Source organism: Notechis scutatus, chromosome Z (genome assembly GCF_049901735.1).
Source record: "Notechis scutatus isolate UNSWTSFEM ecotype Mainland chromosome Z, rNotScu1.2, whole genome shotgun sequence".
Classification (NCBI taxonomy): Eukaryota; Metazoa; Chordata; class Lepidosauria; order Squamata; family Elapidae; genus Notechis; species Notechis scutatus.
Genome location: NC_142025.1, coordinates 41,408,738 through 41,662,607, shown reverse-complemented (window position 1 = coordinate 41,662,607; position 253,870 = coordinate 41,408,738). Strand labels below are relative to the sequence as shown.

Genomic DNA, 253,870 nt, shown 5'->3' with positions numbered 1-253,870 from the left:
TTCTTTGAATCCAAAGCACAACCTTGATAATTATTCTTGCAGCTCTGCAAAAATACATTCACATTTACATTTGTATAAACTAGTGATTTATTATTATGTGCCATTAGGTCTGTATTTGCTCTTAGTGACCACAGAAGTAGGCCTTCTGTAGGATCACCTATCCTTAGTCTGGAAAACTCAGGTTTTCCTATAGTGCACCAGGTACTGCCATAATTAAACCCGTGAAACTTGCTGCTACTTGTTTTCTTCTGTTTCCTTCCATCTTTCCTGGCATTATAGACTTCTTAAGAATCTTTGTATAATCTATCTGAAATAGGATGATTTGATGATTTTGTATTATCCTTTTGTTTTCTTTGCTATCCATGGTATCTCACAACTTTGAATACCAAAATTCAATATCAACAAGACTATTTCTTTAAAGTCCAATTTTTCCTTCTATAAAATGGTACAAGGAGAACAAGTACCTACCCAGTTCTGATCTTTATAGATGTTGGGTTTTCATACTTGTGTAAAAGACTGACAAAAATTCAGTGGTGACCTTTCCCCACTTTTGAAGTTACAGTTCCCAAAACCACCTGCTTTTTCTATTCCCTCCGTGAATGGGCCCTTGGTCCAAATCCTGAACCACAGTTTTATATGAGTTGCCAATACTATTCATATTTTAGTGATTTTATCATTATGTGAGCTGCATGCAAATATTTTGCTGATTGACTTCATGTAAGCTGTAATATGGTTTGGTTTAATATAGTTTTTGGTGTGAGCCAGCCATTGTGGCTTGTAAACTGCACTGTATGTTATGGTTTAGCAGACCTTCTTGTCATGTGGTATGTGAATTGTATGTATGAGTGGAATATATGTAAGTGGAATATGCAAAGAATGTGACAAAATGGGTAAGAATGGCAGAAAGAATTTCCCCAACTCTATGTTAAAATACTGTACAGTACTCATCTTTCTTGATGCCAATAATCAAATGAAATAAATAAATTGAATTAAACAACACTTGGAGGTATTGTACTCATCATCATAGCACAATCATAGAATAGCTATATCAAAAATTAAAACAAAAAATAATTTGAGATCAGATATATAAAAGCTGAGTGCTGCTCAGTGGTGATTTTTAATTGCATAAAATTGGAATGTTTTTTCTGTGATATGAAATATTTTTAATATTAATGCACATAAGAACTGAAGTGATAATATTGAGGTCAGCCAAAAACATTTTTTCAGAAAAGCCATGGGACCAAACAATGCAACATCTAAATTCAGTTAATTCAGAATTGAAAATAAAACTGGTGCAAATTTACTTTTAAGAGTTCAATACAATGGAAAATACAATGTTTTTGAATTATCAGAATCGGTATTTCACCTTTTCTCACAGAAGGCATTAATAGCAGCCTTCAAATATTTTAATTTTAATTTGGGACTTTCTTCAGCTAAAACTTTGGTCTGTAGCTGAGATACACTCTGTCCCCTACTCCAAGTCCCTCCATCAGTCAGCTAATTCTTTTAACTTAATACTATTTTTTCTTCTCTTCTAAATGCAGTCATGGATTGTGAGAAAGAAACACGTGTGCTCATTCTGACTCCTTTTCAATGGATTCAAAATAGAAGCAAAAGACCAACTTTAAATAAGTGCCTTCTTTAATCAAATGTCCTGTGTGCCAAAATAGAAAGACTGAAGAGCTTGTTTTCATGGAAATGTTCAAGAAATGATTTTGGAAACAATGTAGGCAGAGTGATGAGATTATTAATGAGTTAGTTGCCCACAGCTGGGTCTGAAAAACAGACTCATTTTCCATTTAAAAATGACTTTTCCCCCCAATATGCTTGTCTAAGAAGGCTTGTTTTGGAAGAAATCAAATTTTCGTTTTGTAGATTTTTCATTTATTTCTATGATGTTCTCCCTGACTTGGATCAATGCAGCAATTGTACACGGAGGTGGGGGGGAGGGAGAGAGACATATATACATACATATATACACATACTGTAACACATATATACACATACACGCACATATGTATATACACACATATAATTTATATAATACTCCTGTTGATCAAAAGTGCCTGACCACTCAACCCAATGCATCAGAACTCAACCTTAAAAAGAATAACACTAGTATATATCAAGAACATCCAGCAGCCCTAGAAGAAAAAAATAGGTGTCATCTACAATATAATGACTGCAGCAGCACTACATAGGACAAACAGGCAGAAGACTGGCAGAACACTTCCATGAATACCAACTAACAGTCAGAAGACATGATGAAGACACTTTAATTTTACAATGTATGATTCAACCATAGTTTCAATTGGGAAACTCTGACCATCGTAGACCAAGACAAGTCCAAAAGTACTAGGGAATTTCTAGAAGTTTGGCAAAAAGCTTCTAGAAACTCTGACAAATTAGCCATCAACAAATAAATAGACCTTATTTATACACTATACAAAAGAGACAGTCAACAAGCCTCCTGCCCAGAAAAGGGAACAAAAAGACCAAATCAGCAATTAGCATCCAGATGAGCACAGATTAACTCCAAGATTGAGATCAGACCAACTATCAAGTAAACAATGTCTCAATCCAGGAACTTTCGAACGACCCAACAATAAACAGCCCAAACACAGAACCTCTATGACCACTCTCACCAAAACTGACAGGGCAAGCCACTAAGATAAAAACAGAGCATTCCTTACTAGCATTGACTTTGTTACCTAGATTGGGTAATGAAAACAGCCAGGCTCAGAGAGTACTAAGGAACCCCCATATCAGCTCTGCTTGCCTATCTACCTAGTGATATTTGTTTTATCTTTTATTTTATTAATTTATTTTATTGCCTTGGTTTTTAAAACTCAGCTGATAATGCTCCCCCCCAAAAAGCAAATTACAACTATAGAGACAATAAGGGAAGAATTGAATTACAGTGAGCTACTGGCAATTTCTTAACACCAGTTTCTATGCTGAGGTGTAAAATATGTTTTCTTTCTTGGACCATAGGATTTTGACACAGGATACTCCAACATTTTTGTATGTGTGTGTGTTGAGTGTTGACAGCCAAACTCCTACTATGGACTTCTTTTTTGTTTCAGGCCATACACCCTATTTCTCCTTGGTAACAGCTAGGCTAATGGACTCTTATTATTTCTCTCTCTCCCTGGAAATTATGCCAGTGCTCCTTTAGAATTGGCCAAGAACTGTGCTGAATCAATGAGGCAGCTGGCACCCTCCCCAGAGACTGAATGTTTTACCTTTTTGATTCATGCAGTCTTTGCTAGCTAAGATCCATGATGCCATGAGTGATTTCTCTTTGAGGCAGGTGAGAACAAAGGAGCTTTGTAAACCCAATTCAATAGAAGCTGGAGACATGGCGCTCTATTGATTACAAAAACACAACCACAGTCCAGAAGCATTTTCTCTGTAATTGATTTCTTTGTGAGGTACGGCTGAGAACCCTAACAAAACATTCCATACCTATATTGTCCTACACATATCAATAAGTAGGTGGGATTTCAGCAATAGCATTTTAATGAAAGGAAGTGTCAAACTTTTCTCTGAACAAAATTTGCTCACTGCAGATTATGTATGTTGGAAATGATAGAGTTATATTGACTTTTTTTTCTCATTCTTCCTTCAACTTGTAAGTCACTTTGTATCCATAAATAGATAATAAAGCTTAATTAAATGCAACTAAATAAACCCACAAATTCAGTATGTAATAGTGAAAGTATCAAGAATAACAAATGTTAACAGATGAGGAGGGGAAAAAACAGCTCCAAGGCATAATTGTTCAGTTACATGTGAATATTAGTACACTGAACTTACCAAGTTGAGAAGCCTGACAGAATACAAAATCCTTTGCCTACTGCTGAAAAATGATCTTAAATTCTATAGAGGTAGTCTTGCTAAATTGTTACAGCAAACAAACAATACTCTGAATTGTACCTATTAAATGTATTGTGACAGATGCATGAAGTGCTCCTCACAGTAGAAATAACACACAGCACACAGAGAGTTGTCAGGTCTCTACCCAAATCAAATCCAATACTGTTCATAGTGACAGATTGCAGAAAACAACTATAACAGTCTGCTATAGCAAAACAAACTAACAAACACATGAAATATGTCATTATGAAGAGCTTTGGGTTTAACTGCATGATGTAGAAATCCATCAAGGTCAAGATTCAACAGGCAACTTCCATGGCAATACAACTAGGTGTCATTTCCCCTTATTTTCTCTTTTTATTACTTGGTACAATGAGTCTTAGGATCCAAATCACTACCATTTATTGTATTTAAAAAACCTATAAAAATGACATGGGATATCTCAATTATTTACAAGACCATTTCAATTAATGTTTGATTGGTGAGTCATCACATACTAATTTATCTGATCTTTTTTTTAACCACGTTGGAATCTGGGCACATAGTAAAACAGTTATCACATTTGTTGAACATTGCAAAAATTATTGATAGTCTCAGGGCAGTGGAACAAGGCAAAGTCCCATTGACTTCATTGAAAAAAAAATAGTAACTTTAACAAGATAAAAATGTAACTAATATTGAATGATTCAATGAGTTTAGCATGTGTATGAGTGTATGTGTATGTACATGTATTTATATCATCTGTATCACAGTGTGAAATAGTTTCCCCACTTAATGGGGAACAGGCAGAAAGACCAAATTTCAAAGTAACATAATTGGTCAAAAGTATCTGCCCATACGGGGCACTGTTTCCCTTAACCACCCAAAACTATTAGTTGAGCTACTTTTCCTTAAAGTCTTGAAAGCAAGTATCTTTGGTTCTCAAGATAATGTAGAAGCTAAAGAGAAATTGGAATAACCATTGTGGAATTGGTTGTGGCTGTAGTGGGAGATGTCTGTGAAGCAATCAGTTAATTTCAGGGACTTTTAATATACTCTTATCTTAGATTCAAACTTTTAGCAACCTTTCAGGACTTTGATTATATTTGGAATTATAAGAATATATTGTAGGTAATAGCCATTATGGAGGGCCTGCCTGTTCACAAATAACTGAAACCACACCTGAAGAGTTACAAACAATATCTTCACCACCAGGCAATGATCTGACCCCCCGAATTAGTAAAAACAAAATACAAATTTTGAAAGATAAAAGAAAGTAAAGTAAAGAAACAAAATAAGTAAGTTGCGGAAAATCCGAAGAAAAAATTAGGAAAGAGAAAGAAACAAAAAAGTTAAAAAGAAGTACAAATACAAGTGCATTTTATTTTACTGTCTTTCTCTAATGTTACAGTATAATTTCCGTCTTTCAATAGTCTTCCCTTTCTAATCACAAGCGTAAGGGATGGCAAGAGGATATATGGAGCCATGGTGGCACAGAATGCAGTGTTGCAGACTAAGTCTGCCCAGTGCCAAGGTTTGATCCTACTGGCTCCAGGTTGATTCATCCTTCTATCCTTCCCAGTTGGTAAAATGCGGGCCCAGATTTTGGGAGGCAATATGCTCACTCTGTGAACCACGTACAGCAGGGGTGTCAAACTCGATTTCATTGAAGGCTGCATCAGTGTTACGTTTGGCCTCAGGTGGCTGTGGTGGCTGTGGCCAGGGTGGCCATGGTCAGCTCAGTCACTCATGTTGGGGGCACCTGGGCCCCATTTTTGGCTCTGATGGCATCCTGCAGATCTGTTTTTGCTGGCAGAGGACTGCAGGAGGCCGTTGCGGCCGAAAACAGATTCTGGGAGGGCCACACGCGGCCTTCCTGAGCTCCATTTTTGCTGGAAGAGGCACCATAGGCCGGTCCTTCACTGTTTCCAGGGTGGCTCTGTGAGTCATATCTAAATATCCCATGGGTCAGATCCAGCCCCAGTTTGACACCCTGACTAGAAAGTGCCATAAAAGCACTTTCCTGACTAGAAAGTGCCATAAAAGCACATAAAAGTGGTCTATAGATCTAAGTGCTATTGCTACTGCTATATAATTGGTATATAACAACTATATACTCACCAAGCACTGGGCCACAATCTTTGCCATTCTTATTTTCTAAGATGGTTTATATTGGTTTCAAAGAGCTTCTTCTTGAAGTACAGATATTAGCTGTGCCCAGGAAAACCTTTGCACTACTGACTATTGTGATACATTTCATACGAGGCTATGTGTTATTGAAGATGACCTGGAAGCATTAATTAATCTAGAATATGGTGACATAAGCAGTAATGATATGTTTCTATAACACTCCTACTTTGTGAACTGCACTGGTTGCCATTTAAAATTGCTAAAAACTTTGGATGACCTTGCTTATGCTTATTCTAGCAACCCAAAACTGGAAGGATAGTATCACCCCAACCTCACTATCACTTTCAACCTCACTACCTTTTTATGCAAAACACTGTGTTGCCTCATAAGAGTTAGGCATAGGCTGTTTTGTCTCTAATTATTTTTCTTTAATTTATTGTGGTGATATATTAAATGCTGAATTTCAAGACAGATATCATTAGCAGTGAGGATCAAATGCAACTCTTAATACTATTACTTCATACTTGGATACAGACCAGTTAAGCCAAATTGTATTAAAATGTTAAGAATGCTTCTCATGAATTAGAAAATAGAGTTACTTTGCATATTGCAAAACCTACCTGATAATGAAAGATCCAGCAAAAAGGGCAGCATAGGCCAATTACCTACTTACCAGAGGTGGTATTCAGCAGATTCTGACCAGTTCTGGAGAACCAGTAGTGGAAATTTTGAACAGTTCGGAGAACCAGTAAATACCTCCATCTATTTGCTGCTTCCCAACTCCCAGCTGATCGGCTAGGTCTTCTCTTGTTGCCCTGCATAGGAGAACGGAGCTGGAAAGCAGGTTAGTGGGGTGAGGAGGTAATGGGATTTTGCAGTAACATTCCCCTGGAGTGGGGAGGGAATGGAGATTTTACAGTATCCTTTCCCTGCCATGCCACCACACCACACCCACCGCACTATGCCCACCAAGCCATGCCAAGTAGTAAAAATTTTTGAATCCCACCACTGCTACTTACCAATAGTTTTCAGATTGATAATGATACATCTGTTAAAATACTGAAGTTTGCAGATGATACAACAGTGATTGGTCTCATTCGAGACAACGATGAATCTGCATACAGACAGGAGTTGTACAACTTGCCTCGTAGTGCAACTGGAACAATCTGGAACTGAACACACTCAAAACCGTAGAAATGATGGTAGACTTTAGGAGAAACCCTCCCATACAACTACCTCTTACAATACTAGACAACACAGTATCAACAGTAGAGACCTTCAAATTTCTAGGTTCTATCATATCACAAGATCTAAAATGGACACTTAACATCAAAAACACTTAACATCATCAAAAAAGCACAACAAAGAATGTTCTTTCTGTGCCAACTCAGAAAGCTCAAACTGCCCAAGGAGTTGCTGATACAGTTCTACAGAGGAATTATTGAATCTGTCATCTGCTCCTCTATAACTGTCTGGTTTGGTTCTGCAACCCAACAAGAAAGACACAGACTTCAGAGATAATTAGGACTGTAGAAAAAACAACCTGCCTTCCATTGAGGACCTGCATGAATCAAAAAGAGGGCTGTGAAATATTTACAGACTCCTCACATCCTGGACGTAAACTGTTTCAACTCCTACCCTCAAAAAGATGCTATATAGAGCACTACACACCAGAACAACTAGATACAAGAACATTTTTTCCCAAACGCTATCACTCTGTTAAACAAATAATTCCGTCAACACTGTCCAACTATTTACTAAGTCTGAATTACTATTACTATTAATCCTCCTATACTTCCTTTCATCCATCTCCTCCCACTAATGACTGTATGACTGTAGTCTTGTTGCTTGTATCCTAACGATTTTGACTGTTTCCTAATATAATTTAATTGCTTATTGTACCGTATGATTATTATTAAGTGTTGTGCCTTATGATTCTTGACGAATGTTTCTTTTCTTTTAGGTACACTGAAAGCAGAGGTGGTATTCAGCAGGTTCTGACCAGTTTTGGAGAACCAGTAGCGGAAATTTTGAGTAGTTCGGAGAACCAGTAAATACCACCTCTGACTGGCCCCGCCTCCATCTATTCTTTGCCTCCCAAGTCCCAGCTGATTGGCTGGGGCTTCTTTTGTTGCCCTGCACAGGAGGACGATGCTGGAAAGCAGGTTAGTGGGTGGGGAGGGAATCGGATTTTGCAGTAATCTTCCCCCAGGAGTGGAGAGGGAATGGGGATTTTGCAGTATCCTTCCCCTGTCATGCCCACCAAGCCATGCCCACAGAACTGGTAGTAAAATAATTTGAATCCCACCACTGACTGAGAGCATATGCACCAAGACAAATTCCTTGTGTGTTCAGTCACACTTGGCCAATAAAGAATTCTATTCTACTCTATTCTATAGCTGGTGTATAAGCTGATGCAGTCCAAAAGTAAAAGATGAAATGATTTTGGAAAGCTGTAAGAGAAGGAAGACTGTCTTGAGTATAGCTTGGAGTGATTATAAGAAACCATTTGACTCTCTGCCACATGACTAGATAATCAATTGCCTAGAAATAACAGGAGTCAGTAGAAACATTAGAACCTTTGCACAAAGATTAATAGCACAAAGGAAGGCCCAGTTGCTGGTCAAAGGTTGTAGACTGGGAGGTTAATATCAAGAGAAAATTCTTTCTAGACTTACTATCATCACTATTGTTTGCCAATGCACCAATTTCTCTGTCAACAGTATTGAATAAGTCAGTCCATGGTATCAAACATCAAAATCATCTGCCAGGCTATTCCACCTCCATTATATTATCTGAGGCTATATGGAAAAGCATAATCTGAAATAGAATTATTGCTGAACATCATTTGTATATGCAGCCAAAATTGTTGAGTTTGGGCTGGACAAATGTGCCATCCTCACTATCAACAGGAAAAAATAATGAAAATAAAAGAATCATGGTGTCTTATAGAAATTACATCAAGTATCTGAATGAAGACAATCATTACAAATATCTGAGGAACCTTCAATATGATAACATAATGCAAATCAAAGTAAATTAGTAGTGAGAGTAAAATAGATCCTAAAGTCCAAATTCAGTGAAGGAAGTACCATCAAGGAGATTAACACTTGGGCAATTGTAGTCATTAGATATACAGTTGGAATAATGGTCTGGACTCAAGCAGAATGAAAACCCTGGATAGGAAGACCAGAAAAATAATGACAATGAATTATGCCCTTCATCCATGCAGCGATGTTGGCAGATGTTACTTACCAAAGAGCATAGGTTGGCATAGAATGTTGCAAGTATATCACACAGTTGAAAAAAAGACATTGGAAGACAGTGAAGATGATGCAGTGAAGCTATTTGAAAGGTTTACTGAATATTAGACAGACCAAAGTGGCCTACAAGAAAGACCAAATGAAGAATAAAAAAGTATATAAGAAGGAATAGCAGAGCCTGGGGGTGGAATCAAAAGAGGAATCAGCTTAGATTCTCTATGTTGCCACAAGCAGACTAAGTCTAATCCCTCTTGAATTCCATTAACTCTAACTGAACAACAAAATAGTTTATTTATTAGACTAGATTCCTATGCATACATGAACAATAAATCAGTTTAAGTGGAGCTTTACATGTGGCCCCATCATTCATGCATGACAAAAATAGATGTACAAGGCAAAGTATTACATGGCATGGCAAACACACACACACACACACAGGTATAGGGGATAACAAAATCTGGCAAAATCTGGCAAAGGCTAATAGCAGAAAAGTTGAAGAAAGAGATAGAGGGGCTAATTCTGGTTGCACAAGACTAAGCCTTAAAAACAAGTGCATGCAAAGCCAGAACTGAGAAGATAACAACAGAAAGCAAATACCATTTCTGCACAGAAACTGAAGAAATGGTAAACTATCTGGCTAGCTGCTGCAGGAAGATTGTACTACAAGCAATGGTAGCAGCAAGGGTGCACTGAAATATCTGCAAAAAGTGCCATTTGCCTGGAAATACAAATTGGTGAAATGACAAAATAGACAAAATAATATAAAATGAAGAAATTAAAGTGCCTTTGGACTTTTGAATTCAAATAGAGAAGTGTCTGCCACATAACACTCCAGGCTTAACAATTGTCAAAAAAAGACAGAATAATGGATGTGGCAGTACCGGGAGACAGCAGAATAGAAGAGAAAGAACAGGATAAAATCACAAATGGAAGTAAATAGAAGTAAAAATGATTCTATAATTCTGTGTGTGTCTATGGAGATTCTCCATCATTGTCTCAAAGGTGCTTTTCCAAAAGACAGCTAGAAAATGTTTTGCTTTTCGTCCAAGAGAACTGAAGAAGCTTCTTGAGAAGCGAGAAGAAGCAAAATATTGTCAAAGAAAAAACAAAGGAAGTCCTGTTGCTTTTTGGAAAAGTGTCTTGGGGAACTACATCTAACACTATCAAGCATTTGGATCTCAGCTCCTAGGGAAGGAATCGATAGGTAGAGAAAAATGCCTAATCCAGTCTAAACATTTGTCTTATTATGTGACCAACCATAATAATAATACAAGTTCTGAAAGTAAATGTGATGATCTGGGCATGGAACAAAGGCAACTCAGCCAAATAATAAGTAGAGGTCCCTTTATTAGCTCCAACTTTGCCTCCAATGTCCCGGTTACCTTCTGATCTGGAAAAGAACTCTCCCAGGAACCCGCAACTGCCATTGGCTGCAGATATTCCAATCCAAAATAGTGTAAACAGAAAACTTTAAACTATAAATCCAACAAAGCAAGATAAGGTAATAAATCCGGCAGGGCAAGATAAGGAGTTCCAGAAGTGAAGTAATATGGCAGTAAATCCAACCAGTTGGGAGGATGCCAGGAACTAAGATAACAGCAGCCAATGTTAGATAAACTCAATGTTTGTTCCCAACAAACGCCCCTCCCAACTGGTTCTCCTTTAAACTCCCTTCCCGGGTGTACCTTGTGAAGGGAATCGGGGCCCTTTCCTCCCTCATAAGCCATGCAACCCATGTTGTTCTCTGTTCTTCCCTGCATGCCCTAGGATGAAGAGGGGATAGGTCCCTTGGTCTTCTTCTGAACCCCCTCTCCCTTGTTCTACCTCTTCCCTGCTCTGCTGAGCCTGACTTGCCCTCCCCTAGTGTCCTCCATAGCCAATGGAGCCTCTCTCCCGCTCCCTGATGGCTGTTCATCTTCCTCCTCAGATTCAGACTCTGGAGGCATGACAGTACACAATGTTTCTTTGAACACCTATGCCTGAAGTTGAAGTTGATTGAGATCCATGACAATTTACTTGATAACAATTGCATTTGTGCTTAAAGTGTCATAAGATTCTTTGGTGGCATGGTATCATGGCGACAAATGAACATGGTGATTTTTTTTTGTATACTAATAAAATACACATTTTAATTTAAAAGTCATTCTGGACTTAGCAAAATTTTATTATAAAATTTCACGATTGATGTCTGCTACAGAATTTCAATGAAGATTATTTCTAATTTCCTTTGAATTTCCTTTGAATAATAATGATGGAAGCAGATGTTACTCATAGATTGGCAATATATATGTTTTTTGAATTCCTTTTTACCCAATTTGCCTAGAACAATATTGGCAACCGATATTTATTTGTGTTCTGCGCTCCAATCAGGAGCAAGAAGCAATATAATGTCTTGTCAACACAGAATTCACAAAACTCCCAGTAATAATGTTTTCATACAGTTAAAGTGTGAATATTGGAATATAACTCAAGGGCATACAAAAATAAATTCTTCTATTCATCTTACCAAAATTTTCTAGATTCACAATTCTCCAGGATACCCACTATATACTGTGAGGGCCAAGGGGGCATGTTTTTCCTCTTTGTCCTATCAACAATCACTGCCCTTAAAAGGAAGTCATCTGTAGTGCTCATTGCCATATTTTATATGGGCTAAAGATTCACTACCCCTCAGAATATATATTTTGTCTTTGAAATTTCAAATATATATACTTCTACATGTTTGAAGGGTCTAGCACAGGGGTGTCAAACTTGCGGCCTGCGGGCCGGATGTGTCATGCGCTAGTCACCCCCATTTCCAGTTTAGTGAAGGGGAAAAAAGTTGCAATACGTCATGTGATAACATTCATTTAACCATGATTAAGTGCATTATAAGAACACAGCTGTGGAGATTATAAGGAAAGAATGTTGATCAGGATATTTTCTTTCAATATACTAGACTTGGCAGAGTAAGAGAAAGGTAAGGCAAACAATCCTAAATGAATGATAGTAACAATTCTTCTCAGACATATCATGTGGAAGTTTTTACATACGTGAAATCTGTCCTTATTACGTTTGACTAAAAAGAGAAGGCTTGATGAAAACAAAGAATAAATAATTACTATCTTCTAGTTATGTCTGGCTTGTTATGAAAAGAAGCCTGAATAAGTGCTTAAATAAGTGCTTTTTAAAATCCCTTTACCTTTGCTTTATAGATGGGGATGTATATCATCACCTTCCGTTTGAGCCTAACATCTTTTAAGCTCTCCTTCCCTCCCTCCCTCTCCCTCCACCCCTCCTGTCTTTTGTAGTTAGGGAGAAGATCCATGCAGTGCAGAGATGAGGTGTAACAGAACAATTACTCACTGCTATTGAATAGAGAAGTGAGCTACAATCATAGACCAAAGTCAATTTGTCAGGGTAGCCATTATCCTGAAAGTGACAGACAGGGTGTTTCTTCTTAGGATGCTGAAGTTTGATATTTTGGTGTACTGTGTAATTTTCTTGTGCTGGAGTTTCATGCTGAGGTTCCAGCAAATTTACCTTTGACTCATGTAATCCTTTAATATGCATTTAGGGAAGGGCTTTTAACATATAAAGGTACTAAATTCAAGGGATAAAAACACGGCTGGTGCCTTTCCATGCAACAGAAGTGAAGTTGAAACAACCCCTCTATCCTGCTGATCATTAGCCAGCACTCACAATCTGTATTTTAAGGATTACTTTATCCAAACTGTTCCTTAAATTATGTACTTGATGATGACCTTTCTTGTAAAATGGATAACATGTAGGTTGTTGTTGACCATAACTATTAGTTTATATCACATTTTGGTTATACATGTTGTGCACCAGATGTAATCCATTTTTAAAAAAATGCTGCAGATTACAGAATTATTAACTAGTCATAGCACTGATTAAGCTTGCTTTTTGCAAACAAACTGTGGTGGGATTCAATTTTTTTTACTACAGGTTCTGTGGCCGTGGCTTGGTGGCCGTGGCAGGGGAAGGATACTGTAAAAGCTCCAGTCAGAAGTGGTATTTGCCTGTTCTCTGAACTACTCAAAATTTCCACTACCGGTTTTCCAGAACTGGTCAGAACCTGCTGAATACCATCTTTGCAAACAAATATTAGTGATATAGCAATGGTGCTCCATTTTCTTGCCAATAGGCAATATTGAGAGACCAATTTGGATGCATGCATATTTTTTAATATTAGAAAGGAGGCGCACAGTCCTGTATCAGTATCTTCTATTTATCTCATAGTGCTGCTCAGTTGAATTGAGCTTCATTCATTTTTCTTAGTTTTTCAGCATACATGAACCAAGATACATTAGGCATTTCTTCAATGCTTTCAATTCTAGGATCCTTTACTGCAGGGATGACCACTTCATGCCTCAGATGCAACTTTCTTATTTTGGTGGGGAGTATGATAGGGAAGGGATAGTTTGCACTATCCAAACTATCCCACCCCTACCATACTCCCCACCAGATACATGTAGTCTTTCACTTATGATTGCAGTTGGAACCAGAAATCTGGTTGTAAGTCATTATAGTCATCAGTTGATGCTCCCACATGAATGGAAACGATTTTATAATCTTTTTTGTGGTGGTCGCTAAATGGATGCATTATGTTAACCAATTCACTTGGATTGATTAAACGGGACAACAATGTCAGAATCTGGCAAAAAAAAATTGCCACAAATTACAATCATGTGACCATGAACCAATGTGACTATTTATAAAACAGTGAGTGTTTGCAAAGGGCCTGACGTGTGGTCATGTTACCATAGGGGAAGGCATAATTACAGTATTTATGACAGATAAGACTGTTTTAGAAGTCATAACAATCAACTCCATTGCTTTCATCAGTGTGAACAGTTGTTAAGTAACTGAACATAAGTTGGGGACCACTTGTAGCATCAGGAAATTCAGGTGAAAATAGCAGTGTTCAGTAAGATGCATTCTTACCTTGTTTGTGTATAATTAACACCTGAATGCTCTCAATATAATTCTCACACCCATACACTAAACTAATGTAGAAAGTTAGCACTCATTCCTAGAAGAATGAAATATTTTGAGAAATATTAAAAAGGCAGAATATTATATTTCTCTGAATGAGAAATGGAGAAACGTGTTTTTTAGATGGAGAAAGCACCCCCACCTTTCTTAATAGCCTTCAGTAGATGTGAGCACTTAAGAGATAAAGAGTTTATTGAAAGAAGTCATGTATCTAGGTAGCTCCATTCATAGGCAAAGCAAATACTACAGGCAGAAATCCATTCAAGACAGGATATTTTGAAATTGCCTGCAGCAAGGTCTACATAAATATAGGATTAGCCATCAGCCACAATAGGAATTGTCCAACGCCCCTTTCACTGCATCACCCTCAGAAACTTCAACCAAACTTAGCTCAGACAACACCTACGATTTGTACTTTGCCTATAGAGCCAGCTACGACCCCTATATAACTCCTACATGGCCACATGGGAGTCTGACAACAACCAATAGAATACATGTTGTTGAACAGGAAGTTCAAATGCAAAGAGAGAGTATTAAAAAACTCCACTCTAAACTCCATGTTGTCAGCTGCCGAGAACCCATGTGGACATGGCTTCTGGGCAGCTTCATCGTTAAACCATCTTTCCAATCAGCCTCCATAGTTCCAGTGTCTTTCTCTCGGCTTGGAAGTGAACTAGATGGATATTTCTTCCCACACTACCATTTGTTACATCCATACACCCCTCTCTCTGTCTCTTTCTTTCTCTCCCTCCCCACCTCTCCGTCTCTGTCTCTCTGTCTGTCTCTGTCTCTCTCACACACACACGCATCCATGGCCCTTATAATTTTTTCTTTTCTTACTCCTTGCTTTTATTTCTTAAAATAGTTACTGCTATGAAGCTAGAAAAAGAAAAGCAAAAATATTACAGAATTCATCCCACTTTTATATAAAGTATAGCACTACTATTAAAAAAACCTCAGTTTTTCAATTGTGTGTTTAACAAAACCAATTTACCATCTAAAAATGAACATGTTTTCTGAATCCAGGATTCTATATCTGGCATTGCAGTTTTTTTTCTAGCCGCTTGTATCTTCTTCACCATGTTCCAAGCCTGATACATCCAAAATTCATGAATCAATGAATTCCAAATGTTTTAATAGATAATTTAACATCAGCCACATTTTAAAAATGTAAGTTAATTTTCTTTTGTTATAACCTAATATCATTGATTTTTAAGCTATGATATCCCAACTTTTAATTTTAATAATGCTATTTGTTGTACTCCCTCTAAAAGCACTTTTGGTTTGATGCCTTGCATTTCTTCCATAGTTATTTGGCCCTCTTTTAACATTTCCTGAATGCAAAATGCATAAGAAAGATAATATTTTTAACTCGGTCAACAAACTTTCAACATGACAAGAAAGAAATGAGAAATATGCAAATAATGCTTCTTCTATGTGCAGGTCATTAACGTATATGGAATCTTATTCTGGCAGTGGGCCACAAAGACAGCTGGCTTAGAAAGCGTTGGCCAAGTGATCTAATACACAACTCTCCAATAAAGTTTCCTTTCCTTGTCCACCTGCATTTGTTCCTAAGGCATCTGTGTCATTCTATGTAAAGTTAAGTCTGGCCTTGCAACTATGGTGATACAATATAGCAGAACAACCTAGCTTTGACAGGTTACTTTAAGCTACCTATAACTAAACAAAGGGCCAAATTGAGGACATGGTGCCTTTCAGTGGTCAATGTAGCTTGTAAATCAAGAGAGAAAGAAAGAGGGAGGGAGGAGAAAGTGAATGGGATATGGAGGGAGGATGGGAGAAAGAGAAAGAGAGGGAAAGAGAGAAAAAGAGAGAAGGAAGAGACAAGAAAAAAAAAGAAAGAGAAAAGGGAAAGAAAAAGAGAGAGAGAAAGGAAGAAAAAGGATAGACAAAGAAAGAGGCGGGGATGGAAGGAAGGGACAGAAAGAAAGAGGAAGAAAGAAAGAAAGAAAGAAATGGAGGAAGGAGAAAGTGAATGAGATATCTAGTCCAACCACCTGCTCCAGCAGGGTTAGAAGGGAACATGTGTGTGTGCGCGCGCGTGCGTGCGTGCGTGCATGGCTGTCAAAACTCCAAAAACAGGTCAAGTAGATATGGGGAGGTCAGTCATAAATTAGAACACTTACTAAGCAATCGGCCATTAAGCGAGGACCACTTATATTTGGTTTGCCAGTAACATGGCCATCTGGCCATGCCCACCCAATCACATGACCACCAAACCACACCCATCTGATCATGTGACCACCAAGCTATGCCCAGCCAGCAAGCCATGTCCAGCCAATCATGTGACCACCAAGCTACACCCACAAATTAGGCCACGCCCACATAACCAATTAAGAAATTTGAATCCCACCCCTGGGTGGGAGGCACTGAGGATGAGTTTGTAGCACCAAGGGGTGGTGGACTGAAAAAGTTTGGGAACCACTTCTAAATAATGTCTACAGAGAGATCCCAGATAAGTACACTGAAGTTCCAGAGAAGAGGCAAATGATCCTACCAGTGAAGAAGCAAACTTCCCACAAGCTCCTCACTCCTAAACATGAAGCTTTGCAATTGTTTTGGATAAAACTTTGTGGAATCAAGAAGGAAAAAGAAAAAGGGAAGGGAAGGAAAGGAAAGGAAAGGGAAAGAAAGGAGACATTCTTCATCAGTGGTGATGCTGGGATTCATAGTTCATTTTAAACTGACTTTATTTATGAAGGATACTTTCTCTTAATTCACACCATGAATGTGGTGACTTTCCTTTCATGTTTCATGCAGGGAAAGTGGATTTGAAGATGAAAATCCTTGTTAAAACTTCACTGCTTTGTATCCTTCTTCCAGTCTCCCCCTACAGTAGAACTGCTCCTCCATACATTGCATTAGCAATTTCCTGCTTCACTGCTTCCCCACTATAAAACAAGCTTGAAGATTTAGCGATCTCACTCAGCAGAGCTGTGCAACAGCACTTCCATTTTTCTTTGACAAAAATTGGCATCTCTCTTCCCTTACAAATGCCTCAGCTCCTGTCAATCAGACTTCAGATGCATCAAGCTCATGGAACAGCAAGGAAAAGGGAAAAAGTACAGTGTCAGCCATTTTTTGCTACAGCACTCCAGCTTTTTTATTTCCACCCTATCTCTCTCACACCATGGATTCATTCTGCAGCATGATTCTAATTGCCTGAGCACCTGCACTATGAAAAGAGATATATTTTCAGTTCCAGTGAACTATATATAACAAGCACACAAATATCATCTTAGCGCATTAGTTTGGAAACACAATTTTGAGCCTTCATATTGAGACTTGTCCTCTACATGTTGAAGTTTTTGCCTTGTGTTTGCAAAAGATTAGAGCAAGAGATAGACTGAACTTCAAACATTTACCATGTGGGACAAAGTTTGCTTTAGATTTCATGAACCTGGTTTCACTAGTAACCTTAGGTTTGTCAAAGTCTAAAAGCAGGTGCTTTAAAGGCTACTCCAGCACAGTAGGTATTTCCAGGTAATTTCCAAAATGTTCTGAAATGGTATGACACACTGGCTCTATCTCTTCAACCTGCTTTACCTGGGGTAAGAGAAAATATAACTGATCAGAATCATTAAGGAGCAACTTGTACAAGAGATTACATGATTGAAAGATAGAAAAAGGTGAGAAGGAAATTCAGAACAATATCCCCTTGATTTTAACATAGATCAGACAGAAATAAACTTAGACAACTTTCAAAACTACAATAATTAAGCATCATACTTTAATCTCTGTGGTTTCTGTTTTTTGGCCTGGTCAACTTCAAAGTCACTAATCCCTCTACCAATCTAGCTAAAGCTCTGTCATCTTTTGGCATGTACAATCTAAGAGGCTGGAAAGTCACCCATTTTGAAATTATCAGAGCTTTGCCTATTTCACTAGAATGTTATAGAAACACAGAACTGTAGAGTTAGAATAGACTACAAGGATGATCTGGTCCAACACTTTACAATGTGCAGAAAAACTAATTAGCCTCTTCATGAGAAGTGGCTATCCAACTTCTTAATATCCTCCAGAGATGTAGAATTCATAACCTCCATAAGTAGACCATTCCACTCTTCTAAGGTTTTTACAATCAGGAAGTTTCACCTTGGATTTAAACAAAATCTAGGTAGTTACAGCTTGTACTCATTATTTCTGGTCTTAGTCCATTTACATACCTGAACACCGTTATCATGCCTCCTCTCAGTCTTTTTTAAAAATCACTAGTTTTTTAAATTCAATATTTGGTATATTTTTGTGCCATCAGACCTTGATTTGAATTTTCCAATAGAGGCTCATTTTTCAATGAGTCTCTCCATCCTTTTCTTTTTGAAAACTAGATATGAGCCTGAAGAGGCTCAGGTGTCTCCACCATACAGGTGACCAGGAACTTGTCTAATCCTATGTGTCACTGAGTTTGTTGAGGGAAAATTTAATCTCCTGGTCCAGTGGCAGAGGTGGTATTCAGCAGGTTCTGACAGTCCTGGAGAACCAGGAGTGGAAATTTTGAGTAGTTCAGAGAACCAGCAAATAACATCTCTGAGCCACACTAAGCCACACCCACAGAACCGGTAGTAAAAATATTTGAATCCCACCACTACTCAGTGGGTTCTTTTTTTGGAATACTCAGAATATGCAAACGCTCATTGACCCAGGTAAACATGTTTTGAAAACAGGTAATGAATCATGTGTAGTTTCATATTTGTAGGATTGTCATTTCACAATTTCAGCACAAAATTCCATGTAACAGTGCAAATTCTATCAAGATTACTTAATTTTAAAGCTTCACTTTCTGCATTGTACAGATGCCCAAGTGTTCTCTGATGCCAAAAGGCATAGCAAACAGTTCTAAAACTGCATTATAATGAGTGAAAACATTGTTCAACTAGCCTAATCTTTCTGTTCTGGCTGGCAGCATCTGTCCCAGAATCACAGGGATAAATCCTTCCCATTATCAGAAGACTGATCAGGAGTTGAAACATGGGATTTAAAGCAAGCACTTTGCTTCTTGAGCTCTAGAATCATCCCTGAGTTAAGCCAATAAATTCCAGCCCAATGTCAAGCAACCATGATGTTATTCAAGTAGGCCACATGGATGTAAACAGAAGGGCCACCAGCTTCTTACCTCCTTTTGTCTAGTAACCTGCTCCTTGGAATGTTCTTATTTCTAGCTATCTGTAGTAAAAAAATTTGATTCCGTGCAAAGTTCTCCAGAAAGATATGGAAAAATCTGTCCTAAACATTGCCTGCAAGCAATCAATGTTGATCCTATTGGGTGAATTGGAACAATAACCTGACCTACTGGAGGAATTTCTTGTATTCAACAGCATGAAACTTGAAAAATTATGGTATACTGAGACAGTGCTTATTTACTACTCTAGTCAGCCAATATAGACAGTCCTCGACTTATAATGATTCTTTTAGCAACCATTCAAAGTTATAATGGCATTATAAAATATTACTTAGAACTGGTCCTCACGCCACCATTAGAGCATTTCCTACAGTCACATGTTTGAAATTTAGGAGCTTGACAACTCAAATGTATTTACAATGGTTGCAACATCTTGGGGTCATCTACCCACCTTTCCAGGCGATTTCTAACAAAATCAATGAGGCAAGCTGGGTTTGCTTAACAACTGCATGATTCACTTCAAACAGCAGTGATTTGCTTAACAACCATGGCAAAAAAGAGCAAAAGTTAGACATGACTCACTTAACTAATTGCCCAGCTTAGCAATCGCAATTTTGGTCCTAATTGTCTATGAAGATTCTCAATCATCAAGATTATGGTTGTCCCAAAGGTGCTTTTCCAAAAGCCTACTGGATTTTCTTTCTTTCTTTCTTTCTTTCTTTCTTTCTTTCTTTCTTTCTTTCTTTCTTTCTTTCTTCCTTCCTTCCTTCCTTCCTTCCTTCCTTCCTTCCTTCCTTCCTTCCTTCCTTCCTTCCTTCCTTCCTTCCTTCCTTCCTTCCTTTCTTTCTTTCTTTCTTTCTTTCTTTCTTTCTTTCTTTCTTTCTTTCTTTCCTCTTTTGGATGAGAAGCCAAACACTTTCAAAGGAAAGAAAAAACAAGAAAATCCAGTTGCCTTTTGGAAAAGCACTTTTGGGATCTCTCTTCAATACTTCTCTCTCTGACCGTTTTAGTCAACAAAACAGAACATTTAGTTCTTTGTAAGCTGTTCTGGAGAATTTTTCCTGCTCTTTCATCTTTTCCCAAAGATATTCTAAGCTAGAGGGTGCCTGCAAGCAGTCGATGTTTTCCTTCTGTAGCTCTCAAAGACCATTTTGACTGGTCAGATAAAAGTAATCATACAAGTCAGTACATCAATAACAGAAAATATCTTGGTTTTTTTCCCTTTTAGGTAAGGCTACAACACTATGAACCTAACAGTAAATAGAATAGAAATAATTATACCTGAACTGATTGAAGTTGCCCTGTCTGTATTCTATCCAGGGATGCATTCTGCAATATTACAGATTGACACAAGATGGAGATAGAGGATTTATAATAGCATTTTGCAATTACCACAGCTTTGTAAATCACATCTTTGTCAAAGTCAAAATAGAAAAGGGCTTTTACATTAAATGAGGCAATCCATGCAAATTGGTCATTTCTCAGATGCAGTTCCACTGTCTCAAATTCTTCTTAATGTGCTGTCAAGAGCGAGCGAGACAGAAATGGACTAATGTGCAGTACAGAATTATTCCATGCAAAAGAGCAACTAAAAATTACATTCTTTAAGCAGTTGTAATATCAGATTGGCAGCTGTCTCCCTTATTTACTATGATCTCTTCTCAGAACTCAGAAACAGTGTAGTTGCTTGGGAGTTAGGTTTGTATGTGAGGAAAGCAGGTGTAAAAGGTCCCTGCAGTTTTGGAACAAGGCATTAATTTAAGGGAGCAGACAAGAATGTATGCATGTGTATCAATTATATAATGGCAGACATAAGTGGGCAACTAAATCTCTGACTCATTTTATAGATATGCAATGTAATGCACATTAAAAAGCGATGGGATTTTAATTTCCCAGCTGCACCTGCTCTTTGATACCTTTGGCCCCCTCTGGCTTACACATTGTATAAAATCTTGATGTACTTTTCTTGTTTATGGCTTCAAGTAACATATAAACCCTGTGCAATGAAAAGATGTAACCAAGTCAGTCAGGGCTTATTCAACAAACCATGGTTAGAAATATGTGGTTTGGTATAATATATGATCCTGTTCAATCTTTCACGCCAGAGCTATCTCACATATACATTATAAAACTAAAACAATCTCTCCTTTAAAGATGTATGAGATGGCAAATAATTGTAATGCAATCAGGTTGCTGGCACAAAAAGAGCATGGTCAGAGAATCTCTGCAGTTTGCAGAAATAGAAATTATTGTGCCTCAATAAAAACTGACAAAGGGAAGCTTCCATGCCTTATATCCATCATATTTAGCTTTCTGAGAAGCTAAAGGGGAGCAGTAATGCCTGGTTTGAGTTTGTTATCTTGCAGAAACCTAAATAAGGAGCTGAATCTTGCTCTGTTCTTACTTGACGCTAAGTAGATGTCAGCAAAATATTTGTTTTATTCCTGCACTAAAAATGACAATTTACATTAAAATATGTAGTAAAATTGCTTTAATATGTAGCATTGTTTTAAAAGGTGATTCCCCATAGTGTGAAAATATGAGTAATCCTTGTTTAATGACTGCCTCATTCAGTGACTGCAGTTATGAAAAAGAATTTTATAAATTTACAACAAATCTCCACAGTTATGAGCTGTGAAGCAGAACGAAAGAAAGAAAGAAAGAAAGAGAGAGAGAGAGAGAGAAAGAACCTGAAGTAAGATTATAAGTACGACTAGGTTTCACTTAATGATTAAGTTGCCAGGCTCCCTCCCTCCCTTTCTCTCTTTTTTCCCCATTTCACTAAGTGACTCTGAATGACAATTTTTTTTAAAAATAAAACAATTACAAACAATACAAAAATTAAGGTACATAGGAGCTGAAAATAAATCATACAATACATCATAACCCCTAAGGGCATTACTAATAGCACAATGGCAAGTGACCCTGTACTTCTAACATGCTAATTTAATCAAGAAACAGATCTCTGCATATTTTGAACACAAAATATCCTCACCAAGGATAGATCACCAGTATTTTCCTCAGATCACCAGTATTTTCTCTTTCTGTTTATATAGGAGTGCTAAAGTTAGGCAACGAACTAACAACAATACCAAATTCATATGAACTATTGACTCATGCAAAGAACCGGAGGTGCTTCATGAAGAAGAGCAGAAGAGGGGGAAATATTCTCATTCTAGGCACAAAATTGACTCAAATTATCTTGTTTTGGACACATGGTGTCTGGAAAAGTTTCTAGTGCTGGGTAAGTTGGAAGGAAAGAGAAGAGAAGACAACCAGCAGCAAGGAGATGAACTCTTGGAAGCCTTGACAAACCAGATTAGGGACAGATCATTATGGAGAAAAATCAATGTGGTTCCTAAGAGTCGACATAACTTGATGGCACATAATTAATCAGGCTCCCTAACTCTGGCAGAAAGTATATATTTTCCCTTCTCTCTCCAAGATAACAAGTCAGGAGCCATCTTCAAATGAGAAAATATTCCATAATGGCAGTCAGAGAAAGTCCTACTCCCTTGAACTTTATTCCCTTAATTTCACATAATGGAGCAGAGTCAAAAGCAGGCATAATTTATAGGATGGGCAGATTCTGATTAGTAAAAAATAATTTCACATTTATCTAGGATCTGAACCTTAAATTGGTTCATAGATAATACTTTTAATAATATTTGGGCCTGTGCAGATCTCACAATATAACTGCTATTCCACTAAAATTAAACTTGGCCCATCACCAATTAGGCATCTGCATTTGGGTCAGTTGTATTTTTAAAGATCATGTCAAAGATAGCCTCATGTTGAGCAAATTCTGATAAATCAACTTTGAGTCTATGCCATTGAAGCTGACTCTCCAAATCATTCCATTCCCAAAAGAGATACGTACATCTAAACTGGGCAAAGTTTTCCTGACCACTGAACATCAGCTGCAGGAGTTTTGACGGTTAAAAGAACTCCAATGCCATGTACCTCTCCTTTCAAAGGACTTCACTGGGAGCTACAAGCAGAATTTAACTGGTTATAATGTTTTCTGGAAAACCAGTTACTCTTCCTCATTGGAATTTAATTTGGGCCCAATTCTCTCCATGAAATTCCTCATAGCTTTGACTCATAAGGAAGGATCTTCACAGCCTTTTCTGTACAAGAAAAGGTGGGAAAATAGAGTTGGGATCTATGAAACTCAGAATGGACAGAGTGCTTTCTCTCAACATCCTTTCACATATAATCTATATCTATTAGTGCATTCCTCCCCCCAAGTCTGAAACCTGAGGATAAAGAATCTAGATGATTTGCTTCCCTAAGATCAGGGGTGAGATTCTACTGGTTCGGACCAGTTCTATAAAACTGGTTGTTATGATTCTGCACAGTTCAGAGAACCGGCAAATTGTGCCCCCGGCTGGCCCAGCCCCTTTCCGCCAGCTCCTTCCCTCCCAGTCAGTCCTTATCACGCATGCGCAACATCATGTGCATGCCCGACATTGCTGACTGTGTTCTCCCCCACCCAGTCACTCCTTAAGGTATTTATTCCTCCCTGATGATCAGCTGTTCCAATGATCAGCTGTGCCGGGATCCCCCTCGCTGTCTTACTGCTTCACCCAGGAGGCTTCCCTGAGGCCCAGAAGGCCTCCCAAAAGGGGGGGCTGCAAAAAAAGCCATGCCTACCCAATCACATGGCCACGCCCACCTAGCCACGCCCACCTAGCCAGGCCTACCTAGCCAGGCCTACCTAACCACGCCCACAAAACCGGTTGTTAAAAAAATTGAATCCCACCCCTGCCTAAGATCCTCTGTAACTAATTTCTATACCTTCTCAACAACCATTCCCCAAAAGTAAATATTGGACACTGGACAAATGTCTGTACTACTGGATTAATGGGTGGCTTTCTTAAGAGGGGATGCATTACTTCTCCTTCAAGCCAGAGTCAATCCTCTTTTCAAAGAAATCATCTTTGAGCTCAATTGTCTATTCTGTTCTGGCCAGCTCAAATGCATGCTTGCAAAATATGCCACAGGTATTATCAATCAAAACAGACCTGGAAGAAACCTTGGAGGTCTTCTAGTCCAATCCCCTGCTCATGCAGGAAACACTACACCATTTCAGAAAAGTGGCTGTCCAATCTCTTCTAAATTATATTTCTAACTTATATTTAAAACAGCCTTACTAATCTAGTGGCCTCAAGCTGTATTGGTCCTTTCCAAGTAGGAATGCTTGGAATTGCTAATCAAGTATATTTGGAAGGCATCTAACTAGGGGAATCTGATTTACAGCTTGCTATGGAAATGGCTGCATGAATCATCCCACCAGGAACAGAACCAGCGGACAGATGTCCAACATTCTTCTTGATTCATATTCAAAGTGAGTAGTAGAATACTCCTTCTTACGATGAATAGGCCAGACATTTTGAGTTCTGTTTTACTGGAGTAGGCCTTTTTCTTTCTATTGTTTGCAATGGAAAGCACTAGTATGCTAACCCTAACAATGCTGAGGCATGCAGAAGGAACTTGGAGTGTTTGAATCAGATCAATCAGATTCAATCTGAGAATGCTTAAGTTTAATCTGCCAGCAAAACATTGATTGGACTCTAGTGAAGAGTAAGCCCACAGCAGGCCTTATCCTCTGTTAGTGGAATACCATGTACTATGCACATTACAGTAATTTAGTAGGTTTCAGGCAACAATAAGATGATGCGGTAAGACTTTTTCCTCAACATTCTCATGTAAAATGCACCTTAACACGTCAGTCCCATAGGCATTTCAATGTCACGTTACTTAAAATTTCAGTGATTAATCAATTGTTTACCTTAATTTAAAATTTTTCACAATTGGACAGGGTAATTCAATGCAAGAATCCAAATTCAATATGTATTCACTGGTATTACTAATACCACTGCAAGAGATACTGAGATATATTGAGATTATTATTTTCTATTATTTGGGAAGCTTGCAGCTATGAGGAACATTAAAATTCCACTTCCTTTCCAATAATATCACATTACTGCCTTTTATACAGTTTGTGATCAGGTACAAGATATGTTCCATATATAATATTACAAATATGTTATCTTTTATCTTGTTTGTATGCATCTGTTTCTATTCTATTATTTTCAACCCACTTTTATATTCTAATCAAATAATATTGTAATTTTTGTTTTTTTTCAAACTAGGCAATATCATCGAGTTTTGCATCATCTTTATTTAATAAACATACTCTTCACCAAACCAGTTAATGAGTATAGGATCCAGAACTGAGCCATAATATCTCCTCCACTTTGAGGGAGAACTATATATGAGCATTGTCTGAGTGCAGTTTTCAAGTTGGTTCTGGAATCAATTTTTAGACATGTCCTCCAATTTGTATTTAATCAATCTACTAATCTGAAAGCCATTGAGGATATTGTCACACGTTTGCTGAAATGAAGATATATTATGTCCACAACATGACAACAATCTGTAAAGAAATGAAATAAGATTATATGGACTTCTAAGATTATATGCCAACTTCTAATGTCTACCACATTATTCTCAAGGTGCTTGTAGATCAATCATTTTATAAAGAAAACTTTACAGGTATCCGTGTCAGACTGATTAGTATCTAATCTCCCTTTCCCTTTTTGATAACATTTGCCCTTCTGTGATCAACTGGGATCCCTTCACTAGGATAGGGGTTTACTAGAACATCTGCAAATACTTCACTATTCTAGGATGCAATTTATTTGAACATGTAAGTATGATTCAGGGTCTGGATCTGGAAGTATCATTCAAAGTCAATGGATATTCCCTGACTATAGTAATACCAACTGTGAATCCATCTTTAACCACATCTTAAATATTACCTGATAAAATGCACATCCTTCCCCCCAATATGATCATGCAACTAAAAGATTTGCAGAGGAGGAAGTTCAGGTTGGCTTTCACTCCTGGCAGCTACATGGAATTTTCTAGGCAATTGGGACTCATCAAGGCATGAAAGATGAGATGGCTTAGGAAATTTTGAAATCACCAGATAGAAAATTTCTTAATAAGTAATTTTGGGATAGAGGGAAGAGGAGGAAATGTGGAGCTATTGCCTCCAGTACCATAATATATTGTCTAATTGCAGTAGAAATTAAGCATCTAAAGTGCTAATATTAAACTCTCTATCCCTAATGTTTCCCATTTGAGGAAAAGTGGAAGGTTATCTTTCCTCCTATAAATGCTTGAATTATATGCTGCAGTAGCTCTGCTGTTTTATATTTTATGTTTATGATTATGATCATTAATACTGTATGCTAATGTTGAGCCTTGAGCCAGTTGGATGAGAAAATAATGCTGTCATGACATCTTATTTCTCTGTTATAGGTAAATGTATCCTTGGAGTCTTTTTCCTTTGGATTGCTTCAAGTTTGTATAGATATTTCTGCTATGCCTGTTAAGTATCCCCCTTGCAAGATATGACTGGAGGCCTAGGTGAATAGAAGAGTGCTGTAAAGGAGACTATGGATCATAGGCCTCTTGTACCTGCAGGCTCATTTTCTTCATGGAAAAGTGCAAGATCCTTTCTATGTGAAGGGGTTGTGGAGAGTCTCAGAGGCACTAGGTAAGTCAAATATTTGCCAAACAAAGGCCCTTCACAAATCTCTTAGTACTGAGAGTTATTCCTACACTTCCTCTTGATTTTCCATCGTTTTGTTTCTAGTTTCTCCACTCTGTCTGCTATATAAAAAGAAGTTCTACAACTGCTGTTTCACAGACACAGACTTCTTTGGGAGAGAAATACAAGAAAACAAGACAAAAGAACAGCAATGTGCCAAGAGCAGGGGTGTCTCTCCCCCCCCCCTTTGCTAAACTGGGGGTGGGCATGGCCAGCACATGACACATCAGGTCCACGGGCCGGGAGTTGATAGCCCTGGCCAAGAGTATTTGATACCTGGAGTAAATCAGGGGTTGAGCAGCAGCCACAAGATCTGTACCGGCCCAGCCACACTATTTGCCAACCTGTCCTGCTCATCTCTATCATTTTGCCTCAGTAATAACCACAGGTAGCTGATTGGTGCTCTACATCTGCTGCTGATCCTCTGGATAGCCTACTAGGATAATATACCACCTTGTTGCCTATACCTATTCCTCCCCCCACAACCTTGCCTTCATTACAGCAGTGGAAAAGAATTGGATTAAGCATGAGCAATTTCATTGAGAACATCAGGATTCAGGTTGCAAATTCTTTTGCAGTTGAACTTATAAAGGAAGGCTATACACTTGTTACAACTCCAGACCAATGTTCCTGGGTCAGTGGAATTGAATATCAAAGGCTTTAAGTAAGGTTCCTGGTCTTTCTGGTGACTCAAAACCCAACGGAAGGTTCGGGGGCCGATTAAGATTCCCCAGTCTGCTATGCCAGTGATCATTGTTTGTGTCCAGCAGAAGAGTTTCTGGAATGTAACAATCAAAGTCCTTCCCAATGCACATATACAGTTTTCAATAAAATCTCAATTGACTCAATTTTGCCTTGCAAACCTGCTCATTATCCAACTTTTCCTTTTTTTAAAAAAATAAATTTTATTAAGTTTTCAAATTTTAAAAAACATAAAATAAAACTTTATACATTGTTATCAACATCAAGACATCTTTTGTATCTCCTTACATTTTTCAGTATATGCATTACTTATTCCTTTACCATTACATCTTACTCTTGCTATAAATCAATATCTTGTATCCTTACACATAAATCTTCTCCATGGTATATTTACATATTTACATATTCCCTCATTCTTTTCCTAATTGCCATTTTATTTTATTTTTATTTCTAAACCACTCATACCAGGCATACCAGGCCCTATAGTAAATTGAATCTTCTCTGTCTTTTATTTTCATTGTTAGCCTGTCCATCTCTATACAATCTATTATCTTTTTTTATAACCATGCCTTCTGGTGGAATTCCTTTTTCTTTCCAGAGTTGTGCATACAAAATCCTTGCAGCTGTTAATATGAGTAACATGATATATCTATCTGTTTTATTGCATTTTTGTGTTGTTATACCTAATAAAAAAGTTTTGGAATTAAATTCAGTTTTCTGATTCATGATTTCTTCTAGCCATTGTCAAATTGTATTCCAATATTTTTTCACCTCCTGGCATGTCCACCAGGTATGGAAATAAGTGCCTTTTTCTTTTCCACATTTCCAACAGTTTGGGTCTGAGTTAAACATTTTTGTCAGTTTAGCGGGAGGAAAGTGCCATCTGTAGAACATTTTATATTGATTTTCCCTGTATGCTGTAGATGTAATTAATTTGTAATTTAATCCCCACATTCTTTCCCAATTTTCCAGGTCTATATTATGGCCAACGTTTTTTGCCCATACCACCATCATCTCTTTGACCACCTCCTCTTCCATTTTAAAATCTAGTAGAAAATTATATATTCTTGCGATCATTTTCTTTTCCATTTCTTGTAGAATTTTATCTAATTGATGCTTTTCCATGCAGAAACCAAATCGTTCTTTTTGTATCTTGCCTGAATTTGCATGTATGGCCACCAATCTATCTTTATATTTTGTTGCTGTAATTCTTGTCTCATTTTTAATCTTCCTTGTGTGTCTAATAAGTCTTTATAAGTCCTCTTTTGTCTCAGATCCATTGCGTTTGGGTAGATTTGTGCTTCCATAGTTGACAACCAGTTCAGTATTTTAGTATAATGGTTCTTTTTAATCTTGTTCCATGTCCAAATTAATGAATCTCTAATCATTTGTCTCTGAAAATATGCATGCTGTTTACATTTCCCATCCCATAGAAAGCTATGCCACCGTCTCTGCAAGTCGTGACCCTCTATTAACAATACTCTTCTATTTTGCAGGTTGATCCAATCTTTAATCCATATCATAGCTGCAGCTATGGATTAACCATGAGCAATTTCATTGAGAACATCCATGGACATTAGAAAACCCAGTGCTATAAGCAAGGGCTTATTCAGTATGATAAGCAGCATGGTGGCTCACATGGTTGGGATGCTGGATTGACAACCAGCAAGCCTGCTTTTGAGACTCTCATCCTTTGCGCCAGCTCCTTCCAGGGACCTGAATGGAGCCCACAATTGAGCATCCCTGCCTGGGCAATGATGATATCACCGGTTATTCTTTTCAACTTGGAAGTGCTTTGGTGCTTCTGACACAAGTGCAATGTGATCCTGAACAGTCCATGGACCTCTGGCCTCAAGGCTATGATAGGCTTTTAAAACTTGAGCATGGCTCCTAGAAAACTCTGGCTGTTCGTAATTTTAATGATTGAACGAAGAAAATATGTGACTGGAGAGTATTCATATTAATTATGATTTTAATTAATATTGATGAAAGCACATTTGCTTAGTTTTAATTCTGTTATTATGCAGAATATAGCTCCACAACGAAGAAAAAGGTATGCATTCTAATCCATTGCTAAAACCAGCAAATTGCCATTTTCTACCAAAAAGTATTTGGCATATACAGTATATAATTAACATCATACCCACTTGAATAAAAACAGAAATACAGAATATATTTTATAGTTTTCCTATATGAATTTTTCTTGGTTGCTATAGCAGTTTTTTTTAAGGCCCATTATATGCAATATGCAGAGGTAAACCTGGGTTTTATGTTGAATGTTTGCACAGTAGGGAACTGTGGCCAAATCACAGCTCCTTGACAAATGGACCTGTAGGATATTCATTTGTCACATTCACTTTTCACCCTTTTAGCTATGCAGCTAAACTGTGTCAGCTATTAGGCAGCTTTAAGGCATTCTTGCATGTTCTCAGCTGTGCCCCAGGATTCAGGTTGCAAATTCTTTTGCAGTTGAACTTATAAAGGAAGACTTGTTACAACTCCAGACCAATGTTCCTGGGTCAGTGGAATTGAATATCAAAGGCTTTAAGTAAGGATCCTGGTCTTTCTGGTGACTCAAAACCCAACGGAAGGTTGGGGGGCGGATTAAGATTCCCCGGTCTGCTATGCCAGTGATCATTGTTTGTGTGCAGCAGAAGAGTTTCTGGAATGTAACAATCAATGTCCTTCTCAATGCACATATACAGTTTCCAATAAAATCTCATCTTTTGACTCAGTTTTGCCTTGGAAACCTGCTCATTATCCAACTTTTCCATGCTATTGGTCACAGTTCACATGCTTCTGAAATAACTGAAGATACCTTGTGGTCACATATTCAAAATGATTTTGGGGTGAAATATTTGAATTTCTTCTCCTTACCTACAACAGCCCTGATAGGTAGACATATCTGTGCTGTCCCAGCCAGTCTATGGGAATTGGATAGTTACTTAGAAATTATGAGCTGTCCCCTTAAGGGAAGGCATCATGGTAAATGTAGTTAAAGGTATCCTGGGAAATATAGTCCAGGTTACGTGGCCACATCTGTTATCCCACTTGGTCACTAATTTGACCCTTGAGAGGTTGGGGGAGTTTTCCTCACTTTTGCCTGAACTCTCTAACTCATGGCAGCTTCTTTCTATCGCTAAGAGATGGGTTAGGAGATAACCATCTTTTACTACAAGGCAGATATACAAAGGATTGATCATTAAAGAAGAACTTCGTCACAAACGTGTTATGAGGATACCTGATGAACTAATAAATGTACTTTGTTATGGACGTCTTGTTGAGTTATCTATCTGCATCTGTACAGCTTCAAATCCACCTCTGTGCAGAAGGCAGAAAAATCTTACTAGTTGATTATTCTGCACTTCCTCTTATAGTTTAGTGAATTACAAAGGTCTTTACCGGAATCACTTTTGAATGTTACATCATTGGAGACTTTAAAAAAAAATGCTTCAGCACCTTTTACCTCAGCAATTGATCCTGCATACCTCTATCAAGATCATCTTCCTTATTTCCATAGCATCAGATTCAGTATTTATTTATTAATTTGATTGTATTTATTTATTAATTTGACTGTTTATTAATTTGATACTGATTTTTTGTTTTATATGTCTGTTTCTCCTGTCCTTTAGATTGCCCAAACATCATAATTTAGGATTTTGTGCAATATCAAATTATAGTTATCTCTAGAGGATCCAGACTTGGTGAATATTTTTAAGTTTGATGTGGATTCTGTTTTTTCCCCTCTGTGTCTTTTGTTAAAAAATGAGAAAGGGCCTCTATAGCATAGTACTCCTCTTAGATAAAATGGGACAACTTGCCACACCCAACTTGTTGCAACCAATTTGCCAATGCCAACTTGTCATGTGGCAGTTCGTGGTAGGACAATTCAACAAATACAAGTACAAAAGTTAAATTAATCAGTTAATTTTAATGAAATTGTGGGCCATAATAATAAAATGATGTCAATACAGAAAAGCAGGAGTTATAATAATTTTGATGAAAACATGGTCGTCAATAATAAAAGTAACAGTGAAGCGATTAATACAGTGTTGAATTGTTCCATGGCTAATTGTCCTAAGGTAAGTTGTCTGGGGAAGTTGGATGAGGGCAACTTGGCCATGGCAAGTTGTCCTAGACCTGTTCTCAGAGGTATAGATATACTTACATGAGGTTTCTACCTGAACCGTGGTGGCACAGTGATTAGAATGCAGAATGCAACTCCTGCTTACTGCCAGGAGTTCAATTCTGACTGGCTCAAGGTTGACTCAGCCTTCTGACGTCAATAAAACGAGGACCCAGATTGTTGGGGGCAATATGATGACTCTGTAAACGGCTTAGAGAGGGCTGTAAAGCACTGTGGGGTGGTATATACATCTGAGTGCTATTGCTACCAGACAGGTTGAATTTCCGGAAACATCCTATTTTATTTGGATAGAAAAGTCCCATTCCCAAGACTGAAAGATTTTTCCCTTCAGTCCAGATTTAGGAAAAATTAAAAAGGTGTTAGGAATTTTCCTGGCCAAAACTCAGAAATATAGAGCTAAGCAAACCTTGTGCCAATCCTGCAAAAAATGGCTAGATGTGCAACTGTACAGTCTCACACATCATGAGATTTTAAAAGAACAATCTCCTTATTAAGCTAATAAAATCAATTTTCTTAAAAACAAGAAAAGTTAAAAAGAACCAAACAACAGAACAAATCATCTAAGCTAAACTAGATAGTTTCTTTTCTTTTTTTTTAATAAATAAATTTTATTAAATTTACAATTAAAAACATATCGACAATACATACACAAAAGGGAAAAAAACACAAACAAAAAACACTCGGTCTTACGAACCGGAAAGAGAAGAGAAGAAGAGATATAAAAGAAAGAAAGAAACAAAGAAAGAGAAAGAAAAAAAAAAGAAAAGGATACATTTAAAAACAGACAATATCCTTTTTGACAATCTGCAAGATCCAATTCTCCTACCTTAATTTGAGTACACACATCTTATCGATATCTATGCTTAAATTACCCATTGTCCATTAAGCAGTTTATTTCTGGACTAACCAGTTATACCAAGAGTTCCAATTATCATAAAATGTTGAAGGCTCTTTGTTTTTCAGTGCTATAGTTAATTTATCCATTTCTGCACAATCACATATTTTCTGGATGACCATTTGTTCTGTAGGTGTATAGGGTGATTTCCAACACTGGGCGAACGCTAATCTGGCCTCAGTTAGGATATGAATTGTTACATATTTCATCTTTTTGGGTAAATGTTTATCGGAGATCCCTAGTAGGAAGAACTCTGGTTTGTATTCGATGTGTTCTTTGGTTATCTCCTCCAACCATTTTCTGATTTTTTGCCAATATTTCTGGGTTTTTTTACAAGACCACCACCTTCTGTGCTTTTACATTTCCAGCATTTTGGACTCGTGTTTGGGTTCATTTTCGCCAACCTCTAAGGGGGAAAGTGCCATCTATAAAACATTTTATATGTATTTTCTTTATATGCTGCCGATTTTGTAATCTTAATATTTCTGTTCCAAATCTTTTCCCATTCTGATAATGTAATACTTCTTCCGACATTCCTGCTCCAGGCTATCATGTTCCCTTTGACTATCTCTTGTTCTAATTCTACTTCCAGTAAGTATTTATAGAATTTGGATATGTTCTTTTTGTTTGATCCTAGTAAAATTTTATCTAAATACTGCAGTTTGTTATAAATTCCAAAGTCTTTTATATCTTGTTTGTATCTGCTATGGATTTGTATATATAACCACTGATCAATTTTAAATCCCTGTTCCTGTAATTCTTGTCGAGTTTTTAATTTTCCTTGCGGATCTAATAAATCTTTATATTTAATCATTTTTGTTATGTCCAAATTATTGGGGTGTACCATTGCCTCCATTGTTGATAGCCAGATCGGAATTTTTAGATAGTGTTTTTTGCATATTTTTTTCCAATTAATTAATAATGAGTCCCTAATGAGGTGTCTATGAAAGTAAGACTGCTTAGGTTTCCCAACTTCCCATAAGAAGGCATGCCACCCTCTCTGGAGGTCATGCCCTTCTAATGCTAAAATTCTTTTATTAAGTAAGTTCACCCAGTCTTTTAACCATAATAGGATAGCTGTCGAATAATATAATTCCCAATTTGGAAGAGCTAGACCCCCTCTACTTTTCGCATCTTGTAAGGCCTTTACATTGATCCTGGGTTTTTTCCCCTGCCAAATAAATTTAAGTGTAATCTTATTTAATTCTTCAAAAAAAAATTTTGGCAACTTAATTGGAATTGTCTGAAATAAATAAAGAAATTTTGGTAATATGTTCATTTTAATCAAGGCAATCCTGCCCAATAAGGAAAGCTGCAGCTTATTCCAGGATTCTAAATCTTTCTTTGTTTGTTGAAGTAGTTTATCATAATTGTTCTCTTTGAGTGATTTACCTTGGGTTGTTAACCATGTTCCTAGATATTTGACCCTTTTTGTTACCTGTATCCCCATCATTACTTCTAATTCTTCCTTCTGGTTTTCTGTTAAGTTTTTGGTCATTAATTTCATCTTTTTTCTATTAATTTTTAATCCTGCCACTGCGCCAAATCGTTCTAATTCTTTTATTAGATTATATCCTTTTTCCATGGGTTCCTCCAAAAAGAAAACCATATCGTCAGCAAACGCTTGTAGTTTATATTCTTCTGATTTGACCCTCACTCCTCTGATTTCAGAATTTTGTCTAACCCGTGTTAAGAGTGTTTCTAGGGCAAAAATGAAAAGAGGTGAGAGAGGGCAGCCCTGTCTGACACCTTTTTCTATATTTATTGGACCTGTTTGTTCGCCATTGATTAGTATATTAGCCTGTTGTGTATTGTAAATTGTTGTTATAATGTTTTCAAATTTGGTGCCAAGACTCATATTGTAAATTTTTTGAATTAAAAAGTGCCAATTTAAGTTGTCAAATGCTTTCTCAGCATCTAAAAACATGAGTGCGGATTGTTTCTCCGGGTGGGCTTCATAATATTCTAGGACATCGATAACGGTTCTTAAATTGTTCTTTATTTGTCGGGACGGAAGAAATCCATTTTGATCTTCGTGGATATGTGGATTTAAAGCTTGTTTTACTCTATTAGCTATGATAGAAGTAAACAATTTATAATCGGCATTTAAAAGTGAAATCGGTCTATAGTTGTTGATGTATCTATGATCTGCATCCTCCTTCGGGATTAGCGAAATCAGCGCCCCCCTCCACGAGTCCGGCATCTTGGCTGCCAGAAGTACCTCATTAAACACTTCCAGCATCAGTGGTCCTACTAGTTCCATTATTGCTTTATATAGTTCTGCCGGAATCCCATCTGGTCCTGGAGATTTGTTATTACTTTGATTCTCCATTGCTGACTTCAATTCAGACCATGTAATATCTTTATTCAATAATTCTATCCATTCCTCTCCAATTACCTTGTCATTCGTCTCCTCTAAATAAGTTCTTATTTTATCTTCATTAACTTCCTCCTTTTTATATAATCTTTGAAAATAGTTATAAATGATATCTTTTTTCTTCTCTATCTCATGTTGTAAGACGTCTTTCTCATCCATTAGTTGGTGTATCAATCTCTTTTCTTTCACTTTCTTAAGTTTATGGGATAACCATCTTCCTGGTTTATTTGCATGCTCAAAATAATTTTGTTTGGACCTTTTCAAGTTAGTTTCTATTTTATCTTGTTCAAGTAAGTTCAATTTATGTTTAATTGTTATTAACTGATTTTGTGTTCTCTGGTTTTTAGGGGATTTTTGTAGTTGTATTTCTAATTCTTTAATTTGTTGTTGGAATTTATTTTGTTGGGCATGTATTCTTTTATTTCTCATGGCATTATAAGAGATTGTTGTTCCTCTTATAATTGCCTTCATTGTATCCCAAATATTTTGTTTTGTGGTTGCTTCATTATTATTTTCTTTTAGAAAATAATTTAATTCCTCTTTCAGCTTATTAATGTACTCTTCTTCGTTTATTAACTGCGTATTTAGTGTCCATCTTTTTGTTTTTCTCCTATCTCTCCAAATTAATTGTATTGGGTTGTGGTTGGCCCATTCATTTGGTAGGATTTTAATTTCTTTTATTTCATTGGCCAATTCCCCATCCATCCAGGCCATATCTATTCTGGTCCAGATTTTGTGTGGATTTGAATAATATGTGAACTGTTTCTCTTCTGGGTTTAGTTTTCTCCATAAGTCTATTAAGTTTAATTCTTTCATCATGTCCTTACAGGGCATAGAAAATTCTCTTCTCCCTTTCTTGTTCTTATTCACATTACTATGGTCTTTTTGATGATCAGCAATGGAGTTGAAGTCACCTATCATGCAAATATTCCTTTTTTCGAAACCTATTATTTTCTGATGAAGATCTTTAAAAAATTTCCCTTGTTCTTCATTTGGTAGCGTAGATTGCTACCAATAAAAATGTAATATGATTAATCCAAATTTGTATAACCAGAGTTCTTCCTTCCGGATCCGACCAGATTAGTTCTGCTTTTACATCATCTTTCACAAATATTGCAATTCCTTTCTTTTTATGTGTATCTGCTGGTGCTGTAAAGAGTTTTCCAAGTTTCGAGCAAATTAAATATCTTTCATCCTTTTTCCTAATGTGTGTTTCTTGTAGGCATATTATGTCGGTGTTTTGTCTAATTAATTTAGTTAATATCTTTTTCCTTTTAGATGTTGAATTTAAACCATTTATATTAATGGAGAGGAGTTTCTTTCCTATCTCCATTTATCTAGGTCTGTTTAGTTTTTTGTCTAGTGATAATTCGGTTTTCTTCTTGCTGTTGTTGTGAGATTGGTTCTTCTCTCCCTGGTTGTGATTTATCGTTCCCTAAATTTTGAGGAAGTCCTTCTTTTTGGTTTCTATGGCGATTACGATCATCCTGTGGTTTCCTTTTAGTTTCCCCCTTGGTGTATTGGTCATCTGTGCCTATTAGCTGATCATGAAAGTCTTGGGCCTGTTCTATAGAGTCTATTTTGATTTTTCTCTCTTTCCGGCTTCCGGTGGCAGGACAGGGACATGCAGAGGTGGAGAAGACTGCTGCAGTTTTCGGTTACCTTCTCTAGCGTCTGGAGCGATCCCCAGGGGATACACGAGCCCCGGAGAGGTTCGTGTCAGCATAGGAGAATCTTGAGTTATAGGGTGGGGGTAGGCAACCCTCTGGTAACGAAGAGAAGAGCTCCTGAGCCCAGCGCGGAAGAGCTAGCTGCCAGTTTATGGCGGCTCCAAAGTCCGGTCTGCCACTGAGGTGACTAAGCAAGATAGTGACAGCCTGCAAGATCGGAGCAGTAAAAGGTGTTGAAAGATCATAATACAATATTGAAGATTGAAGAATGACAGTGGTGTGAGAGATTTCTCTTCCTGGTTGTGAGCAGCACTTTGTGGAAGCAGGAGAGAAAAGCAGCCAGAAAAGCAGCTTGAAAGCGAAAGTGTGACAATTGCGAGCAGAAAGGCGTGATCATTAGAGCAAAAGTGTGGATTACAGTTTTTGAAAGGGAAACCCCTGGGGAGAGAGGAAGAACACCGGAAACCAGGAAACTGGAGACTTGAATTTGTGAGTGATTTGGTATTTGGGACTAACTTTTTGACAATATTTGAGAAGAAGGAGGTGACAAGAGGAGGAAGAACTGTGGCACTGAAAGTGACTTATTAACTCTCTGAGAGCTCAATAGGATTATTGGATTTATTTAATACTGTTGGGAAGACAGATTGTTAAGCGATCAAGAAGAGATGACTATTGGATTTTGGAGGGAATAATAAGTGAAGGAGATTTGTACATTGAACTCAAAACCGAGAAAGGGAAAGAAGGAAAAGGAGGAAGGAGGAAGAGACCAACGGAAGGCTGGGAAGGATTGACTCCTTATTGTGATTAGTCAGCACATTATACCACTCGCTCCCTGGAGTGCTGGGAAGAAACTCAAAACTTAAACCTTTAGCTTGAAGATTGACTATAAAGTTTATTTATTTTTTTTCCTTATCATATTCCTTTATTTGTTGGAATTTCTATTTGGTAATACTTTAATATTACTATTTGGGCACTATTTTTACAATTTGAACCTCTAGCCCCTTGCTTATTGACTTCCTGAAATTAAGGTAAACTTTTCTCTCTTCTCTTTCCCCATTTTTTCAGCCCTTCTCCTTCCTATCTTAACCCCTTAAAAAGTCTGATAAATTTACCTACTCAAAGGAAAAAAAAAAGGTATATTGTCCTTATAGATTTCAGTGACAATTGATTTGATTGTCTTAAATAGTAACAACAAAGAGTGAAAAATAGTGTTGATTTAGATTACTTAGAATGCTTAAGATTAATTCTTAAAGTAGTAATTGGGTTGGATTTGATGTATTATTGGTGATTAATATTGATATTCAGTATATAAATTAATTATAAAGATTATTATTAGATACTATTAGATAACCTTTTATAATATAGGTGTACAGACTGCCTATCTATATATTTGATTGAAGTATTAGAATAGAAATTTTATTTTAGGAGTTAAACACTGAATGGTGATCTGGGACAATATATCCAATATAGTGCAACAGCAAAAACAAATATTAAGAGAGATGACCTCCACGACAACTATGGCTTTGAAATCGGGAAGGAAGACCACCCCGGCCCTAACGACTACTTTAACTTCTGCTTCACCAACAATCCAAAAAACCATTGAAGAATCTCTAATAGGGGAAAAACAGTCTAATGTCTCTAACGTTAATATACAAGCTACCCCACTATCCTTGCAAGAAGCAATGTCTAAGATGCAAGAAATAATGATTAAGAATCATAACGAAACCAGAGCAGACATTAGCAAATTAAAAGATGAGATGGGAAAGCTTAAAGTGGAAATGAAAGCAGATTTACTTAAGGTGGAGAATAAGATAGGGTCCTTGCAACAGGCTATGGAGAAAAACGAAGTTAAGATAAGAGAAATAGAGAGTAGGACAGAACGGATGGAGACAAATTTTGAAAGGATAGAGGAGGAATTTAGAAATGTAACTAGAGAAACCAAAGACTCCCTGGTCCACCTCGAAATGGATAAAGCAGCGGCATATTTAAGGTTTCAAAATGTGGCAGAAGCAAAAAATGAAGAACTAGAACAATTAATGGCAGAACTACTGGCTGAATGGTTAGGGGAAAAAAAAGACGATCTAATCAAAGAATTTGACGAGGTGTATAGGGTCAGCACAAGTTATGCTAGACACCATAACTGCCCGAGAGAAATTCATATTCGTTTCACAAGGAGGTGTGTGAGAGACCTAATTCTTAAAATGTCCAGAGAAGAAACAATAACATATAGAGGTAAAGAGATTACGATCCTAAAACAAATCCCAAGGAAAGTGAGGGTCATAAGACAGGATTATAAATTTCTGGCCAATTATTTAAATAAAAAAGAAATTCCTTTTAAATGGCTAATCCCGGAAGGGATGTTAATAACTTGGAAAGAGATAAACTAGATAGTTTCAAATTCACTTCAGAGACTCCAATTGGAGATGGATCATGTAAATCTCTTGCATTGACATATAGGGAAGGCTACCATCACCATTCTTTTCTGAGAATAACTTTCTTTTCTTCTTTTTAGAAACTAGAAGAAAAGTGAAAGCCAGCCTCTTTGGAAAGGCAGCCTATTGCTGTGATCAGGCAAGCAAGATGCACCATCTATGATGATGTTACCAGCAAATGAGAAATAATGAGAGATAGTGAGATTAAAGTGGCTAAATTTTTCTTCCTAATAATCCTTGGTGGAATTATAGAGGCACACTCTGATTTCCCAATTTTACTATTGTATAATTTGGATTACATGGAAGGGATTTTTAGGAAAATCAAATGTGAATTGTACTTATTCATAACACATAGAATAATAGAGTTTGAAAGGACCTCAGAGTTCTTCTAGTCCAACCCCGCCCCCGCTTGAGCAAAGGAATTCAGATTGATTGATACTACTCTCTATTTAAAAAAAGTACTTATTGTTTTACAGCAGTGATGTGAAACTTATCACCTGCATGCCGCACTGGCCACGCCTACCCGTTTAGTGAAGGGGAGAAAAAGTCATGATACATCACGTGACAACCACATGACAATGCGAGTTTGATACCCCTGTTTTACTGGGTGACTTGAAAATGCATTACAAGATAAGTTACAATTCTGCATGTGGAGGTTTCTCTAATATATAGATGTCAGTAACTATGACCTACTATAATGAATTGCATTACTGCTACAGAAGTAGTTGGAGATTTTCCAAATGTCTGAACTGTATGGTAACCCCAGCCTGAAATGCAAGGCCAAATTCTGCTAAGAACTTTGAGCTCTTATGTCTAACATGAATTTTGGCATGCTTCATGTTTCAGGCTGGGGTTACTATACTAGCCCTGTCTCAATTCTGGTAAAAAGAAAATTTCATCAGTTGAATTGTGCCAATGATACAATAGGTTAATTAAAAATAGGGGAGACTTTCTATGAAAAAAAAAGTGAGCTGGCAATCAGGGATAGAGATAGCTTCTATCCAACATTCAAGAATGTAACTGGGCTATGGATCAAGATGCAAGAACTATTATTATAATTTTTTATTATCAATGTTTATGTCTTCAGCCATGCTGCCTTTGGGAAACTGTCAGTTAATAATCCCTAGGGTGACCAACATAAAGAATCCCTTTAATTGGATTTTAATGAAAAAATTCACTTTAGTCACACAGCAATTTCTGAAATCTAATTATCTCTTTAGCAGAACCACCCAATTCATTGCTTTTCTCAGCAAATTGTTTCCATGCTCACCACAGGTCTTTTCTTGTAACTTTGCTGTAAGGTATTTTCATGTACAAGTATGTATGAGTAATTAAAACAATGCTATTCCTTAGAGTACTGTTATAGAAGATTTATCCTATCTGATGAAGTGAATATATGACAGGCAAAATTCTAAACATGTATGTATTTTATAAAAATATTCCAGTTAAAAAAAACAAGCGATAGATTTTTGTGGAGTGGTGAATGAAAAACCACAATAACCATTTTTGTTCATTTTTTTCAAGGTAGCCCCCCCTCTGTATATACAGTATATTACACACACGTATATAACTTATACATATGTGTAAGTTTCTGTCTGTCTGTGTGTGTATAAAACAACTTTGTAAACCTTTCCATTGCTTTTAACAATCTTAATCTTTAATCCCTTCAAATAATGTCTTAAAACTTGATTTCTTTTTTTTTTCTGTTCCTTTTCATCAAATCTTTCCAAATTTTAAATGGTCTCCGTTGTAAATCCAATATAATAAAATTACCCAAATTCCTCTTCTGGTTATTTTTTGTATGTTGCTTTTAATTATGAAAACATTGGCTGGTTTCATTTGTTTATCCAGTTTTTCATCTTTTTTCAGATGATTCTTATAACCTGTCATTTTTAAAATCCACATTCAGATCTACTTCATTCTATTTGGTAGAATTCCATGACATCATTTATACTAATAAGTCAAATGGATTTTCTCCTTTAATTATATTCTTACTTCTTTTAGCTCCTTCTAGTGTCCGACTTTCAAAATTCCATCTTACCATATATATGTATGGTGTATGTTTAGATTAGTCATAGCTTTGGTTTGGTAAACAAGCCATAATATCAGAGTTACAAATAATGGTAGGTCGTTCTCTGGATAACCAAGGTCCACAATGGTTAGGGCAATTGTTGAAAAGTGGGTTGAACTATGTCACATATTTAAATTAAAATGTCACATTTTCTTATTTAAATTTTAGCTGTCACAAGTAGATTTTAGAGATTATTCTAAATTTCCACCTGATTCTCTCTTAAAAAAAAAAAAGAAATGGCACAGTTTTTCAGGGAATATATAGTTACCCTTGAGTGTAGGATTGTTCATCTTGCCATAAATCAATATATGACAAATTGTAAAATAATAGTACACAAATAGTGTAAACCACAGAAGTAAAGGTAACACATAGCATTAAATTAACCCATTAAATTATGCTTAAGACAATGTGCGAACCCAGCAAAATGTGCTTAATCTTAATAATGATCTATTTAATGTATTGGGACTTCAAATCCCGAGCATCTCGTGATCTAGTGAGAAGAAAGGTGCAGGAATGTATAGATAACAAGCTACTGATTTATTTTAGTTTTCATTTGTCTGTTTCTTTCTCTGCTCTTTATTTTTGAGAATGCTAATCTCAGTCACCTCTTCTACCTTTCTTTCTGGGTTTGTGTATGTGGTGTGTACACACAAAGAGATAATGTTTTTACTCTCCTCCTGATAGGATGTAGTTAGCTAGGTGAATGCATTTCCTGTAAATAAATCACCTGTTTCTTGTAATTATAAAGCCTGCTTCACTAATCATTGCTGAGGTAGAATTCTCATTCTTAGTAATGCCCACCTGCATACATAGAATGCTTCAACAACCAACATAAACAACCCATATTTATACTAGCTTATTTTAGCTAGGATGAGGGGTATCCATAACAAGCCATGATGATATAAAAATGACAATAACTTGTATAAAATGATTTATTACAAGTGCACAAATCGTGTCTCTCATATGGTGACTGTTTGCTTTTCTTCCCCTCTTCCTGATGGCCATGCTTAACTCTGATCACAGCTCAGGATTCAGATGATGTGTTGAGGAGGAAACAGAAACTGAGGTAAAATGTCCTAGTCTCCTCTTTGTGACTAATTCAGTAGATAAGAGACAGAAGAACATTCAGGAGTTTCATGGTTGGGGGAACAAACTTATGATGACAAATCACATCCAACTATGTTGACAGTTTAGATTGGCTTCCCCGAGAACAGATTCAAAATTATGCTGCTTGAAATCTGATCATTTATTCTTTTGGGATGAAAACTCCAACACAGTGCAAGAAAAATAATAAGAGAATTAGAAGAAAGGGATTTTTGTCAGCTTCACTTTAACACTGCAAAATTTGAATTGAACATTTCCTACAGATCACTTTTGACTCAACCAGAATAAGTCATCTTGTTCACTCTGAAACACTGAAGACGGTGTCTTTCCCCCCCTCATCTTCTTCAATTTACCCATTTCACTAATAAAGACCAGTCTTCATTCAGTGGACATCAACCGAACTCCATTCCTTCCTCCCAAATTAAAAAATTATTCTGTCCCCACCATTTTTTTTTGCCAGCCATTCCTCCTCCAAAGGCTGAAGGAGCCTGCTGTGGAAGATCTACCAAAATATCACAGAGATAATGAGACTTTTCTGCTTGGGGATTCTAGTGTATCACATGCCGGATCATCATTTACCCTGAAAGAAAAGCTGACTCTGTTTAACTTCAACAAGAGGTGAAGGAGCTTTGATTGGTAGAAGTAGCAAGTTAAAAAAATACAGTTGTGTTATGTTCTATTTATTTATTTATTTATTTATTGAAGTGCTTGATTTTAACAGGAAAAATGAACAAGTTACTTCTGTGACATGTTTCCATGTTCATTTGTTAGAAGAATGAGAAAGTGGAGAAAACTGTAAGAAAACAAGCAAAGAAATATACATCTGAGCCATAGCTCCTGAATCGGGTTTGTAAAACCATAGGGACTAGCAGCTAAAGACTAGGTCCCATTAATCCCTTTGTTTTGCTGACTGCTTGAGGCAGCAGAAATGACAGTTCAGTCCCAGACAACCTTCAGCAACTGGCAGAGCTCCTGGGTAGATTGAAAATTTTACAAGTCTGCATTAAGTCAAGATACTTGGGTCTTTTTATCTACTAATAGTTTTAGGCTGTTATGCCAAAGCAATTTATCTTCCTTTGTTTAGTTCTGGCACTCATTTGCCTTTGGCATTACTAGATTATTTCTCTCTTGACCTTTGCATCATCCTAGAGTCACTATACCTTCTGGCATTCTTCGCTTTTTGGATGATCAGGTGGACCTTTTAAATCCACTTCCTAATAGCCAGGGAGACAAACAAAATTCTGAAAGCTGGAACAGAAACCACAGAAGATGGAAAGAACAACCTCTGGCATGAAGTTGCACTGATGAGAAAGTCACAAGAGCAGTTTATGATGATACATTGGATCACTGTTGCTGCCATTGTCATTTAACTTAATGAAGCGAAATCAACACAAAGTTACAATTCCAAACATACTCAGTAGGAAGTAAGATACATTGAACTCAGTTGGATTTCCTTCTCAATAAACATGGTGGAATGGTGCTGCCAGCCATAGTCCTTCACTTAATTGAGTTGTGGATCAGACTGCCTGTTGTTACAAAATAAAAGAGCATTTTCTAGCCCTTCTTGGGTGGTAAATGTACATTGCATAGATTAATGAAAAAGCAAGAGGACACTATTTGCACAATTATCTTCCTTATAAATTACAAATCCAAATACGTCCATGTCTAAATGTGCAGATTTCTCACTGAACGATATTCATCTGCCTTAATAGGATGCCTGTCAAATGCATTGGACTACCAATCTCCTCATCCACAAATGCAGTGATGGATTGTGTATTGAAAGAATGGTTGATTGTTGATTATGAGTAGGACCCATTACAAGCAGATAGTCCCAATTTGATTCCTAGATTTTTTTTTTAGAACTACAAGACTTCCCCTTAATGCTGTTGAGAGCTACTGCTGGTTAATGCAGGTAAAATTAGGCTTGATGAAAGAATAACCTCACAGGACTGAGGCTATTTGCCAAGATTAGACATTCATCCTTCTCACTCTCCTTCCTTTACCTAAGGCTTCCAATACATGAACATATTCCTGTAGCTTTTTTTCCATATTCAGATTTCAATAATGGAAGCATTTTCAAAATTATTACCTTATCTATGCATCTACATCTAAGAGATGTTAACAAAGATGGGCAATGAGTTAAGATACCCAGCCCTATATTTGTGGACTCTGGAGAATAATTTTTCTGTCAAGTTTCTATGGTCAATTTGATGAGAAGATATTTGTATTTTGATATTTGCATGAACGAATATTGAAAACTCTACATATATAACACACATATATACATGCTATATACATACATATACCCACCCACCCACCCAATTTAATTTTGTTGTATGAGGTGCAATGGCAATAATATATATATATATATATATATATATATATATATATATATATATATATATATATATGTATATGTATATGTATATGTATATGTATATGTATATGTATATGTATATGTATATGTATATGTATATGTATATGTATATGTATATGTATATGTATATGTATATGTATATGTATATGTATATATGTATATATGTATATATGTATATATGTATATATGTATATATATATGTGGATCTTTGGTTATTCGGGTTCTCTCCCGCGTAAGATTCAAAGTATCTAGGCACGTTTGGCGAGGTCCCACTCGCCATCTTCAGGCTGGTGCTTTCGGCTTAGTGCCAGCCGAAAGCACCAGCCTGAAGATGGCGAGTGGGACCTCGCCAAACGTTGCCTAGATACTGAATCTTACGCGGAGAGAACCCAATAACCAAAGATCCACATACAAATACCGCGAGAACCTCAGAAAACAAGTATATATATATGTATATATATATGTATATATATATGTATATATATATGTATATATATGTATATACACACACACACACACACACACACACACACACACACACACACACACACACATATATATATATATATATATATATATATATATATATATATATATATATATATATATATATATATATATATGGTATTCAGCTTTGTTCAGGTATTTTCATACATTATCATACATGTAAGTACCCGCGAAAATTTATATATACACACACACACACACACATATATATATACATATACATACATATACACTACACGCATACATATACACACACGTGTATGTATATATATCGCTGTCCATTTTGAATACATAGCAGAAAGAGGAGAGTTCACAAGGTTGATACTATATGGAACAAAACTGTGATCAAATTTAAATGGTCTGCTTCTGATACCATGAAGCCTCCTCCCAGAAGGTAATAAGGAAAACAGATCATGATGTGTAGTATCCCAGATAATACTGTGGACCCTACTCAAGCATCGCTTATATGGCATGCCCTAGATAGAAGGAAGTGAAGTATCAACAATATTTTCTGTCATCCTTACCACCCTTGGCACCAACATTCTGTCTGAAGCAGTAATGCTTCCAAATCAGACAGTAATACCATATGATGGGTTACTCTTGATCATCCATCTATAGAAAGTGGTAAGGACAAGGGAAGAACGATGTACTTTTCTCAAGTAGAATGCAGAAAATGCAGGTGCTGCTGTCCCCACTTCACCAGCCTCTCACTGTTGAGCAAACAAGCTAGCCTACTTGTTAGCTGCACACCCAGAAACTTGATGCTGCTAACCACTTCCACAGGTGGATCATTAACACGTAGAGGTGTATGGCTGTGCCTGCTTTTTCTGAAAGTGGCAATGATCTCTTTAGTTTTCCTACATTTAAGATGAGGCTGTTCTTACTATACATTTCTTCAAGCCCTAGATTACTCAGAACCAGATCTTAACATTTTGTAACTTGGAATAGAAAGAGCAAATAATTTCCCTCTATCCAGGATGAGATCCATAGTACCTAAGGCTGACCAAGTTTTGGCTCATGAGACAGAAAATCCCACAAGAATCTTTTCCCTTCCTGTCAGTAAAAATATGGTACTAATTAAAAATAAATGAAAATTTGCTGCCCTTTGATGACATTCTAATTCAGCTGTCTGAGAAGATTGCTTCATGTTGCCTAATAACAGGATTGGCTAAAAAAATTCACTTCTTCATACAATTCATAGTAATGAAAAAGTTGATTGCTGCTTCCGAAGCCCATTAACATCTAGAATTAAGGTTCATGTTGGTCAGACTTCACATCTGAAAGATTAAAGTAGATTTATTCATTTCATAAATAAAGGCATCATAAATATGTGTACATGCATATGTCCCTTTTACCTGTAATGTCCATTAACATTTTTTGGAGGGTTAAGAATAAAGCAATTCAAAATATTTTTACTTTACTTTACTTTACTTTACTTTACTTTACTTTAACTTTATTGTCATTGCACCACATACAACAAAATCAAACACCATCTTCAGTGCACATCATGACCATGAAAATAAACACAAACACACATCTTTCACCCTCCACACATTGAACCAAAAACCCCCGACACCACCAACACTGTACTATACAGCAGAATTCAAAAGAGCTTCTGCCCTGAGATAGAAGCTGTTTTTCAGCCAATTTGTCCTTGTTTTTATTATTCTGTACCATCTGCCAGATGGCAATAGTTCAGAAAAAGGGTTCCCAGGATGAGATGGATCTTTGAGAATGTTTTGAGCTTTCTTAAGGCAGTGGGAGCTATAAAACTCTTCCAAAGAGGGGAGAGGGCAACCAATGATCTTCTGGGCAATGACATTAACCCTCTGAAGTGCTTTCCTATCTGCCACTCTGCAATTGGCAAACCATACAGAGGTGCAGTAAGTTAAAATGCTCTCTATGGTGCAGTGGTAGAAGGTCACCAGCAGTTTTTCATTCAGTTGTTGTTTTCTTTTAAAAGATGTATTGCAATAAATGGAAGTGGGTGGGAAGAATTGTTAAATTATCACAAATTCATCCTAATAGTTTGGAAATACTTTGCGATTGCCTGCTTACTAAGGCTGAAAAAGAGTGACTGGCCAAGCCCATCCAGCTGAGTTTGTACGTAAAGCAAGGCTAGAATGTATAGTCTCCTGCTTTCTAATCCAATGTGTTAACCCATGGGTATCAAACTCGTGACCTCATGTTGCTGTCATGTGATGTATCACAATGGTTTTTCCCTTTGCAAGCTGTGGTGGGTATGGCCTGCTCGTGATGCATCTGACTCGTGGGCAGCCAGTTTGATATCCCTGTCTTAACCACTGCACCAAACTGCCTCTAAAACTGAAATAGACATTGGTGAAAGTTCAGAAAGCAATTTAATTTAATCTACTAAGACAATCTGTGCATGATACCCCTTTACAAGTGCACCATAATGTAGTTTTCAATCCTTTAAAAAAGTGGGTCCACATTTCCATTTGATGACATTACCTTGACCAATTATGCAACAATATCAACACAATCTTAGCCAGTCACAGAAAACTAATCAGGTCAAAACTGGTTGCTAACTAGATAGGAAACTATCAGGAAATCACAGGGCTGAACGTTATGCTACCCTTCCCTCCCCCCCCAAAATCAAACAGTAAAAAACAACAATGACAGATCATTTCTGTATTGTTACTAAGAAAATTACATGGCTGATTCCATGAAGTTATTAGAATGGAATTTGAGTTGAAAGAGGTTTTTCTGTAAAATCTGTCCATCCACTTCCCTTTTCATTGTTCAATTTTTGGTTGTTTAGAGGAGTATCTGGGTCAAAAAAAAGTCAAGATGGTAACTACAATTGCAAAAATAAAACCCCACTCTTTTTTAACAGGCAGGGGGTCCCCTTGTTTCCTGATGAGGACATCCCTGACTAGTCATATTTTGGCAGAAGAAGAGGAAGGAGCTTCTAAGAATGATAGCTCTTACCAGAGGTGGTATTCAGCAGGTTCTGACCAGTTCTGGAGAACCAGTAGCAGAAATTTTGAGTAGTTCAGAGAACTGGCAAATATCACCTCTGACTGGAGATTTTACAGTATCCTTCCCCTGCCACGCCCACCAAGTCATGCCCACAGAACCGATAGTAAAAAAAACCTGAATCCCATCACTGGCTCTTACAGTAATTAAAAACAGTTGATTTAAACTCCCTCCCTCACAAACATGGGAACAGAAAAAAATCCTAGAACTTGGAGTCACAGCTACCCTTGGCCCTCTGTCACATGTTGATTATAGCCAGTACTTATAAGAGACTGCTCATATCTAACACAGAACACTATCAGGGGTCTTCAAACTTGACAGATTTAAGACTTGTGGACTTCAACTCCCAGAATTCCTCCTCCAGTCATGTTAGCTCAGGAATTTTGGGAGTTGAAGTTCACAAGTCTTAAACTTGCCAAGTTTGAAGACCCTTGGTTTAAATCAATGTAGTTTAAGATGTATGAACTACAACTCTCAGAATACATTAGCCAGCCAAGCTGGCTGGGGAATTCTGGGAATTGAAATTCACATATCTTCAAGTTGCTAAGTTTGGGAAACACTGGTTTAGATTGTAATATAGGAAAGCATCACTATAATGGAAAAAAAGCAGTTTGGCTTACTCGTGCTTGTTTCATTAAAATCCATTTCTTCAATAACATAAAACAGCTTTTGTTTTACTTCTTTCTCAAGATAATCTCTCCCCACCCCAGGACAGAAAAGAAAAGTTAGTCTAGATTTTTCACACAACTTTAGCTTCCCAGCTGCTTCATTGTTTCTGTTTCCCTAGAAGCCAATGGAGCAAAACTGATTTAAATCTGGTCTGTAGTTCTGAATTATATAGCTCATCTCACCTCCCCCTCTTGTTGAGCTCACTTCAGAGACTAATTTAAGTCAGAATGCCTGGAATGATATGGATACACTTCAACAACAAGTCCCATTGAAACAAGTAGAGCTTACTTTCAATCAAATATTCCCGCTTGTTTGCCAGTTCCAAAGATAAAAACACTGCAAAAGACATCCCATGAACTGCTTATATTTGTTGGAGTTGCATCAGCCATGCAAATTATGGGTGAATAACTTATTTATTTTGTTGAGAAATAGACACTCCATCAATAAGTAGATGGATCCAGAACAAAAGCTGAAGTTCATTTTATTAAAATTATGAAAGTATCTAATTTAACTGAATACTTTTCCATCAAATTAATTTAAGCATTTTGCCTTTCCTTAAACAATTCCCCTAATTGTTCAATAATACTTAAAATTTGGTAAATACTTCAATTTCTCATTCCTTGTCTTAGTAAATGTGTGCAAGTAAATGGAAGGAAATAATCAAACTGCAGGTAAAACAGTGGTTCCATCTTTGCTGGATGAGTTTGGACCACGGTTATTCTTGTGAAGATAAAATGAGAGGACATTTCCCTTTGTTCTGATACAAAAGATAGGGTAGATATGTGTTGTGTCCGTCGCAAGGAAGGAGACTCGGAGCCAGTGACTTTAGTTCAGCTCATTTATTGATTCCTGAGATCGGCTTGGGTCCGAAAGAAAAGCGGCTGCTTTTATTCTTTGGCCGCCGCGGCCGCGGCCAATGGCACCACTTTGAATCTCCCGCGATTAGTTTCCACCAATCGCAGGAGATTCGCGGCGGGCCAATCAGTGCGGCTCGCTTGACCAATCAGCTCGCCGTGCGTCTTGGCCAATCACTGCGCGGTTCTACAAGAATGGTAATGACCGTACAGAACACCCTCCCCTCTTGGTAGGGTCCTACGTAACGTAGTCCCGTAAGTAGGCGGGGCTACGTACTTGTCTACTTGACCTGCGCAGGTTAGTTGTGCTTGGGTCCCGGCCGGTTCGGTCGGGTTCTGTGTTGCTCTCTGCCCTGTTGATGGAACCGTCTGGAAGGCTGAGCCGGGCCTTTCGTCGCAGCTCCCTCCCGGTCTACCCGGTCTGGTTGAGCTGCAGTTTCCGCTCCCGCCTGGTCTTTCCAGGCTGGTTGAGCTGGCCTGGCTGCTTCTCCCTGGTGAGGTGTCGAGCTGGCTGCTTGCCGGTGAGTATTCCTGGTTTCTTTCTCGTGGGGTTTGGTCCTTGGGGCCTTCCCTCCCCTCTTGGTTTGTGTTGGGGGGTTCCCTTCTGTGTTTGCTTCTGTTTGCGTGTCGGTTGTGTTTCCCGTGGCTGTTCTTGACCTTAATTGGTCGATGTGTCGTTTCCATGCTCGTCCGTCGGTTGTCTGTAAGCGGTACGAGCGTGGACCTGTCACTGGGTTATGGTTGCTGGTACCCAGAGTGGGTCTCCGGTGAGGTTTTTCGCGTATACTGCGTCGCCTGTTTTAAATATTCGGTCTTTGCTTGAGGAGTTTGGGGGTTTTTCTGGGTTGTATGTGGGGTGCAGTCTGTCGAGTGGGGACCTTAATTTTCTCCCCATCAGTAGTTCTGCTGGGCTTTTATTGGTTGTTGTATTCAGGGTTATGTGTTGTATGAAAAGCATTTTGTTTATTTTCTCTTGGATTTCCCCGTTTTCTATCTTTTGGATAGTTTTTTTTGTAAATTGAACCATCCGTTCCGCCCTCCCATTCGCCGCCGGATGTGCCGGCGCTGTCAACGCGTGTCGTATCCCCCGCTCAGCTAGGAATTTTTCGAATTCCAGCGAGGTAAATTGGGGCCCGTTGTTGGATACGATGACGTCTGGGAGGCCGTGGGTTGCGAATAGTTTGCTGTGTTCCTTGGTGACGGCCTCCATGGTGGTAGTTCTCATGTTGCTTACCTCCAACCAGTTGGAGTAAGCGTCTACCATGATGAGGAAAGTGTGGCCTTTTGTGGGCCCAGCAAAATCTATGTGAATCCTGGACCATGGTCCCCTAGGGTTTCCCATTCCAGGATTGGGGCGGCAGGAGGGCTGGGCCTGGTTTCCTGGCATCTGTTGCATGCTGCCACCCAGGCCTCGATTCGTTTGTCCATTCCTGGCCACCAGGTGAAACTTCTGGCCAAGGCCTTTGTCCTAACGATGCCTGGGTGCCCCTCATGCAACAATTCCAATACCTTTCCCTGTAATTTTTCCAGAATAACAACCCGGTCCCCACAAAGTAAACAACCTTTTTGTAATGACAGTTCTGTTTGCCGGTTCCGGAATGTCCTGAAGGTTTCGTCGTCGTCCTTTTCGGGCCACCCCTTCTCTACCCAATGTAATACCCGCGCCAGACGTTTGTCTTTATTAGTTTCACGGGCAATGTCTGACGCGTTATGGTAGATCGGGCAGAGTCTCTATGCTAAGGGTGGCCGTCGTGGGTGCTGGGTCGGTGTCCAAGTCCGGTAGCGGCGTGCGGCTCAGGGCGTCTGCGTGGGTGATTGTCTTACCGGGTCGGTGTGTGAGCCGGTAGCTGTAGGCGGCAAGGAATTCAGACCACCTTGTCATTCTTGGGGATAGGATGTTTGGGGTGGCCCTGTTCCCTGCCAGGATTCCCAGCAGCGGCTTGTGGTCGGTGACGATGGTGAAGGTCCGGCCGTAGATGTACTCGTGGAACCTTTTGACGGAGGCAGTGATAGCCAGGGCCTCTTTGTCCAGCTGACTGTAGTTTCTTTCCGGTTTGGTGAGGGTCCTTGAGAAGAAGGCGATAGGTGCTTCTTTTCCGTTGGGGAGAGTGTGGCTGAGGACGGCGCCAACGCCAAAGGGTGATGCGTCGCATGTGACAGCTAGCGATAGGGTCTCGTTGTATTGGATGAGGACGGCATCCGAGGTGAGCAGGTCCTTGGTTTTGTTGAAGGCGGCTTCCTCGCATTTTCCCCAAGTCCACAGGGCCGCCTTGTCCAGGAGCCTATGCAGAGGCTCCGCCGCGGTCGCCTTCTGGGGCAGGAAAACATTGTAAAAATTAAGCAGTCCTAGAAATGCCTGTAGTTCCGTTTTATTCTTCGGCCTGGGGGCTTCCTTGATTGCTCTGATTTTTTTCTCGGTTGGGTGAATTCCATGCCGATCTAAAAGGTACCCCAGGAACTCGACCCTCTCGGTGTGTAATTGGCATTTTTCTTTTTTAATCTTCAGCCCCGCATTTTTGAATTTTGTTAGGACCTCCCTCAGGCGACCCTCCAGTTCTTTTTGGTTGGCTGCCGACACCAGTACGTCGTCAAAGTAGGGTACCACCCCCTTGATTCCTTGCAGGAGTCTCTCCATGAGGCTCTGGAATATTCCTGGGGCCACGCTGACTCCAAACTGGAGTCTCTTACAGCGGAAAGCCCCCCGGTGGGTTACTATGGTTTACGCCTCGGCGGTTTCTGCGTCGACCGGCAGCTGCTGATAGGCTTGCACCAGGTCGAGCTTCACAAAGACCTTGCCTCCCCCAAGTGAGTGTAGGAGGTGTTGCACTACTGGGATGGGGTAAGCGCTCTGTTGCAATGCGCAATTGAGGGTGGCCTTATAGTCCCCACAGATTCTCACCGACCCATCGGGCTTGACTGGGGTGACTATGGGGTCTCCCATCGGGCTTGACTGGGGTGACTATGGGGGTCTCCCATCGGGCATGGTCGATTGGCTCGAGGACCCCTTGTCTGATGAGCTTGTCTATTTGCTCATCGATTTTTGGCTGGAGTGCGAATGGTACCCGCCGTGGTTTCAGGCGTATTGGGGGAATGCTGGGGTCTAGGCTGAATGAAATAGGGGGCCCTCAGTACTTGCCTAGGGTGCCGTTGAACACTTCCTGGAAGTCCCTTGCGAGTTGGTCCTCCCAGTCGGCCTCCCCGATGTGGTCGATGCCCATTACTCGATTCCGAGCGGCGCGAACCACTGCAGTCCCAAAAGGCTGGGGCGGTCTCGGTCCACGATCATCAGGGGAAGCCTTGCTGTGCACCCTTTGAAAGTTACCTCGAACTGGCCTGTTCCGACTACCGGTATGCGATTCCCCTGGTAGTCCTTGAGGATTAGGCTCTGGGTTTCCAGTCCTCTCCTGTGGATTGTGGGCACCAGGCGCTTGATTTCCCGCCATGCAACCATGGAGAGGTAGGACCCGGAGTCCACCTCCATCTTGCATGGCTCGCCTCGATGCCCACTTCCACATATACTTTCCGGGCGTCTGCGCTGGATGAGTGGCCGATGACGACCGTCTGGTGGGTTTCCTCTCTCCGCCGGTTCCCGCCATCTCGTCGGCCCCGTTCGTCTCGGCTCCATCGGTTTTCGGCTTGGCGGTCTCTGGGCCTGGGGGGGGCGCTGTCTCGTCTCCGGTCGCTGCCGTCTCGCCGCTGGGGGCTGTAGTTCTTCTTGAGTCAGCAGACTCGGGCGATGTGGCCTCTTTTATCGCCAGTGCCGGCATATTGCATCGAAAAATCGGCACTCCGATCGAGGGTGGTCGCCTCCACACCTGGCGCACGGTTGCCCCGACTTACGACTCTGTCGATCGCGCCGGTCTCGATCTGCCTGGAGCCGATGCACGTCCTCTTCCTCGTCCGTGGTGTCAGAGGTGGAGTCGAGGTCGCCATGGTGTGTGGTGGTCTCTCGGTGGCTTGCTTCGGAGCGTGTCTCGGTTGCCTTGCCTGCCTCGGTGGTCGCGTTGCGGTCCCCGGCATCGGGCCTCCGCATTCGAGCCGCCGATTTCCGGGTCGCCTCGGCTGCGGTGGCGTCTGCAAGGACGTCGGCGAGGGCGATGTCGCCTTTTACCATCAGCCGGCTCTGGAGGACTGGATCTCTGAGCCCCAGGACGACGCGGTCTCGGAGTGCCTCGTCCATATCCATAAACCCACACATGCCCCGAGATTTCGCAGGTCAGCCACAAAGTCGCCGATGCTCTCGCCTGCTCGCTGGTCTCGCCGATAGAAGTCGTGCCGCCTGATGAGGGTGGGCACGTCGGGGGCATAGTGGTTTCGGAGCAACGGCTCGAGATCGGCCCAGTCCATCGTTTTTATGTCCTCGGGTTTCGCGAGGGCTTTTGCCATCTTAAACACTGCGGGCAGCCGCGGCCAATGGCACCACTTTGAATCTCCCGCGATTAGTTTCCACCAATCGCGGGAGATTCGCGGCGGGCCAATCAGTGCGGCTCGCTCGACCAATCAGCTCGCCGTGCGTCTTGGCCAATCACTGCGCGGTTCTACAAGAATGGTAATGACCGTACAGAACAATATGTAATTATCATTATAATCAGATTTAGAGTGATGGACCCAGTTTGGTGTAGTGGTTAAAGGCACCAGGCTAGAATCAGAAAATTTGTGAGTTCTAGTCAGCTGGTACAAAACCAGCTGGGTTACCTTAGACTACTTATTTTCTCTTAGTTTTTGGAAGAAGGCAAGTCACTTCTGACAACTTTGCCAAAAACAAACAAACAAACAAATCCTGCAGGAACATATCCAGTTGCCAGAATTCACCTTTGATTTGGAGGTGCTATCTATTTACCATATAAGAGAAAGAGGCCAAGGTTTAAAGCATTTATCAGAATAGTATATATGTACGACTTCCACAATTTCTCTAGTTTTACACAGGGGATATGTGTGGGGTTCCCGCACAGTTACATTAACCACCAGGAGGCAGCATGTCACTGGTTTCATGTTATTAGGAATCGTCAGGAAGTCCTTGACTTACAACCAGAATTGGGACTGAAATTTCTGTTGCTTAGCAATGTGGTCATAACCTACAACTGCATAGCTTAGTCCCTGCAGTTCTGGTCATTAGGTGAGGCAACTTCCTTCTGGCTTCCCACAACCAAAGTTGCGGGGGTGATTGCTGGTGGTGGGGTGGTGGAGGTAGTGAGTGTATGTGAGAGAGGTGCAGAGATGGTATTCAGCAGGTTCTGACCAGTTCTGGAGAACTGGTAGCGGAAATTTTGAATAGTTCAGAGAACTGGCAAATACCACCTCTGACTGGAGATTTTACAGTATCTTTCCCTTGCCAAGCCCACCAAGCCACGCCCACAGAACCGGTAGTAAAAAGAAATTGAATCCCACCACTGGAGAAGTGCCATGTGAGTTGGGAAGAATATGCAAGAATGATAGCAAAGTGACTTTCTGTGGAAGCCAGCAGAGAAGATTGTAAGTTCTGCTCATGTGATCATGGGTGCTTTGCAATTGGTCATAAGTCTGAATGGGTTGCCAAACATTACTTTGTAATCATGTGGCTGCAGGATGCTAGCACAGCCAGAATTGTGAGGACCAGCAGTCTTAACTACCATTCATTCAATGCCATCATAATTTGGAACAATCACTGATCGAATGGTTGTAGTTTGGTACAGTACTATCTGTTTTCAGATTTTATTCTATGGTCTTTAAAGCCTTTGCCAGAAACGGACACTCAATAGGGGTGCAGGAAGGAATGTAGGGACAATATCAGAAAGGTCAGCTATGAAACTGGAAGGTATATTTTTCAGGTTCAATATCACAGCTGGATCACATTCCTGATTGTAGATTCAGGTGGATTCAAATGACTGTATGTAGGCAAGGTGATAGCTTTAAATACAAGCAATACGGCTTTATAAGCTGAGAGTGTGAAAATAGAAGCTTCTTCTATTTTTATGTTTAATCACCCATAATACAATAAGTTGCAGCAGATAGCAGTACCTTGCCAATTTTGCTGTTCTTGAAATAACTAAAACATGGGGGATCTAGTATTTGAATGGATGCCATCAGGAACTCCCCAAGTTTTAGGTTAGGCAGGGAAGTCAAAAATACATTCCAGAAGAAGGTACTGGCAAAGTTTTTATATGGTTGCCAAGATAGCCCCATAAGCTTTATAATCAACAGTAATAAGCTCAAATGGAATATTTCTCCTTTTAATGTACTATAATGGAATCATCAGTTCCTAGTTTCTAGAATGATGGGTAGGTGAAGCAAAGAAGAGTAAGCAGAAGGTTGTTAACACATTTTTCTCAAGTGATGCTCCATTTAAAGACATGCCTCTCTTAGATGGGAATCTGAACAAAACTGTGCTAAGTGGGTTGGTTGTAGGTTTAGGCTGGGGGTGTCAAACTGGATTTCTTTGAGGGCTGGATCAGCATTGTAGTTCTCCTCTGTAGGCCAGACCAGTGGGGGGAGACGGGACAGACACCTTCTGCAGCATCTTGCCAGCGCGGGGCGGGGAATAGTGTATGGTTTGCCAATTGCACAGTGGCAGATAGGACAGCACTCCAGAGGTTTAACGCCATTGCCCAGAAGATCATTGGTTGCCCTCTCCCCTCTTTGGAAGAGCTCCTGCTCCTTAAGAAAGTTCAAAACATTCTCAAAGATCCATCTCATCCTGGGAACCCCCCCCCTTTTTTTTTAACTATTACCATCTGGCAGCCGGTACAGAATAATAAAAATGACAAATAGGCTGAAAAACAGCTTCTATCCCAGGGCAGTAACTATACTGAATTCTATTGCATACTGCAATATTAATGCAATATCAGGGTTTCAATTCAATTGTATAGAATGGGAAGGATGTGTGTTTGTGTTTTTATAGTCATAATGTATACTGAAGATGGCATTTAATTTCATTCTACATGGTGCAATGACAATAAACTACACTAAACTAAAATGCGAGGCCCCTCCCACTCCATGTTTTTGGTCTGGATGGCCTCCTACGCTACCCTGCTGGCCAAAACGGGGCACAGGGCCCCCGCTTGAGGCCCCTGGTGCTCTGTTTTCAACCTAGACAGCCTCCTGCAGCACCCTGCTGACCAAAATGGGATATGGGGCCTTCAAACACCCCTCATGCCCCGTTTTGGCTGGCAAAGTGCTGCAGGAGGTCATCAGGGCCAAAAATGGGGCATGGGGGGGACGCTGTATGAGGCCCCGCATGCCCTGTTTTGGCTGCTAGAGGCACTGCAGGCCAGTCCTTTGCTATTTCTAGGCTGGCCCCACAGGCCAGATTTAAGCACCCCACGGCTTTATGCAGGCCATGGGCCTTGAGTTTGACACCCTGGGTTTGGGTTATCTTTTAGATCAAAGGCACTTGGAGATGGGAAGAAACCTCATGGTAATCATACAGGTAGTTCTCAACCTATGACCATAATGGAGCCTGCCCGTTACAGCCATAAGGCATGATGGTTGTAAAGCAGATCTTCCATATGACTGATCTTTTATGATCTTTTTCATGGTGGTTGTTTAAGTGAACATTACAGCCATTGATCAGTATGACTGGTTTTGCCAAAACCCAGAAGTAAACGTCAGTTTTCAGCAAAACATCATAAAATGCAGTCATATAATCATGGGACACTGCAGCCATAAATATGGGCCTGTTTCTGAGTATCCAAAATGCATTCATTTGAAATATACAGCCCTCAGTTTGGTCCAAGGAAAGCAGTAACCTGCTTTGCTTCAACCAAATGTCAAGAAAGATTCCTCTAATTTAAGGGCAACAGGGAAGCTCTGTTTCTTATGCTAGCGGTCTGTTTTTATTTGTTGATTAATTACTGAAAATGAAAAACCCTTGCTGATTTATTGTAAATCACCCAGAGAGCCATCAGTAGATCCACATATAAATTCTGTCAGATTCCTCATTGGTGACTGCTATGATACTGCTTTGCTTTTTTTTTTTTTTTTTTTTGGTGGTTAAAAAAAAGTGTTAAGCTAGTACAGCTTTATGATTTGCTTTCATTTTTGAGTGGCACCTTTGTTAAAGAAACCAAGGATAATTTATGCTTAGGAATGACAAACTAGGACATTTATTTATAATATGAAAGGAGCAAGGCTAGGCTCTAGAATTCCAGAATCCTTTTTAATTTTAGTATAATTTTATGGAGGCTTGGATTCTTTTGCAGAAATATACCCCAAGCTTAAAGAAATGTTTGCTGTGGTTCCATCACATCCAGACTCCAATGCAGTTTATCTAAAGGTATTTAATCACCAATCAGCTTTTTATTGCAATGTTCTAAAGTGAAGCTTCTGAGTTGAAACAGTATTTTAGAGATTAGTATCAAAATGTCAGACAGCAATATTAATCATCCAGATGTGTTCCAAGAGAGCAGGTATTTGGCAGGACAAATGAAATCCTTTTCTTTTCTGCTAGACTAGGGCATTCATAGGGCGACGGTCTCTCTCTCTCTCTTTCCCGTTTCCTCCTTTGGAAGACGATAAATCACAGGCTTTGTCAGCAAGTCATGAGAGGGGCTGCTGTTTGTTAGAATCTGTCCAGCCAAATATCAGAATTGCATGGATTGGAAGTTAGAGTTCCAGGGATTTTTTAAATAGAAATAATAATAATAATAATAATAATAATAATAATAATAATAATAATAATAATAATAATAATAATAATAATAATAAAAATCACAAAGAGCTCCATTTCTTTACCTCTTCCATATTCTCAAACAGTTTGCCATGAAATCACAGAACCAAAAACAGGAGCGAAAAGGGGAAAAAAAAGAGGAAAATGTGAGTGGTTCAGTTTGGAACATTTTGTACAATTGTACATCCTAGCACAAGAAGTTGGCAATCTTTTTTTTTTAGGCCTGTGCAGATATTATCCCCAAGTCACTGCCATGATGAGTGACCTGTGCAGTCACAAATACTGCTTACCTTCTAGCTGAATTTTTCCTTGTTATAATCCCCACTTCCTTTTTTTCCAAGAAGCTGGCATATGTCCAAAACAGTCACTAGACTGGGACTACACATATCTTCCATTTTCCAAGAATGCCTGTGGAACCTGAAGGTTATGCTTGCATCTTCACTCCTCCATGCACTGATGATGTTATTGAACTAGATAATAAAACATGATCAAGAAGAAAAGCAAGCTCAGAGAACACCAAGAACCCAGTAAGAAAATATTTTGAACAGGTAAGTGGGGTGATGAACTGACATCTTGGTTTCTATGAGAGCCACAGAGACAAAAATGATCAAGCCTAAAGGGAAAAACACCTCTCAAGTGATCTAGAGTACTTGAGAATGATCTCAACTTTGGGAGCATTTACTTTGTTTTCAACTGAGACACCCCAGGATTTAAACTAGGGTGTCTTTGTTTGCTGGATCTCTGGATGTGCTGTATCTTTGTTATTCTGAGACACCCGTAATGTACAAAGTGCACAACTTATCGTGACCAATCTATCTGTGAATTGATGTTGATGAACACAAATTCATGTCTTCATCACTTGCAAATTCACTTCTTCATCTCTAGCAAATGCACTCTAAATTAGGATTGCTTTTGAAACACTAGAAAACAGAGTTCTGATAGCTGAAATAAAAGCTGTCTGAAAACACTCTAAAAATTAGGTAACTTACAAGCTTGGTGTAGTAGCCTTCTTTCATTATAGCATCTGCAAGATGTGTTTGGTATTATTAGCTCCTCAGTTAATGTTCTATATGCAGTCCATTATAGCACATTTGCATTGCAAAATCTGCCCAGAAATAAACAGAAATAAACTTGAATTCAATAGTATGTAATTCTAGGTAAGTCTCTATAGGGTTGCAATCTAAATCTTTTTTTTTTTTTTGCTAAACCAGGAGAGCAAAAAGAAAAATTATCCTTTCAGAATGGATCTGTGAAATTCTTAGTTAAGATTACTTACAATAGATGTCCCAAGTCTCCTCTCCCTTATTTTTACTTTCTGTTAATTAATCTTAGATCCTGAAATTCCCTGTTCATGATCTCACAATTTTCAATCTGGCACACAATAGGATACCAAAAGTGTGTGTGTATCTACAGTTGGGCTATATAAATCAATACTGGGAATTATGGTAAACTGGTGTTGGGGGGCAGCTGACACATTAAACAACTTTTTTTGTACTGACAGATGGAGAACGGGAGGTATGCATGCTAAGGGCCCAGCAGAGGGTGGGTTGATCTTGAATGCATTGTGTAACGCCTATGTTCCAAGTCTCAAACGAGGCAGCCCAAGCCAATGATTCCGAAGTAACTATTCCGAAGTTATTGTTCCAATGGGAGTGAGGGAGCCTCAGCTACCGGTATCGACCTCCAGTTTCAACCCGCCCCGGAAAAGGGCGGGTTTTGCATCTGAGGTGGCTCTCGCCATGCCACGCCGCCCAACTTTTCTTATCTCGGGTACCAGACTTCGCGGCTCATTGCTCTAGCCTTCTCCTAGCCCCCTGCAGTCAACTCCAGGGAAGCATCGGAAGACTTGAAGCTTCCTTTTCCAAATGCTTTATTGTTTGTTCGGGAGCCAAGGGCGACATCATTATTGATATTCATGGGATATTAATTGCTACTGAGAAAGAAGAAGGAGTCAGAAAGCAGCAAGGCAAGCGGGGCGGGGCGAGAGAGTGAGAGAGAGAGAACGAAACGAAGCGAAGCCAATCTTTCTTCGGTCTCTCGGCGCAAAGGGCACGCCCCGTGGTTCACGGTGAGGAGACCACCGTGAACGCGGGCGGCTGAATAAGCCTGAGAAAGAGCAGAAGGGAGTCCCCTGGCGGCAGGGCACTGCACTGCAGAGCGCCTCGGGAGGACTCTGATTCGCCGCCAGTTTCAGGCTATAGAGGCTGGGGTGCAGCTTAAAGTCTCACAGCTTTCTTTCCCTCTTCCTCTTTCCAGCTGAAATGATTCGGACAGCGCTCTGGGGCTCTACCACCCAGACGCTTGTATTGCATCGCTTGGCTTCCCCTCCCCTTCCTCCTTCCACTTCTCCTCCCCCTTTCTTCCCTTTCTCTGCCTTCCCCCTAAAGAGATGATCAGCCAAGGTCTTTGCAGATAGATTTTATCGAAACTTAAAGAGCAGCCATCGCCGGGCAGTTGCTGGCCAATAAGTCATTTTTAATAGAGACAAATCACTCGGAACGCCCAGGAGGCAATAGCGGTGGCTACTGCTGGTGCCGTTGGCTGCTGCAAAAAGACGCGGGCGGTCCGGACAGCCTCAGGTCTCTTTCCTCTTGCAAGTTTCCTGCCATCGTGACATTCCTGGGCGCTTCCCTTACGATACCGGCGGCACCTGTTTCCACGGGACCTCTGTCCATATCATGGAGCAACCACGCCGAGGGGACCCTGTCCGAGCACCCAAGCCCGCGTAGCTGGCTTTTGATTGCTGTGCTGATTTCTTTTCCTATGGACTATTGCCAGAGATCGACACCTGCTTTCGGACCCCACAAGCAGTAGGTGGACGCTTTCCTTTTCCCCACGAGCTTTTTTTTTTGGGGGGGAGAGGGGCGACTTGAACAGCGGGAGATTTGGCGATCAGCAATGAGGCAAAGAGGGTCAGGAGAGCCAGAGACAGAAGAGCGGCTTCGAAGCGCCGAAAAAGGGTTGGATGGGGGTGGGGAGTGGGGTGGGAGGTGGAGGATCTGTGTGAGAAAGCGAGGTGTGTGCGCGCGCGCACGAGGTTCTTTGGGCGCCTCTCGGGTTCAAGACACTGTCTCGAAACCTTTGCCTGGAACTTGAGCTTGGTCTCGGCCATGATCCGGGAGCCCAGGTTAATCGACTGGCTCCCCTCAGCCTCCCCCGTCGCTCTCCTGATCCTTCTCCTCCCCCACTTTCCGCTCCCCCCTGCCCGACCGCGTAGCTTTACTCCTGCCCTACGTGAAGAGTCGGGGTGGCGGCGAAAGATCTGGTGGATGCCATCTCTTCCCACCCTCCTAGACAGCTGTAGCGCTGGACATTGGAAAAACACACACACCCCAGCTCTTATTAAGCCTTTCGCTCTGGAGTCAGCCCGCAACGAGTTAATTTGGCCCAAGGAAAGCTCTTCTCCCGGCGCTCTTGCCAAATGGACTAATTCTCTTTGAGGCATCCCCTTCTTCCCCCTCGCCGGCTGCGTGTCCCTTCCCCTTCCCAGCTAACCTTGTCTCGTGGTCATGGAGTTTATCCTTTCATTTTTGCCTAGGCTGAAGCGAGCTGTCCTGGCTCTTTAAAGTAGATGCCGGGTGGATCTATGGTTCTGGCGAAACAGAGAGGGAGCCCGAGCAGCGCGAAGGAAGTTTGAGCCGCGAGGATGCAGCCCACATATTGGTACGCAGTGCTTCTGCTGCAACCTGTGCTGTACTTGGTAAGTTCCTGCGCCTCTCTGTCGTCCCTCTCTCTGCTCCTCTCCCAGCCGGGGTTGCCGGCGGGATATCAGCAGAGAAGGCCTCGATCCTTGGGGACAAGTCCTATACTCCAGACAAGCTTCTTGCATCTCCGAGTGCCTCCATCAATCACGGACGTGCGCTGTGGCAGAGAGGAGAGTTCGGCTCCAGCAACTTCAAAGGTCTAAGCTTCAGGTTGAAGAGGGGGACGTCGCTCTTGGGGAGTTTTCACTTGGACCTGGAGTGGGGAGGGTCACACAACGGATGCCGGGCATGGGATGTTGCAATCTTATTGACCAGGGCTTGATTTTGTGTGGGAGATTCAGAGTGTGTGATGGTAGGAATCCTGCGCAGCGATTCTTGGAAGGATTTTGCTAGTTAGCGGTAGTGTTTCGGACTCGTGTTCTGTAAAACTTTTTCCTCCTCACGTTCTTTTAGTTGAACATTGAACATTCTATTTACACTTAAGGGGGCCAAAATTACAGGGCGCTTAGGAAACACGCGGGGTTGAGTTCCAAGGCCATTCTGATGAGTCCGCTGTCACCCTCATTCTCCGACCCCTCCCTCCGGCGCACAGTCCGAAACTCTCTTCCCGATCCGGTGCCTTCCTAATGACCTTCCATCTCTCTCAAACAATTGGCCACCCGCCTCATTAGTTGGGAATGGTGGGAGCAGTCGGCTTCCTGTCCAAGCTGGGATTGATGGGAGTTGTTGTCGTTTGATAATTCTAGGCGGGCGCGTTGAGAATTGGAACCCAATACACGTACTAGGAGCTAGGAATAGGAAACTAATATTTGGCAGAATGCTTCTCGGTGTGATTATTGGAAGTCAGCTTCTTTGTCTCCATGCCTCACACTTCGGGGTTTAGAATGGTCCTCCGGCCCGAGGAAAAAAGTCTCCGTTGTTACTCCGAAAAGTCCTTCCAGTCGTTTTCCATTAGCGGGAATCTTGGGCGTGGGAAAATAAAGTCCTGTTAATTATCCTTCCCCCGCCCACCACAGAATAAATTCTACCCATATGAACCATTCTGCTGTGAGTCCACCGAGCACCCTCCCTTAGCCTACTCTTAAAGTGGAATAACTCCCGTTTAAGATTACCGGGTCATAGAGGTTTGCAGCTTCTTTTCGCGCGGAATCCATTTCTCTGCACGGATCGAACGATCTGCATCCCCAGAGCCCGCTATTCGGGTTTTTTCGGACGCCACCGGTTTACAGATCGGATAAACGACAGTACGGCAGGATTAGGGTGGAGAGGAAGAAAACAGAGAACAAGAGCTGAAAAGGCTTGGGTGTAATTTCAACCCAACAAGCAGAAACCTAATGAGCTTCTTTAGGGTCTTCCGCGGTAAGCCTTTCTTCGGAAGCTTTTTCTCCCCGATGCCTGTAATTGCAAGCTGTAGGCACTTGAGGGCGCTGTGCCCCAATTTCAACCTCGCTCGGGACATCTCGGGGTAAACAGGTGAACAAGGGGGCAACCCCTCCCGTTGGAAATTATCGCTCTTGGATGCTATCCACCTGCTCGTGTAACCTTCGCTCCCTCTCCCTCCCAAAGGAGGATCGTGTGCCAGTTTAGAAGTTTTTTTAAAATATATTGGAAGGCGTTTTGTCTTTTAATAAAAGACCAACATGCGTGCATTCTGACTTTCCCTTCTCTGTGCGGTGGACAGATGTGGATCTAAAAGGAATGTGAGAACTGGCTGGGGATTGGGCACTCCTCCAAGATTCTCAAAGTGGCAAGACTCACACAAGTGACATCACATAAGGGCAATGACTCTGCAAAGCTTAGTTGCACCTGAAAGGGTCATTTACCCTTTGCAATTTAAAAAATTGGCTGGGTGGAAGGGGAGATTTTGTAGCGCCATCCCTATTCTTTTTGATTGTTGTAAACGGTGTTAAGAAAACTACCGAACACGTAACCAGGGTCGAGATTCTTAAACTGCGTGATTTCCCCCCTTTTTCGCCCGTCATGCTGTTTGCTAGAACTTAAAATAAGCCCTTATTTTAAATGTGCGGCACGCTGGAAGCAAGCGTGTCAGTTTTAATTGTAAACTGGGAGCATTTGAAATGCATTCCGTACGCAAATTATACTGATTCAATTACTATTTAGTTACCAATTTCATTACCTGAGTGCCTTCACTTCCTCCCCCCACCCACCCAAGTGGGGGAAACGGGAGAGGAAGGGGAAAAAAGAGAATTTCATGAAAACAGTGCAAGATTTAGCTGAATTTGAAAATAAACCAACGCTTCAGCCTTTTCTCGACTTGGCCCAGACTTTCTCCTCAGCCCAACTTTATGGTTCATATCCAAGTCGCCCGCTCTTCTAATCATGCTCGACTTCCTGGCTGAGTTTCCCGGGGCCTTTCTGCAATCAGGTCGGGTGACAGCACTGAGCTTTTCAAGCCTTAATTAAACTTGACTAAAGCATTTAATGTGGTGGCGCGAATTAGTAAGGGGTAATGTTTTGTTGCCTGCCGCCTCTTCCTCCATGGAGGCCGAATAGTACAGAATGAGCCGGAGCGAAGCAATGTGGAGGGTTGGAGAAAAATAAAATCCGCTTTCATTCTGAGTTCCGCCGGCAGTGAAAAAATCGATCGAGATGTATAAAAAGCTCGGCCGGACCAGACTCTGTCTTTTCTCAGTCTGTCGGGCTCCGTTTTTGACACATCCGATCTCCGGCCGCGGCTGTCCGAAAAGGTGAGAGGCTATATATCCACCCAACCAATATAACCTTAGGTTCAAGCCAAGTGAGTTGCTGGCTAAAGTTACTGCGCCTCCCAAGGCTGTTAGGACAAGCGGGTGCTTTTCTGGCCAAGCTCCGGATTAAAGTCGGGAACGGCTTCCGGGTGTCTGTGGCTCTGGAAGGAATTTGGGGGCATCACCTTAACAAGCTTTCCCTCAGCTCCCCTCTCCCTTTGGCTTAGTCCTCGGGGAATCTCAGCGTTGGCTTCTTCCGGGTGATCTCCTGAGACCTCAGAATCCCTCCTTTCTTTACACCGGGGAGCGATACGATAGAAGAATCCCTGGATGGTGCAGAGTAGCCATTTCAACAGGAAGCTTTCGTTAAAACAAGAACCATCTTCCTTTGGCGGGCGAATCGCCACCCATATTTAAAATGTGCCCAATGAATAATAGATAATTCCCCAGGCTCACTGTGGGTGAGCCGATGCATACGGTTACCTTTAACGCTTCCTCTGTGTGTATGTATGTGTGTGTGTGGTGGTGGGGTTAGACACGAACTATTAGTGGAGTTGGAATCATTCCTAACTTGAATCTGATATTACTTCTGGAACGTTTCCAACAGGCTTCCAAGTATGAAGATTACATTTGTGGGTTATATATGACATTGGAACAAACACATACAGGACACTGTGAAATAAGACAAATATTCTGATAGGCAAATAATTTAATATATAAAAGCATACTTTTATAGGCAAGTGTACAGTACAAACAGGAATTATTTCTTCTCCATTTACACACTAAAGGCAAGAATAGTTATGTAAATATGTCCACACACATATTAATTCATTAAACGTGTTAATGTGTCTCTGTGTACCTTTATTAGACAATCAAAAAGCTCCCCACCCACATATAAATTATTTAAAACTTTGTAAGAAAAGTTTTTTTGGGGGGTGTACCTGGTATGCATGGCAACCAGATAGAATCCACCACAACACTTGAACGAGGCTCATTGTCTCAGAGAAGAATCTCGTTGATTTCAATAGGATTCATTGCGTTCAAACCCAGACCGAAGGAGACAGGGAAGAGGCCAGACAGAACTGCAAATTGTAACTTGCAAACCAGCCTCTCCCCTCCGACCTTGATTTAAAGTTTTTTGTTTCTTCCTGAAGTCGTGGGGTTCCTTCCATTTCAGCGGTGATCGCAGTCAAAATCTCCATTGCGCAGATTACGCCGCTACGGGGAGGCGGCAACCTCCGGCCTTGCTAGAGATGCCTGGCGTCCCAAGGCAGCCTCAAGTCGCCTAGCTTTTCCCTAACTGGCGCCTGCCATATGGGTGAGACTTCATCTCCCATCACTCAGGCGGGACGGTAATGGGAAATTGCCATCCAAACAGGCAAGAGGGCGCCAGGTTGGAAAAGCCTGGTGGTCTATCAGCAAGGCCGCGTCGAAATATTTTCCTGCCAGTTGTGGCGGCTAATATTCTCTTGAAAACATTGAAGCCACCGACTCGTGGAGGAATAGGTTGATAGATTTGTTTCGACCCATGTCCTGCTTAATAGTGTGAAACACCGAATCAAGTATTTTATTCTGATGATGAGACTTGTCCTTTGCCTTCCAAGATTTATTTTAGGCACCTTTTCCTACATTTTCTGAACTCTAGATTGGAAATAAATGACTCCTTAGCAATACACGGAGTTGGTGTGGTGTTAAGTAATAGCATTGTCTCCACTCCCTCGCGCAATGTTCTGGGCTAAATTACTTCGCAGCTTAGCGGTGAAGCAGACTTGTTTGCCCTTTAAATCCTAAAACTTTCGCCCCGTACCCTGATTGATTGGGCAGTACAGCAGCTAGCTTTGCCGTCGATAAGGGGACTAACATTTGGAGATTAAGGCTTACTTGGCAGCCAACTTCATGGTTTTCAGTAGAATATGTGTAAAGGCGTTGAAGACAGAAGGTGTAATGTTAGAACAGCTAGCAATACTTTTGGCCTCTTTGCTTCCTACGACGACTTCGGTGCCAGCCACTCGACCTCATGAAGCTGGTGACTAGTAATTATGACATTGTTTTATTTTATTTATTTTTGTAAATATCGGAGTTGCCACCAGGAGCCGACCAAAAACCGTGTTTGAAACCCAATACTTTCCCCGAAAAAGCTTAGCTGGGTTAGGCAAGTGGTATATACTTTATTTCAAGGGTATATAGCATTCTCTCTATAGGGTAGAGGGTATATACTTTTTACTTGAAATAATGCCGTGAAAGTGTTCCATTGACGCTGGTCGAAAATCCCAACAGCTTTTGCTGTGTTTGCTATAAAAAAGAAAGGCCTCTATATTAAGCTGCCCCGATTCTGATTTCCACCCTGGTATTTATCATGCCTTTTTAGCTTCATCCAGGCAATGCAGTTCTTTCAAGTTAAGGATCCCGCAGCATGACTCGGATAACGGCTCAACTGATATATCTCGAGGCCAATTACCTAAGGGAGGGGGCGTGACCACACCTTCCTATCTGCCCTTCTCAAATCGCACCGCCCAAGAGATCACCTGATTGCATCCTCTGAGAGGGTCGGCGGTTTTTTTCGAGACCTCTCCCCACTCCGCATACCTCGACGGCTGTCCACACTGGCGATTTCTAGCACCTTCCCGAAGCATAGAGTAATATATCGCTAATGCGGATAGGTGAGGACAATCGCTGGCGTGGATAGCCGGCTAATGTAACCAAAGAAGGCTGGTAGGGCTTGGATGTCATTGCTCCTAGACGGGTGCCTATGCTTAAGCAAGGGTGAACTGTAGGGTAAAAGGCTTGGCCGAAGGCTTCAGCTTCCTTTTGGGAGATTTTGTGTGTAAGTGTGTGTGTGTGGGGGAGAGAATAGCTTGCTTTTTTTTTTTTTTTTTTGGTGACACGGCTGCAGATTCTGGAGCAGCTTATATATTTTTTAGTCAACCCCCCTCTTCCATGAATTCAACGTCACTCTTTTCTTCTTCTCAGAATTAAAGGGCAGAATTAGAACCCCTCACACACACACACACACACCCGCCCTAAGTCAGCTAAGCATTTTCCGCAGGCTGCAGGGAAATTATTACCAACTGGGCCCTATTGTCCTCCATTAACGATTCCTCCCAAGGCTTTTTCAAAGATTGTGTGAGAGTGGGTGGGTGGGTAGTGAGAGTGCTGAAAGCACTTGGCTATTATTTAACTGCCTTTCTCCCCTCCCTGTCCCCCTTTCTTTGAAGCGATTTGCTGTACTTTTGTAGATATCCAGAGAAAGGGCACAACAGCCACAATTGATTTTGTTTGTTTGTTTGTTTGTAAGGATAAATAAACAAAGGGAACCCAGTTGAAATTTTCTGCCTGTAGAGAAATGGTTGCCCATAATAAGGCTGCGTAGGATTTGAAGGGAGTTGCGACAAGCGACCTATGAAATAAAAGTGTCTACTGCTAGCTGTGTTCTGGGTGGAAGTATGGGGTACGGCCACACGCATCCACACACATAATTATTTCTAAGAAAGCAATTATTAAGAGGAAAACGGCATGCCTTACAGAATACTCTTTGCGCTTCTATGCAGTCCGTTTCGTGCAGGCTCCGGGTGAACTCAATAATCATGCTTTTTATCCCAAATAACACATGTACATTTATCGCTGGCACTGAAGACACAACCGTGCATTAAAGAGCATCGCTCGCTCCCTTGGTGGGTCCAGTCTGCTGACTTTCCATTGCTTTTATTCTCCTAATCCCAAAGACTTTACCCTGGGATCAACACCCCCACCCCTTTGAATCCAGTGCGGCTTCCTTTCGAGAAGTTGAATAAGATGACCCGGTTAGCCTAGCCCGATCTTCCGGTTCAGTTCATTAGCGCCCAGTTTGTGAGCTCGCTAATGCCGTTTTGTAGCGTTCAGGGACTCAACTGGGATACCAACGCGTGTCAGCAACTTTCCTCTGCTGCAGTTCTGCAAGCACTGTGGAGTTCAAAGAACTGCACTGATCCCATCCAGGACCCAGAGAGTTCAAGGTAACGTTCTTCCTAAGGGAAAGCTCCCGCAAGGACAGAAACCAAACTTCGATCTATACTAAAACACAACTATTTTTAGTTTTAAAAACACACACCGTTTTCAGTTTAAAAAAACCCCCCACTTTTAAAATGAGGCGGGGCTTGTTTTTGCTCCCTCTCTTTCTCTTTAATGTGGGGGTGGGGGGGTGGGGACTCAGATGACTACAAAGGCATTTAAGTGAAAAGCGAGTGGGCATTTCCCCCCCTTGCTGCGTTTAGCTTGCTAATTGAACTCCCGCTTCCTTCGGCCTCAATAGCATGTTTTAAATGTTGGAGTCGCGGGTGAGGGGTGTATGTGTGTGTGGTTCTCCATTTACACAGAGGAAATATTCCTATCTGGCGATTCTGACAAATATTGTTGATTATCTTCATATTATACTAATGTTATTAACGTAAAATCGCCACTAGAGCAGCGATTGGGGGGCGGGCGGGGGGGGGGAAAGCAGGTTATTCTTTCTTCCCCTTAGCTCCCTTGTTAGGAAGCGCCCGTTTCTCAAGGGAATCCACGTCTCGACTCCCCGGAATCGGTGTTCCTGCCTTCCTCCCTGTGTTGTGAGTGGGGCGAATGGCGCCCCACAGTGATTTCCCTTCCAGTTTAACTCACCCCGGGTTCGCCTAACTTAGCATTTAAAGCACCCCCTCGGGTGCTTGGTAAATAGGAGCTTTTAGCTATATTTTATGCTATGGGCTGACAACTTGACGACTCTGCTTGACGGATTTCTACTTCTCTCCCTCCTTCCAGTCTTCTTCACCCCCCACCCCTTTCCCCCCCTAAATCTTGGCAAGCACTTTATCAAAGATAAAAAGGTTCTGCCGTGAGGATGTCACTCAATTTATGGTGAAAGTCGAATGAGTTACTTTTAATGAAAGTGCATTCACGACGAATATTGCCAGCCATTTCCTGCACAGGCTCCATCGGATGGAAGGAAAGGAGGGCATGGCAGTTTTTCTCCCCTGAAAAATACCAACCCCTCCAAGCTCATTTATCTCCGAAGCCGACCCCGACCTTTCCGAAAATTGTTGACGGGACTGTAGAGCAGGTCGGCGCAGAGGGATGCCTTATTGCAGGCCGAGTAGCGTGGCAAGAAGTAGCGGTTTCTGCCGGAGGTGCAGCCAAGGCTAAACTAAAATGATGTATGACTGAGTGAACCCAGTCAACAGTGTCCCACATAACTATGTTAATAAGCAAACCGTGGCTTGGTATAATCTGTAATCAGTGCCTCTGCCTTTTTATGGCCTAATCTTGCTTTTCCACCTCAGGTGCCATTGCAACTCCTTTATGATCACTAATGATAGCAGGACTCCAAAATCTAGGGAAGTGAGAGAGACACTCACATCAGAACACAGGTGTTTCCAGATATATAGTTATGCTGGCCTCCAAGTTCAGCAAAGTTTAGAAGGGGCTGATGTACGGAACAGCTGATCTTTACCTGCCCACAGAAAAAGTGAGAGAGACAGAGAGAAAGATAAAGAGAGACAAAGAAACACAGAGATACCCTTTCTCTCAGGCCAATCTTGTATGTATGTATGTATGAATGTATGCATACATGTATGTGTATAAGGTATGTTATAGAGAACAACTATCGTTCTCTATCACACACCTTCTTTCATGTTTCTGGATTGTACCCATAGCATAAATCTATTTAGGATGAAGATGATCTCTGAAAGTTTGTCAATTTCTCTGGGGCCCATAATGTTCTTTTCTTACTATAAGTCTTTATGTTTGTTTTAACTTCTTTGAATAATGAATTAATTAAAATATAGTCCAAAGCACACTTCTCCAACAAGGAATCCTCCAAGAATTAGCTGCTAGATTCATGAGATTTGTAATCCAACTCTTCAAATTAGGATATTTAGTAGAAAGTGGTGCCTATTGGGTGAACTAAGTGACTTTAATGCAAGCATGTTTAAGGTCACAGACTCTAATGACATGAAAACTTCAGTTTCAGATAAAAGCAGCCAGAATTGCTGTTGGAACTTTTCCTAAAATTTATGAAACTTGTTTGCCAACAAACTGGATCACTTTAATGGTTTTATAGTTGGTCATAGGGGATTAATGTGTCTAGATGAAAAAGGATCTTATTTGATATTAAATACCACCCAATACCACACTAGTGCAGATCATAGAACCCAGTGATATGATCCAATGCCATATCTTATTTATCATTCTGTATAAATTTTAATAAATTCATAGAAAGTGTCTGAGTAGCACAATCATAACAGAATTTATCTGGTATCAAATGAATGAAAAGAAAGAGAAAAACAGATTTAGATTTAGATGAGTTAATGTCTGATATCTCAAAGCAAATCTCATTGCATACATTAATTGAAGCTGTAAACAAATATTCACTACACACTCCCCCCCCTTTTAGTGCAAACCTTAGTAGAGAATGATACAGTGCTCTTTTTCTGTTCAATTTTATTTTTATTTGATTTTTTTTAAAAAATCCCACCTTTATTACTTTATAAGTAAACTCAAGGCAATAAATACATAATACTCCTTCCATTTTCTTCACAAAACAAATTTATGACATAGTTGGGCTAAAATTGGCTCAAAGTCCAGCACCTTTCATGCCTAAAATGGGATTGGAATTCACAGCCTCCTGGTTTCTAGGCCAGCATCTTAACTACCACACAAAACTGATTGTTTTCTCTTGCTTCTACTTTTCTAATTGTTTCAAAATTTTCTGTGAGACAAGCATTCTTTTTGCCTCCAAAGTGATCCTAATCAGACTTTTGGCTGGATATACTGACGATTGCTAGCAGCCAAGATTGCCTTCTTCCTGCAGTTTCTGTCTCCCCAAAAGGGTTGGTAAATCCATTATCTATTTAAAAGCAGTAAAAATAAGTAAAGTACAAACCAACTGGCCTCTGGTTAACCACGAGGTGGAGTTCAGAATATGAAGGAAACTACAGATGTTGTCTAGGATGGATTCTGGCAGTCAATGAATTATACTTACACAGAATAGCACATGGTTTACTCTTTTTGTAAGGATATAATCTGCTTTTTGGTAGGTTTTCTTTGAGCTTCTCTGCTTGTACCTAACATAATTGGAAATGGGACAAGCCTTTATTTCTTTTTAAAATTTATTATTTATTCATTTGTTCCGTGCTTGTAGGTACTGCTTGAACTACATTAGTTTTTTGCAGGTATTCCTTGACCTACAATAGTTTGATTAGTGACCATTCAAAGTTATGACAGCACCAAAAAAGTGACTTATGACTTTTTCACAGTTACGATCATTGCAGCATCTCCATAGTCACATGATCAAAATTCAGACGCGCAGCAACTGACTCATATTTATGACAGTTGTAGTGTTCTGTGATCACGTGATCACTTTTTGCGACCTTCTGACAAGTAAAGTCCATGGGGAAGCCACATTCACTTAACAACCATGTTACTAACTTAACAACTGAAATGATTCACTTAACAACCATGCAAGAAAAGTCATAAAATGGGACAAAAGTCACTTAGCAACTGTCTTGCTTAGCAACAGAACTTTTGGGCAGAAAGTTAAGGACTATCTGTGATTTCTCATAAAGTTAACACAAGACATAAAAAGAGGGTGACATAATCTGATTTTTTAAAACCCCAAAGCCTAAAATGGAGCTTGGAGTTCAGGATGAATAGTTCTGCTCCCTTTCCAGTGGATTCTAATTTTAAAGATCACCAAATAACTTTCTGCAGCCTTCAGATTCATCTATCTATAAACTTTTAGATTTCTAGTTAGTGTCATGCTTGGAGTTAATGTAATATCTATCTCCATTTATTATATATTTATATAATTATTTGATTATATCCTGCCTTTATTATTTGAGTAGTGCATATAACTAATACTCCTTCCTCCTATTTTTTTTAACAACAACCCTGTGAGGTTGAGTTGTGAGAGAATGCCTGGACTAGTTACCCAACTGGATTTCCTGCCTAAGATAGGATTGGAACTCATGACCTCCCAGTTTATTGTATGAATTCAAATATAGGCTTATCTTCAATAATATATCTTGGGAAGACTTTTCAATAAAACATTGAAGGTATTCTACTCACACTGTGAACTTTTATATACACACCCTTGTTTTGTTGTGTTGCCCTATAGAGTAAATGTCTCAACCAGAATGTCCATCTTTTATGGGTAGACTGGGTGAACATGAAAAGGTATTTAGTTTACCTGGCATCACTTCAAATGTATATTAAATATCTAATTTACTGATATATAAACTTTCATGTTATTCAATTCCAAGGCTTTGTCCTGTCTTATATGTACTTAGAATTTTAGGAGAAATTAATAAGTCTTAAGATAAAACATGCATGCCTTCATGCATGTTAATTACCGACTCTATTTCAGAGGCCATCTCTTTTCATCTGTGCCTCTGTCTAGCTAACCAGGAATATTTTATTAGTTCTCAATCAGAATATTTTATCAATATTTTGTTCTCCTTTCCAAGGGTAAGAAGGTGAGAGAGAGAGAGAGAGAGAGAGAGAGAGAGAGAGAGAGAGAGAGAGAGAGAGAGAGAGAGAGAGAGAGAGAGAACGAGAACCTTCTTATTCTTGGAAAAGGAGGAAAAACCTCTATCTTATATCCCTGGCTTTTGTGGTTTTAGGGTTGTTCTAATGAATTTTTTCTTTTCCATGCTTCTCTAAATATAGAATCTAAAGTAGGTTTTTTAATGCAACCTGTTCCTAACTTGCTTTCTATCATCCCAATCTTATTGCACCTTATTTGCTTTTCAAAGGAACTGAGTAAGAATGCCTATTGAGTGGTTATTTCAGTACCATGGACAACTACCATGATACTAGTTTTCTTCTGTGAGATTCTGATACAATAGGAGAAACTTCCCTCTTCTAAACATGGATAGAGTTTTAAGTGTTATATTCTCAAAAGATCACAAACACGTTGCATTCAATGTCTCTACCTGTAGTAGTGGTACTTTCTGATTCTAGTTCCTTGTACAAAAACATTCTAGTGCCTTGTACAAAAGGATAGTAGAAAGGCAGTGCTCTAGAATGCAATCTTTTTCTTTGGAAACAAAGACAACAAATAATTAAGAATGATGTCTCATTAACCATTGGTGGGGATTTTACATGAAACAACTGGAATAAAATGTCTCTTTGAGGAACATTTCTTTCAGGCTTCTTCCCTCTCCTTCACCATACTTACGTTTTAACAGAAATAGGCTCCTTTAGAATTTGTTTTTAAGACACTAGACAAGAGATACAGAAATAATCAAGGCAAAGCCTTTTAAAAAACAGCTTCCATCAAACTTTCCAATGTAAGCACCTTCATTTTCTAGGAACTCACCCTCTTCTCCCCCAAAAGAAAAGAATTGCTGAAATTAAAAATACCAGCCAGAATTCACTTATTTCCCCCTTCTTTACCTGACTAACATTCAACATGAATAAATGAGAAATTGAATTGATATTGGATGAAGTTCCATTAAACATGGAAGGAAAGGCTTTGGGGATACATAATTTTTAGAGTCTTCCCTTGAGTGGATTAAAACAAACAAACAAACAAACAACAAAATTGTAATAGTTTGTAAAGATTTACTTGGAAGATTATTGACAATGAAATAGCTGTGGAAGATTGAAGGCAGAGAACATCTAATGACCTTCACCAAAACATAATTAGTGAGGGAGTTTTCTATTGAGCTTCTCACTAAATCAGCAACTAATAATTAATTAATTAACCTTGGCCTTTACAAAAATAATGGCAACAAATCTTATTTGACTCAAAGCCAAATCTCAGGAATTATGCCACAAGAAAGCTGTTATAATCGACAAGCCATTGTGATGGAAATCAACACATTTAAGACGAGTGTTTGCCCAATTAAGCTAAACATAAATGACTGTTTATGAGTTGGGTTGGGGAGTGGGATGACATTCCAACCAGCATATTTCCTTGCTAAGTAAAACATAATTATTGACTTTGCCTCTCAATCACATAAATCCTCACTTAATATTGACAGAGCCATTCCCTAAGGGCTTTGCCCATCAAGAAGTGGTTGTCAATAAAATACAAAAAAGTTTAAAGGGGTTGCGTAGCTGGAAGAATGATAGGGCCCGTGCAATAAAGGATGCAGATGGAAAGACTGTTTTAAATCAGACTTATTCAAACTCCAATGAAGAATATGTATGGGGATTGCAGGCAGCAAAGAATAGAAGCTAAACTCTTTAGAGATTGTGAAATAAAGCTACTTGGGTAATAAAAAGAAAGTCAAGACTTATTTTAGCTATCCATCCTGTGCTATCTGTGAAATGGATAGAAGAGTCGCCTGAACAGAAGAGATGTCTGTGGTGCAGTTCAGTGCCTAGAAATTTAACAAACATTTTGAAAACCAAAATACTTATCTATTTTTGTTTTACATTTTCCACAAGAAACTGAAAGTGGCCTATATCCTTGCAACAACCCTTATATAATCTAGGATATGATTTGTTCAAGGACACCCAGTGAATCCTAGCAACTCCCAAGTACATGGTTATATTTTGTTAAGCTCATCTTTTACCAGCTCATCTGGTGATAAATCTTGTGTAATATTTTAGATACACTGTATAATCATTTTCTGATGTTCCCAATTATTCATTTTCATACAGAATTAACCTACTGGCTCTGTGAACCAAGATGAAGACAGGATTTGACTCTGAGTTTCTGTATTCCAGCACTTTATTCTAAATTTCTCCAATCTTGCATTTGTTCCTCATCATTTTCCAAACAACATGCCATTCATGCTGAAGTGGTATGTGGTGTAACCCAATAAATTTGGAAGCACCAGTTTGGAGAAGGTTGTTCTGCTTGACTTATTTTTCTTTTTTCTTTATTATTACCTTTATATTTTGCCTTCTCCCCAGAAGTCTGTTTTATTTTATCTTTCTTTATCTTTATTTTATCAATAATAACTTTGTGGTTAGACTGAAAGATAATTATTGGCCTCATCTGTTTTCATGGTTGAGGAAACAAAACTGAACCTGTGTCTTCATCAAGCTGCTCTTCAAACTTAATTCCACAAGTGATGATAACTTTTACAATAGAAGTGAGGCATTCTAAATATTGCCCAGCTATGAGTCCTAACAACCTGAAACAGTTGGGATAAATGTGAAGAATGCTCATTGGTAATCCAGCAGATCGGAAAGTCTATATGTTCTTCATACCTTCTTTATATGATTCCTATTTTTTGTTTTGTTTGGGGTAATCCATCCCCACTGTTTTGGCTTTTATCCACGTGGAACTTTGTATTGCTTTCTATGGTATCTTGTGCTGGCAGGTTCCTTTTCACATGTAGATTGTATTCTGTAGATTCATTCAGCAGGTCTTTCAGCCTGCTCAGCCACTCCAGGTCCAGCTAGTTCCCCATTATACTCCTTATTAGTAGCAACAGCAGTAACAGTGAAGAACACATCAGTTGTTTTAAATCCACCACCTTAGCTGGCAAATAGTCTTTTTTAAAGACTGAATTAGAGGAAAAGATGACTGAAGAAGAAAATTGTTGGTATTTTGTCTCTTCTTTTTTTTGATGAAAGCCATTCTAATGCTTATACTTTTGCATTATTTTGAGTGGTGTTTTCTAAAGATCTCACATGAGGAGAGGGAGTATCTTGGATTTTGGGAACTTTTAGCAGCACATCCATTGCAGAAAAGGACACTCAGGTTACACTGTCAATCACTGATTTCTGCAGGACAGTGAAAATTGTGCAGAGGATCAGTAGCTAAGATATAATCTGAAAGGAAGACTTGTTTGGGGAAAAAACCCCTTCGCAGCTCCATGGTAAGAGAAAATCTTTAGTTATTGAATTAGTTTGCAGTAGTAAAGTGAAACAATTACAGGGTTTTTCAGGATTTAGTTTTGACAGTGTGATAAGTCTTTTGTCCTACTTATGAAGTAATTGCTTTATGGGTTTGATTTGATGCTTTGGGTCATTTTGTATTGATTTGATATTTCTTGTTATATTGATATTTCATGTAAAGACTTTTGAATATTTATTTAAAAGATAGTGTCAAAGCAATAGCTTTGAAAGGAATGGAAGCCTCCCTCTGAGGAAAATTGTAGACCTTTTCTCTACATTTTTTCAACATAGACAAAAGAAGAGGAAAAAAATAATCCTCATACTTTTTTACATGTGCTGTTGTGAAGGGGAACATGGCACCATTGTATGAAGAAGAAAATTGTATACATGTGGATGATGACAGCTGCAGTATAGATGCAAAATTTATTCACTGAACCTAAATAACTTACTCTTTGCTAAGCTAGTTCCTTACAGATATTGTATGTTGGAAGTGGAGTTCCCAGAATTCCTAGCCAATATGGCCAAGGATTATAGCAGATTTAGTAACCATATCCAGAGTTGTGGGGAAATGAATATGTTGTTTAGTTCATATTATTGTCTTAGAAAATCATGTTAGTATCTTTTCCCAGCTGCTGTGGGACCTACTGGAATGGCAAGACTTACACAGATTTTTCTTTATCCTCTGCAGTACTGCTCTCCAAAGCTTGTTGCTTTGTTATGATTTGTTGCCTGAGTAATTGTTTCTTGTTTTGTTTTCTACATTTTATTCAGTTGTGTTAATAGCCAAATTACTCAATATTTATTGAGATTTTATAATTTGTCTATTGGAATGATATGAGATATAGAAAGAAGAGATGTTTTATTGAAATATTAGAGAAAGTGATGTTATTGTTTGCACTTATCTGATGGGAGAGAGAAGTAATTTCTTTATACATCTTTTTTCTTTTCTCTGCACTTTTAGTTTTTTATATTATTAGTCTGCATGCTTTCTATCTTTGTATTTGTAAACTTTAATTCAAATTATTATAAGAAATTATGGGCCATATATTTTGCTTACTGCAAAATAGAACCAAAAGAATATTAACTGAAATTGGACTTTTCAATGACACCATGCTGATGTTTAGTAGGCACAGTGGATTCAGGTTTGTGTCTAGATCTAATGAACAGTGCTGGGAAATCCATAAAGATATAAACTCTTTGGGATTAATATGCTAAACAAACACCTTTCTCAGTATATGCTTACTGAGTTTTATGATTTGCTTTCAAAGATTCTGCTTTGTGTGCTTCTGCCAACTGAAGTGAGCCAAGTGTGGTTATTAAGTATTCTTGATAATGGCACCTGAGTTTTATTAGAATATTCCCTGGAGAAGTTCACCTGATGTCTTCTTGTGCTTTATGCATTTGATAAAGATAGTTATTTTCCCATACTTTTTATATAATACTTGTGCTCCCACTATATTAAAATAATGATTTTTAATTTAATTCTTCTTGTACCTTTTTTAGTAAGTTATATTTTTATGCTTACATTTTTATTGTTTGTTGCCTGAGTAATAGTTGCTTGCTTTGTTTTTGCATTTTATTGATTTGCCTTAATTTCTAAACTGCCCACATATTTATTGATGGGCAATCAATAGCAAGTCATGTCATTTGGGGAAACAAAAGATTGGATTAGATGAACTCTTGGCCTAATCTAGGAGCACACTTTTGATAATCTTCTGCTAAATCTAATTATTCAAGTAAACAGAAAGATGTTGGGGAAATAGACAAGCATTAGGAACATGGTATTGCTCCAAAGGCAGTTCAAAGTAAAGCTGCTTCTGCAATTGACTGGTGGCAAATTTGTCAATGTTTATGGTGGTGCTCCAATTGCTTTGGGATTGTACACAAGGCATCTATTACTATTGGTACTACCCTTGCTTGCCTTTGCCATAATCATTCTATTTCTATTTGTAGGTCTTTGTATTTTGTTACCTTCTTCAATTTTTTCTCTTCTATTCTGCTGTCTCAGGGCACTTCCAGATGCACTATCCAGACTTTTTTGTCTTTCTTATCGACAACTGTTTAGTGTGGGTATTATGTTTGGCAGGTCCTGTCTGTCTGAATTCTAAAGTCCCAGAATACTAAAGTCCCATGTTTTTTTTGCAAAGTCAGTATATTAAAGTCTAATAAATTCAAAATGTCCATGTATCTAGGTAGCTCTTTGGGTATTGGTCCAAGGGTTCCTATTACCGTACTATTGGTTCAACCATTGGTTTCTTCCCCCATAGTTGCGCAATTTCAATTTGCAAATCATGATATTTTGTCATTTTTTTCTAGCAGTTTCTCTTCAATTCATGCATCACCTGATGTTGCAATATCAATGAATCAGGCTTTTTCTTTCTTTTCCACAATAGTGATGTCAGATGCGTTGTGGGCCAGATGTCTGTTTGGATCCAAAAATTCCACAGGATCTTGACTTGCTCATTTTCAAGAACTTAGTTTAGTGTTCTGGCAAAGCTTCCAATTTATAATTTCAGCAACTTGATCATGACGTTGTAGATAATCAGTTTGTGAAATTTTGCTGTAGCCATTGATAAGGTAATCCACTGTTTCATCTTCTTGTTGCATAAATGACATTTACTGTTGCTGACATGTTGAATTCTTGCTTTCATAGAATTGGTCCTTTGGATTTTCTAGGGTGAACAATGGATTTTTAAGAGCTATACAGATATTACTTGCAGTAATTAATATCTATAAAGAAGATTCATGTTTTAGTAATTGAGTACTAAATTTAATAAAAGGTCTCAATTTAAAATTTTTATTAATTGGATGAATAATATTGATTTATCTATTTTTCCTCTTGCTTTAATCTGTAGCTGTGTCGTACTCTTTCAATATGTACTTATTTAGTAAATATGATATCCAACCAACAAACTGATGAAATCCATTTGAATGGATTCCTGTTTTAAGTTCTATCAATTCAGTTCTGGAAATGATGTGCACTGAACATTCATGTTGTCATGTGTGTGACAATGATGTATTTATTAAATTTTATCCTGTTTACAATACTGAGAGGTTTCCTGCAGTACATACAATATTTATATCTCAATGGAGAAAAGACAGAAAACATTTCTTCCGCCATATAAATTATAATCCTATGAAATATGTGTGTGTGTGTGTGTGTGTGTATGTGTGTGTGTATTCATTCTTTTTAAAAATTCTAGTAATATAATCTCATAAAATCAGCTGCAAATCAGTGTTTTTTGCATCCCATTAACAACTACCAGAAAGAAGAGTGGGAGTTCATTTACTGGTCTGTTAATACCTCAATTTTCCTCCACTCCTGCATTGAAAGGATCTGTCTGTAGAGGTCAGCATTCTCTATACATGTGGGCTTCTTCCATATCATGGAAGCTACAATATTTAGCATTCTGTTCTCCATGTTTACTGACCCATTCAGGTGGCAACATAATGAGTAGTTGAGAGGGAAGCACCACAACATCAAGATATGTAGGCACAGGGTTGTAAAATGGGTGGAATTTAGTACTGTGTTGAAATTAAATTTTTTGAGAAGTTGTTTTCTGCTATAATAGAAACATCTGTTTTTCTACTTTGTTTTTAAGTGCTGGAGAATTTCTTTGCAATTTCTATTATAATTGTTTCTGAACTTTGTTTTGGAGATGGTGAGAAGTACTGTTTTCTGCTGCACTTTTTTCCCGACTGCCCACCCAAATTTGAGAAAACTCCGGGGAAATATGTTTCTTCATATTGTTTTCTTTTGAACTGTCAAGACCAGAAATATAATTGTACAGTGAACAACTCCACCATTTTATAGATAAATAAGTGCAAATGGATTTCCCCTACAAGAATTCTTTAAACAATAATATTTATTAATCTTCAAGATTAACATTTTAAAATACAATTCTCTTTGAAAAGATTAAATGAAAATATTTAGGAAAAATGTAGGAGAATTTTTAAATATAGTACGGAAAATATAAATTATTTTCTTTTAGCATCTGATTTTAGTCAAATTCATTTTAGATACAGAACAACACTTTAATGAATGTTTACCTGTGGTTTTAACTATTAAGTTGGATTACTTTTATTTGATAGAAACTTGTGAGTTTTTTAGTGTTTATCGTGTTTCCCCAAAAATATGACATACATTGAAAGTAAGTCCTAGCTTGATTTTTACATGTGCACCCAATAAGCCCTACCCCCCCAATAAGCTCAACCCACTTCAGGGTGCACAGGTTAAAATTAAGCTAGGATGGGGATGTGGGGGGTGGAGCTGCCAGTTTTTCAACCTCTCGCTCCTTTGGTCCCCCAATAGCAGCTACTTACCTGCCAGTGGAAACGGGATGGGATCGGAAGGGAGAAAAGGAAGATTTCCAATGCTCAATGGGGAGGCTGGCAAGAAGTCCTAAATTGCTCCTTCATCCACCATTGTGGAAGAATTGTTTTGCCTTTGATTATTTATTGTTTTTTGTTTAGGTAAAAAATTATATCTGAAATGATGACCTAGGGGGGCATGGGTAGTCTAGGATTAATATAAATGATGTGGAACTACATAAATACTAATGTAGATAAAGGCAGTCTAAAATGGTATATTCACAAGAACAACAATATTAAAAAGTGTTACTGAATCTTGTCCAGTGCCCCTCTAGACCAACATTCAGCATCACATCAAGGTCAGCCATGAGCTTTCAAGTAGCTAGGAAAATGGGTAAAAGGAGCGGCTCTCTTCTATGGTTTCTCCCTAGTTAAAAATATGTTGCCTATGATTTAGGAAGTAGCCTGAATTCATTAAGATACCAACCATTTAAGGCATATAAATTTATGCCATTAAAGAAATAGATTCAATTCTGGTTTTAGCTTCCAAGATTGCTATTAGCAAGCATAAGAAGTCTAACATACATCTTCCATGGATCAGAAAGGGAAATTGTTTTGGTTTTGAAAAGACCTTTGAAAAATCCTACAATGAACAATAATTTATTCCAATCTGGCTGCAAGTTATTAACTATATTACTAATACATTAGCTTTGTCTTTACAACTGTAATTTTTAGTTAAAAATAATGATCTTGGATGTTTAATAATATTTCTCCTTAAGGGATTCATCTTTTTTTCATTTCGTATGCATTTACACTTATACATACACACATTATTTTTTAATTCTTTTCCTTTTATTTTTTTTCTCCTTGAATCATTGTTCTTTCTACTCTATTTTTTAAATCTTGGTTTGGGGGTTTGGTTTTCTTTCTTTCAGATATAATTAAAACAAACAATTAGATATAGCAACTGAGAATTTGATTCTCTATCAATAAAATAGGAAAAAATATAAAATATTGATGGTCCTCACTAAAGGTGGTAACAAATTTGAAGTGGTAGATCAGAATGGTATCTTGAAATTATAGAAGGTGATTTATTATTATTTTTACTGGCATTGGCCATATATTGCATATATCTTTCTTGGTGGAATGCAGGAAATATTACACTGGCTTCTAAGGTGTCTTCAGATTAGAGATCCAGCTAGCATAGGCTGATGTAAGCATGTCTGGAATAAAATTAAGCATTTGTAGTGGTTGTGGCATATTGTTAGCAGGAATATTGAATGTGACAAATAATGAATATGTTGATAACTAAGAGCATTATGACTTGCAATGTAAGAAGGATGAATGGAAGGAAGATGCATTGATTTATCATATTATTTACTCACAGATTTCTAAATGCTTCACTCCAAAAGATTCTAATGAATGAAATGAAATGAACGAAAATTAAATATGATGTATTCCTATGAAACTAAGAGAAAGGAGAAGGATATAGTAGAACTGTACGAAGGTTGCCTGACTTTTGTAGAGTAGAATTTCTGCATATGAGTAGGAAAGTAATGTATAGAGTTAATTATGAATGAAAAGTCTGAAATATATGTTGGAAAGAATAAATTGGTGTTATTTATGTTTTTTGTATGCATGAAAGAGGAATTCATATACTGTATACATCAAAAGTGATAATAGCAATAGCAATAGCAGAGTGCTTTACAGCCGTCTCTAAGTGGTTGACAGAGTCAGCATATTGAGCCCAACAATCTGGGTCCTCATTTTACCAAACTTGGAAGGATAGAAAGCTGAGTCAACCTTGAGCTGATCAGGATTAAACTCTTGGCAGTAGGCAAGAGTTCTAACCACTGCGCTGTCATGGTACATGGAATGATGGAATACGTGCATAATATAATGGGAGTACCAGAAGAGTTTATGCCTTGTTCCAAATGGATGTGATGTAAGAGAAAACATTCTGCTAGGTGACATGAATGAATGCATAAGAATGTACAAAAAAGTTTTTGGGCTATTTGATGATCTAAGAATGAATGAGAAGGGTGATTATTTGGTGAGTATCTTTTAAGAAAAAGGTTTATGTGTTTTGAATATGTAGTTTAATCATAGATCTATTCATATGTACAGAGAAAATAATGAATATAAATTTAAAAGCATGATTTGATTGTTTTTAATGAATTGCTGAAAGAGTATGTCAAGGATACAAGGACAATGACAGATTCTAAATGTGGGACAAATTGTTTTTGACCGTGTGAAAAAGTGGTCAAAAGTAAGCAAAAATGCAAAAAACAAAGAAATAAGAGCAACTGCAGTAAAAGAAAAGTATAAGTCCCGTGTGGAAAAAAAAAAGCTCAATAAAATGAACAGAAAGTGGATATAAGTAAAAAGATTATCAAGACTGCTTGGCAAAGAGAAAAAAGAATTGAATTTCAGAGTGCTACAGAAGTATGGAATTCTGAAAAAAAATGCTTGATGAGATAATGATTTGAAAGATGCTGCGAATGAGAAAAAATGCATTTCAGTGCAATTAAAAATAGATAAACATTTATGAAAAACAAAAAGATTAACTGATTTGACACCAAAGTAACAGAATTTAAGAAATAATATTGTAGACAAATCGTATAGGAAATACAAGAGCCAGATTGGTACTAGTTGAGGCACAGTCTAGAAACTGAGAGACTATGAATTCTAGTCATACTTTGATCAGAAAACCAGCTAGATGGTTTTGGGCCAGTTACTGTTTCTTAGCTCTAGAAAAAAGACAATGGCAAATAACTTCTGAAAATCTTGGCAAGGAAACTGGCAGGGACTTGTCAATGTAATTGCCAGGATTTCCAGTAGAAACACCCAAACCCATATACCTACAGACAGACATACTCAAGACTAAACCCCACCCCACCCACATAGATAGATAGATGATGGATGGATGGAGGGATGGAGAAGGGGGGGGGGGAGAGAGACGAATTAGAATATGCTGAAGAGTAGAATTGTAATACTTTAAATGTTACAGTCATTTAGAAAAAGTTCTTTTCTTCAAGAAAAGATAAGTGAAAAGGAACTAATAAATGCTGCAAGAATGTTGAAAAATAGTAAGGCTGCAGGAATAGATAGCATTGTCCTCAGAAATATTGAAATGTGGGTGTCGTTTCTTTACAAAGTGGCTCTAGCAGCATCTGAGGTAGATGTCTGGAAGAATACAATTGTTGTTCTTCTATACTTGTATAATTTGTAAAGTGTTTTTCAGAAGAAATCAGGCAGACTTCTGATAAAAAGGTTACAAGAAGGGAAAAGAAGCAAAATATGGAAAGTGCAGTAGTCAGCTTTTTGCTTGGACTGTTGGTATGAAGCTCAGTTCAGCAGTCCCTGAAAATGACTGTGATTGTGATAATCTGTTTTACCTGAAGTGTCCAAAAGGAGTTTCCAATCAGCAATAAATGTAGTTGTTGTCTTTTATATAAATGATGATCATCAACTTTTGGTGACCACCCTTTTGCTTATGACTTGTAGAGATACTAAAAAAACATTATAGGATAGGTCATCAGAGACTCTTGTAAACTATTAGTCCTGGTCAATATTTAATATCTTCAATGTAAGAGACTGTCTGCAAAACTAGAGTGGGACAATAACAGTGCTGTAAGTGATACTCTTATGACATCTCATGGACATTTGGCTGACTGCAACATGGAAGGGCTATATTTTGCAAAAGATGTTTTATGCCTTAAAATTATGCATTATCATAATTATTTTTTTTGAGATGTCTAGTAATTCCGGTAACTAGAAGAGGCTTCTGAGCTTGCACAATTTATGCACAGAAGCTTCTTCTATTGCTGCTCGTTGTGATGTTCAGAGCCATGTGTAGCAAATGTTGTTTCACTTTTAGAAGCTGAGGTATGTATTGGATAGTAAAGCAATGGATATACAGTACATGTTTTACATGTAAAGAGCTTCTAAGATGAATTACCACATTTTAAGCTTGGTTGGAATTTTTATCAGCAAAATTTCTTAGGTGAAGCTTGTTACAATATACACATGAGCTGTTTCTGATAGTTCATTGCTCAAATGAAAAGTCTTTGAGAATAGATACAATTTGAAACCAGCTAAAGTCCTAAATAGGATCACTACATACCTACATGGAACTATGTTTTGGGAACCTCTCCCTCAAGTTGACTAAATGGGGAAAGTTGCCTGAGTATATAATTTGGGCTTCCTTGCTCATTAATTAGAATATTCTAAGATTAAAACCTCAGTAGAAGCAGTTGATAATTTGTATGAATAAACTCATTCTGATGATCATTTAACAATCAGTTAAAATGTGTAATATGTTTCTATTTGTTATAGTTCCAATTAGTGCCAATAACAATTGTAAGAAAAAAATCCATTGTATAAACAAAAGGACATTACCCTTTTAACATGCCACTATTAGCAGAAAGACCCTGACACCCAGTTTATCTTGCTTACAAGACAGTTCTTTATAGAAGTGAAACTCTAGGTTGCATTGTATCACAATAACATATGATTTTGATTCTAGAGGCTTGTCAGAATCTGAGTGATGAATTTACAGATTTATTTATAAATGCCAAAAATGTTTTGTTTCTATTTTCTGTGTTGACTTTAAAAGAGTGATTTGTAAACTTAATTACTTTGCATATTACATAATTTATTAGAATGTAATCTAGCAAAGTGCACTATGTAGTTTCATAATGGTTTGAGAATAATAATGGCTTGAGAAACATTCAGTTATTTGTTTATGGCATCTTTGCTCAAAGACCCCCAAAGTAAGATATGAATGCTCAGTAATAAGTATATATTCTATATGTTCATATTTATAATCTATTTTAAAACATATGACATACAAAGAAAAAAGGATGGAGGCAGGGGAGGGCAAGGAAAGCATTAGTTTTTAATATTGTATATTATATCACAATTATATTACTTTATATCATTGTGCATGTGTTGGACAAAGATATGCAGTATTCACAAAATAATTTCTTGGGTGAAAAGTCTGAGAGTTTTGACCACGTCATATCTTAAAATACCAAGAGGGAAAACTATGTGTAGGCAATAACTGATTGGGTTTAAAATAGCTTCTTATGTCTTCTAGTATTGAGCTTAGTTGGCCATGATAATCACATAAAGTAAGGTCAACCAAGACAGGAATAATTATTATGCTATGTGTCCTGCAGAGTAGGTTCAAGAGCCTCTGAGTGAATCTGCTTCAGTTTGGGCGAACCGGTAGTAAAGAAGAGTTACTGGTTCAGCTGAACTGGTATTTCTTTCTTTCTTTCCTCCCAATGATCAGCTGTTCGAATGATCAGCTGTGCCGGGATCCCTCTCGCTGTCTTACTGCTTCGCCCAGGAGGCTTCCCTGAGGCCCAGGAGGCAAAAAGGAGTGCGCGGGAGGTGGTGATGCCGAATGCCCCCTGCACTCTGTTTTTTTTTGCCTCCTGGGCCTCAGGAAAGCTTCCTGTGAGTAAAAACAGCCTCCCAGGTGGCTTCCCTGAGGCCCAGGAGGCAAAAAAAAAAAAAAAAAAGGAGCGTGTGTGTGTGTGTGTGTGGAATTGCTGCAAAAAAAGAAAGCCATGTCCACCCAGTTATATGACCATACCCACCTAGCCATGCTCACAGAACCGGCAGTAAAAATATTTGCATCCCACCCCTGGTTAGAATGTTAAAATTAGTCTAGGAGACCTTGAGTTGAATTCCAGCCCTGGGGACAAAACTCAGCTGGTGACTGAGGCAACCATTTTATTCTGTCCATTCTAATCTAGGGCATAAGGTTACTGTAGAAATAAAAAGAGATCACCATATTGGACTCCATGAAGAAGATAAAAATCTATTCACCACGAGACTAAATGAACTAAAATGTTACATATATAATACATAGTACTCTGATAAAAGTTATCTAAGAATAATAAATATACAAAGTTCTAGAGCCCCTAAAGACTTGGTTTTCTGCAAAGCTTTGGGCTAGGGTGTGGAACCTCTTATTATGTATACTGTATGAGATGTTTATTGTTGGCTGGATTTGCTATTTTGTTTACTGTTATGTGCTTTGTTTTTTGATTGTATATTTGTTTGGTTTTTTTCATGCAATGAGCCACCCAGAGATAGATAGGAATAAGGCAGTGCCTAAACTGAATAAAGCAAGCAAGTAGCTGTCTAATTATTCCTTAATAACAAGCTTTTCTGAATGATTCTTTATCGATATAAATCATGTTGCATTTGCTTATTTGGCTTTCCTTAGTTTTCTCTGCTGGTGTTCATATGCAAAAAGTTCAAGGGATGAGACTGATATGATCTATGCAAATGTTGTTATGCAACATTTGTGGATGGGGGCTGAGGCACCAGAGAATGCACCAGAGAATGCAAACATTAAATTGATGCCCACATGTGACATAATCACAGCTACCATCATGACTTTTTTGTATCCTGCTCAAATTTATCTGTTTCTGGAAACACTGGATCTATAGAGGTTTTACAAACCACCAAAGTTTTACAAATTACCAAAATTTATTGTAACATAATGGAGGAGATTAATTGCATAAATTTGCTTCACAATAAAATATTACAGTCTTCAATAAATTCTTATTCAAAATCTGTCATCAGAATTTAAGTAGCACAGTGGCCTTTTTCAACTTTAAGCTCTCTAGTTGATTTGACTCTAATTCCAATTACTGTTAGCCATATTAGATGGGCCAATGAGAATTTTATTGTTGAAAGTTGGGTAGCATATATACATCTAATAGATTGTTATTAATAATTTTAGTCAGAAATATCTGGAGGAACTTATATGGGGAAGGATAGACCAGCAGCAGATTACAGAACAAGAGAAGAATAATTTTATGTCTTACTGCAGGGTGGTAGTGGAATATCTACAGATCTTTACTAGTGTTTAGTACTGCACCAGAAACCCAGCCAGGATAATCAATGATGATAAATGAATGGGAGTTAAAGTTGGCAAGATCTTGAAGGTCAAAAGTTCATAGGGCATAAGGACATAAGAGAATTCTTCATCTGGAGAGTGAAAGGAGATCATTTGCATGAATGCTAAACTGAAGGAATCAGAGGATACAAATGATTCTGCTTCACTTCACTTTTGTAGAGCATACGACCTTTAAAAAACCTTGCTATGCTTAGAGAAAAATGTGGGGTGTTAGAAACAATAAGTATTCTTTTCAGAGGCAGTATAATTTCTCACCTTTATGTGGATGTAAAAACGTAAATACAATTGCTGGAGGTAAATGAAATATTTGAAGGTCACACTAGTATCCTCCATAAAGAGATCCAGATATACCATTTGATTCATCAGTGCCTGAACAGACAATAAGGCAGTCTATTGCTCTCTAGTAATCTTTTTCTAAGCACTTTATGGCCAATATTTATGTCCCTAGTTTCTAGTTTGGGAAATAAGAAATCTGAAATAAACCTTTAAGAATTTCCTTGTAGGTATATTTATATCCTGACTTACCAGCATATCAAGCAATGAACTTTATAAAATGCCAAGCCTTCCTGGAGTACATTTTCTTAGTTGCAAAATGGCAGTACAGAATATTTGTAGAGATAGGAAGAACAGCTTTTGAAAGCTCTGGAGCAATCTTTGCTAGACTTTAAAAGAAAGAAAATCTTTTAGCATCCTTATTCATTATTTCCTCTTCCACCATCACCACAGCAAAATAGACCCTTTCCTTTTGCTATCATTTTTTACTACCAAACAAAAGCAGATAAATTTCCACAGGAAACATTTTGCATTTATCTTAATTCCTAAGCAAACGCTTTCAGTATAGTTTGGATTCACAATTTATAAAACATGTATGTTGAATTTTAAGGAAAACCAGGTAGATCCATGATTTCATGTATCACTTGAGGTCTCATGATTCTCCAGGAATGATTAAACCTGCACTCTGCTCATGTCTTCCCCTTATGTGGACACTAAATAGATTAATCAATTCTTTAGACCTCAAATTCATGTCCTCTGGAGATACTTGACCACACCAACATCCTGAATTAGCACATAATCTATTTGAGCTGAGAGTGGTAGGCAGTGGTGGGATTCAATCGGTGTAACAACTGGTTCAGTGAGTGCGTACTTTGTATGTGCGCAGCATTTGAAAACCGCCTATTTTCAGCTCTAATACTTAACTTCTACTGCAGCCCTGGTGAGTAAAACAGCTGAGGCGCAGCAATCCGCTGTGCTGCATGAACCAGCTGAGCTGCCAAACACGGAAGTAAAGGACAGAGTAAAGTGGGCTGGATGGGTGGGGCCAAATGAACACCAGAACTACCAGTTTACCCAAACTGGGCTGAACCGGTAGAATTCCACCCCGGTGGTAGGACATGTCATCAAATACATCCTGAACTGTCCAGAAAGTCTCTACAAGTTGAGTTTGACTCTCACTTTTTGAAATTCAAACAAACAAATTGGAAACAATTTTTCCTTAAACACAATAACAGGGCTTTCCAGTTCCATTAACAAGATAAAATAATAAACATACACAATTTTATCTTCATTAGCAGTTAAGGTATAACATTTTTTTGCTCTGTTAATAGCATTTCCCTCATCATTCCCCCACCCCCTGCAGATTAGTTGTTCTAGAGCAAAAAGGATAATCTTTTTATGATTAAGGACACATTTAAGAACCTATTTGATTGGTGAGGGACCATGGTACATACGGTGCTGATGCAACATGAATGGGACTAGAATTATTTGGATTTGTTTTCTTGGTCTTTAAGACAGAATATATTCATTTTAATATTTTATTTTATTTTCAATTTTATGGCCACTTTAATCTATTGACTCTCAGCAATGTACAGCTCTCTAAAACTTTAATTTGGATTAAAACAGAATAATTTTTAATGCAAAACCATCTGTTATAAATAACTGTATAAAACTGTGAATCAATATTCAGTGTAATAAACATATATCAATTCAATAGTCAATGATGTAAAATCTAAGTCTTTTTGTATTGGCTTAATTGGTTTGGAATCCAGAAAATCAGTAAGAATAGGAAAATTTTAACTTTGGGATAGAAGATCAATTTATTACAGTAATAAATTGGAAAAATAAAGTTGAGATCAATAAATATGCAGTTAATATAGAACAGAAATGTATTTGTACTTTATTAGCCTATGCTATAAAAAACAAAACATCAAAATCCAAACCTTTTAATATCTTGTATGCACATAGCAATTGTGGATCAGATTGTGTTCTGTATGTATATCTCACCATCTTCTAAAGCTTTCTTAGTCATTCAATGTTGAATCTAATGCTTCAGAAGTTCAGAGCTAAGATGCATATGGTGTATTTAAGAACCACATCATTTGAATTGAAGGCCCAATATCATCTAATGGAAGCAAGTAGGAGGTTGTCATAGAAAAATGTTGTGCTTTTGCTTTAAAAACAGAAGTGTAGTATGATTGATTAAGTCTACAAGTGGAGAGACCTAGATTCAAATCTACTCATCCATGGAAACTTATTGGGTGACCAGCCTTTCTTTCAGAATTGCTTTTGTAGGTTAAACTGTAGAGAGAGATCAACATGTAACTTGTATACAGTTCCTGGAGGAAAGGCAAGACATCAATGAATAAATGAATCAATCAATCAAATGAGTAATCAACTAACTGATATTGCTCTTTTATATAATAAAACGTGTCTATGCTTTTGCCGGATATGTCCATGTAATAATGAGGTTTACCTTGATCCTAACCTGACATTTGATTATATACAATTGAATATATCGAATCCGGTACAATCCAAACACTGTAAGCTGCACTGATTTTAGTCTTTTATTAAATAAATACAAAATAAAAGCACTTAACTTTTGCTCACTCATACTTAATTGAGAATACTTAATAAACATATAGTAGTAAAAGTTTTAAAGATATGGGTAGAAGCTGACTGGTGGTTTGTGCTGTCGTGAAATTGTATACAACAGAGATATATGTTCTAGTTTAAACAATGTTTGCTTATATGCTATTTTGTTGGTATGAAGTAATTCCTTTTTCATCATGCATACAGTTATTGGATCTGGCTTGCAGATAACTGGACGACCAAAAGATTATGAAAAAGTGTTTGCTGTCATCTAATCCTTCTCTAGATTTTGCAGCCCAGATCTGATAGCCCTAAATTGCATCTCCTCTTGTGTGAGGTTATTTGAAGCAGACTTAGGTTTAAAATATCATTTTGATAAACAGAAAAACTTTATATCATGATGAAGAATGCAGATTTGAAATTTATGTCATAATGACTGTAGAAAGAATGCTGTCAAGGCTCCGACTAGCTGCATTCATATATAGGCAGAAATTTCTCACCCACTGAGAACAATTAACAGAAGGATACATTGAAAATGGAATCTTTACACTGAAGCTGGAAGGGTCTTTCAGGTTCTTGAACAGCATGGGGGTAGAAATCGTATGAAAAAGGTCATTGATTTTGTGCTAATGATTTTTTGAAATATGGATTTTATTATCTTCACTTTATTTCATTTCACATTTAAATTCTATTATATGATTTTGCAACCAACTCCTCCAGAATTAAGCAGTTTAGAACAGATAATGTTTTCATTCAGGGAAAACAGGTTAGCGTGAAAAGGAGCAAGCATACAGTGCAATAAGAAAAAGAAAAATATTACTAGGTTAGAGCTATCCATATTGATCTTTGCATTTTGATGATGGCCTGTCTGATTTCTTTAAGCCTAAATCAGTCACTACCTTGACTATGCTTTATTTCATCTAGTTTAAGTAGCTGGCTCAGAAATGGTTTTGGGAATCTTTAGCCTTGACTCAACCCCCTTTTGACTCTCCTTACAGTTCAGATACTGAAACAGCAATTAAGAACATCCCTTTGTGCTGACACAAAGAAATGCAGTCTGCAATTGACTGGTGGCAAATTTGTCAATGTTTATGGTGGTGCTCCAATTGCTTTGGGATTGTACACAAGGCACCTATTGCTATTGGTACTACCCTTGCTTGCCTTTGCCATAATCATTCTATTTCTATTTGTAGGTCTTTGTATTTTGTTACCTTCTTCAATTTGTTCTCTTCTCTTCTGCTGTCTCAGGGCACTTCCAGATCCACTATCCAGACTTTTTTGTCTTTCTTATCGACAACTATTTAGTGTGGGTATTATGTTTGGCAGGTCCTGTCTGTCTGAATTCTAAAGTCCCAGAATACTAAAGTCCCATGGTTTTTTTGCAAAGTCAGTATATTAAAGTCTAATAAATTCAAAATTTCCATGTATCTAGGTAGCTCTTTGGGTATTGGTCCAAGGGTTCCTATTACCGTACTATTGGTTCAACCATTGGTTTCTTCCCCCATAGTTGCGCAATTTCAATTTGCAAATCATGATATTTTGTCATTTTTTTCTAGCAGTTTCTCTTCAATTCATGCATCACCTGATGTTGCAATATCAATGAATCAGGCTTTTTTTTTCTTTTCCACAATAGTGATGTCAGATGCGTTGTGGGCCAGATGTCTGTTTGGATCCAAAAATTCCACAGGATCTTGACTTGCTCATTTTCAAGAACTTAGTTTAGTGTTCTGGCAAAGCTTCCAATTTATAATTTCAGCAACTTGATCATGACGTTGTAGATAATCAGTTTGTGAAATTTTGCTGTAGCCATTGATAAGGTAATCCACTGCTTCATCTTCTTGTTGCATAAATGACATTTACTGTTACTGACATGTTGAATTCTTGCTTTCATAGAATTGGTCCTTTGGATTTTCTAGGGTGAACAATGGATTTTTAAGAGCTATACAGATATTACTTGCAGTAATTAATATCTATAAAGAAGATTCATGTTTTAGTAATTGAGTACTAAATTTAATAAAAGGTCTCAATTTAAAATTTTTATTAATTGGATGAATAATATTGATTTATCTATTTTTCCTCTTGCTTTAATCTGTAGCTGTGTCGTACTCTTTCAATATGTGCTTATTTAGTAAATATGATATCCAACCAACAAACTGATGAAATCCATTTGAATGGATTCCTGTTTTAAGTTCTATCAATTCAGTTCTGGAAATGATGTGCACTGAACATTCATGTTGTCATGTGTGTGACAATGATGTATTTATTAAATTTTATCCTGTTTACAATACTGAGAGGTTTCCTGCAGTACATACAATATTTATATCTCAATGGAGAAAAGACAGAAAACATTTCTTCCGCCATATAAATTATAATCCTATGAAATATGTGTGTGTGTGTGTGTGTGTGTATGTGTGTATTCATTCTTTTTAAAAATTCTAGTAATATAATCTCATAAAATCAGCTGCAAATCAGTGTTTTTTTTGCATCCCATTAACAACTACCAGAAAGAAGAGTGGGAGTTCATTTACTGGTCTGTTAATACCTCAATTTTCCTCCACTCCTGCATTGAAAGGATCTGTCTGTAGAGGTCAGCATTCTCTATACATGTGGGCTTCTTCCATATCATGGAAGCTACAATATTTAGCATTCTGTTCTCCATGTTTACTGACCCATTCAGGTGGCAACATAATGAGTAGTTGAGAGGGAAGCACCACAACATCAAGATATGTAGGCACGGGGTTGTAAAATGGGTGGAATTTAGCACTGTGTTGAAATTAAATTTTTTGAGAAGTTGTTTTCTGCTATAATAGAAACATCTGTTTTTCTACTTTGTTTTTAAGTGCTGGAGAATTTCTTTGCAATTTCTATTATAATTGTTTCTGAACTTTGTTTTGGAGATGGTGAGAAGTACTGTTTTCTGCTGCATTTTTTTCCCGACTGCCCACCCAAATTTGAGAAAACTCCGGGGAAATATGTTTCTTCATATTGTTTTCTCTTGAACTGTCAAGACCAGAAATATAATTATACAGTGAACAACTCCACCATTTTATAGATAAATAAGTGCAAATGGATTTCCCCTACAAGAATTCTTTAAACAATAATATTTATTAATCTTCAAGATTAACATTTTAAAATACAATTCTCTTTGAAAAGATTAAATGAAAATATTTAGAAAAAATGTAGGAGAATTTTTAAATATAGTACGGAAAATATAAATTATTTTCTTTTAGCATCTGATTTTAGTCAAATTCATTTTAGATACAGAACAACACTTTAATGAATGTTTACCTGTGGTTTTAACTATTAAGTTGGATTACTTTTATTTGATAGAAACTTGTGAGTTTTTTAGTGTTTATCGTGTTTCCCCAAAAATATGACATACATTGAAAGTAAGTCCTAGCTTGATTTTTACATGTGCACCCAATAAGCCCTACCCCCCCCCCCCCCAATAAGCCATGATTAATACTCAATCCACTTCAGGGTGCACAGGTTAAAATTAAGCTAGGATGGGGATGTGGGGGGTGGAGCTGCCAGTTTTTCAACCTCTCGCTCCTTTGGTCACCCAATAGCAGCTACTTACCTGCCAGTGGAAACGGGATGGGATGGGAAGGGAGAAAAGGAAGATTTCCAATGCTCAATGGGGAGGCTGGCAAGAAGTCCTAAATTGCTCCTTCATCCACCATTGTGGAAGAATTGTTTTGCCTTTGATTATTTATTGTTTTTTGTTTAGGTAAAAAATTATATCTGAAATGATGACCTAGAGGGGGATGGGTAGTCTAGGATTAATATAAATGATGTGGAACTACATAAATACTAATGTAGATAAAGGCAGTCTAAAATGGTATATTCACAAGAACAACAATATTAAAAAGTGTTACTGAATCTTGTCCAGTGCCCCTCTAGACCAACATTCAGCATCACATCAAGGTCAGCCATGAGCTTTCAAGTAGCTAGGAAAATGGGTAAAAGGAGACGGCTCTCTTCTATGGTTTCTCCCTAGTTAAAAATATGTTGCCTATGATTTAGGAAGTAGCCTGAATTCATTAAGATACCAACCATTTAAGGCATATAAATTTATGCCATTAAAGAAATAGATTCAATTCTGGTTTTAGCTTCCAAGATTGCTATTAGCAAGCATAAGAAGTCTAACATACATCTTCCATGGATCAGAAAGGGAAACTGTTTTGTTTTGAAAAGACCTTTGAAAAATCCTACAATGAACAATAATTTATTCCAATCTGGCTGCAAGTTATTAACCATATTACTAATACATTAGCTTTGTCTTTACAACTGTAATTTTTAGTTAAAAATAATGATCTTGGATGTTTAATAATATTTCTCCTTAAGGGATTCATCTTTTTTTCATTTCGTATGCATTTACACTTATACACATTATTTTTTAATTCTTTTCCTTTTATTTTTTTCTCCTTGAATCATTGTTCTTTCTACTCTATTTTTTAAATCTTGGTTTGGGGGTTTGGTTTTCTTTCTTTCAGATATAATTAAAACAAACAATTAGATATAGCAACTGAGAATTTGATTCTCTATCAATAAAATAGGAAAAAATATAAAATATTGATGGTCCTCACTAAAGGTGGTAACAAATTTGAAGTGGTAGATCAGAATGGTATCTTGAAATTATAGAAGGTGATTTTTTTTTTAACTGGCATTGGCCATATATTGCGTATATCTTTCTTGGTGGAATGCAAGAAATATTACACTGGCTTCTAAGGTGTCTTCAGATTAGAGATCCAGCTAGCATAGGCTGATGTAAGCATGTCTGGAATAAAAGTAAGCATTTGTAGTGGTTGTGGCATATTGTTAGCAGGAATATTGAATGTGACAAATAATGAATATGTTGATAACTAAGAGCATTATGACTTGCAATGTAAGAAGGATGAATGGAAGGAAGATGCATTGATTTATCATATTATTTATTTACAAATTTCTAAATGCTTCACTCCAAAAGATTCTAATGAATGAAATGAAATGAAAGAAAATTAAATACGATGTATTCCTATGAAACTAAGAGAAAGGAGAAGGATATAGTAGAACTGTACGAAGGTTGCCTGACTTTTGTAGAGTAGAATTTCTGCATATGAGTAGGAAAGTAATGTATAGAGTTAATTATGAATGAAAAGTCTGAAATATATGTTGGAAAGAATAAATTGGTGTTATTTATGTTTTTTGTATGCATGAAAGAGGAATTCATATACTGTATACATCAAAAGTGATAATAGCAATAGCAATAGCAGAGTGCTTTACAGCCGTCTCTAAGTGGTTGACAGAGTCAGCATATTGAGCCCAACAATCTGGGTCCTCATTTTACCAAACTTGGAAGGATAGAAAGCTGAGTCAACCTTGAGCTGATCAGGATTAAACTCTTGGCAGTAGGCAAGAGTTCTAACCACTGCGCTGTCATGGTACATGGAATGATGGAATACGTGCATAATATAATGGGAGTACCAGAAGAGTTTATGCCTTGTTCCAAATGGATGTGATGTAAGAGAAAACATTCTGCTAGGTGACATGAATGAATAAGAATGTGCAAAAAAGTTTTTGGGCTGTTTGATGAATGAGAAATGCAGTTTGGGAGTTTAGTCTTAATTAATGAACATTGCAAAGGGGTCAGACCTCCCCACCATTCCTATTCAGCAAGGTATTAACTATAAGCCAATGAAGCAAATAAAAAAAGAACCCCCCCAAAAAATCTCCAGAAAATATGCCCCTTGTTTGCATACATATCTTCCGTGTTCAAGTAGCAACATATAGTAGTGGGAGGTCTTACTTGGGAGGCACATGAATCTTTTTCCTTTTTTCCCTAAGCCTCTGTTCTTCATTTAAGAGAGTTGATTTTCTGTAATATTATCATTTTTTGTGTTTTTAATACATTGTATTTATTCCTACCCTTCTTCTGAAAAGTTTAGGTGCAGCATTAATAGCATGTTTGCAGTGGTGTACAAATAGAAGAAGGGTGGTTAGTTTATTTTGTAAGCACAGGGTTAGTTTATTTTGTAAGCACAGAAACCCCTCATCTTTAACAAACTCAAGTTCATGGCAGGAAAAGAATGGCAAGATGATTTTCCTTCTCTTTCTCCCACAAGTAGTCTATCCCAGCAGGTAGACCAGACCAGGAAAACTCAAAGTGTTTTTATTGAGATGGGATATAATAATAGAAACTGGCAAGTCTGCTGATGTGATCCCTTATACTTATACTTCAATGAAATAGGTAGGCATCTCCTTCAGCGGCTTCCAAATATTATCTCATAGTTCTGGACTTTTAAAAATATGCTACAGCCAATTTTTTTCTAGGCATACCTGCTTATCTCCATCAAGGTAATCTTCCTTACTGTATATAACTTGTCTGCTCACTGTCCAAATGGACTATCATTTTGTTGCTATTGATCATTCTTGTCAATGCTCTCGGCTTTCAACATTGTCAGCACTCCCTACTGAAACCTTCTTGGCACTTTCCAAAAGTTTTTTCAGCAAGCATATATTTTTGGATATTTTAATTTTTAGGGTTTAATTTGAACATTTTATAATCTGTTGCTTTAAGAGGACTTGTCAGGAGATCATGATACTCAAAAGTGTAAAACAATAATGCTGTAAATATTTTTTCAGTCTAAATACAAAACTATCATACACATCACACTAAAGTAATTATGGTTGCTTAATTATGGTTTGCTGAATGAATCCTGCGTTCAAATAACATATTAACACAACCTATGCTGTAGAGATCACAATGGCTGAATTAATATAATATACCAAGTCAAAACCAAATGAATCAAATCAAGAGTTAGTATAATATATGAATTGAAGTCTATGACTGACTTCATAAATCACACAAAACTAAGCAAATAATTTATGATAGTTTTCTTCTGTAATGCTGTAGCATGTTGCTATGCAAGTTTACAAATTTACCCCCAGATCCAGATTAAAGCAATGTTTGAGGTACAGTAGAGTAATGAGTTAATTATGGTTATAATAGTATAATTAGATATATAATACAGAATATAGTAATCAGATATTATTCCAAGCTTTAGTCTGTTAATTTTGATATGCTAGTTTTATGGTGGCTCCCATAGTGTCCCATAGTTCGCTGTGTTGAAAAGTCTTTCATAATCAGCATGATTCATGGAATGATGTGATATATAGACCAACATTTTGAGAAACAGGCTGCTTGAGAAAAATTGTGCTAAAAAGATTGATTCTGACTATACATCCTCATTTAATAATTATGGGACAGAATGGACTTTCAGGACAAATCTTCCTGTTGTTAATTTTACAAATGCTTTCAAATAAATGGAATAGTAAAGCAATTCCATTAAAAAAAATCCAAGTCAGGAACTTTGAGGTGGAAATTGAAGGATATTTATCAGTGAATCTCCCCACTTCCCCTTTGAAAGCACATATTCTGTAGCAGAGCTACCGAAGGAATGACAAAATTAACTTGCTCAAGGGAATGGTATATCTGATAACCAGGCACCCTGTTAAAGCAAAGAGATGTATTTCTTTTCTTTAATGCCAGACTTGTAACTATATTAAAAATCTGTCTGGCAAAAAGGAAGGGATGTTGCAATACCTATAGAAAGTAACAGTTGTTATTAGCACCTATACAATCTGTCAATCTGAAATCCAAAGGTCTTTACAGGTAAGCCTCAATTAACAACCAATGTTTATTGACTATTCAAAGTAACAATAGATTTTTAAAAAGCTATTGTGATGCATTCTTAAAGTTACGACTGCACCCCATCACAGTCATGTGTTCACAGTTCAGGTGCTTGACACCTGACTCGCATTTACACTCAGTTGCAATGTTTTCTGGCCACATGACCCTGTTTTGTAATGTTTGCTTTTTGGTAGAAAACATCATAGAATGTCCATTGGATATGCTGGTTTTGCTTAACGACCATGTGGTTTGCTTACAGACCATGTGATTCATTTAATGACCATGGTGATTCAATTTCCAAGCATTGTAAAAATGGTTATGAAATCACATCCAGTCAAGTGAAGTCTTGGTTTATGACTACAATGACTTACGACTGAAATTCCAGCAGGACAACTTGCACATTTAAAAAACTGGCAGAGAAAAGATTTGGTTTTGTATTCCAAGAGCAAGATGCAGAAAACATTGGAATCTTCTCCTTTTCCAGTATCCAAGAATTGTTTAGTTTATAGGTTCCATATTGGCTGAAATAATGGGACCAGTAGTTTCATGCTTATGACCATTTCCCTTGCTATAAGAAATAGAAATAGACAAATTGAATACCTTGAGAAACACAAAAAAGGTAAAGTTCACATGATACACTTTTCTAGGAGTACCAACTCTGTGCTACACATATTTGAAACACCACCAGGTGACAGGAAGGTGAGTTTCATAGAAGAAACTCTTTTGATACCCTCTACTAATTGCCCAGTCATGAGGCTCCTGCTCCTGATTAACATGATTAAATTAGCTGTAGTTTAATGTAGTTGATTATCTCAGGTGGTGTGATACACTGAAGAATAAACTAGTCATATAGACTCAGACCTAGCAATTAAACATGTTTTATTTGCTTTCAATTCAACAAGTCATGCAGATTTAACCAATACATTTACTTACGCTATAACAAAGGGCCTTATCTAAAAGTCTTTTCCTTTTAATGTGTCATTAACCATTTCAAACTATGAAGAACATAATTTTTTATTTAGTATGGGGAAAAATAATTTTAATGTGATTTAAGTCTTCAAATATGTGTCTGACATACAGTTGCAACATGCCTGAAGAACAGTCATTCAATTTTATTATTTTTGACAACAGACCATTTGCTACAGATTGAATAATTTTAATATTTATTGCTACAAAAAGTACTGAACAGAAACTTACGGTAAATTAAAAATTGCTCTTAACTTCAAAAGTACTGTGGTCAATTACTTGGTCTTTTCAAAATGCAATAACCTGTGTGGATACTGCATTAAATATGAAAGTAAATTAGTCTTTACATTTTATGTGGATGCTTTTAAAATCTAAATATTAGATACTGTATATACTCGAGTATAAGCCTAGTTTTTCAGCCCATTTTTGTGCTGAAAAATCCCCTCGGCTTATACTCGAGTCAGATTCCCCTCTGAAAAAAAAATGGTGTGGAGTCGCGGCCTCCGGCGGCAGCGACTCCAACAGCCAGCCGGGAAGGGAAAGGCAAAAAGCGCTTTGCCTTTCCCTTCCCGAGGCGGCGGGACTGGGGCCGCGCGGCGGTAGTGACTCCTGACTCAGGGGGCCTCCGAGGGAGGGGAAGAGAGTGACTCCTGCTTCCCGCTGTCATCATCATCTTCTTCTTTTGGGTTAGTGAATCAATTAAACCTTTCATGATAGTGAGATCGTTTCCCAAATTAATTATTTTTATTTTTGAAATTTACCAGTAGCTGATGCATTTCCCACCCTCGGCTTATACTCGAGTCAATAAGTTTTCCCAGTTTTTTGTGTAAAATTAGGTGCCTCGGCTTATATTCGGGTCGACTTATACTCGAGTATATACGGTAGATCCAAACGAGTTCAGGACCTCAGCAGATATGAAAAGGCATTAAATATTTCTAGTCCTGCCTCAATTTGAAAATAGCTTCTGTGTAAGTTATCGAAGTGGAGAAAATCTTACATCGAAAAGCACTGTTGAATCATGACAAACAAAGAGTGAGTTGGGAAACCTCCCTTTCATAAAAGGCTGTAAAAGGGCTTCTTTGGGCACCACTGTTGGAATGTTCCTTTTGTTCTAAATAAGAATGTTAAAAAGAAAGTAATTTCCTAAAGATTGTGATAGGCAGAAAATAACTTACACTTCCCACCCTTGATTTTGCTTGATCCTGGATTTCGTTAATAAGTATTTGCTTTTTAAAATTAGTGCATGTTAGTTAATTTCTTCTTTGATGACACTCTGGCATTGAAACTTACCTATGGTTAAATCAGGGGTGTCCAACCTTGGCAACTTTAAGACTTGTGGACTTCAACTCCCAGAATTCCTCAGCCAGCTTTGCTGGCTGAGGAATTCTGGGAGTTGAAGTCCACAAGTCTTAAAGTTGCCAAGGTTGGACACCCCTGGGTTAAATGGATCAGGATTTACCCAACCACCTTTTGTGGGTTTGCATGATGCATTGAGCTATGTATTACCCATGTGGACTGGGTTTGCACAAGACCCTTTATTAAAATATGATTAAATATGTATGTATGTATGTATGTATGTATGTATGTATGTATGTATGTATGTATGTATGGCCATTCAAAGTATGAGGCAGAAAGCTGGCTAATATTTCTAATAATTTCCTAGGCAGTTACTTGATTCCCCCAGAAAGCTCTTCTAGAAGATTGGATGATCCTGAACCATGAGATGGGAATATTTACTTTCATCAATATTTCTCTCTTAATTTGCCTTAGGATCCAAGCCTAATGTGAGTGATTATCTCTCCCTTAGCAATCCTCTCAGAGAAACTTTTCAGGGAACAGGAAGCTGTAGGGAAAAGCAATAGACGGGAAACTTTTCTGCCATGATTTTTCTCCAGGCTACTTTGTCTCAGGAAAGTCACATTTTTATTCAGCAAATTTATTTAATTTTCTGCTTCTGTTACCAGCCTTGCATACCAAATACATCTCAGCTATGCATTTACATTCACTGCCATTTTCTGAGAGAGCTATGCATATTCTGGAATTGACACAATTCCATTTTTTATAAACTCAAAGCTGAAAGTGTTTTGCTATGATTTACCTGGAAATAAATCTCAAGGAAGACATTGGATGAGTAGCTACTTAGAAAATGGCATAGCTGATCTCAAATCCATTTAGGTAGCTATTTTTTTGTTGGTTTAAAAGAAAATAATGTCTTACACTGGAACTTTTTCTGAAGCAATCTATCTCTATACCTTTTTAACTAGTAAATGCAAATATAAATTAAGAATAGAGATATGCAAAAATAGTGTGAGCATTCTTCTATAAGTTTTTGAGGCACCAAAGATCCCTTGAAAGCACTTACAGAGGGTTCAGAGAGCAGAGTCCAGAGAGCAGAGTCCAGAGAAGAGAGCACAGGAGTGTTTGTCCAAAGTGGCCTCTTTTGTCTATGGTATGGCATGAGTATAAATAGGCATTTTCTGAATTTTTGACATGCTAAGCCATGCTGTCACTGTCCTAAACCCTAAATATTCCATAAGATATTATTTTATTTATTTTCCAAGAATACAATATGTATTGTTCCTTATATAATAGAGGGAGGTAACAGCAAAGCAAAATTATTTCTTTATTATGGCAGCTAAGTAAAGTAGTCTTGTAAAAAAAAAAGCAAGTGAATCCTAGCAACCTAATATATAGATTTTCAGTATCTTGAAAAGTATAATCTAATGTTTACATGAGGACCTTCATTGTTGGAACTGCGATATACGCAGTGTAAATGCCTCTAAAACATGTTTATCTTAATGAAAAGATGAAAGAGAGAGAATTAGATATATTTATCTTGTGTACAATTTCATAAATGAATACAAATACCATTTGTGGAAAGTATTGAAGATGTTTATATTACATTAATGTAACTTCCTGAGGGATGCATTCTAGTGACAAAACACAAATATAATTGAATTGTTCAGTAATGTAATTGCCATTTTATCAAGAGGAATGACAGATTATATGCCTTGCATTTAGAGGTAGTTAGAAAAATGAGCCTGAACTTTAAGACTTATTTCAGACTTATCATGATAATTAAGTTTCCTATATAATAATAAGATTAGTGGAATTGCAGCTTGCAATGGTGAGAGTTTTGGACTGGAACAAAAAAAATCTCATCTTCAAATTCTCACTCTCCTCACTCCATATTCTTCAGCTAATCATCATTTCTACCTTAATTTACACAAGATTATTAGTAAGATAAACTTGAGGACACATAAATGACACCTTGAGCTCTTTGGAGGAAAGCAAGGAGATAAATGTAAGAAATCAAATCAATATCCTGAGTAAATTGAAATGTCCTGTGTAGGTTACTGGACTTTCACAATGGCTGACAGCAGCAGCAATTTAGTGAGGACTAAATAGATGGAAATGGGAGATTTCAGTTTCATGTTACCACCTGCCACAGTTCATAGAAGCCTGGCACTCCAAAAGCAATTCCATCAACAGACACACTGACTTACAACCAGACTACAAACCCCTCAGAATCCAAATTAACTATACAGCCAACTAGAAACAGCACTGACCCTGAACCAACCCTGCACCAGCAGTTCACCTCCCAATGACCTGACCTAATGTAATCTCCTTATCACAAGACCCATCACAAGACATTGATGACTCACAGCTAATCCATCACAAGACCCCCCACTTGACACACCTACACCTCAAGCCATTATAAACAAGAGAACATTGACACTGACATCTTCTAACTCTACTGAAGATGTTATCTAGTCTGGTAATGAAATATTTGGAAACCAACCCACAAGCTTGGAAGATGAACCCTCATCCTACACCCGAGCTACATATATTCACCAATTTTGCAAATGCTTGCTGGTATCCAATTCTATGTATGATCATTATGATCATAGAGGATTCATCTTTGATAGTACTGGACTCAACCTCTGACAGTGGATCAAACAAGACTGAACAGAATTTTCTTGAATCTGAGAACATCATTGGATCTTTAATCTAATTTAAGGAAGATTCATTGAACAGAATCAGACTTAAAGCAATTGGATTAATGTAAGCTCCTGCTAGATTTCTGTTCTAAATGTGCCCTATGGTGACAGTAGTTTAGAATGTTGGTTCCAATAATACTTTATTTAGCTGTAACTATATCAAAGGATAAAGTTGTCTTCTTTGTTTATTAAGAGATATAATTTTATAACCAATCTCTTATGGTAGTTTAATGTAGTTCCTGCCACATCATCAGCAATTATTGAACTTAGAAGAATACATATTTATTAGTTTGGAACCAAACTAATGATACAATGAGAAATAATTATTTTGGTACATTCAGATGATTTATTGAATATATAATGTATGCTAGTTTATAATCACATATGTTATCTGTGTATGATGTGGTTTGCTGTAATGGTAAAAGGCACCAGTTTAGAAACTAGGAGATCATGAGATCTAGTCATGCCTTGGACAGGAAGTCATCTGGGGGATTTGGGGTCAGTTACTTTATTTCAGCCAAGAATGTTGCAGGGATTCATCCAAGAAGTCATTCAAAGGCACAAATATAGATATATCTATTTAATTTTCTTCTAAACAAGACAGAAAAGGATCTGTGCATTTCTTATAGGAAGTTACAATATTTGATTTTAAATTGAGGAAGGAAGGAAGCAAGGAAGGAAGGAAAAAGAAGGTCTTATTAAGATTGGGAATTTTAGGCTAATTGCACCATAAGAACTCTCCTTCGTGAACTATTTTGGAAAGTTGTTAACTTTAAATCTTCCTTTCTCTAGAAATCTCTGTACTGCCCACAAGTAAACATAAAATTTTTGTTACCTTTACATTTCTAGAATGCTAAGATCCTCATTAAATATCTAGTTCCAAGTGCTGGTGCATGATAAGGTACTATAAGTAGTTACTCAGGCAAAGCCTTTTCATAATAGATTCTCATGCAAGGAATGGTCTTCTCAGAGCGATCTGACTGACAAAACACCAGTTAAATACTTTTCCTCATCTTATATCATCTTGCTGATATTTTTAAAGTTATTGTATCTCAGTCATACTTAGATCTTCATATGAGACATGCCTTAGCCCTTTCTAGCTAATGTTTGCTTAAAATCAGCTCTTTTATTACTTGGGTTCTGGATTTTGTTGAATTGAGTTAGTGGCTACAGGATATCCAATATATACTTTATATATAAATTAAGCCTCTGCTTTGAGTCTGGTGATTTCTTGGGCACAATCACATAATTTTTATGATTGTTTACCTTCTATTTTTTTCAAGAGTAAGCAAATTTAGTAGGGTGAATTTGAGAGCAAGGTGGTGATATGAATAACTGTTAATGCTTGCTCAACCCTTAATGAGCAATTAATGTTTCCTCCATCCCAGTATAGAAAGTGTTTCAAAATCCACCCCCAGTTTCAAATGAACTAACTACATTTGAAGGATGTATCTGAATACAATGTTAGGAATAAAATAAGAAAACATATTTTGCAGAGGGCCCTAAATTAAATATCTTGGATTTACAAGAAAGGCAGGTAGATACTCCTCTGTGAAGCCTTGGTATTACTGGGTTATATTAACCAATGTGTCACCTGTATCAGATAACTTTTAATGTTAATGTTTATTATGATATGGAATAGAAAAAACAAAGAAGCACAGTCTCCGGACTTCCTGGAGCATGATATTCTAGTGGCATTAATCTGTAGATTCCAGTCAAAGAGGTGATACACTACCGTTTACTATATTATCATAGAAACAGCCCTCCATCAATCCCAGCCACATTAGTGATGTTTAAAGATGCCCCTTGTGTAATCCAGTTGAATTGCATCGTGTCTCATTAACTAAAGGTATTAGATTCTGCCCTGTAAGAAAACTATATCTTAATCCTGACAAACAACAATCTCTCTGAACAAACTAATAGGAAAGTCAACTTGGACTGTAATGTTCCAGTCAGAGTGAGATGTTCTCTCTGGTCATATTAACGTCATGCTGATTTTCATTTATTTTTAAAGCCGCATGGCTCCCCTACCATGTCGAAAACCCTAATAAATAAATAATGAAGCATTAAATGGCTCAGTATGTGCCGGCAACAGGAATTGCCAGTCTTTTAATTTTGGAACATTTAAAACCTGCCATAGGTGGTTCTGCCCTGAGTTGATGGATAGAGATTGGTCCTTAGTAGTAACCTTTCTGCACACATTTTCTTCCCTTCCCCATCTGGGACCAAGCTCTCCTGGAGAATTAATTACCATAAAGAAGGTCTCTTGCCCCTCAAGGCCTCCTCTCTGGTCATGGTTCAACTTGTCAGCAACGCAGGGTGGAAATGCTTGAACCTGGATAGCCTGCAGATCTGTTGACATCTAGATAGATGGAGTCTAATTTCCAGTTTCATAGTATAATATCCCTGAGCTTTCGAATTTTCCACCTTAGCTGAGGGCATAGGTAAATTTTGCTACAGCAGGATGCACTGCATGATCTCCATTGCAATGGTCTCAGTTTGTTCCTCAGAACAATGCATCTTCTTATGACAGATTTAACTAAACAAATATATCATAATAATTCTCTAACAAAATTCAGGCTTCAAGAAAATAACCTGACCTTCCAGTCTAATTGTTCAGTTATCAGACCTGCTTCCTTTTCAGCGTTTGTGGTTGATCTAATGCTTTCATCATTTGATGGATGTCTTTGAGCATGGAAGGTGATTTCTTTCCATGGGTTATTGCTAAGCTGTTTTTCAGTGTATGTTCTTCTATCGAAAGAGAAAACTACTGTTCATGTATAAGGAAGGAAACAAAAGGTTTTTAGTAGAGACTCCATGTAGCCCCGATACGAATGTAAGGAGATTTTGTTGTAGGGTTCCAACTTCACTACTATCATTTTAAAAATTATCCACTGCTTCTAAATTGGATAGTTATGAGTGTGGTCCCAGGAATTGTGCTGATTGGAGGAGAAACTTTGGTAGGCATGGCAATCTTGCAGAACTGCCTAACCAGTCATTCTAAGAAACAAGTTGTACAGATACACCTCTCATGTGATTTACTAAGGTTCTTCTTTGATTCACACCTCTCATTTAAAAAAAAAGGCTTCATTCATAAACATGTTTCTATTAGTTTGTGAGATTCAAGATGTTGGTTAATAGCTGGTTTGATCTGCCAGGGTTAGTTCCATCAATTAAACAGTCAGCTATTGAGACTCTGGAAATGTAGCAGTATTCCCTAAATTAGACTAAAGATCCATTGATTTCCAGATGTCACAGCTGAGAAGTGTGAGTATGAAATAATATATCCAGAAGGCAACTAGTTGGAAGAGAATAAGCTCTTTTTGGGGGGTTTATTAAACCAAAAATTTTGGTCTTTTAAAACCAAAATGGATGTTGTTTTTTAAAAAACCAAAATAATTTAATGATTTCATAAAGGCATTTTAAAATAATTAAATAGTAATAAAATAGGGATATTGATAGGGAGGTTAAAAAAAAGTAAAGTCACTATCATGACTTTTTTGATTGTACCTTATGAATGTTTCTGGACAATTTAGGAAAAATCAATATTTTAATTATTTCATAAATAGAACTAAAAACAGCAAAAATTTTGATAAATGGATATATACCACTGGATGTGGCCTTCAACTTATTCTAGATATGGTGTAAAATCTCTAAACCAGGTTCCCGAGTTACTTGATAGTTACTGCTAAATTGTATTATTCTATGGGAGATAAGTAATTAATTTGTGGAACTTTCCAGCATTTTCTTTGTTTAGTTGCCTCTACTTCAAACTAACAAGGCCTTTTCAACTCCTTTGCCAAAGGTTGACATCTTTGAACAAATTAAAATTTATTTCCTTATTTGTGAATGAAAAGTATTCATGATCTGTCCAGTGAGATAATAATTGAAAGAACTTTTAATTCATTTTAATGGCCTTAAAGACTTGAAGAGGTTGTTACTATGATCCTTGTTTGATTTGATTCAGATTGGTGTATATATTCCATACAAAATGGTATTAAACAGCAAGAAGAGGCTCATGGGTCATAAAATTTTACAAGGGCTTTTCCCAACATTTGAAAGAAAAATTCAGTAATAGAAAAAAACAAAACAAATGATTTGCTAAGCTTTCATGACATATGGGACATATCCACACTTGTTATTCAAATTGCTCTTGTCCTATGCATTGCCAGCTTGATTCTAAGCTGGTTTAAGAAAGTTCTGCCTGGACTGTGATCCTTTGGTAACAGTTTGCAGTCTGCACAGCATGTGTTCTACTGGATAATTTTCCTGGCACTGAGCTCTCCATCTTACTGTTTTAGAAGAGCAGTAGGCATCCGGTGGGTAGTTTCTAGTTCTCTAATTAACTTTTGCCTTGAGACCTATTCACCAACTAGCTATGCATGCCAGAGGCACAACTTTTTACACCCCTCCCCATCCCTCTTTAGATGTTAGCCTTGTGAGGTATTCCTGTCAAGAAGCCTAATGGAATAATCTAAAAACAGGCAGCTTTATTATTGAAAAGTTATACTAACAGCATCTTGCAAGTCTGAAAGCACCATCCTTCATTTTTACTTTCCCATAAATTAGGGAGGGTCTCTTTTGAAGTGCTTTCACCAACCTTTCTCTTCTGGACTCAATTTTCATTTATCAGACCATTGTCTAGGCTGCTGTTCTTCTTCCTGTTTCACAAGGACATTTACATATATCTTTACACTAGCAAGTGCTCACTATTTTATTAGCAATCAATACATCAATAAATACAAATAACTACTATTATAAAATATGGAATTAATGTGACATTTTAAAAAAAGAATTGCCCTTTTTTTTCTTAGAGAGTTATTTCCGTAGAACTTTCTTTCAGAACGATTGGATCTCTAGAAATAGAAGAATGAAGGGACAATTATGTATATACGAAAAGGCAAATTTTCAGAGGGTGAAACTGTCCTGACTGTGAACATTTTACTGATTTTTCTCTTTTCCTTCTGCCATTCTTCTTCAATTCCCAACTGAAACCAACCTGCCAGAAACTATAACAGTTCCATTAAAAGACAAAAACTGCAATAGTTGTAACAAAAATTGTACAGTGCCTAATTTTATACCTATTAATTGGACTTGTACTTATTATTATTTTTTTTGAAATAGAGTAGGTTGGGTTGATTAGAGGAAAAGAACGTATACATAGAAATGAAATAAAAATATCCTTAGTCTTTGCCAGTGGACTGATCAAAATTAAAACTTTCCCTCTTTATTTATTTATCATATTATTTATTTATTAAATTTATATGCTGCCTATCTCAGTGTTTGGAGTGACTTTAGGTGGCACACAATATTATAATAAAAAGTAAAGTTATAAAAACCACTATAAATGTAAAAACCAATTATAATGACAGAAGTTTAAATGCTAGATAAAAGACCATAAATTTAGAACAGAACAGTGGTGGTGCCTTCTCTGTCCCTGCAGCAACACTACAGCTTCTTCCTCACGGCCCTATGCCAATTGGCAAGCCAGGTTTTAAGGCTCCACCTAAAGTCCAGAAGGGTGGGGGACATGTCTCTTGTGTAGGGGTAAGATATTCCAAAGGGTGGGGGCTGTGGTAGAAAAGGTTCTTCTCCTGGATCCTGCTAGCTAAAATTCGTTGGCTGATGGGGTCTGCAGATGATGACCAACCCTTTCTGCCACAATGAGTGGGGCAGGCTGATCGCACTGGGGCATGCCACATAGGCAAGGGTGGGATACGACAGGGTTAACTACCGGTTCGGGATTTACGAGCTTCCCTGCCCTCTGTGAGCCGTGCACCTGTTAATCGTCATTAGCACGCTGCGTGCTGAAAAGCAGCCTTTGAAACAGCCCTCTTTTCTTGTTTTTTTTTTAACTGCAGCTGTGCCTCATTCGGCAGCTGAAGTTGAAAAAATCAGGAAATAAAGATCAGGTAAGAGCCCGGGTGGGCCGATGGGCAAAAACATCAGCAGATATAGAACCGGTTCTATGTCTGCTGCTCTTCAGAGCTACCGGTTCTACAGAGGTGGACAGAACCGGTAGAAACCCACCCCTGCATATAGGGCTGTAAAGAGGATGATCAATATTTTGAATGGGACCTGTAAGCAGATTGGTAGCCAATGCTGTTCAATGCTATGACAATAGGGGTCTGCTCGCACTGCTGCCTTCTGGATCAATTGTGGCTTCTGAATGTTTTCAGAATGTTTTATATTGCTATATATTTTGAAAGTCCAGGAAAGTCTACAATGTAGTATGGCTGCCTGCAGTTACTAGTTCGTTTAGCTCACACTTTTGCACTATCCAGGGTGCACCACAAGGAGGCGAGCTAACTTCACTCATCAATTCCCAATGGAAAGCCAAATGGTTATCTGAATGCCCACTTATAGGAAGACACATGGTTCCACAAAAAAGATGACAGGCTTTAAACTACTATATCAGCAATGAATAATCCTAAATAGGATTTGCACCTTACATGGCATCTGCTAGGGTGCTCTGTATAAATAGGACATCCTTCTCTCAGTGTTACTGTGGGGTCCAACTTCAAACTATAGATCTCATTGTGACTGGCTGTCAGCTAAGGGCATATACTGGTCCAGTATCTGATTTTTTTAAATATAAACAATTCTGTGCTTCAATGGTGAAATGGCATAGACATTGATATTTGAATATAGATATTTTTGATATTTATATTTTATTGGGTTCTATTAATCTAGTTGAAATGTTAATGTATATTGCTAGTCCATGTATGATATGCCATATGCTAAATAAATGAATAAAGCTTCTGAATGGTCTTCAATTGTAGTCCCATATATCCTTATACTTGATTTTAAGCTAAATAATGAAACCATACACCATAGACTAGAAAGCAGGAGATTGTGAGTTCAAATTCCACTTTAGTCCTGAAAGTCTATGGAGATTCTCAGTCATCCAGGTCATGGTTGTCCCAAAGGTGTTTTTTCAAAGGCAACTGGACTTTCTAGGTTTTTTTTCTTTTCAAGACGTTTTGCTTCTCATCCAAGATGCTTCTTAGTTCTGACTGGATGATGAGGAATGGAAGGATTTATACTCCTTGTACACAGCTAGTCATTTGCATTGTTTTAGTGAGTCGTTAAGGCCGCCTGGAGGTTTATCTTTGTTGGCAGAGTCACCTGAGTGGTGCAAATGGGTGTGGAGGCTTCTTGGAACTACTAAAAGGACTGTGTTGTAAACTGGAGCTAGATGGTGTTGTATCCCTTCCCCTCTGTTGAGAGAGGGCTGTTCATTTTTGACATAGATGGCTTCTTTGACTCCTTTCAGTTATGAAATCTAATGGGGTGAGTTTGGGCCAATCACTGTCTCTCAGCCCAATCCTGTGTTAAAGGATTGCTGTTGTAGGGAAAGTAGTAGTAGTAGGAAGATGTGTTGAATATGTTCACTACCTTAAGTTCTTTGTAAAAATAATAAAGGCAAGATATAAATAAATAAATAAATAAATAAATAAATAAATAAATAAATAAATAAATAAATAAATAAATAAATAAATAAATAAATAAATAAATAAATAAATAAATAATCCATCCATCCATCCATCCATCCATCCATCCATCCATCCATCCAGGTAATGGACCACAAAGTTAGTTGATTATTTAGTGGATAATCTTATGGGTGTTAGTGGATATTCTTATGGGTGTTACAGTGCAAATGCTAATGCTGATTTTAACATTAGTAAATGGTACCAATTTAACAAATCAAGAGCTGATGAAATCTGGTTTCTGCTGTGTTTTGGTGCTACCTCAATAATAATATATTCAGTTTTAGCTCACTTCAGATTCTGACTCTCTCAGAGAATCCTTGGGAGCAAAAAATGAAAAAAAGACAATAATAACCATGAAGTCATACAAGAAATAGGACATTGTGAGACTAGTACTATGTTTTCTCAGATATTTGATTTCTCAGGGGTAATTAAAAAAGCCAATTTCCTGGATCTATTTTTTTTAATTGACCTAGAACTCAAAGAACAGAAGGGAAAGTATCTTGGTATTAATTTTTGATGAAACTACTAAAATGCAATGAAGATTCATAAGAACCAGACTAGTGATGCATACTTTCTCACAAGTACAGTAATTGCCACTAAGTCCATATATAAATATATAGTAGTTCAGTTTAAGCAGTTTACTGAGCTGGGGTAACAACACAAGCTCAGGTGAATCTAATTTGGAAGAAGAATATTTCAAATGTTGGAGGCGGTGAGGAGGAAAATCATAAACTTGTAGGGAAAATTCTTTGCCATAACAGTAAACATTATTCATTGTAAAACCTTATTGCAGCCATTTTCTTAATAAATTTCATGGTATAGATTCTGTTTTTGTGGTTTAAATGCTTTTACAGTATGCTGCCATTGTTTCTCTGCATTCTAATGTTTGAATTCCATTAAAAAATCATTTTTCAGAAAAAAGAAATCCTTACTTTTTAAAGAGTCAAATACTATGGAGTCCGTACTTATAAGCTAAATCTTGTTTTCAAAATATTGTATTATAAAAGAGATATAACTATTGCTGTTTTAAATACTGGGAGTATGTTTATGATGAAACAGATAATGCAAGTATAATCTTTTTATTTATTTTTCAGAACCTTTTTATTTATTTTTTATTTTTTTCAAGTATAATTTTCTTTGGGCAAAACTTGATGTATTTAGCTCACTGTATTTATCTTTATTCATTTTGAATTTAAACTATACTATTTGTATTGAATCTGACATCTGACAACAGAGGGAGGAAGGGAGAGAGAGAGAGAGAGAGAGAGAGAGAGAGAGAGAGAAGTCAGAGCCAATTCTTGCTTGCCAGCTGATGAGAAACAGAGACAGTGAAAGCAGGGTTTCGTGTGAACATGACCATTAATCACAATATAATTCTGTCCACTGAAGAATAGAATTAAAGGATGCTGCTGAATGAATTGGTCACCTTACGGAGCACCTAAATCCTTACACATTCTTTCCTTTATCATTCCACGGCTTTTGATAAGGTAGATGGAGTAATGTTTATGCATTTGATAACCACTTACTACTCGTCCTGGAAGTCTTATATTGGAAAGTAGCAGCACGGGAGGAGCAGAAAATGCTGCATGAAGAACAAGCATTGAGAGTTTCTCATCATAGAGTTGTCAGAAATGATAATACAAAGCATCTACTGGACCACTGAAATCAGGATAAGAATCTGGAAGTGTGGAAAAGCTGCTCAGATAAGTTAAGTACAAAAACTGCATTTGAAGTATGAGAGAAATTGCTTTTCATGCAATCTAGTGCCATCTAAAAGGTTTGGGTGAAAATGCTGGTAAGTAGTAGCTAGCAGGACCATAAACTGTTGTAATCCTACTCAGCTGGAGGCCACTAAGCTGTCTATTGGTATGATGGCCAAGGGATATTCGTGAACCTTCATGATAGTCTTCTCTCCAGCGGCCTAGATTGTCCCTAGTTTCCATAGTTCTGTTAAATTCCAGGGAAAATATATTTTGGAAACTCTTTCTATTGGATATGTCAGAATCTAAAGTTACTATTTAGATCTGCTCAATTTTTCTCTCCATATATTTGATGAAGAATTAGAAAAATACATTTATGCCCAGCCTCACTTGAAAAAGTCCCAGTCTGCTCTTATATCCATTTTCATGTACTGGGGATACTTCTAATTATAATCACATCCCAAGGCAGTGACCTAGGTTTAAATGGCTATATACTCAAATGTTTGATTCAGTTCAAATGTGATAAGTAACAACCTCAGGGTAGAGGGGACAAGGGGCAGTCTGATGTTGTGACCAAGTCCTTATGCCTTTTCATGTGCACATCTCAAAGGAGCAGAGACTATGCTGTGAATTTGCAACAATGTTTTCATCTTCTTTATGAATTAGTGAATTCCTTCAAAAGCAACTAAATACAATGTTCAGTAATATGTTTATAAATGTTTGAATCAGTGTATACCTATGGGAAAAGTTATAGCTAAAGGGAAGGGCTGCTCTGAAGTTACTTCTGAAAGTATGACATGGTTACTCAATATTCTGACATACCATATATTTTGCTCTAGATGGCAATGAATATGATTTTTGAGAGATTCCAGTGGATGCTTTAACAAGGTACCACAGGAATGCAGATTCATAATGCTTGATCATACATGAGTAAATTGGCGTTGGGAGAGTTTTCTGATATCAAAATAATGGTTACAAAATTTGGAAGCTATAGTTGATCCAGAATGTAGCTATATGAGCAATTATGTGACATCTCAGTGCGCTCTTGTTATACCTTTGCTCTGCAAGATGTACTGATTACGAGTAGCTTATTAATGGTTTTTATCAGTGCACAACTACCACCTAGTGATTCAAACTACTGATTGTTTTGTGTAAGTTTATAAGTTCTGAATAATTTGGGACCCAGTCATTTATGGGAACATCCCATTCAGTTATCTATGCTCTTCCTAAAGATGAGACGTGATGAGTGTGCTTGAGTTCCTAGCAGTTAAACAGGGTGTCAGCCCTGGATCCATCTTGAGACAGACTAAACAGGGCTGCCACAGCAGGGGATGGGAGAGTGGTGGAAAAGGGAGCATAGTGAAGGGAGTATAGCCATAACATATTTTCACATGAGATCAAGGATGGGTTGCTGGCACTTGGACGAGGAGAGGCTGAAGTCTGGAGTCAGCAGAGAATACAGATTGATTGGGTCCAGTGGTGGGATTCAAATTTTTTTACTACTGGTTCTGTGGGCATGGCTTGGTGGGCATGGCAGGGGGACGATACTGTAAAATCTCCATTCCCTCCCAATTCCTGGGGGAAGGTTACCACCGGTTCTCTGAACTACTCAAAATTTCCGCTACCGATTCTCCAGAACTGGTCAGAGCCTGCTGAATACCACCTCTGATTGGGTCCCATGATGTGCATATCATTGAACAGGGCAGGGTGTGAGTTTAGTGTGGATTGGGGAAACTGTGGGATCTCAGATTTGGGTTTTCCCCAGATGTGCCAACACGAGTTCTCTAATAAATTCTTACTCTGATGGACTTTGTCTTGGACTTCTGAATTGACTTGAGAGTTTCCTTGGAATGCTGGCACAGGGTCATCTTATGGAATTCTGGAATCATGTCCAAATATCTTCAGTTAATGACAGTAATTGTGATTATAATTTCCATTGCTAAGCAGTGAGATCATACAACACTCATGACTGCATAAACACCACATGATTGCAGCAGTTAGCGATGGTAGCCTTACAAGTCCCCGTTGCCATTATTAACTGAATCCCACCAGTCATTAGGCAAGGACCCCTCCTGATCCAAACCATATCTGGTTTGGTCTCTCCCAAGGAGAAGTCTCTCCTTTCAGTAAAGTAAAGGACATTTACTATCCTCCTGAATTCCCCTACCTACCTATCTTCCCCTCCATCCCTGCCCTTTCTGCTGCTTGACTACCTGCTGTTGTCAGCTCCCCCACTGTCCAACCCTGACTATTGCTGCAATGCCTACCACAACTATACCAGCTGGGGCCTTACTTTGGCGCACATCAGACAGGGCCTCCATTTATGGCATTTCTTTACAAAACAAGCCTGATGTATAAAAGAAGACTTTTATGCACCAGGACTAAAGAATCACCTAAATAATCAACTTATTTTACTAGTTACTTTAAGAATAGCTGAAAATTATGCTGAGCCAAGAACAGGGGCTTTAGATGCGATAAAGCACTTCAGGCCTTCATAAATGATTCTCCCCTATGATCACAGGACAATGATTTGCAATGTTGTTAGCCAGTTTCAGCATTTTTTTTGCTCGTTTCTGGCCAAAAAAAAAAAAAAAAAGCCCATTTGGAAGCATGCGTTCACATTTACGACCACAGTGTTTGTTAACATTGGGTAACAGTCACTGCAAAAAATATTGTAAAATTGGATTCAGTGAATTCTTCAATTTAGAACTGCAATGAGTTAACAACTAGAAATCTGGTCCCCCTAAACTGAGGATATCAGTGAGGTGGGACTAATCCCTTAAATGAAAAGGCAAGCAGAGGGAGATGCCCCTATACGATAATCATCCAATAATACTTAGATTTCCTGCATAGGTGGGAAGAACAAGAAGCAGAGGAATGTCCAATCAGCTCTGGACTGAGCCTATTGTCAATCCTATTGCCAATTTACAGCAATCCTGATGGGGATTCTTGAAGTTAGTTTTTTTTTTCAAGGACAGAAGCTTAAGCTGTTGTGCAGAAAATGCCCTAAGAGGAACCCCAGTGGTGATGCAAAAGATCTTACTGAGACTAATTGTGTTCATTTGCTCAATGAAGCAAATTAAATTGTCTTTGCAACACAAAGTACTTCCCTGAGCAAAACAAGCCACCTCACTCAGGCCTGTTTATTATCTAGACCACTTGTTTTGTCTTCGTGTCAATATATTTACTAGATGGGCTTTTGCTGTGCTAAAGTGCTATGAGTTAGGTGAAGAACTGCATCACTCCCTTCTTTATGGGTCCAGCACCACACCTGCAAGTAATATTAAGATAATGTTAAGAAGGCATTCATAACAAGTACAAAATTGGGACATAGAAATTAATGACAAGTCCAACCCAAACCAAACCAAACCAAGTTTTTTCCTGATAAATAATAATTGAAATTTTGAGTATAGAAAAGTTTTTAAAAAATCTATATGGAACCCAATTCTTTATATTAACACTAGTGCAAAAAGTCCTGGAGCATCAATTCTCAGGTAACCAGTATGCAACAGGAAGTTCCACTGTGAAAGATTGTGGCTCACATGGTAGAAAAGAAATAGGCCAGATTCAGATGGACCAGAGAAAATAGGGAGAGAGATAAAGGGGAAAGTTGGAAGAAAAGAGGAAAGAAGTCCCCAAAATATTTTATCTCAGGACAATTTTAGTGAGTATAGTTGTAAAAGTGGTTGGTTTGGCTTTAGTATGGCCTTGATTTTAGAAAGATATTGCATCCCCAAGGGGATTGTTCATTCAGTACCTTAATGTTGGTTATATTACAACTGTACCTATGTTACAGTTTATATATTTGATTGTATGTTATTTCCTAATGTTATAAATGAAAGCCGTAAGCATTTCATAATTTTTGAACCGGTATTAGTAAGATATAATCACTAGGGTGAATCTTGGAAGGCAGTTAGGGATTGAAGTTAATCTTTTGTTATATTTCTTGTATATACTTTTTAATTGAGGATTTTGATTAGTGGAAACGGATTCAAACTAAACCTAAAAAAACAGATTTTCTTCTTTGTGTCCAGTTTCTAAATCATAGTTGCTTATCTTTATTATGAACCAGAATAGCAAAATAAGTCCCATAAAACTATTTATTATTCAAAAATCTAATAGTAAAAATCAATATTCTAAATTTAACACATTTAAAACATTTGTAACTTTCTTAAATCAATGTCTTATTTAACTTCTTGCTATTTATTTTAAATGCTTTAAATTCCTTAGCTTTTAATTAATTTTTATTTGGTTCAGAATTGAAAATAAAATCACCTGGCAATTTTTCAAATATGTCATTCTATGCTTCAAGACAGTTAATAAGAAATTTTAGAAAGCAATTAAGCTTGCAAACTTACTGTGCTTTAAAAGGCTCCCCCATGGCTGTGAATAAGGTAGCTAATCACTTTGTTTCTCTGTGCTCAAATCCATGGAAGAGCACTGTCCTGTGATCTCCTTGTGAGGAGGAACAATTATTATATTGTCACAAAGCAATGATGGTTGATGTAAAATACAACCTTGACATAAACACAATCATATTATGTACATAAAACTCTCAGTAAAAAAAATCTGATTAAAATAAGCCAGTTGCCATCAACTTAAGTATAAAGGCCCATTTTAAAATAAAGTTTGATGCTATTACCTAGTTTGGGTAATGAAATATCATCAGGAAAAGAATCAAGCTCAGAAAGCATGAAGAACCCCTCAAAGTTTTTCAGTGTCACAGGGATAGTGTATTGCATGATATGGAGGCAATCGCATAGAAGACACTACTTTCTAATCCATGCCCCATTGATCTCATGTGGAGGTTGGACCTTAAAGAAGACTTCTCTGGATGTCCTCACAGTTACAGCAGAAACATACTGGAAAGGCTATCCTTAATGTTTAGAAGAATAAATCAGAATGTTTTCAATTATTTCCAAAATATTTTGATTTTCTTTGTTTTATAGTTATAGTTTTATTTAGAGTTATAGCTTTATTAGTGGAAGCAATGCAAAATAATAAAAGATGAACACATGGTCTGCTAACAGGACTTTGCTTTAAATATAATTGAAGATGGCATCAACATAATTTTTGCATTTCATTTTCAGTGGAAACATCCCATCAAATCTTAGTTTACAATTTTGGCACACACAAGTCTCCATAATATTAAAGAAGTCAGTAATTAATGGGCATCTAATTAAGCATTTCAACAAAAACATGCTATGACTGCTTTGGATCACATATTCTTAGTTCCAAGTGACAGTTGAGATCCAATTAAAAGTAAATATATTGTCATAAACAGTGATATCTGACTTGTATTTTATCTTTTCTATTGATTTTTTAGTTCTCACTTTAATTAAATATTTATAAATATCTAAACTGCCTTCTCCATATTCATTCATTTGCAAAGTATGTCATTTTGGTTTGAATGGAATCTATTAAGGACATTATTACAAAGTAAAAGTACTTTGGAGAACCACCTGGTTAGAATTCACTCTCAGTTGAACAAGTAAGTGATCTCTTGGCATGTTGACTACTTTAAAATGGCTCTTACTATAAAACTTAAATACTTAATTGGTCTTTTGGGAAAGAGTAATTCCATAAGGAAATTACAGAGAAATTAATAACCTATTATATGCATTCATTATATCCGTCCAAAATGTGGTTACTGAATAGAGCTAACTATTGGCTAAGCCAGTTCCAAAATCTGTATTTATAAATTGTTTAAATAAACAACACTTCTATTAAAATGCATAACTAGATTATTAGCCAATGTTTGCTCATTCAGGTAATCAGTATTCATGTGAGGTTGGTTTAGAAAATGTATTGTGGCCTTAGACAAGGGTCCTCATTTTTTTTTAGGTCTGTGATCATGTTTGGAAGGTTCTTTTACAAAAGGACTGCTATAGTGATAATAAAATAGTGCTAGAAGTGTAATTAGAAGAATTACCAGAAACCTGCAATTTTTTTTGTTCAATTGCAGAGAATGTATTTTTATAGCTTCCCAACTATCAACAAATTAAAAAAAAACCCAATATTTAAAAATGCTCCAAAATTAAAAAAATAGATGGCATAACAGGGAACAAGCATACAGTATAATTATAGAAAGCCTATTGTATATAGTGGAACAACTGCTTTAGACCAAAACCTAGAGAAAAAGCCTTCAGGGGAAGTAGGTTCATGGCTGTTCAAATGTCCAGCATCAAATGTGATGCTATTTCAGGGATGAGTGTTGTTCTAGAGAAGGCATGATTCCTGGGTCCCATGTGACGGCATTGGTTGATAAATGGGTCTCAGAGCATGCTTACTCTCGATTCTTATGAGCTGAACAGAATGGATACAAATCTGTTTTGACACAAAACCTGCCCGATTTCATGAAGATTTTCAGAATCTACAATTAATTAACATTAACTCTTTTGGAGTTGATAAGTTTTTCCTTGTTAAGGGGAAGGTGAAATTTGCTTCAGCATTGCAGCTTATGTAGACTTCAACTATCCAGTATGCCAGAAGAGACTCTGAAATGAGTGATCAAGTTTATTTCACTATTAGAAGTGGAGTAGATAGCATTGCTTTCCCAAGAGATGCTTCACTTGAAGGAACTCCCCAATCCCTTTGATATTTTGCAGAGCCTTCCTTTGGACTCATAAGCAGGTCATCTGAGAAACTGTGAAATGATATGCTTTTAGCACTGACTTCATCCTAGACATTACTAATACCCAGGGGTGGGATTCAAATTTCTTAATAACTGGTTCTGTGGGCGTGGCCTAATTTGTGGGTGTGGTTTGGTGATCATGTGACTGGTTGGGCATGGCTTGCTGACTGGGCATGGCTAGGTGGTAATGTGAGAAGGGTGGGCATAGCTAGGTGGCCATGTGACTGGTAAACCAAATATAAGTGGTCCTTGCTTAATGGCCAGTTGCTTAGCAAATGTACTAATTTATGACTGACCTTCCCGAGCTACTTGACCTGTTTTTGGTGTTTTGACAGCCATACATACACACACACACATTTATGACCAATTACAACATCCCACACAGACTTGTGACTGAGGTTTTCTATGTTTTTTTGCCAGTTTCCAACAATTCCTTCTGGTTTCCGGTTAAAATGTCCATTGGGGAAAATTGACTTGTTTAACAACCAGTGCTTAATGACCACAAGGTTCACTTAACGACCATGGTGTTTGCCTAACCCAGAGGTCTGCAACCTTAAACACTCAAAAAACCATTTTACTATTTTCTTTTAAACAGGTACCTCTGTCTCTGTTTTTCTTTCTTTCTCCCTCTCTCTTTCTCATCTCTCTCTCTCATCTCTTTCTCTTTCTTCTTCATCTCTCTTTCTCTTTCTCCCTTTCTCTGTTTCTCATTTCTCTCTCTCTCTCTCATCTATAACTGCTAAGATTGGAAGCTGTTTTTTTATAATCCTATTTCTTTGCAGTTTTTTTCACACACATTTGTGTATATGTATCCAATACTCTTTCTTCCTTTCTGCTATGTATTCCAAATGGACAATGATTTTATGTGTGTGTGTGTAGCATGTGTATATTATGTATGTGTATGGATATGTATATATATTTCACCTTTAATGTGTGCCGGTGTACTTAAAGTAAAAAAATGACAATAAAAAGTTATCTTATCCTATCTTCCTTCCTTCTTTCTTTCCCAACCCCTTTCCTCCCCACACCCTATTTTGTGTTGGCTTCCCAGCCAAGTATTTACCAGGTCTGATCCTGTTTAGCTTTCTAAAATCAGCCTACTGAAATAAATACCATACTAAACTGCCCAATAATTTATCTACCATCACTTTCTTGCACCTGATTTCAATGTAAACAGCCAATCTGCAGTATTACTAAATTTTGCTGTCAGTGGGGGGGAGGAAGGTCACTGTTGGCGGCAGCAAAAGGCAAGTGGGGGAGGGGGAAAGGCAACTGCTGGCAGTGGCAAAAGGCAAGTGTGGTGAAAGGCGACTACCAGCGGTGGCAAAAGGCAGGTGGGGGGGGGAAGGCAACCAGCGGTGGCAGCAAAAGGCAAGTGGGGGGCAGAAAGCAACTGGTAGTGGCAGCAGAGCTTGCAGAGCCTCACCCACCCAGGGAGATCAGTAAAGGCAGGGGCACAGTGGAAGGCAGGCAGCAATGGCTGGCCTGGCAGGCGCGCAAGAGCAGGCTGCAGGCAGCAGTTTTGCACATGTGTGCAATGTCATGCATGCATGATAAGGACTGACGGGCAGGCAGCAGAGAAGTGGCGGAGAGGGTGGGGCCAGCCAGAGGCCCGATTTACTGGTTCTCGGAACTATGGAGAATCATAACAACTGGTTCTACTGCTCCGGTCCAAATCGGTAGAATCCCACCCCTGCTAATACGTCTATTTTTTGAAGCCAGAAGGTTCTTAACCAACATTAACTGGATGATAGGGTCTGCGAATCTACACCTGGGAATATACAAGTTTTACAATATGTAGCATAAGACAGCATGGCTCTCAAAAGTTTTAGGGATCATTCTGGAGGCCTCCAACAGTAATTGGTTAACAAATTTTGGTAATTTTAATGTGACAGAACAAGATATAAATGTAAAAATAAAAAAAAATTCCAATCATCTACTCCTTTTTTAAATGCTAATTGATAATAATTAAAATTGAACCTTCATCCCACAAAAACATGAGTATAGCTCATTTAGACTGTGTTCTGTGAAATTGATTGGAGTGATGTTTTTGAGGGAATTGCAATGTTTGTATAAATCTAGAAACTGTTCTTCCCCAAAACACACTATCTTTGCTGATCTCTAGAATGATAGGATAAATGTCATTGGAAAAGAAAATTTAAAAATTGCAAGAGAAATTGAGTGAATTGAGTGAGGCTTGCTGAAACCACGACAGTTTACAACAGAACAACACGTTTATTCACAGTAGATAATATGCCACAACTTTTTGTTGCAAATGCAATTGTTTACCAATACTATTGAGATACTGAGAAAACATCTTTGTGGTTCTTGATCCAAGGTACTAGGTAATAAATCTCAGTAGATTAAATTGAAAATTGTGGTGTCTTTCTATGCACTCTGGGCTGCAAAATATAGAAGCAAGCAATTACTGTGAAGTGCAGCTTCTCAGCAACTATTGCAGTTTTTAATATGATGCAATGAAGGAGCTTGTATGAGATGATGCAATGAAGGAGCTTGTATGCTGAAAGAGTGTTGGGCAATTTTTATTAAGGCTGTGGGCTAATCCTACTTTTGTTCAGACCTTGCTTCAGGGAAAGTGCTTATGAATAGAGCTAGCTATCTCTTTATCTCTTAAGTGCTGACATCTGCTGTGAGTCTGCTTCCTATCTGTATAAAGAAACATTTATTTATTTTATTTGTCAAACACTTACAATATAATAGAAATAAGAATAAACATAAGTATAAATACATGGAATAGGTACGAATAATTGGGGACAATAGGACAGGGATGGTAGACACGATTGTGCACTTATGCATGCTCCTTACAGATCTCTTAGGAATGGGGTGAGGTCAATAGAGGTTAGTTTGAGAGTAAAGGAGTGAGGGCTTGAGCATGTGACAAAAGAGTCAGGTATGAGTTCCAGACATTGGCCACTCTGTTGCTGAAATCGTACTTTCTGCAATCAAGTTTGGAGCAAACCATTGAGTTTGTATCTGTTATGTGCTCTTGTATTGTTGGGGTTGAAGCTGAAGTAGTCATATTGTTTAATGACTCTTTCGAGTTCGAGCAAGAAAGCGTTATAATGTTGTTTTATAGTATTATAGCCAGAGAACAGAATGTGCCAATCAAGAGATGATAAGTCAGCAGCTATGAGTTCATAATTGGCTTTTTTAAAATTGTATTTTAGGGATCCATCATTAAAACCCTCTTTGAGAGGGTGTAATCTTAGACAAAAGTCAATCATGATACAGTCACTATTTGAAAATGGTTCCTGTATTTGTAGGCCATAAATTGAATTTGAGCTGTTGCAGAAGTTGAAGCAGTTGTTTAGTCTAGTGTTGTTATATGCTAATTGATCCAGTCCCAGTGTGGTATAGGCATCTATAGGGTTGCATGAATGGGTTCGGATGTACATTCCTTTAGTGTCCAATTTATAAGGGGTAAGTTGAGGTCACCAAGAAAAATAAGAGGGTGTGGGCAAGAGACAGCCCACATCAGTAGTGAAGTTAGCTTGTTTGCATGAATTATTTAACATGTTTCCTGGGAAATACAATATTCTGCCTTTTTAATATTTCTCAAAATATTTCATTCTTTTAGCAGAGTGGTGGGTGCTATCTTCCTACCCCATGGATCAATGTTGGTCTACAGACCTGGAGTTGAGGACCCCTGCTTTAGAGAATAATTCTTTGCCAATCAGTTCTAGGAAACCAAACTTATACTTCTCTGAAAATTACTGGATACCCTTTTCTCCCTCTTAACTCAGATCATTGTGTCATGATGTAATATATGTAATATATAATATGTATTAGCTCCCTGGTTTTTCTCCCATTTTTACACTCCATTGTTAGCTTCTTCTTTTTTATGCTGTGCCCTTCACTTACTGACAGAAGCTTGCATATGAATGCTCTGAGCAGAAATGTGCCATTTGTAAATTACCATACAATGATGAAGTGAACACAGATACTGTGACCGAAGCTTAATGAGATATGGAAACTGATGGAGATTTCTAATCCTCCATCTTAAGTGGCTGTTGAAAATGCAGCATTATTATTGATGAATTTGGACATGGAGGTGTTAGAACAATTTTGTAAAGGAATATTTTCACTAGGCAGAGAATATAGTGGTGGATGATTTCAATCCACATTATCATTCAATAATTAAAAAAATAAATAAAGCATTTACTTTGCATAAGATGAAGCACATTCCTTTATTCAATCTGGGTAGCAAATTAATTATGAGGCAGAACCCATAAAATGAATGTAAAAATTAGTTCCCTTCTGTCTGACACAGTTTTTTGATTTTAAAGTAGAAAAGAGAGAGGCAAAAAGATATAAAACAGGTCACTGGAAAATTAAGTGCATAAAGATCAGAGGTTAGATAATTAGTTCATTTACATGAGGTACAGGATTTCTTTTTTTTAAAAAAAAAATTGCAACATTAACTGTACCACATAAAGCAGCAATCTGAATTAATGAGCATAAATCAAAAGGACACCCCCCTCTTTTTCATCAACTAACAGTTAATCTCTTGATAGCAAAACAATCAGGTCAGCAGATGTTTTTATTGTTAGCTCTGGAATTAGTCAAGTAAATGGTGTTTGAAGGCAGCCTGTTAAAACTGAGAAGAAATGTTGGATCTAAAACAGAATTAGCTTGCCAACTAGTTCAGTCTGTTTAAAAAACATTTTTTTTTAAAAAAAAAAAATTTCACCCTGTGAATCACAACACAATCTGGACAAGATTTGTCTACTGCAGCAAAAGGATAGAAATTAAGTGATAGACTGAGAACCTACTACTTTAAGGTTCATACTTAATTGTTTCCTGCTATATCACTGGTTGGTCCTTCTTGCTCCGGATGGTGAGCTGCATATTTAGCAGTCAGTACATTATATTCTGCTAAATTATGCTACATATGCTATTGCCCAGTATGAAGGGAAAGATTGAATTCATGCAACAGGTTAGTTCAGTGTTTTTCAAACTTGGCAACTTTAAGATATGTGGACTTCAATTCCCAGAATTCCCCAAACAGTACAAAAAAGACTGGATTAGACTTCGATAACTGCTGGTAGGTAGCTTTAGATTGAGAGTGTTGTACGAACTCAGTGATTGTTGAATAAGATGTACCAGGCCATTATATTAAGTTATACTTTTTTGTTGTTCTGTTTAGACATAAATTATTATATGAATTCAGGCTCTGTATTTTGTTAGCCAAGGTTTATATTTTAGTTCATTGTGTGATTCAGTCACAATGTATTAATTAATCACAGATGATTATATTTCATGCATTTGCTTATCTATTACAAGTTCAATGTTTTTTTTTGCTTGATATAATCATCCTTTCTCCTTGGAAACCTTGCATTTGAACTTTTTCTGCTTTGGAAAGACATGGGTTATATTTGAATCATATTGAAAAGACAGGAATTACAATTTAAGGAGAAAAGGAGCATATTTAATTTTCCAAGGACCATCTTTAATATTTGAATAGTGTATATTCAATTTCAAGTTTCCATTTAGCTCTTTAAAAAGTATACTTATTGATTTTTAATGTACTGCATATTTTTATTAGACTTCTTAACAACACGAAAATGGAAAAAAAGCCTGCTCAATATGTTTATTTGTAAGTAATTACACAGACATAAAATTATGAGCACTGGAAAGCAAAGTAAGGAGAAATTATATGAGAAATATAATTTTTAAAATATTATTTCCTCAAGTACTTTGAACAGTTATACTTTCACAACAGCACCTTCCTCAACTTGGTACCCATCAATCATGTTGGATTACAGTCTTCATAACCACCATCAGCCACAGGATGATAACTAGCTTTGAATGAACCACGGGACGTATTTAAGAACATTACATGATTGCTTTGGTACTTTTAAGGCAGCAGAACAGGGGCTCAAGACAAACATGATCCAATGCAAATCAGGAAAGATGCAGGTTTGCTTCTGTGGTTAATCCAGAGGGATCCAAAGAAAGCTCCCCGGAGCCATTGTTTCCTTCCTCCGTCCCTTCCATTTTGTATTGAATCTAACTAGCCAAATAAACAAAGCATAATCTCGTTTGGTGCATACCTCAGTGCTGGCACTTAAACTGCCTCTAATGTGCCAGCTGCTTCTTTGTTTCTTCTTGCTGTATTAATGGATTACACATCATTCTCATTACTTAGTGAAAGAACAAAAAGGGGAAAAAACCCCTAACACTTGGGGTATAAGAATAAGAAAATGGTTTTGCATGTTAGAAAACATACAAGATAAGGGGATTGGATGGGGCATGTTTTGAGGAGATTGATTTTCTTTTCTCTTTTAAAAGAAAGGAGTATTTTCTTATGGCTATATGTGCCCCTGCTCTGAAATATTCACCAATGATATTTATATTTGTAGACCAGCATTTCCAAATGTTCCACTTCTTTTTTTGCATTAGGACATTCCACACAAAGAATGTCATCTGTCGTGGCTCTGAGTATCCAGCTTCCCAGGTTCCTTAATCACCAGTTTCATTAGCAATATTAAAAAACATGGAAAAGAAAGGACTGGAGAAAATGCACTTTTGAATGCTAAATTGTTTTGAACAATATTGTTTTAGAACTCTGCTTTGATAGTAAATTCAAACTAAGATGCATTTTATCTTTGTACTGTATAAATTCTAGAATATATCAACAGGACCTGACCAGCAGCAGGTTTTCAACAGTACAGGTAGTCCTTGACTTACGACAGTTTGTTTAGCAACTGTTCAAAGTTATGATAGCATTGAAAAAAGTGACTTATGATCATTTTTCACATGACCATTGCAGCATTCCCATGATCAGAGTTCAGATGCTTGGCAACTGTGTCACATTTAGGACAGTTGGAGTGTTCTGGTGTCATGTGATCTCCTTTTGCTACCTTCTGACAAGCAAAGTCAGCGGAGAAGCCAAATTCACTTAAGAACTATATTACTAACTTATCAACTGCAGTGATTCACTTAATAACTGTGGAAGAAAGGTCATAAAATGAGGCAAGATAGTCTTTCATTAGTCTTACCTGTCATAATCCTATGCAGAAAACAAAAAACACTTACCGATTTCTGGTCCTTGTCTCTCCAATTTGTTTGTTATGCTGGAGCAATAGCAATTCTGTCTCCTCCATTTACTGTACATTATCCAGATCACAAAACACAAAAATGTTTAAAATACAATAGTAGAATAATGCCCCCTAACTTTTAAGCAACATTTTTTTAAGGGAGTTTGCATGGCATCATCCAATCAATCGCTGTAAACCAATCTAGACTTGACACTCATGTTGATGTGCCATACATGTACAAAGAGATGGACCTTTGATCATGCTGCCATAACTTGCTTTTTAAAATCTCCCTCTGCAGATAATATTACATGTGAAACTCTAAAAATTAGAATAGCGTGCAAAAGTTCATTTATTTCAGTAATGCAACTTAAAAGGTGAAACTAGTATATGAGATAGACTCATTACCTGCAAAGCAAGATAGTTCAAGACATGATTTGTCATAATTGTGATGATTATGGCTTACAGCTCATGAAAACCCCAAAACCACAATCTCAGAAAATTAGAATATTGTGAACAAGTTCAATATTCTAGTCCCACTTTAATCAGCTAATTAAGCCATAACACCTGCAAAGGGTTCCTGAGCCCTTAAATGGTCTCTCAGTCAGGTTCAGTAGGAATCACAATCATGGGAAAGACTGCTGACCTGGTAGTTGTGCAGAAAACCATCATTGACACCTTCCATAAGGAGGGAAAGCCTCAAAATGTAATTGCAAACGAAGTTGGATGTTCCCAAAGTGCTGTATCAAAGCACATTAATAGAAAGTTATGTGGAAGGGAAAAGTGTGGAAGAAAAAGGTGCACAAGCAGCAGGGATGACCGCAGCCTGGAGAGGATTGTCAGGAAAAGGCCATTCAAAAGTGTTGGGGACTTTCACAAGGAGTGGACTGAGGCTGGAGTCAGTGCATCAAGAGCACTACAAACAGACGGATCCTGGACATGGACTTCCAATGTCGTATTCCTCTTGTCAAGCCACTCCTGGACAACAAACAACGTCAGAAGCGTCTTACCTGGGCTAAAGAAAAACAGAATTGGTCTGTTGCTCAGTGGTCCAAAGTCCTCTTTTCTGATGAGAACAACTTTTGCATCTTATTTGGAAACCAAGGACCCAGAGTCTGGAGGAAGAATGGAGAGGCACACACTGCAAGATGCTTGAAGTCCAGTGTGAAGTTTCCACAGTCTGTGTTGATTTGGGGAGCCATGTCATCTGCTGGTATTGGTCCACTGTGCTTCATTAAGTCCAGGGTCAATGCAGCCATCTACCAGGAGATCCTTCCACAGACGAGCTTTATGGGGATGCTGACTTCATTTTCCAGCAGGACTTGGTACCTGCCCACACTGCCAAAAGCACCAACACCTGGTTCAATAACCATGGGATTACTGTGCTTGATTGGCCAGCAAACTTGCCTGTCCTGAACCCCATAGAGAATCTATGCGGCATTGCCAAGAGAAAGATGAGAGACATGAGACCAAACAATGCAGAAGAACTGAAGGCCACTATTGAAGCATCCTGGTCTTCCATAACACCTTAGCAGTGCCACAGGCTGATACCTTCCATGCCACTCTGCATTGAAGTAGTAATTGCTGCAAAAGGGGCCCAGACCAAGTACTCAATACATATGCATGCTTATACTTTTCAGAGGTCTGATATTGTTCTATGTACAATCCTTGTTTTATTGATTGCATGTAATATTCTAATTTTCTGAGTTTGTGGATTTGGGGTTTTCATGAGCTGTAAGCCATAATCATCACAATTATGACACATCACGGCTTGAACTATCTTGCTTTGCATGTAATGAGTCTATCTCATATATTAGTTTCACCTTTTAAGTTGCATTACTGAAATAAATGAACTTTTGCACGATATTCTAATTTTTCAAATTTCACCTGTCGATACAGTTTTGTGGAAAAGATGTTTGTCCCCTTAGGGATTTTTTAGTTTATTTATTTATATGGCTGTCCATCTCACAAATGGTTAACTGTTGTATTGCAAGCAAACTCTGCCTAAAACCTGGAGCTCAAATCTAATGGGTCTTGAGGCTGACTTAATCTTCTATCTTCTAAGGTCTGTAAAATGAGGACCCAGATTGTTGGGAGCAATATGAAAATAATGCTGACATTGTAAACTGTCCAGATAGTGCTGTAAAGCATGTCAGTGTAGTATATAAGTGTAAGTGCTGTTGTTGCTATTACTAAAAGAACAGCTATCAGCTATTATCCACAACAGCCATGATTAAAACAACGAACCTCCAATCACAAAATCATATCAGTAGTAGAACTCACCTAAACCTCACTTCACTCAAATGCCTTGAGGAACAATCAAGTTTTCAAAGCCTCTTAAAAGACTAGCATGCAGGATTCCCTACAGGTGCTGCCACAGGGAAGATATGACTCTGGGTCCAATAATATAACACTGTTTGGGAGCAATAGGACCATGCTCCTTTGCTATAACTGATCAGCTGAGCAGAAGCACTGGGAGAGGCCCTGTAAATAGCCTGGCCCCTTGTTTTATGGAGCTTTATAGATGATAACCAGCACACTGTTAGGTTCTGTAACAGTGGTGGGATTCAAATTTTTTTACTACTGGTGCTGTGGGCATAGCTTGGTGGGTGTGGTGTGGCTTGGTGGGCGTGGCTTGGTGGGCATGGCAGGGGAAGGATGCTGTCACATCTCTATTCTCACTCCACTCCAGGGGAAGGATACTGTAAAATCCCCTTCCCTCCCCACCCCACTAACCTGCTTTCCAGTTCCGTTCTCCTATGTAGGGCAACAAAAGAAGACCCAGCCAATCAGCTGGGATTTGGGAGGCAGAGAATAGATGTGGGCAGGGCCAGTCAGAGATGGTATTCCAAACTACTCAAAACTTCCACTACCGGTTCTCCAAACTTTTCAAAATTTCCACTACCTGTTCTCCAGAACTGGTCAGAACCTGCTGAATACCACCTCTCTTCTGTGGTGATCATATGAGTTATATAAGAATTAAGAGAAATACCCATTGGGCTGCCCATTCCAGTGCATTCTGGACTGGTTGCAGTTTTGCAGTATTCTTCAAGGACATTGTTCATGTGGAACGCATTGCAGTAGTCCAAACAGACTAAGACAAGAGTCACTGTTAGCAAAGCCCCCTGGTTTGGTGTAAAAGATGAATCTGTGTAAATGCCTCCCTCTCTCTCTCTCTCTAATCATATATCTTATGCGGCTACCCATTTCAAACATGATTCCTCTAGAAAGTGTAAAATAAAGCAAATATTTAAAGCATATTGTAAAACTACTGAAAACATTTAATAAGCAATATTTTTGCCCCAAAGTGTCCTGTCTAGGAAGCATCGTCATATAGTAACCTCATTGGACACTAGAAATGCAATCCAGGAATGAATAGTTCTTGTGAGTTATTATTAGATTAATAACTTCATGTGTACCAGCCTCTCCCAACCTGGTGCTCTTCAGATGTATTGGATTATAAATTCCATTAATTATAACTTTTATAATGATCATTTTAGCTAATTAGTTTCTTACTATTTCAGTTGAATTGAAAATTGAACAAGGAAGGTATGAATGTGTAAAGTAGATAAAATATCTCATTCCTTTTTTTTAATACCATGTGATAGCATTTTTCTTAATTCTTTCTGTTTGGCATTCTGGTGCTATCTTCCTGATCAGTAATCTTCTCAAACTCCTTTCCTTGCCGTGTTATTTTGTATTCTTTTTTTTCCTCCTTAATATATATAATTTTTGTCTCCTTAATTATATATAAATATAATGATTTATATTTCAATCATTTTGTTAGATTACATCCCATGTTGGTGGATCTGTGTGGATAGTATTTATTAAACCCAGTATTCAATTTAAAAAAAGTTTTATTTTTCCAGTTCTATTTTTCCAGTTTGTTGAATTTCTCCTCCTTTGACCCAGGAAAGTTTCCCCAGTGATTCATATTTTAGGGTGTGCTTTCAATATCACTTTCTTTTAACCATTCTTTAAAGTCCCCCTTATTATTATTTTTAAGTGGTACAAGATATCCAGATTTTGGGGAAATTATGGTGTTTAAGGTTCACGTTCCAAAATCTTACATTAAAGTGTAGCATGGGTCTAGGAGTGCCATTTCATAAATAATGTCATTAAAAAAAAAAGCAATAGCGGGGAAAAATTACATATTAACCCTTGGAGCATTAAGTTTGTCCCTGTGCTTGACAACCAATGCTGTGTAATTTCATCTTGTGTGCTCTACCTTAAGAGTTTTTTTAATGTTTAAATTAATAGAACTCATGAATAAACATAAGTTATTGATTAAACATTTATGAACTGATTATTTGAAAAATATCTAAGAAGTAGCTGCTACAGTTTGTCCAAATGCTTTATCTATTCCTTGAAATGCATGAAAACATGAATAAATATGCATGTGTGCGTGTGATATTTCAATGATATAAGCCGTTCCTTCCTTTTTCAAAGAAACTATCACAATTTTTTTATCTCTTGCTTCCCTTCCAATCTGCCTGGTTTACTGCTTATTGTAATTTGAAAAGATTATTTTACTAGGGTAATGGACAATAACAAATTTGTAATTCATCCTTATAAACATGAACAGTAGCTTGTTTCCTGCCAGGCATAATTTATCCCTATCTTTGGCTGTAAAACAGTGTGGATCTCTTAACTGAGTCCCTGACAGATGGTTTAAGCTTTTTTTCTTTCCAGGACTCCATTTCCAATCATTTTGCCCATATTGCAAAATTGGCCTTGAAAAAGGGTAAAGAGTTGTTATGCTGCATTAATATCCCTCCTGAATTGCTTGCTGTGAAGGGCGCGAGAAAAACCAAGGAAATCAAAAGAGGAATGCTTTTTAAAGTATGCCTTTGAAAGTTACAAATGTGCAACACATTGATGATTGTGGATTATGTCACAAATCTCCATTTACATTTGAATGCAGACACATTAAGAATAATAATAAAAACACAAATACCCTTGGTACCTTATTTCATAAGCTATTAAGATGACATTCATAATGCAAAAAATGTGTGAATAAAAAGTACTATAATTTGGGAAGACTTCCTATAGTCTTAAAATCCTGCTGTTCAGCTCTTCCACTGGCTCTTACATGAACAGAGATTTTCATTCAGCTTTCAAGTTTTCTGCTACCAGTTCATACAATGAAAGCTCTGATATCTGCATTCCTTTTCTGGCGAACATGAATTGATCACATTCACTATGCTATTTTTTTTCATTTGATTTTACAGCTTCAGCTGACTGACTTATTCATATCAAAGTGCTGTTCTTTTCTTCTTATTACCTTTTAGTTTATGATCAAAATCAATGAGGACTGAAGCTTTCAACAACCATCTATAAAATGCAATTACTGTATACAACACACAGTAAAACTCCTGTGGTGTATATGTTGGGACATAATTTATGCCACTTACCTCCAGAGTGGTATTGATCTTCTTGGCTGAATGTCTTACAAAAAGACCCTTGAGTGTAAGTTCAAGGAAATATGTGGTTATTTGGATTGATCTATAATTTCATTAATAATGAGCTATCACCTGAACTCTACTCTTCTCCTTGGGGTTTGTGTGTGAGTGTGTGTGAGTGAGCGACCTTACCTTGTACCTTTTATTTTGTTTTTCAACACAAACATCAAATAGAGTGATGCTTGTCCTAACTGCTTTGTCATATTGTGCTCTAGTTGGGTGGAGGTCAATGCACTACTAATGGAGGATAGATGGGAGGATGTAAGCAAATTGCAATAGCAATCTTATATATAATAGTGTGTGGAAGCTTGGATCTTTAAGGTGCTCTTAGTGGGGAAAAAAACAGATTGGTGATATAATAGGTGATATACTCCACAAGCAATAAGATGAGATTGATTTAAAAAAAGAAATCAGTCCATTAACACATTCCTGTTCATGCAGTGGCAAAAACTTTGACACTGGTTGACTGATCATTTAGAATGTTTTGCTTAGAAAATAAAGCTGCACAGTGCTGATTTATTCTGAGGAAAGGGAGGAGATATTGTTGTTCTCCAAAGATGGTTCAAAGATATGAAGATGTCCTGAAATCCAAATAAGAAAAATAATAGGCAGGTGGAAGGAATTGAAAGGAGGGGCATGCAAAAACATTTACTGGATTTGATAAAAAGAATGAAAGCACTGGAAACTAAAATGTGGTTTAAATTGTCAATCTGATTTAATGAGATGAATCAATTCAATAACATGTGTGTTCATGCATGTGCGTGACTCCATCAAATCAGCAAATTGATTTGAAAGAACTAGATTCAATTTGACACATCAAATGGATTCACCAAATCAGTCTGAAGATTCAATTTGAAGAGGTGAACCTGTCAAATTATCTTCTGATAGAAACTTTGCAAAACCATACTAGGGACCTAAGGAGAATAATGCTATATCAAGGTTCTGTAAATTCTAGATAGATTTTCATATTAGCCATAGCTACTTATCATTTGCATGATTCATTACACCTTGCTGATACCTTTGTGCATGAGTGATGTTCAGTATAAAGACAAAATATTTATTCATTACAGAACTGTATCAGCCTTCCGAACTAAGATGATCATTGCTTAAAAGTCCACACATCTGGAGAGAATTCAGGTTGGGGAAATCTGATGCATGGTGAAGCTGGCAATATATGACATTCCAGATGCTAAATGATAGCTACACTATTAGCTATTGTTTCCAGCAAGTTATATAATGCCCAGCTCTGGTTTATATCATGATTATTCCATAGAATTATAGAGCTGAAAGGGGTCATTTGGACCATGGAAACCAAGTCCTGGATCAATCCCAGAATGTTTATTTTATTTTTTAACTTTATATGTCACTCATCTTGAGATTCAAAGCAATTCTGAGTGGCTTCTGTTTCTAACAGAATGCAATTTAACTTCTACTTGAATATAACTAGCCACATAAAGTTCACAATTTCTCTGCATAATAGATTCCGCCATTAAACTACTCTTTATATTAGATTTATGTTCCCTGCCATTCAGTGAGAATTTGCCATTCAGCAAACTGAGTTCATTCTGTTTTATCATGCATTCTGGAATGAAAGAGGATCTTGAACTTTTTAAAATTATAAATAGAGAACTCACATTTTCTGTCCAAAACTGTTCTAGGTGGGTGTTATGCCTTCTACCAGTCTTTCAATAGAAGACATAACTGTGTAGGGAACAATAAGCTGAAGAAAATGTTTGGCTCTAGTATGTTGGTCCCTGATATGAAAATGCAAATATTTTACAAGAAATATTTCCAAAGGGTGATAGCAAATATTCAGCAGGTTAATTGTTGTGGTTAGAAAATTGCCCTTTATGATAGAAATTTGCCCTTTGTGATAGAAAATGTTCTATAATAAATAACACTACATTAGTTGAGTCTCACAAATCCCATATTTCAGGAGAAATGTGCAGCTATCAAAGGTAAAGTCATGTCTCCTTTACACAGATTAGGCTCTGTTGTATAAAACAGGTAATGAGAATGTCTTAGGAGATACTTGTTAAAATTCCAGTAGCGGACAAATTGCTGAGCAGTGAAACATTTTATTTGCAAAGAACAAACCTCTATTACTTGATCTCTCAATACTGAGTCTTAGGTAAATTCTTCAAATAAAAGACTGCAGGGCAAAGTCACTTAGCTGACACTTTCTATTTCAGAGTCCATGTTCCCTGAGATTTTGGACAACTAGTGGTAATTTGCTGTATTCTCTTGGAAAACTGCACTGTATTAAAAAAGAGTGAAGTTCTCTGGAAGCCTTTTCACCTGGGTGAATCTTAGTTTCAGTCTTGCATGCTTAGGACTTACACTTTAATATTATGAATTTAAGATTTCTTTGGTGATTAAATAATTGTGGTCATATTACAACCAACAAACATTTTAATCGGGTCAAGAGTGCAATAAAATAACAGGGATCAGAAATGAATGAATTAATCTGCTTTCTTTGAAGATGGCAGGCACTTATATTAAGATTGAGGTATTCACCATTGATTCTCTAATGATTTTTTTCTCTCCAAAAGGTTTTGCACAAAACAGGAAGAAACAAGTAGAAATCAAGATAAATTGTGATTTCAGTGTAATCAGAGGTTGCATTTATAGGTCTGGATTGAAAGGACAGTGAAATGTAATTCAATAAATGCAGTGGGATGGAAATAAAACTGTGTGGGGGAGTGTCAGTTTGTTTTTCATTGGACAGTAAGCCCTTCATACCACCTGGATGTTACTTTCAAGTTAAGTTTGGTCAGAATATTGTAAAGTGAGTTAGCATTCTGTTAAGGATTGCCAAGCCTTTGATATAAATCTGTGTCTTGGTTCTTTGCCTCCTGCACATATACCTGTGTTATATGGCATAAGATGGTAGAGGACAGGAAGACCTGGAGGAATGTTGTCCATGGAGTTGTCACAACTCCATGAATGTTGTCCATGGAGTGGACACAATCTCACAACTAACAACAACAACAACAACAATTACTTATGGAGTTATGTCAACAATGCATATGACGATACAGACAATTTCTAAATATACCCCAAAGGTGCCCCTGCATTTTTTTCAACATACTGAACTTAAATAGTATTGTATGTAAACTCAAATGATGGATGATCCCAAGTTAGTTCACGGTTCAATATATAGTTGGAATTCAGAAAATAGTTTGTCTGGAACCAGATTGTATGTTACATGAATGATACCATGGATTATGTTTCTTTGCATGATATCCCAAATTCTCAATTAAGTTTGAGGTAGTATTGCAATATTAAGAATACCAAACCTGGGCTGCAAAAATAAAAGGGACCATTAACTAGTTTTGCACCTCTTATTTTCTTTTTTCTTTTTGGTGTCATCTGGTGGTCATCAGGTTTTTTGCACCCCACTTATTATGTGACCATTCTGAGTTACACTGTCAGTCATACCAGTAATAGTGATATTTCACTATTTTACCCCCACCCCCTTATATAATTTAAAATGGTATGAACATGGAACACCAATGCAGAAACTCTAGGAAGTGTTAAGAACAAGATTTTAACAGTGGAACTTAGTTTACGAGACTCGATTCAATAGATGACAATATATGTAGCTTAGGGTTGAACTATGGAAACCTTGATGTTTCCTGAGCTTAATTGTTTGCTTGTAGACAATTTATTAACATCATCAGTGTGAGTAAATATGAGATTTGCTTCCTGTTTATATACGGTAGCTTGCTGTGCTAGTGTTATTCAAAATGTGTTTTTCTCCTTGGTAGTTCCTTGTTTACTGCATTGTTTGGTGCTTAGTTGTTTGTCTGATTTTACTCCCTGCTTCTTTGAGGCTTCAGGGCTAGAAAGGATATGTTATGTTCTTTTTCTTTCTTTCTTTCTTAACTTTTTATTGTCTCTTTTGTGGCATGTGTATTGCAAGCTTTTTATGGATGGTTAATATCCTAATGTTTTTGGATTTAGCTTGCTGTAAGACACTTACACTTTTCCAGCTGAAACTATGTTTGTCTATGTCAAGGCTGTCAAATGTACTAGCCACACCCATGCCCGGCTTAGCAAAGGGGAAAAAAGTCCTGATAATGTGATTATGTGACACCCTGGTGACGATATAAGTTTGACACCCTTATTAATGAAGTTTTATTGTGCTGACTGACTGCTAGTTGGTGTGGTTGTACTCTGTTAGTTTTCTGCTTGCCTGTACAATAGTCATTGTTGTATATAAGCTACTGTATATACACAAAGGAGCAAACCCTTACTCACTTGCACTGATAATATTACCTAGCTCAATAATGAAATGTCAGCAAGCAAACAACCAAGTTCAGAGAGCATCAAGAACTTCATTCCCTTTCAAGTTAATTTTGCCCAAGTCCTCTTAGGTATTAGTGAAGGGGCTGAGTATAGAGTTTTCTATTTTAGAAAGAAATTCTGTTATTCATTTTTTTTGTTCATTATATCCTCTAATAACTCAACACCAGGGGTGGGATTCTACCAATTCGCACCTATTCGCTAGAACCGGTTGTTAACATTCTAAGCAGTTTGGAGAACCGGTTGTTAGAAGAAATTACTGGCCTAATCCTGTAAGAAAGGCAGGAAGGAAACATTCTGGTGTTGCTTACAGAAACTGCTTCTCTGTTAACCCATTCTTGGCAGGACTAGACTTCCTGTCTCTGGAACTTCTCTGGAGTTTTTTTCCTCTCCTTTGCTGGTACTTTGCTTGTGTGGAGTGACTATTCAAAGTTACAATGGCACTGAAAAAAATGACTTATGACCATTTTTCACACTTACGACTGTTGCAGCATCCCCACAGTCATGAGAGGCCAGGCGAGGAGATGCGTGCCTCGAGGTGAGTGATATTGAGTTGGGCACGCCCACCAACTAAGCCACGCCCACAGTACCGGTTGTTAAAAAAATTGAATCCCACCCCTGCTCAACACCTTTGTTTTTGCTGTGCTCTGATTGCTTTTTAAAGCTTATTTATGTTTCTGTAGAATTGGCTTATAGATTTAGAGTGGAAAGGTTTTGGATTATCAACAAAGAACTAGGCAAAGAGAGGACGCAAATGGGATAAGTCTCTGCCCTTTATGGTACTCTACCATTAGTTCAGTGTTAAATCTTAAATGCAAAAGGGTTTCAAAGAAACGAGCAGTGGAAGGGTTAACCACAGCTGCAAAAACTACTTGAAGAAGAAAATTTAATCCTATCCCTTTTTTTTGTTACTCCAACAGATCTATCAGTGACACTCTGTGTATGTGTTTTGTGTGTGTGTGTATCCTTGTGAAGTGAGTTGGGAAGAGGTGTAACAAAATAATGACATGAAGAAAAACAGTTGAGAGTTGATTTTAAAAATTCTGCACTACTTGGAAGTAGCATTTAGGACCAGATGTACATTTTCAGTAGTAGGTATGAATTAGGGATAGATTTGCATAAGCAATAAAATTATCCCTGATAACTACACTTATTGTCTTAACTTGAAATTCATCTAAAATTACACAAGAGAAAAGAAAAGAGGGTTGATTGCCTTTGAAGATGAAAATATGCTGAAGGTGAAAATAATTTGAAATTCAAACATTCATAGACTCTTGGGGAGGACTTGTTCTGAAGTCTCTGAGGCAATTTTTGACATTTGCTCCTTTCTTATACAAACATTTATCAGTTTGGGTGTATTTTTCATCCAGTCAGCCATGTATAAGGCCACCATAAACAGGCTGTTAAAAAAACACCTCTGGATGGTAGCAATGACACATAAAAATCTAACTTACTGCTGTCTTCTAGTGGTGTTTTGGATTTTTGCAACCTAGATATGGTAGCTTAAACTGAGGATTTTGTTTTTGTCCTTGAATATCACATGTCACCCTGTTACTGCAATCTGTCAGTACTGTAATGCTCTATTGAGACTGTATGACATAATGTATAGTTCTCCAGGCCTTTATAAGTGAAACATATGTTAAGAATGAATCTGATTCTTGCATTAACTAGGTTAAAAAGAAATAGTAGACATGGATGCAGGATCACAGGTTGGGCATTTGCTGAGAGCATGTTGCAGGACCCTTATTGGAAATGGTGAGAGAGACACGCAAAAAGCCAAACAATTTATTTTGCAAAGAATTATATTATTAAAATACAATCCAAAATGGTTTATAATAAAATGATATTATTTTAGTTTCTTTTTTCCAAGAATTATTCTTGTTCTATGCTGTTCTATCTTTCTTTCCAGTTCTATTTATAACTGCACAATAATCTATTTACTTAACCATATGATATGGATTAGTAAAACAGAATATTCTAATTTTCTTCTTCCTATGTATATTTAAATTGTCTTAATCTATTTCCATTTATCCCTACCTGGCCTGTTTTTTTCTGAGCCCTTGGATTCCTTCTCTTGGATCAGGCTACAAGGACAACCCTACAGTTAGGTTGGACTGAGGAGGAGTGGCTGGCCCCAAGTCACCCAACTGGCTTCTGCAGCAGACTCTGGAGATGGGAATCCTTAGTACCAACCCATCTTAAGCATCTGTACAGGCTATTTTATATGGATTACATTGTAAATAGTAATTATGATTTAAATAGCAGTGCAAATGTCTCACTGCAACAGAAATTTGTGACCAGGTGAAATATACTTCTCAGTCTACTGTTCAGGCACTACAGTAGCTAAGAATAGGCAGCATCGAAAGCCCTCTTCTCCTTTTAAATGAATTCTTACTTTTAAACTTTTAACCTTCAAAAACTGGATTAGGCAGCTCATCAGACAGGGAATTATTCTTTGTAAAATGCAAATCCCATAGCATCTTTGTTAGTGAATCAGATCAAAAATAGCCCTTGCTAACAGTTCCTTATTTTAATCTCATTTCATTATAAGAAATGATGCTTCTTTTCTAGGCTGCATAATCTTAAAGCATTGCATGGAACTAAATTTGTCAGATGAGCAAGACAGCCTCCAGCTGACTCTCCAAGATAGATACATGATGTTAGCAGGAAGGACTTAACTAATGCCACATAAACTCAGATATTTCCTATCACAGTCCTATACAAAAAGGCACAGCACTATATTTTTGAGGAATATGAGGCTGAAGGATGCTAATTGAGATAACAGATAAGATAACTGAATCTTCAGATTTGAACCTGGACTGTCCAGAACTAACTTAGCATTCAGCCAGTCTTTTCAAACCTGGGAGGGCTCAGCTCAGAAGATTCTCTGCAATGACTGAGAAAGCCAGAGATGCTATTTAAGAAAACATGGCTGTAAGAAAAGGCTTTTAGATCTCCTACCACTCTCAGTTTCTGAAGCCACATACTTCTTCACAGGAATACTTGTATTTAGAACAGCTCAGTGATTCTATACTCTGCACCCCTGCATAAACAATTAAGGGAAACATTCATTCACAGCAAGATTACAGAGCCTTTGTTTAAAAGCAAACTTATTCAGGTTTATTATTCTGTAGGTCTGCACGAAGCTAGGAAACCCATTTGTTAATGGATTTACTACTAGGGTTTCTCAAATAATTCCAAAGGGTTTGACCTGCAGGGTTTTTGTAAGTTTGGCATTATTACAAAAGCTGAGCAGAACCTGAACAAGAGGTCAGATTCTAACGTTATAGCACAGGAAATCAAACACTGTGCGGTTGGCCTGTCATATTCACTGCTTGACAGCTGCCAAATTGGATCCCATTGTTACAAAATTGACTTCTTTTCAGAGAACTGGACAGAGACATGGCCTTGCGGGGTAGGGGGGAACTATTGTGATAGGCTCCATTTACAGGAGCATGAAAATGCCAAGGGTATGTTTAGGAATATCAGCTGGGTATTAATCTTGCCCCAATAGCAGTATTATCTCCACGTTTTCATAAGACTCAAATAATAATTTCTGATGAACTTCTTTTCTCTCCTGATTTAGAACAACAGGAGGAAGATTATAAAGGTTCCTCCTCTTAGGAATCAGAGGATGTTACTGCAACTTTAGTTATACACTACTGAAGTTCCTAGGTTAATGGCATTTTAGCTACATGATAGCTCTCAAGGATTTATGTTTCCATTTTAAATAGAATGATGTCAATGCTGCTCATTTGGTTTAAGCTAGTTCTTCCGTTCTCCTCTAGAGTATTAAAGGCAAAATGAAACAACCATTAAGTCAGAATGATAAAATGCTTTAAAATTCATCTCAACAGCTTCCTGTGTCACAAGATGCAGGATGAGTAACCCTGCAGGCATTGCAGGTACATTTTATACTATCTGTTTCCCTTCTGCCTAGTTAATATGTTATCTACTTTGTCAACTTTTTCTCAGGCTGCTTTTTCAGAAAGTCCAGGTAGCAAAGCACACAGACTTACCTTAAGCCTCCATTGCTGGCATCATCTATGGAAGGTCTGTTGAGCTTTTCAATGAACCCCAGTTAATTATCTATCTATTTATATTAAATGTTTCCACAATGATTTTGTAAGATCAACTTTTCACATGATGAGTTTTGTCAGACATAGCTTAAATTACAATAAATATAAAAATGGCACAAATTTCACATGGTATTGATATAGACATGAATTGAATCGCAGTATGAATGGTAGGAAACACTTCTTAACAATATGAACGCTAAAAATGTCCAAGGTAATTGGTTTGTCAGTGAGACTTAATATCCAGGAAGGTGATGGGTTCTCTTTATTGGATATCTTGAAGTAAAGCCTGGAGTTTATCAGAGGTGTCTTAATTTGGATTAGGCTGGATTTGATGACCTGTATGACTCCTTCCAGCTCTGAAACATCAGCAAAGAATAGCAATAACTAGAAACCTTTCAGCATAGCAGAAATGAAATGAAAGGAATAATAATTCAGTATCAAATCAATTTATAGCAGCAAAATATTTTTATAATGAAAAATTAGTTAAAAACCAATTGGTCCTACATACCAATTTGAAGGTGTCTGTCTGTCTGTCTGTCTATCTATCTATCTATCTATCTATCTATCTATCTATCTACTATAATTCTATTTAATTGATCCTGTATGTGATTTTGAATCACTTAAACAGGATTTAGTTGGAGGGTCATAGGTTCTTCAAAAACTAGGACTTGAATACTCATTTTTCCCAGCTCATCTGCTCAGGAGGCATTCAACTGAATTATTAAGCCAAAATATAAGCAGAAACAAAAAAATCCTTTAGAAACTTCCGATTTGTTTCTGCAGATCATTGATCAAGTCTCAAATAGCTATTGGATCTAACAGTTCCTTATTTTAATCTCATTTCATTATAAGAAATGATGTGCTTCTTTTCTAGGCTGCATAATCTTAAAGCATTGCATGGAACTAAATTTGTCAGATGAGCAAGACAGCCTCCAGCTGACTCTCCAAGATAGATACATGATGTTAGCAGGAAGGACTTAACTAATGCCACATAAACTCAGATATTTCCTATCACAGTCCTATACAAAAAGGCACAGCACTATATTTTTGAGGAATATGAGGCTGAAGGATGCTAATTGAGATAACAGATAAGATAACTGAATCTTCAGATTTGAACCTGGACTGTCCAGAACTAACTTAGCATTCAGCCAGTCTTTTCAAACCTGGGAGGGCTCAGCTCAGAAGATTCTCTGCAATGACTGAGAAAGCCAGAGATGCTATTTAAGAAAACATGGCTGTAAGAAAAGGCTTTTAGATCTCCTACCACTCTCAGTTTCTGAAGCCACATACTTCTTCACAGGAATACTTGTATTTAGAACAGCTCAGTGATTCTATACTCTGCACCCTGCATAAACAATTAAGGGAAACATTCATTCACAGCAAGATTACAGAGCCTTTGTTTAAAAGCAAACTTATTCAGGTTTATTATTCTGTAGGTCTGCACGAAGCTAGGAAACCCATTTGTTAATGGATTTACTACTAGGGTTTCTCAAATAATTCCAAAGGGTTTGACCTGCAGGGTTTTTGTAAGTTTGGCATTATTACAAAAGCTGAGCAGAACCTGAACAAGAGGTCAGATTCTAACGTTATAGCACAGGAAATCAAACACTGTGCGGTTGGCCTGTCATATTCACTGCTTGACAGCTGCCAAATTGGATCCCATTGTTACAAAATTGACTTCTTTTCAGAGAACTGGACAGAGACATGGCCTTGCGGGGGTAGGGGGGAACTATTGTGATAGGCTCCATTTACAGGAGCATGAAAAATGCCAAGGGTATGTTTAGGAATATCAGCTGGGTATTAATCTTGCCCCAATAGCAGTATTATCTCCACGTTTTCATAAGACTCAAATAATAATTTCTGATGAACTTCTTTTCTCCTCCTGATTTAGAACAACAGGAGGAAGATTATAAAAGGTTCCTCCTCTTAGGAATCAGAGGATGTTACTGCAACTTTAGTTATACACTACTGAAGTTCCTAGGTTAATGGCATTTTAGCTACATGATAGCTCTCAAGGATTTATGTTTCCATTTTAAATAGAATGATGTCAATGCTGCTCATTTGGTTTAAGCTAGTTCTTCCGTTCTCCTCTAGAGTATTAAAGGCAAAATGAAACAACCATTAAGTCAGAATGATAAAATGCTTTAAAATTCATCTCAACAGCTTCCCTGTGTCACAAGATGCAGGATGAGTAACCCTGCAGGCATTGCAGGTACATTTTATACTATCTGTTTCCCTTCTGCCTAGTTAATATGTTATCTACTTTGTCAACTTTTTTCTCAGGCTGCTTTTTCAGAAAGTCCAGGTAGCAAAGCACACAGACTTACCTTAAGCCTCCATTGCTGGCATCATCTATGGAAGGTCTGTTGAGCTTTTCAATGAACCCCCAGTTAATTATCTATCTATTTATATTAAATGTTTCCACAATGATTTTGTAAGATCAACTTTTCACATGATGAGTTTTGTCAGACATAGCTTAAATTACAATAAATATAAAAATGGCACAAATTTCACATGGTATTGATATAGACATGAATTGAATCGCAGTATGAATGGTAGGAAACACTTCTTAACAATATGAACGCTAAAAATGTCCAAGGTAATTGGTTTGTCAGTGAGACTTAATATCCAGGAAGGTGATGGGTTCTCTTTATTGGATATCTTGAAGTAAAGCCTGGAGTTTATCAGAGGTGTCTTAATTTGGATTAGGCTGGATTTGATGACCTGTATGACTCCTTCCAGCTCTGAAACATCAGCAAAGAATAGCAATAACTAGAAACCTTTCAGCATAGCAGAAATGAAATGAAAGGAATAATAATTCAGTATCAAATCAATTTATAGCAGCAAAATATTTTTATAATGAAAAATTAGTTAAAAACCAATTGGTCCTACATACCAATTTGAAGGTGTCTGTCTGTCTGTCTGTCTATCTATCTATCTATCTATCTATCTATCTATCTATCTACTATAATTCTATTTAATTGATCCTGTATGTGATTTTGAATCACTGATCATTCTAGCCAGGATTCAGCAATAGTTGGAGGGTCATAGGTTCTTCAAATGAATATAGGACTTGAATACTCATTTTTCCCATCTCTTCTCTGCTCAGGAGGCATTCAACTGAATTGATTAAGCCAAAATATAAGACAGAAACAAAAAAATCCTTTAGGAAACTTCCGATTTACTTCTGCAGATCATTGCCTCAAGTCTCAGCAATTGCTATTGGATCTGATAGCTTCAAAGGAGAACTAAGCAAATTCATGGAGTGTAGAGCTGTGAACAGTTGTGAGCTATGAAAGTTAACTGGAGCTCATCTATTGAGTGGCAGCATGCCTGAAGTATGTTTGGCCTCTGTGTAAAACACAACCACAGGATTAAATGATGTAATGACATTTTTTGACCTGGGATCAGGCAGGACACCTTGCAAAACATTGCAGAACCAAAGATGGACATTCTATTTGCATTTCATAAATGCCAGCTCCCCCTTGAATCACAAGCATTAGAAAGGCGATTAAGGATATCAGGAAGGACCTATCCTAACATACTTGCAGATAAAACGTGGTTATAGTTCAAAAATTTCTAATTTCTAATATTCTGTAACGTAATTTCACTTTTTAAAGAATAAACCTAACTAATGAGACTTCGTTAGACTCTGAGTTTTCTGTACATCTCTGCTGCTATCATGTAGATGACCAGCTCAGATATAACTACTCTAATTTATAGTTACTTAATAAATTGAATGCCAGCTAAGGTGTACCTATTCAGTTAGGGCAGAATAAAAGAGGATGGGAAAGCAGGAAGTGAAATTTTCAACATTTGTCCCCCCTGTTTTCTGAGACATTGTTGCCTGGCATGGATGACCCACCTATTACACTACCTTCCCATTGCTTTGGCCTGTGCACCTGATATGGGAAAATTCAACACGCACATAAACTAGGAAGATTTTGAAATGACAAGATGCTGAAAGGATTTTTAATGGGGGAGAACTATCAGAGGAAAGGATTAAACTCTTCTGACTTCAAGCTTCTGGCTTGAAAAACTGTCAGTATATTGGAGGATTTTATGCATGAGGCTCTCAGAACTTGATGGTATTACTGAGGATACGCTGACAGGTGGTGAAGGAGACTCAAGCCAAACAAAGACATCTGCTGTTGATGTCAATAAAGTACAGTAGTCAGTCTATTACCATTAAAGACAGGACAGAAATGGCTGTTCTACAAGAGAAGAGAGGCTGTCAGAAAATTGTGAAGGCAGATCAGGAGGAGTCTGTAGCAAATAGCTTATAGAACAGAAGCCAAATTTTATGCTTTTCCAGCTATAGTCAATTTTTGGTGCTCTTCAAAAATGTTGCACTACAAAGCTCCTGGAAGAATGATGCCAGGCAGAGTGACAATCTGCACATTGAAGATTGGATCCCTTATAAGCCACTGGAAAAAAAAGAACATGGATTTACCCTGCACTGGAAATGAACATAATTACTTTAAGTAGTAGAATAGCACAATTCTAAGTGAAAACCATAATGAATTTGCATAATCAGTTTCTGAGAACTATCCTATTTTACCCTCTTGATTAAAATAGGAGTATCCCAAATGTTTCATAACTAAATAAATATTTATCAAAAATATTTAGTACCACTTTGGAAAACATTTTTGCAAAAGCTGAGTTTGTTGAATGGAAAGGAACACTGGCCCATTGTTGTGGAACGAATGGAAAGATCTTCAGGTAGCACAATAATTTTGTATTTTAATAATCTAGTAAAAGCTTCGTTTGCTATATTTAACTTTTTGATGTGGTTATAATAGTCTGTTGGTGGGTTTTGAGATTATCTATCATAAAATCACTCACATAAATCAAGAGCTGTACTATTACAGTAACATTCCAACATCCCACAAAATAAGCTGTAAGAACACTATTTAGATTAGTACACACTTTCTTTTTACAACCCTGTAACTCCTAATTTGGGGTAGAGTCAAGATGACTGAATAGTTCAGCATTTACTGACCAGTGGCCTATGAGGAATTCACCACAGATATTTTCTCTTTGTGCCTTGAGAGAGAAACATCTGTTGCTGCCTAGGATTGAACTCTCAATCTTCTGAGTGATATATGAGCACCTTCACCATTAGGCCACCACACTGCTCCATTTAGACAAGTACAAACACACTTCAGTGACCCTAGACATCAGAAAAAGAAAACAGATCATCTATATCACATTTATCCAACAAAGTGGATATCCATGCAACTTCAAAAACATCTCAGAAACCAGACAAGCTAACAGTAGACAACAGCCCAACCAAGGAAGCACCAAAACTGACTACTCCGAACTCTGACAAGACAAGCCACTAGTGTATAAAATAAGAGCAAACCCTACTCCCTACAGTTATCTGATGATGTTATCTCGTCTGGTAATGAAATGTCTGCAAGAACAATTGTACCATTATTAGTAAAAATAGCTCTAGAAGTAGTATGGTAACAACTGACCTAGATGAGATGGCATTCCTAACTTCAGTGAAGCAGCCAAGAACAGCTGGGTTATTCTGCAATGAAGTAAAACATACCATAAAGTAAAGACAAACTAGACTGGTGTGTTCAAGGAAGCATTAAAAAGAAAACATACTTTAAAACCCTAGCAGGAAAATTATCCAGAGGTCATATGTGTGATGAGAATAACTAAATGAGCAGAGGCCTACTGAATTAAATACATTGTTGATAAACAAACTACGGCTATATACAACAACATTAGTAGAAAATACCTGGAAATATCTTAGGGGAGGGAACACTACTTGTTGCTGCTCTTTCACAAAGTAAAATGAATTCTCTGAACTCCAACCATAAATTTGTTTGTCTAGCAATCTGTTCCAACTCAACCCAGTAGGTGAGAATCTCCCACTTCAAACAAGATATAAAAGCAATAGCATTCTCAAACTCATTGAAAATCATCTCTATAGTCTTTTCAAGTAAATGCCATAGTTAATTATGCATTATATAAAGATATGCTTATTTTTTTTCTGTCCTGAATGATAAGATGGCTCTCTATTGTAGTGGCACCTCTTACTTCTAGCTCAGGGGTCTCCAAACTTGACAACTTTAGGACTTGTGGACTTCAACTCCCAGAATTCCTCTGCCAACATGGAGGAATTCTACAAGTCTTAAAGTTGCCAGATTTGGACACCACCTGCTCTAGCTAAAGATGAAAGAATCAAGGTGTGGATGTATGTTGTGGAAAAGGGTATGGTCATCTATCACTCTATAAAGATGTTCAGAATAAACTTTTAAGGACTGGAAAACAATCAGAACAGTTGGATTCATCTGAACATTGATTTGGGATAATAATTCATTGTTTTAGAAAGATTGTACTATGTATTCTGCCTACGCTTTACCTCAAATATCTGCAAATATTCTTGTATGTATAAATTCTGATAATTCCTTTGTGAAGCCCTTTTCCAAACAAAGTCAAATGTAAGTAACTGCTATGCCTGGAATCATTACTGTTTTGGGTAGTGAGAAATTAAATTCTATAACAAGATTTAATTAGGCTTCTCTGTGTGTCAAATATTTAAAATCTCTGTTCCTATTATTCTTCTGTAGTTCCTTAAAATAAAGATGAACTGAAATGTGACCTTGTGCAGTACATTTCAATTTCCCCGCCCCCCCTCAAAATGTGAGGACGTGAAACCTTCCAAATCTCAATATTACTACATAATACTCTTGCCAGGTCTCTAGATTTATGACAAGCCCACTTCTTTGTTAAGTGAGGAAGTATATTGTTAACTAGCTGACATCTAAATTATTGGGTATTTGAGAACATCTCATAGAGATGAATAGATGCAGCATCCAAGAGTCGTTTCTGAATCAATCACAATTCTCATTTTCTGAGTTCTCTCTACAGCCATAACAGCTAGAGATATGGTTAAAAAAATAAACCAAAGTGGATACTCTGTAGAACAAGATAGCTCCTTTAGAAAAGTGTCTGCATGCTGTACATTATGGAAATGATTGACTTGAAAGGAGAAATATTTTGCTTTTCAAAAGGAGAGGCAGAGATCAATAGGACAAAACAAGAAAAACAGTTGCTATATATAAGAAATAGGATATCCTTTTAAGGTAGAGCAAAAAGAAGATTCATTTTCTGATAGCCTATGAAAAATGCTGCCATCTGCCACTGTCCTGAAAACAAAAGAAAAATGAAATTATCTGAGAGCTATATAAACTGATTATATACATCATTCTGTAGTGGGTGTATATGTAATGCAAGAAGGAGAATGAGAAACTTCATACACATGGACCCACCCACCCAGCGACATATACAGAGCACAGAGGGAGGGAGGGAGAGAGAGAGGGAGAGAGATGTGATAGATCTATATGCCTAGTGTGTCAAATGTAAATATTAATGTAAATATTAAGTAATTATGATAAGTTGTGTATTGGCATGCCTTGCACTGGTTACCAATTTGTTTCCAGGTGTGTGATACAAAATGCTCATAATTGTCCATAAAACCCTATATGGCATAGAGCTTAGTTACTTAAGGGACCATGTCTCCCAGAGTACCTGTTCAACTGGTCTGGGGTTGGTGTGTTCCGAATTCCTTAATTTAGATCTGTGTTTCTCATCCCCAGCATCTTTGAGATATATGGACTTTACTCCCAGAATTCCCCAGCCAGTTTGGACAAAGTAATAGAAAATGAACAAAGTAGAATAAACAAAATAATAGTACAAGACAAAGTAATAGAAAATGAAGAAGCTAAAATAGAGAAAGTAATAGAAAATGAAGAAGCTAAAATAGAGAAAGTAATAGAAAATGAAGAAGCCAAAATGCTCTGGGACTTTAGAATTCAAACAGACAAGCACCTATCACATAACACCCAGGCTAAATAACAGTCAATAAGAAAGAACAAAATGTCTGGGTAATGGATGTGGCAGAACTTGGAGACAGCAGAAGAGACGAGAAAGAACTGGAGAAAAGTAGAAAATACAAAGAACTGCAATATAAATAGAAAGACTATGGCAAAAGAAAGCAAAGGTAGTACCAATATTAATAGACACCATGGATGCAATCCTAAAACAACTTGAACACCATCAGCATTGACAAAATCACCATGATTAATTTCAAAAGGGAACTTTATTCAGAACAGCTTATATCCTGCTACAGTATCTTTATCAATATCAGTATCAATATTTGCATATCCCAAATCCTTGGCAAGGACTCAATAGGTGGATAAAAAGGCCAATTCATAATAAACATCTTGTTGACTGTGCAATGATCCAAAACAATAATAAAAAGCCACAACAATTGCTTGAATTATTTCTTATACCTAACTGTAGAGCAAATGATAAAGTAGAACTGGAGATTTAGTTTTGATGGCAACAGTATGCTTTTTTTATACTGAAAAGTGGTTGTCTCTCTGCACCCTATTTCTCCTGACTGAAGGAAAATCATGCAAAATCATTGTGATTACTACCTGAGACATCACTTTCTTTTGTCACTGTTTGAAAAGCACTGACAGAAAGCCTGCTATATTTGTACCCAAGACATATTTCTTTAGCATATGTTGATATTTTATATATGGGTTATTGTATTTCTAAATTGTCATGTTTTCCAACATGAGACATCTGTGCAGATAGACAATATTTGGGAAGGATAAATATAAAAAAACATAATAAATGCAAACATAGTTTGTCATACTAAAAATTGGTTGTAGATATACTCAGCTATTTTGTTCAACAACATTTTCAAAAATTCTCCTGTAATAATCTGTTACAATGGCATTTTTTTCTGATCTGAAGTTTTGGGAGAACATTAACATTCCCAGAAACACCAGATAATAGATAACATGGAAAGACATCTTTCGGAGGCTGTCTGCTCCTTGACTTTTTTAAAACAAATTCTTATTAGTATGATATGGGCAAAATAAGAAATTATCATATTACTTTTTTTAATTTCTGAAATATGTTATCTTTTTCTATAGATGGTAATAGAGATATGTAGAAACTAACTCCATTTTATTCTTATAAGCCTGATGTTATTATTTTAATATTATTTATTTAGTGTATGGCATTGGTACATGAATGCCAGGAGTCTACAATGTTTCTACAGAGTAGTAATTTGGCTGTCTAAGATTGTTAGTTTGTTCAGTTCTCACTCATATTATCCAGGGTGCACTACAGGGGGTGAACTAGCTCCATACATAAATAGTATCAGTTCTGTAGGAGTGTCAGTGTCATTTGGGGCTTTTTTCACCTCACATTCACCTCACATTTGACCTCAGATTTGTTTTCACCTCACATTCAGGCCAGCTCAACATCAGTTGGTTTCTTCATTTGGCTGTTAGTCACATCAGGTACCTATTTATCTATTAAGTGATAAATAAGTGGTACCTATTTATCTACTTGCATTTACATGCTCTTGAACTTCTAGCTTGCAGAAGCTGAGGTGAGTGATGGGAGCTAAACTCTGTGATGCAATGCTAGGCAGGGGTAGGATTCAAATTTTTTAACAACCAGTTCTGTGGGCATGGCTTAGTTGGTGGGCATGGCTTGGCAGTCATGTGACTAGGTGGACATGGCTTGGTGGTCATGGCCAACTCAACATCACTCACATTGAGGCACGCATCTCCTCGCCTGGCCTCTCGTGACTGTGGGGATGCTGCAACAGTTGTAAATATGAAAAATGGTCATAAGTCACTTTTTTCAGTGGCATTGTAACTTTGAATGGTCACTCCACAGAAGCAAAATACCAGCAAAGGAGAAGGGAAAAACTCCAGAGACGTTCCTGAGACAGGAAGTCTAGTCCTGTCAAGAATGTAAGAGTTAATGGAGAGGCAGTTTCTGTAAGCAACACCAGAATGTTTCCTTCCTGCCTTCCTTACAGGATTAGGCCAGTATTTTCTTCTAACAACTGGTTCTAGCGAATAGGTGCGAACTGGTAGAATCCCACCCCTGGTGGTAGGTCTGGAATTGCTGAAATGAAGAGAGACTACCTTTTCTATCAATCCAGCATTTCTTTTAAACCGCTGAGCCATTGCACCTCTAATTTTAATACTTAAATAACATTTTTTACTTTTTAATCGGGCCAAGCTAGCATTTCTTCAAAAGTTGTTCTTTTATATCATAAATTAAAAGATTACTGAAAAATGAATTAATAATATAAGCAACTTGAATAAAACAGTAAAAATGCTTAAATTTCAAAAAAATGAAAACCCATGAAATCATATGAATTGTATTCAAAATTTCTGATGAAAATGCCAAAGAATTAAAAGCTGTACAAAATTAATGATATTTTGTATGTAATTTAATGATATGTCAGCATTCTTGCATAGTATTTCCTAGTATGAAATTTTTTTTTGGAATGGAATCTTGTGAGATAAAGAGCACCTGCTGGCTCAAGTGTCAACAGTTTAAAGGTTAGCGTTAGAGTCTAGGAAATATGGGCCTTCATAGGTCATATAAGCACAGTGGATTCAAACATCAAGTTAATCAAGGCTGGTTTTCTTAGAATGTGAAATTTTGATTGGGATCTTGGCAACCTAAAAATAAAGATATATTGAAAACTCAAACCAATATGTGCTATTTGACTCCCACCAATCACTTCAGCACAAACTAGGAGTCATTGGGAAACTATATCATAGAGCAGAAAACATCCCCACCTCCAGGGATGCCCAAAATAAGGAAAACAGACACCTGAAGACAGCTCTTAAAGCCTGCAGGTATCCAAATTGGGCCTTTATTAAGTCAATGTCAGGATCCAACAAAAGATGGCAGTCAGAGCTGAAACTCTAAGTCAACAGAAGAACCTAGTCATTCCTTACATGGCTGGTATAACAGAGAAACTAAGATGGATATTTGGAAAACATCACATAGCGTTATACATCAAACTCATAGAGACAGAGGTTTATCCACCTTAAAAACTGGACACCAACATAAGAAAGATATTCTTCTTATGTTGAATATTTTTTAACATAAGAATAATGTAATGTATACAATCCAGTGAGGAGTGTTCAGAGGTCTACATAGCTCAAAACCAGCCCTTATTTAAACAGAAGGCCCAGCACAGGAAAAATAACACCAGAGGAACAGAACCAGCAGTATACCTTCATTTAAAAGAAAAAGGTTACTCATTTGAGGACAATAATATTCACATTTTGGACAAGGAAGATAGTTTGAGGGAGGAGTGAAAGAATCCATTTATGTCAAATAGAGGTCAAAGCCACAGACTTTGGATGAAAAGTGAAACATTTTCAAAGAAAAACCAGAAAGTCCTGTTGCCTCTTGTAAAAGCAACTTTGGAACAACTATAATCTGGATTACTGAAAATCTCCACAGACATACCACCCAGAGAAATACTTCATTTTTGTCTTTCTAAGAAACAGGAAGAAAAACTACTTATTTTCTGTAAAAATGTGCCATGGGATCATGTTTTAGAAAATTATTTTAAATAGAATCATTGATTTGGACTTGGAAATAAGTGAAGATTGGGGTGTGATTGGCAATATAGTTTCATCTCAGTATAGTATAGTTCAGTAATTAATGCTGATTCCCAACCCAGAGATCACCATCTAACATTAATGGAATGGATTAGTCTCAAGGACATTAGAAATTACTCTCTCTCTCTTTTTTTTTTTTTTACTTCAGGGATCATTTTAGCCTTCTGAAGTAGTCCAGGCAAGAACCATTAACTAGGAACATCAGCATTATCTTTAGTGTAAAGTTACATTAAACAAAAACTTGGAAGATATAAGTATTTCTTTATTCCTCTCTTTTTAGATCCTGGAAAAACTAGGGAGAATCCCTTCTGAAGTGGTTCCCATGATTTCCCCTCACTTGCAGACTGAACTGTTGTCCTGTGAGATTATTGCCTTAACTATGGGTCTTTCTGTCTTCCAAGTTCATATCTACATGCCATCACAGATCAGCATAGAAATGATGACTCTAACTCAACTTTCAAAAATAAAAGGCTTGGAATTCTAGGGTGAGGCTGGGAATTGTGGGACTCTAGGAATGTATCAGATTAAAATATATTATTTAATCAAAATGTAATGAGGCTTGGACTAAACACTATCAAAATATGTTCTAATTATTTTAGTAGCTACTAGAACTGACTATAAATGTGCAAGATCTGTTTCTCATGTCTGGTTCTTTGTATAATGTCACTAAAATATAAGATTTATATGCTTATAGACCTAAGTGCATTGTGAATTTATGGGTGAATCATTGTGTAATTGAATAGCTGTTCAAACAGAATATATTTCTCTTGCTCTCTAATCAATAGGTTAATTAACAGTTTGTTTTGTTCAGCTGTCTTCTTCTCATACTCATATCCATTCATAATTCTATTTTATTGATTACATTTGTAATTAAAGCACACCAATTGTAAATTGTAAGATTTGGCAGTTTCAGTTAACTGCAAGCAATGAATTTACATCTATATTTTATACACCATTTTTCCTTGTTTAACCCCAAGTAAAACATATATAGTTCATTTGTGATTCAAATATATATAGTTCATTTGTGATTCAAATGGGGAGACCTGTATGTATGATGGATGACTCTGTCACTTTTATTTTTGTCAGATCCACTCAACCTTTTGGTAGCCAGAAGCTTAATTTAACTCTTTTTTTGGGGGGGGGGGCGGGGGGGAGAAGAATGAATGTAGTGATTATACATAGTAGTCAAATCTATTTTAGGATCCAAGTATAATTTTTATATATTTCCTCTGTTTCCACGCTGGAGATTGAAGCCTCTGGTTTGGTTCCTGTGTAATTAATATGTGGTAACAGGATCAGGGGTGCTTTAGGAATTGCCAGAATGTTGTCAGGAGTAGAGAGGAAAGGATTGGCAGCAAGTTGTAGTTTAGTTCTTCAAGGCGATTAACTCTTATTTAAACCCCACCTTTTAAAATCTGATACTTTTGTTTTGCTTATAAAAAAGCAATGCAAATTCTTGCAATTTTTAGCCAAGTGAAATTCTAAATGGATAATGTTTTAGGTGTGACTAAGTCATTTATGTTCAGTGGCATTTATTTTGTGATTAATGATGAGAAATAAATCTTACAATGCAAAAAATAGCACTTATCATTTAGCATCAAAACTCGAAGAAAGTCAGCAAGCTTGTGGATATAGAAGACCTGATAAAATGCTGGTTCATTGAACACCATCAATTTCTGAACAAGCATATCAGTTATTCTGAATGGAAATATTCTAAAACAGAATACAGAATTAGTAGAAATTAGTGCAAAAAATCCTCTAGGTATCTATAAATTATATCATAATTTTAGTTTTCCTCACTTTATTATTATTTTTAAATATAATTGCTCTCTTCCCCTTCCTTTGTGTTATAATAAAGAGCATAATTTTACAAGAAAAATTGAGAAAAATAGAAGTTGGCTCTACTATTGGCAGAGTGGTACAACTATGGAGTGATAGTTGTGGGATGCAAAGAAGCACCCATGAGCTTGGTATCCCTTAAATACATATCCAGCATTCTTATTTGGAAAATTGAACCATTGGATTTGATTGTAAGTAGAGGATCCCAGGTGAGTGAAGCTAAAATAGACAATACATGTATTGATCATGATGGTTTCACTTATTATGAGTCAGCTTTTAACATTATTTAGCTTGAAATCTGCATATCTGCTGGAAGTTGATGAAACAATAACCTGATAGAACAGGAATAATTTGTTGTTCTTTACTTCCCTGATGTAGAGCATCAGCAAAAGTGGCAGAAACATATATTTTTGTACCAGATGATCACTATCAACTGAGTGATTGATTTGGATGCTAATATCTCTAGGTTGCAAGAAGAAAAAAGAAGAATTTTAACAGCAATGGTTGAAAACTTGGAATTATTCCACTGTTTCAAAGACTCATTTCTTAAGCAATGAGAGTTCACAGAGAAATCTCCTTAGGGGAACATAAAAGTCCTGGCATCTGTACTCTGTTTTGGGAACAAAGCTTTGGAAGAGCTATCTATGTTGCCTAATGAACCAAGAATCAAAACCTTGGATTACATTACTGTTATGATTTCTTATCCCAGTAGAGTCTCTTATCAAAATGTGGTCTCATTAAGATCAAGTAGCCCTCTTCAATATAGCATTAAAATATATTACACTAACTTAGCAGAAATGAAATATAATTATCTGAAAAATTATTGTCTGCTGGGTTAAATGCATGTTGCATCTGAGATAGATTTGCTCATCAGTTTGGATTTTCACATGTATGAAGAATGTCTGTAGCACTGAGCAGATCCAGATATTATTTTTATCACCTCATGCATATTTGCTCAGAAGATTTCACAGAGCAGAGTCTCAGAATTCAGTGCTTTCTCAATCAATATCTATGGAATATTCACTTTATTTATTTATTTAGCATATGGCAAATACATGGACTTATAGTGGTTCAAATGTTATGTCCAGTCCACTTAGCCATTCAAGGACGGTGTTTTATGTTGAAAAAATCAGACATTGGGCCAGTGTAAGCTCTTGATGGACATTAAGACACAATGTGATGGATATTTTGTCGAGGAGCACCATAGTCACTCTGAGGGGTAGAGACAAGACCCCACTTAAACAATGAGTCCTGGTAGACACCATGTTAGGTAAGGATCCTGTTCAAAGTTGACCAATTCTGGCTCACTATGGTCACTAAGAACTCATCTTTCAGTCTTGCAAAAGCAGGATCATTTGAAATTAGGGATAATTTGACAGTGTTAGTCAATTGTACTAAGTGAATATCTTGGTCATGCTAGTCAATTGCTAACAGCTGACAATTCCTGAATTTCAATAATGAAATTGAAATTGAAATTATCAGTTACTGTCTATTTTTCTACAAATAAGGAAATTAATAATAAAATAAAGTTTGGCCATTTACTGGAATTATCCATCACTATAAAATCCCAAATAATGTCACTTAAACAGTGATAATTTCTTCACCTTGGAATTAGAGATGCTAGACAATATAGTTCAGTCCACTTTTTAATAACTATGGCCTAAATTATATTTTCTGAACTAATATGTAGATTATTATGGTTACTTTTAAAATTGTGGATTTACTTACATTGTTCACTCACAAATTGCATATAAAAATATAATGTGCTCAAAAGAAAACATATTGCATATAAAATGCATATAAATATATATATAATAGGGGAAAAGTATAAAATGTAATTTTAGTGGAATTTTTAAAAATAATACCAAATGATGCTAAATTGGATAGAACTAATATATGATTAGGAATATCTAAAACTGATATTAATTGAATAGTGATTATTTTGGCATTCCTACTATTGATAAATAATTAATCTATCTAGGAGCATGAGACAATGATAAATACAGTCTAAATATTTAAGCCTATATATAATCACAGGATTGAATATTTTGTGGTTTTCATCATTTAAGCTCAAGTTAATATGCAGAGAAGGCATAGGGCATTTTTCTTTATGTTCTCTGTTGAATGTCCACAAGCTGTATAGCACAAAGACAATGAAGCTGGCACATTTATTTATTTATCAATATTAAATAGCCACATCATGTAAAAACTGGAAGATTCCAAATGTGCTTTTAATACACTTTTTAAAGGTTCTAACCTTTTCAATCTTCACTGTTTATTCTTCATGTATTCTAAAATTGCTTACCCTGGGAACTGATTCCCTTTCTTTCTTTTAATCTTCTGAATACAAGAAGATTGAAGAGATTGAAGAACTCCCCAGGAAGAAAGGTCAGGAAAAAATTCAAATTCATTGATCCTGGTGAAATCATTCTGAAATATATTTTAGTACTAAGCCATGGAAAGTCAGTCAGCAGACTGGAGGGATGGATCAAGAAACTTTAGACATTGGAAACAAATCATACCAATCTGACCCACATCCTTGGATGGGTCATCAGATGGAACATCAGAGCATAAATGAAAAATTTCCAGTTTATGCTCTGGGTCCCCTGATGATCTATTTGTCACATATTGGAAAAAATGAATTTATTAGAATGTACCTGCTAACCCTTTGACATTTTAATGTTTTTATTTATTACCCTGGGTGGTTGGAAGGATCTTTGTCTGTCTCTTTTAACCTATCTATATTTAAAAACCAAAATTACAACCAAAGATTTACCTTTGGCTCACTGAACTTATCATAACTGTCCAAGGTCTTCGTGAATTGCAATTTTCATAGAGTGATTTGCTTTGTCCCATGAGGAAATAGAGGATAAATGTTAGAAGCAGTGGCATTCAAATATAGCATTAAACTATGGCTTAATGTTATGTATGAATTTGTGATACCTTAAAAATAGCTGCTTCTTAATGGTGATGAAACTAGGATATTGGACCAGATATTATTCTGGCTTATTGTTACATCTTATTTCTCAAACCATTGAATATTGTTAGATCATTGCTTTTTTTCAGACAGTTGTTGTTCTGTGACTTGAACACTGATATACTTTAAAAGTAGTTTGATCACGAAGATGGTTATCAGTTTTTGAACATGATATAGCATTCCACAGTAGAAGTTCACATTTGGGGGGATGCAGGTCTAACAGTGTTATTCAGTTTTTGAATAAAGAATTAGTGGTTGCATTTCACAAAGGAGATAGCATTATAGACACAATGCACTTTCTGAGTGGTTTTCAATGCCAGCGTATTGCTCACAAACAATCTAGGTCCTCATTTTACTGACTGCAGAAGGATGGAAGGCTGAATCAACCTAGAGCCAGTCAGGATCAAACTCCTGGCTGTGGGCAGAGTTATCCTGCAATTTTGCATTTTAACCAGTGCACCACCACGAATCCAAAAATAGGATTGACAAGGCAAAATTAAATTTGACTAAATATTATATTAATTATTTATTAATTACATATAGATCTCATGGAACATTCTTAACATTATTTATTTTTATTTATTAAAGAATATGGCAGCAAATTTTAGAAGGACTCTGAGCTGTTCCCAGGTTTTCGAGGCCCTCTGCTACTGCATTCTTCTAAGAAAGTATTCAATAAAAATCATTGTTTCATGTCATATTAAAACTGATTTGTTGCATGCAAAATTTTACAATAAATATATGTCATTATAAAATTATTCCTGGCTAAGGACAGAATTATAAAAATGTTACAATTTACTGGTGAACTAATCACTTTATTGTTGATTACATCAACATGATTGTGTTCCTCATGTAATAATTTAAACTTTATTTACATGGTAGATTAAGCAGAAAGATTTAGCTTGGTTTTTTTTAATGTAATAATTTGGGTCAACCATTGTCAAAGCATGATTCAACTATTCTGAAAAATCTAATGATTTGAGAATTAATGCCATTTATTGACAAAGTGTACAACTTTATAGGAAATCTTAATTCAAACTAGAATTGCAATAGTATTTGTGTTTATGTAAGTGTTCATGATAGCTAACTATTGGTAACAAGCTAATCATCCCAGCGTAGTTTATCTTGAGAGTTTCTAAACAAGATAATTTCCAAATAAAAGGAGTTCGATAAAGCATAATTTTATCTTATCTGAATGCAGATGGCAACAACCAGACAATCAGGCACTCAGGTAAAAGATAAATATTTTAAGACATGATTTGGTAATTGTTCATAATATCCTACTTTAAAATCTTTTAAAATGTTTTATCATTAAATCACAGAACTAATTTTGGTATAGTTGTAGCAAGAAATTTCACTCTTCATTAAAAAGAAAAGTACAGTAACACAAAAATATTTCATTAATGCAGAATGTTTTATAACTGGGCACAGCATGTAGAATTGGGTTAATTTCTCAATGAATATTTCATTACATTACTGAACTTCTCACTTTGCTATGATAATCCCATAATGCCATATTAACTATATTAAACAATCTTGCATGGTGTTGATTTTGGGATTTGTTTAAATAAACATTTCAAGGAAATGAACCAAACTGTTTTGAGAACAGTAAATTTAAGATTATTTTAAGATCTTTAAACTGCATGCAGAAAATCTGTAGGAAAATCTGTAGTTTTGCAAATATGGAAGGCAGCAATCATAATGTAAGAATGACAGTTTATATAGTCATGTGCAGAAAAGAACCAATTATTAGAGGCATAAACTCAACTCTTAGCATGAGCAAACAACCAGTTTGTATATACAGTAGTGGTAGAAAAAAAAAGAAGCTTCAACAGTTATCTAGCTAGAAGGAAGGGGCAATGTATAGAAAGAAAGGACTGATCTCATCAAAACAGTAAGACAATTGTTTCCTTCTGGCAAAGAATTATGAATGATTTAGATGTCACCCATTCTAAATCTTTGATATAAAAAAAACATTTTATTTTTCAGTAAGGCTGGATATAGAAGCTGAAATGAATGTGAGATCATGAATTTTTATTTCAACTGAAATAAAATGTATTGGATTGGAGATGATGATAGTGGTAGTGAACTAGTATATGTATTAGAAACCAATTGTATTTCCACAATGTGACAGATTTTGGATTTGGAAACATTGTTTGTCTGGAACAGGACCTAGAAGAAATTCAGTTAAGTATTTATTAAAGAATGAATAATAGGGCTGTTTTCATGAAAAATTTTATATACATTAGAATTGGTGATAATGCCAATGGCAATATTCAGACAAGTATAAAATGCATGTAGGTTGAAGGATTTTGTGGTTTCTTTTTTTGTGGAACAAGTATCTCATTCAGTTTTTAACATGCTTTATCTGATATCTATTTTTATTTTCTGCTAGAAATAAACAATTTGGTTTGTTTTAATGGAAGTTACCCAATCTGGGTGATGTACAAGAATGAAATATTAACTTTCATAGAACTGTAATAAAAGTGACCTGATGGATAAACCAAATAAATCAATTTTGGCTTGAAAAATGGAAACAATTTTTTTGCATAGGAACTTGTAAAGACTGAATTCTTATAGTATCTCTACTTTAACACATGCTTTATTTAGTTGGAAGCCATTCTCTGACAGTATTTTTTCTCCTAACTTAAAATACTCTGCAAAAAATATATTTGTGCTAATGGCTCCATTGCTAGAGATGTTTTTGTAGTCCATAATGAATTAAACTTCTAATTAGAATTTTGCAAATGGAATGTCTTATATACAGGTTTTTCCAACTGTCTACTAAACTTAGTAGTAAAGGTATCTGATTCTTCAGATTTACCATCCACTCTCCCTACTTAATATTTGATCATCCAACCTCGCTAGTCTTTTTCCTTTTGTATTTGGGAAGTCATGTGTTTTATTTAAACATGTAGGAAGAGATTAATAAAAATCAAAGGTAAAGATCTTAAAGCACAAATCCCTGCAAAATAGAGAGGTGAGAATTTTTCAGATATGGTTGGAATACACTTTAAGAAGTCTGAAGGCTCCTTGAGAATTATGGATTGCTTAGAGATATGCATCCAATTGCTTTCCTCTGCTTTGAGAATAAGTTGGACGGCACATCTTGATTTGTTCCAGTAACTGAAAAATAATACTCATACTGTTGGAGGACAAAAGGAAAATGATTTATTTAGTTTCCTTAAAGATGGAAAATTCAATAGTGTGGTGAAGCTTTCCCCTTTATCTGGTTATGAAAGTGCAGGGTAGCTCAGCTACCAAAGGTACCTATTCTAAAGAGGAATGACAGAACTGCATTGCCAGCCAGGTGGGAAAAATAAATATTGAGAGTTACAGATAAAGGGAACAGTTCTTTTGACTGTCAACAGTAGAGGAAGATATTCATCTGGTAGGCTGGAATGATTTTGTTCTTATCCACTAAAGCAGATTCTCTGAAAATGTTTGTTATATTGTTTTAACCTGGCATTTTGAAGCATATACTTACTAGTGATGTGTATGTGAAAGAACCTGTATCACAATAATGAGAGATACAATTTGAACACTGTCACTGAGATATGTTAATAGGGATGATTATGATAAAAACAGAAGCTTATTAAAATACAGGACTGTACATGAGCTTTTACAGCACTTTGTTTCTGCATTTCAGGACAATTAGAAAGAGAATGGTTGTTTAATCTGTCCTTGTTCAGCTGTTCACTTTCTAATATGAGACTCTTTTCCCTGGAGAGATTCTTTTTATTTATTTATTTTATTTATTTATTTTTATTTATTTGATTTGCCAATTGTTTACAAGATAAGTATAAGTGTATACATAGTTGTGAATACATGAAATGGGTACATATAAGAAAAATAAAAGAAGAATAAGAGAAACAATAGGACAGGGACGGTAGGCACGTTGGTGCGCTTATGCACGCCCCCTACAGACCTCTTAGGAAAGGGGTGAGGTCAATAGTAGACAGTCTAAGGTTAAAGTTTTTGGGGTTTGGGGAAGAAACTACAGAGTCGGGTAGAGTATTCCAGACATTGACCACTCTATTGCTGAAGTCATATTTCCTGCAATCAAGTTTGGTGCGGTTAACATTGAGTTTGTATCTATTGTGTGCTCTTGTGTTGTTATGGTTGAAGCTGAAGTATTCATTGACAGGTAGGACATTGCAATGTATGATTTTATATACCATGCTTAAATCAGACCGAAGACGGCGTAGTTCAAGGTTTTCTAGTTCTAGAATTTCAAGTCTGGTGGCATAAGGTATTCTACAACGAGTAGAGGAGTGGAGAACTCTTCTTGTGAAATATTTCTGGACTTTCTCAATTGTGCTAATATCAGATACGTAATGTGGGTTCCAGACTGATGAACTGTATTCGAGTATTGGTCTAGCAAATGTTTTGTATGCTCTGGTTAGTAGTGTGATATTACCAGAGAAAAAGCTACGTAGAATTAGGTTAACAACTCTTAATGCCTTTTTGGCTATGTAGTTGCAGTGGGCTCTAGCACTTAGATCATTAGAGGTGAGTATTCCAAGGTCCTTTACAGAGCTTGGGTCATCAACAAGATCTTGACTATTCAGCTTGTATTTTATTTGCTGATTTTTTTTGCCAATATGTAAGACAGAGCATTTATTTGTTGAGATTTGAAGTTGCCATTTGTTTGACCATTCTGATACATAGTCAAGATCTTTTGTAGGGTAGCAGTATTGTCTGTGGTATTGAACAGCTTTACATCATCAGCGAAGAGAACGCAATTGCTCTTAATATGATCACAGAGGTCATTTATGTAGAGTATGAAGAGAGTTGGTCCTAGAACACTGCCTTGGGGGACACCACTATTGACAGGTACTGGATTTGATAGGACGCTCCCGATTTTGACCATTTGTTGTCTGTTTGACAGGAATGCTTCTATCCAGTTATTCAGTTGTCCAGAGATACCATAGGATTTTATTTTTAGGAGTAATTTGTCGTGTACCACTGAATCAAAGTCTTTACAGAAGTCTATGTAGATTGCGTCTATTGCTTTGCCCTGGTCGAGTTGTGTCGTCCATATGTTTTTGCAATGTAAGAGTTGCAGATTACAGGATAGTTTTTTTCTGAAACCAAGTTGTTTATTGGAGAGTAGGTTATTTGTCTCTAAGTGGAGGATGATGGATTGGTTAATAATTGATTTCATGACTTTACAGGTGACGCAGCATAAGGAGATTGGCCTGTAATTTTCAACTAGGCTTGGGTCTCCCTTTTTGAAGATGGGGATGACTGTGGCTTGTGACCATAGGTTAGGCAAGGAGCTGGTCCTGAAAGATTTTTCAAAGATTATGCTTAGAGGTTTGGCTATGGCAGTGGATAGCTTTTTTAAGAAGTAGGCACATATTCCATCGGTCCAATAGATAGAGATGGTTTTAGATTGCGTAGTGCTTTTTCAACATTGTCTTCTGTGAAATCGATATGTATTAGATCATTGTTGTTATCTGTGGTACGGCTAGGAAATACTGGGCATGATCCATTGCTGGGCATGATCCATTATTCCCCAGTAATATTTAATACCTTCAAAGTATTTAGGAAAGCAACTAATTTAAAATGCAGCTAGTCCTTGACTTACAACCATGTTTTAGTGACAATTCAAAGTTACAATAGCACTGAAAAAAGTGAATTGCAACCAGTCTTTGCAATTACAACTGTTGCAGTATCGTCAACACGCTTTTGATCACATGATCAAAATTTAGGCACTTGGCAGTCAGTATGGATGATGCAGTATCTGGGCATCACATCATCCTTCCAGCTAGCTTCTGATAAGCAAAGGTGTAGCCAGATTCACTTAATGACTTCATGATTTACTTAATAAATGCTATGATTCACTTAACAACTGTGGCAAAAAGTTGGCAAAATTGGGTGTGAGTCAGTTAACAACCTCCTTTCTTAGCAATGAAAATTCTGGTGCCAATTGTGATAATAAATCAAGGACTATCTATGCAAGAAACAATCAAGCAATATCTCTTTATTACTCATCAATGCCTTTATTGTTGGACCATGCAATTCTTCTGTGAATTTGGGGAGTGTTCATTTGGATATACAACCATAATTGGAGATGTTTGGATCTTCTGATTTGTGGTCTTGTTACAATTTCTGTACTAATGTAAAATGATTTTCCCAGGTGGCCTTCTGCATAGGTGCAAAAAATCACTTTGAAAACTTTGTATATATCACATGTAGAGAATATTAATATGTATTTCTTTATCCACTGTATGTACCTGAGGCAGCAGTTTTATGTATGCCATATGCAGAATTGTTTTCAATATTATATTGAATGGGAGATGTTAATACATTGAGGGCTACCTATGTATCTTGCCAGGATTGTTACAGTAAGGTCAATCGGGGTGGGATGCGAATATTTTCAAAGTTCTGTGAATGTGGCTAGGTGGGAGTGCCTAGGAGGGTGTGGCCATGTGACTGGGTGGGCGTGGCTTCTTCTTCTTCTTCTTCTTCTTCTTCTTCTTCTTCTTCTTCTTCTTCTTCTTCTTCTTCTTCTTCTTCTTCTTCTTCTTCTTCTTCTTCTTCTTCTTCTTCTTCTTCTTCTTCTTCTTCTTCTTCTTCTTCTTCTTCTTCTTCTCCTTCTTTTTTTGCAGTACCCTGATCATCAGGAGGAAAAAAAAAAGAAATACCGGTTTAGCCGAACTGTTAGCTGTCTTTTTACTACTGGTTTGCCTAAACTGGGACAAACCGGTAGAATATCACCACTGAGGTCACCCAATACTGCATTAATCTTGATCCATTGAAAAAGATATGGATTCCATTTGCTATTTTTTTTTTAAAACAAGTTTTATTAGTTTTTAAAACACACAAATTATCATTATTCATTACATGTTTAAACCTTTTTTCATTGTAAATTTAACAAGTCAGATAAATTATGATTCTGTTTTAAACCATTTCCATATAACATACAAAAACCTCTTATTCAATTTCCCTTTACTTCTCTTTACTCTTATTCAATATCATTATTATTATTTCATCTATTTCTTTCTGACTTAGTTACCATTATTCTCATTCTATATTTCTGCAAGCTTTTACTAATTCTCCCCCCCAAAAAAACATATACACACAACACACAAAACATAAAAAAAATCTTTTTGGAAAGTAACTTGGACCCAGGTATCTCTCTCTTCATGGACTTCAATTATCTTCATGCTCATCTTACATATCATTACTTATTTTATTTACCATTCTAAGTCTTCTATATTAACTTCTCCACATATTTCACTCTTCTTAATTCTATCTTAATTAATCATCTTAGTTTGAATCATTATATTTGTATCTTTTGTCCATTTTTTATCAACCCTTTGGTCTCATTCCTTATAAAAAAGAAGAAAATAAGTTTCTCCTGAAATCATTAATCAGAGTATGATGCCTTTCTATCTCCCCCCTAAATTAATCAAATTAACCTTTAAGATAACATCCAATACCCAATCTGATTTTGCTTGGTACATTCTATCTAACTAGTACATCCAAAATAATTAAATACATAATTAGACAATAAATCCAAATATTAAAAACAAATACTATAATAAAAATTTTATAATAACATCAATACCATAATCTTATTAAACTCTTTAATTAAAACAGTATTCTAAACCTCCCCTATTATTAAGTTTTAAAGCCAGTCATTATTAAACATTTTAACATTTTAATCTCTTATCAACTCTTAAACCATTACAATACTACTATCTCATCTTATGTACCTTGCAAAATCTTTTTGAAAAAATTATACTTTATCCATTATCCATAAAAAATTCCTTTTTTTCATTTAATTTCAAAACATTGTAGCTTTTCTCCACCTTTTCCCTTTCTTTCTTCTCCCAACAAACCTTTCTACCCCCCCTTCTTCTAGCCTCTGCCTTACTGGCTTACCTTCTCTGTCGTGTTCCTTTTCCCTTTTGTTTACTATCATCATATTGATTTTGCACCTTATTTTTCCCTTTCTTAAATGTTTTTTAGGTCTTAAGTCCTTTAGTTCTCTTCTTTTCTCTCTTCCTTCTTTCTTGATCAAATTCTGAGATTCATTAAAAATGGCTCCTTCTTTTCTTTCTTGTTCCTCTGCTGTCTTCATCTGTTGTAATGTTTGTTGATAGTTAGCAAGCGCCATTTCTAAAAAAAGGAAAGCTTCTTCCACACCATCTTTACCATTTTTTTGCTTGTTCATATTCTTTTCTTAGTTCCTCAACAGAAAAAGCCATTATAAATCTTTTCTTTTCTTTTCCCCTTCTTTCTTCTTACAACAACCAGAATATTCCAAAGAAAATAAAAAAATAAAGCAGTCCCAAAGTTATCAGTCAGTCCAAACCAAGGCAGAGTTCTCACTTTCTCCTTCTGGGGTAATATCAATCAAAGAGAAAGAAAGTCCAAATCTGTTTAAAATCTTATTGCAATATATTCTAGTCTTCAAATCCTTAAGGCATCTCCTCCAACAAAGTCTTAGCATACAAATATTTTCTTTTAATCCTCTCTCTTCCCACTCATCGCTTAAAACCAATTTTCACCTAAAAGAAATAGGTTTCTTAATATCCAGTTATTTATTCCGTAGGAAAAGAGGGTAAGCTATCCTTTCAGCACCATCAAACTGCCGCTTTTTTCCTCTTCTGGCAGGTATTATTCAGAAAGTCATACTTTTCAGGAATTTTATTAAATATGTCTTAGAGTCCTAGGAGCCAAGAAAAACTTTCTCCTTTCAAGCACTTTCTCCACTTCCTCCTGCGCATTCTTACCCGGCTGCCAGCTTCTTTGTGGTCCTGGGAAAAGGGGGTTCTACCGGCCGGGGAGGGGTCTGCAACACCCCCAAACCCCTCTCCGGATCCCCCCTACCCTTCAGCTGCCCCTGCAGGGCAGCCTAGCCTCGCACTCCGCCTGGGTCGGAGCCCCAAAGCGGCTAGCGCGGCAGGGATCGCGCAGCTTCGCAAATCCCTGCCGCCGCGGCCGACAAACCGGAAATCGGATTCCATTTGCTATTATTGTTCCTGGAAGGAATGGTTGCACACCATTTTAAATTGTCAATATTTTATCACTTCTTTAGCATTGTTGGAGATCAGAGAAATTTCTAGCATTTCAAAACAGCCTTGACCTTATACATACGAAGAGACTTATTAGTTAATGATAATTTATTAATTATTAAGGCTAAATAATAATCATAATAATCAATTCATCTTTCTAGGGTTGAGAATGGTAGATCCATTTGGTTCATGCATGCGGAGCAATACTGAGCAGTAACTGGGCTCACATAAGGACAATAATTCTTTAAAATGGAAATATTCATGTTTTTACATGATGAGATGGACAAAAAAGCCATGAAAGATAATTTAAATATATGATTCCTGTACAGAGATTTCTATATGCATAGAATGGACCTACTGGATGAACAGTTGGTGAATTTAATATATTTTGATGAAATGGATAAATTGACTTTGAATAGAGAAAATACATTATCTACATTTATTGATGACTGGAAGTCCCATAACTCTTTTCAAGAATTGAAAAAATATGAACTTGTGATTTATGGTTTGGAAAACTAGATTATAGAAAGAAAAGTAACACAATGTAATTTTAGAGAAAAAGGTTGAAATATATTTATATTTATAACTGCTGTGAAGAATATTGGAAGCTTCTTTATTTCTTTTTTTTTCTTTTTTTCTTTTTTTTCTTCAAAATTTTTATTTTCTTGTATTTTTTACTGACTTTTTTCTTTTTTTATATTATTTTTTGTTTTTATCTTATCATTTAAAGGTTTTAATAAAAAAATTATATACATGATATGAAGAAGTCTGTTTCTTCTATCATATCCCCATTGTTAAATCATATTGTTATGCTTTTCGGGAGATTTGTAGTAGAGAATTTTGTGTGCAAACCATGATCAGGTTATAAAATACATGGAGATCCTATGTGTATAGATCAAACTCAACTCAAAGATTTCAGACCCAGCATGGTGGGGCTGGGAGGTGAGGAGGTACTGGAATATCCTTACATTGTTCTCCTCAGTTGATTAATTATCACAGATAAGATTTTAATAAGAACAATAAAATGGAAAACTTGATAGGATCACTTCTTATATCCCTATATTTCTAGTTGCCCAAGCTTGATATTTTAATATTACAAAATGAATGACACATCAAATTTATTATTTTGCAAACACTAAAATTTTCATTCCTTTTGAAAATGGAAGTGCTTAAAAATATATATCTGATTCAGAGGTGGTATTCAGCAGGTTCTGACCAGTTCTGGAGAACTGGTAGTAGAAATTTTGAGTAGTTCAGAGAACCGGCAAATACCACCTCTGACTGGAGATTTTACAGTATCCTTCTCCTGCCACACCCACCAAGCCACACCCACAGAACCGGTAGTAAATATTTTTGAATCTCACCACTGATCTGACTTACAACCTAGAGAAAATGCATTGGAAGGAAAGGGAGAAAATATATTGGGTTTCAACTAAATAACATTGATCAATGGAAATCAATCAGTATTGAATTTTTATTTTTCTTCTTCTCAATCTTTTATTTAAGATAAGAATTAAAAAAACGTTGATTCCCCTAATATCGCCCTCTAATAAATCTATCAACTGTAGTCATTTAGAGACTGATTTCTCAATAGAAGTATGACCAGACAAATAAGGCTTTAAAAATATACGAGCACATTTGTCAATGTATTTGGGTTACAAAATTTGATACCATACTCTTCAACCCACCTTTGTTCACTGGTTCAGCATCTTGCTTTATGCAGATTCACTTCAGTGAGATTTTCAGGGAATAAGCTATAGAGTTTCTGAACTTTGAAGATACGTGGACTTCAGCACCTATAATTATTGAGCTAACATATATGAAGACCATTTTTTTCTGGCATCTATAAGACAGTGATTATGAGTCAAAGGTGAAAATGAACATGACATTTCAGAAGAGTTTGATGCTATGAGTTATGCCTTGACTTTTCACACTTTTGTACCACCAGGGTAATCAATAAAGTTTCTTGAACCTTTTTCAACAATATGATTAAAAGTAATTGAAATATATTTTAATGTCTGACAAAGAATTCACATTGATGGGTTATTGAAAGAAGTACATTTATATACTGAATTGTGCACATCCAGTGTCCACTTCCTCAGTGAATATTATCTGAATGAAATGAATGCAAGGATAGGACAGAATGGAATAATTTAATCAGGAGAGTTCTTTTTCATATGCTGTTCCTTTTATCATTATGTTTCTGATAAATGTTTTGCCTTCTCAGACTCTGGAAAACACATGTTGTCAAACTGAACACCTTATTTAGAGGTTGGGTGTGCTATAATTATGCTGGAAGCTATCAAATAAATTGCATGTGTTTAAATGCAAAAAAGAAACAACGTGCCTTGTTTTGGAAGAAAACTTTCAGATAAAACAAATTTGTTCTTGGGAGGCAGTATGGAGACAAAGTACAGGAATATATACCCCAAATATCCCTCAATAATAAGAAAATTTTGTCATGATTAAACTACACTAAATTACTTTACTGCACTTCTTATGTTGCTACTAAAGATTTTTTTATCTTCCACACTATAGCACAGAAGAAAAAATTAGGAAGAAAATGGAAAAGTTGCAACACTGCAACTTAGTAAAGATTTCTACTCAGTTGATTTGATATTGTTCTTCCACAATAGTGAAAGACAATAAGGAGAGAATGGGAAGAAGACTCCAGGGTCCTCTCTACTTGTGGATGCTTGAAGCTAAAAATGCTTAGTTATTTTAAGACTGATTAAAGTGAACTATTTCCTTAGCCCAGGGTTTTGGTTGAAACAGATGAATATTCAAGAGCATAGTATCTGAAAGATTCCTGATTGGTAAAAACTACCCTGTAGTAGAATGAGTAACTTATCTTGGCTTGAGAGCTTGTGATCTTCTCTTCCAGTCAGCTGGAAAAAAGAGGCAACTATTTTTCATTATAGGGCTGGTAAAGCTGACTAGGGATGTGGTGGCTTAGTGGCTAAGAAGCTGAGCTTGTCAATCAGAAAGGTCGGCAGTTCACGGTTCGAATCCCTAGCACCACATAACAGAGTGAGCTCCCATTACTTGTCCCAGCTTCTGCCAACCTATCAGCCCGAAAGCATGTAAAATATAAGTAGAAAAATAGGGATCACTTTGGTGGGAAGGTAACAGTGTTCTGTGCACCTTTGGTGTTTAGTCATGCCGGCCACGTGACCACGGACATCTTCAGACAACACTGGCTGTTCGGCTTTGTAAAGGAGATTAAAACACTGCCCCCTAGAGCTGGAAAGGACTAGCACGTATGTGCAAGGGAACTTTTACTTTTAAAGCTGAGTAAGGGAGTGGAAAACCACTGGGAAGCAAAGAGGTTAAGCATTTCTTCTCTCCAAACACTTCCCCACAGGCTGAAAATCATGTCACCAAAATTTGGCTGCAAAATGGCCAAATTTTAAAAGTGTATTTGCAATCATTGAGACTTTGGTGAGGAGATTAAATGAAGAATGGAAAAATCATGCCACTAAAATTATATTTATGTGCTGGCAAACTTCAGCAGTGTTATATCAAGTGGATAGAAATAAATAGGAGGCTGGAGAATTGTGTACTTGTCTACCTGACCTAAAGGAATTTGACTGAAAATTGACAGAAAAGAAGTCCCATATATCTGAGTTATTGTCACCCCTCAGAAGTAAACTCAACAGGACATAGGCATAGATGAATTAACTCTACTCTGATGTAAGGTTACCTTTAACAGAATCTTGCAAATCTGTATAGGCACAGATTTCCAGCTGCCACTTTTAACTGCTTTTTCCATTAAGGCCTGTCTTTCCCAAGTTTCTTTCTTTTATTTTTAAGCCATTTGTGAGGGATTTCTTCCTCTCTTGTTTGATTGTTTCTTAGGTGGCATCTCTTGATCTTTTCCCCCCAAGTCATTCCCACATTCCATTATATTCAGAAAAACTAGCTTGTGAATATAAACTGTGATTTCATTTGAATGATTTACTACAATTACAGGTCTAATTAGTTATTTGCCAGTTTAATCAGTTGGGATTAATTGTGCATAGTAATATTAATTATAAAAGACAGTGACAATAAATTAATATGTTAAGGACACATTTGACTGAGTGGGCCACACACTAAAAAGATATTTATTAAATTTATTTTGAGACTCTTTATGTAGCCTCTTATTGCCAGATTCTGCTGAACAATTCTTCAGATGTAAATACCTAGAAGTAGAGATCCAGGAACAAAAATGGCTCTAGTTGGGAGATAAGCTCCTTATACAGAAAAATTTACTTTGAAATGTTATTGGAACAAGCATGGATAACATTTTCTAGCCTTTATAAAGCATTTCAAGTGTTCTGAGGACTTCATGGGCATTAGCTAGCTGTAATCCTTACAGTCATCCTGCAAAATAAATTAGAATTATTAAATATAGTGAAGGAGAAATGAAGACTGAGGAAGCTTTTGTATATTAAATAATAAAATCTATTTTTCCTAGTATTTCATAAAGGTACCTATTTTGAGAGTTTAGTGATAAAAGCATTTACCCAAATTTCACTAATATATCAGTAAACATTGTTTAATAAGAGAAATAGCTAAATAGTTATTAAAAACATAAGTTCGTTTATTGAAAGTAAGATAGTTTGGATAAAAACTGGAAATGGATTGTTTGCCTTGAGCAGTTGGGAGCTCAATTTTTAATATTAAAAACAAGCTCCTTTGCAGACTGCATGCTTCAAGACACCACATTTTTAAAATAATGGCCCCTCAGACAATTTATAATTTTAAGAAACCACAAAACTGTCCTCTTTCTACTTCTTGTCTCTCAGACAGAAATCTTGCCACACCTTAACTGGTCGAAGTGTCCGGGATTAAACTTGAGCAGTTTGAGATCTAATAGGTGGATTGCCATGCCAGATAGTGCCTGAACCAGCAATTAGCTTTCATTTTATTGCTAATCTGTACACATTTGTCCTGATCAGTAACAAAGTGATGGTTGGATGGATACACTTTTGATAAAAGGTGAGGCAGAAGTCCTGGATTCCCTCAGTTTTTCTTGCACTAGAATAAATTACTGGTAGTCTGTATCAGAATAACGAAGAGGGATTAAGTGGGCTTCCTTCAAAATAATATGGGATCGTCTCATTCTTACAATATTTGTAACCATAAAGCTCAGTAAATTGTCTAAAAACAATGTTACTCCACTGAATTAAGGCCCCAATTTAGCCCCCCCTTCCCATCTTGACCTCATTTATGCCTCTCATAAAAGGAAAATTCAACACTCAAATTATATATGTATGTATGTATGTATGTATGTATACATACACACATACATATAATACATAATCTGTGTTAAGTTAGTAGATATTAGTGCTAATTGAACAGCACTGTTGTTTATCTGCAAGTTGTTGAAGATGTCAGTATTAGCCTTCTTTTCAGTTGTGAAAAGTAACCATGATCTCATGATTGTCCTCTTTTCTGTGTCTTGTATTGTTTTTACTTTGGTCTTTGCTAACTTTAATCTTATCTATAGCTTTTGTTGGCCAGAAAATTATTGATATTAATAACCAGTCTAGCAGTCACATTCTATATGTTGTGATACAGTAATTTGTCACCACACGACCCTATTCACTATTAGTGGTTTTCTTTAGAATGACAGCAGTTTTATTTGCCTAATTATAGAATAAAATCTCTGTTGAGTCTAGTGTCTGATTTGACTGAAACTTGATTCAAGCTTTTGATGAATTAGTGCTTATATCCACATAGTTTTTCTTGGCAATAATAAAGACATCAAATTTTTGCTTTCTTTTGGGATACTTTTCCCCCCTATTTTCTAGTCTAGCTGACACTGCGGGTGTCTCCTAATGGACTCCTATCTAAGTATTTACCAGTAAGTCTTTGTTTCAGATTTGAAGGCAAAGAGGTACTTTGGAATGCATGTTGCATCTTTCTCCAAATTCTTCAATCAAATGTTTGGGTTTTTTTTTCCAGGAACACATTGCAGCTGTACAGGAAATTGTACAGGAAAAATTCAGCTGCTTGAAGGAGCTGCAGCTGGGGGCTATGTGAGCACTCACACATGCTCTGAAGCACTTATTTTGCTTTTGAATCCAAAGTGATGCACAGATTTATAAATCAGTTTTGATCTTGCTTAGGTTCTTCCAAAATCAAAAATTAGCTAGGTATTGCCTCTTAGTTGGCCTATCCCGTGCTAGCTTATATATATTTATCTTTATGTCTAAATTAATTTCTCCGAAAAGCTATTATCAAAGAAATTCAACAGAATGCTGAAGTTTGTTCCCAAATCTATGATACAGTTGATTTTAAAGAAAGGTTATAGTTTACATTGACATTTCAAAGATTCAAAATTCAAGGAAAATTGGAGTATCTGTATTAGATTAAATTATTGTGGATTCCATGAAGCCATGTGTACACATTTCCTGATTCTTAACATTGCTTTGGATACATTATTATGCTGTGTAAAATGATTTTGCTATCCCTTTCACTTTTATTTATTTATTTATTATTTATTTTTATTTATCAATTGTTTACAAGATAATAGGTATAAGTAAAAACATAGTTATGAATACATGGATACATATAAGAAAAATAAAAATAAAATAAAAAAGAAGCAATAGGACAGGGACGGTAAGCACGTTGGTGCGTTTATAAATGGCCCCTACAGACCTCTTAGGAAAGGGTTGAAGTCAATAGTAGAAAGTCTAAGGTTAAAGTTTTTGGGGTTTGGGGAAAAAAACCACAGAGTCAGATAGAGTATTCTAGACATTGACCACTCTGTTGCTGAAGTCGTATTTCCTGCAATCAAGTTTGGTGCGATTAACCTTGAATTTGTATCTATTGTTTACTCTAGTGTTGTTATGGTTGAAGCTGAAGTATTCATTGACAGGTAGGACATTGCAATGTATGATTTTATATACTATGCTTAGATCGGACTGAAGGTTGGTGTAGTTCTAGGTTTTCTAGGTCTAGAATTTTGAGTCTGATGGCATAAGGTATTCTGCAAAGAGTAGAGGAGTGGAGAACTCTTCTTGTGAAATATTTCTGGACTATGTTAATATCAGATACATAATGTGGGTTCCAGACTGATGAGCTGTATTCGAATATCCATCTAGCAAATGTTTTGTATGCTGTAGTTATTAGTGTAATATTACCAGAGAAAAAGCTACGTAAGATTAGGTTAACAACTCTTAACGCCTTTTTGGCTATGTAGTTACAGTGGGCTCTAGCACTTAGATCATTTGAGATGAGTACTCCAAGATCCTTGACAGAGTTTGGATCATCAACAAGATCTTGACTATTCAGTCTGTATTTTATTTTCTGATTTTTTTTGCCAATATGTAGGACAGAGTATTTATTTGTTGAGATTTGAAGTTGCCATTTGTTTGACCATTCTGATACATAGTCAAGATCTTTTTGAAGGGTAGCAGTATTGTCTGTGGTGTTGAATAGCTTTACATCATCAGTGAAGAGAACGCAGTTGCTCTTGATATGATCACAGAGGTCATTTATGTCGAGTATGAAAAGAGTTGGTCCTAGAACACTGCCTTGGGGGACACCACTGTTGACAGGTACAGAATTTGATAGGATGCTCCCAATTTTGACCATTTGTTGTCTGTTTGACAGGATACCATAAGATTTTAGTTTTAGGAGTAGTTTGTCGTGTACCACTGAATCAAAGGATTTACAGAAGTCTATGTAGATTATGTCTATTGCTTTGCCCTGATCGAGTTGTGTAGTCCATATGTTTTTGCAGTGTAAGAGTTGCAGATTACATGATAAGTTTTTTCCTAAAACCAAATTGTTTATTAGAGAGTAGGTTGTTTGTTTCTAAGTGGAGGATAATGGTTAATAATTGATTCTATAACTTTACAGGTGACGCAGCATAAAGAGATTGGTTGGTAATTTTCAACTAGGCTGGAGTCTCCCTTTTTGGAAATGGGGATGACCATGGCTTGTGACCATAGTTTTGGCAAGGAGCTGGTCCTGAAAGATTTTTCAAAGATTATGCTTAGAGGTTCGGCTATGGCAGTGGATAGCTTTTTTAAGAAGTAGGCACATATTCCGTCCGATCCAATAGATAGAGTTGGTTTTAGATTGCGCAGTGCTTTTTCAACATTGTCTACTGTAAAATTGATATGTATTAGATCATTGTAGTTGTCTGTGGTTCGACTAGGAAGTACTGGGCTTGATCCATTGCTATTTACAAATACTGAGCCAAAGAATGTGTTAAAGAAGTTTGCTTTGATGGTGTTGTCATTGCAGTCTTTGCCATTAGGTCCTTTCAGGGGTGGGAGGGACCTTGAGTCTTTTAGTTTGTTGTTTATAAAATTGTAGAAAGAGTGGGTGGAATTGGTGCATAGAAGGTTTTCTTCTTGTTTAATGTGATAATTGGTGCATTCAGTTTTTATCTGGTGGCATAACTTTTTGTATCGGCTTTTGAAGTTGGCAATGTGACCAGATTTGTTTTTCCGCCAAAGTGATTTCTTTTTGGGTTGAAGCTTCCTTATTGTTATGGGTAATCTGTTTTTCCTGGTTTTGGGAGCTATTATTGGTACATATACTGTAGTTTGATGACTCTTTTGACTTCAAGTAAAAATATGTTGTAATGGTCTTCTATAGTATTGCATCCAAAGAATAAAAATTGCCAGTCAAGGGATGAGAGATCGTTGTTTATAAGATCATAGTTGCCTTTTTTGACGTTATAATTGGGGATTCCGTCATTGTGATGATTTTTGTGTGGACATATGTTGAGACAAAAGTCAACCATGCTGTGGTCACTTATATGTGAACCATAGATAGATAAGCACTAAAACGTATGTTGCTTATCTACATTCATCTAAACAAATCTCTACAATGTCCCTTAATTTTCCAAAGCTAGGGCAGGGCATAAAAATCTCATTTTGTAGTCTGACTTTCTTGTTTTGGGTTTCATGGTAGTTCCTTTGTACAGTGAGATGGGCAGCATACAAATTTAATAAATAACTAAACTTTACCAATGTCATAGTATAATGCAAAACCCCCAAAATGTCCTTCTGTAAAAAAGGGAAACTATCTATCTATCTATCTATCTATCTATCTATCTATCTATCTATCTATCTATCTATCTATCTATCCATCATTTATCTATCATCTATCTATCATCTATTTATTTAAGCATGGTTATATGGCTTCCCATCTCACAGCAGTGGCTCTCGGCAAGATACATGGTTAAAATACAATTTTAAGCAGCCAGCTGCTATGCTTGGAAATAAGCCCATCCTGAAATCAAAGAGCTTATTCTTGAATTAGTCTATAGGATGGTATTTTTCTCTGAGAAAATGTTTTCTGATCTTAGAAAAGTTTTTTGGTCTTAATGGCTCTTTTATTACCATTTCTGACTAATAGGATTTCATCTGGACATGTATGGATACAGATAGTGGCAAGTATAGAACTGTGCAAAAATAGTATAGAATCCATTAGGGAATCAAGAAAGGAGACCGTGATTGGAAGGACAGAGATAATAGAAAGCCTTAGGCCAGTTGTAACTCACATCACTGGATGGGAATAGTTATTCAAAAGACAGAGCAGGAAGCAGAGGCAGAGTACAAAATGAAACAAGTCTCACTTGAGTTGTTTTTGCCATTTGTTTTCTGAAACAGCATGGCTTTTCCTATGAGATCACCAACCACCCTGCTATGGAACAGAATCCCTGAGTCGTCTTGGTCCAAAATGCCCTGGATATTTCATGCTGAATCAAGCACTTAATGCATTATCTAATATATAACGTAAGCATGCAAACTGTTACTGTAGCCATTTGGCATTCTGCTAAGGTTAATGCATCATAAAGGAATGTCACAGTTTTGATGAATTTCCACCCTGGCAAACATCTCTTATAGCTCTTTGATTGTTGCTATGATTTAATTCACATCTGACATATATCTTTATAGGAAGCAACTTTATATTTGCTTGCTTTTCATAACAGGCGATAAAAGATTAATAGAATGGTTAAGCAAAACACACAGCTTGTACTTGTGCTCATTATTTAAACAAGGGTGTCACAACAAAGGGATATTCCTAGAGAGATTTTTCTTTCAACTGACATAATATTTAGTATGTGCCTTTATTCTGAAAGCATTCTTATTTTGCAAGCCATTGAGGGTTTTTTTTCCTTTCAAAAATGCCTATTCCAATTGCAAAATTTTCTTATGTCACAGGGAAAGTTTAAAAATGAGTCAAGAGATCTGGCATGTTTTTAAAGCAACTTGTTCTTCAGTTGAAAGACTTATGGAACATATAAGAGAACATGCTTTCAATTTGGAGACCAAAACTGACTCTACATTATTTTCCCAGTCTTTGGATGATGCAAATCAGAAACTTCAAAATCAAGAAAGTATTTCAGATTTGACACAGGATTCTTGTAGCAGTTGTATATTTTTTTCACATCTCTCTCTTTTTTTGATCTGCCTTAAATGCCCACAGAACTATAGATCCAACCTTTCTTAAAGGCCAGGATGATCAGAATGCCCCAGGAGAAATAACTAAATAGCAATCTCTTGCAATTACTGCTGCCATGAGGGAAAGACAGAGCAAGGCAGAGTTAATATAATGAGAACAACCGAGTTTCTAAATATCTTCAAGAAAAGAAGCAAGAGACATAGCTGATGGGATCCAGAGTGTAGGAAACATATAATCATGATATTTGACTTCACTTTCAGTAGAGTTCTTGTCAGCCTCTGATGCTTAACATTCTTGATCTATAAACAGGAAAAATATACTCATAAGAGTATCAAAACAAAACAAAACACAGAAATAAATCAAAAGAAGGAAAGACCCATTTTGAACAGGAAATAATGATGAAATAAGTATGTATAGTGCAATGATTCAAGTCTTAAAATGCAGGTTAAACTTTGCACACACTGAGAAATATTGATCAGATTTGCCACAATATTGATAAAAGGACTGTTCACATGTTGAAAGTATAACCAAACGTCTTCTCTCCAAGGTTTTAAGACAGGTGTGATAAAGTCTTTCTGTTCTAGTAAAACAATTTTCTTTGCTGCAAATTAAGCATAATAAATTCAAAATTATTCACATGTCAGGACAGTAGGTTGCAAATTAATTTATTTAGAATGCTTTTAGGTCATCCAACTGCACTGCAGAAAACATACAATGCCAGAGAAACAGACTCAGGTACTTCTCTGCATCCTTCTCTCTGTCCCAAAATCTACATTGAAAAAGTCAAGTATAGGTAGTCCTCAATTTAGTGACCATTCAAAGTTACAATGGTACTGAAAAAGTGACTGTTTTTCTCACTAATAATGTGGCAGCACCCCCATGGTCACATGATTAAAATTTGGACACTTGGCAACTGGTTTATGATCATTGCAGTGTCCCAGAATCATGTGACTTTTTGACATGCAAAAGTAATGGGGAAGCAGATTTACTTAACAACTGTGTTATTAACTTAACTAGGGCATGAAAGATCATAAAATGGTGCAAAACTCATTTAACAGCTCTCTCACTTAGCAACAGAAATTTTGGGCTCAATTGTTGTCGTAAGTCGAAGATTACCTGTAGAAACAGGCAGAAACCATCCTGGAGGAATGTTATATCTAGCCTCCAAACTAGTATTTCTCAACCTTCTCAACCCCAGTCAGCTGGGAAATTCTAGGAGTTGAATGCCACACATTTTAAAATTGGCAAGGTAGAGAGACACTGGTCCAAACTGGAAATGGCATAACATGAGGTGAATTTAAGTACCTTTGCTGATCATTTTCAGATAAGATTTGAATAAATTAAACTTTTTCTAATTTGGACATTAAAATACTTTTGAAAGCAAATTAAATGCAATTACATCTTGCAAAGTTTATAAAATGATTTTATATCTGTAGTGTTTAGTATTGCTTATATTTCTATTTTTCCTCATCTCATGTCTGTCGATAAAATAAGACCTATACAAGTAATTCTCGACTTACAACTCTTTATTTAAAGACCATTCAAATTTCAATATCATTGAAAAAAGTGACCATTTTTCAAAGTTACAACTGTTGCAGCATCGCCATGAATCGCGATCAGAATTTGGATGCTTGGCAATTGCTTCATATTTATGATGATAGCAGTGTCCTGTGATCACATGACCACCTTTTGCAACCTTCTGACAAGAAAACTCAATGAGGAAGACAGATTCATTTAACTTTCAAGTGACTTACCTAATAACTGCAGTGATTCACTAAACAACTGTGGCAAGAAAGGTTGCAAATTGGGGCAAAATCATTTCACAAATGTCTCGCTTAGCAACATAAATTCTGGGCTCAATTGTGGTTGTAACTTGAGGACTATAAAGTCAGAATTTAAAAAGGTAATCTGGCTTTCATTTGGTTTGTTCAAAGGTATACTTTTTTAGGATTGTTCTGATATGTTGTGCAGACCCTTAGTGGCATTATAAAATGAACTGCAGCTAATATTTTTAAGAAAACAGGTGTCTTGCCCTTTCAAACCCAATCTATTGTTGTTAATAAAAATTGTATCTGTTGTTTTTCTTTTTAGTGATCTGTAGCATATAAATGTGTAACCCTGTTGGGCTGCATTTTTAATAAATACTATCACTGAGCAAGTATCATGTGGAAGAATATTTTCAATCTATTTTAAATTTCACTGTAACCAGATAGGCTCACATTGACATATTGTATAAGAAGACTGTATATTATATCTGACAGATTCAACATGTAAACAATGTATGGCTATGTTCATCCTTCTCATTCATAAAAAATTATAATATTATAGGACAGGCAAATATTGAATTGCTTATATGTTATATATAACTCAGCTCCTTTTTTTCTGTCCTCAGACCTGCAGAATTACAAACTTGTGCTTTTAATTCTTTCCTACATAATCAGAAGTACAATTGTGCTACTCTTCTAATCAGATGAATACATTTTACTGAAAAAAACTCAATTCTCTCCAAAGTCCACAAAACAATTTTGGCTACATTCCTTCTGGTGACAGCATCTTACATCATATCCCAAAGAAGCTGATAGAATAAATAAATAAATTGGTTGTTGGAATTGGGTATGTCTAGTTTAATGAAAAGAAGGACTAGGGTGACATGTTAGCAGTGTTCCAATATCCCAGGGGTTGACACAAAGAAGAGGGAATCAAGCTATTCTTTAAAGCACCTGAGGGCAGGACAAGAAGCAATAGATGGAAACTAATCAAGGAGACAAGCAATCTAGAACTAAGAAGAAACCTCTTGACTGTTAAAACAATTAATCAGTGTAACAACTAGCTTCTAGAAGTTGTACGTTCTCCAATACTGGAAGTTTTTGAAGAAGAGATCGGAGAACCATCTGCCTGAAATGGTATAGGATTTCATGCCTAAAAATTGGAGGTTGGACTAGAAGACCTCCAATGCCCCTTTCAACTCTGTTATTCTATTCCTATTCCTATTCCTATTCCTATTCCTATTCTATTCTATTCTATTCTATTCTATTCTATTCTATTCTATTCTATTCTATTCTATTCTATTCTATTCTATTCTATTTCATTCCATTCCATTTTCTAACTTCTAACTACAAAATAAATAAAAGTTTGCTCTTAATCTTATAACAGATTTTTGAATGAATTGCTTCAAATGCATAAACACAAAGAAACCAACAATACTCAAATACCACATTTTTAGTGTCTATAGCTATTTTGGTACACATCACTCCTTCAGAGCTTTAAGCAATGCAGACAAAATGCTAGGCTCAGAGATCTTTGGATATTTTCTAATGCACACAAATCTGCCACTTTCACACTTTCTTTTTTTAAATCATACTTGTTTTCCCACATTTAGCATTTGTTCCAAATTTGAATCTAGCTGATAATTCAAAATAGATGAAAAACTACCATACACACTTTTGACATATTGATGTCAATATACTGCTACTAATTCTTTCATCTGTGATTCACTAATGGCAATGAATAAATAATAATTATTCACATTTATTCTTGTTTACTCTATATTTTCCATAAGAATGTGGTATTAAATATCTACTTATTGTATTTACTTAGATTACACTAATATAAATATATATAAAATATATTAATAAATGTAGTATAAATTCCAAGATAGATGACTAGATTTTACATGCAGTCATTTTTTCCTTTCACATGTGTAGAATTCTTTATGGCTTTGATATTACTTTTAAATCTACAAGCAGAATTTTTTTTTTTTTAGTATAGTAGGAACTATAAGTCCTTGATTAATAGTTTATAAATTCTTGGCTATAATGCTGTATATTCTTTTTTAACATGACATGACATAACATGATACAACACAACATGACACAATACAACAACATTGTAAATAAGTATAAAAAAGAGAAACCTCAAAATAGCCAATGACAACTGGATATAACAAGCTTGGTAATCGATGTTATATATTTTTTTCAGACGCTCTTAATCTTCCACCAGATCCAAAACTTAGCTGTAATTGGAAATAAAAGATGGTGTTATTTGTCCACTGGGAAATAGATATCATGCAATAAACTTATTAGTCATAAGCAAAAGTAAGGATTCAAGAATTCATTAGAATAAACAAAAATGCTGGAATAAAAAAAGTGTTTATTGTGAAAAGCTTAACTTGATACAGTTTACCATAATCTTAAAATGGAATTCTCAACTGGCTTTGCTCAGATTCTAAATGAAGAACAATTCTGAGATCAAAGTGAAAACGTTTTATCTTTGTCTAGTTGAGGTTAGAATCAGCGATCAATATATATTTCTGCTTTTCCACCACTTTGCCTAACCCTACACATTTGATAATCATTTAAGCATTCTCCTTTTCCTCTGTATGTACTAGTTTGCTGGTCTTGGGAATTGTAATAGTGTACCTGTATTAAAAAAGGACTGGATTTTCTATCCCACTCATCAGAAAGCATTGGAGTTGTGACGGGAAAATCAAAGCACACAAATGAAACAAATTGACCCATTTTAAATAAATAAATGTGCCAAGTCTGAACAACTTGTTAAAATAATCCCCCAAGAATGACATTAGCTGGTATGGTAAGAAAAAAATATAATATTGATTTCTAAGATAAAGTAAATCGGAACTAATAAATAAATAAATCAGTTACAAAAGCAACATTGTGGATGCCTTGTAAATGCAGTTTGTTGAACATTGATGGCTAAGTGACATTCCCCAGAGTGGACTCCAATTGATTTATTTTACAGCACATTCATTTCATATTGCCTATACAGAAATACTAACATTAATACTTGCACTTGGAGAAATCTTGTATTTAAAAATAGATTCCCATTCTCTCTGTGTGTTCCTATGTGCATGTGTTGAAATAATGTAATAATTGAGTTGTTTTTTTTTCATTTAAACATGTCTTGTGGAGTCAGTTAGAGGCAAACTGAAATGAACTCACATAGGCTTAAATATGTATGAAGTTTCATTTAAGTACAGATTGAAACAGCTTAGAGATATTGAATACATAGGTTTGGGGTAGAGTTTTAATTATATTTGAAAGATGGACAAGAACCTTCATCTGTCAGCAAGTATTAAGGATTGTTTCATACAAAGAATCAAATATCTTCTAAACAAGAATGGTTAAAGTATGGCCTTCTAAAACTTGTTATCCTTCAGATTTCATCACCCATCAATATTGGCAGTTCTGGTGAGGGGTTTGGAGAGTATCATGCCTGCACCTTCATTTTCAACAGTTTATAGTGCTGTCTTTTGTGTCAATCCTTGGATTAAGATGCCAACTCCTGGATTAAGTGACCTGGTGACAGTTTTCAAATAATTGAACAACTACCTCATAGAAGATGATGTAATCTTAACTAAAGTTAACTAAAGGGCTATACCTAGTTTTCCACAAAGTGGAACGTCCACAAAGTCAACATGGCATCTGCAATCATGTATTGACAGTCTGCTCATTTTTATTGGCAGGTAAAAATGGGAGAGGGGGCATTTTTTTCACACGGTCTTGGAAGCCATCTTGACGTTATTTTATAGTCTCTTTTTAATGTTTGAAGACCTGGTGGCAGGGGAAACCTTTGCACGCTTCATTTCAAGTACCAATTCCTGGATCAGGAAATTTTGCTAACAGTGATTCTTGTCCTAGTCATGTCCCGTCTGAATTACTGCAGTGTGCTCCAAAAGGGGGCTGTACATTTATTGGTATTTTTTTTAATTCACATATAACTCTACCATTACAGAAACTGCACTGGCTCCCAGAGTGTAATTCATGGTGCTGGTTATCACCTCCAAAGCTCCTTAAAGCAAAGGGCCAGACTATTTTCAGGGCTTCTCTCATTGCTTCTGCTCAGCTGATCAAATATAGCAAAAAGATGTGCTCCTCTCAACCATTGTCATATTAGTGGACTGTAGAGTCATATATTGCCTGTGGTACCACCTCTTCCTTTGAAGTATAGGGGATCCTGCATGCTAGTCTTTTACAAGGCTTTGAAGACTTGATTGGTTCTCAAGGCATTGGGTCAAGTGAAGTTAGGTGAGCTCTGCTACTGATATGATTTTTGTGATTGGGGTTCATTGTTTGAATCATGATTGTCATGGGTAATAGCTGATAGCTGTTTTTTAATCCTTGTATATCACCCAGAGTCACCCTTGTAAGAATTTATTTATATGGACAGCCCTATAAATAAATAAATTTTAAAAAATCACGAAGGAAACAAAATCCTTTCCACAAATTGTATATAATGGTATCATTAGGGGAGATTTTAAAAAAGCAAGTTATGGCAGCATGATCAAAGATCCAGCCCTTTGTACATTTGTGTCCCAACAACATTAGGGTCAAGTCTAGATTGGTGCATGTGATGGCCTGAGTGCTCTGCCAGAGAAAATGGGCTCCCGATCTCTGTTTTCAGCTTGACAACCTCTTGCAACCCTCTGCCAGTGAAAACAGAGCTCAGAAGGGTAGTGCGCAGCCCTCCCCAGGTCCATTTTCACTTGAAGAGGCACTGCGGGCTGGTCCTTCACTGTTTCAAGATATACCCATCGGCCAGATGTAAGCATCCCATGGGCCAGATCCAGCCAGTGGGCCTTGAGTTTGACGATTTCAACTGTAATAAAATAAGCATCAGGTTTGGTATAGCTGTTTACCCAGGGCCCATTGAGATAGCCTAAAACTTATACCAAAATATTTCTTAGCTTGCATACTATCAAAGCAGAGTTCTAAAACAAAATTATTCAAAACAGTTTAGCATTCAAAAGTGCATTTTCTCCAGTCCTTTCTTTTCCATGTTTTTTAATATTGCTAGTGAAACTGGTGATTAAGGAACCTGGGAAGATGGATACTCAGAGCTACAATGGATGACATTCTTTGTGTGGAATGTCCTAATGCAAAAAAAGAAGTGGAACATTTGGAAATGCTGGTCTACAAATATAAATGTCATGGGTGAATATTTCAGAGCAGGGGCACATATAGCTACAAGAAAATATTCCTTTCTTTTAAAAGAGAAAAGAAAACCAATCTCCTTAAAACATGCCCCATCCAATCCCCTTATCTAGTATGCTTTCTAACATGCAAAACCATTTTCTTATTCTTATATCCCAAGTGTTGGAGTTTTTTATCCCTTTTTGTTCTTTCACTAAGTAATGAGAATGATGTGTAATCCATTAATACAGCAAGAAGAAACAAAGAAGCAGCTGGCACATTAGATGCAGTTTAAGTGCCAGCACTGAGGTATGCACCAAACGAGATTATGCTTTGTTTATTTGGCTAGTTAGATTCAATACAAAATGGAAGGGACGGAGGAAGGAAACAATGGCTCCGGGGAGCTTTCTTTGGATCCCTCTGGATTAACCACAGAAGCAAACCTGCATCTTTCCTGATTTGCATTGGATCATGTTTGTCTTGAGCCCCTGTTCTGCTGCCTTAAAAATACCAAAGCAATCATGTAATGTTCTTGAATACGTCCCGTGGTTCATTCAAAGCTAGTTATCATCCCATGGCTGATGGTGGTTATGAAGACTGTAATCCAACATGACCGATGGGTACCAAGTTGAGGAAGGTGCTGTTGTGAATAAATAACCAAACCAGTTATTGTTTTGGCTACCTATTCCTGCCTCAATCCTCTTCTGCTGCTGCTGCTGCCCTCAAATATCCCAACAATTGCAACTGAATCTGCTGGAACTATCATTGTTAAACAGCACAGTCCTATATATACTTTGCTTAATGCTCCTTCACTTAGTGATGGAAATTCCAATTCCCAATTAGAATCAAAGTCTAAGGACTACATATACATTGTTTCTAGATGGTGCATAACTGCTTTATAGCCATCAGAAATGAAACCATCAGAGACAGAATTGGCATAGAACTAATGTTAGATTACATATAAAAACAGCAAATAAAATGATTTGTCCACCAGGAGAGGAAGTTGTGGGATTCCATACCATACAAGGTAGATATAGAAAGAGGCGAAGATCAAAGAACACAAGGCACACGCAGAAGAAGATGGAGAGACAACATCAAAGATACATACAACAATATCAATTTAAAATGGTTGAGGCCCCCCAGAAGAAGAGCTAGAACTTTGTATCTCCTTTGACACCCAAAGTAGTAAAAGAAGTAGTAAAGAAGATAATGTTAGAAAATGAATTTTCATTAATACAGATGCTATTTTGAAAATAGCATTTTGTGTTTGCATTTTTAAAAAATAATTCAAATTAAATGTAAAAGATTTATTTTTTAAAACTGCTTCCTACTTAACAATATTTAAACATTAATTAACACTTAAATATGAAGACTTAATATTGAAATATGTTCCATCAAGCTTAGTCATCTTATTTCTGAATAGACAGTTATTCAACTACACATTAAGTAAACATTAAAAATATCATCTGACAACCTTTGCTGCTGATATTATCAGGAGCAGGAAGTCAATCCTCAATTGAACCTATCTACATATCAACATTAAAAATGCAACTGTTTAAATGCTAGTTTCTTTTTTTCTTCAAAATATTCCAAGTATTTTTTCAAATGTCAAAGAAGTCCAACTCTGACCCATACTGCTACTATCCATCTACTTGAACTCTACACTGTATGTTGCTGTTTTGCGTTTAATTTGATTTTATGGATTGCAGTGAGTGACTAATATATTTCATAATCCTTGAGGATTATCATGACGTTCAATTTATCTTTCTAAGGTATGTCGGACAAATATTCACCTGCAGTGTTAAAAACATGGTGCCTCTATAATTTTTCTTTCGTTAGCCTAGTTTGTGAAACTTACATAAATCGGTTACATTTTCTATAATCCCCCCCCCCCCAAATGGATGAAGGCTCATTTTGGATTTCTTTTGTAATTTGACATGAAAAATTCAGATACAAAAATAGATTTGGAAGCTTAGGTGAATCAGGCATTTTTATACATAAATTTTATACATAAACATTGTAAAACCACTTCCTTAGTGCAGAACATTCTTCTTAGAACTAGATGGCAGAGGGATGGGAATACCTGACTAACCTGTGGATGCAGCAAAAATGTTACTTATAGCCATGGATACACACAGCAAAGTAACTGAAAGTCTACCCAGAAGTCAAAAGTCAAACTAATCTGAATCCCAGTAAAGAGCCAGAAGGTAGAAACCAGTCAGCAAAGGTAGAATGGGGGCAGTGAATAGTAAATATACCATTACTGTCTATACAAGGAATGGCTACTATTCTCTACTGTTACCTATTTGGTGCTTATTAAGTTGATGTGGCTACAAAATCATGCATGCAGGCTGTATTACTGTGAACCCAGCTATTTTGCAGGCATATCTTTATATTCTGCTATTAGAACCTGTGAATGCATTGGTGATTGTAAGGCAGAGGAGACTGGTTCTAGTGTGTCCTCTATTAGAGTTGGGCTGTTTTATAAAATGAACAGGATTGTTTAATCTGTCTTCTTCCTTTGGAGACTTGTCCCTAGGTTATATTGATTTAGCATATTCAGAATAGCATATTTTAAACTGGATTCCCTATTCAACTTTGAAGTTACTGGGAAACACGGTATTCAGCAGGTTCTGACCATTTCTGGAGAACCGGTAGCAGAAATTTTGAGTAGTTCAGAGAACCAGCAAATACCATCTCTGACTGGCCCCGCCCCCATCTATTGTCTGCCTCCCGAGTCCCAGCTGATCATCTTGGTCTTCTTTTGTTGCCCTGCACAGGAGAAAGGAGCTGGAAAGCAGGTTAGTGGGGTGGGGTGGAAATGAGATTTTGCAGTAACCTTCCCCTGCCACGCCCACCAAGCCACGCCCACCAAGCCACACCCACAGAACTGGTAGTAAACTTTTTTGAATCCCACCACTGAATGTAGGGCCAATCACTGCTTCTCAGGTTTCTTACATTCAGCAGCCTTAAACTGTTTGTCCTCCATGTTGAAACTGGCTTAAGAAACTGCTGTTTGTGTTTAGATCCCTTCTACTGCTTTAGCAAATTCTGGCCATTAGTTTTCTCTGGTGGGCAGTTATATAACCCTTGATTGGGGGATTCTGTTCCCTTTCCCATTTCTACCTGGAAATTTGTACCAGGAAAGCAAGTACCATTTGTTTTCCTTCGAGGGGACTTTGACATTTAGTTTCCACTGATACATCTTTAGTATGAAACCACCTCCTCCCCCCACCCACACTTGGTGACTTCCTGTACAATTATCCAGTGGTGGATTAATGGAAAATAATCCAGCATTACAGTTGGATCACTGTCAGTTGAGTTTAAGAGGAAACTGTAAGTAAGGATGGCTTGTTTAAAAAAAAACATGAGAAAGGATAAATAGATTATAAAAAATTTAGTGGTTCAAAACAATGGAAAAAAAACACCCTCTAATGGTTCATCAATTCCTCTCTGATCTGCTATTGCCTTTCTTAAATTTTGGTATAATTACTTTTCTGTCTTCCTGTCTTACCTTTCATGTAAAAACATTATAAGAAATCCATTGACCTTCAACTTTTGCATGTTTTCCTAGTTGAGGTATCCTCCAAGTTAGTGGACTTTAACTCTTAGAATTTTCCATTAATTTCCTGATAATGAAAATTAAGTGCATTTTTAATGAATTAATTCAATGCAATGGCAAAACACTTCAAGAGAATGTTGGCCAAGAGGCCTATCTGAAGCACCTTGAACTCTCAGTGGGAAATATTGCATTTTCACGTGAAAATGTGATGTGATTTACTTCAATGAGATATGTAGCATCCTAACAGAACTTGCAATAATTGGAAGAGGTTTCTCCATAAACATGGATGTGCAGAAATCTTTTTCAATACTTGAAGCATTTTAGAAGAGGCTTCATGAATGTAGAGTGGTGACAGAGAAGACATGTATCTAGGTCCCACAAGATGGCGCTATTTAATCAATCAAACTAGAACACCCTGTTTGCTTGTTATAGGATAGGCAGAGTCAACCAAGGATAGACAGTCCAATAAATAATCAGCCTCTGAACTATTGTCCTAAGTTATTGGGACCTTGAATAGTATCTGGAAATCAAAAGTAACCAGTGCTGCTTCCAAAGTAGAGATATCACACAGACATTCCAAGTTGCACCATAACTACATGTGGAGTCACATTCTGGACTGAATGTATTTTCTGAGTGATATGTAAGGGTGGCTCCCTGTAGAGAATATTAGAGTAATCCACAGTTGCACTACCGTCACTTCATCGCTATTAATAATATAAGAATAAAAATGTATGATTGGAGCATACTGAAAGAACAGATCTATAGCTAATTGTGCAAAAAACAAAAAAATAATAATTTGTTGTGGAAATAAGAGATTTGAGCCTGTAACCCAACTCTAACCTTCCAAGTATAAAGGCTGAATATCCATGCACTGCTGCATAGCACTGTATGGGTCAGCAAATGGACTACTGTTGTCTCCCTTCTGTAGATTCATATATTCTTTGCCAGTGGTATACAGGAAATAATAAATATAACAAACATATTATGTTTCAGATGTTTTGGATGGGCTGAAATATGAAACATTTGAATTGTTCCAGGCTTTATATATAGAAGGCCAGATTGTGTAGGACTTAAGGCATCAGACTAAAAACCGGGGAAATTTAAGTTATTTTCTTACCTTGGTCACAAAACCAGATGGATAATCTTAGGCCAATCACACTCTCTCTCAGCCCTAGGAAGGAGGCACTGGCAAACTACTTAGAAATCTTGCTAAGAAACCTGCCTGGATAGTCACCAGAAGTCAACACTGACTCAAAGACACAAATAAAGGTTTTATATAAAAATAAATTGGAGGATGAGTAAGGCAATACTGATATACTCACTACATTCTCCCATCTTCCTCTGCACATCCTGATCCGCCTGTTCATCAACCCAGTGATTTAAGCTTCCCTATCTCTGCTCATCAGTAGCTGTAGTTGTTTTTGGTTTTAAAATATCCCTTTCCCAATTTTCCCAGCACTTTCTTTTTCCTACATATCTAGCTATCAATATACTTGTCTTCAAGTATAACATATACATGCCCTACATTGGCCAATCTGGCCCTCCCCTGATCTTTCTAGTGCTTCCTTTTGCTAACCTCCTTTTGGTTGTTGCATGATGCTGCACATATCCCTGAATTTTTCTATTCTACCCAAAACCACTTTTGCTGAGAATCAAATTTCAGGCTGTGCCAAGACACGTATTGTCCAACATTGGTTCTCCCATGCATGGAAAGCTTGACCTATGGAATGTTTTGTACAACTCAGTGTTCTACTACATCATATGATTTCTGATGTAAATCCAGGATGTTTGGTCAAACTTTAGCAAAAATTCTAAAGGTTTGAAGAGATTTTGGAGGAGGTGACATTGGCTGAGAAAACTCTATGTCCCATGAGTTTAGCCCTGATACACATTTTATGTCTGAATGTTGCTAAAACTATAATGCTGTGCAAACCAGATTGATGGAAATCCATACTTTAGCTTTTCTGCCTTTAAATAGTTTGAATATTAAAAAGTAAAATAAAATGCTTATAATCCATTGGCCATGAATATTCAGATTGAGTCTAACTGCAGACCTGCAAAGAAGGTGCTAATTCATATCTGGTTTCTATTAAGTGAAAACAGCATGCCTGTTTTCTGATTTGGCATTCATTGTCTGCAGTTAGTATTTTGACTTTTAAAGAAATCTCTTTAATTATTTTAACTCTGCTTTTTAAAACACACACGCACACCTGCACTCACGCACGGACACACACCAATGTGCTGTTAATTTGAACTGAAGTTTTAAATGGGTGTATGAGGAATTGTGTGTATAATTAATAGAACTTAGTGCTATAGGGCTGGAAGGGACCTTGCACATTTTCTAGTAAATTCCCCTGCTCAAGGCAGGAGCCGTGTACCATCCTAGTCCAATGGTTGCCCAGTCTATTTTTGAACACCTCCACTGATGGGGCACCCACAAGTCTGGGAGACAAACTATTCCATAGATAAATTGTTCTCATTGTTATAAAAATTCTCCTTACTTCTAGGTTGGATCTCTCTTTAATACCATTATTTCTTTTCTTGCCCTATGCTGCTTTGGGTAATTAGTCAATCTCCTCTTCTTTGTGACAGACTCTTAAGCACTAGAAGACAGTTCCATTCTGTTCTGTTCTGTTCTGTTCTGTTCTGTTCTGCTCTGCTCTGCTCTGCTCTGCTCTATTCTACTCATATGTGCAAATCTGTTCTGGAATATTTGGTGACCCATCAGATTATTGCCGGAAATAAAGGAGAAGGAGATTTCCAGAAGGGCAAATTCTATTGTATAAATGGAAATTCAACATTAAATACAGACCACAGGGCCTTCTGTATTACCATAATTTTATTTTAATACAGTTTATTTTATTGATGTAGACATTATTCCCAAACAGTGAAATTCAATTGGAAGAAATTAAGCATGAAACAAAAATGTAGTTCAATAAATAAAACAAGGTTAATTTAATTGTGTAATAAAACTATCTTCAATACAAAGGGTATTCCATTTAAACTATTTTAAATTAATATCCAATGCCAAACTGTAAATATGCTATAAATTTTGTTCTAAATCAATGATAACAACATTGATTAATAGATTTTATGTTCTGAAGCAGTTTATTTTATGGAGTACACTCTAAAACTTCAGAATGTTTGATACTTTTAAGTGTTTTGGTTAAATTTCTTTTATTACCTTTGCTTGTACATTACTGCTAATATTTATGATCCACACAATTTCTCTAGAATATATAAGAATAAGTGCTCTTGAGATTATTAATATCACAAGAATCTCCTTCACACCTGGTTGTGCTCATTCTTCAATCACTTTCAGAGCTGTAATTTCTTTGCTTAAGATAGCTTCCTTAAAGACAGAATATTGAATTATTGTCTTCTTTCCAAATTGCATCCGCAGAGATGAAAGTAAAACTGCAATGTTACAATCTTTTATTAACCTCCAAAAGTAAACACAAACTGGAAGATACATCTTGGAAGAAATTTGATATCATGGCAGGACCAAGTGGTCCTTGGAATTACGTTTTCAAAACTTTTGTCACTGGCAACATTAGAAAGTTTCTTAAACTCTGTATTTGACATATTGAATCAGAAATATGGTTACATTTGTTTCAGAAATCTGAATTTATCTGTAGGAAATAGAGTCTATAGGAAATACAGTCTAGAGTCAAATCCTTAGTGTAATGCTTATTCAGTGACTGGATTCATACAAATTTGTAAACAATGTTTTATTTAATCATAGATTATGGACTAAATGGATTGGATTCATAGAAAACATTAAACTGAAATGAAATAAATGAAATGAAATGAAACCAAACCAAACCAGAATTATTAGAATGATAGCTAGCTAGCTAGCTAGATGATAGAAAGAAAGAGCAAATGAGATTCAAAACGTTGAAATATTTGCCAGATTATTAGTGCTGTTATTCTCACAATGCCTAAGTAAAAGTTTATCCTGTGAATGGTGCTGTTATTATCTAGGAAGATAGTCATTGATACGGACTACATAGGTTTCCAGTTTGCAGCCAAGTCCAATTTGCATCCCTCACTGAAGCCAAAGTGCAAAGAGGTATGGGAGAATTTTGGGGAAAATGGCTCTACAAAGTAAAATTATTAGCTATAGCACAGCGATCACCAATCTTTTTTTTTTTTAAATAAAGTTTTTTTGAGTTTTAACAAAACAAATAAAATGTCTTATTTGAGTACAGCATCGTTCCGGGTTATCACATTTTCCTACAGACACAATTTCATATGTATATTCATCTTATGTATTCAACTTCATATCTTATTACTCTTTTTCCAACTTCTCACTATTTCTCCCTTTACTTTTCTTAATTTTCTTTTATGGTTATCTCATTTTCTTCTTATTCAATTGTATTTCTTTTACCTAAATTTCTATATCTTTTTATTCATTGTACTTGTACTTCCATCTGTCTTGTTTACAATTTCATATGTTCTCTTCCAACATTCTTAAGAAGCAAAATTCCCCCTATGATTGTCAATCGAAGTGCAACACCTTTAAAACTTACTGTTATTATCATATGAAATCTCATTAAACATTGAATTTGTGCATTCTAAAATTATAACATTCAAATTTCTAATATCTATTTTATATCATGTATATCATGTATAACACATTCCCCTTTTTGGAATATGTTCCCTCTTTCATGGGAAACAATAATTTACTATAGTCCACCACTCCAGCTCTCCCTCCGTGTGCACCATCTCTCATAAGACCTTATATTTTGTAGGGATTACAAAAGTGCCATTGCTGAAATTCATACTAAAATTCTGGTTGAAATGAATGTATCCTAGACTGCCTCTGATAAAGTGTTTCAGAACACAGCTTTGTTCTGTTTTATATATTTCTTGTCACCTATGTGACATTTGGTTCTCTTCTTTATAAGTAGATTCATTTTACAGCTTGCCTATGCAATGATGCTTAAAATCTTGTCCTGTGAGGGATCTGAAGAATCCCAATCTGTAGCCACCTTTTTACAATATCGCATTTTGCTTTGCTAACTAGAAGCACAAGCATGGTGTGCCCTTATATACAGTAGGGTGAGTAAAGTAGCATATAGACTGGGTCTTTTTATTGCCCCCCAAAGCCTTCTTTGGCAATAGTAAATGAACATTGGCTTGGTTTCTTGACATTTGAGAATTAGAATTCTTTATTGGCCAAGTGTGATTGGACACACAAGGAATGTGTCTTGGTGCAAATGCTCTCAGTGTACATAAAAGAAAAGATACATTAGTCAAGAGTTGAGGTGTAAAATGCATACAATAGATCATGCAAAGTATAAAATATTTTAACAGGTAATGCAAGGTTAAAATATTTGTTTCAGAGAAAAGGAAATAAAATTATTAATCTGAATCTCCCTACCCCAAATAGTCTCATTTATATTTCATCAACACTTGAGCCACTGTAGTTTTGGTCTTTCAAATATTACACACAACAACAAAAAGTTTGGCTACAACAAAATTGCCTAAATCTGACTTATGATTTGGTAGATCTCTATGGGTTTTCTCCTTTTACAAAAACAACCATTATATAATTATTAATTATAAACTATATTTACAACCTATTTTATTTTAAGAGTTTAAGGGGGTATGCATACTGTCAGACAAGTTAAGGTAAAACAGATAGCGATGGGCTAACACAATGATTTCACATGGCTGAGAAAGAGCATTAGCTTGTGCTACAGTTTTAAATTGAAGTTGAGTGATTAACATAATCCCCAAATAAATTGAAGAGAAAAAAAAAAAGAAATCTACTGCAAAGAATATTTAGCAGTGAATATATCCATATGATTTAATTGGTTGGCAGATATATTAAAATGCATATTTTGAACAGAAAGCAAGGGTGGGGGAGAAAAAAGGAGAAAGGAATCTTTTTTCTGAATCTACAATAAATGGTTTTAAAAATAGAGAGCAGATTTTTTCCAGTTTTAAAAACATTAAACAACTATTCATTCTATTGTTGAGCTTTTTGCTATATTTTTAGTGTTTGCTTTTTTCTTCAGAACTCTTCAAATGTCATTTCCCATACATTCCTTATTTTTGAACAATAAATATATAATAATCTATGTGCTGGCAGAAAGAGGTTAGTTTTTTTCAGAAAATCAGTTAAATTCTATGTGAATATTGATATAATGATTTTACAACTAGCAATAAAAATGTATTGCATTGATTGACTGGGCACTTTGGATGACTGATTAGGGCTTAGGAGTTGTTTTTTTTTTTTGTGAAAAATATAGAGAACAAGTCAGACAATTAACCTTTACTTAATTATGATAGAAACTATCATTATCAAGTGCTGGTGGGGCTTTATTTCAGTTTATAATAGAAGAATAATGTTTTGATATTGGCATAGACATTTTAACTCTGTCTCTTCCTTTCTCATGTATGTAAACAAATGCTCATAAAACTGATCATTAATTTCAGTACTGTACTTCTAATAATTCAATAAATAAAAGCAGAGTGCTTACTCCCAAAGTAATAATTAGTCCTCACCCCTACCCAACATGCACACATTTCTGCTAGGTTTCAAACTGGCAACCTTATCTCTGTCAAGTGTTAATTCTAATCACTGTGCTGCTTCCTTGGTGTTCCTAAGAGAAGATATAGAACCTATTATAGTTCAACTGGAAAATATTTTTTAAAATCATTGTTGTATCTGCATATTTCTACAATTTTATGCTTTCCCCCTGTAAATATAAATTCAACTTAACTTGCTCTATCATAGATATGTATATATATCACACAAGTATATATGTCCAGGAAAACCTATCTACCAAAAGAAAAGCAACTGGTCTTCCTTTGATGGAACAGAAAGGTGAGAGGACTTTGTAGCAGAGAAATGGTTCAGTAGGAAGGTGCAATGGCCTGCAATTTGAACAGACCTTGATTATTGTATGCAATCAAGCCAGAATGAGTGAAGGGCAAGGAGCTTAAATGGTTAATGCATCTATACCTTGAGTATGGGATGGCAGGGTAATGAGAAAGTTCTTCCAAGATCTTTGAACTAGATTTGGCCTTATGGCCAAACTTTGTATCTCATGCAGTAGCATTTCCACCTTGGTGTTTAATGATACTAACAGCTAATGCTAAGCTGAACAGAAAACTTCACTTCCAATGTCAATTCTTTTCTTCCCCTCCCAAGTCAGGTTGACAAAGGCATTCTCAATTTTAAATTCCCCTTTGAAGTGACTAACAATGCTTTCTCTAGCACTGCCAGCAAATGGAAAGCTGTCATTCCTTTGTCCACTTTATCTCACCATGGAGGATCAGAGAGTGGCCTATAATAGACCATCTTCAAGAGATTCACTGAAGCCTCTTTAGAAGACAGCTAATATTTGTCTCCCTTAAACAGGAGGAGAGGGTTAGATTCTGCTCTATCAGAAAAGAAAAATTATAATATAACCAAGGGATTTCTAATGTGGTCATGGCTAGAGTTTACAAATTACATCAGTCAAGAGGAGAAGGATAAGTAGTGAAATGTACCATTCCAGTGAGTTTTCAACGAGGTCAGAAAGGTTGAGGCAGTTTGTTGAGAAATCAGTCTTAGCAAGTTAAATCAATGTATTGTTGGGAAGAAGAATGGAAGGGGAGAGAAATGTAAATCCAAACATACTTGTAATACGTATGAAGTGGATACTGGAATAGAAGCAATCTGGTTCTGATTAGATCCAGAATTAGTTACACCTGCAGTCATACTTCAAATTCAGAATGAGATGGATTGATATCACTCCCTCCCTCTATCCTTCTAGTGTTTTTGGATTAATTAGTGTTTAAAGTTATATTTTAGAAGAAATGTGAAAAACAACAGCCATTATAAAAAAGAAAACTGATAAATATTTAACATACATACGAATATTATGTGCTTATTTTGTTGTACTGCTCTGCTTATGTCAGAATCTTACATCTTGATGAATGTTGTAAGTTAACTAGTCCATTAGTTTAAGGGCTGCATCTCTAAAACATTTTTATATCTTGATTCAAAAATTACCACGGTAATAAGAGACTAATAAATGAAGATGGTAAACCATTAAGTGTATCATTTATTAAATTAACCTTTCTCCTTACCCATTTAGAAATCCAGATGTGAACAAGACGAGAATTCTGACCATCAACTTACATGTTGACGTATTCTTACTCAAAAACACTATATTTCAGTGTACTGGTGAACATACCAAAAGAAGCTAGGTGTGATTTTCAAAGTGGAGAACAAAATATTTAGAACATCCACTATGCTGATTACATTATTTTGGTAGCTGAAAACACGAAACATTTGCAAGCTCTAGTTAAAAAAATAACAACCAAGGAGCATAATGAAAAAATCAATATAAAGAAGTAAATGACACCTGGTACAATAACTAACAGAGCTGACAACAAAGCAACAGTATTGAAGTAATAGATAGCTTCTGTCCTTTAATATAGCCATCAACAGTATAAAGACACTAGTCAACACCATAACTAATATTTGTAAAATAGCCAGAAAGGCTATTGGAAAATAGAATAGAATAACAGAGTTGGAAGGGACCTTGGAGGACTTCTAGTCCAACTCCCTGCCTAGGCAGGAAATCTTAGACCACTTCAGACAAAAGTTTATCCAATCTCTTCTTAAAAAGTTCCAGTGTTGAAGCATTCACAACTTCTGGAGGCAAGTTATTCCACTGATGAATTGTTCTGTCAGTAAATTTCTCCTTAGTTCTAAGTTGCTTCTCTCCTTGATTAGTTTCCACCCATTGCTTCTTGTCCTGCCCTCAGGTGCTTTGGAGCTTGACTCCCTCTTCTTTGTGGCAGCCCCCGAGATATTGGAACACTGCTATCATGTCTCCCCTACTCCTTCTTTTCATTAAACTAGATATACCCAGGTCCTGCAACTGCTCTTCATATGTTTTAGCCTCCAGTCCCCTAACCATCTTTGTTGCTCTTCTTTGCACTCTTTCTAGAGTCTCAACATCTTTTTTATATCATGGCAACCAAAACTGAATACAGTATTCCAAGTGTGGCCTTACCAAGGCATTATAAAGTAGTATTAACACTTCATGTGATCTTGATTCTATCCCTCAGTTTATGCAGCCTAGAACTGTGTTGGCTTTTTTGGCAGCTGTTGCACACTGCTGGCTCATAATTTAAATGGTTGTCCACTAGGACTCCATGATCCCTCTCACAGTTACTACTATTGAGCAAGGCACCACATATACTGTACCTGTGCATTTGATTTTTCTTGCCTAAATGTAGTACCTTACTTTTTTCACCATTGAATTTCATTTTGTTTCATGTTCAAGTCTGTCAAGATCCTTCTGTATCTTAAGCCTATTTTCTGGAGTGTTGGCTATTCCTGCCAGCTTGGTGTAATCTGAAAATTTGATGAATTTCCCATCTATCCCGTTGTCCAAGTCATTGATGAAGATATTGAAGAGTACTGGGCCTAAAACAGAGCCTTGGGGTACTCCACTGCATACTTCCCTCCATGTAGATGCAGTTCTGTTGAGGACTACATGTTGAGTGCGGTTGGTCAGCCAGTTACGAATCCATCTGGTGGTGATGCTGTCTAACCCACATTTTTCTACTTAGGTAGGTTATGGTCTGCTTTATCAAATGCCTTACTGAAGTCCAAGTAAATTATATTGACAGCATTCTTCTGGTCAATTAATTTTGTCACTTTGTCAAAGAATGCAATAAGATTAGTCTGGCATGATCTGTGTTTAACAAACCGATGTTGGGATTTGGTTATTACTTTGTTTGCTTCTAATTGCTTGATTATCTTTTCCAGAATCTTCCAGAAAAGTTATTCAAATGCTTTATTGTGTTTATATTTACAAAGATCCAAGTAGTGGTGTTCTCTGAGACTCTTGAAGAAGCAGTACTAAAAATCATGATGATATGTAATACATGATGATACATAATAAATAAAAAGGGAAGAGCCACTTTAAGTGCAGATATTTAAGCAAATATAAATTTGGTAAATTAGGAAACACAGTTGAATTTAGTATGCTTTTATCACTTCTACTTTGATTTTTATTACTCTGTTTTTCATAACCAATTTAAAGGATGGAAATGATGCTCTTTATTTATTTTGTAATTTTTTAATTGACAGAAATATCAGGACCTTTTCCATAATTTTTATTTTGTTCTTTCTGAAAAAAATAACTGGTTCATCTGGGGTAGTATTAATGGAAAGCTTAAAGAAAGAAAAAATAAATTACATTCCTGAGAAGAAGCATGTTCTTTCTAAATCCAGTTTCATACATATTACATTTTGCATTGTCAACTGAGAGTAAAAGAGGCATTATAAATAGGCAGAATTGCAGTGGTTTGTGCATTTGAGAACTTGAAGTTCTCTTAATCATGTGATACACACCACTTAAGGATTTCCTAATATTAAGGTGCTATAACGACCAAGTTATTAAGTTGCCATGTACTGATGCTAATGAAGTAGCCCAGTAAAAAATGACAATGGGATACATGTTATTTTTTTATGACTAAACAAATAAAACTGCTTTTATGATGTGTGTATGTGTGTGTGTGTGTGTGTGTGTGTGTGTACCAGACTAAATTAATTAGATTATTAGTTGGCAAAAGCGAAGGTATTATTGTGATTCTGAATTTGACATTCCTGATTTAAATGGTAATAATTGTTTAAAAATGTATATTTGTAGATAGAAATCAACATCTTATGTAGATTTCTGTCCTATTTCTTCCCACTCATTTTGCGTGAGAAATTGTGGTAAGGAATATTTTGAGATGTATAAATGGGTTCTTTGAACTTCTATATTTCATAAAACCCCTTTGAGAAATCTGTCAAAAACAATCAGTTGCAGTTTTGTTCAGTTTTATTTTTAATTTTCATTTTGTAAATTTATTTTAGTTCTTATCTGCATTAATATCCTGATTGGAGACAAAGAGAAGGAGGATTCTATATGAAAATTAATGTATGTTTCTAAATGAGATTTGCCCTTTAACACATTTTTGTCTGTGGTATTCTGGTACATATAGAAAGTCCTAAAATGGAATATTTTTGTATAACATTCAGTTGTTATTGTGTAACATAAGTTTTCCTGTATCATCTGTGGAACTGGTTTCTCAACTATCAAAACCTTATTCTAATATTTTGCCTTTTGGTAAGCTGCTAAGACCCTATTCAATAAAGCGATTTAGAAGTATGAAAAATAAGAAAATAAAATATTACTAACATTCAGCACAGTAATTAGAATTGCCAATAGACATGGTTACATTAAAGGATGCTTCCCCTTCCCCCTTTCTGTGCTTCAAGTTACTATTTGGCCAACAACTGTGGAAGCGATTTTTAATTATGAAAGTCAATTAATGTTTTCATTTCAGCTACAGCAGGTGTACAAACAGCTTAATGTCAGGGTTTTTTTTTTAATCAACTCCATGGTGCTGCATACAGAAGGAGCAGAAACTCAAAACTCGTTGAAACAAATTGACACAGGTTCTATTTATTTAGGTGAAGCTCAGTTCTTTGATATTGGACTCAATAGCAAGAACTCTCATTTTGGTTTGTTTATAGATATAGGGTGGATCTCTACATTTTAATTTTAGTAACTTCCGTACTTATATTTCAACTTTACTAGCACTTGATGTAGTTTATCTAAACTAAAGCATTTTGCATCTTCCAGATTTTCTTCCTAATATTTTTCTTTACCTATTTTTCCCCCTCGACTCAGCAGGATGTTGAAAAGAGATAATGTAAACATCTGTCTGTCAGCAAAAAAAGTCTTTATAAACCAAGCCGGGCTGGATTTAGTATGGGAAGAAAATAGTAAAAGGAAGATTAATAAATGTTTCACATTCAGCTGAAGGCTGAAAAAATAAATCCTTTTCTCCAATCCCCCATACAACCCTGTTGTTGGTTAGTAGCTCAGAAAGCGTGATTACTATTTGCTTTTAAGCCCCCTCCTTCTCATCACAGACACAAAGCCTGGCTACTTTTAATGTGTTAAAAAAAAAATCCAGAAATCTTGCTATGTATTCTTTTCATTGCTTGTTCAATAATGAAGCAGTGATTTCAGTTTATAACTAATTTGAAAATGGCCTGAAAAAGCTTAGGAAAACTCATTGCTATCAGCACATACTGGATAAAATTCTGTATGAACAAACATGGAGTAAAATGATAGATTTTGTGCACCTCACATATCTAAGCTAATAATGACAAATAAACCTGATTCATTATGTGCCACAAAGCTAATATCTTAGTGACCAAATAGACTGAGTTCCTGCAGAACAAATACTTGCATGCATTATACAAATAAAACCATACAAATTGATATAATTGGTTTTAGAAGTAGCATTACTGCTGCAATGCAATATTATGGTGGAACTTGGCATTTTGGATACAAACCAAAATTATTTCCTCACACAATATTAGAATTTGGTTTTCCCCACTCCCTCCATTGATACCAGGTCTGGAAGGTGAGGGTGGAATGGGAGATTCAAGACTAATAAAAGGAAGGGGTTCTTTATAAAATATGTTGTTAAATTATGGATTTGCTAATATCTATTGAAATGATGACTAATTCATTTTTAATATAAATTTTATTAAAACTTTTAAGAAGATAAAAATGAACAAAAACTAATACAGAATAAAGAAAGTAGAAAAAGAGAAAGAGAAAAATACAAAAGCGCAAAAAAAAAGTTAAAAAGAAATAGAAATAAGAAGCTTCCAATTCCCTTTGCAGCAAATACATGTATGATTTACAAAGTTATATCTTATTCTATGATTACAAAAAACTCACTTTTGGTCTTATTTATTTATTTTTCTAATCACCAAAATTATGGCCACTAATACTGATGCTTTTGCAAATGATGGGTTCATGAATGATAAGGCCAGGGTCCTCAAACTACAGACCTCAGGCCAGATACAGCCTACTGAAGCCATTAATCCTGTTTGTGTGGGAGCATGAGGCTGCTCTGCCCACATCGCTCCACACACCTGCTGGCTGCCATCCTTCAACCGAGAGCAGGCCTTACCTTCGCGCATTCTGTGGAAATGGAAGATAAAGCCAAATTTTTTAGTTGGCAGAATGCTTCTGGAGGCCGGGGAGGCCAAAAATGGCAGAGTGCTGCAAGAGGACTGGATTGGAAGAGGGGAGCTGCCTGCTCACCCACCTGCCAGCTAGACTAGCCTGGAAGTGGCATGTCCCCCAGTTGTGGGCCGGATGCAGGGCCTGAGGTGGAGAGGAGGGCAAGTGGGTGGCCATCAGGGTAGACCGTTATGCTGGGCTGCTGTGAGTTGTGAAGAAAGGAAAATAAGAGGGAGAGAGAAAGAAAGGAAAAAGAAGGAAGGGAGGGAGGGAGGGAGGGAGGGAAGAGAGAGAATGAGACAAGAGACACAGAGAGAAACAAAGACAGAGAAAGAGACACACACAGAAAGAAGAACAAAGGAAGGGAGGAGAAGGAAGGAAGGAAAGAGAGAGAGAGAGATACAGAGAGAAACAGAGATAGATAGATAGATAGATAGATAGATAGATAGATAGATAGATAGATAGATAGATAGATAGATAGATAGATAGACTGAGACTTGTTGATTGTAAGCTCCTTGGGGCTGAGAAGAATTGCTGCAAAACTGAGTTTCCTGAAGTGGACCACTAGACTCCTAAACAACTTAAAAAAATATCTAGTAAAAAAGAAAAGTCAGCCAAAAGAGCAACATTCAAACAAAAGCAAATAAAACACCCCCAGGAGCAAAATAAAATAAAGTTTAATTTGTGTGCATTGTTTAATGGACTGTTAAATTGGTCACGACCACCCAGTCACATGACCACCTAGCCAAGCCCACCCAGCTGGTCTGCCCACCCCAACAGTCTGAGGGACTGTGAATTGGCCCCGTTTAAAAAGTTTGAGGACCCCTGAATAAGACCGTTAGCAGTTATTCCTTTCAATGACTACAATTAGCCTCCTTGGACAGACAGAAATAGCTGTTGCTAAAAAAAAGAATGGAAGGCGATTCTCATGCCCTACTTATAGTTTCTAAGAAGGAGCTGCCAGATTGTGGGATGGATAGGCAGATGCAACTAGATTTGACTAATATTCTTAGTACTTTCTTTAGACACATTACACTAGTATTCCTGGTAATTCTGGGAATCTCATTTATTTCCATTTAGAAGTAAATCCCACTGAAGTTAATAAGAATTATTCACATATATATATTTAAGAGTGCAGCCCAAATATTCCATGGCATATTGTGTTTATCACACTACCTGGGTGCCCAAGTATGTGCTGGAATCAGTGCCAGTAGTAATAGCACTAAAGACTAAGACATGGGCGTAACCAAACCAATCATAGGCTAACTAGTTTTAGGCTGTTCTGTTAAGGATTATGAGAACAACTTCTAGTTAGCTAGGGAGCACTAACTTTGGAATCAAACACGTATTTTGGGGTATTGCCCCATATTATCTGCCATTGTCTAAAATTATGTGAGAGAGTCCCAGCTGCTGGATCCAACATCCAGCATTAGCTGCTTCTCCTCTGTCACCAACTTTGGAAAAAAGAAATTCTTCACTATATCTAGCATAAGTAAAACTCTATAATTCTTCTTCTTTTTTTTAAACTTAGAACACCTATTGTCTAATTTTTCTGGAAACATTTTGGAATCAGAATGCTATTGCTGAATCATTCTATTTTAAAGGCTTTGAAGTAGATCCCAAAATGTTTATAAAGATGTTGTGTAAAACTTAGTGGCAACATGAAAAAGAATAGTATTGCGTTAACATCTCTTCTATTGTCAGTAATTTTGTGAGTAAAGCTTTACCACATAGAACAGAAGTTGTTATCCTTCTCCTATATTATCATACCTGAGATATTAAGCTGTTTCTTTTATTTGCTTTCACACTTGAACAGAAGATTCCTAATAAGATGTTGCTGTATCAGCTAAAATAATATTTTTCTCTGAGAGCCTGTTTTTCTGAGTTACTTTAAAACAAATAATAGGTGAAAATAACTAGTAGAAAAATGAAGTAGAAGATGAATATGATGAGGTGTAGTAGAGATAAGACTCAAAATAAAGTTAGATAGATGTTTGGTCCTTATTCTTTTCATTTTCTGAAGCTTAAATCTCATTTCCTTGTGTAAAATTCTGAAGACAATGATATTTTAGTATAATTCCAAACTTTCTTGCCCAATCAGAATAGGGATGAAAGAATCATATAAATATTGGATAAATCGGGGCATGTACAAAATTTATGTTTATAATTTTGATACAGAATAATCACTAAAATTTTGTCAGAACTCTTACCCTGGCAAACTATGAGAATTATAATAACATGCAAAATCTGAAGAGCATCTATGCCTTAATTTGCCACTTGTATTACTTAGGGCTCCTACAATCCCAATTTCTATACCCTTTTTTTGTAATGTAACATCTTCTTGTTCTTTATCTATTTTTAGTAGTGGCATCTGCCTCTGACTTTCATTCCTTTGAAAATGAGATTTGTGATGCCTAGATCTGATGGAAGTGTGCATGTTAGTTCACTTGTCATCCTACCACTAAAGTGAAAAACAAAACAATGAATTGGTTTAAAAAAGATGAAAAAAGAAAATCATGACTTTATGGTAGAACAATAATAGAAAAAAAGTGGATCAGCGGCTTAGTTTTGGCTTAGGTCTTTTCAGAATTCAGCCTTATACTACAAAGATATGGTCTATGGTTGCTCTGAAAGGAATTGAGGTGTTTATCTAAAACTCAGTAGTCGCCAACCAGTGGGCTGGGGACCACTGCTGGTCTGCAAGAAAATTTTGGTGGTCCACAGAGAAATGTCACCCCCAAAGTAATTAATCCAGGCTGCGTGGGAACACAAGGCTATGCCGCCCACATGGCCCTTTGGGAACACAAGGCTTGCGTCACTTGCATTGCGAACAACATGAGGTATTGAGGGGAGAGGAGAAGGGTAGAGGGAGGGAACTTGCCCCACCTGACCATGCACCTGGTCTGGCCACTGGGCTGCTTCTTTCTGCTTCTTTCTTCTTCTGTTTTTGACTGCATGCAAGGAAAGCAGCAAAAGTCTTTCTTTCTCTCCCCCAAACTCCATCAGAAATGAGTCTTTGGAACCCTGCAAGGCATCCTGCTCCAAGAGGCTGCTCTAGCCCAACAAGTCTCACAAAGACTCATTTCTGGTGGAGTTTTGGGGAGAAAGACTTCTGCTTCTTCTGTTGCTTTCCTTGCATGAAGCCAAAAGTCTTCTCTCTCTTTCTCTCCCCCTGAGAACGGAACTGGGGACAGTATCCTGTGATCCCAAATAAAGAATGATTGATCGGTAGGAAAACGAGGTGGGGAATTTTCCTGCAATTTTTTTTGGATTTTCCCAGGATCTCTGGTCTGCAGGATTTAAAATAATGAGTTTGGTGGTCCCTGAGGTCCAAAAGGTTGGCGACCCCTGATCCAACTAACCTAATAAAATAAAGCACCTTCTCACCACTGGCCCAAAGTAGGTCATGACCCACAACCTACAGATCATCTGTTCTTCACGCACAGTGATATCTGATTTGCATCAGGCAATCAGTCTTAATTGTCTGAGTTGAACTATTGTCATCTTCCAATTGTGATTATTTAATAATTACAATCCAGTTAAGCAACTGGTAATTCCCCACATTGCTTAACTCAATACAATATGGAAATAGTGAAACACAATTTCAGATTAGGTTCAATCAACTAAAAGAAAATTTTCACTTGGTAACACGATTGGTGTGTATCCATGCTACATTAATAGTGCTGAAGGAAGAGTACATATACAAGTATCTTCTCAATAGATGCAAAGTCTCTGCTGGCATTGGGGTAGACTCCAAAAAGTACAATATAGAACTCAGTTTTAATTACCCAACATGCATCACATATACCACTATTTCCTGAGTGTATTGGAAGCTAACTTGTATGTGATCAACAAGCTTCATGAAAAAACTAAGACACCCACAAGTGGATAGTAGGAACAGGGTTCTATACTTCATAGTTTCAGGTATTCTGATTTATTAGCATCAGTCATATTTTCCTCTTTTTTTGAATCTCTGAAGAATATAACAAATATATCAAGTGGCAACCTGTCCCCCCCAAAAGTTTCTTAAAAGCACCATATAATTTTATGGGATGAAATTTTCTTAAAAAAATAATAATTTCTTACACATCAGGTCTGATTTCCCATTGATCACATTATATTGTTTCCATATTGTCATTGTTGGACTATTCAATTTCGAGGCATCAAATAACTTGTTCTGTTCTAGATGATTTTATCTCTCAATTGACTTGAATAGATCTAATATATAGACATTCATTACTATACCTATTTATTGGTCTATGGTCTGACTTGCCAGGATGTGTGGGTCTAAATTTGGAAATAATTAAATTTACACTCCTAGGATCTTCAGTGTAACACCTCCATCTAATGCAGAGGTCTCCAAATTTTTGGACCTCAGGGACCACCAAATTCATAATTTTAAATCCCAAGGACCACTAATTTGAATCCAGCATGCCGCTTGCTAAAGTGCCTGGACTCCCACTGACTGGATGGTGTCCTTCAGGCACTTAGCTTGGCTGCCTGTTTCTGCAACCTCAAATACTCAAAGAGTCATTTGGACCCATTTCCCACAGAAAACAAAACACCGGGATCTCTCTTCTCTCTCTGTCTGTCCTCCCTTCCTCTCCCCCCTCTCTCTGTCTGTCTTGTCTTTCTCTCTCTTTCCCTCTCTCTCCCCCCTCCCCCTCTCTCTGTCTTCTCTCTCTCTTCCCCTCCTCTCTCTCCCCGGAGGTGGGGTGTGGAAAGGAACCTCTGAACTGGTGCTGGGTAGTGGGAATCTGATGTCTGGAGGCTGACGAGCCACGTGCTGAAGACCAGATGGCTGGCAGGGAGGTGGGGCAATCCTGCAGTCTCCCTAGCAAACCTGTGTCATGGCTGCTGCCTCCTGCCTCCATGCATTGAGGAGGCCAAGCTGCAGTGGGAAAAGCATGGACCTGCTGAACCGCAGGAACCGGCTGCCAGTGATGCCGTCAGGGGGAGAGGTTGTGAGGGGAGGCCCAACTCCTCCCTTCAGGAGCCGCAAAGCCCTCACTGCCCTTCTGGCATCTGCCAAGCCTTCTCCTTCCTGTGTGAACGCTTCTGGCAAGGAGGAAGAGAAGCATGGTGGGAGGAGGCTTGGCAGCTGTCAGAGGGGCAGCAAGCGCTTTGCGGCTCTTGAGGGAAAAGGCGTGGGAGATCACGCCCTTCCCTTGCAGGCCAGGGAACACCCGGGAAGGGTTCTGATGCTACAATCTGCCCCGCGCTATCCTTCCTCCCCTTGTGCATCAGTCCATCTGCTGCCAGTATCACTCCTGTTGCAGACACGGGTGCACTGCGGACCACCAAAAATTTCTCACAGACCATCAGTGGTTCACAGATCACTGGTTGGTGACCTCTGATCTAATGGGTTCAGGAATTGCTTCCTTGTATACCACCATATTACCATCCTTACTTGAAATACTGCAAAGCATAGACTAATCTCTAAATTATTGTTTTTAAAAAAGACAAAAAGATGGATAGTTGAAGATATATTCTTCATTTGGAAAAGTACCTATTTTCCAATTTATTTTCTGGGAAAATAATGGCTATTTTGAAAACAGTCCTTACTATAGGCATCTCTTGCTTCTTACAGCAGTATTTTAGCAACTGCATTTTCTGCTGGATTTGCAGCAATTAATCACTTTCTCAAACCTATCTCGAGAAGCATCTTTTTTATTGAAGCAAACTATTATGGTGAGTTACAGTGTGATCCTCTATTTAATTGTCATGATGAACCAATGGCAAAAATATGACATCATAATGAAAGCCCTATCCTTTTCTGCTTCTGTCCCAACATGGGCACAAGAAAGTCAACTGGCTTGTGTTGTGAATTGCAACTTATGTTTCATCAAAAAGCCAACACAGTCCTAGGCTGCATAAACAGAGGGACAGAATCAAGATCACATGAAGTGTTAACACTACTTTATAATGCCTTGGTAAGGCCACACTTGGAATACTGCATTCAGTTTTGGTTGCCACGATGTAAAAGAGATGTTGAGACTCTAGAAAGAGTGCAAAGAAGAGCAACAAAGATGATTAGGGGACTGTAGGCTAAAACATATGAAGAGCAGTTGCAGGAACTGGGTATATCTAGTTTAATGAAAAGAAGGACTAGGGGAGACCTGATAGCAGTGTTCCAATATCTCAGGGGCTGCCATAAAGAAGATGGAGTCAAGCTCTAAAGCACCTGAGGGCAGGACAAGAAGCAATAGATGGAAATAATCAAAAAGAGAAGCAACTTAGAATTAAGGAGAAAATTACTGACAGTTAGAACAATTCATCAGTGGAATAACTTGCCTCCAGAAGTTGTGAATGCTCCAATACTGGATGTTTTTAAGAAGAGACAACAACTTGTCTGAAATGGTATAGGATTTCCTGCCTGAGCAGGGGGTTGGACTAGAAGACCTTCAAGGCCCCTTCCAACTCTGTTATTCTATTCTATTCAATTCCATACCCCCAAATCTCCTATTAGTTTCCTCACACCTTTATACTTGGTAATTTTGTACGGTAAAGCCTATTGCAAGGATAATGGAAGCAGCAGCAGATGTGAAACCTGATTAATTTAAAAATGTAACCAGTTCTGAGGTACTGATTTTTGGTATGGGAATAGTGATATTCAGGAGAAGGCTTCTTCAACATGGGTGTTATTCTTATATGTGAATGTCATAACTAAGAATTTCCAGGTTTGGAAAAGCTGTCCAAGGGGTCCTATTTTTGAAATGAAAATTATCGGAAGGCAATCAATCAATCGACACATTTATATTTATATTAGAATAGCTATTAAAAGTCCTCCCCTCCCGCAGGTTAAAAAAGTTATTTACTGTGTATATTTGTGAGGGCACCTCAGGCAGAACAAAGGATACAATTTGAAAATTTGGAGTAAAGAATCTGGTTCCATTAACTTGCTGAAATATGTATTTAAAAGATATTCCTCAGCACTTAAAATGATTGAATAAAGCTATTTAAATATCCATCATTTTTTAAAAAAAATAGTGGAAAACAATTGTGTCTCCTGTGCAATGTGGGAGCCTTTGCAACAGTCTGTTGGTGGTAAGCAGGGACACTGTGGCATTCTTTTCTTCCCTATCAGTCAACTAATTCCAATATATAACTATGAATGGGCAGTAACAAATAGAGAAACTAATGAAAAAGAAAGCACATCTGTTTTGTGGTCCAGCACTGTGAATATCTGCCTGGTGGAAGTTGTTTCCCATGAATATTAAAACACAATAGTGCTTTGATGCTTACAAGATTTGCCGTCCCACTCCTTTATGAGTTGGACTCCTCTCCCTCAAAATAACTGCTATATTACAAGATATCATGATTTTGTGTCTTATGCCAATGCATAAGCAGCAGCAGAACAGATTTATTCAGTAGGATAACCCAAATTGTGTAGGAATAGGATTAGCAATAGCAGTAGCCCTTAGATTTATATACCACTTCATAGTGCTTTATAGCACTCTCCTAGTGGTTTACAGAATCAGAATATTGCCCCCAGCAATCTGGGTCTTCATTTCATTGACTTTGGAAGGATGGAAGGCTGAATCAACCTGGAGGCAGATCAAATTCCCGCAATGGGCAGAGTTAGCCTGCATTCCAACCACTATGCCACCATAATTCCAGATTAAACTGAAATATTTCTGAGCAGAATTCAGTAAGTGACCTCAAAAACTGAGGAATTTCTCTGCCTGTTAATATGATTAGAAGTAGACAGCGTGGTATCCTCCAGATGTTTTGGACTTCAGTTCTTATTATTGGGACTGATAATTCAAAACATGGGAAATATAAAATTGTCTTATCCTGTTGTGGGGAATACGAAGTTAGATAGTTAGTAACTTGTTCTCAAATAGCTTTCAAAAATGTTCCAATAGTGAATGAGAAATTCTAAACAGAAGTAATATAAATATAGAAGAAATAATAAGTTGCCATAGAATATCATTATTCTTCATTTGTTTTAGCTGCAGCACATAACAATACTAAAATAGTAGATATTTGAGTTTGATAACCATTAGAGATGCAAGTCAAGAACATTGGATCCAGATACTAAAGTTCTCATTCTGGTTACTACTGATTAATTAAACATTTTAGTTGAATTTGACTTTCTGGGAATTGGGTTCATATAATAAACTGAGCAATGGTTTGTTTAATTATGATTTATGAAACAAATGACAATTGGTTGAATAAAAAAAGCATGTGTAAACATGTTTATAAACCACAGAGATTCAACTAAGCCAAAACCAAACCATTTTGGCTTTGCATACTGTACAAACCATATGGCTCTTTCAGTTTCGCATACTGCTTGTTAACATACTTGTTAAGGTTTGCCAATGAAAAACAATTTGGTTCTGCATGTATTTTATAGCTCCTCGTTCTGAAAGTATTGAAAGCATTTTACATATATAAGTCTTTTTATTTCAACTCTGGCTCATCCTTTAACCAATAAACTTGTGCCCTTCTCAAGTTTGATCTCTCACTGGGTTTTCACATGAGATGCATACTAGTGCCAAGAATTTTGTGTCCCTTTAAAGCAATAAGTGACTCCTCAGGATTAAGAGAATGACCCGTGTTTACTGTATAAGCCCTCTTCTCCCTTTCTCAAAAGTGACAGGAACCTATTTACAATTGATTTACAATAGTGCGCCATCTGTGAACTGAGCCAATTCATCTTGCCAGAATAAAAATATTCAGAAGCTGACAATGAATGAATATCCACGGCAAGCTTTTTATTTCCAGGGACTGTTGGAAAGCAAATGATCAGTACAAAAGTACCAGAAAAATCATGGAAACAAGCAAAAGAAACTAATTGAAATGATTTACCACTTTTTTCAAGGTTTCCACACACCAACTACTGTTATTCAACTTGAAAGAAAATAAATCATTCTCTAACTTTATTTTAAGGATTAGAATTCCCATATTTAGATCTTTCTTTAGTTAAGTGAAAGGCTAATAATGTTCCGTCTTAAATTATGTAGTCATCTCACATGGACTCTGCAGTCACCCCACCCCTTTATATTTGAATTAGATCTAAAACATGAAACTCATGAAGAAAGTCTAGAAATTCTAGAACTAGAAAACCTTGAATTACGCCGTCTTCGGTCTGATTTAAGCATGGTATATAAAATCATACATTGCAATGTCCTACCTGTCAATGAATACTTCAGCTTCAACCATAACAACACAAGAGCACACAATAGATACAAACTCAAAGTAAACCGCACCAAACTTGATTGCAGGAAATACGACTTCAGCAATAGAGTGGTCAATGTCTGGAATACTCTACCCGACTCTGTAGTTTCTTCCCCAAACCCCAAAAACTTTAACCTTAGACTGTCTACTATTGACCTCACCCCTTTCCTAAGAGGTCTGTAGGGGGCGTGCATAAGCGCACCAACGTGCCTACCGTCCCTGTCCTATTGTTTCTCTTATTCTTCTTTTATTTTTCTTATATGTACCCATTTCATGTATTCACAACTATGTATACACTTATACTTATTATCTTGTAAACAATTGGCAAATCAAATAAATAAATAAAATAAAGTATTTCTATGACACTTTCTAAGATTGTGGGCAGATAGGAAGAATGACAGTTTAACCAAGTCAAAACTAACACTCGATTATACTAGGAATCTAAATAGAAATACTGAAACATACACAAAAAAGATAATTAACTTCACAAAAAGATAATTAACTTCAGTTAATTTTTGAAAAATGGGAAGTCAAACTTTAGAACCTTCTGTGCCTAGAGTTAAGATAAGTCAAATACCATTCCAATTTCTCTTGGTTTTGTATTGAATTGTCAGTATTTCCCTTACTTTAGATGGGGAAAGTGTTCATTATTGGTGCCTGATAGTTACCACTGCTGTAGTGCAGGGAATGAGCCTATTTTAAATCAAATCCCCAAATTTGCTACTATTACTAAGTTATAAATCTTGAGTTACTATATGGATTAGATCCCCTTTTGACATAGTTGTGAGCTTCTCTGGAACAGGCAGTAGCTCATTTTCTGTTCAGGCAGGAGCTGGCTACATTTCCACTTCTCTAGCAACCCATTTGCTGCTGCTGGAGGCCACTCAGATTAAGTATGTCTGAAATATTTACCCTATTTTTGTTTGTAGAAAACCAAGAGTATTGGTGAAGGATGAAAGGATGAAATGGGTATCTTTATCCTCACAGTGGTCCCTAAATACCTTGTGCCATTGTTAAGTTAGGTCTATTTTCTTCATGTTGGGATGGGCGCTAAATGGCAAAGGCAGCCATCACTCCTGACCTCTACATGGATAAGTCTGTGCAGTTTTTTAGACGATATGTCAAACTTCCTAGAGTTGAGAGAGCGATACCCAGCTGGATACCACATTCTGGGTTCTAGTCTGGTACGTACCTCTCAAAGGCTTTCATGGCACAAAATAGGAAACTTAAATCTCTGGAAGATAATCAATTTTCTTCTTATGCCCCAATCTTTAAAAAGTGCCAAAAATATCCAAAAGGTTGATATTTCCCATTCATGTGGCATAATACATCCTAAAGTCCCTAGTTAAAGAGAAAGAGCACTCCTTGAATAGCTAAGATGTTCCCACCCCATCATAAGGAATACAATACATTTTCTCAGAACTGTGACTATCAACAAGGCATTAATAAAGCATTAATGAAAGCTGAGATTCAATTAATTAGAATCCTTATAGATTATTGTACACACATTTATTTTATCAGGAATATTTATTAACACACATGACTATAGAATTACAGTCAAGGAAATCAAAAGTGACATTATTACAGCATCCTGGGGTAGTATTAATATCTTCCTTGTTGTGTCTTATATAACTATATAAGCCCTACAGCAGCATTTCTCAACTCCAGCAGCTTTAAGGTACGTGGACTACAACTGAATAGGGAAATCTGGGAGAAGTCCACATATCCTAAAGTTGGTGAGAGTGAGAAACACCCTCTTTAGAGGAAAACTGCAACAATCAGAAATCAAAGGCTTCCTTAATGAAAATATGAAGTAGGGAATCAGTGAGCGTAGTTTCTCATTAATATAAGGCTGAGGATCTACAATCAATGATGTGGCTTCCTTTTGTCAAAATGCAGTCAGTATCAAGAAGAAAATTTATTTTTATTTCTGTGACACAAGAATGGAATGCAACACAAGCAGTTGAGTCTTTGCATGATGGAATAAATAATAATATAGGCACACTGCATATCTAATGCTGGAAGCCATACCAAAAGTGTACTTTTCCCCCCTATGGGAGACACTTACCATAATTGTTTGTGTGCTCATCACGTTATATGATCACTGAAATATATGTGGATTTAAAAAACACTGAAGTTATACTGCTCGGGTTACAAGTCTGCCAAATCTATCAAGCCAGAAGAGGAGGGAGGAGGGAAGTAGCATATGATTGTGGTTTGCTATGTCTGGTGATTGTGATAATGATTTACATTTGTGCTTGTCACACACACAGCAGTTTTCAAGATTTTGCTTCCTGGAATAAATAAGAAACAGCTGCGTTTTCTGTCTTTTTATGGTAACTGTTGGAAGATATTGATTTTCTAAATAACAGCAGTTTGATGTCTTTTATCCCTTTTATTTATTTAAAACCATACCAGCTGTCATTTATTAACATCCACCCACCCACCAAGCTCTGGTAATCTTGACCTCAGTCTTTAGACTATATTTTTAAGTCCAGTAGTTGAACAGTTTCAAATATTTTATTTCAAAACTATTGTATCCTTCAATTTAAATATATGATTTCTGGTTTAAACAATACCACTTCAATTTGCAACTTCTCAATAAGTCAGAATTGTTATATTTTAATGAGTGTTATTATTGAAAATTTTACTAAGTGAAAATTACAGATATGGTATGCAAACTTTCTTGAAGTTTGGCCTAAATCTTGTTTCTCTAGGGTCCATGTCTTATCCATACCCTTTAGCCAAAGTGAACAAAAAGAAGGACATCTCTAACATTAGAGACAATGTTGAACATATTATATTATGCTGAAACTGGTGAAGTATCCTCAGCTGTAGGATGAGTTTTTAATTTGGAGAAATCTAATGGGTATAACATAACAAAGAATGCTAATAAAATTCAGAGTGCAGTGATCATTCAATTCTTTTGTTTCCCATCATGAATTAGAAATGCAGCTGTAGAAAAGATGTATATTTCATTGTATATAGAGCACATGATTAGGAAGAAAATATATATGAGCAATGTAATCCTTAAGAATAAGGCTGTAAAATGTATGAACATATTTGTCAATGCAAATATTTGACAAGATTTTGCAAGGTTGCAAGATTTGACAATTTGCCCTGTTTTTTTCTACTTGTTCAATATCTCAATTCATGAAAACTTTTTCAGTGTGAAAAAGTTCAGAAATATAACCTCAGCATATTGTGAGGCAATTTTAAATTTTTACTTTAATTTTGAAGTCTACAATCTGAATTATATCTTTGCTACATTGTCTATCTCTCTGCTGTTTTGCATGCTGGGCAAGTTATGGCTTTTACATTATGGTTGACTTTTGGTGACTATCTAGATAAGTCCCTGGAGCTTTACTAGGAATATTTTTTGAAAGAAGTTTGCCATTGATTCCTTTCTAGGGGAGAGAAAGAGCGACTGGGCCAAATGGCTTCATGCCTCAGGCAGAACTGGAACTCATGGTTTTCTGGTTTCTAGCCTCTTCATCACTACACTAATCTGGCTGTCATACAAGTTTGAAAAGGTTCATAAAAGCTAAGCCAAAAAAATAAAACATGGTCTCATTGCTACCCATATCCTATAGTTTGGGTGTAGTATTATAAGGGTAGCAATGAGGCCACAACCAGGGGTGGGAGTCTACCAGTTCACACCTATTGTTAGAACTGGTTGTTAACATTCTAAGCAGTTCGGAGAACCGGTTGTTAGAAGAAATTACTGGACTAATCCTGTAAGGAAGGCAGGAAGGAAACATTCTGGTGTTGCTTACAGAAACTGCCTCTCCATTAACTCTTATTACATTCTTGGTAGGACTAGACTTCCTGTCTCTGGAACTTCTCTGGAGTTTTTTCCCCCTCCTTTGCTGGTACTTTGCTTGTGTGGAGTGACCATTCAAAGTTACAATGGCACTGAAAAAAGTGACTTTTGACCATTTTTCACACTTACGACTGTTGCAGCATCCCCACAGTCATGAGAGGCCAGGCAAGGAGATGCGTGCCTTGATGTGAGTGATATTGAGTTGGCCACACCCAGCCAATAACATGACCACCAAGCCATGTCCACCTGGTCACATAACCACCAAGCCATGTCCATCAACTAAGCCACACCCACAGAACCGGTTATTAAAAATTTGAATACACTCCTGGCCACAACCCCTTTTGCCTCGCTTTTATGAATCTTCCCAAACAAATATTTGTACAATTTGACTACACTTTTTTACCTGTTTGAATGTAATTCAGAAGATATTCTAACCAGGTTCTAATACTCTCTCTCTCTCTCTCTCTCTCTCTCTGTCTCTGTCTCTGTCTCTGTCTCTGTCTCTGTCTCTGTCTCTGTCTTTCTTTGTATCTCTCTGTCTCTGTAATTTTTAAGAAGACCATACTCCACGGAGGAGTATTTTTTTAATGTAACATGTTACAGAAAAAGTATCTATTTTATTTTGCTATCATACAAATGATTTTGCTATCCAACAAATGATTTAATCATTTGTCATTCCATTAGTTGTTTCCACCAAAAGAATTCAAAAAACCTTTTGTTCATGGTATGAAATAGGGCTGTGCAGGGATTTGAATTTCAAAAGGAAATGTGAAGTTCACATGAGTACATGTATAGCATGTATCAGGAACACTTTAAACCAAATATGTCTTTATTTAGTATCATCTGTCAGTTGTGAAGAAAATCTATGCAAGCCACAGAAAAGACCAACTTTTTCATGATGCTATATACACGACCACAAATGCTCCAGATCACATTTTGACTTTTGTATCCAGATCTCTGTATAGTTTTGGCATCACATCACAAACGTCTGTGAGTGCAGTCAGATTTTGGCTGAAATATAGAGATAATACTAGATGGCAGCAAAAAAGCATTAAAATCCCAAATTCTTTCCAGCCATCTACTGATCATCTGGATTTTTGCTCCCCTGGTAGCCATAACAAATCTTTCCTTTCCCTTTAATTTATATTTATTTAGAATTTTACTCAAAGTAAAAAACAAATCCATAGAAGAATAAAGAAAAATTCAAAAAAAGCTGTTGATATTTTCAGTTTTTAAAAATCCTGCCTTTATTATTTTTACAAATAACCTAAGGCAGCAAAGATACGTAATAATGTGCCTTTCTCCTTGTATTTTCCCCACAATAACAATTTTATGAGGCAAATTGGGCTGAGAGAATGATGGTCCAAAGTCACTGAACCAGTTTTTATGTTTAGAGTAGAATTAGAACTCAGTTTCCTGGTTTCTAGTTTGGTCTCTTAATCTCTAGATAGAACTGGCTCTCAGTTCTCTGAGTAGTAACGGTTGAGCATATACTTTTATTTCTATGTCCCTCCCTCTGTGTGTGTGTGTGTGTGTGTGTGTGTGTGTGTGTGTGTGTGTGATCTGAGAGAGAGAGAGAGAGAGAGAGAGAGAGAGTGTTTTATGGAATGAATAGGATTTAGTACACTAGGTTTATTTAAAGAATTAATAAATAAGAAGAAAAAGATTTGAAAAAGAATTCATGAAAAATGTATTAATAGTTATCTGCTTGTTTTAAAACAATAATACCATTCTGCAAAAGAAAACTGAATATAATAAAAGAGTCAGTCAGTTGAGTGGTAAGTATTTTTAGTATCAGTGAAATCTACCACAAAGATAGTGTATGATAGGGGAATAGGGTATTATTGTGAAAAAGATAACAATTGCACAGAAAAATACACAAAATTAAAAAAAAATGCTTATAGCTTGAATTTTGTTCCAAGCCTCATTTAAGACATTGCAGTTATTTCTGGATAAAGGAAGAATTGCTTTTATATCTCTATTAAGAGGCATTTTTCTCTTACTTTTTTCCAACATTTAACTTTACATTTGATATTATTTCATATGATATACTTGACTGGATTTTCATCTTGCTTATGTTTAAAAATCTTGATAATACTCTAAATAATAGTGACACAGTTTATAGATCTTTATTGGAATTTAACACTGTATTCATACGCCATGACATTTTACAGCTTTTCTTTTATGTTTTTCTCATAAAATGAATTCTGTTGACGCATGCATTTTGTAGCTAGAACAGGTCATGTCCCTTTCTGTCAAAGTCCCCCTTGTTTTGTGACTGTGCATCCTTGGCTGCTTGGCCACTATGGGCATTTTGAGACAAGACTTAAATGAAGTGTGAAATGTTGTGCTTTAAATGAATTGTTCCTCTCTCTTGTGAACAAATGCAAAAAAATACCATGTAAATAGAGCATAACTTTAAACCTGGTCTGTATAAGGGGTTATCAGCTTTCTGTACTCATTTGTTGCCATACTGCTATTTTCTATGAGATATTTACTTAAAGCTAATTAATAGATATCAGAATTAATACTTATAATACTTTAGTGTCAGTTGATGTTGCTTCAGCTTTTTTCAGGGGCTTAAATTATCCTTCATGCTGGTTCAGGGGATCGTTACCCACCAGCTGGATCCAGCAAAGAGCAAGACAGCACTAGAGAAAAAGTGAAATTGAGATATGACATGAAACACATTGAAGATGATCATAGCATAGTGATAAAAGAAGTAACAGTTCAAGAGGTACAAAAAAGTATCTTGTAAAATTGGGATTACCTTATATTTTGCAACTATAAAGCTTTCTTTCTAACAGTGACCTGAACAAAAATAGCAAGCATTCAGTTGTCTGGGAATTTAATTTGGTTCCTGTGTTTAGTAAATCAACCTGATCCACATTTTCCAGACTAATGTATGATTCCAGATGCAATGATCCTGTTCAGTCTGTTATTGTTTTTAATGTTGTAGTATGACATGGAGGTTACCCCCCCACCCCAATATTTATTAAAATTAATACTTTAAATTCATTCCAAAAATGCATATTGGAGAACAGTATAATTTCTAGTGGACTTTTTAAAACTTCAATTGTGAAATGCAAGCTGATTAAATAACATTATTACATATTTTTTCACCAATTTGCCAATAAAAATGGATCATAACATCCAAGGAATTCTAAGAATCACAAAAGTGTTGGTTCCTAGACCTGTTTTGGAACAAATATGAAATCTAACAAAGTTGCCCTTCTGTTCAAGGCACGTATATAGAAACACACACATACTGTACATGACTACTACAAAGGGCAGGACAAAGTTTAAGCTTCTGTGCAACTCTTTCCCAGATAATAGTTGAAAGTTTAAAATGTCAGTCAAAAACATTTTGATTGCTTTCCATGCATTTAAGTAGATAAAATTCTTTTTTTCTTCTTGAAGAAGAATCCAAACAAGAGAAAACACATTTCTTCCTATATTTCTTCCGACTTACTAGTTCCATATTTGCCCATGAAGTCCTTTTCCATTGCCCAGAGAAAAATAATCAATGTTTCCTTAGGATGTCCTATAGTGACAAACATTGCTTCATCTCTTATCTTTCATTATGTTTTATCCCCAGCTATTCTGTAATAATCACCAATGAAAGAAAAAAAATGATTGTGAATAATTGTTCATAGATATATAGCTTTTTATGTACTTATATATAGCCTTATTTATTTTATTTATAAACCATCTTCATTATTTTTACAATAAATTTACAATTATTATTTTTACAAATAACTCGAGACAGCAAGCATATCCCAAGTATCTTCCACTTTCTATTTTCTCCCTGTAACAACAGTTGGGCTGACAGAGAGAGAGGTGGGGGGGGGGGGGAGGGAGGGATAGGCTCAAAATCATACAGCTGGCTTTCATGGCTAATATGGGCCTTGTACTCATAGTCTTCTGCTTTCTAGCCTAGTGGTTTAACCATTAGACCAGGCTGGCTAATTAGTCTTATATATACCCTTATAATGCGAGTGTTTCAAAATTCTTCAACTGATATCATGGTTTGTAGGATCCAGTTGTTTGTTTAACTTTAACTTCCAGAGACAGACAGACTATTAAAATTAAAGAATTCAGAGTCCAGGAATGTACTGAATTTTGAAATTGAATGGTGCTTCTGCTCTTCATTTCACAGTATAATCCATAGATGGATATATGGAGCAACTGTTATATATGGAGCAACTGTTTTTGCAGTTACTATTTCCCCACTTATTAAAGGAAGGTGTGGTAGACTGCTCCCAGAGGGGCAAATATGCTTCACCCTGAGTTAGCTCTTTCTCCTATCATCTGCAGAAACCTAGAAATAGATCCAGATCTTTTCACCCTTCATATATTCTAATGAATTAGGGTGTAATGGTGTTTGTGGAATGTTGTTAGTTATATCATACTGGTTTTAAATAGCCAAGGGACCAAACTGACTTGAACTGGCTTGTTAGCTTCATTGGATTTTGGATCAGGCTGAAATAACATTCTAGGCACCATAGCAACCAGTAATCCATAACAGAGAACACTATGGTAATTTATCGACAGGCTCTCTAGACATTAATTTAATGATTTACCTCTGTGTTCATAAAAGAAGATGTGGGACAGATGCTGGAAACAGACAGAAATTTCCCCTGAGAGGAACAAGAAATACTGAGGGAAATCAGGATCATGCCAGCACAGATGATCAGGATATAGATTGTCCAAGCTCCAAGGCCAGATGGAACCCATCCTGGAATTCTGAAGTAGAAAAGTAAATACAAAAGATATATATTTACTTTTATCCTAGATGCAGAATCATCTAGGAGAAAGAAGAAAAGGGACATATGGAACAAGGTGGGAAGATTTCTTAAAATTCCATATAAAAGAAAGAACCTTCAAAATATGGTTTACGTATCTTATTTTAGTAATATAAAGGATAATAATGCTAATTTGTTTAAAAAAATCCACTGCCTAATTAGGGGCAGCAAAGATTCAAGAAGAGGAATTTGTTTAATATTTTAATTAGGTCAAGAAAGAAATTCAGATGTGTGGAAGGACAAGCTCAAATCCTGAAAATACTGAATATTACAAAGGGTACCATTTTAAATTTTCCTTTGTATAACTAAATTTTTCTTTTTATGAAATAGGCAAATATGGTCCTTATTATTTTATTTTAAATAAGAAAAAACCTTTGCTTTTTTATGTGTGCATCAACAATCTATTTTTCTTTGCTTCATTTCATAATTGTTTGACCTCATATGTTTATATTCTTTTATTCTGTTCCAACCAGTGCAGTTTTTCTTAATTTTCTTCTAGTCCACATTCTTTTTCTTATATTTAAAATAATAAAAATCTGTTATTTTATACATTATATGAAAGCTAGACTGATGGGTAGTACACTAAGAAATATAGTCTGTGGTATTCAGACGAATTTTTTTTTAACATAGAGAACACTAAATAGAAACTTTGGGCGGCTTGCTAAATAATTCAGTTGTGACGTTGATGACTTGTAGGGAAGATGTATAACATACGTCATTGTAGTCCACCAGTTAAAACAACCTTCTTCAAGGTCATGTTATCTAAATCTATTGGATTTCAAAACTCTATTCAAGTTTTACAAATAGAGCATTACCTACCACTCTGAAATTACATCTATCATGTTTAATCACTGGAGAACTGTGAGGAAGCCTTTGCATTACCTATACATGTGTTAATTACAACATGCATAAGGGAGGATGTTAATAATGCAGGATCCTAGCTCATATGTAAACAAAGGTACTTACATCTATTTTTTCCCCCTCTGTATTCCTTCAATCAGCACTGAATGAATTGATTATTGAAAAATCAGATGTCATTTATAATGCCTTATTGCAATCATCATTTATTAGATTTTTAAAAAATCTCTATTATTTTATAAATAATTTAAGATGGTAAATATACTAATACTCCTTTCTTATATTTTTTTTCTCCACAACAACCACATTGTGAGAGGGGCTGAGAGAAAGTGACTGGTCCAAAATCATGTAGCTGGTTTTCAAGCCCAAATTGAGGCTAAAACTCACATCCTTTGGTTTTTAACATGGTGCTTTAAGCTCTATACCAAACTGACTCTCTTCAGACTGGTTTCCTATTCAATCCTAAGGTTAGGAAGCATAGCTTGGATGCAGTCACTCTGAGGAAGACCAGAGGAAGAGACATGTTTTCTGTGCAAGTTTTCAATAAATGCAATAGAGATTAATTTCTATAGAGGGCTTTACTTCTTTCTGTACATAATAACGCAAGAACATTGTTGCAAAAGGAATATGGGTTTTGCGGTAATAAGGACATTATTTGCAAAAGTTGTTCAGTTAATAGAACAGACTAGAACTGCTTAAATAGTATATTTAAATTATAAGTTTGAAAGGTCATTCATATACATATACAAGGCTATTATTATTGCCAGAATTTCCATGGTTCAAGAATGAGTTTTGTGTGAGATTTTGGTAGTTATTGCTTTGTAAACCTACAAAAAGTCTCTGAAGATCATTCAGCTTTTAGTTGTATTTGACGAGGAGGCACAATTGGCTTTAACTGTAATTTTAAATTCCATGAATTGGCTTTTGTATATTTATCATTCTTATTTATTCATCTTTCATAGTTGTATATTATTACTGTTGTATCATTTATTTTATTATGTATGACTTGAGAGGGATACATACATTTAAGCAAAGAAGTAATATGTATTACTTATATATTTTAATAATGTAAATGGAGCTTTGCTGAGTTTATAACTGAGGAGTTTATAGTCTGAATTTGAATATATCAGCAATCACATTTTTTTTTCTCAGAATGCAAGCCCTATCTTTTTCTTGGTCCTGCTTGTTATTTTCCTAACTGTATAACTTCAAACCTTCCTTTGCCTATTCAACATTTTGGCTTTAAATATTACTGCATAGCAGGTATACAGACTTAAATGCTGACTTAAAACTCAACATAGTACAGCCACAATATGCCTACTAAAAGAATACATACTTTGGGTGTTTATGGCAAAACAGTGACACCCAGACACTCTGAATTGACGTAAAAATGAACATGATACCAGCAGGCAATGAAGTTGTGTGCCAATTTGGATGGGCAAATTTTACTGTTTCGGAAAGGGGACTTAAAGACCAGTAATGATGTTCCACAACTTCAAAAATTCTTCCCAAAACATTACTTTTTCAGGTAGCTTCAGCAACAATGAAATGTTTTCAAAAAATAAATAAAGGTGTCATTGAATGAGCAACTATCTTGAAACACTAATTAGGCTGAGAAGAATCAAAGCCAATTTGGGTCAAAATATCTGAGTTACCATTAAATTTAATATTCTTATTTTTAGGGAGAAGAGCATTGTTGTAAAGTATGCATAGTCCTTAAATATCACATGTCATAGAAGAAAGGGAGAGAAATTATAAAAATCAAGATGTTTATAAAAATTATAAAAATCAAATCTACTATAATTAGTTGGAAATATATGCTCCACCTCCATTTTTAAATTCATAGATTTATTAGAGAATAATAATAAAAATAAAAAGATTAAGATTTAGCTATTCATTCTTTATCTATATTTCTGCTTATTGATTCAAAATATTCATTTAAGATTGTTCCTAATTTTAATTGCTCATGGCTTGGCCAAGATATTTTGCTTCTTTTGACTGGGCATGAAAATGGTCCCCACCTCTAAGTTTTCTCCAGGTTTTCAAAGAAAGCCAAGATATTTGATCACACTTCCCATCCATTTCTTTTCCTCTCAATATTGCAATAGCAAGTGAAATATCAGATCCCTATTGTGGTTGTCTCATTCTGCCTAAAACATTATTGCTAATACCCTTTACCAATCTATTGTGCTTTAAATGGGTCTATCTCCAGCAGTCATTATCTTCAGCTGACCACTGGAGTGTATCTAGCTGGGAAAAGCTTCTTTAGCATATTATTTTCTTTTTGTTCACTAACTCTGACATTGTAGCCTTTCTGATTCACTTTAGCAGGTGACTGATATTTATTGTAGTTTTTTTTTTTAATAAATCCTTTAGGATATTTATTTTGTTCAAATAGATGCTGTCAACAAATCCACCCAGATGATGAATTTTATGTGCATTCCTTTACAAGTTGTCACACACCTGCCACATAAGTTCTAGCAAAATCTCATTAACTTTTCTCTGATTAACAGAAAACAATTAGTTTTATTTACATTCCCACAAGAATAACAGTTTTAAAATAATCTTGACAAGATCCAAAGCCAATCAATTATAGAAATATTATACTAAGCACTGCAAATTGTCTTGTCTTGTTAATCAAGTCCACCCCACCACCAAAAATGTAACCATTGATATTCATTTTTCAATATTTCATAATGCTGGAGAGTTGATGGCATATGTATTCATATACATTCTATTGTTTCAACATCAGCATAAGCAATAATACTTCCATGGCAGGAACAATATTACAGCTATAATCTAATGTTGAAAAAAAAAAAGAATACCATTTAATACACAGATCTTAATTTGCTGGCAGGTGGGAAGATCTTGTTTCAATTTGTGAATGGAGAAAAGCTGACATAAAGGCACTGATGAGAAATTTGGAATATAAGCATACTTACTGTTTGCACAGTGAATTTGCACTTCAAAACATCCTTGCTAATTCCTTGTCAAGTTTAATGGACTTCCTATGTTCATTTAGAATGCTTTTGTTTTTATTTTTTTCTTCCGAATCTTTCTTAAACTTGTTATTCAGCTTTCCTGTCAATGAACCCTAGTGAAAAGAGATCTTTTAAAATGTTGAAATAATAGACAAATCATGTTCACTGTTGTTCCAGGTGGCAAAGTTCAGTTTTTAAGAGATTCCTATTCTATTTCTTATTATGATTTGATACTGTGTAACCCAGTATGAGAGATCTAATCCTAAACTTAAATTTATATCAACTAGATATTTCTTATTCTAATATCACATACACTCCTAGCTGGTACTGAAATATCAAGGTTGTTATATAAATATCCTTAAATTGTTTATGTTCTTAATCTGTTCTGTAAGAGTTTACATGGCATGGGTTTGTTTTATCTGAGTCTAATTAGTATACAGTCAAGGAATATAGTGAAGCAAAACACGTTTCTTCTTCAGCATATAACTTCTTTATGTGCCCAACTAGCTAATGTGTGACAGCAATGGACCATATAGTTTCTTTCCTCTCTCCTTCCTCTCTCCCTCCCTCCTTCCTTTTTAACAAAAAATGATACCTTTTGTTATTTTATTTTATTTCAGCTTTTTGTTTAATATACAACATTTTCCTTTTTCACTCCTTCAAATTTAGTTTATGGTTTCTGACAGCATTCTCTCTATGCTATCTGCCCAAACATATGTTCCTTCACTGAATCAAAACCCTCCTTTTCCAGACAGTGGAATGCAGATTTACAAAACTATAAAACACTCTCTTTTTTAAAACACGATTTTGCCAATATTAGGCTTTTGCTAAGAAGTTTTGCAAATTTCTCCTGTCATGTCTCACTTTTATGCCTAATTCAATACATCTAATTTATTTGGGATCTGTATTGGAGAAAGAAGGATGCTTTTGCTAGTGTTTGAATCTGAACTCATTCCATTTTAATGCTTAAGATTTGTGATTTTTACTTGTTCTTTTTAATTTTAGAAATTTTAAAAAATGTAGAACTTTTATATTGGATAAGTACTGTATATGATCAAATGAGTTTTAATTGATATTTTAATAGCAATAGCACTTAGACTTATATATCACTTCCAGTGCTTTACAGCTCTCTCTAAGAGGTTTACAGAGTCAGCATATTGCCCCCAACATCTGGGTCCTCATTTTACCTTCCTCGAAAGGATGGAAGGCTGAGTCAACCTGAGTCAATACAACCTGAGTCAATACTGCATTCTAACCTCGGTGCCATTATGGCTCTTGAGTGTTTTAAGTGTTTCTTTTCATCATGAATTGAAATTATTCAAAAAAATAAAATACAAACATATTATTCACGTGCACATGTACAGAATAAAAGAAGTCATCATTCACATATAAGCAACCACATATATGCTGAAACACAAACATAAAATTGGGGGTAGTTCTTGTTGTTGTTACTAAGAATGAAGTAAACTCTTAGGACTTTGCCACTTGCATGGCTGTAACAATAAAGAGAAATTTCTGAATCGATGTTGCTTAACTTTAGCCACTTAATATGGACTTCAACTTACAGAATTCTCCAACCAGCATCAAGAAGTGTCCTTATTCTTTGGACACTTGTTTCTACAATATCTTGTATTTTCTTGCTACCTTCCCTCACCAAGAGAAATAGGCTACAAGAAATGTCATATTAATCCACAGGAGCTTTTTCTAAATACCTCCAGTGAACTGGCCCTACAATTTCCAGAATTCTCATACAGCATGACTAAGTGTTTTTGCAATCCTTATGCACTAGCTGAGAAATCTGTTACAGAAAAAATGACAGACCTAGTCCAAGATTCTCAAACTAAGTGAAGCATCACGGTTAGGAATACATACATCATACTGAACAGTTATGCATTAAAACAGAAATTGGAGTTTGGTGCCATATTAGAAAAAAATAGCATTGTGTTTTAAAGTCATATTTCTAGCCTTTATGAATACAAAGATATCCATAAAAGTATCAAGTGTGTGTGTGTGTGTTTGTGTGTTCCCGTGTGCGCATGAGTGTGTGTGTGTGTGTTTGTATGAGAATTGGGCTGGGGCTGAGAAAAGTCAAGAAAGCCTAAATACCATATGTATCTCCTCACCTCCTCCTATTATTAAGAAAAAACAAAAAAAAAGCTATTCTATTTTGGTTAGCATCATTTTTCTTACAGTGTCTAATTAGATGATTCAGAAACTCATCAGCAAGACTTGGTAGTAGTGATTATCTTCTATTTCTTTTTTCTAGCAACTGTTGTTTGGTGACATATTGCATTGAAACTTCAGCTTGTTTATCTCCATCACAGCTAGTGGCCATGATTAGGAACATTAAAATCTAAAGTGTTTTTCATTTTTTCTTATGGCAGAATTTTTTTTCCACCCTGAAAAAAAATCCTATGGCTCTATGTGTTGGATACATAACTCTTCCATCCAAGTTTAACTTTAGTGGTGCAAATTATAGAAATGATCGCTTGATGTGATATTTCAGTTTGCTGCTCAGATCTACATAAAAGAGTTAAAGCTGGAACAACCAAAGGTGATTCCCTTTGATAATGTCCATGCAAATCACTCACAGTATTAATTTCAAGATTATGTGTAACTATTGGTGAATTAACTTTTGCTGGTTGTTTATGTTATTCCTGCTTCAATCTGCAATTTTTACTCTGTTTCCTCCCCCCAAATATCATTTTGACATTTTTATAATAAATAAACATATTTTTGCCATCTGAGGTAGTGATGTGTATGTGCTTCCTCAGATCTGGATATATAAATTGATTGGAAGTGAGTTGACTACAAATTAAACTGGAAATGACCCATAGTAATTTTCAATACGCCAGATGGTACCTGTAAACATGGAAGGAAACTTCATTTGCATACATTACCTGGGATTTTTCCAGACAAATTTTAAATATTGGTTCATGCCATCTATCTTCAATAATGGTGAAACTGAACTTAATTACAACTTAAGACACCATACGACATTCTCAATATCCAATTATTGTTATTGATATCTTTATAAATAGATTTATAGTTTGCCTACCCTCTAGGACATCGCTTACCGATATCCCAAATTCATGACAGGTAGGAGTTTGAGCAAGTTCCAGCTAACATGGCAAACCTGCGGCACTAAAGATGATGAAAGAATTCCCAGAGTGGAGCAGTCAATGAATAAATACTCTACAAGATCAGGAATCCACAACCCCTAGTCTGTGGACTAGTCCATGGCATACCAGAAACCAAATGAACAAAGCCCCATCTGTGGGATGTCGGCAGCAAGGAAAACCCTGTCCAGTCCATAGAAAAGCCTCTCCAAGGAACCAGTCCCTGATGCCAAAAAGTTTGGGGGTCGCTGTACTAGATCACACCTACTGACACCTCTTCAGCTGTCCCTTTTTCATCAAATGTTTATTCTTTCAGCTTGAAGATTAGCAGCAAAGAAGAGCTGGCAGAATAGGCTATATCCAGTATACTGATAAAGTTGAGTAGTTCTGCATTTGTAATGCCAAAAATAAGGCTACTATGTTTAACTGAAAAATTGCCAATGAAGATTATATAAAACTTATAGAATTACGCTACTGTTGGAATTTTGAAACCTTAACTACTATGGAAGTCAGCATACTACAATACATTATTTTATTTATGAGTCAGGCTGTGGCAGGCTTTATTTACTGACAGTGCATATGACAGATTTTATTAATTCAGAGGAATAATGTTCTTACGCTAATCTTATAACCCATGCCTGCCGTGTAGTACAACAATACAGGTTTGTGCTGTCAAGTGTATTCTTTCTCTGTTGGCAGGCCCCTTGTTTTCTGACCGAATTTTTAAAACAATTTGTCACAGATCACAAAACAAATCTTTTTACTGCAAGCAGAAATTAAATTGAGGATTTTGATTTTGGTGTCAATGTCATTGGCTATAAAACTCCCAGCCCATTTGTTGAATTTCTTTTTCTAGGTTTTGCACTAACAGAACTTCAGTGAAATTGGGCAAACTGCATTTATAAATCTTTCAAGCAAACTGCATTTATAAATCTTTTGTAATGAGACAGGGCTCTGAATAGCAATGCCATCCCTCTGGTGACCAACGCTATAAACTAAGCAGTATTTATACCATAAAGCTTCTGTGAGGGGCACTGCAGAAATGTAATTTCAGGCAGCAAATCCATAGACAAAAGGCAGGGATGATATATCTGGGTGCTAGCTGTCAAACTAGCTAGCCTGAATGTATGGATATGTATGTATGTGTGTATGCATGTATCACTTACTAAAACTAAAATAAGTATAAGAATTGGATGTAACATAACTTATTTATATTATTTTACCCAAGTATTTATAACCTTCCATTTTAGTGTTCAGTCTTTAGGAGCATTAAAAATTGCAGTGTCTCTTTATGTATCTTTCTTTGGAGTATCATTGGGATCACTTCTAAATGGACTAATTCTGGTCATTGGAAATAGAAAGTACCTTTCTCTTTTGATATGGCAATCAGAGATTAATGCAATCCAGTAATGAAAGTCTTTATTGCCAACCTGGAAATATGGAGAAGACGACTAATCTGAAGCATATCAAGTCTTTACCAACCTCCAAGAACTGTAATAATGTAATGGAAGTTGTAATAGAACTACAACTGTCTAAATTCTTATCTAGAAGAAACTAAGTTAAGGCTGATTTAATGTTTGTTGGAATTAGCCTATACATGTTTTTCAAAAGAATGTCATGCGTGCAATCCACCAGTGGATATATTTGAAAGTTCTTAATACAGGCAGTCCTCAACTTACAATCACAATTGAGCCGAAAATTTATGTTTTTAAGAGAGAAAGTCAGTGAGTTTTGCCTCATTTTAGACCTTTCTGGCCACAGTTGTTAAGTGAATCACTGCAGTTGTTAAGTTAGTTACATGGTTGTTAAGTGAATCTGGCTTTCCTGTGAACTTTGCTTGTCAGAAGGTTGGAAAAGGTGATCACATTACCCTATGACACTGCAACTGTCATAAATATGAGTCAGTTGCTAAGCGTCTGAATTTCGATCATGTCACCATAGAGATGCTGCAATGGTTATAAGTGTTAAAAATGCTCATGTTTTTATGCTGTTGTAATTTTGAATGATCACTAAACAAAGGTTTGTAAATTGAGGGTACTGTACACTTAAATAACTTTCTTTGGAGAATTCAGGGAAGCAAATGAGTAAATATCCCACACTGGCTCAGTATTATTAAAATGGTAATAGTACTCGGCCAATGTGGGATATTTGCTTACTTGCTTCCCTGAATTCAAGCAGTTTTATCATGGTTCCCAATAACAACGATAATGTGCATAATAGATAATCAGTCAATATTGAAGGTATTATAAAGATTTTGGGGAAGTTTTAGGAAAAAATGAAGCAAAGCATGAATGAAACAAAATGAGCAGAAATGAATGAAGTTAAAGCTTCTTGGTTTCAATGAGTTGTAGTCTACTTTTGTATAATTTGAATTGTAGCCATTATCAATTGCCTGTTATATTTTAAAGGTAAAACATTAATAGGATTAGTGTGGGAATAACTGAAATCTAGATAGACTGCAAATAAAACCATAAATTCTGACTGTTAGTTGTATTTTTCTTCATTTTTTACTTTACTGAGCTGCAAATGAAGACAACGTTGTACATATAGATCAATTAATTGATAAACACATTTATTGATATGCCCTATTTGATTAAAAGAAAGCAAGAACTGTTGAATGAATTTTCAAGAGCTTTGAGAAATACCAGTCCTCTTCCCAAATTGTTTAACATTTACATTTTTATGTGCCTAAATATATGAACATATTGGATGTTATTTAGCAAGCAGTATATTACAGTGGCATGCCGTTCTGCGTTGCATGATAATGTAATTTTATTACTTTCTTTCAGATTTATGGCTTGCACTATTTACTAGGTGAAAAAATCATGCTTATTAACTAAAGTTTAATTACATTATTATTATTTATAAAATCTGTTGACCATGTCAGTTCCAATAGACCTTTGGTGTTTTAAGAAATATAAAACACCCAGACCACCAATAATAAAACAATAATAATGCAAAATAATAACAACCATTCTGGTATTGATGAGTCTATAAAATAGCATTGAAAGACTTTTTAAAATAAGAACCAGTTTTAGTACCTTTTAGATGTCCATGAAATTAAGAGCAATATTTGTCTCAGAGATTAAGCTGTTTCAGAACTGGTGAGTCTTCAGAGAGAATGAGTCCTGTTGAGTCTTGAAGATGCTTTTTCAAAAGACAATTGGACTTTGTTTTTCCTCGAGGACATTTAACTTCTTATCCAAAAAGCTCCTTCATTTGGACTGAATTGTGGATAAGGGAAATATTTATCTTCCTTGCAGTCATATGGCATTAGCAGTTTTTCTGAGAGTTGGTGGGGCCATTTGGAGGTTTATTTGTGTTCTCAGGACCATTTCAATAGTGCAAATGGTTGTGGATGACCTTTGGGACAACCATGACCTTGATGACTAAGAATCTCCATAGATAAACCTGTTGAGTCCTCTCCTGCTATATTTCATCCAAGGGTGGGGGCTCTCTATCAGATATTCTTTCTAGTCCATTACAATTAATTAATGCATATACATACATTCACACACAACGTATTTGCAATTCTTGTTTAGTTTCTTCAGGAGAACACACATATCTCTCTAGTATATTACATCATACAAAGAAGATAATATATACCGTTATTGAGTAATAAGAAGTGCAATACTGACTTTCAAATATAGATTTGTCTAAGTGCTATTGCTAATTCTTTTTATTTCCAACAAATATATTTTCTTCCTGTTAAGTTCTGCTCAGACATATGCCTCAAAAATACCTCTACTTTTTCTCCTGTATTTATATATACAGTGTGAATTGTTTACAAAATAGTTGTCCTGGAAAAATACAGTTGTGAATGCACCAATGTGTAACTTGTACATGCATAATTCTTTCTAATATATATATTTGTAGATACTTTTTAAAGTTTGATTTTCAAGTTAGTTAAAGCACACATATCATTAGGGTCCCCTATATAGTCTTGAAAACTAAATTAGTATATAGTATTGAGCAGATTCTTATATCTTAATTATAATTGGTTTTGTGGACTTAATGAGTTTCCTCTAAAGCTGTTTGCTTTGCAGGCATCCATTCATTCAGTCTATGTCTATATATTTCATTAGAATCATATTCCAGTATTTGCAAGGTCTTAGTAAATATCATTTAAATTAATTATATTAAAATACAAATACCTATAAGTTTATTTCAGTTCCTGGTGACTATATAACCCTTTGTCTGGTTTTAGAGAACCAAATCTATCAGGTCAGGTCAATATTTTAATAGGACTTCATTAGGGAATACCATACTATAAATTAAGCTTAAAAAAAAAAATTCTGGAAGGAAACGGTGGCAAACCATTTTGTATGAAAGTAAAAAAAAAAACAACCTTTGGATCTGTTCAATTGAGCTTGATTCAATGCACTGTTTCATATACAAAGAAAGTGGGATTCCTAGTCATAAAATTGCAATCAACATCTATGGCCACTATAAATAAAACTTGACAACTGAGTATTTGAACACTCTCCCTCAATTCCTGGGTCAATACCCCGAGGCCCTTCTATTCATCTAGCTTAAATTAATGATCTCTCTTATGCACTAGGAAATGAATCAAAGCTCTCCTGAGCCAAGCATTTCCATACTAAATTTGATTAATTTTGATGACTATCAATTCATACTGTTAATTAAGTAAGGTACAGTGATTAAAAAAGCTATGGTATCTTGTCTAAAAGTAAATGGATGTTTAAATGGCTGGGTCATTCCTAGCTGAATATAAGCAGGGCATTCCAAATATTTAAATGGTTAGTTCCAAAGTTTGAAAATAATATAAATGCAAAATTAATATTCCTCAAACTTGCAGGTAGTTGGGTGGTATCTTTCTTCTTTCTCAGAATGGCATGAATGGAAAAGTATATATATATAATCCAAGGCATTCTCAGTAAACAAGAGTAGCACAAGGCAGACAACAAGAGCTCTAGAGCTGGTACATGCAGATTTGGTGGGCCTATGAACTGGTCATTGTAGATGAGCTTGGGGTTCTGCTATTTACTAAAGAGTAAAACAGAGGTGCTACAGAAATTTAAGCAATGGGTAAACTTTGTAGAAAGAAGGTATAAACAACAGTTATTTCAGCTGGAAACTAACAGAGGTTCAGAATTCATGTCAACAAGTTTTCAACAGTGGTTGGCACAGTTAGGAATAAAACACAGATGCACAAATCATTACACAGCAGCTGAGAATTGTGTTGCTGAGAAACAGAATGGAGTCTTGCAAACCATGAAGGACTCATTGCTAGAGGATTCTGGTCTAAGCAGGTTATATTGGGGTGAAGCCATATTGACTGCTAATTATTTAGTTAATAGGTTGTGGAGTTCCTCAATTAATGATACTCCATATGGAGTGCTATATGGGCAAAAACCATCTCTAGCACATTTAAGGGTGTTTGGAAGCAATGCATGGGTGCATATTCCAAAAGCAATTAGAAGAAAGGGGCAGAAGAAAGGCTAGAAAGCTCAGGTTTGTGGATTATGAACCAGGCTCAAAGAGTTATCACTTTAGCAATGGAACCAAAAGAATAGTGTTTTCAAGATCTGTCAACTTTGCAGAGCAAAATTGGAACAGAATTGATACAAATTTGTGGAATAATCCACTTAGTGACAGTGATCCACTTAGTGATGGTAACTCACTTAATTATGGTAATTCACTTAATTATGGTAATTCACTAACACTGACTTAGTCAGTGTTCAGGGAGGAGAAGTTGAACAAGATATGAAGCAAGAGAGGGTTGACACACAGAAACAGTCAGTGCCACGCAGGTCAGAGTGATGGAACAAGAGGATTCCACCTGACAGTTATTCTGCTAATGAACTTAAAGTGTGTAATGTATGGTTTGAGCCAAGGAACTACAAAAAAGTATTGGCATTACCTAAAATTGAATAAGTAAAATGGAGTTAGAAGGTGGGGATCAACACAATTCCGTTGGGTAGGTATAAAAAGGAATTCTCAGGTATTTGGAAGGAACCGTGAATATGGGTTTTCAAATACAGGTATCTGAAGAATATTAAAGTTAATTGGATCTGTAGAATATTAAAGTTAATTGGATTTATGTCTATTCCGGTTATGAAGGGAGGAGTGTCAGAGTATATTCATGAACTGGAATAGAGCTTAGTAATAAGATTAGCCAATGAGAGCTGAGTTGAGGGCTGAAACTTAAAGAGAGAATCTGGGTGTGGTTTATCTCTGTTCTGTGCTCAGTTCTAAAGTGCTTGTCTGCTGAAGTTGAGTTGCCTGTAAGATGTCTGCTTCTGTTTGAGTTTGCTCCATGTTGGAGAAATCTACAACCAGCATTGTAAAATTTACTTAATATGTTTATAAAGACGTTAAATGAAGCATCAGCCATCTGTGTTTACTTTTCTGGTGCTGAATTTACTCTGCAAAACTCTGAACAGTTTTCTTGTAATTTTCAAAGGCTTTCATGATTATTGTAATTGTATGATGATTATTACATGATGTTTATATACAGTTATTTGGCTATTTCATTCTTGATCTTATAGTAACATATAACGCTCACAAGTAAGTAGTTAGGTATAATAGGAACAGTGATAGGTTTACATGATACATCTCATTGACACCTAATGGGGTCTTTCATCTTTTGGCTATTATAAGGAAAAGTTTTAAAAGGTCCAGATTTTTTTACCCAAGGATAAACATATTGTTACCTCTGAAGAAGCTCATACCACCTCAATTTTTGTGACATTATACATCTTGCAATTCTGTGTGGCGTCCATAAAACTGAATGTGTCACTATCTTAATGTCCCAATTTCTCTTAGATTTTGAAACATAGGTGAGCATATCAGTTTCAGAGATTCTGCTTCCTGAAATGGTTTCCATAGTGTATATATCCAGTACTATTATGATAATTTTTATTTTTGTTTCCTTGATCATGCTCCACTGTTAGAATTGTCTTGGATATTAGATATTAGATATTAGATCTTGGATATTACTTTTTCTCAGAAGGGAAGCATTTTCTTCCCTGCATCAAACAGCATGAAAGTGGGTGTGAATGTGTAGCTTCCTTGATTTGCCTACACATGGATTTCTCAATAGAAATTTGAAGCATTTACCATCAGTCTTTGTTGTCATTATAACATTTTTTCTCATGGATTTGAGCAATCTAAATTGAGAGACTTGTTCTTTAGTTGTTTTCAGTACTGATGGTTATACTGATCAGCCTCACTGTCCTTCTTTGAAGTCATTCTATATAGTTTGAATCTATTTTAGTTTCAAGCTCAGATTCAAGAATAGTTTCAATTTAGATTCAAGAATCAGATATGAACTTGGGTTTGTCTAATAAATTTAGAATAGACAAGTAGCATTACTTCCCAGGAATCAAATCAAGCATTTCTACTTTGAACAATCTTGTAGAATCATATCAATATACACTGCTCAAAAAAATAAAGGGAACACTTAAACAACACAATGTAACTCCAAGTCAATCACACTTCTGTGAAATCAAACTGTCCACTTAGGTAGCAACACTGATTGACAATCAATTTCACATGCTGTTGTGCAAATGGAATAGACAACAGGTGGAAAGCATAGGCAGTTAGCAAGACATCCCCAATAAAGGAGTAGTTCTGCAGGTGGTGACCACAGACCACTTCTCAGTTCCTATGCTTTTTGTTTGATGGTTTGGTCACTTTTGAATGCTGGTGGTGCTTTCACTCTAGTGGTAGCATGAGACGGAGTCTACAACCCACACAAGTGGCTCAGGTAGTGCAGCTCATCCAGGATGGCACATCAATGCGAGCTGTGGCAAGAAGGTTTGCTGTGTCTGTCAGCGTAGTGTCCAGAGCATGGAGGCGCTACCAGGAGACAGGCCAGTACATCAGGAGACATGGAGGAGGCCGTAGGAGGGCAACAGCCCAGCATCAGGACTGCTACCTCCGCCTTTGTGCAGGGAGGGACAGGAGGAGCACTGCCAGAGCCCTGCAAAATGACATCCAGCGGGCCACAAATGTGCATGTGGCTGCTCAAAAAGTCAGAAACAGATTCCATGAGGGTGGTATGAGGGCCCAACGTCCACAGGTGGGGGGTGTGCTTACAGGCCAACACTGAGCAGGAAGTTTGGCATTTGCCAGAGAACACCAAGATTGGCAAATTCACCACTGGCACCCTGTGCTCTTTACAGATGAAAGCAGGTTCATACTGAGCACATGTGACAGATGTGACAGGGTCTGGAGACGCCGTGGAGAACGTTCTGCTGCCTGCAACATCCTCCAGCATGACCGGTTTGGCAGTGGGTCAGTAATGGTGTGGGGTGCCATTTCTTTAGGAGGCCACACAGCCCTCCATGTGCTCGCCAGAGGTAGCCTGACTGCCATTAGGTACCGAGATGAGATCCTCAGACCCCTTGTGAGACCATATGCTGGTGCGGTTGGCCCTGGGTTCCTCCTAATGCAAGACAATGCTAGACCTCATGTGGCTGGAGTGTGTCAGCAGTTCCTGCAAGACGAAGGCATTGATGCTATGGACTGGCCTGCCTGTTCCCCAGACCTGAATCCAATTGAGCATATATGGGACATCATGTCTTGCTCCATCTATGAACGCCACGTTGCACCACAGACTGTCCAGGAGTTGGGGGATGCTTTAGTCCAGGTGTGGGAGGAGATCCCTCAGGAGACCATCCACCACCTCATCAGGAGCATGCCCAGGCATAGTAGGGAGGTCATACAGGCATGTGGAGGCCACACACACTACTGAGCCTCATTTTGACTTGTTTTAAGGACATTACATCAAAGTTGGATCAGCCTGTAGTGTTTTTTCCATTTTAATTTTGAGTGTAACTCCAAATCCAGACCTCCATGGGTTTCTCAATTTGATTTCCATTGATAATTTTTGTGTGATTTTGTTGTCAGCACATTCAACTATGTAATGAACAACGTATTTAATAAGAATATTTCATTCATTCAGATCTAGGATGTCTTATTTTTGTGTTTCCTTTATTTTTTTGAGCAGTGTATATCAAATTGGGATCTGTCCACTCTGCTATGATAAAATTAAAGACCTGGAATTCATTAATAAAAATGTGTTTGAAAAACATGCTTGTATTGTTTGTTTATGCAGAATTAATATTTTGGTTAGAGCTATATTATTTCATAGGTTGCTGCTGAGTATTTGAATTGACTTTTATCTAAGAAAGGGCACTGCCTTCAACAAGTGGGATATATGAAGTCGAGGGTGGTGTATATTTTGATTAAAATGTTGCTCAGTGGCCTTTCAGGCAAATTCTAAAATTATTTAATATTCCTTTCAGCACATAGATGAGAAATGGCAATGGTAATATTAATAAAAGAAGGCTTATAGGAGTGTAGAATCAAAGTACCAGGTCCTCACTAAAGTTATTTACCTAGGTAGAGTTTCATTTCAAAATGAACAGAAATGCTATGATGCCTGTATTATGCAAAAGCCTTAAAACTCTGTTAGATATTCTTAACCCATTCTAATTTATTCTTGGAGACTTTAATCTTCTACAGAATGGAACTGCTGTGACTTTTTCAAAAGCTGTCATAATCTACTAATATGAGGAAGAAGATGATGAAAAAGACAAAGAGAAGAAGACCTGTAAAGATGATACTGGCATTGGACTTTAAGAGTTCCCTTTAAATTTATTCTGAAAGTGTACAGTGGAAAAGAAGAGTTAAAAAAAAACCTATGTTGTGCAGTTAACATTTCAATCCTGTCTAGTTCTTAGAAATGTGTTGTCTCTTTGCCATTAATGCACTCTGATGGAATGGTCTAGGCTTGAAGCAAAAGAGAATGATCAGAAAAGAGGCTTTGACCCTTGAAATTCATGGAGTATTGATTATGTAGTAACTGTCTAAGTCCAAGATGTTCAAAAGAAAATCACTTATCAGATAAAATAAAAACATGTTGCTACAGTCAAGATTAAATGATAATAACTGTAGAGAAAAAGATAATTTGTACAGTTGGAACAAAAACAATCAAAGTGCAATACCACCTTAGTAAAATCATTTTCTGCACTGCATTGCTTCAAGTGAAACAGTTAATTAAGACTTCTCACTTAGCTTGTTATGGCTAATATATTAACAAGCAGAACTCCAGTTAATAATTACAATGTAGGGTGCTTGTCTTCAGCCATCCACCTATGGCCTCTTTCATTGAACTCCATTCAAGTCTTCATACTTTGATTTTTAATTTATTCCCATTAATGTTTTCATCATTATACAGATACTGAACATACCTTTAAGGTATGTTTTACATTTTGGTTTTGTTGGTTTTTGTGGAACTTCACTGCTTTTGTTCAGGTTTTTATTGTTGCAAAAATTTCAGCAAGGCATTCGATAAAGTAGACCACAACCTACTTCTTAGTAAGCTAGAAAAAAGTGCAACATATAGCACCACCACTAGATGGATTTGCAACTGGCTGGCAAACTGTACTCAATGAGTAGTCCTTAATGGGTCTAAGTCTACATGGAGGGAAGTAAGCAGTGGGGTTCCAGAAGGTTCTGTCTTAGGCCCCAGTACTCTTCAATATCTTCATTAACGACTTAGATGAGGGAATAGAAGGGGAACTTACCAAATTTGCAGATGATACTAAGCTGGCAGGAATAGCTAACACCCAAGAAGATAGGCTCAAGATCCAGATGGCTCTTGACAGACTAGAACACTGGGCCATATCTAATAAAATGAAATTCAATATAGAGAAAAGTAAAGTCCTACACTTAGGCAAGAAAAACCAAAAGTACACATATAGACTGGGTGAAACCAGGCTCAATAGAAGTAACTGTGAGAGGGATCTTGGAGTCTTGGTGGACAACCAACTAAGCCAGCAGTGTGCAGCAGCTGCCAAAAAAGCTAATGCAATCCTAAGTTGCGTTAACAGAGGGATACAGTCAAGATCAAGGGAAGTACTAATACCACTCTATAAAGCCTTAGTAAGACCACACCTAGAGTAGTGCATCCAGTTTTGCTCACCACATTATAAAAAAAGATGTTGAGACTTTAGAAAAAGTACAGAGAAAAGCAACCAGGATGATTAGGGGACTGGAGGCTAAAACATACAATGAACGGTTGCAAGAACTGGGCTTGGCTAGTCTAGTAAAGAGAAGGACCAGGGGAGACATGATAGCAGTCTTCCAATATTTGAGGAGCTGCCACAGGGAGGAAGGGGTCAAGCTATTTTCTAAAGCTCCTGTAGGCCAGACAAGGAATAATGGATGGAAACTGAACAAGGAGAGATTTAACCTGGAAACAAGGAGAAACTTTCTGACAGTGAGAACAATCAACCAATGGAACAGTTTGCCCTCGGAAGTTGTGGGAGCGCCATCAGTTGAGACTTTCAAGAAGAGATTGGACTGCCATTTGTCAGAAATGGTGTAGGGTCTCCCGCTTGGGTGGGGGGTTGGATTAGATGATCTACAAGGTTCCTTCCAACTCTGATTATCTGTATCAGTACAAAGTTGATTAACATTTTCATGTGTGACTTGTGAGATGCCTTGGTGTTTCCTCAATATTTTTTTTCTATAAAACAATGGGGATGGGGCTCTCTAACATCATTGTTTCTTTCTTTCTTTCTTTCTTTCTTTCTTTCTTTCTTTCTTTCTTTCTTTCTTTCTTTCTTTCTTTCTTTCTTTCTTTCTTTCTTCCTTCCTTCCTTCCTTCCTTCCTTCCTTATCTTCCTTCCTTATCTTCCTTCCTTTCTTCTGGCTCTGGAAGATACAGTACAGTATCAAATGCAGCAAGAAAAAAAAGCTAAGTTAATAAGCTTATCAGTTTAAAACCTTAGTTAAGCAAAGCATATGAGTAAAGACAATAGCAACCAGATTTCAACTATTTCAGTAACAAGTCAGCCTCTCTGAATAAAAATGCACTTGTTGCCTAGTAGAAAGAGAACAAAAATGAAACTAGCATAGATTCCCTTGAAGAAAGTGTCAATAGTGACTGGGAGCAACAATTGAAAAAGTTCTCTTTAAAGTGTAAGCTGTGATAATAGCAGGAGAGAGTGATTCACTGCTCCTAAGAATCTTAAAAGCTGGGCAGCTTTATATAGGACAATACGATTTTTTCCCCCAGACAGATTTGTCTCACGAACATAAGGATGTACTGCTCTTAATCAGCACTATCCACTGTGTTCTAAAGCAGACTTTTATCCATTGAATTTGTAACAAGGAAACCACACATGATCCTTGTTATGGCATGGTCAGAGATCTTGCCTCATCATTCTGGACCACCTGAAGTTTTCCCAGTTTCACACAAAGTACACTTTATGTAAGTTGAATGCCATCATGACTATAGCTAGCATTTCTAGAGAACAAACAGACAATCCTTGTTGTTAAACATCATCACATCATTAAACAACAACATCATCACCATCTGTTAATGACTCCAATTTATAATTTGAACAACTTCTTTGGACCATGATGGGGAAAAAAATGGAAGTTGGGTATCATCCTCCTACCAGTTGGAGGACAATCCAAGTGACAGAGCTCCTGGCCTTAGTAACTTTCTAACAGAAGTGGAGAAAGGGAGGAGAAGATGCCTTCATTTATAGTAAGAGTCTTCAAAGTTGGCAAGTTTAAGACTCGTGGACTTCAACTCCCAGAATTCCTGAACTAACTAACATGATTGGAGGAGGAATTCTGGGAGTTGAACTCCAGAAGTCTTAAAGCTGTCAAGTTTGAAGACCCCTGATTTATAGTATGTATATATTTATACAGGCAAATTTCATGCATATAAAGTAAGTTTCATGTACTCCATTTGCCATAGTGTCTCAATTATAGACAATGAGTTTTAGTGTTGATTATAGTTTTGTGGTTATAATGTTTTGTTTCCCTAATTTATCTTTAAATTAAACTACAAGCCCAGCCTTAGCTTCAAAAACCATTGCAAGAACAAGATTAATTTTTGCAAAGCAAAAACATCAGCAATATTAAATATGAGAATAGGCATGTCAGAAATTTATTTAATGGAGAAATGTTGGAAGTAAATACAACATTGCAAATCAATTGGCATGACTTCATAGCACTTTGTATTTCTACGCTTGCCATGTGGTAGCTGATGAAATCAAGCAGAGGAGGCAGGAAAGCACACAATTTAAAGCCTTCACATTTCATTAAATTAAACATTATGAAGAACCATTACAATGCAAAAGGCTACTGTTAGCAAGACTGGCAGACTGTACCATTATCGGCCAGTTGTTGTTTTTGTTTTTTAAAAAAATCTCCATTTTGGATTTCATAAAGCCTAAAATGCTTCTATTTCAAATGAACTTTTGAGTGCCACATCAAATTACAGAAATAATTTGTGGGTTAATCCCATGGTGCATACTACATACATAAGCCAACTTTAATCTGAAGTGGGAGACAAAGGCAGAGTAGGCATTTTTGAAGGTAACTGAATAAAGTGGAATCATCTTTAGGACATGCTTTCTGTGATTGAAGATGGGGAGATGAGCTAGTAAACATGGTTCAGTTCTTCTTCCATACCAAATTGGCATATTTTCCTTTTTCAGTCTCATTCCTTCTCTTCATATGTTCCTGCACCTGTCAAAGTGCTGTTAAGAATTATATTCTTTTTCTCCTTTTCTGTGATATTTTTGTCACTGCTTTGCTTTGTTAACTGACACACCTCAGTGTGTTTTGTTACAAACTCCTCCTCACTTATTCTGCTGAGCTCAGATATGGATACAAAACAGCTCTCAGAAGCTAGGTATATTTTATCCTCCTTGCTATTAAAAAGAAGGAAATATTGGCTAAATCATCTCAGGTGCAAGCAAACATGGCCATATTTGTCACTTTCCATCTACCTGCTTCCTCCAGCACATAAAAATATGCATAATTAGTTATTGGGTGGTAGTTGCATTTTTAAAAATATCCTGTAAGGATTTATTTGTCTTTATTTGTTTTAGGTAGCGCTTCACATTTCCTTTTGAGAACAAGATCTCTGATTTTGGACCACATAATTTGCTAGTAAAGAAAATATCTCTTTCTTAACGAATATAAGATATTTAGGCAGGAATTTTTGAAATTATTTTTGGCCATTAGGTTTTGTGAGAAATCAAGGTATGGGAATGGGGGATAAATCAGAAACTCTTATTCCAAGATTCACCCGTGCAATGGAACAGGAAAGACCCTTATTGTTTATTCCAAAATGTTCTTATAAGGTTGACTAGTAGATGCACTATTTAGATGCCAAGGTGCTCTTGCATCATTTCTTTTATCCAGTTCTAGAAAAGGAATGTGTGACATTTCAGTTTATTTCTGCTCACTATTCCTTAAATAAGGTGAGAGAAATAGAGTAAATCTTTCTGAACTATCTAGGCACATAAGTCAACAGTATATTTTCAGAAGGTAAAGAAATAACATTAGTAAATATTTAATGAAGAAAAAGATAAAAAGAGAAAAGTAAAAAAACAACAATTGGATAGTACAGAGTTATATATTTTAAAAAGTAAATGTTATATTAGAAAGCTGATCCAGCTAGAAAAATATATATTGGGTTAGACTACCCTAATTAACTATGTTAATTCAAGATTTCTGATTTAACAGTATTTGGTATATTGACCACATTTGGTGCTGTGAATTAACTGGGAATGTACAAGAACAGATATGTGCTACAAAGTGCAGAATGCTATCAATGATATTAATGTTTCCAAATGAGCAAGGTATAGTGAAATAGAACTGAGCATAAATGAGCTGTTTATTTTGGCCAGTGAGGACACATTGGAGCAACAGAGGTAAATGTTATCAATATAATGAGATTGCACATTTCAGATCTATATACCCACTAAGAATAAGAGAAGTTTCCAATATATCTGCCCTTGAGAGTTAATTGAAGTGTAATGTAACTAACACCACAACCTCGTAAATAAATAAGTAACCACAAGCATATTTCATACCACCCAGGGGAATTTTCCTCAAATGCTCTTCTCTTCAGAATTATCTTTCATCAAAATGAATATGGATGGGGGGAAAAGAGGGCAGAAGATTGTCACTACTCAGCACTACTATCATTTGTATTATTACTGCATTAAAATATTACTTTTACATTTTGAAATTAGGAATAAATAGCTGACTTTTAATAATAAGGCTCGCTTAGGTATATTATTCACATCAATACATAACTGGAATGAATAAATCATGTTTCATAAATAAATAACACTACTTTTATGTGACCAGTTGTCAAATTGTCATCTTCTTCAACTGGGACAATCTTCTGATTCTTTATGGAAAATGGTAAAACATCTTACTAATTATAGATGAAAGAAACAATTTGGTAAATAATGTAGCAAAGATTGCATAGCATGAATTCATACAAAGACTACAATTTGGTTCACACATCATACTAAGACATAGCTTATATAAACTACAGGTTACGAGCATGCGAATTGCATTCATATAAAAGCCATAATTACAGTTCAGCATGATATATGAATTTATTAGCACAAATAATGGATTAATTTATGATCTATCATAGAACTTTGCAGCTGCCAAACAAAAAGTTTGCTATACAAACAAAATGAGACAGGTACAGATGGTCACCCTGAGGTCAATCTTTTCTAACCTGATGTTCTGCAGAAGTTGGAGACTACAACACCCAGTATTTTGAATCATAATAGAGAAGGTTGGTTAAGATGATTGTGAATGAATCTGAGACTTGTGGCTTGCTTTCTCTCCTCCAGGAAGTAGAAGGAATACTTCTGTTTTGACTTTATGACTTGTGGATTTGCCAGTTCTGTAAGTTCCAACAAAAGAGACTGGTATAAGTGCTCAAAGATGAACTGAATGGCTGCTATGAAGATAAATTGCTTGATAGTGTTATTTGCATTAGTTACAGACATTTTTAAAAAGCTTTCTCAGCCTAAAATTGCTCTTAAATTTTTAGATTTTATGAAATAGCTGCACATAGTGAAGATGAATTTCGATTGCAGTGGTTAATTTTTTATAATACTAGAGTTTATTATCAGCATTGTTTTGGATTTTACTGATTTTTTATTGTGTTATTTGGATTTTATGATTTTAAGATTTGTTTTAAAATAGATATGTCACACAAAGAACTATTTTATGTGGATATTAAAGATTAAACAAATAATTCTCCTGATATGATTTATTAGCTTTTTGTAGATAAAAGTCACATACCACCAAATGAAAATTGCAATTTGTTCTAAAATAAAGCAAAAACAAAAACCCTTCCTTTCCTCATACATAAAAGAGAAGAAGAAAGGGAGGGAGGATATGCGACTACAAGGTTTACAAAAGCACATTCTGGATCATTTAAGCTATAGCTAGTAGCCAAGAGGGAAGCAACTGAAGCAAAAACTAGAATGCTTTCCTAAAGTAATAAGGTTTAGTAAAATTTCAAAAATTGTTAAAGAGAGTGACCTTCCCCCTTTTGTTTTATAAAATTTTTAAGTTTCTTCAAAGATTGATGTATCTTGTATAAAACAAGACAAATAGAAAATAAGACTTTGAAAATTACACACACTCACTCTCTCACACACACTGAATTATATATCTTTAATTGTTATTTATATATCAAATGTATGGTATGCTGACCTTTGAATATTGATAATATATTTTATACAGGTAGTCTCTGGCTTATGACTACAATTTGGGATATAATTTCAATAAGTGATGTTCAATAAATGAACTGGACCCAATTTTATGATTAGTTTTACTGTAATCTCTGCAGTTGTTAAGCAAACCATGTGGTCATTAAGTGGCTCAGATAGTCATTAAGCAAATTTGGCTTCCCCAATTGACTTTCCTTGTCAGAAGCCATCTGGGAAGATTGCAAATCATGATTACCTAAACAGAAGTTGTTGCAGCTGTTATAAATGCAAACTGGTTGCCAAGTGCCTGAATTGTGATCTTGTAACCATGGGGATGGTAACAATAGTTACTTCAAGGCTGGGTCATAAGTCACTTTTCCCAAGGCTATTGTAGGAACTCTCATTAACTAAACAGTCATAAGTCAAGGACTATTTGTAATAACATTTAAGCTACATTTAGACCTGCAGTTTAGCACATTTGGAAGGGAACGGAATATGTATTATTGTCTCTAAGTCTGTTTTTGTTCTTGTTTTTTCAGGTCACCTGTGCAAATTTAAGCAGTGGTGGCAAATCAGAACTTCTAAAAGCAGGCAGTTCCAAATCCATACTAAAGCATATATGGACAGAAAGCAGCAAAGACTTATCAATCAGCCGGCTGCTGTCACAGACTTTTCGCAGAAAAGAAAATGAAACAGATTTGAGTATGCGGTATGATGCTCCTGAAACTTATTCGGAGCAAGATCTATGGGAGTGGCTGAGGAACTCCACGGATCTTCAAGAGCCTCGATCCAGAGCCAAGCGACGGCCCATTGTCAAGACTGGGAAATTTAAGAAAATGTTTGGCTGGGGCGATTTTCATTCCAATATCAAGACAGTCAAGCTAAACCTGTTGATAACTGGGAAAATAGTTGATCATGGAAACGGGACTTTCAGTGTTTACTTTAGGCATAATTCAACTGGCCAAGGGAATGTATCAGTGAGCTTGGTGCCCCCAACCAAAATAGTAGAATTTGACTTGGCACAACAAACAGTGATTGATGCCAAAGATTCCAAGTCCTTCAACTGCCGTATTGAGTATGAAAAGGTTGACAAAGCCACCAAGAACACGCTCTGCAACTATGATCCTTCTAAAACATGTTACCAGGAGCAAACCCAAAGTCACGTCTCATGGCTCTGCTCCAAGCCCTTTAAAGTAATCTGTATTTACATTTCCTTTTATAGTACAGATTATAAACTAGTACAGAAAGTATGCCCAGATTACAACTACCATAGCGACACGCCATACTTCCCTTCGGGTTGAAGCAGACCATACATCTAAGACTGAGGATCCCAAGGAATAAAATAAATAAAATAAAATAAAAGAGGTCATATGACAGGGCTATTACCTCAAAGAAGAAGGCCACAACTTTTGCCCAGAATGTGTCTACATTTTGCTGCTGATATCAACTGGCTGCAAATATGTTAACGGAAGCCAATCTAATCATTTCTGCCCAGTCAGCTCCATTACATATCAGTCCAGTTGTAAATCACTATTTAAATGATGCCACATATGGTTTCTCTTTCTCTTTCCTTCTTCCTCTTTGCATCTACAGAGGTACCTCTTAAGATGACTTTCATCGTCTGATATGTTCAGGATCATCTATCATCAAGCAAAACAGATTAATTAGCTAAAGAATGGTTATGAAAATAACCAATGTTATGGAAATCTAAGTCTTGAATACATGATAATCAGTAATCCCCATTCATGCATTCCTTCACTTGAAGTAGCTGTACTGGTAAATATTACTGTGTAGGAGTAATTGCTTGTTCAAAACTGGGATGGGGGTGGGTAGCAGGGGATATGTGTGTGTTTAGAGTTCAGTAGTTCTCTTGATATGAACACAATTTAGGATAGTGACTTTTCTCCAGCACACTGTGGGCACATTCAAGGTGATGTTAGGTGGCTCTTATTCTGCAGGGGGGACCCTATTGAACAAATAAAGATGAGCAAACATTTGGAATTTACATGTTAACAGACCTGATGATTTTTTTGCATCCTGATAGTCATCACTTCAGACAGATAGGTTCAACTTGGCAGTCATCCCAACTGAGAAGTCCTACAATCACCATGTAGGAAAGAAAAATGCCTGAAAGGCAACCTGTAAGTTGTAAATGTCTGTCTTATCTTTATTACACAATATTGTAACAAATTCAATATCCTAGTCCTCATTTGTATGAATGGTTTGTATTGTACATAGTTTAACCAGTGTTATTTCAGCTGCTAATTAATATTAACTTGTAATTGTCTCTTTCTCTCTCCTCTCTTTCTTCTGCTTATTATAGGTTAAAAACAAAACAAGGAAATGAGGAATCCATTTTATCAATGTAGCTGTAAACTCCATTTAAGAAGACAGCATTCTGTACAAAGCATATATTCAGCTAAATTATTGTTGAGAGCTATACACTTACAACATTTACAGTCTGTCTGTATTTAGACTTTTTCTTTCCAGGTGAAAAATATTGAAATGTACATAAAAATAAAATACTGAAATTCAGTTTCAATATGCATTCTGTAGCCGGTGGTTTAAATAGCACGAGAAGACTGATTATTCAATGGGAGTATTTCTTTTGCAAGTTGATATATATGCTGGAGACTTTGTTGTTTGTTGCCCCACACTGCTGACCACAAAAGTTGAGCCCTACAGATCAGGTTTCTTATCTTTATATGCAACTTTTCAATCAACAAAGAAGTTACTGATTCTCAGTGATTTTCATAATAACTCCAGGGATCTGATGTCAAATTTAACATAATGTCAAGAGGTCACTGTGTCAGACTAAGGTTGTACCAATTTCCTAAAAATAGAAGTGAGATGCAGTGCATGTTGGAAATTTTGACCCACCTCTCAATATTTTTGACCTGGTAGGAGAAATTTGCTGGATGGGGAAAAAAGTTGAAAGCAGAAAAATAGCAGGTAGGGAAGAGATCAGCATCATTTATAGAGATGCTTCTTTAAAAGATTCCAAGCATCATCTGCCATTATGACAATAGTTTCATATTTCTGATTTGGTCATGAGCCACAAATGAAATCTATAGCATCACATCATACAGATTGCTTCATAGTGTAAGTCATTACCTCAACTTAAGCATTTAAATCAAGAACAGGTGTGATGAAGATAGCTTCTGTTAACAATATACACAATCCTGTCCACATAATAAAAAAGAAAATGAGTGTATATGCTTTCTTTTCTACTTTCATGGAATTCCAATAAAATGGGACAGGTTGCAACCCAAAGTTTATGAGTCAACTTCCCAGAATTTAAGTATGGTTCAAAGTGTTTATTGTGTCCATCACAAATATTATTGGCAAAATATAGATTGGAATATTTTAATATACTTATAGGAGACCTATAGTACATCTGCAAGTATTCTATCATTCCAGTTGATTTAACAATATTTTTCTCTAAGTAAATTTGTCAATAAACGAAAGCCTAAAGAAGAAAGGAGAACCCATGAATAAATATGTGTAAAAGGGTTTCTAAACTTGGTTCTGCAACTACTGACCATTTTCTCAATGATTCATATAAGTTAGGATTATCTACGGGAGGATTAAAAAAAGTCAAATGATACCTTCTATGATATGCTCATGATTCCCATTGTTTGTTTACAGTTAAAGATCAACTATTAAAAATACATCAAATAAACATACATACAGATACAATATATTGTATAGGACATAATCAATTTAGTTGATCATTCTAGGATTTAACATTCTGTGGGCAAATGTTCTCAATCTGTGACCTGCGGACTCCTGGAGGGTTGTGATGTCATCACAGACCACGAAGGCTTGAAGAAACATTTTATTATTTAAATCTTGAACTAATGTGGCTACAAAAGGTATTTAAAGGAGGTCTGTGGTGAAGAAACAGTTGAGAACCACTGCCCTACTGAATTGACTATGACCTTAAAGTTTCTACAAATTAAAAAATACTAATGCTGTAGAAATAGAGAAAATTGAATACATAGATTTTGTTCTGACCTTATCCATCCCATCTTCTCTTTTTGGGAAGTACAACCAGTAACATGCCAGTCAAAGACCAATTTAGCTCTTGGCCCTAGAGAAGTTGTGCTGTCTGTAGCTATCATTCAGGTTGGCTTTTCTTTGATTTCAACTAGTACATGGAAAGGTTATTTGGGCAATTAACGATGGCTTGTGCCTTGGATCATTAAAGTGTTATGTTGAATGCTTCTGCTTAAAGTGCTATGCAGCATGCGACTTCATTCCTCTACCACCATGTGATATGACGTTTAATGATCTATCTACTAATGATAACTGAACAAGACTTGTTGCCTTGTGTCCACAATAAAAAAAGGATGGCTATTAAATATGGAAGGTCTGGCTTACTGCATGTAAAACTAATGGAGTTGTGTGGATTAGCATCTGAAAAAACGGGTGTATTATCAATAATTAAAGTGAAATCTGAGCACAAATTTTCACCAAAAAAATGGCAAGAATATGTTGGAAGGTTAGGATTCAGTGTTGCAAAAAATCAAGGGTCAAAATCATTTGGAACTTTAATAGATACCTGTTTCTTTTTATTTAGCTTTCAAACATATTTAATTGCAGTCACACAGTTCTCACCTTCTTTATCTGGAGGGTAGTGAGATTGGAAAGGTGATTTTACCTTGATCCATTCTCATAAACCAAATATTTCTATATCTATATCTATCAAATATATGTGTATATGTAGAATGTACGTAGAATATGTGTTTGTGTGTGTGTATGCACACACACACAGCCACAGCCATGTATATATCTACATATATGTACATGTACACACATAGAGTGAGCTTTAGCTCCTCCAAAAGGTTGGCTTTTCTTTGAAGAAGTATTAGTAATTTATAATTGTTAAAACTTGTAGAGAAATTATAGACAGGATATCTACAAGAGAAGTCAAAAAGTCAAGATAGCAGCAGCAGGCATTCAGTTGAAGCACTACCCTTCTTATATGAATTGCAACATATGAAAAGGGTAGGATTTTGATTACCTGTTCATGTCCACCATCTTAATTTTTTGACTCCTATGGATGTGCCTGATTATAGAATATCTGAAAATTAAGCCTATTAACTGTTTTTAATTTATGTAATTACATTTAATTAATTAACACAAACTCTTGTTGCCATTCCATCCCTTTCTTTGTATTGACCTTGCCTCTTTTCTGGAGTGCAATCTTTGGCGTGCTGCTGAGAAGCCAAAGGTGACTCTCCTGCCTGAAAATGTACCTTTCTTTGCACATTATCAAGTTATGTCAATAAAATGATGTTTCTAACAAAAGTCATTCTAACCTTCATGGAGTCTTATCTTAAGTGTTTGCTGACTTTCTCGTTTTATTGTTTTTTCATTTTATCTCAAAAGTTTGTTTTCCCTCTTGTCCACATCACCCCAATATTGGTGGATTTCACAGCAATCATTACAAATACTAACTATAACTGAAAGCCTTTTTTCTAATTTGAAAAAAAAAACCTGCTTCAAAATAAGACCTTGGGCCACAGTGATTTAGACAACATAGCGGATAAGCTACATTGTCTTATGCTCAGCTGGAATTCAACATTCAAAGCAGAGCAATAATTAATTTTTTGTATTTTTTTTTAAAGGTATGTTCATTTTTGCAGAGGCTTGACCTTTCTTTTTTAAATACATTAGCCTCTTGTGGTCTTGATTTATGGATTCATTTTGTTAGCTAGAATAACTAGCCTGCAGTCTCAAAAACAAAACTAGTTTGGTGCAATATTTGTCTGAGTTAAACGTGCTAGACTGAGGTCTGAGAGTATATCTTTGTTTGATTTTGGATTATATTTAAAAGATCTTTGCCTTGTGTAAACTGGATGCTTTTCTAGTTAAACATACAGAAATAGAAGCTTTGCATATTTAGAACTTTCATCATACTCTGATGTTATTCAACTTCACAGTTAAACTTAAGTATCTATGCATCTTTTTAAATTTGTAACATGGATATATTTTTTTCAAATCTGTAGCCTTTTAGGGGTGGTATGGTGATAATTTCCTCCTACAGCTTGATCCTAATGTTTTTTCTCTGAAAATAAATTGTTCTGCTCTCCAATATGAACAGTGAGAACAATTAAGCAGTGGAACGGCTTGTCTTCAGCTTGTTGGTGCTTCATCACTGGAGGCTTTTAAGAAGAGACTGGACAGTCACTTGTTTCAAGTTGTATAGTCTCCTGCTTGAGCCGGGGGTTGGACTAGAAGACCTCCAAGGTCCCTTCCAACTCTATTATTCTGTATTCTATTCTGTATATTAACTCCTTCTGATTACTTTTGAGATTGCAACTTCCATCTCTTTCGGAACAGAGAAAGAGATGTTAGCATCGCTAGCATGATAGTTTTCTGGCATAGTTTAAACCAGGTTTATGGTTTTATAGTACCTTGCAGCCAAGATTAGACATTAATGTTTAGATAGCCATATTTGTGAACAAAAGTGTTTTAAACAAATAGAAGTAGAAATATAATGCAATGTGTTGTCAATTTCATATTTTGGATGTGTTCTTTTTTTCTCATATTATTCTCTGTATTTATCTTTCTCAATCACATAGTTAAAGTTTTCCACTGGCTTCATAATATTGCCATGTATTATGTGTTAAATTTCTTAAACGTTTATTGTAAACCTGATGGATGACCTGGCTTCTGCTTCAGTATGGATATGTAGATTTGTGTTATTATCAGATGCCCATGGTGCCATTATAGCCTAATATTCATCATTATAGTAAATGAAAAAAATAGGGGTTTTTTTGGCCAGGAAACTGATATAGCTGGAGAAATATTGTGATAAGCAAGTAGGACTTTGAAAGAATTTTCCATTCTGTTTGAACTAAAACCTAGACCTTAACCCTAATCCTAGGCTAAAGTTCATTGATTAAGCCTCTTCATTCATTGTACAATATGAAGGCAATTGAGCTGTAAACATTAACTTGTCTTTCCAAAATAAATAAAGCAATTATGTTTTACAGAAGGCTCACTACTTCTATTAAATTTTTATTTAAATGTTCCTAAAACATCTACAGCCACTCTATCTGACACAACTGGCAACAGTTATTGGATTTGTTGCACTCACACATCATAAACACATTCTGATTTCTGGTGTTGAATTCCATTTGAAGATTAAACAATTCTTTTAAGTCATTCACAGAATTAAAACTAGCTGCATAAAAATACTAGTATGACTGTTTAATTTCTACTTCCCTAAGAGACTATGTTTTTTCCATGTTTCAGTTTTCTGAAACTTGAAACCATTATTTGTTGAAGCAATAGATAAAATACATTTATTATACTCAGAAGACTAATAGCTGTTGCAATCAAACAAAACCACAAAGAAGCAAGCATTATTTCCAACACAAAAATATCTCTTTACTTAAAATATGGGTAGCCTAGGAGGAAAAAAAATATTTTCATGTTCTCATAACATCCCTGCTATTAGGAAGTGTGGCAAATGCTTAGATATCCATTATAGCATCAAGGGGATCAAAAGGTCAAGATGGCAATTGGAGAAATGAACTTGAATCTTTACTCTTTTGTAGGTGTATGCCTTCTTGACATACTGTATATATAAAAGGGAAAAGTTGCTCAGACAACTGAGATCACTATGTTGATTTCTTGACTTTCCCTGCAGACATCACTAATGTCTGTTTGACAATATGTTATTGCTGTTGGTCACACAGTTAGCCAGATGTTTAGATTGGATTTGGCATTTTTATTCACCCATCAAGTCCTTCCATATCTGGAATATTTGATGATGTTCAAGGTATCGTGGCAAGATATAAGCTATTCTATGTAAAGCTGCCATTTACAATTGACTGATGGTGAATTTTTCAATGCAAATGGTGTTCAGGTGGTGCTTCAGTTGTTTTGGGATTGCACCCAAGGAACCTATTACTATTGGTACTACCACTGCTTTCTTTTGCAACAGTTGTTCTATTTCTGTTTGTAGATTGTGGTATTTTATTTTAATCTTCTCCAGTTCTTTATCTTCTCTTCTGTTGTATCCAGGTACTGCTAGGTCCACTATCTAGCCTTTCTTATCTTTCTTATTGATAATTCTGGGGTATTATGTGGCAGGTATTAGTGTTATTATGCTGGAGATAAGAGAAGCGTTTGTGATTTTTTTTTTGCTGGAATGATTTTGGTATTACCTATGTTGATTTGAGTGAATTGGGGAGGAAGAATATAATCTTTAGAAATATAATCTCTAGAAGAATATCTGTGCCAAACTGTGTAGTCTGAGAGATGAGTATGTATCCAATTTCCAATTCCTAAAATAGGATTGAAAATAGTAAAAAGTATTCATAGGAAGAATATATGGTAAGAAAAAAAAGGGGTGGCTTTCCCCAGTATGGTGTCCACTAGCTATGATGGATTAAACATTCACAACTGCTATTTAGCACAGGGATCTGGCCTATGATAGCTGAAAATGTATTGTCTTCCAACACACATGGAGGTTCAAAATGGGAAAAGGCTAGAGAAAGATAATATACATTCTATAAAAATCTATTGCCATATTCTCAACAAAGAACAAAAACAAAATATGCAATGGTGCAATTCTTCTGGGATTGGGGACTGTAAGTCTCCAATCAATTCCAGTGTCATCTTTTATCAGAAAAATAGCTTAACAGCAACAGCCTAATAAAATACTCAGCAAACATCAGAAACTCATAGAATAAAGCATCGAAATAGCTGTGCCTATTGTGGCCTGTTTAGCTATCAATGTGGAAGAGAAAGATCTCTGAATACTTCATGCTGGAAGCAGACTATGGGGAAAAAAAACTATTGCTAACTCTTTAAAGCAAGAGACATCAATCTGTACCTCAAGGTCTTTGCAGGAAATTTAAACATTGCCATATAACAATCTGTGCTCTGGTCAAGCCTGCAAAATTCACAGAACCTTATTATATTGGAGTAGGACAAAAACATTGCATCAAAGAGCATCTCTGTCCTTTATTTGATGAGCTGTTTAATAATAGCTTTTTCCATTTATTTTTAAAATATGATGTTTTACAGTGAGATAAGAAGGCATTCTTCATGCTCTATCACTATGTTCTTATGGCCTTTCAATGTATAAAATACAAGTGGCAGGTTTTTTTTAGAACATTTGTTGAGGAAGCTCAAATCAAGTAGCAAGTTAGCAATCACATTAAATCATGCATTGAAGCAAGTTTTAACCTAGATCATGGACAAATATTTAAATTAGAGTTAAACTTTTCTTTCACACACATATTTTCATGTGTTTTTTTAAAATTGGAAGATAAATATTTGTGCTACATAACAAATTTCATATTTCCATGAAACTTAGGGGTGATTTTGTTGCCAGTATTTAAAACTAAAGGTTTTCTGCAAGATTTAGCACATATAATTTCCTAGTTAAACTTTTCTAAATTTCACTAAATCCAAACAATTCTTTTAAAAAAGAAGAAAATGTTCAATCCTGACATAGGTGCCACTAAGTCATTGGCCATAGTGCTTGAAGCCCTTAACCTAAAATGTTGCCCTCTCTTGATTTATCTAGTGTTAAGTGCACTAATCTTATCTAATCTAATCCAATCTAACATAACATAATGTAATATAATTTATATTATATTTATTACTGTGCTATGCTATGCTATACTATTAACATTACATTACATTATATGTTTATTTAAATTCATATACTGCCCATCTCCAGTGGACTCTAGTGGCATACAACACTAAAAAAAAATCCCATAAAAACAGCCAAGAACATTGAATCACACAGGCATCCCAGGCTAAAATAATTTAATTTTGCAAAAACAAGAATGCAAAACAGAGCCATTGAACAAATAATAAAGCCCCAGGCTTTGGGTTTTAGAGTTTAAAGTAATGCTTGTTAATTAAGCAGAAAAGCTGAATATACAATAGTATATCTAGTTTAATGAAAAGAAGGAGTAAGGATGATATGATTGCAGCATCCCAATATCTAAAAGACTGCCATAAAGAAAAGGGTGTCAACCTATTCTCCAAAGAGCCTGAAGGCAGGAAATGAAGCAATGGATGGAAACTAATCAAGAAGCGAAGCAACCCAGAACTAAGGAAAAATTTCCTGGAAATGAGAATAATTAACCAGTGGAAAGGGTTGCCTTCAGAAATTGAAGGTGCTCTTTCACTGGAGGTTTTAAATAAGAGATAGGACAACTGAAATGGTACAGAGTCATCTGCTTGAGTGGTGGCTTGACTAGAAGGCCTCCAAGGTTCCTTACAACTCTGACATTTTATTCTGTTCTGAATAATATTACAGTAAAGTATATTATACTTAGAAATAATATGAACTGAATATGATGGGTATTATGCCCAAGAAATTATGCATGAAATGGACTCTGCATTTTGCTTTCTCCCTTCTGTAAATACAGTGACTTGGCTTATCTCCTGGACATTAGTTAATAATAGGTCTTCATGGGAAGACACAGTTGTCAAACAGGAAATGCTTCCAACAATGGCTATTTGTGAAATGTAGCTACTTTTCATTAGTACACGTATTGTATTCCCAGTATAAAGTGTTCATTTTACATTTTTCCAGTGACCATAATATACAATAGAATGCCAGATCATTGGTTTTTCTGGTCAATTTCATGTTCAGTCACTAAGGCATGTCCAACTCTTTGTGACCCCATGGACACACCATGCTCTCCTGTCTCCTACTGCCTGCCATGAGTTTGTCCCAATTCATGTTCATGTTTCTGGCCATTGGTCTTGGGTTTTCACATTTCTACAATATCAGTAAATATTTAGTATGTATGTGGCTGTATTTGTATCTTCCTTCCCCCCTCCATCTTTTGCTTTTTATGTTCCTTTTAACATGATATGTTTAATGTTTGTACACTACTGGTGATTAACTCAATGAATATCATCTAGTTTTTTCCCCAAGATGTGATATCTAATTCATCTTTTGCTTTACTTAAGAAACATGTTGAAATTTTATCAAGACTAAAGAAGACTGAAAATGTTTCAATCACTTAAGGCAGACATTAAAAAATCATCTCTCTCAATTTAATGAGAAAATTTAGAAACTGGCTTATGGAAACTGTTCAACTGTTCAACTGTTTATAATTCCAAAACCAGACTTTTGAAACAGAAAATTACACAGTAAGGCTGACACTACTGACAATAACTTGTGTTGTCTATATACAATACTCATAGCTAAGAAGTAAAGTTGAATGTATAATGAGTGTGTCACAAACAATGAACCCTGATTAATTAAAATAATTTCAGAAGTGTTCTCAAAATTTTCATTTTTAAATGGTTGAAATCCTGCAAGATCCTGAAATAATATAAGCAATCTTGTCCCCAGAACTTAGGCAACCTGGACCATTATTTTCCAGATAGAGGTCCATGAGCACTATGTTGTCATCTGCTGACATAAGTCCAATGTGTAATGATTTACTTATAGAAGCCATTGAAAGAGCATAGCTCAGTGGCATCAAAATGCTTTGCAAGCACCTCCAGTCAACTTTCAGGAGAAAGTCATTTTTCCTTGACAGATCTGCCAATCAAAAGTAAACTATGCCAAACCCAAAGGTTTGATTGTCTGATTCAGTAGCTGTTTTTGCCTAACATTCTAAACCATAAACTATAAGATAAAACTAAAATCAAAGCCACATTATGGCTTAGAATTTCACATGAAGCATCTCATAGTTATAGTGTTTGCTAATTTTGATTGATAATTATGAATATAGCCACTGTCACCTGTTAAACATGACTTAAGTAAAATGAGGACTCAGATTCTTGGGAGGGGGAGTGCAATATACTGACTCTATGAATTGCTTAGTGACTATTGCAAATTACTACAAAGCGGTATAGTATTATTCTAAGTGCTATTGCTATTGCTATATATATATATATATAGAGAGAGAGAGATTCTCTCCTTTTTGATAATGTGATCCCAGACGTTTCTTTATGAGGAGATTCTGGACCTTATCAAGCAGGATACTTATTAATTAGCATTATTTATGATGCTTACATTTTTGTGGAGAGGGGTCATAATTCAATAATAGGACAATTAATATGGACAAATGTTTTGGAGTGGTGTGATAGCAAAAACAAATGTAAATATTTAGTTCTCTTCTAATGTCCAACTAGATTTATTTACGTATACATTATAGGCAGAACATAACACAACAATGCAAATTTATGATAATAAATTGAGGAGTACAGCATCTACAATATCCACTTATGTTGGGAATATTTACATATTATATTTCCAACAAATCTGGAAAGGATCCAGATTAGAAAAGGAGGCATGTTTTAATATTAGAAATAACAAAGGACTGATACAGAAACCAAATAAAAATATTTTTTAATAAACTAAATGCATTTAATTAGTTAATTATGGGACACGATAGTGCTTTGATCATGATAGACCAAGTTGTGATGATATCCAAATTAATGGACAGGAACAAAAATGACCCTCTTTTTTTGATTATCCATTTGATATCTAAAACATATAATGCAAATCTATATAGGACTGAGGTTTGGGACTGGGATACATAACCTTATTTCCTCTTGAATAGTTAAATATAACAAGCAAAAATATTTGCTCAACAATAGAATGTGTGTTCTTAGCTAGTAGTTACCTGAAGAAAAGAGTAAGGTTGAAGCTACATATACTGGAGAGATCTGTATTTGGAATGAAAAATATTTTTGTCTGTTCTAGGAAATTAATCAAACAAAGTATTAAATAAATATTTTCATAGCTCCAGGAATAAAATTCTGATGAACACCTACTAAAAAAAAGGCAATGTGTAAATATGTTGCAGGAAAATGGGAGGATACTCTAGTTTCTCATATTGAACCAAATTATGGTTTTCATAACAATTTTTGTTAACTAACCCACAATTGCACACCAAATATAAATTGAATAAGCAACAATATCACTTGGCATAACGTGTGAATCCAGCCTTTATTTCAGAGAGAATATTGAAATATTCAGAGAACAATTTAATATAGAAACAAGACATTGTCACCTAATAAAATTTCATCATTAAAATGGAGTAGATATTACTTCAGTTATATCATACTCTTGTGTGTGTGATGTCTCTAGAAAGTG

The 253,870-nt window shown here is 36.6% G+C and overlaps 1 protein-coding gene and 1 long non-coding RNA gene across 5 annotated transcripts; both read left to right on the top strand.

Moving 5' to 3' along the window:
- Positions 1-7,951: 7,951 nt before the first annotated feature.
- LOC148128831 (uncharacterized) lies at positions 7,952-28,423 on the top strand. The gene is made up of 3 exons (XR_015745728.1): positions 7,952-8,153; positions 26,725-26,962; positions 27,062-28,423. It is a non-coding gene; the product is annotated as an uncharacterized LOC148128831 (long non-coding RNA).
- A 32,090-nt stretch (positions 28,424-60,513) lies between these two features.
- NXPH1 (neurexophilin 1) lies at positions 60,514-244,623 on the top strand. 4 transcript variants are annotated; one of them, XM_026677805.2, is made up of 4 exons: positions 60,514-61,275; positions 62,004-62,165; positions 241,308-241,961; positions 243,092-244,623. In XM_026677805.2, exons 2-4 carry the CDS (start codon positions 62,112-62,114, stop codon positions 243,113-243,115), a joined length of 732 nt encoding a protein of 243 aa, XP_026533590.2. In that variant the 5' UTR covers positions 60,514-61,275; positions 62,004-62,111; the 3' UTR covers positions 243,116-244,623. The 4 variants fall into 4 exon arrangements, 3 of the variants coding, with proteins under 3 accessions (XP_026533590.2, XP_087804479.1, XP_087804480.1); XR_015746130.1 differs by having other exon boundaries at positions 60,515-61,275; positions 241,308-242,544; XM_087948353.1 differs by lacking the exon at positions 243,092-244,623 and having other exon boundaries at positions 60,515-61,275; positions 241,308-242,549.
- The last annotated feature ends 9,247 nt before the right edge of the window (positions 244,624-253,870 follow it).

What these genes read in the sequence shown, in the direction of transcription:
- NXPH1 (XM_087948353.1), top strand. Translation starts at nt 62,112, where the DNA reads ATGCAGCCCACATATTGGTACGCAGTGCTTCTGCTGCAACCTGTGCTG. An exon ending in TGCAACCTGTGCTGTACTTG is followed by an intron (nt 62,166 to 241,307) that starts GTAAGTTCCTGC and finishes TTGTTTTTTCAG; the next exon opens with GTCACCTGTGCAAATTTAAG.